Source organism: Protopterus annectens, chromosome 2.part1 (assembly GCF_019279795.1).
Source record: "Protopterus annectens isolate FY-2018-M chromosome 2.part1, PAN1.0, whole genome shotgun sequence".
Classification (NCBI taxonomy): Eukaryota; Metazoa; Chordata; order Ceratodontiformes; family Protopteridae; genus Protopterus; species Protopterus annectens.
The window spans coordinates 274,866,380-275,154,737 of NC_056729.1; positions in this window are offsets into that span (position 1 = coordinate 274,866,380).

Here is a 288,358-nt window from a genome sequence, read left to right on the forward strand (position 1 = left end):
TTCCAGTCTGATCAGGAAATGACTTGAACCCAGCAGATGCTCATTGTATCCTGCAGGACATTTGAACTGGCCAGTCTCTTGTGAAGATTAAAGGACTGTTAACTGCTGCCAGTGAAATGGTTAGAATGAAAGTAACATTACTTGGCTGTTTGTAGCCGCAATGGGCCAGAGAAATTTTTACTACAATATGAAGCAGACGTTTTATACTTGTGGCTTCTCTTAGGGCTTCTGGGTATCAACAACAGTTGTAACAATATAAAGATGCTATGTTCTCATCTACTAACGGACAGACTTCAAAAATCAAATCATCACGACTGAAGATAAGTATGTACCACATTCTTGTATCTAATATTTCTTCATGCTACAGTTACCTGATTCTCAGAAAAGCTTGCTAAAAACCTGCAGGCCTTCACACAGCTATACTATAGCTTAAATCTGCTATAATGTAGGATACTGATAACCACAAAACAGGGCTATCATGTGCAAGAAGAAAGTTAATGGAAAATAGCAGAAATCAATACCTCTTTAAATTAAAATTAGTTTAGTGCGCTGTTGTATGAAAAGTTCATTTAATTTCACCCTAACATCCAAAACTAATCTTTAATTAGAAGTTTCACCTTCTGCCTCTTTCAATAATCTTCATTTCACACTGGGCTTGTACTGCCAATCCCACACATATTACCAGATTTGACTTATAGCTCACCTGTGAATTATGAATTTGCAATGAAGGAAATGCAGAGGCCTTGCATAACTGTATACATTAAAAGTTACAAGAATGTGCCCTTGAAAAAATGCATTTTATAAACAGTAACTGCTACATTCCTGTCCTGATTGCTGATCACATATGCTAGCATCATTTCATTTTTAGATATTCACTAGATGAAAACTCTTAATTTAAACAACAGTAATTTTGGAAAGTGTTAGATGTAAGCATTCTACTCACTTTAAAGCTTAGCAGTACAAAAAGCATATTACGTTCCAAAAATGACAAAAAATTAAAGCCAGTTACATTAAGCCTTTTAAAGTCATTATGATTAGGTTTTGAGCTGCAGCTCACACGACAATCTCCCCAGAATAGTGGCAGTCATGATTTCATAGCTCTAAAAGATGTAATATACTTTGTGTTGTCACACAAATAGCAAATGTGTGCAGGGTGAAGTGCCTTAATATCTGTTAAAGTTGATGACAGAGGGGAAGTCTGGAGTTTTAGTACTGCACACCAGCTTTCAGAATGTTGTTGTTGTGTCTTTCGGCTTTTCCCGGTTAGGGGTCGTCACAGTGGAACTCCGGTCCGCTAATGATTGGCAGCTGATTTTTACGTGCCAAGTTGCCAGCCCTGACGCACAACCTTCAACGAAGGTACGCCCATTCACGCATGTCTTCACGCAGAAGACGTTCTAGCTGAGAGTTGAACCACACAGCATCTTACTTTGAGGCGACAACGCTACCGCAGCAGCTTTCAAAATGTAAGCCCCATAGTGTAGCCTTCTGCCCATTACAGTACATGTTTCTGAGCAGTACACTTTCCCATTTCTGAATAAAAAAGAGTTTTCCAAATATAAGCACATCAAATTGCACAAAATAATTTGTAAAAAGTATCCACTGTAGTATATATGGCATATGTCTTGTTACACCCCTGGTTGCAGTTTGTCTGTCTGTCTGTGTGGCGATGCTAAAGGTGTTGGCTTTCAAGACCATAGAACACTTTGTGCTTCTACAGTTTACTTCCCCAACTAACAGTGCATCAGGGCAGCTAAAGCACCATTCATTACAAAAAGCAATTCATTATCTGAACATGCTTGTCAAGAGTCACCTCTCAAACTTTCACTTTATTGCCCCAATAAACTGAATTTCTTGTTATCCATGTTGCATATGCATAACAAATGGTTATGATCGGAGACCTGATTATAATGCTCTATGTGGTGAGTTGAATGCTTACATCTAACATTTTCCAGTTACTAGTCATGTTGTTCCGAAGGTGGTGACTTTGGTTGGTGTAGTAGAGTAGAATTTTTGGGACAGTCTGAGTTCCAAACTCCACAGCTACACTTTATTAGCAGAGTTCCTCCCTAACCCAATTCAAGTGCAGCTTGGACAATTGGATGGGAAACCGGAAATTCATCCCTGGTTTGGCAGCTATGTCTCTAATGGAAACAGGTAACCTGAAAATGGTTCATTTCCATGGACCATGCTTACACTTATCAAGGGTAGCAGAACTTGTCAGAGATTTGGGATGCATGGCTAGGATTAAAAAGGCCCTTGTGGTCATTAGCCTAGTAAACACCTAGGAACCTATAATAACTATCTGAAGTAAATACTCATCTGAGTGTGTTTGTAATTACCTGTACCTTATAGTTCTAAAACATGTCAAAAAGATTGTGTTAAAACAAAATTCGAACCCAAGATGTAAAAATACTTCTTGGTTATTACTTCGAAATCCTCCACTCTTAATGCATTTGAATTATCAGTAAATATTTGGTAGATACCTTAAAAATACAAATAAAAAGTAAATACATAACAAAACTATGTAGTAAAGAACTTAAAGAGGAATTATCTCAGATTTATTGTAGAGGAATTTGTTTAAAGGTAATCTTCTGACTGTTTATGGCAGTGGGGAAAGGAGAAGAATGTATTTTGTTACTACATATAGTGTTTTGAGTTCTGAAATAGTTACTTTAGTTAGATATTACTGGAATTTTTTGATGAAATTTAAATATTTGTCTGATGTGCTTTATCCTTTTCCTAGTATTTCTTATAGGAGGGGAAGACATTTGAGAGATATTTTAATTATTTTTGCCTGCCTTCTGCTGTTTCCTCTGCTTTTCCTGATCTTTTAGGGGCTTACCCATGGGGTCATTGTTGTGTATGTCAATATACTGTGAGGACATTTTTATGTACAAAATGGGATTCCTTTTTATACTTCTGATTTTTACAGCTGTGACACTGAAGGTGCCATACAATGTCTATGTGGCTTGACTTGTATTGGGGAAAGCTAAAGGAAGTTTAAAATAAGGTTGCAATAACATATTAGAAACATTAAACATATTAAAACTGAAAGTCCTATTGCACAGCATTTTGTACAATTTTATAAATCTGATCCTAGTGGTTTAAGGGTAACATTTTTGGAGAAAGTGTCTATGAATTTTTAATCAGAAAATGTGTACAAGAAAAAAACTTATGGATAAGGAAGTTATTTTTATTTTAAAGTTCAGTACTTTATATCCGTCAGGTCTTAATATAGATTGCAATTGGAGAGTATTAATTTAAGATGTATTTTTATTGGGTGATTCCTTTATTGATGAGTGTATATAATTGTGTTAGTTGGTATGATTTTTAGGACTCCTTGAAGGCTGTGTTTTAGCCGAGGCACCAGAGAATAAAGTATTTTACCTTTTGAGTGGTTCCTGCCTGTTCCTGCCTGTGTTTTTTTAAATATTTGGCAGATACCTTAAAAAAAATAATAATAAATAAATAAATACTTAACAAAATTGTGCAATAAAGAACTTGAAGGTGAATTATCTAAGATTTTTTGCTAGAGGAGTTTGTTTACATTTTAGTACTACGTAAGTCACATGTTCACCTAGAGGTAAGGTTTTCAAAGAGCCTTTTTAGCATACTGCAAGTCAGATTAGGATCAAATGGTAGACGTTGAAAAAGGGTGATTGTGAGGTGGAGTTCAGGGAAGAGTTAAGACAGGCACTGGGTGGCAGTGAAGAGTTACTGAATAGCTGGGTAACTACAGCAGAGCTAGTAAGGGAGACGGCTAGAAAGGTGCTTGGTATGACATCTGGAAAGAGGCAGGAGGACAAGGAGACCTGGTGGTGGAATGAGGAAGTACAGAAGGTATACAGAGTAAGAGGTTGGCGAAGAAGAAGTGGGATTGTCAGAGAGATAAAGAAAGTAGGCAGAAGTATAAGGAGATGAGGCGTATGGCAAAGAGAGAGGTGGCAAAGGTTAAGGATAAGGCCTATGGAGATTTGTATGAAGGTTGGACACTACGGAGGAAGAAAAGGACCTGTACTGATTGGCTAGACAGAGGGACCGAGCTAGGAAAGATGTGCAGCAGGTAAGGGTGATAAAGGATAATGAGGGAAACATACTCACAAGCGAGGAGAGTGTGTTGAGCAGATGGAAAGAGTACTTTGAGGGGCTGATGAATTAAGAGAATGAGAGAGAGAGAAGGTTAGATGATGTGGGTATGGTGAATCAGGAAGTGCAATGGATTAGCAAGGAGGAAGTAAGGATAGCTATGAAGAGGATGAAGAATGCAAAGGTTATTGGTCCAGATGACATACCAGTGGAAGCATGGAGGTGTTTAGGATAGATGGCAGTGGAGTTTTTAAACAGACTGTTTAATGAAATCTTGGAAAGTGAGAGGATGCCTGAGGAGTGGAGAAAAAGTGTTTTGGTACCGATTTTTAAGAATAAGGGTGATGTGCAGAGCTGTAGTAACTACAGAGGGATTAAACTGATCAGTCACAGCATGAAGTTATGGGAAAGAGTAGTGGAAGCTAGGTTAAGAAGGGAGGTGGTGATTAGTGATCAGCAGTATGGTTTCATGCCGGGAAAAAGCACTACAGATGCGATGTTTGCTCTGAGGGTGTTGATGGAGAAGTATAGAGAAGGTCAGATGGAGTTGCATTATGTCTTTGTGGACTTAGAGAAAGCATATAAAAGGGTGCCTAGAGAGGAGTTGTGGTATTGTATGAAGAAGAACGGAGTGGCAGAGAAGTATGTAAGAGTGGTACAGGATATGTACAAGGGTATTGTGACAGTGGTGAGGTCTGTGGTAGGAATGATGGATGCGTTTAAGGTGGAGGTGGGATTACATCAAGGATCAGCTCTGAGCCCTTTATTATTTCCAATGGTGATGGACAGGTTGACAGATGAGATCAGACAAGAGTCTCAGTGGACTATGATGTTTGTGGATGACATAGTGATCTGTAGTGACAATAGGGAAAAGGTTGAGGAGACCCTGGAGAGGTGGAGATATGCTCTAGAGATGAGAGGAATGAAGGTCAGCAGGACTAAGACAGAATATATGTGTGCAAATGAAAGGGAGGACAGAGGAATGGTGAGGATGCAGGGAGTAGATAGAGGAATGGTGAGGATGCAGGGAGCAGAGTTGACGGAGGTGGATGAGTTTAAATACTTGGTCTCAACTGTTCAGAGTAATGGTGAGTGTGGAAGAGAGGTGAAGAAGAGAGTACAGGCAGAGTGGAGTAGATGGAGAAAGAGTGATTTGTGACAGGCAGGTACCAGTTAGAGTAAAAGGGAAGATCTACAAGAGGGTAATGAGACCAGTTATGTTATATGGGTTTGAGACGGTGGCATTGACAAACATGTAATGTTTAGAATATTGATTGAAATGTCTAATTCATTTTCTGAGCCTTTCTTCCCACTTTGTTCTTGGTCAGTTTGGTAACTGACCATTTGAAGGTTTTTATGTTACCTGCACTGTCCATTAAAAAAGGACTTGAATTTTTATTGCAGTTTGAAGAAGTGGAGGGAACAGCTGACTCCATCTCTCCACCACCAGTTTTTGTATTAGACACTGTCTCAATGTTAGAAAAAGGAGGAACAATTACACCATTAGACACCCCCGAACTACCAAAAAACTCCACCTGGTTATGATTATTGTAACTAGAAAAAGTCTGTAAACTCTTTACTGAATAGGCACTATTAGCAGCTTATGCTGCAAGATCCCTCTTTAAGCTTTCGGCTAATAATGGAAGCTCTGTGCCTGCTCACCTTTGCAGAAATGCCGTGACAGAAGACAGAAAAATGAGTAAAGGCCTCAGAAGTTCTAACTTTAACATCCAAAGTCTCAAAATCAACTTTAAGCTTTTGCAATTCACCTTTATAATGCTCTACCAACATACGCATAAAGGTGAGTCCTGTGTTGTTGAAAAGTTCAATAAGTTGTTTAAAAAGTGAATCACCTTTTTGAGCACAGTTAGGGAACTTAGAAAATCTTAAACTTTGTGGAATGTAACCCAAATTAATGTTTTCCTCTAGATAGAATATCTCGAGTTGCAAAGAAACAAGTTTTAAAGCTAATTTCTCTAACGAAAAAATGTTTTATTTACAGCTCTTCATACCGTTATTTGAAGAATCAGTATTCATAGCACTTACTTGTGTCCCAGTCATAACAGAAGAAATATTTCTCGATATAAACTGGTCCTGATGCTCTCCACAAACATTGTGTAAAAGGTTAAAATCCTCATTGCCAACAATAAAAGACCCTCTGTCTTCGTTGTTGATGGTGGAAGCGATGTTGGAACGCTGCAAAGGCCCCGTAACTGCTTCAGAATGCTGAAAAACATCAGAACGCTGGGAAACATCAACTCCCGGCCTTCCCACTCACATAGGGTTATCAAGGTGTTGGGAAAGCCCTATTTTAATGGCCCCAACTATAACAGAGGTTAGTTGCTCACTAAAAGCTGCAAAATCAGCTGGAACAGGATGGGTGCTCAAAACCAAAAGCGTGTCTTGTGTAAGATTCTCGGACGCCATCACACCACCCTCAAGAAGAAATGCGTTAACCACAAACTCCATGCAATAAACTCAATAACAACACTAGAAGGTAGTGAAAGCAACAAAAAATCCAGACCACTAAAAACCAGTCGATTTCATTCACATTTAATAACAACTGGACTTCATCAAAAAAAGACACCCATCACTTAAATCCATTTAAATACTAAATTCAGATAGTCACATGACTACAAATAATCAGCATTTAAAGACACAAATATGAAATACATATTATTAAAATGTGAACCAACAACTCCAAGATGTAGTAAGGAACAGGAACCTCCAAGGAAATTCGTACACGAAGGAGAATGAAATCTTTTATTCCAACAATTGTGCAGTTAAGCGCTTTCAACTGGAACCCAGTCTTCTTCAGAACCCTGTTCTGAAGAAGACTGGGTTCCAGTTGAAAGCGCTTAACTGCACAATTGTTGGAATAAAAAATTTCATTCTCCTTCGTGTACGAGTTTCCTTGGAGGTTCCTGTTCCTTACTACATATTATTAAAATGAATAAAACAAATCCTACACTCCATAAAGTAAATAATATATATATATATATATGTACACATAAATATAAAAAAATTCAAAACATATAGATAAATAAATAAACACACCATATGGTAAATATTAATGATGAATACTTCACTAAATGTTACCCTACAGCTTTTCTGCCTTTAAGAAACATTTAATGTTGACCACCTCATTCAAACCCGGAGGTTGATCTGCTATCAACAAAATTTGCCATAGATTTTCTTTACATTCTAGAGCAAGTTTAAAGTTGACACTGAATGGACTGACATCAACGTGTTCCAGAACATAAAAAGAAAATTTCTTAAAGTCAGCACAAATCAACGAATGTTTAGCTAAGGCATTCTTTTTATGTTCTAGAACAGGTTGTCAGTCCAGTAATATAATATTTACCATATGGTGTGTTTATTTATTTATAAGTTTTGCTTCTCGTTCTGAGTGGCAGCACTGCTCCGTTCACCCTCGCTACGCTCAGGCTCACTCCACTCCCCTACCCTACCCCCATTCACATCTGTACTTTAACACACTTGTTCAAGTCAGCATGTCTAGTGTGGCAGCAGTTATACCAGAAACAGCACATATATCACTGATTACACTAACAAAATGCATCATAGTCACAGATAATTGTAGCCTGACATTTTCTACATTTACCCATCAGCTGATGTGTTAACAACACAATGCTAGCATGCACTTTTATTTTACCCATGTCTTGTGTTCACTACCTCTCCATTTGTGATATACACAAAATTACTGCCTATGCAAACTAATATACATCATGACATTCAGAAACACAACCCTTTTGTCAGGGGACTGACTACACTTGACTTATATCTTGACTTATGTGCATATTTGCATTGGCAACATTAGCATGACTCATTTTGCATGTACATATGTCACATCTATAGTTGGACAAATGGCACTATGTATATCAGATCAGATCATTATTCTGTCTAAATCCAGTTCAATGTGACACATCTGTGTTATGTATTAGTCTTTCTGTATTTTGTTACATACATACGTGGCACATATGTATAGCCACCAACTTTCTAACATTCGCAACATGCAGGTTGCTTAAGAAATGTGTTTTTCATCAATTAATAACATTATTCTTATGCTTGAACAGGTCACATGATTCTTCTCGATATTTCCATATTGTCACAGGTGTGTAACACTGCCCTAAAAAACATCAGTATTGTTTTCTTCATGCACATATTGGCAATAACAGCCTTACAATTCTTTAACCTGTAAGTCTGCTCTAACATCAGTCATATGGATGTAGTTTATTACTTTTGATCATCCCCACTCTATATATTCCAGTGGCAGAGTACACCTGTCACATGTGTGTAGCTAGGCATTCCCAATACAATCATGCGAGTAATACAAAGATTACTAAGCATGTTACTAAATATGTATAGTGACAACTGTACAGTGAAGTTTTCTGACTAATTATATTACTGTTAAGGATTTGCATTAATATACAACACATACTTAATACATGTTAAAGGATACAATACTCTCTTTCTATGGTTACAAAGGACAACAAATGGCAAAGACATGTTCCTTTCAGACGTGCATGAGACAACAGTTGAAGGGTTTATTTATTTCTGTTTATACTTGATGAAGTGGAGAATGCAGCAGTACTGTCAGTTACCACAGATAACATTCTATATACACATTTGATATGCAATAACTGTAATATATGCAAATATCCCCAATGTATCTACTGTGCTTGCTAACTGTTATCTCAACTCACATTTTATTAACATTTATCAGATTTACTCTCCTATGTTAAACTATTGCTTTGTGTCCCTCTCACATCCTTTGTCACCATATCCATTTTTATTTATGTACATGGGTCAGTAAAGTGAACAGGATTACTTTTTATTAAATCAGTACAAACTATTATGGCAAAAATGCTGTAAGTGGACTAATCACATTTTAATTATCTGAGCACGTTTTCACCATTTACCTTCTCACAGTTCTTGTTTGTATACTAATCCCACTACATACCTGGGAACATTTTCCCCATTTAGCCTACCCTGCTTCTTGTCCATGCACTGATCACAATATATATGAGACAGCTTCTTTCTTTACCTTCCCCTGCTTTTTGTTTGTGCACTCATACTATTATATCCGAGTACAGTTTCTTTGTTTACCTTCCCCTGCATCTTAATTCTTTCATGAAACTAGGTTTGCCTACAGGAAATGACTTTTTTTTTATATTTTGTGCTCAAGCCACCGTGCACCTTTTTTTGTGGACATTAACTGTTCTGCTGATAAATGTGTAGGCTTGCTTAGAAGCATACATATTCAATGACACTGCTGTTAATCACACTAATATACTTACATTGTGTAGGTATAGCAAACAAAAGTGCACATCTGATTATGAAAGTTTATAATTCTGTCAGGGTACTAAAAAAAGGATGGCATTTGTATCTACTGAGTTTTTCAACAGTGCTAGCACATCTGAAGTCATCAATACATTGAACACTACCATTAATGGGTTTCAGAGAAATCATCACTATAGTGCGTCTAGGGCTTTTCTGGTGAGTTGTAGTAGCACTACCATGATAAAAAAGTGGTTCATAAATGTGCAAAGGCCACACAGATAAAAGCTCATTAGTGGTTCATTAGCATGTCACTGAAATGAACACAATGCAGTTAGAAATAATGGTGTTAGTGTTCCCCCTGCTAATGCATGCAGTGTTGGTGCTCAAGACACATACAAAAATGCAAACATGCACACAGGCATGCACCCCCACTAACACACACACACACACACACACACACACACACACACACACACACACACACACACACACACACACACATATGCATGCACTCATAGATGTATGCACATTTGCTTTGCAGTATTTAACTGATAAAGCACTAACAGCTCCACTCCTGCCATAGACATGGATGACTGTACACCATCAGGAGCTCCACCCCTACCATAGACATGGATGACTGTACACCATCAAAAGATAGTGTGCATTTTTATTGATTCACTACCCAAATTGAACAGTAGAGTTTATCTATGTATCACTCTAAAGTGCTATTCCCATCCCAGCAAAAGATTCTGGGGAAGTGCACATGGTTAATTTGCATTAGTCACGCCCTTGCACTGCTGCACTTGCATGCAGCATTCTCCAGTGAGATCAATGTAGTTATATGTGCTACAATCATGCACACACACACACACACACACACACACACACACACACACACACACACACACATGCACACACACACACACACACGCACACACACACACACACACACACACACACACACACACACACACACACTGAGACAGTGACAAGCATACCCATGCATACACACACACACACACACACACACACACACACACACACACACACACACACACACACACTGAGACAGTGCCAAGCATACCCATGCATATACACACACACACACACACACACACACACACACACACACACACACACACACACAGACAGTGCCAAGCATATCCATGTATATTTATATATACACACACACACACACACACACACACACACACACACACACACACACACACACACCCACTGTGACAGTGCCAATCATGCGCATGCATACACACAGACACACACACACAGATACACGCACACACATACACAAAACACACACACACACACACACACACACACACACACACACACACACACACACACACACATATGCATGCACTCATAGATGTATGCACACTTGCTTTGCAGTATTTACCTGATAAAGCACTAACAGCTCCACTCCTGCCATATACATGGATGACCATATACCATCAGGAGCTACACCCCTACCATAGACATGGATGACTGTACATCATCAAAAGATAGTGTGCATTTTTATTGATTCACTACCCAAATTGAACAGTAGAGTTTATCTATGTATCACTCTAAAGTGCTATTCCCATCCCAGCAAAAGGTTCTGGGGAAGTGCACATGGTTAATTTGCATTAGTCACGCCCTTGCACTGCTGCACTTGCATGCAGCATTCTCCAGTGAGATCAATGTAGTTATATGTGCTACAATCATGCACACACACACACACGCACACACACGCACACACACGCACACACACGCACACACACGCACACACACACATGCTGAGACAGTGCCAAGCATACCCATGCATATATATACACACACACACACACACACACACACACACACACACACACACACACACACACACACACACAAGAAAATTCTCATTTTAAGCAGTCTAGCTAGTAACATGAATATCCATTTTCCAGTAATATGCCATATGAATCACTTTCCCTTTACTTCATGAGCAAGTTTTGTAAGGCGCCTCAAGAACTTGCACATTGGTAAGATAGGTGGTGACCTCAAGTCACTGGACCGACTAACTGACAGACATCATATAAGTCTTAAGAGTTTTTCAACAGAATCCTTGTTAACACACTGGACATACACACACACACACCTAACAGGCAGATTAAAATGAAGAGTAACAACATACATTTGGATTAATGAAACCTTTTGTAAAGCTCTTGACTTATATAGATAATGTTTGGAGAACCTATAAAGAAACTGAAAATGAAAAAAAGTAAAAATATACACTGTGCACTGAGAAGTATATGGGGATTTAACAGGCAAAGAGGGGTTTATTTAGTACTATTCAACAAAAGAATACAATACAAATGCATTCACTTTTTGGAAGGATGTAAATAGCCAACTTGGAAAATCTGAAACAACTACAAGAGCTTAACTCTCATGTTACAATAACAGATAAATTCAAATCATACTTTACATATTTGCAGGCAGACTGATAAAAATCTTTCCAAATAATTTCCCATCAGGAGCAGAGATTTTCATGTCTGAGGTGAGCACCATCCAAGCCATTCTTAACCTGTTCAGAAAAAAAAGATGTCTTGGCATCTGTCAATAACTTACCTCCATCCTTCCTGAGATGGATGTTTTCCTTTATAGTAGTACCTGTAACTGTGCTAGTAAACAGGAACATTAAAGAAATTATATTGCAAGAAACATGTAATAAATTAAAAATCGTTTTCTTCAAGGCAGGTGATGTGTACAAACAGGAGAACTACTGATCTGTCACTATACTTAGTCCTCTAGATAAAATGCTAGAGAAAGTGGCACATCAAGAGTTCTGCAACTACCTTTCAAAACATAGTAAACTGTCACAAATACAGTATAACTACAGAAATGGACATGGTACCCACATAGCCATTACTATATTTGTGGACTTCATGTCTGCAAACTCACACAAAGGCCTTTATTCAGCCACTATCTTCCCTGATTTCTCCAAAACCATTGATCTAGTGGACAACAAACTAATGTCTTATTTGAATAACAGAAGAAGGTTTCAGCATTTTCCATTACTAGAATGGTTTGCAAACTATCTCTTGGGGAAAAAAAAAAACAATTCACAGCAGAGTGTAGTATCAGTCCCATATGAATCATTTGTAAGCACTTCTTAAGGATCCATTTTGGAGCCATTCCTATTCATGGCATATTTTAATAATATATATCTACATATGGAGAGAGTGAAACTAGTCCGATGCATGGATGACTCTACAGTTATTCACTCTGCTGACTCCCCTGGTAAACAGGCATGTAGACTGCACAGAGGATTGGATTCCTTCACAAGCAAGATTACCAACATTTGTTTGACACACAGTGAAAGGAAAATTAAAGTCATCTACTGTGGTACATGCACTCATGATGGTGCAGAGTTGCAGCAAGTCCAAGCAGTGACAAGGCAGCAACTTGCTTATTCAGCAAGTCTTCTTCTTCTGGCTTTTTCCAGGTTAGGGGTCGCCAGAGCAGATCACCTGTCCACTCATGACTGGCAGTGGAGTTTTACAGTGTCGAGTTGCCAGCCTGGCACCCAACCTTCCACAGAAGGCACACACTCACACCTAGGGCCAATTTAGAGTGTCCAATCCACCTGCAGCATGTCTTTGGGATGTGGGAGGAAACCCACACGATCACAGGGATGGCATGCAGACTCTGCACAGAAGGCATCCCAGCCGAGGATTGAACTGGAGAACCTCTTGCTGTGAGGCGGCAATGCTAACCACTGCACCACCGTGGCCACCCAACTTGCTTATTCAGCAAGTAAAAGTAGAAAATCCATAGGGATCATCACCAGCCATAATCTTTCTTTCAAATAACACACCAAGACAATTGTAAAGGAAATCAGATGTAAACTGAATGTATTTATGGAATATAATCACTTACTATCTCAAGATTGCATTAGCATAGTCTGTGCTCATGCCAGAAATCACATTTGTACTAGCTATGGGTATGGAGAAGCAATGAATATTTATTAAACCAACTCACCAGTACCTGAAATAGAATTGTCAAATTTGTGATCAATCTTCCCGCATCTATATACTTCTATATTGTCAAAAAAACAAGATGACCTTGAAAACATGAATGATATATGAACGCACAAAATACTAAATCAAAACCACTGTCGAAACTTATCTAGAAAAATTACTTGTCGTATGTTAAATAAAGGACTTATATAATCTCATAAAAAGGCACTAGACATCCCAGAAACAAATACCAAAATTAGACACAGTGTTTCTAGTTACTTTCTGCCTGCATCCTGAAATACACTTTCTCTTTTCTTTATATTGCTAGCAGTACCTTAACTATGGAAAGGAAGAGGTTGTGGCTCCCCCAGATGCAATTTGCAAAGGGGTGCAATCTGTGGATGTCAATGGTGCATGACTACAGTACTGTCATACATTGCTGGATCACTAGAAGTCACAGTGAAAACCCTCAGGTCAGACTGTGGAAAGGCAGACTTGAATAGTAGAAAAAAACATTAGCAAGTTGATGTAATGCTATCAGGTGCAAAATTACCTGAAGAAGTAAAATGTTATGTTTGTAAAGGAAACATAAAGTGTTGTTCTGACTTCTCAAACAATTGGTAGAATTACAGTGTGCCTTAGGTTGGGAGGTTATGGATTGTAGGCAGTTCCCCTGTGTGCATGTGTAAGAACAATGTATATGATGCAGTACAATACAGTAGGGCCTAGGAAGTTGCACTATGACTGGTCATAAGACATGAATGGTTGTTGCGGATCTGGCTGACCCTATTGATGTCTGCAGGACAACATGTGGACTATGCCAGTGGGTCACAGCAACAGCTGCCAGAGCAATGGTTCTGTACACTGGCATCATTCAATGGTTGGCAGTAACATAGCATTACATATGCCAGGTTACTTGACACTAGAGTATACTACAGGAGCGTATGCCCAGGGTATGCCTTATAGAACTGGCACTGGCATGGGCTGCAGTGCATGTAGTATGTCAGGCAGTCTCAGCAGGGTATCCTGTATGGATGGCAGGTCTGTAGCAGTGGATGTTACAATATAGGGAGTAAAAGCCAGAGTAGTACAGTAGATTCTGGCACATTGCATCTGGGAGGGAAAGGCATAGACAAGCAAACCTTCTGAGTGCGATCACAGGGAGACATGCATAGTGTAGTTTCTTCTGCAGGAGCTGCGTCCCCCTTATGTCATCTGACCAGCCCCCATCCACCTCTGCCCAAATACTCCCAACTACAGAGACATTCCCCTATTTGTACAGCCTTCCAAGTGCAATAGTCTCACTAGATCATAACACATGCACACACCCACATCATTAGCCCCCACCCACCCACACTATATCCATTTGTCAACTTCTTTCACTGCGGCCCTTCCTACTTGTGCATATGATGACAACTGTGCCCTGGTTGTAGTACTGCATGCATCATTATTACTTTGTTATATCTAATCAGGCCCATAGTTATGAACTGCATGCTGTCTCTTAGCCGGCACCCATCTCACATACTCATCCCCTGCAGCTGAGCCCCCCACAAACATCTCACTAGGCACCTCTGCTTTATCAATTTATGTACTAACAAGATGAGCAACACTTGACACGTGGCAAATAACTTGTGGCATGTTTCTATAGCATACTGCAGAGGACCACCAGAGGCATCTAAGCAGCAGAAACAGGCCATCATCAGTCTGAACACGTGCAATGATGCTTCAGGTTTGTAGCAGCACAGTGTTGTATGCATTCTCTGCCATGCTGTGTGGATATCATATTGGTGTCAAAAGCAATGGTTTCAGGGTGTATCTGGTATCACCAATAAGATATCCTTGAAGGAAATCAGCCAACATAAAGCACTGATACAAGTCACACGTGTGCCAGATGTGGGAAGTGCAGGCTCTGCCTGAATAGTGCACTGACACATTGTATATTATAGCCTTTGTAGTGCAGACCACTCGGCACTTGATGGAGTGGAATCTCATATGGCTGATATACTATTACTCTTGTGTTCCAGATGGGGCCTAGATAGCAAAAGGGGTGCAGCTGATGGCACCAAGTACCTCAGTGAAATAGGCTATTTTGTAAAATCTGGTGTTGATTTTCTTCTCTGCAGTATGTGGAAGCCACATGTGCTGACGCATGGCATTGAGAAACTTGTGAAGCATCCATGAGACAGATGCCTAAGATGGGCCCAATGTGTCTCCAGTTGGTAGCTGGAGCATCCCTGTAGCCAGGGCTGTCAATGCTACATATACCTTGATGTTCATAGGAATAAGTTTTCCATGCATCCCAACAGCCTGCATGTGAGAGTGACACCTCTGTACCAGCTCTTGCATGGTGCTTCTATCCACATGGTAACAGCCTATTATTTATGTGTCCTGGAGCGGATAAATTGTTTGACATGTTCAGCGCCTTCTATGACCTGGACAGCAATGACACTAATCTTCACAGTTTCTGGCAGAGAGGATGGCTTTCAACAGGCATATTTGTACTAATGCTGCTGCTTTCCCTAACATAATATCATCTTTGTCACTGCTGACACAGTTTTGTGGTGTACAGCTATGCTGGAATGCGAGACTCATTGTACAATTTTTATACCTTCCTGAATTGCTCCTATACCTTATTTACCCTCATTTGCATTCACAATTACCCTCATTATCGTAATGTTGTTCAGTTCCATCTCATTATATGTTCATTTTCAAACTATTCTGGCCACAATATTTTGCGGTCTTGATGGCTGTGCTATGTGTGCCTCTGCTTATCGCCACTTGTATAGCACTACTTGAATCTGGATCCCAAGCTACAGTTTCCATAGTTTTACATAGTAGCATGAGCAAGAGTTTACTTGTTTCTACCTGCAAATGCCGCTACTAAATGCCATTTAAGGATAAACATGTGCTGTACTTATGTGTAAATACGTTTAGTAATGTTCATATGATGCATGTAAGTTTTGTTCTGTCTTGTGTTGTTTATGATTTTGTTGTTCTTTACACTGCTGCATTGTATTTGATACTTTTATTCATACTGTGGGAGAATGTGTTCCCCACAATCTCCTTTATAAATGAGCTATTTATATCTGGGTTTTCAGAATGTAACGAGCTAACTAAATAAAGAAAAGCAAAGGATGTGCTTAATTATTAAACAAAATGTGTTTACAGATTCTTAATCACTTGAAGATCAGCTCTCTTTTGGTATTATTATCAACCTGTTACTGTTTTGTCTTCCTACATGTATCAGCTGAAAGCTAAAATATGGCACAAACTGCACATACCTGAACTTCATATCCTAAAATAATGTGCATTCCATGAATGTACACACTCAAGTAATCATACATTGCCTATATGCTTAAAGAAAAATCAGGTAAATATAGTACATGTCTGTTATAATCATGTCATTTGACCTCCAGTTCCATAACCAGCCCATTATGCAAATTTATAGTAAGTGTTCATGACACATGGTAACTGTACATAATGTGGTGATACAAATAATACCAAGTCACTCCCTTTCAAGCTGTGGCATTGAGGGATAAAGCCCTGACTACATTCCAGGTAATCCAGGTTCAGTTAGCGAATTGGTTATCTGAGATGCTGGCAGGGAAGGATGTTCCCATCCCTGGAGGGAGAGGTGGCATGTGAGCATACCTGTACTTGATCCCTGGTGGGAGGCTGGTGATGCTAACATATGGGAGGCACAGTCTAAAGAGAGGAAGGGGTAGTGGACATGGCTGAGCTGCCATGCCTGCCTCTTGGATGTACCTAACAATCTGCAGAGGTGGGGGGGGTGGGCAGACCACATAAAGTAAAAATAACCCCCTGGCTGAAGGTAATAGTGATGGATGGACCCCCTTGGATGCCATTAAGCTCCATGAATGGACCCAGCACAGAGTCAGATAAGACAGAGAGAGTAAGGAGCTGCTGGTAGACCTGGAAATAAATGGGGGTACAGGGATAGAAAGGACACAGAATGAAGAAGGGGGGAGCAAAACAAGCTCCAAAGTCACTGCATTTCATTTTCCCCCTCTGACACTGAAACTAAATATTTTTGTGCTCCCTGTACTGTTGATACCACTTTAAAATGCTTCCCATCATTCAATTGCTACAGATTTGGGTAAACTCAAGAAACTTGCTCTGGCCCATGGCATTAACTGAAATGTAAGCCAAATAAATTTTCACCCTTCAGCTGGCTTCATGACACACATGGATAAAGCACTAATTACATCCCAAATGCCCCAGGTTTCACTGACACCCTTTGCAGTGTAGAAGTCAGCTAGGGAGAGTTGGAAGTGTGCCACTGATGTTGGTTAACTTACTCAATGGGCAAAATTATTTAATCAAGTCCTGTCACAAGATCATGCCCTTAAGAATATCATGGAATGCACTTCATGTATGAAATCAGTTGGGAGAGGAAGCCCAGCCAAGGAGTTACTGGTACACTGCATACTCCTGGGGCACAGTGCAATAGCGCACCGCATAGTTTCATAGCCAATGGAGGAAGTAGTGTAGGAGCATGTAAATCTATCCTAGCCCTCTAACGGATGGCTCAAGTGTGTGTGTGTATGTGTGTGTGTGTGTGTGTGTGTGTGTGTGTGTGTGTGTGTGTGTGTGTGTGTGTGTGTGTGTGTGTGTGTGTGTGTGTGTATGTGTGTGTGTGTGTGTGTGTGTGTGTGTGTGTGTGTGTGTGCGTGTGTGTGTGTGTGTGTATGTGTGTGTGTGTGTGTGTGTGTGTGTGTGTGTGTGTGTGTGTGTGTGTGTGTGTGTTTGTATGTGCGTGTGTGTGTGTGCGCACACATATGCACATGGAGAGACTACAATTTTCTATTAATCACAGTATGTTGCTGATACAAAACAACTCTCATATGAACCACTGAGACAGTTAGTTTCAGCTACTGATTTTGCTGCAAACCCCAAATCTCAGACTCTCAATTTCTATTTTTTATATTATGTTCTACCACCCTATTTTGATCAAAATAATCTGTGATAAAGGCTAATGGTGCAGATGTTATGAAATACATTAATCAGTCACATTGCAGGTAAGTATGAAAGTAATATGACAAAAGTGTGATTTTTATAGGTAGTTGTTCATTTTACAGGGAAAATATATCATATGTATATAGGATTGTGAAAAATTTTTAAATATTACACTGCACTTTTCTTTGCTGAAAAGCCTGTAGTGAAGTACTGCAAAAGTCTAATATCAAGTTTAGTCTTTATATGAATGACATACTTTGCCATAATTGCATTTTAATGACCACTGACTTGATATAGTACATCAAAATGCTTTTAAGTAGCTATTGATTTGATGCAACACATCAAAAGGCTTTTAAGTAGCTATTCTTTCATATGACATATCATTTTATTTGTAATATAAACTAATGATCCAACCTTACTTTCTTGAACCTGTAGTTTAGTTTGAATGCAGTTTGATTAAACCAGTGGGATTTATTGCACAATATGTAATAATAAATGTAATAATACATACATAGTTGTTTTTAGCACATGTGAACAACTAAATTGTTCAATACCAATGGCTTCCTACTGTGTCTTTTCCTTTTTATTTATATTTTGTCTCACTTCTTTTGTGACCACAGTCCTTACGTAATTCCAACCTAACCGAACTTGATAAGGCTGTTTTCAGATTCATGTTTCATACCTGCCATCTAATCAATATAAGTTTTCAAATTTTTTAAATTTCTTATGTGAGATTTTCAATACACATTCTGTGTGTCTGTTCACCTTATGAGAACCACTGACAAGCTGACCAAAAAACAAAGTGAACTGAAAAAAGGTGAGTTCCTCATATATCAATGTTTCTTTCTACTACTGAGCTTGAAATGAAAAAAGTCCTATTTCTGGGTCTATATTATAACAGCGAACGATCAAAAGTTCGAATTCACAACACATCGAACTACCAGAACAGTGATTTTTTTCCCAGGGAAAAACATCTCTGTTCCCCAAAAAAAAAAAAAAAAAACACATTCAAACATTACATAAAGTGGGGGGCTTTGTCCCCCCACCCCCCATACTTAAATATACCAACTCCAAGATCACACTACAGTGCTGAAAATGGCAAAGTGACGGAAGCGGCAAAGTGACTTCTTTCTCAGGGAAAGAATTTGCTTATATGCCGCTTCGTCATTTTGCGTTTTCGACATTTGAAGTTCGACCAAGACTCATTCGACAAAATGCATTTTCGGTCTTCTGATAGGAACCCCTATTTCTTCCATTCATGTGATACTGACACCTTTCATGCAAAATTAAATAAGCTGCCTTTCTCTAGCCCTGCACAGCTTGGACATTCCAGCTGTGTTATTATACTTTACTGTGAGTTATCCCTGGAAGTATCATAGTTTCCTTCTGAACTACGATACCCCACATGATAGCAAAATGTGACTACCCATGCTTAGGAATAAGCAGTGGTTTCCAACAAAACAAAAATCAAAATCACATTCATTTAAGGAATAGATTTGTTCTTGTATTACTTTACATTACATAATGTAATGAGGTGGCAGGTTTAGTCCTTACATTAGAACGTATCGCTCAGTTAAAGAATGACATGATCGCTGCATTATATTACATCCCATACATCATGTATCAGCAGAAGGAGGCAGTTTATCTGTTTTTATCTTGTTTGCCTATTTGGATGCATCATTCAGATAAGAAATTACATCCATACTATACTGCATCATATACACTATAGTTCACTTTTTTTTTTTTTATTTAACATTTGTTTACCAGGAAAGTCTGACTTGGAACAAAGCCAATTTTCAGTGGATTGGAGGTCTGAGGAAAAAATCTCCAGACGCATGTCTTTGTAATGTGGAAGGAAACTGGAGCACCCAGAGGGAACTCACACGATCACAGGGAGGGCATGCGGACTCCACACAGAATCCAGTTTAACCAGAGATCCTCTTGCTGTGAGGCAACAATGCTACTGCTGCACCACCGCACCATCCGTGATATGGACTACATAATGTGATTACAAAAGAAGGCATTTAATCTGTTTGGGTGTAACATTCATTTATGGGATAACACTCATTACATTACATCACAATGTACAATGTGTTGGCAGAAAGTTCTGCTGCCTCCCATCTAGGGATGCCCAACCATTCTAAATGATCCATGCAATATAAAAGGCCTTATAAATGTAGCTAGTTACCACCTAAGACAGTTTGCTCCAGAGATTTCTCAGTGGAAAAATATTTATTTAAGTCCAGGTGAATTTAATATTCATAATTCTATGTCCCTGTCTGACTTAATATGTATACATGAAATTTCTTTATGGAAAACAACATTTATGCAGAATAAAATGGTTACAGACAAAATGTAATTGTTAATAACACTGAAAGGTGAAGGCACTCCACTACAACTATTTAATTTGCACTGTATCTACCCACCACACCATAAACTGACGTTATATTATCTAGTAATATGCTATATATCTACTTTGATAATGGTGCTGAATTCCTTTGCTTTAAAAATAGCCTGAGAGGATATTAGCTGAACAGTCTCCTCATAAATCTCCTAGGTCACTTAGATTTTTATTCCTAAACCTCTAGTTACTACACATCTGTCTACCTAATTATCTATCTAGTTATCTACGTATCTATTGAATCTATTGTGTGTGTGTGTGTGTGTGTGTGTGAGTGTGTGTGTGTGTGTGTGTTGTTGCAAACTACTTGCTATTAATATAACAAGTGGAACTACAACACACAGAGCACTGAGTATGTCATCCCTGACCATGAGTGCAGCCAGTATCAGCATGCATTTCTGAATGCTGGTATTACATAAACCACACACAGAGGTCTGAGCATATCATCCCTGACCATGAGTGCAGCCTGCATCAGCATGCATTTCTGAATTCCGGTATTATATAAACCACACACAGAGCACTGACGACTTCACACTTAACCATAAATGCAGTGTTGGCATTCATAAAGTGTATGATGGTAGTGCAGATCATGTCCCCTGACACCTTGTGCCTGGGGCAGTTATCTTCTTTGCCCCACCCTAGCTACATCCCTGGTAGAGAAATCAGAGAGCCATCATGGCTTCCAGGAGAGACAGTACATTATAGTGGCTTTGGATTCATCTCAGGGGATGGTCATGCCATGATGCATGGCCTTGGTAGCTACACTGTCACAAGCCATAGGTCAGAGACACCTCCAGGCTTGCCTTCAAGACCTGCCCAACAGCTTTCTTGGTCCCTCATCCCTCCAGTGTGGTGGTATTTTTACAGAAAACAGAAATATAACCAGGAAACCTGTGAATTCCCCAATTCTTTTTAGCAGACATGCAAAGACATGCTGAACCAAGTCTATGTCATACGATCAAGAGACCAAAATCTCGACTGTTAAAAGGTTGAAAATTCCAAAGACATGCATCTGGAGCATTTCTCCCCAGGCCTCCACTGAAAACAGGCGATGTGGAACCTAGTCGGACTTTCCCGGTCAACAAATGTTAATAAATAATAAATAAAAATTAACACATCAAACTTGCTTTTCCCCTAAATATGGATATTTATTAAGACTGGGCGTTTGCACTTTCTCCAATGTGGTGCAACCTCAGACTTGGTAAATATAATATGCAGGGTGCATGGAGACGGCAGCCATCAATATGGAGGCTGCAGAGGGGGAGTTGCCCCCTACAAACATTTTTTGTGCTTTATCTGCATTTAGGGAATAAGCTGATTCAATGTTTTAAGTTTTGATCTTCTGACAATCGAGATTTTTGTCTATCGATCTTGTAAAATAGATTCACTGCGATACAGTCTTCTATATATTTAAGAGTATGCTGTATCGCGTAACTATGCAAATTGAAGAAGTTAGACTCACAAATCTTTCAGATGAAAGAGTTAAAAGACATGAGAAATTATTTGTTTCACTTGTGCTGTAACCCAAGAAATCCACTTTCATAGCAACAGCTCCTGAAGTGGAATAAAAATCTCTCTCACAAGCTAAAGCTCTTGCCACGGCCTGGATTAAAGTTCTAATTTAACTGGGTGTGGAAAAAAATGCAGAAGTGTCAGAGAACTGTTTAATCTTCCAAATTTTTGGCAAATAAGCAAATGATATCAGCAAAATAGAGAAACTCCTATGCAGTGGTAAAAGGATGAAAATAAAAGAATAAAAATTTGCACATCCAAAGCACACACTAAAAGAAGCAGTGAAGAGGAAGGTTTTTAATTGCAAAGAATTTTCCTTACAGGAAACATGATCATAATACTGACTGGTGATTTTTAACTATGAATTAAAATTAAAAAAAGCAATGTGATGACTCTGAAAGCAATATTATGTATTATACCATGATCCCCCCAAAACGTGCACACTGATTGGCCAGCGTGCCCGTTGTAAATCGAGTTATACTAATGGAAAAAGGTCCGGTCGCCCGGACTTAACATGGCGGAGACAAATAAACAAGCAAGATCTCCTATGTTAAATGAGTTTAACATAGCGAGACAGTTAAAATAAGTAAACTCATTCAGACATCGAAGGGCAGTAAACAGGCATTATACTATGCCATTATTTAAGAAAAGTAATAGTTTCTTAGATAATGTCATGTGGCTTTGTTTGGTCCCTCATTGCTATAATAACCTTTGACTGTACTTAACATCCAGAAGCCTAATAGATATGGAAGAGTAACTGTACGGCAATTTATTACTTTTAGTCTGTTTTTCTAAGCACAGCAGACTCAAGAATATTTGCATGAAACTAACTGTGGTAATGTCTAAGGCAAAAATTCACACTATTTTGCTATAAGACATGATCTGCCATTTTCCATCAGTTATTATCAGTATTGCTGCTTGGTCCCAAACATCAAACACATGCTGAGGACTCAGACTGCTAATACAGAAAGGGGTAGGGAGATAGATAGGTGGAACGGTAGGCAGGGAGCAAGTAGAGTATGACAGAAGCAGAATAATGGTGGCTCAATACAATATGTACAACTATACATATAATAGTCTTAGAAAAACAATCACTAAGATTTTGACCTAGTTCTGGATTAGAGCCCTTGACACTATGCAGAAATCAGTCAATAGATCTGATCATTATCTCAGCACACCTCAAAGGAAGTCCTACTTTACTAAGTTAAAATCACACAGTTGAAGTGACGGTGACAATTTATTGTAGCAAAGGAGGATGTAGGCATTAAGCTCATCATAGTAATACCAATTGTAAAATCCCCTAAGATGACCATTACATCTATCAGTCTAATAAAAAATGCAACAGTAACGCTTGATAAGACAGATGGGGGGAAAAAGAGACAGAGAGAGAGTGTGAGAGAAACGTGGAGAGAGACACCTGCCAAGAGTTTGGTTCATTGGACATTTAGGGCGATCTTTATAGTGAATTATCCTTAGGCATTTCCTCATTATTACTCTATCTGGGTCTGTACAACAAAGTGATTGCAATAGTGAGCAAGAAGTGGTAGAGTTGAAACAAGACTATGACATAAGCAGGATAAGGGTGGTTTACTAAGATTCCCTACTCAGGATGTAATGTGTTTGCAAATGCTTTACTACTGCACTATTCAAATGCTATGCTATATTTTTTCTCATCCTGCTAGGTTCATGAAATGTTGTAACTGGACAAAAGTTCTAGTTAAATGCAAGACAGGAATATAAAATGGCATAAAGTAATATTTGACATGCATCTGGTATCAAACCTTTGATACTATGCATAAACATCAGTTTACACACATGTGAATTATCTAAACACACCACAGTTTGTTACACACAGCAGACAAATAACTGTTAGAGTAATTGTTTCAAAGTAGTGCCTTTCCTCTGTATTCCTGTGGCACAACAGGTTTAAGCACATTTGCACAAAGGTAACTGGACTAGTGCAGGCAAGGATGTTAAACTCCATTCACTGTTACTCAGCACTGATGCACAATGACAAGCTTTGTGCAAACACTGAGGATAAAAAGTGAAGACTTTTTGATGGGAATTTTCTGGCCATGTGTGTTGTTTATGATTCTATTTTTTCACAAGATTAAATGTGTGAAAAGGAGGTTGATAGTACAGGGGTGAAATGTGTTGGGGGTCAAACAGAGGTGAGGACACACAAGAAAGAATACATGAATGTGCAGGACAGTGGTGAGAGAGCACCAGAGCTATCCACTACTTCACAACATGTATGTAGAATTGTACACCGACTTTGATGAATTTGGTGAGTCTCCACATCAGAGTTGGGTGACAACAACAGAATAATGTTGTATAGCCAACTGGACCAAATCAAGTGTGCCAAGATAATATATAGGCTAAGTGGAAGCTATGTATTGGTCATCATTTTTTGTGGGACAGAGAGGACTATTGGTGAAGGTAATTAGGAAAAAGAGGGTCAGGTAGGTTAGGTAGTAGGTACAGACATACAGGACATATAGGGCAGACAGGAATGGTGATGGACATAAAAGGTTGGGAGACACTATGATTCGGGATAGGTAGAGGATATCAGAGGTGCATCTGCATCCACTCTTAAGACAGAGAGAATGTAGTTCACACCCTCAGAACTGTCATCACTGTCTCTTGTGTTAGTTTCCTGAGTCAGAGCTGGACGAGGTGTTGATTTGGCAATCTGGTGCAGAACCTTTTTAACTCTGCTAATTCAGGCATTAAGACCCCTCTTTATTATGTCCTATACAAGCACTGTCATCTTCTGATGGGAGACAAAATCACCACCTCCACTAGTACTGCTCCCAGTGGGTACCACTGCACTAGCAGCCAGGGCAGAGTTATCTGACACAGGTGGAGCAGGTAATGCAGGAGTTGTGAAGGCAACACTGACAGCTTGTGACTCAGATATGCTGGATGTCTGTGGTGGTGAAACTGCAGCCACCTGTGGACTTATGGTGGGCCAAACCATAGTGGTTGGTCTAGCTGATGTTCATTTTGGTTTTAGCATTAATGTCTGCAAAAAAAGAGATAGAGGTCAGGGAGACATAATAGAGAGAATAAGAGCAATGGCATATCACATTGTTTTGTTATTTCAATACATAGATAAACAAATAAGATAAATAAATAAGTTCACCTTTGACACATCCAGATATTATGTGAAGGCATGACTGTGTCATAAAATCTTAGTGGTATGATATAAGAAACATAAACATTTATTTGACTATGCCATACTGGATGTATTCTTTCTGAGTTAATAATTGCAGTTACCAACATTGACTTGTTAATATCAATCAGTATTGCAGTTAATATTTCAGAAAGTTTTTCTTTAATAAAAAGCAAATATCTGCTTCTAGGAAATGAACCCACACACGACTAAGGTGCTGTTTTCATTGCCTAATCCAGTCACCAAGAGCTATTGGCGAAGGCAAGATTGCTTGATATAAAAGTTTAGGTATGCCTGCTCAAGACTGAAAATTATTATCTGGATTGCATTCAAACCAAATGCATACTTACCCCATGGCTCTCTGAGGTAAGGCAGTCTCCTCATGGTTCTGTGCTATCTCGTCTGCAGCTACACAATACAGAAGAAAAGTAAATGAAAGCATAATGAGTAGCTGTATTGGCTGGCTAACCCATGCTGTATCACTGACTGGTGATGATTTACTATGCTTACACAAGTCAGTGATGTTTGCTGTATTAAATTTCTCCTACCATTGGCTCGAATGCCCTGCTTACTCCACTTCATGTCACTCTTATGGTGACAACATTGTTCCCCAGGGCCTGGAATGCCTGTTACACTGGAGACTTGGTCAAGCTATCCCAAACATCAGCCCTATACCGAGACCAGGTATAATCTGTCTGCAGCAGACTGCAACTATAGCACTTGATGGGGAATGCCACAAAAATTCTGGACTCCTCAATACTCTGCCTTTCTGCTCTAAATGGAACACCATCCCCACCTTCACCAGCATGTCTACAGAAATACAGCTAGAACTATGTGTCTGAACTAGTGTCCAATTCAGATCTTGCATGTAACAGCCAGTGCACAAAGATGCACAGCTTTGCCAGCTGTATTTATGTAACTGAAAGCACAAACAAATCTTGGTATAAGACATTGGTCATTGTATCCAAAAGCAATGAAGATGTGAAATATGGCAGTGAGATATGGCCGTGGCTGATGTTCACAATGTTTATACAGGTTCCAATGTTTAATATTGATATGCTTTATGGTGCTTGTTATAATCATTGCTGGTTGGAGGTAAAATGGCATGAATTTTCACACAGAACCACATTAGCATTGAATCCATAAGGAAAAGAAGGATTGTCTACCTTGCATTGTGCCAACAATGTGATGGTTATTACATTGGCAAAACTGAGAGGGCTTTCAAACAAAGGGTTTATGAACACTTATATCACATTAATAAAGGAAGTGCTACAAATGCATTAGCCAAGCACATAGCTATTAACCCCACACATACGTTTGTTTTTACTATTATTGATCAGGTTAGTAAGAACATCAGAGGAGGACCATGGGAGCTATAACTAGAAGAATTGGAATTGTTGTGGCAGCTAAGAATGAATGCTTATGCCCCACCGGGGCTTAATGAATATTGCTCTATTAAATGTATGCTGAAGTTAAAATCTTTGGAGAGATAGCATTTGAATGTACACTGACGTGTATAAAGTCAGTAGTATTTGCTTAAAATAAGATGAGCACATAGGTTCAAAAAGTCTTTTTATGAATGATTGCCCACAATTTTAATGCTTATTTGTGGGTTTATAAAGGACAGACGTTGTTTTTACAAGAATGTTATAAAAATTATGTATAGTTTTACAGTAACAGTACTATAACTTTAAACTAAGGTTCTTTCTAATTAATTGAATTCTTAATTGTATAATTAATCGACTTTTATAATGGTGATGGTTCTTGTGAAATGTCGTCTGATGAAGTTCATTGTGGATTGTGAATGAACGAAAGCGCTAACGATAAATAATACTTTGAACATTTGCTTTTCACACCACAACTTGCATTTCTGTTAGACATCATCATGGATTCAGGTAATGTCAATTATTCTGAAAGGGAACACACATAAAATTACATCATTTAATTTGTAATATACTACGTACAAGTCATAATGGCATACTTTGAAAGGGAAAGCTATTACAGTCATGATTAATAATTAAGTTATATGGATAATTAGGTTATATGGATAAGTAATGTATAATACACTCTACATAATTCTATATTCATGTTAATAAATTTCTGTTCTCATGCTTTAGAACCTGACATTTTTAAATCATGCAAAGCAAATGTTGTTATTCACAAGAAGAATAGTTTATTTTCCCACAACAAAACATTGTTAACAGCACTTCATAAAGACTATAGGTAACATATTCAACATTTATCATGCAGACTTAGAGTGAGGAATTCATATCCCAAAATGTGTGTCAATACTTCAACTGACACCGTAAGCAAAGTTATGCTTACTAAAGATTTGAACCCCCAGAACCTCTGCTTTTGCTCCCAACTCAATGTATTTACAGCTTGTGCCACTGGGATAGCTGGCTGACAGGTAAATTTTCTTCACTCATTACTATCCAGAGTGCTGCTGGTCACACATTGATGTAAGACTTCTTTCTGCTATTGAAGGCAGCCAAATTAAATTTTTCATTTTTGCTTTCAACAGTTAACCATGATTGTGCACTGCCAAGTGGCAAGGAAATGCAAAAGGTAAAAGGCAAAAAAATATACAAAAAAAAAAAAACAAAAACTAAAAATATTACAGTTGAAGAATGTATCTAGGTAGGAAAAGAGCATTTACAGCATTAAGATGACACAATCATCCTTTTCACATCTGCTTACCACATCACCAGTAGCATTTGTGTTACACAGAATCAGGCTTTCATGTAATATCAATTGTTCAGACGGGACACACAGAAAATTACAATAACTCATTAGTGACACAGTATATAGAATTACTAATGACATAGAAGTTTAAAATAAAATGTATTATTGGGATGACAAAATTTGAGATCTAGATAAGTACTTCAGCATACATGACATGTGTCCACATTCCTCATATTATTGTCTGTGTGTTATCACACTTTACCAAAGCTATTGTATGTTACATTAGCTATAGCACATATTGTTATTAATAATTAGAAGAGGTAAAATTTTTAGCGTTTATCACACAGACTTTAGCCTGTTCCTTTCATATGCAAACTTGAAAATTTAAGTAATTCTGAAAGATTAAGACTTCTGAACTTGTACAGTGTCTCAGAAAGATATTTAAGAGGAGATCTTATTCAGGTATACATGACATTTAGAGCATCTACCTCTGGGAATGTTTGACATTATCAAAAAGTAGTATAGAATCATCAGACAACCTATGTGGAAGATTCTACAGGAATGAGAAGTGTAGTAACTGATTCTCTGAGAGAGTAGCTGATGCATAGAACATGTGTCAATATTTACTCTGAAATGACTCTGAAAATAATATCTATAAACATGATTAAAACCCTGCATTATTTGCATTCTTTCTCTAAGCGCACTTCACTTACACCTCGTGCTATAAGGATAGGCAGCTGACAGGTAGAATTTCTTCACTCAGTGGTGTCCAGAGTGCTGAGAGAGGCATGTCAATGTCAGTCTCAATTGCACTACTACTGATGCCATTCCAAATTACAGTTGTGATTTTTTTACCTTAGAAAGTAAACTGTGGTTCAGTGCTAGTGACCTGCTGACAGTCAAAAGTGTACAATATCAAATGACTTGCAAAAGATGAAAAAATAAGTAAACATCAGAAAACAAGGATTTAAAATGTGCATTGCTGATGTTTCTTCAACTTTGTTGTGTTGCAACATGATCATATACTCTTTAAACATCACTACTTTCACACAAACATCACCCTCTCTGAGCTTGACCCATCAGACTATGGCATTAACAACAAACATTTGAGATTATTTTCACTATTTGCCACAGACTCAGACATATATTAGGAAGAATAAATTGTATATTACATATACTTAAGATGTGACATCATATAAACTGAAATTAAATGTGCAACATAACCAAGTTCTCCTTTGTAATTTGTTAGTAGATGTGTGCATGAATGGGATACTGGCAACAGTTAAGCAAATACTTTCTCCTACAACATTAAACAATTATTTGCAACAGTGAAGTTGTTTTCTTCTTTTTTGTGAGCATCATTCTTTTATCTATACTTTTTTAACATGAATGTAATGTCATTTGGATTGTTTTTGATATATGTTTAAATGTGTAATATACTGCTTTAGAAATGCAGACACTTTTTTACTCAGAGGCACAATATTGTCATAAACAATTAATAAAAAATGCTCTGACTTTTTATCTTCTAAGTCAGTGAATTTAATCCCTGACTGTTTGATAACAGTCTTCTCTTTGACACACCCTTAGTGTATATCAAAGTGAAAAGAGTGTGAAACACTGATTATTGCTGCAGTCAGACTAATCATTCACATTTGCAAGCCCTTAGCAAGTAATACTTCTCAGTGATTGTCCTTGCATTGCATGCATGGCATGTGCATGGGATTGTGTAGGTCATCAGACCAGTTTTACCTATCCTGCACTTAGTGCAGACTATGGGATTCATGGATGCTAATGAGTTCACACATGATTTGTACAGTCACAGTTCTCAGAGGGTGACTCTTCACAACATAACTAACGATGTTAGTGAGGAACTTGCATCATAATAGAGGAGATGGTTTGTCTCCAGTGTGGTACTGTTATTTGACTTGTATTACTTTTTCCTACTTTAAGAACTGATTTGCTGTAAAGGTGTGCTGCTGTTTTTTGCAAAGTGATTTACTTTTATATTACTGATGGATTGCATTTCACTATAGCATTATTTACTGTCCGCATTGTTAGTTCATTGCTCTTGGCATAGCCAGGTATATCCGTTATTTCTATTAATAAAACGTTTATTTGCAAGTAAATGTTATCCACTCTTATAGAAACTTTTCTCTGAGAATCTGAACAGCTGTTCCAAAAATGTGTTATATCACTGCCAGCAATGTATGGGGGTTTACATTTGTAGCACAGCAAACGTGTTAAACCTATGTTATATATCTGTCTGCCATCAACACAATTTATTTATTTTTTGTTAATGTTACTATTTTTACACATGCATTGACACTCACATATTCTGCAGATTTTGAAGAAATCAAATACATAATACATAAATATTGGAAGGTTTTTGATAATGATATTGGGGTCTTGGACAAGATAGGTAAGAGACCCACTATAGTTTATAAAAAGAGTACATCAATAAAAGGACTACTTGAAAAAGGCAAACCTAATCTCACTAGAGGTGGCACGTATAAATGTGGTAGATGTCCCCAGTGCCCTTTCATGATGGATACAGACAAATTTAATCTTAAGAATTTTGGATCCATTACTAATAAAAAGAAAATGTTTTGCTATACTAAGGGGTTGTTTATATTGCAGTATGTAAAAACTGCCAAGGTTATTATGTGAAACAAAAAATGCTTTTAGACTTAGAGTCTACCAACATTTATATGACATCAAGCAGAAAAATATGAAGAATGCATTATTTAGGCATATTAATGACCAAAGTAATCACAGTTTTAGTTTTTTTATTCTTGAACAAGTTGATTTGGGACAAAGGGGCGGACCTGTTGAAGAATATTTGGAGTACATTGAGTTAAAGTGGCAGATCAGACTGAATGCATACTCCCCTCCAGGTCTTAATGATAGAATTTCTATAGCACCACTTTTGAAACTTAAACAGTTATTTATGTTATGATTTATTTATATTGTCATTGGTATTTTTTGCCTTATAACATTCTTTACATGTGACACTATTGATTTAACATTTGGTTAGTTGACTTTTAGAGGTTGAGAACAGTAGCACAAGATTAAGTTAATACAGAGGTTTAAATCCTCTGAGAGTGGTATAGAGGTAGCATTAGCATGAAGGCAGTGCATAGGGTTAATCAATAGTTTGTAAGGAAGAACAAACTTTGTGTGTTATAAAGTATTTATATTTTAAGCAGGTTAGGTAAGTGGAGTACAATTGCATTTCCATTTTTGGGAGAGCTAAGAATGCAGCTGGGTTTTGAAGTGTTCAGAGTTCTCAGAAATTCTTAGAGATGGAGGGAGAGAATTACATTTTGTGGCAATGGAAAAGGATAGGAGAAGCTGACCAGCGAGAAGGTTTGTTTATAAACAGAGATTAGATTTTGGTGGGTAGATCTTAGATTTATGTTTGGGGTGTATAATGTTAAGATGTTTGTTAGTGCTGGGCATATAGTTGGTTTGAAAATAAGCTTGTGAGTCATGATGAGTTGGAGGTAGTCAAGGTAGTTTGGGAGTTCTAGCCATTGCAGCTGGTGGAGAGGTTTACAGTTGTGAGTGGAGTATTTGGAAGTGGTGGTGAACTTTGAGATTTTATTGTAACGGGATTCTAGTTTAGAAGAGATGGAGGAAGATAAGTTGGTTAGTAGGGGAGCATCATACATTAGTGAAGGTAGTAAGAAAGTAGTGGTGAGGGTCTGTCTTGTTGAGAGGGAGAGGAAGTGGGAGTTTCTGTATAGCATGCCAAGTTTCTGATGGGTTTTCTTTATATTTAGCTGAATATGGGTATCGAATCTTAGGTGTTCGTCAATAGTAACTCCAAGAAGTTTAGCAAAAGGAACAACTTCTATAGTGGAGCTGGCAAGGCTTGTAATCTTGAAAGATGTTTTGTCTAGGAGGCTAGATTTTGAGGGAGAGAATAGAAGGATCTTTAATTTGTTGGCATTTAAAGAGAGGTGATTTTGGAGCATCCAGTTCTCGGTAGTTGAGAAAGCAGTTTGAGTTTTTGTTTGGAGATCAGGGAGGTTTGATGCAGAGCAAACTAAAGTTGAGTCATCTGCATATTGTACTATCTTAATGGCTGCATGGAAATCATTAATGAAGATATTGAAGAGTATAGGGCCAAGAATGGATCCCTGGGGTACCCCGGTTGGGGTGTGAAGAAAGGCTGAGGTGCCAGTCTTCCATTTTACTGCCTGAGATCTGTCAGAGAGGTAGCTGCTGAACCAGGTAATGGTGTTTTGTGAGAGGTTAAGATTGGAAAGGTGGTGAAGAAGGTGGGTATGGGAGACTGTGTCAAAAGCTTTGGAGATGTCAAGGAGGACTGCGGATACAAGTTTTCCAGAGTCACGGGCATGGTTTACGATGTCCAGAAAAGAGAGAAGAGCTGTTATTGTGTTATGGCCAGGACGGAACCCATGTTGTGTTGGGGTGAGGACTTGGTTATGTGTAATGAATGGCATGAACTGGAAGTGGATGCACTTCTCAAGAATTTTTGAAATAGGGGAGAGAATCGCTATTGATCAGAAGTTAGAGATGTTATTATTTTTGCCTCCTTTATGGAGGGGTAGGATAAAGGTTGCACACCACAGTTTGGGGGCATATGATTCTTGTATGGATCTGTTGATGAGTATACTAATGGGGATGGTGATGCTGTCTGCTGCAATTCTTAAAAAGAGTGAGGGGATATTGTCAGGGGCATTGGAGCAAGGCTTAAGCTTAGAGAGAAGTTTTTTATATATGAGGTGGGGATGGGTTTGAGGTGGAATATGGGAGGTGAGTTTGGGGTGGAAGGTTGGGCAGAGGGTTTGATTTTGGGGGAGGTGTTGTTTGGGAATGTTTTAGTGAGTTCTGCTATAGAGTTAGTAAAGAAGGAGTTGAACAGAGTAGCTATTTCCGAGTCAGATTTACTAGTATCAGGGAAAGGGTTGTTTTTGGTGCCTGGGTTGAGAAGTGAGTTGATGGATTTCCAGAATTATTTGGGGTTAGAGGAGTGGTTAGACTGGAGTTTGATATAGTATGCTTTTTTGTCTTGTATGATACGTTTTTTGGCTAAGCTGTGGAGTTGTTTATATTTAAGAAGGGTGTCAGGGTGCCTATTACGATGGTAGAGTTTCCAGGTCTTGTCCCTTTGTTGCATGAGTGTTTTGATATCTTTACTAAGCCAAGGGGCGGAATTGGTTTTTATAGGGGCTTGGGAGTTAAGAGTGTCTAAGACGGTTGAGTTGAAGAATTTGACAGCACTGTCCAGATGTAGAGTTTTTAGAGTGTCCCAAGTTATCAGTTTGAGAGAATTGGAAAAAGATGTAGGGTTAAAGTTGTTGAGATTCCGAGGATGGATATATTGGTGTAGATGAGGAGAGGAGGGGGTTGCTCTATGGATGAAGGCTGGTAAATGATCACTGAAAAAGTCTGGTAAGGTGCCAGTGTGGGAGATTTTGTTTGGGTGGGAGACAAAGATCCAGTCCAGTATGGAGCCTGGGGGTTATTTTTATTAGGTCTGGTTATAGCATTTGTGAGTTGAATGAAATTATATAGATTGATTTCAATATTGGGGTTATTGGCAGTGATTTTGTTCCAGACAATGTTCACATCTCCTAGGATGTATATCTCAAGCCTGATATTATATGAGGCCCACAGAAGTATTTCCTCAAGTGTGTTAATGTTGTTTCCAGGGGGGATATAGAGGGCTATAACACAAATGCTTTTCTGGTTATTTAGTTTGAGATTTCCTATGACTAGTTCAGCATTGTTGAACTGTGGAATAGGATTTTGGTAGAGAGTGATGGAGAGAAGGCTAGAGTAGATTAAGGCTACTCCTCCACCCTTCTTTTTTAGGCGGTCTTGTCTAAGTACTTGAAACCCAGGGGGTAGTATTTCAGAGTCTGAAATGTTGGTTTTTAGCCATGTCTCAGAGACAGCTGCTATGTCATGTTGGGTATGGGATAGCCAAGTGTGGAAGTGGGCTAATTATTTTCTTAGACTCTGGGTATTGATGGTCATGATCTTAAGGTATTTAGGGTTGGTAGTATGGGTGGTAATGGGGGAGATGGATTGCTGCTGGTACTAGGTCATGGGTTGGGGAGGAGTTGGGGTGTATGTCTCCTGCTAGACATAGGCAGTTAAATGGGAATGAGAGCAGGGATTTGGATTTACTCCTAGAGTTTGATGGGAGGTACAATAGTGCTTTGGGAATATGACATTTCATTGAGGAGGATAGGAGTTTTATTTAAAGCAGAGAAGTGGGTTTGGAAGCACTAGGGAGGAGGATGTAGTATGGAAATGAGATGTGACAGAGTTATGATGTGTGTTAGGGATGATGGTGGGGTGAAGAGGAGATAGAAAAGTAGGGGTAGTTTGTAAGAGGAATAGGGGGTAGCATGGTATAAGGTATTAGGAGTAGTAGGCTAAGGGAAAGGATGAGAATGGTTTGAAGAGACATGGTGTGGTTTAGGTATAATGGAATAGTTGGGGTTTAGGTGTTGAGGATGTAATAGGATTATTGGTGACAGTGTAGGAGGGAGGAGTATGGAAATGTATCTAGAGCTTTAAGGATTAGGGATGGGGGAGGGGTGAGAGAGTATTGGAGGATGGGAGGGGGGGATGGTGAGGAGATGAGAGTGGATTGGGTGAGACAGGGGAGGGGACTTATGGCTAGAATAAGTGTAGGAGCAGTGGGTGTGTATGGGAATTGGGGGTAGGGTAGGGGAGCGGAGTGAGCCTGCAGGGCAAATGGAGAGGGTAGAGCCAAGGAGAAGGAAGAAGGCAAGACTGGGAAGAACAATCAGTGGTTAGGTTGGTAAGCTCAGAGGTAAGGAAAGTATGGAGAATGTAGCACTTGTTTAATGTAGTTGTATGCATCACATAACACAAGTCTCCAGCCAAATTCCTTGTAAGCATAACAACATATTTAACAGCAAACAGTTTATGTAGTAAACGTAGTCACAGCTTCAGTTAGTCCCTTAGACTATTGTGAGCATAACAGCATATATAACAGTAAACAGTTTCTGTAGTAAAAGCAATCACTATGTCAGTTAGGTCCATAGACTACATAAAGTTAGCTAAGTACTTCAGTTGGAAAACATAAACATGTCTGTTAAACCAGGTACACCACAAACATTTGAGAAGAGCTTAAACACTTGCAGGCACTTACTTGCATGTGTGCACATTGAAAAGGGTCTGGGGAAGCTTCCTCACCACAAGCAGGCCAAAAGATAACTTTCAAAATGGCGCTGCTCAAGGAGACCCACTAATACAGACTAGTTAATGTGCATGGGGGAGGAGGGAGATACAAAATGGGGGAAGGTATAACCAGAAAAAGCAGGTAGAGATCTGGCCCACCCCCTCACAGAAGACTGCAAAGAAAAACAATCAGCATAAGAAGTGGAGGTCTTGGAGCTGTGATGTAAGTGTAAGCAAGGAAGAGGTAGAAGCAGGAAATTAGGAGTGTAAACAGTTAGCTACCGAAACATTACTTTATGGCCTTGGTGTACAACTAATACAAAGGAAGGTAAATCTATGAGTATCTATATCTACAAATGAGCACACCTTGATGTTCTGATTGTTTTGGATTTTAACTATATTTGTCTTTATTGTGTGGATATGCACTGTCAAAATGTAAGTACCTGTTGTAGAACACTGCTTTCCTATAAACATAGTGTGCAACATGTCAGTGTATGATACACTTCCACATTTAAAACATTGATTCTACTAGCAGAAGTGTTTGCACTGAATTTAAGAACAATAGACTCAATAAATATGAAAAAAGAGTCGTGTTATTCTACACCAGAAATATTTTGTATAATAGCAGTAGTATGATATGTATTTGAAGTGTTCAGAACCATTAACACGTGTATCCTCCCAGTGTCCTCACAGAATTTGGAAAGCTGGGACTATACTGGCTTCCCTAGTCACACCCATATTCCATTTATAAAAAGCTGTTTAAAAAATTTTGTCAAGTCTTAATTCATACTGAGCATAAACACTTATATCTTCACATTCCACATGCAGCATTTAGCTGAGAAAGATCTGTTCATAGCCACTGCCTCATAGTTTCATAGGTGGTATATTTTAAGGGATATATATATATATATATATATATATATATATATATATATATATATATATATAAATTAGGGCATGGGTGGTCAAGCACTTACAAGCTGCCTCTGTCCATTACAGACATAAGTGCTAGACCACAGGTGAATTCCCAATTTCTCATCCAGTGGTAGAGGTTACACTTGAATAGAGTTGGGGATGAACTTTTCTTTATAAGGATAAGAAGTATGTTCCCTAGAAGGGGAAGTCTGATATACATACCTGTCCCTGCAACATGTTCTATTTATGTCACAAGCAATGTTTAAGCCCCTGGGTCAGCATAATGAATAACAAAGTATAAAGTCACTGCATCTATAGTGCCCATTAAACTGCCATGATAAACTTAAAATAATGCAAGCTTACTAATGAAATGCATAGAATCTTTTAGGAAAATGAAAATAAGAAACAACAACAATGTAGCATTTTAGAAAGAATCAATCAACATTTTTATTAACAGACCATATATTAAATATAGTTTTAACCTTTCCTTTGCAAAGGGAAGTATTCTGTCGGCACCAAAACTTAAAGTTCTGAGAGAACATTTAGATGCCTATTTGAAACCCTGACTTGTGTGACAAAACTTGAAAGGCTGATCTTAGACCTTTATCTTTCTATGTACTATATACCAATGGTTATATATCATAAATGATTACATTTATAATTTTATAAGAAATAATAGTTACATAATTTCATAATAATTAGCTAGACACAACAGTTTCTAACTATTTTTTTCTTAGGGAAACTAAATGTCAATGATGTTCTAAACATCAAGACGTGGCACATAGGATGACAGCATTCTAATACTATTTCTAATGTTTTAATAATAAATACCATTTTTAAATGCATAATTATAACACACACACACACACACACACACACACACACACACACACACACACACACATACACACATTAAAATCCACCTTCAGTGCACCAAACATGCTGACACATTAGAGTTTGAGCCTTGTATACTAATGCAGCTTTAAAACAATTACAGGAGCAGAATAAATACCTGGGAAATGGTATACATAGAACATAATTTAAAAAGCTATCAGTTCTGTACATTTTATATACACTCAGCTATCATTTTGAAGTCAACTACTTGTCTTGTCTTGTTGTGCAAACATTTGGCCAAATATGACTTTTCACAACCTCAAGAACTTTAGCATGCTAGGCCTGTCTGTCAAAAACTCCTTTCTCAGGCTCTTGCAAGTTTGTTTTCATTATTTCAGTAATGTTGTCCATTCATATTTGCCTGGGCCACCTACTTCTACTTTTCTCATTAATCATTCCCAGCATTAGTAAATCATGCTTTCACATTATGTGACAAAATTACTTCAGTTACAGTTTTACTATCAAGTCTTTTATTGTACAAACTGGATTTACTTCCTTAATTACTGACTAATTTAATCTTCTTGTGTTCCTGATAACCCACAAAAGTTTTCACTTTTAATCAAATTTTACAACTTGGAAACCAGTGCTTTCATTGCATGAACCTTTTGTTGGTGAAGTGGTGTCATTGCTATTGTTCTGCATACAGATTCCTCAGGAGGCAAATAATGTAACCTGGTATCCCTATTTCCCTAATAACTTGCCACCGTTTGTAATGGTCCGCACAGTCAAAGGCTTTAGAGTAGTCAATAAAGTAGAGGAGAATATTTTTCTGGAACTCCCTCACTTTCTCCATTATCCAGTGGATGGTGGCAATTTGACCTTTGTTGCCTCTTCCACCTTCTAAAACCAGCTTGCACAAATGGCAGTTTTCCATTCGTATCTTGCAGGATCTTGAGAATTACCTTGCCAGCATATTAAACAACTTCAATTGTTTGATAATGTTTGTACTCTTTAACATTGTCCTTTATGGGATTGGAGTAGAAAGGAAGTCTTTCCAGTATGAATGTGAATGACATGTTTTCCAAACTTGTTGGCAAATTCCAATTTGCACTGTAACAGAGCAAATTTCTGCACGATTTTAAGTAACTCAGCTGTAATTTTACCACTTCCTATAATGTTGATATTAGTAAGACAGTCTAGATCCCATTTATCTTCACTCTTCAGGATAGCTGACTCTCGGTCAGAAAACATACTGTTGAACTTAGTAATTTTAGAGTCCTTCTTCTATACGTTTGTACATTCTTGCCACTTCTACTTAATATATTTTGCTTGGTTAGGCCCCTTCCATTTTTGTCTTTTTTATGCCCATTTTGCTTGGATGTTTCCCTTAATATCTGCAAGCATCTTGAACAGATCTCTAAGCTTTCCCCATTCTATTGTTTTCTTTCTAATTCTTTGCACTGCTTATTTCAATATGCTTTCTTATCTCTTCTTGCTATTCTCTGAAACTCTGCATTCAAGTTCACATATTATTTTCCTGTCTTCCTTACTGTTTGCTCTCCTTCCTCCTTAGCCACTTCTAAAGACTCCACAGAAAACCAACCCATCATCTTAATCTTCTTTCTATTTGGAATATCTTTGATACCACCTCCTGGACAGTATCAAAATTATGTCCATAATTCTTCAGGTACTCTACCTGCTAAGTCTAATCCCTTAAACCAGTTCCTCTCCTCCACTACACTACATGTGTACTTATACTATCTCACTGGCCTAGATGTCTTTCTTGTTTAATTTAATTCTAAACTTTGCAAATCACTGTTCCACCGCAAATCCACATTCACCATTACATCCCTTAACAACCGCAATCATTAAGGTCGAAACCCATACTATGCTTCTCTGTGCCATCATAGATGACCAACTTAAATTTAACCTTCATGTATTCCAGTGTATCAAGAAAACCCATCAAAAATTAGGCTTACTGTATAGAAATAAAAAGTTCTTATCAGATGAGTCACGACTGACACTCGCCAACACTTACCTCCTCCCTAATTTCTTCTATAGCTTACAAATCTTAACTAATTTACAATCCAATCTCCTTGAAACCACACATAATACAATAGTTAGATTTTCTTCAAACCAGACATCTAAATCTCATCACTGTCTTGGTCTCAAGACATTAAACTGGTTAGAATTCTCTCATCATCTTCTACTTTCTCAACTTACTATCATCCATTCCATCCTGTACAAACCCTCCTCCTGCCCTCACATCTTCTTTTTAGTCTCACTCTGCACCCCACCTAGAACTCTTAGGAGCTCTGATCAATATTGCCTAGAAATTTATAAACCCAAAATATCTTCTGGACAAAAACATTATAGCTACTTACCAGCCCTGTCATGGAACAAGCTCCCATGTCCCTAAGGAAAATAAACCAGACTCATGAATTCAAGAAAGGTCTAAAAGAATACCTAAATACTACCTGGGCATGTCATTGTAAAAATCCTCCCTGAACGCTTTACCCTCTAAGCTACCCTACCCCGGCCTCTTTTCTCATTCCCCTTTTTATACATTCTCTCAATTCCTACCTTAACTACCATTTAGCTCAACTGATTCCTTATTCTGCCTCTTTCCTGTTCACGTGATGTCCCTTCTCACATTACCTTCCCCTCCCATGTTGACCACTTACTAATTACCTAATCCTTCTCTGATCCTATTTCCCTACCTTAGGTCCCTATAGAAAATATTCACTTCTCATTAAATCTCCAAAACTAACAACAGTCTACCTTACTGTTCTAACGCCCTTTTACTAACAGGATTGTTTCCTTGCACTCTGTTGCAACTATGTTTCTTACTGTTTACATAATTTTCTATATTTAAATCATGTGACAAGGCTGCATTTATACTGCTCATTGTTATCTCTGCTCATATTAAAACTCTGTAAAATAGACATGTGTCATAATGTTTTAGATCTGTAATGTTTGAATATCACACTATTGAATTTACTAACTTTAATTTTACTGTGGAGCTTTTTTCCCCGGGTCTCCACTGAAAAAGGGCTTTAGCTCAGTTAGACTATCCTGGTCAACAAATGTCAAATAAATAAAAACAAACAAACAAACAAACACACAAATAAATAAATAAATAAATAAATAAATACATAAATAAGAAGATGATGGTTTTTAATCACAGTCAGCTCCAAGTCATGATTTTGCTGACTACATAGAGTCCATGTGAGTTTGATGTTGACCATCTGGTTATAACCATGTGCAAAGCCCTCACTTAGACTGTTGAAAAAGTGTGAATTATCTTGATATAATTCCAGTCCTCTTTGTCCTGCTTAATTTCATACTCCAAGGCTAAACCTTCTAGTTATGCTAACTGCACTTTGACTACCAACTTTAGCATTGCAATTATCTATAATGAATGGAACCCTGTAAGAGATCATCATAAAACTGAACAACTTCTTCCTCTTTAGCATCTATAGTTATACGAGAAACAACACAAACCAGTTAAAATAACATAAAAGTGGCAAATCAAGGGATGAAGGCTGATGCAGTATAATGTTAAGCGCTTTTCATTTACTAGAATAGTAAACTTCATCAGACAATCACATTTTAAATACTAAAAATCATGCCAAAAAGCCAATTATGTCATCAGAGTAATTGCTCATAATACACTTAATTATAAAATATAAAATATAAAATGTCACTCACATCTATTAAACAGAAATGCAAAAATACATTAATGTAAAATATTAGCCCTAAATGTGCAAACCTGACATAATAATTTAAATACAATAAATATAAACAGCAAATGTACTATAAATATGAACTGTTATGGTGCACCATCATCTATTTAAAGCTTTCAGTTTTCAAATACTGCTTACATTGCAAACATCATTCAATCGTGGCCAAGCATATGAAAATAAATTGAGTTGCCAAACCATTTCGGCTTTATCTAACATCAGTTCCTAGGGCCCACCTCTTTCAGGTACTTTTATCCACTGTAAAACTGAAAACTTAAATTCATGATCTGTAAAATCGTGTACATGCTTGATAAGTGCATTATTGGAATTTCCCTTCCTTATTGCATATACATGCTCATATAGCCTTTCTTTTAACATATGTGTGGTTCTACCAACATAAAAAGGCGAACATTTTTGACATGATGCTATGTACACAAGCCCTTTTGAATTACAATTATATTTCCCATTAACAGTGTACATTTTCCCTTTTATTACCATTGAATGACCCTCATGAATGTATCTGCAGTAACTGCACCTGCCACACTTATTCATACTACCCTGCTGTGGCCGAAATGTATGGCTTTTGTTTATTCCTCTCTAATAAAGCTTTTAAACTTATACCCTTCCTAGCTACCATTCTGAAGCCTTGGTCCAGCTTACCCCTAATATGTATGTCTTCCTGTATGTGTAGCGTGGAGGGTGCATACTGGTTCTGTGTACAAAACTGTCACAGTGACATTCTTTCTTGTATAAATTTGTATATATCCTCCCTTCCACATCTTTTTAAATGTTAACATCCAAAAAATGATCTTCTTCTAATGACATATCCACTGAAAATTTTAGGTAATTTGTAGAGTTATTAATGTAGTCAAAAAAATCTGTAAACGGTGCCTGTGTACCCCCATAACAAAAAAAAAGGTCACCCACAAACCCACAGTAATACAAAATATGTTGTCTGTCTCTCCCTCTTAGAATAAACTCATCCTCCCAAATGGCTAGTACAGCATTGATATATTGGTATAGCTATTGTCACACGAAGTCCCCATAGCTGTTCCATGCCTCTGCCAATAGATAGTTTCATTGAACATAAATATGTTATTTTCCAAGACTTTCTTTAACAGTTTAATAATAACTTCCATGATCCCGTCATTAAATTCTTTACAAGACTTACAAAACAGCTCTATGTTGCTTATTCCTTCTTTGTTAGGGATCATAGTGAACAGCGATGTAATATCCATAGTTACTAAATACATATCTTCACAGTTCTTATAATTGTCACAAAAATCAAATAAGTCATTCAAAAAATGTTTTGTGTCTTTTAATATATGCCCTATGTTATTCAAATGTGGGTGGAGAGTTTTCTCTCTATATATAGAGGCTAGCTCTGTTGACCATCCTTGTCCAGCCACTATAGGTCTCAATGGTGGACATATGGGGTTTTTGTGAAGTTTGGGTAACCCTTGAATCACAGGTAGTAGTGGATGCTGTACTGTTAGGTAGTCATAAAACCTTTTGTCAATCTTACCATTTCTAAGAAGTTCAGTGTAAACTGTATTGATATGTCTTGTGACACTTTGAACATTGTTTATGACAGAATAAAAGTGACCATCTGACAGCATTATTGTCATGTCATTCTGATAAGTTTCCACATCATATGTCACTAAAGGACCTCCCTTGTCCGCTGGTCTTATTATTATGCTATGATTAGCTTTTAGGTTTCTAAGTGCCAGATACTCATTTTTTTGTCAGGTTGTACCTCTTTAATTTAGTAGTTCTATCACTTTCATTAATCTTGTGTATTTCATTAATACATAGTCTTTCAAAGGCATTAATCACTGGATTAAGTACTGGTACATATGTACTCGGTTTTCTAAACATTTCTACACTAGCAACACTTTCATTACTTTTATAATTCAGTTTTAAAGTCATATTTCTAGTAAACAACTTTAAATCAAAAATTACCTCAGTAAAGTCCATCTTTTTGCTTGGAATAAAGGATAGTCCTTTTTTTAAAACACTAGTCTCTTCTGCTGTAAGTATGTGGGACGACAAGTTCCAAATCATTGTTTCTTCTGGATGCCCCAGGCCTTTTTTTATTGTTAGTGTCCCTGTTACTTCTTCCAGTTTCCTTTTTACTTGGCTCCTGCTTCTCGACCTCATTCTCATCCCCTTCTCTCCTGTTTCCTTAATGGGAAGGGGAAAAAACAATTTGGTGTTAAAAGTAGTTGGTACATTATATTGTTTTCTCTCTGGTTCAACAGTCTATTGTACTCTGTTGGTTAAAGTAGTTACATTCCCTGTATCTCCATCAGCTCTATGTACTTGTGCCACTGTTTGAATTGTCTTTTTCCTGATGACCTGCTCTTCAGCTTTTGCTGTTGGCGTTGTTTCCCCATTCAGGGTGCTAATGGCTTTTAACTGTTGAATTTCAGTGCTGTTAGGACAACATGCCTCCCTCCACTCTGAGATGTTCGATTGGTCGACACGCTGTCAATCATACTGCCTTTCATTTGTTTTTCTGGTTCTCTGTAAAACTTTGTTTCAGTACGTGGCCAGGTAAAAACATTACCTGAACTGAAATCTCCACGGCCTCTCACGATTTTCCTTTGCTTTATTTTTACATAGTTTATGTTCATATACTGTTAAAGAGTCTATAAGTTCATTAAGACATATATCTGTAAAATTGGAGCTAAACTGTTCCATAATTTCTTCAATACAGATAGATGATCTATTTCACATTTTGAAAGCTTAATTAAAGCTTCCATATACTTGATACTTGTCTCTTAAGTTTATAGACTGCCATTCAGCCAGTAATTCAGGGTCATTAGGGCATTGTGCAGACATTTTCAAAATGCGTAACCCACAGGGAACAATTCCTTCTTTCACACAAACCCCCATGTGGAACATTTGGAACTGATGCCCCTTTAGTTTAAATAAGTTACCCTCCTTTGCATGTAACTTAGCTTTAAATGTGATGATATCAATGTTAAAGCTCTCACAGTCTTTTTCATTGTCATGAAAGCTAAGAAGTGGGTTACCAACATTACTAGTAACATACAGCAGTTTATCTAGTTTGTTCACCTTGTTCACATATATATTCTCCGGTACATAATCCAGTTCCAAGATCTCCTCTATTTCTTCTTCCATAGCTTTTTTTCAGGAAGGTAAAAACAGCAAAAATGTCAAGTAAAAAAACACACCTTCCTTACTAGAGGCTTCAGTCCACCAGGAAAACTGCAATTAAATGTAAACCAATTGTAGTCCAAAAAATGGCAGGTAATTCCAGTGTAAATAACTCTTCTTTATTCAACCACAGATGTATAAGCGCTTTCACATTCAGCTTAATTTTACATACGTGTAATGAAATGACTCTGTTTTTGACCCTCTATCTGGTACAATTAGTGCTAATGGGAGATACAGAAGATACTTGTTGATGTCTGAGGCCCAAAAAAAGAATTGGCTAAGTGGGGGTGGGAAATATTTAAAACATCAACCAGTGATGGAATAATATGACAGCTGTTCAACAAATTATATAATGTGTCATCAAAGCATTTCCAGACAATGTTCACATTATATAATAAGCCAGTAGAATGACTGTGAATCATTTTATATAACCAAACATTTTCAAGATATTTAACTTGGTCCATAACTAACAGTTCTCCCTTGTCAGTCTTCATAATGTTAAGGGAGCAATAAGCCTACATTTTAAAATTGCACTTCAGTGATTTTCAGTGGGATTCATATTGTAGAAAATATCCTTACTTGGTTTTGTTAAAAAAATATTTAATATCTAAAACTGTCAGCAGTTGGTTAAGGGGTAAAACACATAATATATTTTCTAAATTATGTTTCAGATTCACATAACTGTTCTACTAGCTAAGATCTTTCAATACTTTCAAATTTAAATTACATGGTTATTAAGCATATTTTACATGTTATTATGTCAACTGGGTATGAATATTAATACATGTAAAACTATATATTAATCAAATCTTCTGAGAGAGACTTGAAACTTATAAAGTTTAAAGTCATATCCCTCAGGTTCTATCATTTGCATCTCTCTCTTCTCTTACAAAATCTACAGCACTAGCTGGAGTATCGGCACTGGTTTTGTTATGGAAAATTTGCCAAATTGCTCAAATTCTCAAATATCCTCTGCCTCTCTTATAATAGCTCACTACTCATTCCATTTGGAGTTTTCTGAAACCCTTGCATTTAACTATAGACCAGTTTTGGGTATCTTCTTGGGAGAACTGCAATGCTGCCTGCAAAAAAAAAAAAAAAAAAACAAAACAAAACAAAAAAAAAGTGTTATGTGTCAAAACTAACAAAATATTCTTCATTGATTGTTTACATTAGAATATATTATTCTATAGAAAGTGTCACACTTACCAAGTCTAACAAAGATGTTGTTGTAAATGTTTTTAAATCATTAGATCTAATACCATGCAGACTTTAGTTGCTCAACTGTTCAATCAATTTCTTAAGATGCAAGATGCTTATCTCATCACATCTTAACTGCCCACACCATTGGAAAATTTGTTAAACCATAGACCTTTTAAATCTTCAGTAATTGCTACATTTTATGCTAAAAATAGACTGTCTCATGGAGGTTAGCACAAGTACGTGCATTAAAAATGCATCTCTAAATGTGGCACTCCTGCCTTGTAAGCAACTTAGTTATAGTGTCATTGCCATGAAAACTTTTTGTTGAACTTCATTGGAACTCAGAATTATAAAGAACAAATAAGCAGATAGTATTAGCATTGGCCTATTTCAGCATTTTAAAAATTAACAATTGATTTTTAATTTTCATTTTAATGTGATCATTAAGTAATCAAATGGACCTTGGAAAGGCCACAAGTCTCATAGAAACAATGAGCCATCTGTGCATCTATTGATATGATTATGAGATCTGCAACAACTACTACAGCCAGCCAGGATGGACAGCTGTAATCTATACAAACAATCAATTTACTAGAGCTGTATAAAATTCCAGCTACTCACTGACTAGACCTGCAGGAACTACAAGAGTCCTCACAAAGTCTACACTTAAAAATGGAAGACTTGGAGAGGGTCATTGATCTTCCAGAAAAAGCAGAAGGTACTGTTCTACCCCCAACATTTTTATAAGATATCTGTTCTTCATACTTTTGGATATATTTCCAGTTCTTACCACTGAAAGGGCCTACAGAGTAATACTTAGGATGCATATGAAGAACTTGCCAAGGCACTTTCATGTACCTTAACTACAGTGATTGTGAGACAATATTATGAGAAGCAAGAGCTTTAGGTATTACAGTAAACGTGACCAGTAACCATGTCTGTATTTCCTGGATTACAGTGGATTTCTGTACACTGGAAATAAGTAATTGACATACTTTCTTAGTTGCGGAGGAGAGCTAGGTTTCCTGTTGCAGATGAGATATCCATCAACACTGTGTGTGTCCAAAGGCAATATCAGTACTTACTCTGGCTTTCCTTATTGCAAATTAACTACAGATAGTCTTACCTCTCAAAACATTTGCAAGAATAGACTTTTCATCAAGATGACAGTTTTTCATAGCTTTGATAATTCTTGAAATACAGTCATCCACCCTGCTCAAAACGAAGGCAGTTTGTGAAAAAGCCTGTGCAAATTTCTAAAAGGATTATGATTTTTTCATGGAATATTAAAGGGGCTTCTTCTATTAAAACCAAATTTATTATATAACATTTATAGAAACACAAAACTCAAACTGTTTTCTTACAAGAATATAGAGTAAAAAAGAATCAGCTCTAGTCCAACCTTCCTAAATGGTATTCTTATTATTATATTAGCTGTTCTATGTGTATGTCCTTTAAAACAGGGGTGGCAAACTTACTGAATCACCCTCTGAACTGAAAAGTTCAAAAAATTCTCCATGATGATAAAAGTCATTGGGTTATTGTGCAATACATTATTTAATGGAGTCTCTTTTATTGGCTGTTATAACCCTATTGAGGGTGATGTTAAGCCCCCTTATTGCACTTGTATAGTCACTTAAGTCAATATTCACTTCCTTACCTACCATAATACTAGAAGATTTCAGTGTGGTGCTGACTGCTAGGCAGGGTAGAATGCCTCCTGGCCATACCTCTCAACTGCACAGATTTTCCCAGAATGTCCCAATTTTTGCCTCATATTTTTGGACTGTTTCTCATAAAATTGTGGTTTTCTGGCAAATAATTTTGGGTTGAAGTCAGAAAATAAAGACAGCCATTTGAGTTTCAGACTTCATAGCCTTCATAAAATTCATGCTATTGAAAAACTGCTATTCTATCAACTTTCTAAGAGCAATATTTTAAAAGTGTCCCTATTTTTGGGCCTTTGTCCCACCATTTTTTATGGCTTTGTCCAGATTTCTTGCTCTAAGATATTGAGAAGTATGCTCCTGGCAATATCCAACTTCTGAAAATGTTTAGAGAGCCAAGTTCTTTTCTACATAAATGTTATTTAGTTAACTTATGGCATATATGCCATAGAGATGCAATTGACTATACACTGTATTGCTTGGCTGATGCAGTAGCAAATATGCTGGATATGCGCTTTATAAAAAAAAAATATCTTTCATGTTGCAGAAATGGAGATCATGCCTGGGTCCTTATATTACTATGTACTGCTTTTACTAACCTTAGCCAACAAGATTTCTTATTCAGTGGGTAAGCAATAGAAGTTTGATCCCTTCTTCTGAAACATAAATTCTTCCCAGATACATGGAGGTAATTAATAACCGGGTTCAGGATTGCTTTATTTTTAATCAAGAAGTTAGCATAGATTCATATTGAGGGGAAAAAAAAACAGGAGAAAAGGATCATAACAAATAAAGTTGGAAGCAATTCACAACAAACATACAGTAAAGATTTAGAAAGATGCAGTCTTTTATTAAGAAATAAGGGTTTAAAAGGGAATACAAAAGTGTGATATACCAGGACGCAATGGACAAATAGGGACATTATAAACTGCTTTATTTGGCAAGGAGAATAACAGCATAAAAAATATTAGCCAAAAAGTGCCAGGAGAGAAATAAGGAAATGAATGTCCTGCCACTTTATAACTCATGGGATCAGCTATGCTTGGATCCTGGGGAGATAAATGTTATATTAAGGGATATAGGTCAGTCAACCTCACATATTCATAATAACTGTAAAGAGACTAATATAGCAATTTTTTAATAAAATGCATGGTCAAAAATTCCTCCCAAAAAACTGTCAGAGATTTCAGAGAAATCTTTAACCATTACAGAGATTTGCATGGCCATCAAGGGTTTACCATCAGGCAAAACCACTAGATTAGGGGGTCTGAGATAGTCTTTTTTTAATATTACAAGAAGCAGCTAGAGATTATATTACTTGAATTACACAAGCCAGCTTCTTAACTGAGATATTTCACAGAGGACTCTATAAAGGTTAGAGTTATAAAGCTTCTAAAACCCAATAAAGGCTGCACCATTTCATTAAATTATGGATTAATTTGATTGCTCAAATTATGGTGCAATATTAAAACAAGTTGCATGGATGCCAGTCTTCTTTAAAGCAGGAGTGTTTTTAATTTTCAGAAAGCATTTGAATTCCATCCACAAGGCTTTTATATGTCTCTTCATGCTTGGTTTTCCTCTTAAATTTGTTTTATTTTTCTTTGTTGAATGACCAAGTCCCACAGAAGACCTGGGGTGCCATTTTGTACTACTAGAAGATATTTTACAATTAATCTCTTCTATGTTGCTCAGCTGTTGAAATTGATTACTAAAGTCAACAACTAGCTGTATTTGTGCTACAATTAATGTAGTGGGGGTGCTTTGTCTGACTTTGTCTGACTTCATTAGTCCTACTTGGATAGATACTAATAATGCTTTAATTATGGGTGCACAAGGGGGGGTCTATATTCATTTATTTAAATTATAAAACATCATTGATGGATTCTGCCACACCATCAGCTTTGCCATTTACCACATTTTTCGATATACTGTATACCTTTGGATGACAAATTTGTTATCCTGTAGAAAAGGCTTGATTTATTTTTCTGACAGAAGTTAACCACGCCAGAAAGTCAGGAAGTTTGTTACCTGTACTTCTGGAATTTATTTAAGCTGTCTTTGTTAGACAATGTGATTGATGAGTCTTGAGAGGTAATACGATTTGTATTATATGGCCTGTGGTTATATTCAGTGTTTCCAAAACATAATATTGTTAAGCCCCACAGGTGTAATTATGTAATTATATTTACTCATTCATGTATTAATTTATGGTGCACTCAACATTTGCCAGCAGTTAAATGCAGATTTTTTCTTAAGTTTTATTCATCATGAATAAATATTCTATTCCCTCAGCCTTTGACATTCATTCTCACTTATCTCTTCCTCCCGTCCACCCTCTCTCTTCTTCCTGCTCCCTCTGCCCTATGCTCTATTTATGGCCTACTTTATCCTGCTATACCTACATCTTATTATAATCAAGTTTGTCGGTCTGTCTGTCTCTCTTTCCCTCTCCCTCCCTCAATGTTCTTCAGCCATCTTTTGTGATCCCCTGACCAGCACTCATCCTTTTCTCTTCCCACATACTACAGTCCTAGCTGTCCATAGCATCTTTTTGAAATAGCTTGTCAGATAGTCTCTAAGCCTCTTTCCAAACTTCTCTGTCCCATACAAACACCTACAATATGTCTCTTCCTGTCACCCCAACCCCTCAACACATCTTGCATTTGCACTTCCCCTTCTATCCTGCATTGTCAATTTTTTTAGCTGTCAAATCATACCTGTGCAGAATACTGAGGTGTTAATCCCAGATGCCATGTAAGTCAAATATTAGCATTTCATCATCATCTTCTCTTTCTACGCGTTCCTTGAGCCCTCCCCCCAACTAGTTGTTACTCACTTGCTATACCTTTGCAAAACCATTCTTTTTTGTATAATTTTTGTTGTCTCTCTCCAATCTCTCTGGATGTATCTTAGCTAGGATCCTGATATCTATATTCATCAGAGCTATGTTTTTGTAGCTTACAGCACATAGATCCTCATCACTAAAACCTATTTGATTTTCTCCTCCCCAACATAAAGCTCTACTGGTATCTATTTTACCTACAACCTTTTTTTCCCTTTAAATTATGGATGCTCTCATTTAATATCTCCCTCATGATTTTCTCATATAATTGTCTCCTGTCTCTTTCTTGTGTTTGTGTAAATTCCACAATTATCAACATCTATTCAGTTGGCTCCTCCTGATCTTGATTCATGTCCATCTGCCTGTAGACATATCTAAATATGTATTTTACCTTATTGTCACCTTCTACTAGCTTCTTTTAAAATACTCCCAGCCTCTGGCCTTCCTGTCCCTAACTTGAGTTTCTTTGCTATGGCTTTCCCCACTATCTCTCCTCCAACCCACCAATAGCCCTTCCACTGCTAATTATTTACTTCAGTTGCAGTTCCCATTTTTGATTCAGTTTTTTTTTTTAGTTTCTTTTATTTTTCTAAATTATTTAGAAAATTTCTTTCAGTTTCATCTGCCTCTGTTCCTCCATGTTTGCTGTTGTCTTCCACGTTTATCTGCAACACTGCCAGTTTTATTTTTTTAATTCTTTAATTCTCATTTTATCTCCCTCTTTTGGCCATCTGTCATCATTATTTAGCCTCTTATAGATACCTTCACTCTGTCCGACTGGTGTTCTCACACTTCTCTTTCCCATTTTGTTTCTTTATGGTCTCCTTTATTACTTTATTTAGCATCCTTTTAACTGCTTTTTTTTTTCATTTGCAACTGTATATTTCTAGTTCATTCTCCTTTCTTCAGTTTTTCTGCTTGCTATTTCTAGAGTAATTGCTGCATGGTCTGAGAAAACGTTCTCCTGTACATCTGCTTCTGCAGCTATTTCTAGCTTGTTCTATGAAATTGTTTGACCTACTGGCCTATAGGCAGTCCCTTGAAAAAGTTTACTTCCATTTCTCTAGATGTCTTTCCTTCTTCATATCTACATACTCCCCCTTACAACATATGTTTTTTTTTTCATATCCTCTGGCATCTTTTAACTGTATTGTATCATCCTAAAAACTCTGACTTCCTGGTTCTAATATGAAATTATTGTCTCCTCCTATTAGCTCTCTCACATGTTCCCCCCACCAATCCACATTTTTAATAAACTGTGCATAGAAACCCTGAACATCCCTAATGGGTTCATATATGTTGTTGATTGTTCATCTTTCCCCCAATTTTCTGGTCTTATGGGTTATCAAGCTCTCTTCTCCAATATTCCTTGGCACACTCTTTGTAATAACATGTGATGCCTTCCTAAAGAGAATGTTTATCTCACCTGCATTATGAACTCATTCCCTTTTGGAATACTGAATGCACACAGGTTTCCCCTCACCCATTACTTTTAGTATTATCTCTTAGATTTAGGCAAAATTGTCCCAATCTGATTAGCTTCCTTTTCGCATTTTGTCATTTAGATGGACGTGTACAGCCCCCACGTTCCATTTGATTATCGTAGTTTTTTTCCCTGAATCTTGTTTCTCCGATTTCTGCTTCTCCCTTCCCTGCTGTAGAGCCTTTATTTCTATCCTGCCTTCAGTCTACCCAGAACTGGAAAGTTGTCATTTGGCTTTTGTCTGTGCTCATGTTACACTTCTTGCCCTTTGTGTGTGTGGAGTATGTTGACATGGCTTCTGTTGCCTCACAGAGTTGTCATTTCATTTCTCCTTCTTGTCCCATCTCTGTTGCTTCCTTTCTATACTGTTTACCATCAGCATTATCATTTCCCCTGCCTCTTTTGCTTTTCCCCACTTGCTGCTATCCTTCCTCTTCATCTCCATTTGGGCCCTCACTGGAATTTGTTCCTTTTCCCTCATACCTGTAATCCTCCCTCTTTGTTCTTTCTAACTTCCTCTTACCTCATGAGTTCATTCCTGTCTGATTCTATTCCACCTCTGTGCTGCCTTTCTTTCATTAATGTTCTAGTTGTATTGTCTCATTCAATATTTACTTTAGACTCAGTACTGATGTTTCTGTTCTAATACAAGGCTAACTAACTCAGTGGGTATATATTAAATCACTGAACGCTTAAAATAGCGAACGCTGATTTATCAACCCTTTAATAGCGGAATCTGACAATCCCAAAGATATTTAACAGCGATTTTTTTCCTAGGAAAAAAAAAACTGCTGGGCCATTTTTGGGATGTTGGCATTTCCTCCACTGTGGTGCAATCTCGGAGTTGGTATATTTAAGTAGGAGGGTGGGGGGCAAAGCCCCCAACTTTCTTTTGTGTTTTGAACTTTTTTTTTTTTTTTTTTGTGGAACAGCGATCACTGTTTTGTGCCTTAGAGATTGTCAGCTTTCATTCTTAAAGGGTCGATAAATCAGTGTTCACTATTTTAAGCTTTTGCTGATTTAACATAGACCCTACTCAGACATGGCAATCACATATGACATTTTTGTATTTCACTGTATATGCAGAACTCTCCTTACAATTCACCTTTGTGGCTTTATATTTGCAATACTGTATAGCCCGACAGTTTCATAATGCTAGCACCTCTGCTTGCTCTTTGTATTTCAATTATTTCATTGTCAAATAATTTCCCTTCTGAGGCAAACTACCTTCTTGTGGACCATATTGTCTCCATTATTCACTTCTACTGTTTGATGCCCCTTTTCTCGACAGGACCTGAGCCTTGTATTTTACTGTCCATTTTCCTCTCAAAAGCAGAAAACTGCAGGGCATGCTATAGTCTGCTTATATCAGTCAATGAACTTTACCTGTGTTTTTTAAAGAAAAGAAAAACAGTATCTTTTGAATATTGTCTTCATATGTCTTTCAGTGATCACTGTCTCCATTTTAGATCACCCTCACTTTCTTCTCCTCATGCTGCCTCTGCTTGTTGCCCAGCCCTCTAGCCAGCCTTGTCCTTTGCCAGTATGTCTAACTTATGTTGGCCTTCCGCACTCCAGCAGCCTGTAGTACCATTTCTTTGTAACACTTCTATCCATGTTGGATCCACGCGTCATTCTTTACTCTTCTGGGTAAATCCTGTTGCCTCTTTTGGACTGTATGTTCTCTTGGCTTTTTCCTACTCACATTTTCTGTTCTGTTAGCTCTTCCTTCTGTTGGGATTTATTTCATCCCACTTCCAATGAGCAGACTCTTCTCCCACTGCGTATTAGGCGCCACCTACTCCTCCCCTTTCTTTTTCCCTATTGACGAATCAAGCTGTGATGTCAACGTTTTATTCTGTTGTCCTCTTTGATGAATCAAGCAATGATGCTGACTTTTTATTCTATTGTGCCTCTTTAATGAATCAAGCTGTTATGCTGATTTTTTATTCTGTCTGCCCTCTTTGATGAGCCAAGCTGTGAAGCTGACATTCTATTGGCCCTCTGATGAGCCAAGCTGTGAAGCTGATTTTTTATTCTCTCAGCACTGTTTATACTGCCTCCTTCTGTTTCCCACTCACTTCATGTTTTGCAGTAATTTTGAATGTGGGTTGTGTGGCTTATGTGTTTGTGGAAACTCATTATTGATCTATGCATTAAAATGTTGGCCATTCCTGTCTGAACTCAACTTGAACTGCTTGTCCTACCACCAAACATTTAGCACAGCAGGATTTGAAATCAATGCAATTTGTTTCATGGTTTTCAGCTCTTCAATCTTTATATGCAGTACCTTCCCTTTGAATGAACTTTCTGAGAAGTCGTCCACTTTTCTGATGTAGACACCTCTGCAAAGAATTGTTCTTAGGACCTTGCTTTGCAGCAGCATCTCCTGCTTGTCATCTGAACCCTGTACTTTAACACTGAATACAGTCTCTCTGTTTTGTGAACGTCTCTTTCATGAAAGCAATCTCCTCCTTCTGACAGACTCCCAGAAAACTTCTGAGCTGTACCTTAAATCTGAATGATCATCGCATTCTGCCACCTCAGTATATTTTTCAGATTGTCTGTCTTACTGCATTGCTTATAAGCTTCCCAGCTCAACCATTCTGTTACTTTACTCTTATGACTCAGTCCTCAGGTCTTACGATCCTGTCCTCAGCATACTTCCTTCCTCTTCTAACTCCTGCATTTCTTCCTGCATGTTTCTAGCTCATCTATCTGCTGCCCCATTGTTGTTTTCATTGTCTCATTGTCTTCCACAGCTCCAGCCATTTTCTTAAAGAAACTGCAGAAGTGTTCTTCATGTGAGACAGCTGTGAACACTAAAACATGATGCTTAATTGTTTCTGAACTCTCCATCCAAGTTTTTGTTCACTTAAAAATACTGGGAATAAAAATATTTTACTGAACACTTTGGATTCCAGACTGATCTCACAAGTTAGGCAGCTGTCCCTATCAGGGCAGTCATGATAACTTTCCCTTCCTTTGAATTGCAAGTGTGATATTTTCCTTAGAATGCTTTGTGAAATAGAAAGATTATAGGGATGCAAGTGCTACAGCCTGTTATGGTTGTTGAAAGGCAATGGTACAAACATCACTGTATTTTTATATTTAACCTGTACGCTCACTACTCTAGATTTGGTGTTGAAGGTCATCATGCATGTACATGACAGCAGGTTCTGTACTAAGTTAACAAGGCTAACTAGTTAACTGTAGTGCTAGCAGTAGTCAAAGCAACATCTGTAAGTTTTAACATCACTGTGCTTTTATGTATACCAAAAAGGGGTTGCCATGCTTATGACTGATCCACTAGTGACTGGGAGTCTAATGTCCAGGGCTATGGCATCTTGTAGATTTTTCATTTCTCTGACATTGATCTTACGGTTCACATATATAAGTAGTAGGGAGTATGCGAAAGCAGCTACTCTCCACATTTAGAGATGCAAGGGGAATTTTTTTTATTTATATATTTAACATTTGTTTACTGGGAAAGTCCGACCGGGACACAGCCCATTTTTAGCGAAGGCCCAGGGAGAAATGCTCCAGATGCATGTCTTTGGATTGTGGGAGGAAACAGGAGCACACGGAGGAAACCCATGCGAACGCAGGAAGGACATGCAGACTCTATACAGAAGGCACCCTTGCTGAGAATTGAACCAGAAAATCTTTTGCTGTGAGGGAACAACGCTAACCTCTGCACTATTGCACCACCCACTTTTATTAGCTATTTTTGCATGTTTTTAAAGTACTTCATTTTCAGATATTGTACTGTTCTATGACTGCAGTTGCACATTCTTTAGGAAACCCTTAAAAGGACATGATCTCTGCAGAGGCTAAATTAAAAGAGAAAATTACACATTGTCATTGATTGTGAAGTTGTGAACAACTCTTATGTGTCATCTACATCAGAGTTGTGTCAAGACTAGCTTTCAGAGAGTATATATGATCATCTACCCCCTGGATAGAAGGGTGGTTGCTGTGGGTAGGTGTTTAGAATCATTACAGCAGCTGAATGTATATTAAGTCTATGCGTGCAGCCCAGATAAGCAGATCACAGCGACACAGCTTATGAACTGGTATGTATCAGGTACCCTTAGAGAGATGATAAATGTATGAGGAGAACAGAGAGACAACTGGGGCTTAGATCTCTTTGTATGACACTAAGGGGGGGCTTTTGTGTAATAATTCACTTTGGGTGACCTTCATATAGTAGTTACTGTGTCTGTACTGTCTGTTGAACTTGGACTGTGGCTGTTTCAATGGAGTAGAAAATACATTAAAATAATTTCAGTAATGAAATCCTTGCATCTCTTTTTGCTGTTGACTTTGGGTTAAAATGACAACAATGGCAAATAGCTTTGAAACTGAGGAAGTTTAAGGTGTACTTTCCTGAACATGGAGCATATACTTAGATACATGTTTCAGAGGAAGAAGTGGCAAAGCTTGATAATGAGATGTTTTTTGTCTTTCCTTATACATTCCAAGAAAGCAAACAGTAGTGTTTACTATTTTCTTTTAACAGTACAATATTATGTTATGTGTGTCTGATAAAAAGTGTACAAGTTAGCTTCCATGAATGTGTGAAAAGTGAAATAATGCGTCTTCTGGCTTGCACTATTTTAGGGTCATGTTCTTTTACTGGAGAAACCTATGTACTTTAGCTGTAGTCTATCTTTAGTGAATCAAATTACCTGTTCATTTCCTGGTAGCAATCCAATTCACTTTAAGACAGATGTAGTATTCGCAAAACTATGGAGAAAAGCTAGTATTCACAATTACTTCAGGGGCTAGTTTTATTCATAGCAGAGGAACGTTGGGAAAACTGGAACGAAAGTTTGCATCAGGCAGCAAGAGAGTAACAAAGAAGTTAAACGTGGAGAATTCATACACACTCTAGAGGAACAAGCATGAGCGAAGCAGCAGAAGCAGAGGGCATGGAAGGACAATCTATCTGTAAAATTACAGAAAAACTGAAATGAAGGAGACGTTTTGGCAACTGCCCGCAGGCACAAATGTTCTCCAAGAAGGGCTGTCAAACAATTGGTGTCAGAGCCATGGACTAAAACTAAATGCCAAGAAATGCATAATAGTATCCGTCAGGAAGCCATCACCCCTGGTAACTATCATATTGACAACACACCCCCTAAGAGCTGACCCAGTAGTCAGGGACTTAGGGACACACATAGACAGTAATCTATCCTTTGACCATCATGTGTCCACAGAAGTGAGGAAATCATTCTGTGTTGTGCAACGTTTAAACAAAGGTATGGCATCTAAGTCCAAGGAAGTCATTGTTCTACTGCATTCAGCATTCATTAGACCTATCATTGAGTATGGTTCCCCCTTTGATATGTACCTAGCCAGGCATATCCAACAACTGGAACACCCACAGAAGTTTCTCACTAAACTAAAGTAACATGTCTTTTTCAGACAGCCTCAAGGTACTATCCTTGTATTATTTCTCCTACAGGCAGTTGAGGGGAGATCTATGCTTGGCATACAAGGCACAATTAGATCCAACTCCGATGGACTTCCTGCATATCTGCATAATAAACAGTACCAGACTTACCCATTCTAAAGATTTAAACCTTGGTCTGTGATATAAATAAGACCTGCTGGAGACACAGATATGTATCTCAGAGACTACTCCTTCTGTGGAACAGGCTCCCCATCCATGTGATGCAGAGTTTTTCCCAAATCCAGTGCAAGAGTAACTTGGACAATTGGATGGGGAACAGGAAATTCATCCCTGGTTTGGCACCTATGTCTCTAATGGACATAGGTAGCCTATAAATGGTTAATTTCCCAAAGAAACAAAAAAAGGAGAGAATTGCCCTTAGGCATAATCAATGAACATGGGGAGTGGGAAAGGGAAAGTGGGTTGGGCATATAAAATAATAAAAAAAAAACACAAGTGGATGGAAGGGCAGACATCTGAGCCCCCGGGATGTCCTTAAGATGAATGAGGAGTCCTAGCAGCACTGGAGTAAGTCCAGGGGGAAGGATGATGGTTGTTGGATCTGGTATGAATGCAGGGCACTGGTGGCTGGGCCAGTACAAATGAGGTCAAGGGGTACCCCCCCAAAAAAAGTAATTGTACATATCTTAACCTTTTTTAATTTCTTTTTTTTTTTAATCTGGGTAATCTACATTTCTGTTCTTTTCTTTTTTTTTTTTTGAGCACAGTTAATGGGGTTCCTATTAGATAATTGAACGATCAAAATGTCGAGTACAACATGCTCGAAACACTTTGATCGATCATTCATCTAATCGAACACTGAAACAGACGAAAACCAGAGTTCCAAAAAATTTTAGTTGGCCATGGTGGTGAGTGTAGTTTGTGATATAAGGATGCTACACTGTCTGGAATGGCTAGGTAAGTGAATTTCGTACTTGTGGGTGCATGTTGCGATTACCAGGTAATTGCCCTTTCCCCAATGTAGAGCGATTTCGGAGTTGGTATATATAGTTAGGGAGGGTGTGGGGGGCACAGCCCCCCACATCAGGGGGTATGGGGGTGAAGCCCCCCACTTCCTTTTAAAAGTAGAAGAGTGTGTTTAGGTTTGAAAGTTGTTGAATGATGTGAGAATGTATGGGTTTATATGTATTAGTTATATGTGTGTGTGTGTGTGTGTGTGTGTGGGTGTGTGTTGCATGTTAGTGTAGGGAAGGTGTGGGACAAATGAAACTTTTCGGAACTCCAGTTTTCATTATTTTAAGGGTTTGATTAAATGAACATCCGATCAAAGTGTGTCGAGCATGTTGTATTTGACATTTTGATCGTTCACTCATCTAATATAGACACAGTTAATGCTCGCTTATTTAAGCTGGGTGGATAATTTACAGCTGCAATATTTCAAGACAGATGAGAAAATACAACTTAACAAATAAGGCATAAAGATGCACTGATTAATACAGTGCTACAGCACTGGTGACACATATAGTTGTTTCGTACATAGCAAGGAAAGGATGAAGCAGTGATATGGAGTGACAGTTATATGAGAGATAAATAAAGCAGCCATACAAACTCAACAGACAAGGTATTCTGTAAGCATCTTTACATGTTCTTACAGGAACCTAGGTACTTGCTCTGCAAATAGAACCCACAGCCACCTAAGCTTAATAGCATCAGAGAAGTGTGGTCTATCTACTGAACAAAGAATTATTATTAAAACAAAGTTTAAATAGTATAGCATGCAGCTTTACTTTGCTGTTTATTTGAAACAAAAATAAAGTGCATGTTTTCTTCCATTGTTTACAACTCTCTACGGTGTCTAGAAAGGTCAGTATATAGTTGATCACTTTAGTCAAACTGTGTCAAGTTTCATTTGCTACCAGTACTTCAGACAACGTTATATGGTGATGCTTAGCAGAAGGATAAGAGACCATGGTTTCCTTTTTAGGTTATAATAATTATATCCAGATTAAACAAGACAAGGTCAATTAACAGCATTCCTAGTCAATTATTTTTATTTTTCAGATGATTTCTATTTTAGCTGGAGGAATTTTGCCTTTAAAATGTATTCATCTCTAAGTTCCACAGACATTAGGAAAGGTGGCAACAACATGACATTATCAATTTTGGTTGACAAGATATCAGATGACATTACATTTTATCAAATGAGATATTATTGAGAACTAGTGTCTTAGACATGCTATCTGTATAGGGTTGTCATCTCTGGAATTTGCCATTCCTAGACACTTGATGGCCATCATCATCAATTCGTCTTGATGGCCAGTCAGGTTGTCATACTGACCCCCCCACAGGTCGTTTATGCTCATTAAAAGAGAGTACTGAAATACTGAATGAATAGGATATCAGACAGTTTTGACAGCTTTGATGGTTTGACCTAGTGCTATTGACACAAGAATAGTCAAATATTATAACAAAAAAATGACAATCGTGTACGAGTATAACAAAAACATATTACTTAAAAAAAATCGAAGAATTCCTTAAGTTCATCACATTTTTTGCTGAAGTTGAGAATGAATTGTAAGTTTTGATAACTAATGATTCAACATCAAAACTGAATGCCTTTAATCTAGACTTCACACAGTTGTTTAGGATATGACATTTGCAATTTTCTTGTATCAAATTTTTGTTAGCAACATGTGACTTCTGAAATACTGACACATGTTTTCCAAAGTTTATGGTTTGTCTGCACTGTATGAGGTAACCGAATCTAAACACAGGCTATTTAGCTGCAATGATATATTTAATTCTATAAGCAATTGATGTACTGGTTTCATCATTATCTTGATAAAAATCCATGAGTCCATTTTCACACCTTCAGTTCTTGGGAAGTAGCGAATGGTTAATGTAAATAACTTCTTATTGCCTTTGTTTGAAGCATCTGATCCAATTCCAAAATAACAAGCAAATTTAACAGCATTGATGCAAAAGTCCTGTACTTTTGGACCCAGGGCTGGATTCACGAAGGCTTGCACGGAGTCTAAGAGTAGAGTAAGAATCCAGGCAGCCAATATGTCTGCCGAGCGATCCAGAAACAGCCGGCAGGGGCGTGCATGAGAGCTCCTAAAACTACCCTTGCACGGACAGTGTTATGTTATGCAAATTACCTCATTTGCTGTTGAAAGCTATGCAAATGAGGTAAATTTGCGATCCAGGAAACACTAACCTGTCTGAGTAAGAGTAGTGTTATTTGCAGAAATGTACTCCGTTGGTAACGGAGTACCGTTCTGCAAATAGCAAAACGGAGCTAGGACAGTTCCAAATAAAGGATGTATCCAGTTGAGGAAGCATGCCAATGGCCAAATATAAGGCCATTGGTATTTTTATCTGTTGCAAAATAATAAAAATATTTTTTCCCCTGATCTCCAATGTTTAAGCATAGAGCAGCACCGTGCACATGTGCGGCGCTCTAAAAACCAGCAAAAAAAAAAAAAATAAAAGCCAAAAATAGGCATTTTATTAAAAATATTCATCTGCCATGCAGGTGAATGGCAGGCTGAAGACAACATGGCTACTGAGTAGTGGTTACTAAGGGGGGAAGCTCAGTCTGAGAGATGTAACCAAGCATTACTAGGCAATCCCATGCAAATAAGGATTTTACATAAGGATGTACATGAGGATAAGGATAGTGAATTCCAGTTTTCCCTGCCATGTGAACCATGTCCCTAGAGTGTAAGAGTAGGATTAGGGGAGTAATAGAGTAGAAAATAGGTGACATTATGAGAGGGTATGTATCAAAGACTGTAAGCTTATTGGAGCAGAGTGGCATGTGTTTCCTGTAAGTTACTCAGGACTGGAAGAGACGTGTCTACAGTTGTCTTAACTGAAACCCAGAAACCGAAGGTGTACGCCGTGGATATCACTAAAGTTTCTTGCAAAGATGCATACACTGTGTGCGTGCGTGTGCACGCCTGTAAAACCGTCTAAGCCTGTGTGCACGTGTATGCACCCATGTAAGCCTGTGTAAGGCTGTCTAAGCCTGTGTGCGGGCATGTGCACCCACCTAAGCCTGTGTAAGCCTGTGTGTGCACGTGTGCACGTGTGTGCGTGTTTGCGCGTCGCTGCCCCCTGTGGAAACAGAAAGGGAAAAGGAAGGAAAAGAAGTAGTAGGAAGTTAACCAAGGAGGACTAGCAGAGCTGCCAGGTGAAATCAATCAGAATCAGCCAATTACACAGGCAGTTCACTAGCCCGGCCCAGCCCAGCACTTAAAATTCTGCAAACAACATTCCCCCATGTTTTTCTCAGAAACACTGCAACACTGCAATCTACAAAGAGAAGTGAAAACTTAAAAAGCTTAGCTGAGACAAAAAAATGTTAGGGGCTGCCATTGCTATTATAAGGCAACATGTGCAAGATGCTGAGGGTGGTGCCATTGTGAATGCTGCTGAGCAACCCACAGTGAGGAGACGGAGAAGAGTGTACAGACCCAGGGTAACCTACCAGGGGCTACATGAGCTCGAGATAGTGGAGCACTATAGAGTGGACAGAGACCTCCTGCAGCAAATTGTTGAGCTGTGCAGGCCACGCCTCACACACAGAACCAACAGAGGGGAACCCATCCCAGTGGAAACCAAGTTATGTGTTGGCCTAAGAATACTAGCAACAGGTACCGTCCAGAGACCAACTGGTGATATGATGGGGATTTCACAGGCATCAGCATTCAGGGTACTGCACCAGTTCCTGAATGCCATGTCAGCACATGTTGGTGATCATGTATATTTCCCCAATTCCCATGAGGTATTGGCCATCAATATGCATCTCTTCCAGCAAATAGCGGAATACCCTGAGGTAGTGGGTGCAATTGACTGCATGCACATACACATCAAAGCACCAGCCGGTGAGCGGGGTAGGGCCTACATCAACCGCAAGGGCTTCCAGTCCATCGACTGCCAGGTCATGTGTGATGCCCAGGGCATAATACTGAATGTGTGTGCTGGCTGCCCTGGAAGCTACCACGATTCCCATATCTGGCATCTGACGCAGCTGTACCAGACATTTGCCAATGGGGACATCCCTCACGGTCACCTAGTGGGGGATGCTGGATATGCACTGGAGCCGTGGCTGATGACACCCATCAGAAATGCACACACACACCTGAACAAGAACTCCATAATGAGGCACACGCACAAACACGAAATGTAATCGAGCATGTGTTTGGGATGCTCAAGTCACAGTTCCGGTGCCTGGTCACATCTGGTGGAGCCTAGCAGTACTCACCAACTACATGTACCCAAATTGTCATGGTATGTGCCATGCTACACAATATGATCCTGTGAAGACAGCTGCAGCAGGAACAGCATGGGGCAGGGCCAAACAGCCCCCCACCATTGCCAAGACCTGCACAGGTACAGCGTGACTTGGAGGAGGAACAACCTGAGCCTGCCCCAGTAGGCAGAAGGAGACGTGCCCAGTATGCCTTGGCCTTGGCAAAGAGGCAATGCCTAGCATATACACTGGCTCAGTAGGAACCCTGGAAATGATATCTCTCTCTGACTCACACATAAAATAAAAGGGATGCCTAACTTGACACTACCTATTTCCAAACATGTATAGGGAGTGTAGTATGTGCATCCGACATAAGCAGCCCTGCAGCACCACCTGAGGCATGATTGCCATGTTTTAAGCAATATAAAGCAGTGCTAAGCAGCTTTTACCAATATTTACTATATGTAAACAAAATTGCCCATGCTAACTAGCGCAACGTCAGGCAACGTTGAGCAATGTTGGGCAAGGTCGGGCAAAGTCAGGTAAACATGCTCATATTAGCTTTACTGTCCCTTAAGCAGTCTGGTCTGCCAAGCATGAAAATAAAAAGCAGTGACAGGGCTCGAACCCAGGATACTGTGCACTATAGTCATGGTACTGAACCACTAAGCCATGATAGCATTTCAGTAGCCTAGACACAGCAGGACAATTGTACACTAATGCAAACACAAAGAAATGCTGTAACATGCCCCTAAAGAGGCATATGGGTAACGTCACCCACAGGCCTATGCAAACAGAGAACATCAGGCCAGGCAATGTGATGTGGGTTGTGTAGGCTATGAAGTCGCAATCTAATATATGTGACATTGGACGCTAAGATATGTAGTACAGTAATATGCCTCAAGCCAGTACGATAGGCAACAGTACAGACTGAAATGGTGTACCGTACATAGCAGTGCAGGCATAGCATATGTGTATAAGTGTCAGGTGCACCCCTCATCCTATGTACACCCACAGTAACAATCAGGTGTGCCCCTGGGTAGAAATGTACAAAGAATAGCTGTCCCCCCTGTATGTAGAAATGTTGATAAGTCTATGCAAAGTGTCTCATGGAAGCCCTGCAGGCACAGCATAATCCCTGTTGATCTATGACACAAAGGTGAGCCCTGCTGTAAAAATACAACTTGATTTTCCATACACATATAGTATAAATGTCTATACCGGGCATGCTCACACATTCCAACAAATGTAGTGGATTTCATTCAGCATCACACTGAAAGGTAATACTGGGCATGCTCATACACTTAAATAAACGAAGCAAATGTCAGGCAACAACCATACTGAAAGGTCATACTGGGCATGCTCACACACTTATGCTAAATACGGAGGTGATAATAAGGGATCTATGGACAAATGTGGATAGACATCTCTACTTCCAGAGACACATTCACAAAGTTGTCAGAAAATCATGCTATGTGTTCACACAAACTGCCAAGGTCTGTGCATGTAGGTCAAAGGAGGTTCCCACTACTCATCAGTCATCAGACCCGTCAGAGAGTACCACAACACACTTGCGATGAATCTGACTAGGCACACTCAGCAGCCAGAAAGACCACTGAAGTACCCTAACAAGAGGATTACTGGCCTCAAACAGTTGCCCCATGCAACAAGACTGAATGTAACCCAATCTGTACTCTGTTGCATACTGTCTACTCAGGAGATCTCTGCCCAACAGACAGGTCCATGTCATGTCTATACTCAGATCTGTTCTGAGTTACAGCTCAATGGCACTAAATATACAGACCCAACTGATATTGCCAACATCCAGGCAGATAGGATCAGTGTTAACTTTACCCCCCTCTCACCCATGAAAGAGCACATCTCTATAATGGAAGACTGCAAAGTTGCTGTCATTACGGCTGCACAGGTAAAAAATACTCTCCAAAGCCAGTATCACAGCAGCCATGGAACCAGATAATTTCACAGGCTGTGTTCCACACAAACCACAGAATGAACAGGCACCACACTGACGTACCATGTGCAGTCATAGCCTCACCTCATGCTTTGTGCTTGCTGAATGGTGCACAGTGACAGTTATCCCACTACAAAAGGGTGGAGACACCACAGACCCCAGGAACTAGCGCCCCATTAGCCTGATGAGCCCGCTCTTCAAGGCCATGGAATGTATCATCATACAACATATAAAAAATTACATTGGTAATCCCCAAACCCTGGACCACAACCATGTTGGGTTTGTAAAATGGATCATGTCTCCTAAACCTGATAGATGACATTGAAGCAGTCACCAGAACCATAGACAAGGGTAAGGTGGTTCACACAGCCTATGTAGATCCTGCCATGGCTTAGAACACCACCCCACACTCTGGAAATATAGATAAATCCACTAAACTAGGTATAAATTGCTATGTCACAAGATGGGTTGCCAACAGGCTTACTGACAGAACACACACTGTGAAAGTAACAGACTCCAAGTATGACTTTGGACCAGTGACGAGTGCAGTACCACAGGGTTCAGTCCTGTGTCTTGTCCTGTTTAGTATCTACTTCCCTGAAGTAAACTTTAACATGGAAGGTCTGTGGCTACTGAAGTTTCCAGAGGACTGCAAACTAGGAGCCATAATTGTAAACACTAAAGATGTGGACATCCTACAGAAGGGCCTCACTGAGACAGATGGCTGTTGTCAAAGCCATGGGCTCTAGCTCAATGCCAAAAGGTGCATTGTCATCCCCTTTGTTAAAAACTCTGTAGCCAAGAACTACAACATAGGCGGTAGTATACTTAACACTGAAAGTGTGACAAGAGACCTTGGGTCACAGGTGGACAATGGACACAACTGTGATAATCACATCCCCACAGTAGTCAGGAAACCCTGCTATGTGGCACACCTCATCACAAAATGTGTCTCATGCAGAATAGAAGAGGACATTGTTCCCCTCTACTCATCACTCACTAGAACTATAATAGAGTACAATGCCACTTTCGCTATGTACCTCACAAGACAACTACAACAACTGGAAAGCCTGCAGCAATACCTCACAAAGAGCATTAGTGGCCTGAAATACATGCCATACACAGACCATCTCAAAATGCTCCATCTGTACTCCCTTGCATATCGCCTACTCAGATGTGTTCACTGCCTAACATACAAAGCTATGCCAAACACAGAGCTGTTGGACATGCTCCATGTAAAACACTCACAATCCCTCTGACCTTCGGACCCAAAACCACAAGTGAAATAGAAAAGGAAGGGGTGTACCGATTTACCTTATGGATACCCACACCTTCAGGTTAGTTGCACAGCACGAGGCCTTGGAGACCATGAAAGTGCAACTAACATTGGGCAAAGCTGCTCATCAGATTGTAGCCTGCTACAGATCACCTACCTTGTCTCAGGAACCTCACTCAGTATTCCTGAGAACAGTGGAAAATATAAAGGTTCTATCAAACACCATTATATGAGGTGATTACAACTACCCATACATTGAGTGGGAGAATTACTCATGTACAATGTCCTTTGCCCAATGTTTCCTAGAGTTTAAAAACTCTAACACCCTGGAACAGCTGGTCACCATGCCCACTAGAGGTGACACCATACTGGACATGATCACCACCAACATGGGGTACCAGTTTTCCACAACAGAGATAAACCCCTCACTGGTAATATCAGATCATAAAGTAATCACACTGGACATACACATCCCACCCCCACCCAGTCAATGAAACCACTGTGAAGACATTTTGAGAAGCAAACTGCACACTTCCCAATACCAAAGTGGAAAGTTCCAAAGCCCTCTTGCCATAGGATAATGGTATACAATCTGCCGAATCATTTACAAGTGCATCCTATGAGCATCTACAGGGATGCATGGATCGAGACATCACAAATAAAACCAAGATGCACTCCTCCAAAAATAAGAAAACAATCTGGTGGCCGTTGCCCATAAATAAGCTAGACAACAGAAGGAGGAAACTAACACCTGATAAAGCCAACTTCACTAAAGGAAAGGCATCACTGATCATTATTAGGAAGAAACAATGATCGCTCATAAAATAATCCAAGGACAGTTTCTAAAGACAAATTGCCAAGGAATGTAAGAATAACAACCACAAAGCCTTCGGTAGCTATACCAGACATGTAGGTGTCAACTTCCAAATATGCTGTCAGCTACTGACAAATGGCAAGAAATACACTGAATCAACTTTCATTGCCCACATCCTGGGGGACAAGTTCACTGTAAACCCCCCCATCACCCCCAAAAGGGCCTGTGTCCATCACAGAAGGATGCAGAGCCCCAGACTTCATGGACATGCAGGTAAAGACAGCCCTCTCCAAAGCCAAGAACACAGCATCAATGGGACTGGATGGTGTCCCAGGCTGCATCTTATACTAGGCCCAAAAGGAACTACAGTCTCACCTACATTCACTGCCCAGACTTAATCGTACAACAGGCTATGTACCCAAAGAATGGCATACACTAACAGTCATCCAGCTCCACAAAGAGGGTGCCACAACAGAACCTGGAAACCATTGCCCTATATGTCTACTCAGCCTGGTCTACAAAGCTATTGAGCAAATTGTCATGGAACCCATAAACAGAGACATTGGGGACCTCCAGACACTGGACTCTACACAACCTCGCCTTGTTAAAGGCAGATCCTTCCTCCTAAACATAGTTGACTTATTTCAAACAGTTACCAAGGACATAAATGGAGGTGAAAGCAGTCCACAGAGCCCACCTGGACCTCACTAAGGACATTTACACCATTCCCCACTCTGTCATCATGGACACGCTTACCAGCTTGAACACACTTACCAGCTTGAACATTAACAGCTATGTCACAGGTTGGGTGGCCAAGTGGCTCACAGATCAAACACACATGTTCAGAGTTGTGGGTGCCATGTCTGACTCTAAGCCAGTCACAAATGGCATCCCACAGGTCTTGGTCCTGGAACCCCACCTGTTCAGTAGACACTGCTCAGAGGTACAGGCAAGCATGGGAGGAGTATGGCTGAACAGGTTTGCAGATGACTGCTAACTGTGGTCCATAATCGACTCTACGGCTGAAACACACATCCTCCAGAAGGGGCTTACAGAGACAGATACCTGGTGACAAAACAATGCCATCAAGCAGAATGCCAAAGAATGCATAGTCATCCCCTTTGGCTAAAACAAAGTGCAAACAAATTACCACATAGGTGGTACTCCACTATGTACAGAGAAAGTCATTAAGGCCCTGTGGACACAGTTAGATAGTAAAGTCGCCTTTGATGATCACATGGCCAAAGTGTTTAGACATTCCTTCTATGTAACCCACCTAATGTCACCTAATGTAACCCACTTTGTCTAATCTGATGATGTCACAATCCTACAAATATACCTGTGGAAAATCAAGCTCACAGTAATGTGTATAGCGCATCATGTAAATGCATACACCTGTAGTGTCATAAACCCGTTAGGTAGGTGTTTGAATCCTGCACTTGACAAGTGTGTGAGTGTGCGATCTCCTTGGAGAGGAGTAACCCTTTTGGAGAGTACTCAAACACCATAAAAGTGGTATACTAATCTTTGTCAGGTCTGATGATGTCACCATCCTACAAATATACCTGTGGAAAAGAAAACTTGCAGTCATATATATAGCGCGTCACATAAATGCATACTCTTGTAGTACCATAAACCAGTTAGGTAGGTGTTTGAATCCTGCACTTGACAAGTGTGTTTGTGTGTGATCTCCTTGAAGAGAAACGACCCTTTTGGAGAGCAGTAAAACACCTTAAAAGTGGTATACTAATCTTGGTCAAGTCTGATGATCTCATCATCCTACAAATATACCTGTGGAAAAGAGAACTCACAGTAATGTGTATAGTGCGCTGTGTAAATGTGTACTCCTGTAGTATCATAAACCAGTTAGGTAGGGATTTGAATCCTGCACTTGATGTGTGTGTGCATCTGCTTGTGTGTGATCTCCTTGGAGAGGAGCGACCTTTTTGGAGAGTACTGAAACACCTTAAAAGTGGTATACTAATCTTTGTCAAGTCTGATGATGTCACCATCCTACAAATATGCCTGTGGCAAAGCAAACTTATAGTAATGTGTATAGCATGTTGTGTTAATGCATTCTTCTCTTGTATCATGAAGTAGTTAGATGGTGGTTTGAATCCTGCACTTGATAAGTGTGTGTCTGTTTGTGTGTGATCTCCTTGGAGAGGAGCAGCCTTTTTGGAGAGTACTCAAACACCTTAAAAGTGGTATACTAATCTTTGTCAGGTCTGATGATGTCACCATCCTACAAATATACCTGTGGAAAAGAGAACTCACAGTAATGTGTATAGTGTGTTGTGTAAATGTGTACTCCTGTAGTATCATAGACCAGTTAGGTAGAGGTTTGAATCCTGTACTTGACAAATATGTGTGTTTGTGTGTGATCTCCTTGGAGAGGAGCAACCCTTTTGGAGAGTAGTAAAACACCTAAAAATTGGTATACTAATCTTGGCCAAGTCTTATGATGTCACCATCCTACAAATATACCTGTGGAAAAGAGAGCTCACAGTAATGTGTATAGCGTGTCGTGTTAATGCATACTCCTCTAGTATCATGAAGTAGTTAGGTAGGGGTTTGAATCCTGCACTTGGTGAGTGTGTGTGCTCTATGTGTATAACACTGTTAGTCAATGTGTTGTAGGTTTTGCTTTTACTACTGTATGACATATCAGTATGACAACAGTATGTGCATTGCACATGTGAGGTAGCTGTGTGGCAAATACATATATGTACATGTGACCTCAATTATTGCATATGTGGGAACCCTGCTTTCTCCAAGAACACATCTGTCATCTTTGCCAGAGTGTGCTTCTGCTTCCCAGACCTTAGGTCACATCTGTATGCTTGTGACAAGGCCAGCCACTGCAGTGATCCCTGGCCTAGGTCATCCATGTCACACACACACTCATTATGGTTTCTATTGAATTGTGTGAGTGAGGGTTTATGGCCGAGGTATATGTCAGACCTGTTCAAATGCAGCAAAGTCTGTCAATGATGGCTATTTATAGGTGTACAACAACCTTTGTGGATATGCATGCAGACCCCTTATTGCTTATGTGATCCACCGAGGGATTTCAAAATACCTTTGGAAATGTGATTATCAAAGGAGAGATGATGTACCACTTGGTTGCATGTACACATCGGTACCTGTTCTTGTTGGTGGCTACTACCTATGTGGTACTGTGGGGATACTATGTTCTGTAAAGGTGGATAACTATGCTTTGGTTGGCTTATAGCTTTACAGCATGGGTTTGATAACATGGATCTGTCTGTCTGATACCCTTGTGGAGGATGTGTGTGTCATCTGGAGAATGCATTATAGGCCACAGTATGCATTACCAGACATGGACGGACATATCCCTACTGTGATTGCTTGTACCTAAGAGAGCTATATGCCAAACAGGAGTGGTCTCAGTAATGGGTGCAGGTGAATACCACTGGTTACTGGCATAGTATAGTACCTGAAGGATCCAAATGTTACTGTGTGTCCTACATCTGTGTGTCAGTTGTCAAGACATCATCTAACGATTGGTTATGGTCAGGCTGTTGAAGTTATGTATGCTACCAGAATGCAAAACAATGGCAGATAGTAACAGTATCACCCACAGCACAGTGTCAAACCATGTCATGCACACATGTGTAGTCAAGTTCCGAAATGTGTGTAGTACAATGCATACTGGCCACCAATAGAAACTATAGAGTGTTACTGTGTAATACAGGGCATGTCACCCTGCCCATGTGTCCACTATGCATGTTCATGCAGACACTGCACCTCTACCATGTTCACAAATGTATACTTGCAAATCTGTGCTACACACATCCCACACATACTGTTCACTCTCTAACACATGCTGCCAATACTACACACATCAGCCAAGTGGCACATGGGCGGACTATACACTATTGGAACTAACCCTGGTGTAAACATTACTACATTGACAATCATAGCTTTAATGCATCATGCCTGCTCAGCTACACCTCCAAGCATATCATTACACTCTACTGCTGACAACATGCTAACATTGCTATACTGCTATAAAGTCACCCTGTGCATTAGCACCATGGTAGCTTGTTCCTGCATCAATGTTACAGATGACAGGAGGTGGCACAGGTTTCATCATATGCACAGGGTGTGTTGTTGGTTTGCCAGAGGCCTACAGTGAGCCATACAATTGACATGTATGTGTGTGTGTGTGTGTGTGTGTGTGTGTGTGTGTGTGTGTGTGTGTGTGTGTGTGTGTGTGTGTGTGTGAGGGCCAAGAGTACTGCTATGGGCCAATGTTGATGTAATGTGTGCGGGTATGTGTTAGCCCTAGGTGTCCTGTTTATGTGTGTGTGTGTCTGCATGCACACAGTTCCACCATGTGGCTGCCATATACGGGTATTTGTGGGACAGCCACAGACTGTACCTGCCAGGCTTTAAAGATCACCATCTCTGGCCATGGATATGGTACCTGTGCCTGGCAGGGGTGCTACTGACACTATCAGGTACTAAGCCAGACTGGGTACTATCCCCAGAGGTAGATGGATGTACACTGGACCCAAGTCCCTGCTGGGACTTTCCAGAGCCATGTGCACGTGGTCTTCTAGGACGTTCTATGGACAGCCCACTCCCAACATTGCTTGGGCTGGTACTGGCACTACGGGAGCGGCTGTGACTTGAGGGATGTCCGCTGCGACTGCCAGCTGCTGATGTTGCTGGCATGCGTCCACGTCGACAACTCAACCATCCCGCACCCGGATGGGGTGGACACTTGTGTACTGTTGATTGGTGGCCCAATGACAGACCCTGGCAAACATGCCTGTGCCTCAACACACCTATTATCATTATCGCTATTTTGCTCAGTGACATCAGTTTCCCTGCTGCAGTGAACCAGCCCAAACTCAGCACCTGTGAGAGGAAGACAGGAAACACACTTTACGACCTGTACATGATGTCGGCATACATGTACACATGAACATATGCACACATGCACACATGCAAACATGCACACATGCACACATGAGCACATGCACACATGAACACATGAATACATGCACAAATGCACACATGAACACATGCACACATGAACACATGCACACATGCACACATTCACACATGCACACATGAACACATGCACACATGCACACATGCACACATGAACACATGCACACATGCACACATGAACACATGCACACATGAACACATGCCCACATGCACACATGCACACATGAACACATGAACACATGCACACATGCACACATGCACACAAATACACTCCTCACTAAAACAGACAGACACACACACACACACACACACACACACACACACACACACACACACACACACACACACACACACACACACACACACACACACACACACACACACACACACCACCAGCAATCCAGAACATACTCAATAGCGGGTGATGGTGGGGTACAGTATTACAAGCCAAACATTTATATCACACGTGTCAGCATGCAGGACGTGTGTTGCTCAACAGCATGCAGTGTGAGTGTAGACAGCCCTTGCTAATAACAGTATACATGGCTTTGATGCATGTGTGTTGTTTTTCAGTGACTGGTCTCAGCCTGGAACGCAATGTGTACATGGACACAACATTGCTGTGCAGGTATTAAAAGCTCTGCAATGTCCTGTGCACCATCACTCACAGGTATACATATCATGGCTGGATGTGTATCTGTGTGTCACATAGATATCCATTTCTGATTAGAGTGTCTGTGTGTTTAGCAGATAATTGTGGACACAGGTTTAGCACATGCATGCTATGTATACACACAGGATGAGTGGTGCATGTATATCTGATGGAATACCATTGCTCAACATAGCCATTGTACAGTGGTTATGGTGAGTGTAGGACATATTGTGGGCATGCCAGTGCCAGCCATGACATGGCATGCTACAACACAACTGCAACATTAAACATCACACATACACAATGTGTGTCATGTGACCTATACACACAATAGCATTACAAGACATATGTGTGTCACTTTGTACAAATGGTGATTGCTATGCATATTGTTTATAGGTGCATATGTTTGCACACACACAACATTGAGGTGCATAGCAATCAATGATATGTGTAGTACTGTGGCCACTGTAACTGGATGGGGTGTAGTACCATGAGCCATCATCATGCAGCATCATGTGGTCAAGGCTACTAATGTGTGCCGGACCGGCACATAGCATGCTGTACCTGAACTGCAATACCATGGCTACATTCACCATTTCACAACCAGTTGTTACATGGGTTTGTAAGATGCCCAATAGGGGGGATTGCCTAACATGAATGTGTTATGTGTTGAAGAGTGTCGCACAGCCACATGAGAGGCCTCTACCCCTCAGGTATATTATGTGTGCTGTGTGGATGACATTTGGGATACTGGAGTGTGACCTTACAGTGAGTGTCTGAATACGCCATGTGTAGCATGTTAACGTGTACTGCGTATGACACAGTTGTGTATGTTGTATGCATGTGTATTGACTCTGCCTATCCAGTGTCCACTACAATGTTGCCACAATTGTGTGGGATGCTCTGTGTATTGCATGTGTTTGAGGCAGCTACTCACATTACTGAGATGTGCATAGTCTCACAGCAAACATGTACAGCATGCATTATGCGCAGGTGTGTGACTTGTACATGGCCTACACCTCACCTATGACACCTATGACACACACATTTAGTTAGCAATATTAAATGTAGAACACACTCACCAGCATGGGTCTGCTGCCTTGCTGTCACACCAGAGGGACCTACAAGGATATGAGACAGTTTGTCAGTGGCAACAACTGTGGCATTGCTACTGTGTGTTTGCAATCTTACAGTAGTACAACGGTTGACAGTCACAGGCCTGCAGATTACATTCCTAATTATTAGTATTGCACAACACTAGGCACCACATCTTCTAACTACACAGTACACATCTCACATAAGCATGCTCTACCAATAGAGGTAACAGTAGTCTACAGCTATGCCATGTTACCTGCAAGCTCCGTGTCAACTTGCTGGATGGCTCCGGCCTCCATGATGATACATGTTAGTTGTTGTTGTTGTTGTTGGCCAGGAGCCACCTGGCTCAGGAGCAGCTCCTCCACTCTGGTGAGGGGGGGATGGATGGCTACCCCACCACCTGTGGCAAGCTGTTGTCTATGGATATCAGATGCACGCTGCCGGACATGTCTAATTAAATCACTGCAGTGATGGCGTACCTGCTCATATGTCTGGTTATGCATGTCTATGTCATTTACCCTACGGACAAGATCTTGCCACAGTGCAGTCCGCTCATGCTGGTCCTGGCTGGTTCTTGAGAACAGCAGGGCGTAGTGCTGAACCAAGTTGTTTGTAATCAGTTCCTCCTCTGCTGGGCTATATGAGGGATTACGATGGTGGGCCATGACCCTGGAAGACAAGGAAACAATATGTGTGAGCAAGTCATGTGGCACACTTAACATTCTAAAGTACAGATATCAATTAACTGCCATATATAGCAACCTGTTGGCTGTCAGAGGATACACACTTTCAATACCATATATCAGTGCTCAACCCACAACTGCCTGACAGTGCCTGGCACACTCTATATATCAAACAATGTTTTGCACAGCAACAAAGATAAATCAGTATGTAAGACTATACAACAGTATATGGCACACTGTATGCGACACTCTGCACCACCTAGCCACATGAGGTATATATCAAGCTAATGCATAAAGAAACATGTAATCCATTGCAATGATTGTAAAGTCCAGTTACAGTATTACCAGTATACCACACTAGTCGTTGATGGCAAAACCCTGCCTAACATATGTGCACATTTGTTAATATAGGTGGCATACTGCTGGACTAGACTATACATGTTGCTAGATATGCACTTATATCCTGTAACATACATATGACCGAGGTCATGGTACAGGCATACCCACACACACATCACACATACATACCAGACACACAGGTATGGCAACCCAGATGACCTTTACCTGTGTACCATACAGTACTGTGTGTCAGTAGTTACAAAACCTTATGCTTGAGGTATGTCATCTGTGAGGACTATGGGAAAAACACAAAACAGTGGTTCCAAGAAATGTGGACATACACCATACTGTGCTGTTTAGGCATACAGCTTCAGGTAGTACTACAGTTCATACAGGAGTTGGATTCACCAGCAGTAACACTCAATAAGCATACATGTACTGCTGTAGCCTACAATGGGACACCCCAGTCAACACCAAGGGACTACGTCAGACCGTATGGCATACTGCTTTTTCTGCCTAGCAATAGCATACACATCTTTTGCTGGGATCACAGCTAGGACACATAATACCATGACAGAAACAGTTTCCCACTTAGCTATCACACATATACAGAACTCTGACACATTCACCAACACATTCACCATCACACTCAGTCAACCTCACATAGAAATTATTGCAACAAGTACATGTGGGTGTGTATCGGTTCATAGGTAGGTAATAGGCTATTGGCCCTAGGGCCTATAGATGTCTAGCCATACACTACCCTGGCCTTTGACACACATGTAATTTCATTTCACGTGGCCCTGTCAAGCAGAGCCACAGAGGTGATTCCCGGGGTATATTTCCTATCTCCCATACAATCATCAGGATTATTTATGATGACTGCTAATTAGGAACTTTGTTTGCTATTGATAGGTGGTTTGTTCCAGAGTATGGGATGTCTCTGAGATAGGAATCTATCCCTCCAGCATGTGCTGTGTATTGAGGTGACAAGGTTTAGGTCCCTAGAGCATGTAGCTCATAGGGATTGTGATCTGTTTACGTGGAGCATGTCCAACAGCTCTGGGTTTGACATAGCTTTGTATGGGTAGGCGGTATGTGACACAGTCTAGCTGTGGTTTTGTGAGATGGTCTGCATAGGGCATCTGTTTGAGGCCGGTATTACTCTTTGTTAGGTATGTCTGTGTCCTTTCCAGTTGCTGTAGATGTTTTGTGAGGTACATACCACATGGGGCATTGTACTCTATAGTGGGTTTTATGTGTGTGGAGTAGAAGGGAACACTGACCTATATTTCCCTGGATGACACACCTTTTGTGATGATGTGTGCCATGTAGACAGATTACATGACTAGTGTGACACTGTGATTATCAAAGGGGAGACTATTGTCCACCTGTGTCCCATGGTCTCTTATCACACCTTCGGTGTTAAGTAGACTACCACCTATGTGGTAGTTAATGGGTACAGAGTTTTTGCAAGGATGGATGCAAATGCAGCGTCAACATTGAGCTTGAGTCCATGGCTTTGTCACCAGGCATCTGTTGCAGTAAATATGACCTCTCTCTCTCTCTCTCTATATATATATATATATATATATATATATATATATATATATATACACACACACACATACATATAAAAATCCATTGGTGTATCATGGTGGGAATATCAAGTATGCAAAGGTTGTGAGGTATACAGTTATGTCATAATATTGCACAGTGTTGTGCGGAATGCATTGAAGGTGTTCTCAGCCCATGTAGCTTTAGCAGGCCTCACTGGCTGCAACACTGCAAACCTGACTAATCATACCCACAGTGCTTAACCACCACATGTCATATATCAGCACTGTATGCTGTCTTGTTTGCCACATACTACAACCTACATAGAAATATGCACATAACAACCTTCAACAACATATATATGTCCACCTTTCACAAACAGTTGCAGTATGTCCCTTGCTCTGTGCACATGTACAGATGCTAATATATCTGACACAGGCAGATCTCTCTATATGTGTGTGCCATACACACACAAGGACCACACTGTTGTAAGTCCGTGTACCTCACGGCTGACCTGTTGGGCCTTGCTACAACATGAACTGGTGTCACATTTGAGCACACAGTAATATTAGAGGGTGTATATATAGCTGTAAATGCTAGATTAGCATACTAGCCTGGTACAGCTGTTGCCAATGCTAAGCTACACGTTAATATGACTATCATGCATTTGTTACTCTGTCACATCCATGTTTATATAACTGTATGCGCTACTCCCCCAAACAGACATTGTACACACTACTGTACAGAACACAGATAACATGGATCAGATGTTTGACATTTAATGCTGAACTACATATGCCACAGTCATATCCCACGGCATACAGCTACACATTGATTTCTCCATGGCTGTAGTTATGCAGGGCACCTGTGCATAGATACGTACTGCTGCCACATATGGATGATTCAAATTATGTAGAGTACTCTTCAAAAACATCTACTACATGCTAGTAAATACATATCTGTTGCATACCTTTCTTTTGTATGTGTTTGTATTAGTCAGTTCCGTGTGTTTTGTAAACTTTTTTTTTTTATATCTTATTTTTTTCAATATTTTATTTTATCTTTTTTTCAATATATTTTCTTTTATATCTTTTGTTTTTTTTTTCTGTTGCTGTTGTCTCTGTCTCTCTGTGTCGCTCGCTCTCTTTCTCTCTCTCTCCATACCTGCAATGAAATGATTGCATGTGTGGACAGCAAGTACATCCTGCTTTTATAGGTATCTGCACATGTGCATGTGATGGCCTCTGCACCAATTGTTGGCCACCTTTTGGCAATTGCATGCAGCCTGCTGTGTGGTACTTGCAGTACTCACTGTCATAGCAACCCAATGCTATAAATTGCTAAGTCAGGTAGACATAGCCCTTTCAGCTTTCCAAAGTAGGGACCATGCTTGTTTGCTGAGGACACCGTTGTGTAAGTCAGAAGGTTGGTATACTTCTTGTATCTGATGCTAGGGGTGTAGCCAGTGATTTGAATGTTGTACTCAGACCTGAATGTTGCCACTTCCAGTACACAGTTGTCAGTGTAGAATTGTACTCACCCCTACAAATGCTAACACAAGATACATGGGAGTATGTAGTTTCTTTTCTATTTATACAATTAGCTGCCATACATACGTAGTTATTGAGATGTTTTCATTTGGCACATGAACTGCTATACTGTGGATATTAATGTACTCACTTCTGCATAGTTTGTGTTTTTTTTTTGTTGACATTAGCACAGGATGCTCATGAAAACTGGACAATTCCAGTACTGAGTATGTCTACCTACATCCTTGCTGGACCTTGAACACACAGATATTTTGTACATTTGGGTGGGGATTGTCCTGCTATGATACTGTGTGGTGGTTGTAAAGTGCTGCTGTAACATTATTTACTGCTAAAATGGCTGGTTCTGTTATCACAGTCATGTAATGCAATTTCACAACAACTGCTGGTAAAGTTTCACAGAACAGGTTTTGTGTTATGGCATTCCTATCTTTCCTTTACAGTCGCTCATTCTGATGCATGATATATATATTTCAGCAACAACTTGCAGTATATCTACTGTGGCTTAGTGGTACTTCATGCAATCTAGTGTGTGCAAGGTCCAGGGTTTGAGACTGACAGTGGTGTTTTATTTTGCTGCTTAGCAGAACAAGGGCCCTCACATGCAGGGTGACTAAGGCACTTTTAAGCAGTCGTAAGCGGGTTTGCATGGGTTTGCGTGACGCTTACCAATACTTAGCTAAGCGCACACTCGCGCTAACCCACTAACTACTGCTTAAAAGTGCTTACTCCCGCTAACCCCCGCACTCATTTCTTTGAAAGAAATGAAAATGGGGAGATAGGACAGTGGTGAAAAAGGGGCACAAATAGGGAAAGACAGTAGGGAAAACAGCTAGGGTATGCAGGACGGGTGTAGGGAAGTTCCATAGCTGCCCATTTCTTTAACAGCAACAGCTGTGCATATACTAGTAATTTGGAGGGAATTTTGAAACCTTTCACCCCTGAGAGAGGGGTGAGAACAATGAAGTATGTTGTACTGCCAATTAAATTTCAGTTTATGTGTCCGGTGGACATGTGTGCAAAATGGGCAGCTATGTATGGGGCGTCATTTTTTTGTGGGAGCAGATTGCCCATTTTTTTTTTCAGGTGAGAGTGGAATGTGGGGTAGGGGAAGTAGGTATATTTGGGGAGGTAGGTTGGGGAGGTAAACAGACAAGACAAACAAGATGCATACAGGGGCGGAATATGACACATGGGGTAGGTGAACACCATTGACGGGGAAGGATGTTTGGAATTTGCAAGCCCATGAGCCACAGATGGCAACAGTGGAATTGAGATCCCCACCCATGGGCAGTCACCACTGCACCTTCACAGCCCAGAGTGTGGCTGTGCTGGGGGCTGCATAGGAGGGGCAGGCTCACACGTGAGTCACGCCACTCTTGCCTTGAGCTGGCATAGAGAATCAGTGACTGAATGCTCAATCTCTCTATGCATCACAACCCGGACCATTCTGAGGGTGATAGGTGGCCCTCCTCCGGCCACGCTTGCACAGGGAGATGAGCCCCATCCCCTGCAGCGCTTCCACCTGAAGGTGGCACAGGGCCAATGGAGGAGGAGGTCCCAGGCAGGGCACCGGACCTGCTGGTGCCAGGTGCCATCGCCAGCTGAGGTGGGACAGGTGGGTCCGCTGGGACCGGCCTTCCCATATGTTCTATGTTTAGGAGGATTTAATGACAATATGGGTTAGTAATAGCCAACAGCATTCCAAATTAGGTGTAACAGCATGCAGTAGTATTCCCATTGACCCAACACACCAGAGTTCCAACAGTTGAACAGCAAGCATAACACATGCATAGATAGAACAACAGTGGACATTCCAACAGCATGCAGGATTGATTGGTGGCAACAGGCCACCAAGATTGTGGTATGTGAACAGGGCACATGCATCAAAATAAATGCAGATTTTTATAAACCAATAGGACATGTGTCCCAACAAATGTTATGAGATTAGACATACCCATTGAGGTGTGGAATTGCATTGTTTATGCACATACAGTAGGGTGTAAAAGATACCTCCATTAACAACTTATATATACTTATAGTTTACACTACATTCCTATTGACTGCAGTTATATATCCCCTACATGTATTATTACACTAGGCAATGTCCGTTAAATTGTGACATGGGTTTTGCTAGTTCTTTATATACCTGACCTGTATCTGACATGCAAACTGTCCAGGATGCAGATGTTACTGCTACGTATTTATATATTTCATTTATATTTATATATCTACATATCTGGATGTGTTCAGGTGACATTATCAGGTATATTTTAACAGCCCCCTACATTTCTAGCAGCACACTGACATTTCTAGGGAACACAATAACAAGCTACTCATGTGCCAGATTAACCTGTACATGCCGGCCATGAACCAACAGTTGAGGACTGTATATATGCTTAACAGCTACTGGCACTCCCTTCATCCACTTTATATGGGCCTACCCATGTGTGGGTTGACTGCACTTAATACAACAGCACTATTTCTATAATGCAAGGGTACAACAACATATCAAAGAAAGTGGCATGGACACACTCCAGGAATTGTACCTTTATTAATTGCATTACACACTTTTCTAGTGGCTCTCTCATTTATTTGATATATCAGTGCATGCAGAGGACTTTTATTCAAGATGTATTATACCTTTATTAATGGGTTACAACACCTTTTCATGCTGTCTCACTTATTTTATATAACAGTACATGCAGAGAAGTTATTCAATACTTGTTATACCTTTATTAATGGGTTACAACACTCTTTTTCAGGCTCTCTCACTTCTTTTATATAACAAAACATGCTGAATAATTACTAACCTGCCTGGTGGCACAGCCTTAGCAGCCTATCTGCATAGGTTTGCTGATTCGCAGCATGGACACCTGCAGTTATGAAGTAAATGAAGGGATAGTGAGACATACCTATCCATAATATAGACTACAACAGCAATTCTTACATACTTCATTCTATGGCTACATACTCAATAGTGGGGCATTTTCCATTTCACAAGCCTCCTGTATCCACTGGTTCAGTCGGTTCTCCTCGCGACTCTTCAGGTCTGAGTAGTGGTGTCTAACCTGCTCACCAGTCCGAGGGACACCTGTGGCACTGGTGAGATCATGTGCTAGAAGTTTCCAGGCTTCCGCTTTGTACTCAGTGCCTTGAAACTGGCCCTGCAGGAGTCTTGCATCATGATGATGGATGAGGAGCCAAACCATTACTTTTGACTCCTCAATGCCCCACCGTTGCGCTCGAAAATGAGAGCCCTCTCCAACACTGGCCATACTGACTGCAGATGGGAACTACAACCAGTTATGGCAATTATTCCTGCCTATGGAGCTTAAATATGCCTCATTTCCCGCACTTATTTGTGATTGGATGGTTTTGAAAAATCTCAGCTAAAGGCAAACCTGCTTAGCAATGGGTAAACTTCCATTGATATATATATGAGTGTGTTGGAAGTGCAGCCATATGTAAAGCTGTCATGGCTTAGTGGTTTAGTATTGTGATTATGGTGCACAGTATCCTGGGTTCGAGGCCTGTCATTGCTTTTTATTTTACTACTGGCCAGACCAGCTAGGAGGTGTGGCTATGTTTAGCTGACTTTACTCCACTTTGCCCAACGTTGCTCGACGTTGCTCTACGTTGCCCGATGTTGCGCTAGTTAGTGCAGTGTGCAGCTCTGCACAAACATGTTTTGTTTGCGCTAGTTGGTGCGATGCGCAGCTCTGTGCAAAGCCATTGCGCTAGTTAAAGCAGTGCTAAGCTATGAGCACTTATACTTAACTGTGCTTAATACTAGTAAACTTTGCTTAGCAGTGCTTCACATTGCTTAAGATATGTTACTTATACATTTATCAGTATGCATGACCATTTCACCTTCTTATATATATATAAAATATCGTTCACTACTACATAGGCCATTTCAATGCATTTTACTAAAATTTAAAAGGCAAATGTCAGGAATTATTTTTATGCACAGATTTCCTACAGAAAATGGGAAGGGGAGTGGTGAGACTCGAACCGGGAATGCCTCCTCTTTGTGAGAAGGCTCTACCACTATGCTATTTGGCTTAATTTGCATATAAGTGGTTAATTATCCTCTTCGATGTCTACACTGCTAACTGTAGCTAAACAATGGGCAAACCCACACAAATACGGGCAGCTACATCGGGAATAATAAAAAAAAAGGAAAGCTTTACATTTTAAACTTGTACAGGGATTTAGAATGTGGGGGAGTCTAGTGTTGGGTATGTAGACATTTGAGCGGACTCACTCATTTCAGTTGACATTTGCAGTTTAGGCACTTGCAGGAGTGTGGATATTTGGACTGCTCAGCAGTCTGACGTGCCCCCTGCCCTTGTGCACACTCCGTGTTAGCCTTAGAGTTGAGTCAGCACACCTTCATAAATATGCATGATGCGCTGACGTCATACTCTTAAGCTGCGGTTTCTGAGTAAGACTTATTTAGTCTTACATGGAGGATTAGTGAATCCCGGCCCCAGTATGTTTTTAACGTAGGTTTTTGCTTTTGTATGGCCAGATGAAATTTTAGAAGCTGTGGTTGAATCAGGAATTAGTTTTGCCAAAACCTTGTAGCCACAGTCCTGACTAGTGTAGCTGTGATTATGCGTAACACCATGATACATAGTGGTTAGTTCTGCTGCAATAGCACTGTCTTCTTCCAACGTATATTTTTGACCAAGAAAATGCAGAAATTGCATGTGACTGCTATTGTGTCGTTAGCGGATTGTTGTGCTTGGATGACTCAGCATGTGTTGTAATGGCCTTCTTCCCCTCATATTTGACAGCAAAGGACTGTCAACAGAGTGTGCAGTTTGCCACAATCACCAATTTTTGATAACCATGAAAAATCCTCGGTGATCCACTCTTGCTTGAAAACATACTGCCTTCTCTTCTTTCTGTTAGGAGTGTCCATTGTATGTGAATCAGAATTATCTAAATCCGATGATTCAGATTTGTTACTATTACTAAAGTGTTCACTAAATTTCAAACATGATGCCATAATTTACAGGTACTAGAGTCTAGCAACGAGTAAATAAACAAACGTTTTTATCACCAAAGATTATAAATAGACATTACTTACCAATCTTCATCAGCTGCGGTGCCAAAGTCGCAGAGAATGTAAAACAAATTGACTGTGGTTTCTACCTACTGATTTTGAAAAATGCTAAAACTGTTGAACTGTATTTCATGCTAAAATTTTCAAGTTATTTAAATTTTGATTAATATTTACTGCCATCAGAGTCACCCGACTTGCAAGATTATACTGATCAAGAATATAGGATTATGGAATATGATTACATTGGTTGGTACGTTAGGAACAAATGTATGATAACATTAATTATGGCAATATAGGACCAAATTGCTGGATAAATCTCATCTTAACCTAGACACTAGATGGCAATCATCAATTCCCAGACCGTCCAGGCAAATCCTGGATGGCTGGCAACCCTATATCTATAGGCATACTGCTTGAGAATTGCCAGTTTATTTTCAGCTGTTGACATTTTTTTCATTTATTTAGCTTATTTAGTAAGATACAAAACATACTAGTACAATGGGATTTTTACTACTGGCTTAAGGTGGCATTTACACTAGACACTGGATATTTTGATGGATTACTGAAGAAATTCATCTACTGATCACTGAAAAAGTGAGTCCACTCTTTAGTATCTACTTTAATTAGCATAAGAACTTGGAAGCAGGATATTGGCTAAAAAAGTCATTCAGCAGTGACAGCTCCAGAATGCAACACTCCCTTGTGCTGCACTATATTATTAGTTTCAGAGTATGAATCCATGTGTCCAGTGATTTCCAACACTGCTTCAGTTTTAGATGAAAAAGGGAGCCACATGGGCTGATGATATCATGGAACATATGATTAGGATAACCATTTTACAAAGAGTCATGGGTATACAGAGTTTGTAGTCAGACTGTGGGCTGATTATAGGGTATTAAGTAGTTAGATATGTGGCCTTGCTAGACACCTTGCAGTATAACAAGAGTCAGTGGGACTTTAGGAAAAAAGACTGCATTATATAGGGGCATGCCTTTTTTAATACATAGTATAACAGCTGATGCAGATTATTATAAGTTCATAGGTTCATAGGATGATACTAGGCTATTGGCCCGGAGGCCCTTGTAAGCCTAGCCAAGAATTTCACCCATGTTCCCTCAAATTCATCATCTGTTTCCCCTGACCAGCAGGGTCACAGGTGGGATCCCAGGTATATTTTCTGTTTCCCATCCAGTTGTCCAGGTTTCTCTTAAAGAGGGCTAGAGAGGTACTCTGCTTGACATGGAGAGGGGACTATTCCACAGATGGGGAAGTCTTTGGGACACAAATCTATCCCAACAGCAAGTTCTATTAATGTCACAGACCAGGTTAAGGCCTTGCGTGTGGGTTGCATGAGTGGAGTTTGTCTTACGGATATGCAGCAACTCCATCAAGGCTGGGTCTGAAATGGCCTTGTATATCAGACACAGGTCACCCCTGGGCAGTTTGCATGAGACTGAATAGAGGGACAAGGCTTTTAGCCTATCTGTAGAGGATAGGTGTTTAAGACCCTGGATTTTCCTGGTCAGGAACCTCTGTGGTCTCTCCGACTGCTGCATGTGCTTGGCAAGGTATATGCTGAAGGGGGCATTGTACTCGATAATGGGTCTGATAAGAGAGGAGTACAGAGATGTTATGACTTCCTTGTTCCTGGATGAAATACCCTTATTTATGAGATGGGCCATGTAGAAAGCCTTTCGTACAACAGAGGCAACGTGGTGGTCAAAAGTCAGGTTGCTATGAACCTGGGTGTCCAAATGCCTCAAGACTGATTGCATGCTTAGTACATTGTTATTAATGTGATAATTAGTGGGGATGACATTTTCCCCAAAGGGGATAATGATACATTTCTTGGCATTCAGTTTGAGGCCATACTTCTGGCACCGGTCATTAGTTTGGGTAAGGCCCTCTTGGAGGATGTCCACATCACTAGCAGAACTTAAGACATTGTCCAGCTTGCAGTCATCTGCAAACTTGGTCAGCCACAGACAACTGGTTTTGGCTTGCACCTCAGAAAAGTATATCCCAGACAATAGCAGCACAAGATCGATCCTTGGGGTACACTGCTTGTTATGAGTCTAATACTAGAAGTGGCTTCCCCTACTTTGACTGAGTGGGTTCTATCAGTGAGCCAGTTAGCTACCCATCTGGTAACAGGAGGGTGAATGTCTAGCTGGGCGAGTTTATCTATTATGGCCTAGTGGGGAATAGTGTCAAAGGCTTTGGTTAGGTCAAGTTAGGGGGTGTGCACTGTCTTCACCTCGTAATTGTGTTCATCTTGTAATTATGTAGCTTTTATATATAGATGAAGATGAAAGGGGGTTAGATCACATTGTGCTGCATTCAGAATGATTGAATTTAAGAAAGAAACACCTGAAACACTTGTATCAAGAATCAGAAATAGGTCAACATAAAATCAATCAACCAGGCCCTTACAAAGCAGTCTCATTATGCATTACATCTAACACATACAGCCTCTATTTATAATGCAAGGGAACAACCAGTTAGTACATCAGTGGACAGGTCATCTAACACATACAGCCTCGATTTATAATGCAAGGGAACAACCAGTTAGTACATCAGTTTTCAGGACATCTAACACATACAGCCTCCGTTTATAATGCAAGGGAACAACCAGTTAGTACATCAGTGGACAGGTCATCTAACACATACAGCCTCGATTTATAATACAAGGGAACAACCAGTTAGTACATCAGTGAACAGGACATTAACATATAGTTCAGATTTCAAACTCTTAGTGAGTTCAGGGAACTTAGAAGCTTTAAACCCAATTTTGCCAAGACAGCTCTTGTTTTTCTAGTATTGTGTCAAGGTGACAGCCTTTCTTATCTAAAATAGCCTTTTCTATAAACATTTGTCTTTTTTAAAACATGTTCAAGTCTTTAGATAACTCTCTTCTGTCAAAACTATAAAAGCTTAATTTGGTGTTAGAATAATCAAATGATTCCTCACCGATGTGTTGCAATAAGCATCCTGGATATCCATAGGATCTCTCTCTGATGTGGGGACTTTTCCCTGTGCTGTTGCGCATTGCTCAGTTCTTTTCTTTCTTTTCTTAAACAAAATCACTTGTGACCTAAGCAGTGGTGAAACAAACATATATGTGAGCATCCCCCTCATACTCTGTGCTAGGAAAAATATTACAGTCTTACAACACAAACTTCAAAAATACTTCACTGCATTATATCATTGGTTTAAAAAAAACCTAACTATTACTTCCAAAACTTCTGCATGAATTATTAATTCCAAAACATCTGCTTTTATAACAACTGAGTACCTGGAAGATAGTGACCATCCTTCTTAAGAATCCTTCAAATGATCATTTTAAGCAGATAACTTAGGCTTTGTATCTTGTGGGGGTGAATCATCTCTGTCTTTAAAAATAATCACACTGAAACAACAACTGGCACAGTAATTAACCAGTATAAGCTTTATAAAAGTTCTGTCCTCTTCAACATGCCGTGGTACCCGTAATCAAATTATCTCTAGTGGTGGCTGAGTAGAGCACTGCATATAATAACAGCTTACTTCAGACTGAAGTAAACAACATCTGCAGCTTTATCATCCTAGAAGATGACAGAACTCATTTATATTTGCTGTTAAAAAGGCAACTTTACTTGGCTGTGATTCTCCCTTCTCTGACATTCAACTAATCAACATGGATTAATGTCATTCACTAGATGAGAAATTAACCAAAAGGGTTCTTATCTGGGGCCCCTACATTTCCAATGGACAAAATTCACTAAAAATTAAACTGTACAATAAAATGCAGTCAGACCTTCAGCTCAATAAAACCAACAGAAAAAAACATTTTTGGCAAAGGCAATCAGACTATACCCCACTGTGGGAATTAGAGTTGTCCTTTCTAAACCCTGACTTATATATTTTAACTCCATACTCACACAAAAACAGAAAAAAACAAAACACTTCTGAAATAATTTCAGCACATGAATTAAAACCACATTAGCAGTGATTTTCTGTCAAAATGTGACTGAGGAGTTACAAATCAGGAAATAGACATTAATGAATTGAAATTCAGTCCACTTCAAACTCTTCCACGTTTAAGGAATCCTTTTTAACTGCTCATTTAGAACATTAAATGAAGGTGCACTTGTCTTGATGAGATCATTTTTTGGCCTTCTTGTTGGTGAAAATGGTCTTTTCCAAAAAGGCGCTACCTTGCTTGAACCACTTCCTACCAGAAATGTGTAATGAACTGGCTGGATTTCAAATGCAACCAAGTGATAATTTTACCTTGGAATATAAATGCTGAAATTTTAGAGATATTAGCTAATTCAACCCATTACTTTTGTCCTGGTGGGCTCAGCCCCACTCCTTTTACCCTCACTAATGTGCAGGCTCTCTCCACTCCCATGCCCTGCCCCCAATTCCCATCCACCCCCACTATCTCTACATTTATAGTAATCACAACCACACCCACACCTCAACCTCACATCACCTCCACTAATCACAGCTCAAATCAGATCACATTACACCACACCCACTTGCTACACTACACAATACTCCCAACCACTCACATTCCCTCTAGGCATTATTACACCACCCCACACTACTTACCCATCCACATATACTACAACCCTACAATTCCTATCTACACCTCCACCTAGAACCAACTTAAACTTTATAACCATGACTATCACACAACTAAGTCTAGTCTGTCTTCTTATAATTCTTTGTAACTCCACAAGTTAGCACTCTAGCAATATCACTAAACTTAGTAGCACAACATTGTATTATGCACTCTCATATACAGACATTGCACATTATAATTATATCTGCCCACAATTGTTTAAGAGCTACATAACTGACCAATTCAAAACTAAACAGATATGCTCTCATTCCTTCTCCAAAAAAACACAATATTTTCTCACACTCATCACCAAACTCAAACATATGTATCACCATTTCAACACCAGGCTCGCCATAAGTGGAGACATCCACCCCAACCCAGGCCCAAATCCATCCTATCCAACACAAACTTCTCTAACCCAATTCTCAGAACATAATACCCCCACTATCTTCATCCCTGGGCAAATTAACAACAGCATCAAAACCAACCATCTCTTAATGCTAAATATTAATATTAGAAGTATCAAAAATAATAAACCTGAACTCCAGGCCACAATAGCACACTATACCCCAGACATAGTTGCTTTAACAGAACCCTGGCTAAATAAAAACATAACTAAGTCAGAAGTTCTCCCTACTGGCTACTATATCATTAGACAGGACAGATCACTTCATAAAGGGGGTGGAATTGCTTTACTGTATAAGTCCAACGTAACTTTACGTAAAATACCAAACTTCTACCCCTCCTCCAATAATTAGGACATACTTATCTCACAACTTCAACTTCACCATAAAAAGATCATCACCATGATTGTGATCTATATTCCACCTGGTAATACACCTGCTAGCCTTGAAGAGTTCTTATCCTGGTATTCTTCCACATACTCACAAGAAACCCTTATTCTGGGGGATTTCAACTTAGATTGGTTTACCTGTATATCAGAACCACCAAGTAATCTAATAAATCTCCATGGCTTTCAGCAGCTAGTCCAAATTCCAACTAGATGTGATAAAAAAATCTAAAAGGGAATCCATCCTTGATTGGGTCCTAACAACCCCACATTGTACCCCCACATAGGCAGTCTCCCAGATACCTTAAGTGACCACAACATAATATATCTTATACATAGTAGAACAAGCCTATGCAAAACCACTAACTATAAATCCACTAGCAACACAAAAAATTTCTCTCCTGAGGTCCTCAATACTCTACTCTATAACTGTGACTGGACCCCCCCCTAAAACCCTCCCACTTCACCAGGCTATAGCATATTTCAACAAAACATTTTTACAACACCTAGACACTGTTGCTCCATTGTGCAAAATCAAGGTTAGAACCTCTACAAACCCCTGGCTCAATAAAGAAACCAAACAAATCCTCAAGTCCAGAGATACTGCCTGGCTTTACTATCAAAATACCAAAGAAACACAAAGCCTAACTAGGTACCAAGAACTGCGCAACTTTGCAAAAAATGCATTAGGCTGGACAAAAAAATCCTACTACATGACATTGCAATCTAAATATCATTATAACCCCCAAAAAGTTTGGAAAAATGTAAACCAGCTATTAAAACCCACCCAAAAGGCTACCCCCAAACCAATCACCCGGACACTAACGTTCCTGTCGAAACATAATTCAACTTTCACTTTGTGAACTCAATTCTTTCCTTAGTATCACAGGACAGTTCCAACCTCATTATCCCCCCAACACAAATAATACTGATACTAGCTTTACCCTTAAAACAGTTTCCACCACCTCAATCAAAAGCATGCTCTCCAAGATAAAAACTTCATCAACAGCGACCAACCTACTCCCCAGCTATTTCTTGAAACTCACAGCAGATGCTATTGCTATCTCAATCTCCACTCTCATAAACAGATCAGTTGTTGAAAACTATGTGCCCAAACTCTGGAAAGTATCCTATGTTACACCCATACATAAAGGTGGGACCTCCACTGGACCTAATAACTACAGACCCATTGCTATACTCTCCCTCCTGGCCAAAATCCTAGAAAAATGCATCCATATCCAGGTGTTAAAATATATCCTAGACAACAACATCCTGTCACCTACTCAACATGGTTTCAGATCTGCCCATAGTACCATTACAGCCCTCCTCTGCTTCACAGACACAATAAACCATCTCAAAAATGAAGGCCTGCAGGTTTCAACTCTTTTTTTGGATATGTCCAAAGCATTTGACACAGTCTAACACCAAATCCTGCTAAACAAACTAAACCAATATCACCTATCAAATTCCACTCTTACCTGGTTCCAAAGCTACTTAATTGACAGATACCAGGCAGTGAAATGGGCAAATTATCTTTCTCCTCAGCTGCCCATAACTATAGGAGTCCCACAGGGTTCTATCTTAGGACAACTACTGTTCACAATTTTCACAAATGACTTTGATACCTCCACACAGCTTGCATCTATCATTCAGTATGCAGATGATACTACCTTAATCTGTGCTGCACAAAATATTCCCACCTTTCTGCAAACAACTCAACTAGCATTCTCTGACATTGAAAACTATCTTACCAAAGCCCAACTTATCCTTAATCTAAAGAAAACTCAGCTTACGATTATAACCAGTTCCAACAAAAACACTAATAACAGTTAATTCACTATCTACTCCACAAATACTACTCCAGTTGCTCCAGTGGCACAGGGTAAGCTATTGGGAATAACCATAGACTCCCACCTAAAATTTGATAGTCATCTCAACTTAACTATTAAAAAAGTACATACCAAACTGGGATCACTCTACTGTATCAAACCATTTCTTACCAACAACACAAGATCAGCCATTGCTCGCTCCCAGCTTCTATCCACCCTACTCTATGCATCTCCCATTCTGACTAATCTCAACAAAACTGAACTAAGCAAAATGGAAGCCTGCTATAACAGAATTGCCAGCTTTGCTGCAAATTGCTCATATAGAACTCATCACTGTACTGCTTTGAGACAGCTCCACTGGCTTGAACTGCCCAACCTCCTAACCTACAATCAGGTCTGCCTTTGTCACTCTATATATTACCTCCCGAATAAGTGTCCTGCCCTCAAAAACCTAGTACAACATCACTCAGCCAAAAGGCCTCAAAATCATCAAGAAACTACTACTAGGAGTCACCAACAGCTATAATAGCTTTGGAGACACACCATATAGTAGTTCAGTGGCTAAAAAATGGAACTCTCTCCCCACTAGCATACAAAACTCATTGTCCATAGCCTCCTTTAAAAACCTCATTAGGCAACATCTCAAGCAAAGTTGACAGTGCAATGACTGCTCCCCAGGCTAGTTAAAGTTGGATAAGGTGCACATACTAAGCCTACAGTACTTGATAACAGTTCTCACTCTTACTCACAAACTCTGGCTAATGTACAATGTATGTACTGTACCTGTGTACTATGTATGTAGTCTAACTATGTTCCTAATTTCAGCTGTACACCACAAATCTATTAATTACCTTTATTTTTAAATTAATGTTTTCTTGCTTCTTCTCTACACTGTAACTATTGCTGTGATGCATAACACTGTAAAACATGTCTGTTGTAATTTGTGTGTATACTGATCATGTCTGAATAGCTAAATGTATCTGTAATTATTTTTCTGTGTGCAACTTTTCTCCCCGGGCTTCTTCTGAAAAAGGGCCTTTTCGGCTCAGTCAGACACCCCCTGTTATCAAATGTAAACTAAAATAAAAATAAATAAAATAAAATAATTACCTAACATAGTGCTCTGTTTATTGCTCTCCTCTTGTTTTTTTTCTTTTGTATGTTTCTATGGTTTCCACCTGTTTCACTTTGCACAGGACAATCCCTATTTGAACAGTTGTGTCCTGTGAAAAAACTGAAAAAAGGCAAATGTCCCGAGATTTTAAGACAAAAAATATTTTTTAAGTTTTCTTTAGTAGTTTTGTATCTGAAACACCAAAATGTTATATGAAGTATCATAAACAATGCAAATGCTACAAGAATTAGCTTTTATTCTGGGAAAAAATGAAGTTCTGTCCTTTGCACTGGCTGTGGGTATACTTTATCCTGCCAAATCTCACATTTCCTTAATCAGAGCCAGATCTAGCATGAGGTGATCAATTCAGTCACCTAGGGCCCACTGGCTATGAGGAGGCCCCTGCTGGCTGGGAGGGGGTCTGCTTGCTGAGGTATTGTCAGACCTACTGTTTTAAATTACAAAATACATGATTTTTTTGACCGGCATTCTTCTCTGTATTCAGTTGCACACAGTTGTTGCACCTGTGCGCACATCATTGAACAGACTGCTCTTCCTTTCTGCACATGGAATGTAACATTCCCTTCAAGTAGTACTGCTACCACAGAATGCATGTAAACACAGTCCTGGATGGATTTGTGCTACTTCCACAAAATGAAGCTTCAAGTAAGGTTTGGTGAGTGAGTGTATGTGTGTAACATGCCCCAGATAGGAATAACTGTTGGTTAATTATTCAGGCTCAAACCCTGTACCTTAGGTACAGGAAGCAAGAACCTATATCATTTACCCCAACCACCAATATGTTAAAAAAATCTTGAGTTTCAAGGAGTTGAGGGCCTATCTCTCAACTGTCCAGATTTTACATTTGTTCCTCATAAAACGTGGTTTTCAGGCAAATCAGTGAGGACTGAATTCATTAAATAATGACAACCATATAAGTTTCAGTCTTCATATCCTTCAGAAAATGTATACAAAACCTTTTATTCTAGTAATTTTCTAAAATTATACAAGCAATATTTAAAATGTGCCCCTAGTTTTGGGCCTTTGTCTCCCAATTAATTTTTATTTTGTCCAGATTTTTTGTGCTACAAGGTTAAGAGGTATGGTTGAGTGTCAAGTGCATTTTATAAGAAATTGAGTGTCAAGTGCATTTTTTAAGGAACTGAGAACTTCAATTCAAGAGACGTTTAGTGCTGCTCGTATTGTCTGTTTACAGTGTGCAGCTGTTGTTTAGCAAATGGTATCACTATTGGGTTAAAACATTTAAAAGCATTTTAGTAGCACAACAGGTAGCATACTTATTTTTTGACATAGAAGGTGTGGGTTCTATTCTCACAACATTTAGAGGGATTGCAGACACTGTGTTGTAATTTAAGGGGGGGGTTGGGTGCTGCAGTCCTGAGTATGTCCTCCTGTGGTCAGTTTGCCATCCATTCCCTATTGCAATATTACCAGCTTACCATTTATTTAATGTAACATGAGAAATTTATTCTTTAAGGGCAGCAGCAACTGAATTTGTAGAAGAAACACTGAAATATAAAGTTGTTTGCTAGTAGCAACCGCTTCGTTAGTTATAGATCTGTAATATGGAATTATTCTGGCAACTTTTACTTTTGTAGAGATTGTGCATATTGACTGACATTGGTGGACTGTAATGACAGAAGTTTGAGTAGACTTTTATTAATGAAATGTTCTGAATTGGACAGTTTAATCATTATTGGTTCATACATTTTGTTTCATTGCTTACTGGAAAAATGTTCAAAACTACAAATTTAAAACACGCACTAACAAGTGGTGCTGTATAATACAAGGAATATAATTTAATGCAACCAGGAAGGTGACTCAAAAAACACATGCATGTATGCATGGTCCTAAAATGTGTGCAAGGGGCTTATGATCTGAAAACAGCCCAAAGGTAAACTTTATCTGCCACTGGCCAGATGCATTTTCTTTGAGTGTGGGTTTCAGTGCTCTTTCAATGAATGTGAGTTTCAAGGGCAGAGAAGTTTTAATGCGAAGTCTGTTTTCATTGTGACATTATATTGCTTTGTTTAGCAAATGTCTTATCAGTGTTTGTGGTATAAACTTTGAAATAAAAGTTTAAATTCAATCCAAATAATCATTGTAGAAGTAAAGCTGAAAACAGTAGGCATACTGAGAGGTTTGAACTGTGTTTATGGTAACTGGGGAGAAATAGCCAATAATGGGACTCTGGAATGGGTGGGGGTGTATGAGTGGGGGCTGATCCATTACCCTACCTGGACCCTGTTTGTCCATGATTTAGCTCTGGTTTTAATGTTATTAATAGCACATTTTAATATGCATCCTGGCTTGAACTTGATGTGTTGCTTTGCATGTTTTAATTTCAGTATTGTTTTTCTTATATATAGTGCAGTGTTTTCCAACATTTGTTGGGGTTATGGCTGAAAAGTGTGTTTGGACCAGTTCACCTAGCTGATTAACATTCAATCAATGAACAAAGAGGGAGATGAAGAGGTGGCTGTGGGGGTAGAGAATGCTAATTATATGAAAACACATAAATAAGTTCAAATGAATTTCCAAAAAGAGGACTACATTTCAAATAGGAGACTCCTATTATTTCTTTCCTATCTTTTGCCTATAAAACATAACTTACTTATGTTTTAAATGCACTGCTCTCAGAAGTCCAGTTTTTTTCCTCCAATATAAAATAACATTTAATAACTTATTTTATAACTTGTATGTCTTATGTTTCCTTAAATTGCATAGTGTCCTATCATAATTATTGACATATTTACCACCACAAATTTTCTCTCAAACATATTTTCTTCAGTGTCATATTTGTGTATGCATAAATATCACAGTCTTACTTCTCTCTCTATTTTTCTTATATCACATACTACAAGCCTTCCTGGTATAACCACTATTAAGTCCATTATTTCTACTTCCTTAGTTTTTATCATAACTGTTTTGCCTGAGCACATCACACGTCCTGTTGACCACAAAAATGTCTTCTTCCATACGTCTTCATTTTTTATCTTGTCTCTTGTCAAAAGCATCTTGTATCTAACAAGTATAAAACAGCCATGTTTGCTTTTTAGACCATTCTGTTACTGTCGGGCCTATAACTCAGTTTCTAGTACTGTTTGCATTTATTGCTAGCACTGAAACCCTATCATTTTCCTTTTTTGCATCTTTTATGGTTGCAACAGTTTTTCCTTTCTCATTCTCACTCTTCCCCAAATGAATTACACTTTCAACTGCTTGTTTACTTCACCTATTACAATATCCAGTTCTTCTCCTTATCACTCAGTACACCAAACTTATTTTATAATGGTAATAATAACAATGATAAGAATAAAAATACAGATTCGTTAACTAGGTAAGATGCACAATAACTGTTCAGAGAAACTGTGAGGATTATCTGATTTGGTGACTTGTTTAAGGTCACACAGTAGGCAAATGAGGGCTGAGGGAACCAAACACTGTACCACAGGAGCTGCACCTTGCCGACTTAACTTCTGTACTAACTGTATCTGTATTTCCAAATTTGTTTCTGTTATTATTTCAATATTGTACATAACATTTTTATCAACCACTGCTTTGTTCTCTTTCTCACTCACCATTATCCACAGCTGACTGTTTTATCTGAAACATGTTTTTATTCCTCTAGCCTTTTTTCCCCATGCAATCGCATGATGTGTAGTACACACTCTGACTATAAATCTCAGCTGATGTGACTATCTGGGTGATCAGCTGTCTAAAGCTAAAGAGAAAATGCCCAAAATGGGACAAAGTGAACCAATTAAGCTCATATACACATTCCACATACAAAACAAAAGTCCAATTCACAATGCAGTGTCTATATTTAATTAATGATGGCAAAATAAAAGTTTTCATTCAAAAGACTTTTGTTCAAGGCACTTAAAAGTACATTGCTGAAGGCAAGGCTTGTGGGGTAACAATTTTATTTTAGAGCTGTTTATTTAGCAGTTGTGTTTTAAATTGGCGTTTGTTTTGCATATGATCAGTTGCTATGCAAAGAAGTAAATAATGTACCGTTATGGTATTAGCTACCAGTGGAAGCTAGATAAGAAACACCTCAATGACGCCTAGAGTTTGCAAATGTTTTAATGATTTTAACTAGTGTTCGACAGTTGTTGAAGCAGCCATAGATTTGTCTGATACTGGCCTTAAAGGGACTGTTTCAAAGGCTGCATGTGTACTGAGCACTGGTATATGATATGTACACCATATAGTTGGTGCATTTAGATTTTGGGATTTGTTGCTGCTGTACTTCTTTAGTGATTTGTATTATTATAGCTGTTGCAAGCCTTTTCTCACACAATCCATGCATCTTTTGGCTGGACATCCTCTTCTCCCCTTACTTTCTTTACATTTCCCCCAAATCTTTGTGCAATCTTCTGCTTTGCTGCACATCTGAGGATGGGAGAACAGGTGTTAATCTAGAAATGTAGTGACATTTGAAAATATATGCCAACGCCAAGTAGGAATGGAAATAAAGAGTGGTTGATGAAAGACAGAGAGCCAGGTACCTGCACTTACTGAATAGTTTAATGACATACTATACAGCTGCAGGGCAACTATATAATTACAAGTAAAAAGAAGATGCCATATAAATGTATTTTATCTCTGTAGCCTAGATGTCAGCAATCTTACATTATAAGAGTCAGGTATAACTCTTTTATGTAAATATACCATTCAGTACTCCATGCTACCTTTGCTTTCTGGCAGGTTGTGATAGCTCACTGATTACACTTGTTAAGGATGATTCCAACCTAAAATATACATTTATATTTCTTGAGATATTGATGATTCATGCAACTAAGATTCTTCTAACCTTTAGTATACTATTGATACAGAAGGAAAACTAAAACCTATAATTACATACATTTTATTTTTTTATATGGAATGAATAAATTTGTATGCTTTCATAAGTAATTTATATCTAAGAGTAAATAGTAAGAAAAGGAATAAATTCACTTGTGTTCTTAAAAAGCTAAACTCACTTTTCTTCTTAAACATATAATTTCTAACTCATCTAAAAGACACATTTAGAAATCATTTGTCACATCTGCATCATCATCATCATCAGCCCCCTTTTTTCCATTTTCTACATGGGGTTGGGGTATCGTGTTAACTGCAATCATCTCTCTCGATTCAATGCTACTGCTTTGTTCAACCCTCATGCCTGACTGCCACAGATCTTTTACAAGGAGACCAGCTGACATAGTTGTTAAGGTCTTCGCTTCCTATGGACAAGGTACAAGGTTCAATCCATATCTCCAGCCAATGCTTGGAGTTTGCAATGCTCTCCCTGTGTCTCTGTGGGGTTCCTCCCACCTCTGATAAACATGCTGAGACTTTTCATCTCAGACTCACCAATGAATGCAACTGTGGGCAGCAGCACAGACGCTACATGGTGCCCTATAGGGGGAAGAGTTGTACAGACCAATTACTTTGGGCACCTACTGTGGTGCACAGTATCCTCAAGATAGAAGAACAGATTACAGACTGCATGACATGACAGGGCAAACCACTCAACAGTGAAAAATATGACTCTAGGTAATTCAGTCACGTGATGAAAAGCAAGCAGTATGTAACTTAATGATGAATTCATTTCAGAATTTGTGTTTCTTCTTTCCATGAAAAGAACAACTCATTATTTCAGATTCAGTCACATTGACTTTGCAAGTTTGCTGCTTTAAAAAAAATCTTGGTTCAAAGTGCCTTCGTCAAACAGATATGACACAGAGATCACTTTTTATTACAGTCTACACATATATATGAATAAGAGATTTTGCCTGATCTTATAAAATTAGCAGGAATGAGTAACAGGCATTCCATGGCAGTTATTGTTTAGCATATATAAACATTCCCCCAGATTCATGTAAGACTTAATAAGTCTTACTCGGAGGCTGCAGTTGAACGGTATGACGTCAGTGTGCCATGAATATTCATGAGGGCATGCTGACTTAACCGTAACTCTTACACGGACAGAGTATGAAAGCAGGGGGCGTGTCCGACTGCCAAGCAGTCTAAATGTCCACGCCCCTGCAAGTGTAGTAAAAGCAAAATGTCAACACACAAGAGCGAGTTCGCTCAAATGTACTTGCACCCAACACCACACTCCCTGACACTGTAAACCCCATCACAGTTATAAAAAGTAAAATATTTATTTATTTTTTTTAAATCCATGATATAGCTGCTCGTATTTGCGCGTGTGTGCGCAGGTGTGCCCATTGCTTAGCTATAGTTAGCAATTCCGACATGGAAGAGCATAAGAAAGAATGTTTATGCAAATCGCACCAAATTGCAATGGCGTAATGGTAGAGCGTATGCACAAAGAGGAGGCATTCACGGTTCGAGTCCCACCACTCCCCTTCTTATTTATGTTTTAAATCAGTATTTGAAATAATACTAGACATATATGATTAAAATTTTATTAAAAGCAGTGAAATGGCCAATGTATCAGTGAATAAAATATATATTTTTAAAGGATCCAGATATATAATAGCCTGCTGTTAAGCAGTGCTTTACCCAGCTAAACTGAGTTGCCCATAGTTTAATAGCACTTTACCTAGTGCAATAGAGTTGCCCAAAGTTTAATAGTGCTTTACCCAGTGCAATAGAGTTGACAAAATTTAAAAGCGCTTTACCCAGCACAATATGTTTGCATGGACATGCGCGCCGCGCCAACCAGGGCACCGTAGGGCACCGGGGAGCAACATAGAGCTAGGTTGCTTAAACGCAACCACACCCCCTAGCCTGTCTAGACAGTATTAAAATAAAAGAGTGACAAGGTTTGAACCCAGGACCCTGTGCATCATAATCAAAGCACAGAACCACTAAGCCATGACAGCTTAGGAGAAACAGCCACTATTAGCATACATATACTTAGAAATGGTAGATTAACCATTACTAAGCAGGTCTGCAGTCAGCTTAAAATTCTCAAAAACGGCCAATCACAAAAAAGTGTGGGAAATGTGGCATATTTAAGCCCCATAGGAGGAATACTCGCCATAACTGATTGTGGTACCCATTTGCAGTCAGGATGGCAGGCATCGGAGAGGGTAATCACTTTAGAGTGCAAAGGTGGGGCATTGAGGAGTCCAAATATATGGTTTGGCTCCTAGTCCACCAACATGAAGGCCGACTCATGCAGGTCCAGGTTCAATGGGGAGCATATAAGGCAGAGGCGTGGAACCAGTTGGCACATGATCTTACCAGTGCCACAGGCATTCCCAGGACTGGTGAGCAGGTCCGTCACCACCATGTGGACCTGAAGCGACGAAAGGTATACAAACTGAACTGATGGATCCAGGAGGCCCGTCTTATGCCCAGTGCCCCACTACTGAGTAAGTATCCATGTAATTAAGTATGTAAGAAATGCTATCCTAGCCTATAGTATGGATAGGTATGTTCCAATATTCCTTAATTTATATTACAGCTGCAGGTGTTCGTTCCGCGAATCGGCAAGCCTATGCTGATAGGCTGGTAAGGCTGCGCCACCAGGCAGATTAGTAATTATTCAGCTGGTATTATTATAGAATATAAGTGAAACAGCCTGTAAAAGAGTTCAGTGTTATAACCCAGTAATAAAGGTCAAATAAGCCTAGAATAAAGCTTCTGCTAGTATTCTAAGATCAGACAAGTGATGCAGCCTGAAAAAGAGTATTGTAATCCATCAATAAAGGACAGACAAGTCTTGAATACATCCTTGTATATACTGTCATATGAAATAAGTGAGTCAGCTGGAAAGGATTGTTGTAACCCAGTAATAAATGTTAATAAAGCCTGGAATTAAGTAACATCCTGAAATGTAAATAAGTCTCAAATAGAGTTTCCACCTGCATTGTAATATCAGATAACTGCTTCAGCCTGAAAATGAATGTTCTAATCCATCAATAAAGGACAGACAAGTCTTGAATACATCCTTGTATATACTGTCATATGAAATAAGTGAGTCAGCTGGAAAGGATTGTTGTAACCCAGTAATAAATGTTAATAAAGCCTGGAATTAAGTATCATCCTGAAATGTAAATATAAAATAAGTGAGAGAGTGTGAGAAAGAGTTTGAAGCTACCAATAAAGGTGTAAGAAGTCTGGAATAAAGGTATACTACATGCACTACATAATGAAATGAATGAGACAGCCACAACCAAAGAGTGAAATGTTTTTAATAAAGTACAATACCTGGACTGTGTCCGTCTCACATTTTGGATATGTTGTTGTACCCTTGCATTACGGATATAGTATGGTTGTATGAAATGCTGAACATCCACAGTTGTGTAAGCCCATATAAACTGGCTGATTGGAATGCCAGTATCTCAGAAGAATATTTATAGTCCTCAACTGTTTCATGTATAGTATGTACATGTGAATCCGGTACATGAGCAGCTTATGCTTGTGATCCCACAAATGTCAGTGTGTTGCTAGAACTGTACGTAACTGTTCAAATGTAGCAGGATACTTTACCTAAACACAGCCAGATATGAACATATATGAATACAAATGGAATGTATATTAATGCAGCTGTAACATCTCCATCACCAACATTTCTAAGGTTACATACAGGGAACTGTACTAATACATGTAGGGGATATATATCTGCATCTTGTAGGAATGTACAGTATACGTATAGGTATTTTAAGTTGTTAATGTAATATTGGTTTATACATATCTGCATGTACGTTGATGCATGTGCCCTGTTCACATATCCAAACCTGATGGCCTGTTGCCACCAATCAACCCTGCATGCTGTTGGAATGTCCACTGTTGTTCTAAATATGCATGTGTTATGCTTGCTGTTCAACATTTGGAATTCATGTGTGTTTGGTTAATGGGAATACTAATGCATGCTGTTACAACTAATTTGGAATGGTGTTGTTTGTTACTAACCCAAAATGCCATTAAATACTGCTAAACATAGGAAAACTGGGAAGGCGGGTCCCAGCGGACCCACCTCTCCCACCTCAGCTGGTGATTGCACCTGGCAACAGTGCCCAGCCCGGGACCTCCTCCTCCAGTGGCCCTGTGCCACCTTTGGGTGGAAGCGCTGCATGGGATGGGGCTCGCCCCCCATCTGCAAGCGTGGCCAGAGGAGAGCCTCCACTCACCCTCCAAAGGGTCTGGTCTGTGCACCACAGTGAGATCAGGCGTTCTGTGACTGATCCCCTATGCCAGCTTGAGGCGAGAGTGGCGCAACTCACGGGTGTGCCTGCCCTTCCTATCCAGCCCACAGCACAGCCTCGGCCTGGGCTGTGAAGGCGCAGTGGTAACTGCCCATGGGTGGGGATCTCGGTTCCACTGTTGCCATCTGTGGGCTCATGGGCTTGCGATATCCAAACATCCAGCCCCGTCATTTGTGTGTACCCACCACATGTGTCATACTCCGCCACTGTATGTGTCTTGTTTGTCTTGTCTGTTAACCTCCCCAACCCACCTCCCCCAATATTCCTACTTCCTTTACCTCACATTCCACTCTTACCTGAAAAAAAAAAAAAAAAAAGAAAAAGGGCAATCTGTATCCGCATAAAAATTATGTCCCATACATAGCTGCCCATTTCGCACACATGTCTGCTGGACATGTAAACTGATAATTACAATTGGCTGTACAACATACTTTGTTGTCCTCACTCCTGTCTTAGGGGTGGAAGGTTTCAAATCTTACTCTAAATTTCTAACATATGCACAGCTGTTGCTGGTAAAGAATTGGGCAGCTATGGGCCTTCCCTACATCCTTCCTGAATATCCTGAGCTTGTTTTCCTACTGTCCAACCCTCTTTGTGCCCCCTTTTTCACCACTTTCCTATTTCCCCATTTTATTTTCTTTAAAAGAAATTAGCGCAGGTGTTAGTGGGCGTAAGCACTTTTAACAAGTAGTCAGCGGGTGTGCACTTAGCTAAACATAGATAAGCGTAGCTAAGCGTCGCGCAAACTCGTGCAAACCCACTTACAACTGCTTAAACGTGCCTTAGTCACTCTGTATGACAAGGCCTGTAGTCTGCTCATCAGCAAAATAAAATACCCCTGTCATTCTCGAACCCCAGACATTGGACACACTAGACTGCATGAATTACCACTGAGCCACAGCAGATATACAATAACTTGGTGCTGTAATAAATATATCATGCATTACTATGAGAGAATGTAAAGGGAAAATAGGAATGCCATAACACAAATCTTGTTCTGTTGGTCTTTACCAGCAGGTTATGTGGAATGGTATGATATGACCATTTTGATTTGATATAAGGATTTAAGCAGTGCTTTACCTAGCTAAATACAGTTGCCCAGAGTTTAGCAGTGCTTTACCCAACTAAATAAAGTTGCCCAGAGTTTAGCAGCACTTTACCCAACTAAATAAAGTTGCCCAGAGTTTAGCAGCACTTTACCCAGCTAAATAAAGTTGCCCAGAGTTTGGCAGCGCTTTACGTGAGTGTGAGCTTGTGTGCGCTTAGCTAAGCATCGCTAAGCGTCATGCAAACCCATGCAAACCCGCTTACAACTGCTTAAAAGTGCCTTAGTCACTCTGTATGGCAAGGCCCTTGTACTGCTCAGCAGCAAAATAAAATATCTTTGTCAGTCTCAAACCCCACACCTTGGACTCATCAGTCTGCCTGACATACCACTAAACCACAGCAGATATACAATAACTTGGTGCTGCAAGAAATATAACATGCATTAAAAGGAGTGAATGTAAAGGGAAAATAGGAAAGCCAGAGCAATACATTGCAAGACAGAAATATAACATGCATTACAAGGAGTGAATGTAAAGGGAAAATAGGAAAGCCAGAGCAATACATTTCAAGAAAGAAATGTAACATGCATTAAAAGGAGTGAATGTAAATGGAAAATAGGAAAGCCAGAGCAATACATTTCAAGACAGAAATATAGCATGCATTACAAGGAGTGAATGTAAAGGGAAAATAGGAAAGCCAGAGCAATACATTTCAAGACAGAAATATAACATCCATTACAAGGAGTGAATGTAAAGGGAAAATAGGAAAGCCAGAGCAATGCATTTCAAGACAGAAATATAACATGCATTACAAGGAGTGAATGTAAAGGGGAAATAGGAAAGCCAGAGCATTACATTGCAAGAAAGAAATGTAACATGCATTATAAGGAGTTAATGTAAAGGGAAAATAGGAAAACCAGAGCAATACATTGCAATAACCAAGGAGGTGTGAGTAAACTGACACACTGAGAAGAGTGTACTGGAAGAAGCAACAGTCAGGTTTCAGCACAACATGCATTTCACTGGCTACAACCCAGCTTCAGATATGAGACATATACCAACCTTCTGACTCACACAACAGTGTCCACAGCAAACAAGCATGGTCCCCACCTTGCAAAACTGAAAGGCCTACGCCTACCTAACCTATCATTTTATAGCAGTGTCCTGAAATCAGTGAGAACTGCAATTAGCACACAGGAGGCTGCATGCAATTACTAAATGGTGGGCACCAATTGGTGCAGAGGCCATCGCATGCACATGTGCAGATACCTACAAAAGCAGCCTGTACTTGCTGTCCACACATGCAATAATATCATTGCAGCATATGGAGAGAGAGAGAGAGCAAGCGAGAGAGAGACAGACAGACAGACAGACAAACAAACAAACAGAGGCATTTGGAGACACCAAAAAAATGTAAAAAGAAAAATAAATGTCAACAGGTACAACAGACAGAGGTAAGACATACAAAGGTAAGGTATGTAACAGATATGTATTTGCTGGCATCCGAATGATGTGTCTGAAGGGTACTGTACATACTGTGAACCCTCCATATGTGGGCGCAGTCCATATCTATATGTAAATGCAGATGTGCATAGGGCAAGGGACATACTGCAACTGTTAGTGAAGGCTAGACATATATATGTAGTTGAAGGTTGCTATGTGCACATATCTATGTAGGCTGTAGTATGTGGCATTGAAAAAAGCAAGCAGTGCAGGTATATGTCATGTGGTGGTTAAATGCTGTGGGACTGAGCCAGTGAGGCCTGCTACAGCTTTACAGCCTCAGGACAGCAAAATGCATTCCGCGCAACACTGTGCAATATTATTACATAATTGTATGCCTCACAACTGTTTAATGATTAATATTCCCAACATAAAAGGTGGACAGTATATGTGCCTCTATGTGCATGTATATGTACAGCAATGGATGTTTACAAGTATGTGTATATATGTATATATATATATACATATATATATATATATATATATATATATATATATATATATATATAGATATAGATATATACATATATACAGATATATAGATATGTAGATATATATATATATATATATATATATATATATATATATATATATATATACATATATACATATATAGATATATACAGAGATATATAGATATATACAGATATATATGGATATATCCGGATATATATAGGTATGTATATATATATATATATATATATATATATATATATATATACACACATATATAGATATATGTAGATATATAGATATATACATATATAGATATATATAGATATATACAGATATATATGGATATATCCGGATATATATAGGTATGTACATATATATACATATATATATATATATATATATATATATATATATATATATATATATATATAGACAGAGAGAGAAAGAGATACATAGATAGATATGTATATATATATATATATATATATATATATATATACATATATATATAGAGTGAGAGAGGGAGACACGGGGTCAGACGTACTACAACAGGTGCCTGGTGACCAACGCATTGACTGAACACCAGTGTTGATACTGCAGTACCATACCCCATTCCAAATCACTTTACCCACTAACTACCAGATAGGTGGTTGCCTGCCTAACACTGAAGGTGTCAGAAGGGAACATGGGACACAGGTGTACATATTCTCTGATATTCACAATTCCACACTAGTCTTGTAATCCCTCTTCGTGGTACATGTCATCACAAAAGGTGTGTCATCTAGGGAAATATAGGTCAGTCTACCCCCTACTCCTCACAATGCCCCATGTGGTATGTACCTCACATAACGACCACAGCAAGTGGAAAGGCCACAGACATACCTAACAAAGAGTGACACTGCTCCAAACACATGCCCTATGCAGACTGACTCACAAAATGACAGCTAGAGTGCATTGCATATGTCCTACACAGAGGTTACCACTGCTGGACATACAGAGGTATGTCACACCCATAGCAGTCGGCCAACCACCATGACAACACCTCACAATCCCTCCAGGCTACATGACCTTGGGCCCTAATCCTTGTCAACGCACTAAACAGCACATGCTGGAGGTACAGGTTCATATACACAAATATGCCATATTCTGGACTAAACTACCCAGCATTAATAAACAAGGCTCCTCATTAGTAGATGTCATACATACCCCTGATGAATGTTATGGAGATAGGTAATATGCCCTGGGAGTCACCTCTGTGCATCTGTTTGACAGGAGCAAGTGTAATCACATTGCATGTGTGTCAAATGGCAGGGTAGTATATGGCTAGGCTGCTGTAGGCCCCGGGCCAATAGGGTAGTACCTACCTATGACACAATGCGCACACATATGTAATCAGTGCAATACCAGCTATGTGAGGTGCAATGAGTGTGATACTGACTGTGTGCAAGGTCTGTAAAGGTGTGATAGCTTAGCGTGAGGTTGTGTCTGTCATGGTAGTTTGTGTCCTAGGTGTGAGGGCAGAGAAAGATGTGTCAGTTATTGGGATGCAGACATAGTAGGATGGCATATGTTGTGACGTAGTACCTTGTGTACGACTGTGGTGTCCCATTGTAGGCTGAAGCAATACATGTATGCTCAGTAAGTGGTACTGCTGGTGAATCCAGGTCACATATGAACTGTTGTACTACCTGAAGATGTAGGCCTAAACATCACAGTATGGTGTATGTACACATTCCCTGGTATCACTGTCTTGTGTGTTTCCTGTAGTCTGCACAGATTACATTCCTCAGGCATAGGTATCTGTAAGTAGGGGCACACAGTACTATAAGGTACACAGGTCATGCTCATCTGTGATGGCATACATTTGTGTGTTGTATGTATGTCTAATGTGTGTGTAATGATGCCTGTACCATGGCCGCAATCACGTGTGTGTTACAGGGTATGTGTGTGTACCTAGCAACATGTATACTCTGTTACAGCAGTATGCCAGCTATATTAACAACCGTGCACATATGTTAGGTAGGGGTATGGCATCAAAGACTAGGGTGGCTTACTGCTAATACTGTAACTGTACATTACATTCATTGCTTTGGATGACAATATTCATCATGCATTAGCTTGATATATACCCCCAGTGTGAGGTTGTGCATTGTATCCCATACAGTGTGCGAGTACTGGTGTATACTGGTTTGTTGTATGGAGTGCAGCAGCAACTGTCAGGCAGTTGTGGGCTGAGCACTGATATGTGGTATTTAATGTGTGTATCCTCTGATAGACAGACAGATGCTATATCTGGCAGTTAAAAAGTGATATCTGTACTTCATAATGTTAATTGTGCCACATGATTTGCTCACACATATTGTTTAATTGTCTTCCAGGGTTATGGCTCATCAATGCAATCCTGCATATACAGCTGCAGAGGAGGAGGTCATACAGGCCAGCCTGTATCAGCACTATGCCCTGCTTTTTTCCAGGGCCAGCCAGCACCAGCATGAGTGTACTGCACTGTATCAAGATCTTGTTCGCCGGGTAAATGACATAGGTATGCATAACTGGACATATGAGCAGGTACGGCATCACTGCAGTGATTTAATTAGACATGTCCGGCGGCGTGCATCTGATATCCATAGGCAACAGCTTGCCACAGGTGATGGGGCGCCCATACATCCCCCCCTCACCAGAGTGGAGGTGCTGCTCCTAAGTGTGGTGGCTCCTGGTCTACAGCAGCAACAACATCATGTATGTGTCATCATGGAGGCCGGAGCTACTCAGCAGGATGACATGGAGCATGCAGGTAATATGCCCTAGCTGTAGACTACTGTTACCTGTATTGTTAGAATATGCTTATGTGAGATGTGTACTGTGTGTTTAGCAGTTGTGCTGCCTCTCGTGTGCAATACTGATATTCAGAATAGTATCTCCACACCTGTGACTGTTGACTGTTGTTCCACTGTAGATTAGCGCACTCACTCACGGTAGCAATGCCACAGTTGTGGCCACTGATAAACTGTGTCATATTCTTGTAGGTCCCTCTGGTGTGACAGCAGGGCAGACAGTACATGCTGGTGAGTGTGTTAACACTTTAATATTGGTAATGAAATGTGCATGTCATAGGTGAGGTGTAGGCCATGTACACGTAACACACCTATGCATAATGCATGCTGTCCATGTTTGCTGTGAGACATTAATCATCTCATTAAAGTCAGTAGCTGCCTCAATCACATACACTGCACAGTGCAGCAGACACAAGTGTGGCAACACTGTACTGCACCTTAGATATGCATAGTTGCTACAGCAGTACACAACAGAACATGCTTTTCATACGCAGTACACAAAAACATGCTACATTTCCCATCACACCCGCTGTAAGGTCACATGTCAGTATCCCACATGTCTTGCACACACACATGCTGTACCTCAGGGGTAGAGATCTATCATGGGTGTGTGCAACACTCTGCAACACATACCACAGTCATGTTAGGCAATGCTCCCTATTGGTCACCTCACACACCCATGTACAAGGTGTCTGTGTAATTGTGAGCATCGCCACGGCACTGCAATTCAGGTACAGCATGCTGGCCAGTGGTCTTGCACGCATTAGTAGTTGTGAGTGACCACAGCATGCATGTTGATGATGGCACAGGGTACTGCATCCCATCCAGTTACAGTGACCACAGTACTACTCATAGCAGTCATTGTTTTGCACCTCAATGTTGTACGTGTGCAAACATATGCACCTATACACAATATGGATAGCATGTTGTGTGTGTGCTTACATATGCCAGTGTACACAATATGCACAGCAGTCGCCATCCGAACAAAGTGTCACATATATGTCCTGGAATGCTAGTGGGTGTATAGGTCACTTGATACACATTGGGTATGTGTGGTGTTTAATGTTGCAGTCGTGTAGCATGCCATGCCATGTGTGGCACCGCCATATCTGCAATATGTCCCACACTCATCATAACCACTGTACACTGACCATGTAGTGCATTGGGATACCTTCACGTCAACATGCAGCAATCGGCCCGTGTGTGTACATAGCATGCATGTGCTACACCTGTGCCCACTATTATCTGCTTTGGACACAGACACTGTACTCAGACATTGATATCTATGTGTCACACAGATAACACATGCAGCCATGACATGTATACTTGTGAGTGATGGTGCACAGGGCATTGCAGAGCTGATAATACCTGCACAGCAATGTTGTGTCCATGTACAAATTGTGTTCCAGGGTGTAGCCAATCACTGAACAATGACACAGTTGCAACAAAGCCATGTATACTGCCATTACATTGGGGCATCTACACTTGCACTGTATGGTCTTGTGCAACACATATTCTGCATGCTGACACGTGTGTGGTGACTGTTTACCTTGTGATACCTTTACCCACCTTCACCCACTGTAGAGTATGTGTTGGATTACTGGTGTGTGTGTGTGTATGTGCTGTAGTGAGGAGTGTATTACTGTTCATGTGTGCATGTGTTCATGTGTTCATGTGTGCATGTGTGCATGTGTGCATGTGTGCATGTGTCCATGTGCAGACCGTAAAGTATGTTTCCTGTCTTCTTCTCACAGGTGCTGAGTTAGGGCTGGCCGAATTCAGCAGGGAACCTGAAGCCACTGCCACGAATAGTGCTGATGATGAGACATGTATTTTGACACAGGAAGGTTTGACAGGGTCTGTCGTTGGTCCACCAATCAACAGTACACAGCGTTCAACCCCATCTATGCGCACACTCATACTGCCAATACATCCCTCACCACCAATGGCCATAGGCAAGGGACAGCATACAGTTGGCATTGACCAGGAGAGTGTGGCACTTGCATCCCCTCACAGCAGCCATAGCCATAGGTGGAGGTCCAGGGGTTCTCGGGGGAGCACCGATAGTCGTATTGCCCCTGGCAGGCATGCACTCACTGGTCTTACAATGTCCAGTATGTTCTGGGCTGTAATGCAGGCTCAGGCAGGTATGGAACAGTACACCTGGCAGGGACTTAGGGCACAGAGGGCACATTACACCGCTATCAATGACATCATCAGTGACCTTGTCGGTGCCATCCGGACTTACACCGAGGTCATTGATAGACATTGGGGGGAGACATTAGATGCCCTCCACAATATGTCATTCATGAGCCAGGACCATGCGGGATGGTTGTGACGTCGCCGCAGATGCATGCCAGCAACAGCAACAGCTGGCAGTGGTCGTGGACGGCCCCTGGTTCACAACCGCTCCTGTAGTGGCAGTACCAGCCCTAGCAATGCTGGGGCTGGCCTGCCCATTGACCGTCCCAGTAGACCACATGCATATGGCTCTGGCCATTTCCAGCAGGGACATGGGTCCAGTTGTCCCACCTCTGCCTCTGAGGACAGTACCCAATCAGGGTTGGTACCCAATACTGTCCGTAGCACCCCTGCCAGGCACAGGTACTGTGTCCGTGGCTGGAGACAGTGATCTGTACAGCCTAGCAGGTACAGTCTGTGGCTGTCCCACAAACTACTGTATATGTCAGCCACATGGTGGAGCTGTGTGAATGCAGATGCACACACATTAACCAAACAACTAGGGCTCACACATACACACACACATTGCATCAACATTGGCCCATGTTGTACTGTTGTTACACACACACACACACACACACACACACACACACACACACACACACACACACACACACAGACATGTCGATTGGATGGGTCAATGTCAGGCTCTGGCAAACAACAAAACGCCCTGTGCATATGATGATACCTGTGTCGCCTCCTGTCATGTGTAACATTGATGGAGGAACAGGCTAACATGGTGCTGATGCACAGGGTGACACTATAGCAGTGTAGCAATATTAGTACGTTGTCAACAGGAAAGTGTAATGACATCCTTGTAGGTATATCTTAGCAGACATTATTCATCAAAGCTCTGATTGTCAATGTAGCATTGTTTACACCACTGTTAGGTCTGACTATGTATTGTCCACCCATGTGCCACTTGGCTGACGTGTAATGTGTTGCCAGCATGTGTTAGTGAGTGGACAGTATGTGTGTGATGTGTGTTGTACAGATTAGCAAGTGTACATCTGTGAACATGGTGGGTGCGCACTGTCTGTATGTACATGCATAGTGGACACATGGGACATGTGGCATACCCTGCTGTACACATTGTTAACATGTCATAGTATTTTTCAATGGCCAGTATGCATTCTACTACAGTTATGTACTAACATGGGTAGATATGTGTGTATGACATGGGTAGACACCATGGTGTGGGTGATACTGTTGGCATCTGTCGATGATTTGCGGTCTGGTAGTATACATAACCTCAACAGCATGATTATAAGCAATCATTGGCTGATGTCCTGACAAATGACACACAGTCGTAGGGAACTCAGTAACAGTTGTATCCTTCCGGTGCTGCACTATAACACTAACCAGTGGTAATTACCGCCACCCATTCCTGTGTCCACACCTGTTTGGCATATAATCCCCTTAGGTACATGCAAACAAACTAGGGATGTGTCCATCTACATCTGGTAATGCATGCAGTGGCCTACAATCCATTCCCTGGATGGGACACATATCCTACACAAGGGTATCATACAGACAGATGCCTGTCATGTGATACATGCTGTATAGCAGTAAGCCGACTATGGCATTGTCATCCACATGTACTATACCTACTATCCTGTCAGTAACACATAGGTGGTAGCCCTCAACATGTATGTTGGGTACCAATGTGTACATACAGCCTCATGTTATGTCATGTGTCCCTTGGTATCCACATATCCATAGGTATTGTGGAGTCCCAAGGTGTGTCACATGAGACATTGGAGGCCTGGATGCATATCCACAAAGCGGTTGTACACCTATAAAGACTGTCCATTATTGGCAGTTGTTGTTGTGTATGAACATGCCTGACATATACCCCAGGCATATACCCTCACTCACACTACTGTGAAGTAACTGTCATGTGTGTGTGTGGCACAGATGGCCTTGGCCATGGATCATGACAGTGGATGGGCCTGTCACATACAAACATATGTGACCTATGATCTGAGAAGCTGCGGCACAACCTGTCAATGGAAACAAATGTATTCATGTAGTATGCAGGCTTCACACCTATGTACTGATTAAGGAAACATGTACACATATATATTTGCAACGCTTATACCTGATGTGTGCAATGCACTTACTGTTGTAATCATAATATGCCATAGCATAGTAAAAGGAAGACCCACACCGCATTGACCAAGAGTGACACACACACACAATCAGCACTTGCAGGATTCAAACCCCTACCTAACTATGTTATGATACTAGAGAGAGACGCATTAGCGCAGCACGCTATTTGTTTTATTGGGTGGTTTCCCTTCTCTGTCTGTATTTCTAGGTTGGTGACATCATCAGTCTTTCCAAAGAGGAATGTACATCTTTAGTGTGTTTTCCCAGTCTTCAAAAAGGCCACTCCTTTCAAGGAGAATTGCACACACATACACACATCCCCCACAGTCAGTGTTTGCAGGATTCAAACCCCTACCTAACTAGGTTATGATACTAGAGAGAGAGAGACACATTAGCGCAGCACGCTATTTGCTTTATTGTGTGGTTTCCCTTCTCTGTTTGTATTTCTAGGATGGTGACATCTATCAGACTGGACATGATAATGTGTGTACACTTTGTTTTATGCCATTCCAGGAATGTTCCATGTGGGTTGTCAGGTGTGAACAACTGGAACAAGAACTCATAATTCTTACCTTGTGTGATCTATCTGTGGACACATCAACATTCCTTCATATGTCAACACATATTTATGCACAGCTTGTTGGTTTTGTGGGTACTGCATGTGTCTGGGATGTTGATAAAGGGCTATTCAAAGTGTATGTGAGACATGTGTAGCTGTGTTCAGTGATGTATGTCCTGTGTGGCTGGCTTGCAAACAGTCTAGCATGTTTGGGAACCATGATCCGCACATGAACATACCACGGTTAGTAGGGTTGTGTGTATGTCAGCTTCCAATAGCTCGGTTTATGACTTCAACCATGATGGACTCCATGGCCTTGCAGATCATACTTCATAGGCATACTGGACTATACTTCCCATGGTGTGTTGTGCACCAACACTTGTGTGGAGTGCCATATGTTGCTGTAACACATTCAACGGTTCCACATCCTGTGTAGGGGGGGAGGTTCAGCTGACTGTTCAGGTGCAGGATCTGTTTGTTCTGTAGTTTATGCATGACACATATTGGGAATCAATGTAGTCCACTTGATGCCATGCTTTTAGCATTGGGGGTAGCTGTTCATCCATTCTACATGTGATATCTCCTGGTATGATGATATGGACTATCGTCGGTGAGAGGTGGGTATGTATATATGGGTCTGTCTGTCAGGATGTCGGCATTGTCAGTCAGGTACAGTTGGCCCTGACTCATGACATATATGTGTGTACATTGCTATATATGACATAGCTGTCGGAGGTGTCATGATTCAGTCTGGACTCCTTCTCAGCTACTCTTTACAGAACACCAACAAACCTGAGCACTAATCCCTGTTATACTCCTTTACACACTTAACACTCTACTGATCCTTTGTCATCTGGCTACAGAGTATGTCATGATGATATCCCGGCATGTCCAGGGGTCGGCTTTGTGTGCACTCTCCAGTCCAGCTGGTGAATATTGTGATGTAGACACAATGTCACATCTGCCTCATGTACACAGACAACACTCTCCTCCTCACAACAAACCCAGATATATGTGTGAGATGCACCTATAGAGACATACAGGGTGCTGAACTCTCTCGACCCATGACTGGCATAGTCTATCAGGTGGTGAAGATAACCACACACACCACATATCAGTCTCACATATCCTCTGGCGACAGCACTAAAACCACATTATCACACATACACATACTCGGATGCTATAAATGAACTCTGCCTAAGCAGCAGAGACCTCCACAGCAAGCACACACACAACTGCTACCCCACTACAATACCCACATCTCACATAGTTCACAATGTCAGTGTGCCACACAGTCACTTGCCTTCGGGCTAAACAACACACATAATACACTTGTGATAGGCGACACTTATTGTCAGACACACTGATGTACCACTCACCAGCCCATACAAGGGAACAGTCCCTTTGTGCTGTCTGTTGTGTGCCAGGATCTGCTACATAACACATGCAGTCAGGTCACTACAAAGCAAGTACAGGACTGGCACCATCATTGTCCATGCTGGTGCGTAAAACCTCAGACATTACTCCCTGGACCACATGACATGGTACATGGAGGAACAGTGTCATCATGTAGCCCAGGCCAGTATGACCCTGACCTTGTCTAGCATCTTACACCCACAAACATATCACGTTTAACACTTGGCTAACAGATTGGTGTTATTCATAGGGGATACAGTGTCTGTCAGCCTGTGGTGACATGCTCAACATGCCACGTAGCTTCACTATGGACAGCTTGCACCTGTCACCCTTGGACCTTTGAATGTTGGCTAAGGCTCTTGCTACCATCATAGTGCATTTGTTGAGCAGGGCTCAAAAGACAAACCCACCTACATAGACATTACAGGTTAAATAACACTAAGGGTAAAGCTGCTCAACACTAGATGTGTTACCCTCATATTGCGGCCACTCAGGACTCCCCTCACTATGGGGGATAGCAATATATGTGCACTAATAGACGCGTAGTTCAGGGTCACATATGCACACCAGCACTACCAGGTTATGTTTCATACCATGCTTTCTGACCACAGGACTTGGAACGGACAACACAACTAGGTTAGTGGCACTGCACTAAACATCACAGATCATACATATACAACTACCATTGTGTGAAACTGCCTTTCAGTTTGTTGCCTACTACAGACCACCCTCCATACTCAGGAACCACACTCGGCTTTCCTGGGAACAGTGGAGGATATGATGGTCTCCACAAACACCATTATATTGGGTGACATCAGATACACGAATATTGACTGGGGATACTACTCAAGCCGCAACAACCTCACCCTACAGTCGCTCCAATTTGTAAATTCATATGCTATGGCACAACCAGTCACCACAGCCACAAGGGGGAATACATATTGGACCTTATCATCACCAACATGGGGACTCTATGTTCCATACCAGCAATATACCCCTCATTGGTAAGGTCAGAACATACATCTATCTCACTGGACATACATATACACTCCACACACCCATCCTGGGTAATCTTGGTGAACTTCTGATGAGCCAACGTCTCACTTCACCAAAGCAAGGTGGTATCCTTCAGAGACCCTGAGACAGTGTCAAATACAGCACCGACTGCTGAATCCTTTACATACACATTCTATGGACTCCTAGTGGACTGCATGGATTGTGCTACCCCAAATAACAACAAGACTCACTCCTCCAATGACAGGGGACCTGTCTGGTAGACACCAGCCATTAATAAGCTGTACAATGTCAGGAGGAAGCTACTACATGATAGAGTACAATCCCAGATGGGGAAAGCATCTGTGATCTGTACTAGCAGACAGCTATGATCACTCATGTACTTATATAAGGTCTTCTTCTCACGGACAATTGCACCAGACATGTAGGACTATCACAAGGCCTTTGTCAGTTATGTCAGGAACCTGGGTGGACACTCACTGATATGCTGTGAGTTACTGCATACTGACTACACTTACCGTGAACCCACTGGCATAGCCAACATCCTGGCAAACAGGTTCAGTGCAGATGTCTCCCCCATCCCCCCCTAGGGAGCAACTATCCATCCCAACAGAGTGTAACCTCCCTGACACCACACAGTAACAGGTGAGTGCTGCCCTCCCCAAAGCATACATTACAGCATCAATGGGACCAGTTGGTGTCCTGGCCTGCATCTTACATGAGCTTCATGACAGACATAACCCTCACATTACATCACTGTGCAATATTGGAGTTACTACAGGATATGTACCCACGGAATGGCATACAGCGACAGTGGTCCCACTCCACATAGTTGGTGCCAGAACGGACAACAGACAATATTGCCCTATAAGCCTAACTATCCTGTTATGCAAAGCTATGGAGCATATTGTCATGGAACTCTTAAACATAGACACCAGGAACTTACAGACACTGTGTCCTACACATTTCAGCGTTGTTGTGGGCAGATCTTGCCTCTTGAACATGTTTGTATTCTTTAGACAGTTAACAGGTCCATCGACATAGGGACAGTTGTACACGCAGCCTACCTGAAGCTTGCTAAACCCTTCTACACAATAACCCACTGGGTCATTATGCATAGGCTCACCAGCATCGATATGGACACATATCTCACATGATGGATTGCTACCTGGATCAGGGATAGCACCCACATGGTCAGAATTGCAGGTGCCATGTCTGACTATACACCAGTTACACATGGCATCCCACACAGCTCAGTCCTGGGACCTCTCTTGTTCAGTATATATTTGTCTGACGTACAGGCTACCACAGGGGGAATATGGATTACCTTGTTTGCACTTGACTGCAAACTGGGTGCCATAATCACCTCTCCAGCTGCCACATGCATACTCCAACAGGGTCTCACAGAGATGGCCTACAGCTAAATGCCATTAGTTGCATAGTCTTCCCCTTTGGGAATAACAACATGCCCACACATTAACACATAGGTAGTACTCCATTACATATGGTAGGTGTTGTTAGGTGATTGGGGAAATGACTTGTTTGTACTGTCACCTTTGACATTCACGTTGCCATAGTAGTTGGACAGACCTTCTATATAAGCAACCTTATCCCATATGGTTTCACATCTAGATCGAGTGATGTCATTGTGCCCCTATACTAATAACAACCGTGCTTGGTTACAATGCCACCTTTGGGGTGTACCTTACCCAACACCTGCAGCAACTGTACTGGCCACAGATACCCAAGTAACAGCCACCCCTCAACAATACCCACGAATCACATATCTCACAAAATCAGTGTGCCTCACAGTCACAGCCCTTAAGGCCAAACAACACACCAAATGCACTTGTTATAGGGGGCTCTGTTGTCCAGCACACTGAGGTCCCGCTCAACTGACTGAACAAGGAGAAGGTCACTGTAAGCTGCCTGTCAGGTGCCAGGAACCACCACATAATGCAAGCACTCAGGTCACTCCAAAGCAAGTACAAGTATGACTCCTTCATTGTCCATGCAGGTGTGAATGACATGAGATGTACCTCCCTGGACTACAAGAAAAGAGACATAGAGAAGCTCTCTGATCATGTAGCCCAGGCTGGTATGACCCTGACCTTGAGTAGCATCTTGCCCTCACCAAGAATGATGCCAGAGTATAAAGACAAAATGATCAGTTTCAACAATTGTCTAAAGTATTGGTGTCATTCAATGGGGATCCAGTGTCTGTTAGCCTGGGATGACATGCCCAACAAGCCACGTTGCTTCGCTAGGGACGGCTTGCACCTGTCACCTTTAGGCTTTCGTATACTGGCCATGCCTCCTGCCACCCACATAGTGCATTTTTTAGGCGAGGCTCAAAGGACAAACCCATCTCCATAGACAACCCAAGGATACAAAATCTAAAGGTAATGCTACTCAATGCCAGAAGTCTAAATCTCAAGATGCATGCACTCGAGGCTCTCCTCAGTATGGAGAATATCGATGTCTGTGCAGTAACAGAAACCTGGTTCAAGGCTCCTGAGAGCAGCCCAGCACTACCAGGTTATAACTCATACCATGCGTTTCACACACAAAACTCGGACTGAAGCACAAAAGGAGGGGTAGTATCTATATTCATCAAAGATACCTACACCTCCAGGTTAGTGGCACCGCACGAAGCATCAGAAACCATAAATGTGCAACTAACAGCAGGCCAAACTGCCTTTCAGTTTGTAGCCTGCTACAGAACACCCTCCCTATTACAGGAACCCCACTTGGCATTCCTGAGAACACTGGAGAATATCAAGGTCTCTCCTAAAACTATGTTATTGGGTGACTTCAACTACCCAAACATTGACTGCAACAACTACTCATGCCCAAACACACTCGACCAACGGTTCCTTGAAGTTATAAACTGTAATGCAATGGAACAACTGGTCACCATTCCCACAAGAGGGAACAACATATTGGACCTGGTCATCACCAACATGGGGACTCTATGTTCCACACCAGAGGTAAACCCCTCATTGGTAAGATCAGACTGTTAACAAATTTCCATGGACATCCATATCCCGTCCCCACCCCCAGCCAAGGAAATCACTGTAAAGAATTTCTCAAAAGCCAACTTTGCACTTCTCAAGACTGAGGTGGAATCCTTCAAAGCCCATGGGCCAGAGGATAATACAGGCCAATCCACAGAATCCTTTACAAATGCATTCTATGAGCACCTGCAGGAATGCATGGATCGTGCTATCCCAAATAAAATGAAGACTCACTCCTCCAAAAACAGGAGACCTGTTTGGTGGACCCCGGCCATAAATAAGCTATACAACAGAAGGAGGAAGCTACTACATGACAGAGCAAAATCCCAAAAATGGAAGGTATCTCTGATCAGTATTAGCAAGAAACTTCGATACCTCATAAAATCATCAAAGGCCAGTTTTGAAAGGGAAATTGCCCTAGACACTAAAGATAATCACAAGCCCTTCTTTAGTTATGTACATAATATGGGAGGAAACTCCCAGATATGCTCTGAATTGTTGCATAACGGTACAAAATATACTGAACCTACAGACATAGCCAACATCCTGGCAGACAGATTCAGCACAAACCTCTCCCCCCCTTCACCCTCAAAGGAACAAATGCCTATCCCAACTGAATGTAACCTCCCTGACATCACAGATGCACAGGTGAAAGCTGCCCTCTCCAAAGCAAAAAACACAGCAGCTATGGGACCGGACGGTGTCCAAGGCTGCGTCTTACACAAGCTCCAAGAAGAACTGAACCCTCACATTAAGTCACTGTTCAGACTTAGCCTTACTACAGGATATGTACCCAAGTAATGGTGTACAGCTACAGTGGTTCCACTCCACAAAGGTGGTGCCACAACGGACCCTGGGAACTATCACCCCATAAGCCTGACTAGTCTGGTCTGTACAGCTATGGAGCGTATTATCATGGAACTCATAAACAAAGACATTGGGAGCCTCCAGACACTGGACCCTACCCAATTCGGCTTTGTTAAGGGCAGATCTTGCCTCTTAAACCTAGTTGATTTCTTTGAAACAGTTACCAAAGCTATAGATGAGGGCAAGGTAGTCCACACAGCCTACCTGGACATCGCAAAAGCCTTCAACACAATACCCCACTCGGGCATCATAAATAAGCTTACCAGCTTAAATATCAACCCCTATATCACAAGATGGGTTGCAAACTGGCTCAGGGATAGAATCCACATGGTCAGAATCGCAGGTGCCATGTCTGAATCCAAACCAGTTACAAGTGGCATCCCACAGGGCTCAGTTTTGGGACCTCTCTTGTTTGGTATATACTTCTCTGAGGTTCAGGCTAACACGGGGGGATTATGGCTGACAAAGTTCACAGATGACTGCAAACTGGGGGCCATAATCGACTCTCCAGCTGACACAAGCATCCTCCAGAAGGGTCTCACAGAGATGGATGTTTGGTGCCAGAGCCACGGGCTCGAGCTACATGCTTAAAAGTGCATAGTCATCCCCTTTGGGAAAAACAAGGTGCACACAAATTACCACATAGGTGGTAATCCATTAAGTACAGAAGTAGTAATCTGAGATTGGGGACCAATGTAGATAGTAATCTCTCCTTTGATAATTACATTGCCAAAGTGGTGACAAAGACCTTCTATATATGCCACCTTATCATGAAAGGGTTCGCATCTAGATCAAGAGAGGTCATTGTGCCCCTCTACTCATCACTCATCAGCCCCATACTTGAATACAATGGCTCTTTTGGGATGTACCTTACCCGACGCCTGCAGCAACTGGAGAGACCCAAAAGTACCTCTCCAAGAGGATCATGGGCTACAAACAGATGTCGTATGCAGCTCAACTAAAGAAACTCCAGCTCTACTCAGTTGCTTACCGCCTACTCAGAGGTGATCTATGCCTGACATACAAAGCCATGTCAAACCCAGAATTAATGGACATGCTCCACCTCAAAAATCCAAGTCCCTTAGAGATACATGCTCCAGGGACTTAAACCTCAGCACAAGAATAAAAAGGACATGCTGGAGGGACAGAGTCATTTCCAGAGGCTTCTCTCACTCTGGAATAGAATCCCAATTCATATTAGACAAAGCCCCTCACTGACCCTCTTCAAGCCAAATCTGGACACGTTGATGGGAAATCGCAAATTCACCCCTGTGATCTCTTCTGTGTCCCTGCTAGACAGAGGCACAGCAAACTAATCTTAAAGGGTACCTTCTGTGACCTAATTTACAGAGGCACAGTAGACTAATCTAATAGGGAGATGGAAGACAAATACACGCTGGCTAGGCTTATAAATGCCCTAGGGCAGATAGCCTAGTATCTACCTATGAACCTATGAACCTATAAGTTCCACACCAAGCAGATGTAGGGACTCACACGGATGACCTGCACAGTTCAGATGCAGTAACTCAAGCTCTACTCAGTCGCTTACCACCTACTCGGATATGATGTGTGCCTGTTGTTTGCAGTAATACCCAACCCAGAATTAATGGACATGCTCCATCTCAGGATATCCAACTCCTTTGTAGCTACACACTCCAGGGACATATACCACAGCACAGATGTTAACAGGACATGCTGGAGGGACAAATTCTTATCCCAGGGCCTCCACTCACTCCAGATTGTGATCACAGTTTCACACAGGCAGAGCCACCCACTAACCACCTACAGGAGACATCTTGACGGCTGTATGGGTAATCGTATGTTTACCCATGGGATATCTTCTGTGTCCCTGCTAGACAGAGGTACACTAGCCTAAACGTACATGGGCTATCTTGTGTGACCTACTATTCACTGGCACAGTGTAGTAATCTGACAGGGCTGCAAAAGCCAAACACAGTCTGGCTAGGCTTGTACATACCCTAGGGCAGATAGCCTAGTATCGACCTCTGAACCTATGCTTCTGCTTGGGATGCACAATATTTATTGCTGATACTGGTTGCAGGTCTTTATCGTCTTTGCTTTCCCAGTTTCTATGAACAACTTAGGTATCTGCAGAACATGTTTGATCATGACAGGGTTCCACTATATTATATAAGTGTCTGTTGTCATGTAACTGTGTGCACAGGGCAGATTGCTGGATAGTGAGAGGTTCCTGGGTTAACACATGCAACTGCCAGATATGTGTGGCCCACTGCTGTAGTCAGACATGGCCTAAGTGTGTGAGCATGCCCAGTTCAGGCTTTCCATGTTTTGTTGCCTGACATATGTCTCATTTATTCAAGTGTGTGAGCATGCCCAGTTCAGGCTTTCCATGTTTTGTTGCCTGACATATGTCTCATTTATTCAAGTGTGTGAGCATGCCCAGTGTGACCTTTCAGTATGTTGCAATCTGAAGTCCACTACATTTGTGGATGTGTGTGAACATGACCAATATTAACATTTATACTGTGTGTGTTGGAAGTCAAGTTCTGTTCTTACTGCAGGACTCACCTTTGTGTCATAACTCAACAGGGATTATGCTGTGCCTGCAGGGTTTCCATGAGATACTTTGCATAGACTTATCAACATTCCTTCATACTGGCTGAACAGTGCAATGCTGTCATGATTTAGTGGTTCAGTACTTTAACTGTGGTGCACAGTATCCTGGGTTCGAAGCCCATCACTGCTTTATATTTCCATACTGAGCAGACCAGACTGCTTAAGGGCCAGTTAAGCAAATATAAGCATGTTGGCTTTTGTTCTGCTATGCCCTACTTAGACCAGGCTTGTCCAACATTGCTGTATATTCAGCAACTTTGCTGGACATTGCCCGATATTACTTGACATTGACCACAGTTGTACTAGTTGGTGTGTGCGATTCTGTTTGCATATACTACATGGTGGTAAATGCTGTTTAGCACTACCTTAAATTGCTTGACACATGGCAATCATGCCTCAGGTGGTGCTGCAGGGGTGCCTATGTCGGATGCACATACTACACTCCCTGTGCATGTTTGAAGCAGGTAGTGTCAACTTAGGCATCCCTTTTACTATATGTGTGGGTCAGAGAGAGGTATAATTTCCAGGGTTCCTAATGAGCCAGTGTATGTGCTATGCGTTGCCCCTTTGCCAAGGCCAAAGTATACTGGGCATGCTTCCTTCTGCCTACTGGGGCAGGCTCAGGCTGTTCCTCCTCTGAGTCACGCTCTGCCTGTGATGACCTTGGCAATGGTGGGGGGCTGTTTGGGCCAGGCCTATGCTGGTCCTGCTGCAGCTGTTTTCACAGGATCATATTATGTAGCATAGCACATACCATGACAATTTGGGTACATGTAGTTGGTGAGTACTGCAAGGCTCCACCAGATGAGTCCAGGCACCGGAACCGTGACTTGAGCAGCCCAAACACATGCTCAATTACATTTCATATTTGTGTGTGTGCCTCATTATGGCGTTCCTGTTCAGGTGTGTGTGCATTTCTTATGGGTGTCATCAGCCACGGCTCCAGTGCATAGCCAGCATCCCCCACTAGGTGACCATGTGGGATGTCCCCATTAGCAAATGTCTGGTACAGCTGCATCAGATGCCAGATATGGGAATCATGGTAGCTTCCAGGGCAGCCAGCACACACATTCAGTATTATGCCCTGGGCATCACACACGTCCTGGCAGTTGATGGAGAGGAAGCCCTTGCAGTTAATGTAGGCCCTACCCCGCTCACCAGCTGGTGCTTTGATGTGTAAGTGCATGCAGTCTATTGCACCCACTACCTCAGGGTATTCTGCTATTTGCTGGAAGAGACGCATATTGCTGGCCAATACCTCACGGGAATTGGGGAAATATACATGATCACCGACATGTGCTGACATGGCATCCAGGAACTGGTGCAGTACCCTGGATGCTGATGCCTGTGATATCCCCATCATATCACCAGTTGGTCTCTGGAAGGTACCTGTTGTTAGTATTCGTAGGCCAACACATACCTTGGTTTCCACTGGAATGGGTTCCCCTCTGTTGGTTCTGTGTGTGAGGCGTGGCCTGCACAGCTCAACAATTTGCTGCATGAGGTCTCTGTCCACTCTATAGCGCTCCACTATCTCCAGCTCATGTAGCCCCTGGTAGGTTACCCTGGGCCTGTACACTCTTCTTCGTCTCCTCACTGGGGGTTGGTTGGCAGCATTCCCATTGTCACCACCCTCAGCATGTTACATATGTCGGTTTATGACAGCAATGGCAGCCCCTAACATTTCTTTGTCTAAGTTAAGCCTTTTCAGTATTCACTTCTCTTAGCTTACTGTAGTGCTGCAGTGTCTCTGAGGAATACATGGTGAAAAGTTGTTTGCAGAGTTTTAAGTGCTGGGCTGGTTTACTGCCTGTGTAATTGCCTGATTCTGATTATTTCCACCTGCTAGCTCTGCTGACTCTCCCTGGTTAACTTCCTACTGTTTGTTGTGCTTCCTTTTCCCTTTCCATTTCCTCAGGAAGGCAGCGCCATGCACACTAGCGCAGATGCGTGCACATGCGCTAACATGTGCGCGCACAGGCTTAGATGGAGTTACACCAGCTAATTCCTGCCTAAACACATGCACACGAGTGCAAAGGCGCTTACAAGACTTTAAACTGCCCTACACATGCTTAAACGTGCGCACACAAGTGCAAATGTGCTGACACAGATTTAGACAACATTACACATGCTAACGTCTGCTTACACGTGCGCACACTGTCTTACTCGGGTTTATAGGCGCGCACAAGCACGCATACACGTTGCAAGCATTTTTACAAGAAACTTTGGTGATACCCACAGTGTGCACCTTCTATTTCTTGACTTTAGCTAGGATATCTACTGACACACCTCTTCCAGTGATGAGCAACTGACAGCTAACACATGCCACTCTGCTGCAATGAGATTAGCTACTGTCATACATACCCCCCTCATGATGTCACCTATATCCTACTCTGTTACTCCCCTTATCCTAGTCTTGCACTCCACTGACAGTGCTCATTTGCTATGTAGATTTGGGATTCACTATCCTTACCCTCATTTGCATAGGATTGCCTACTAATGCTTGGTTACATCTCTTAGACTGGGTTCCCCTCTTAGCAACGCCTACTCGGTAGCCATGTTGTCTTCAGCCTGCCATTGCCTTGCATTGCACATCACAAATACCCATAAAATCTACATTTGTGGGTTTTAATTTTTATTTTTCTGGTTTTTAGAGCACAGCCCATTTGCGCGGCGCTGCGCTACGTTTAAACATGGAAAATCGGACAAAAAAAATAAATTAATTTTTTTCATTTTGCATCGGGAAACATTGCCAATGGCCGTATATTTGGCCATTGGCATGCTTCTTCTACAGGATGCAACCTTTATTTGGAGCTGTCACGGCTCCGTTTTGCTATTTGCAGAACTGTACTCAGTTGTCAACTGAGTACATTTCTGCAGACAACACTACTCTTACTCGGACAGGTTCAGGTTTCCTGAATTGCAAATCTACCTCATTTGCATGCCTTTCAGTTGCAATTGAGGTAATTTGCATGTCCCGGCCCTGTCCGTGTAAGAGTCATTTTAGGAGCTCTCTTGTACGCCCCTACAGGATGTTCCTGGATCGCTCGTCGGACATGATGGCTGCATGGAGTCTTACTCTACTCTTAGACTCCATGCAAGCCATTGTGAATCCAGCCCATTAACTTTTCTGTAATAACAATGGTTGTAAGAAATTTTAAATATTCTTTAAAGTCATCCATGTACAGCAATCAATGGATGCAATCAATAGACATTTTTCTTTGCATTAATGTAGTCCATCTAAGCCCATTGGAGCATGTGTATTGAAGAGACAGTGATTGGACGGGAGTAATGGTGGTGCTTCTTATTACATCTGTTGTGCCTCAACTGGAAGTAAAATGGAATATATGATCAATAAACTACTTCTACACCTTGCAACCTACTCACACATTTGATTTATGTAAAGTGCAGAGAAACACTGTAGGAAATGAATATGCATCCTGGTTTCTGTAACTATTCCAAAGCGGTTGCAGCTATTCTCAAACAGAACACAATCTGAAGGAGTAACTTAATTGAAACACACACACACACACACACACACACACACACACACACACACACACACACACACACACACACAAAAAAAAAAAAAAAAAACAGCCAGCCATCAGAACAATGTTTGTAGATCTGGTTTTCATATAAGATCAACAGGTATTCAAGTGTGTATAACAAGGGCAGGAACATTATGATCCATCCGACATTGGATGGTGCCATCAATACTCAACCAACTAGTAATACGGCCATGGCTGTTATCACAACGAGATCCACCTTAAATGCCACAGGTAATGATGTTGCAAACACTACAGGAGATCAGGAAGCACAATGGAATATTGAGACAACGCTGGAGGAACATAGTGAAGTGAATAAACAGAGTTTGCTAATTGGAACACGTAGAAAAGAAGCCAGCCAGGTTGCTGGTAGTAGTAGGAGCATCAATACATCTTTTTCTACAGTATTGAGGAATGCGCAGTTCACAACTCCCTAGCCTATTCGCAATACACATTTTCACGAATATTCACAGGGGAACAGCCTTTTCAAATGTAAGGCATCCATAGAAGAGAGCAGCCCAATAACTCTCAAGAAAATGTGGCAAACCAAGAGCAATCCCTAATCTGGAATATTTCTTGATGTATTTTAACACGCAATGAGATTAATGTTCTCAATAAAGGTATGACGTTTATACCTGCTGCTAAAATGACTATCACTAATAAAACTATTGAGCTCAAAATGTTCACTAGGAACTTAATGCTCAAAATACAATATGATGATTTTAGTTTTTATGCTAGTAGTGGGAGAATTTTTAGTAAAATGAGTAATTATAGCCCTGTTGTTGATGGTGTCATAGAAACTTTTGAAAAAGCATGTATCAAGGAATTTATAAATTGTATGATACTAGAATTAGTACTAAATGTTTTACTAATCTAAGTAAAGAAGAAAGGGAAGCTATAACCATGTTATGCCATGATCATGATATATGCATTAGACCTGCAGATAAGGGGGGATCACTAGTAGTGATGGATTATGCATTTTATAGACATGCTATGTTATCTATGTTGAATGATGCTGCGACATATGAATTGGTTTCATCTGAACTAGTTAATTCATTCAATACTAGGATTTGCAATGCTTTATTTGAATGTTTGCAGTATCGGTTGATTAATATTGATTTGTATAACTATTTTGTTGTCAAAGATCCTGTTCTACCCATAATCCAAGGGCAACCAAAAATTCATAAACATCCTCTCTACCCACCTATGAGGCCGATAATAGCAGGCCAAGGGTGGCGCACAGAACTTCTATCCATCAGTGTTGAACATCATTTAAACCTGTCCTAGCTAAGAATAAATATATCTTAAAAGACACACAACAGTTCCTCGAAGATTTATATAATTTCCTGAGGGAAAGAGTACCAACAGCAGAATGCCTAATGGTAACATTGGATGTCCAGTCTTTATTTACTGCCATTCCAAATGCCTTGGGTATAGATTTTCTTAAACAATATTTAGTGGAAGATGGCATGTATGACAGTAAGATTATAGACTGTTTGTGTTTTCTAATGGAAATCATACTGGAGAATAATCTTTTCATGTCTGAGCATTCTATTTTTAGACAATTGGATGGCGTAGCTATGGGCACATCTTGTGCCAATAGCTACGCCAACCTTGTCATGGCAACATGGGAACATTATAATGTGTTAAGAGGGTACTTATCTAGTCATGTTACCTTTCATCAGAGATTTGTAGATGACCTCTTCCTGCTATGGGAAGGAGGGATGGATATGCTTAACTCTTTCTTTGCAGATATCAATAACATCACTAGTGTTTTTAAATTCACTGTCAAGAGCTCGCTTACATCTATTGAATTTTTAGATGTTCATATTAAGAGGAAAGATACAGGGGAGTTCTTTACGGAAGTTTTCCACAAAGAATGCTATAGCAAAACTTATATACATAGGTAGAGCATGCACCCACAGCATGTGTTCAAAAATGTTGTAAAAGGGCAAGCTCTGAGAGTTTCAAGGCTGACAACAGAGGATAATACCTTTATGAAAGAATTGCATGGACTTGAGAAGAAATTTATTGAGAGAGGTTATACTGAGAGAGAGATATATCCTACCACATCTCTGGTAGCTTCCTCTAGGAATAGGGAAGGTAAGCCATACTTTTCTGAACCTATCCCGCTGAATGGACAGAAATCCAAGAGGAATAAGTTTATGAGAATTCCTGTAACCTACTCCAGTAATATTCGATTATTGCAAGGAGTATATGACAAGAATTGGAATATTTTATGTGTTGATGATTGGGTTAGGAATTTAGTAGGTGAGAAACCCAGGTGTGCATTTAAGAATCAGAAATCACTTAAAAAATTGTTATGTGGTCCTAAATATATGGATGCACATTCTGCACCTGCCATCACTCACAGTCATGGTACCTTCCCCTGTGGAAGGTGTGATTTCTGTGACTCGTTGGATAATAAGGGAACCTTCCTACACCCAGATACTGGAAAACAGCTGACCTTTGGTCTAGTAGCTGATTGTAACACTATAATATAGTCATAGGTGACTCTATAGTCAGGCACACTGATGTCCCACTTACCAGGCTGAGCAAGGAGAAAATTACAGTCAGCTGCCTGTCAGGTGCCAGGATCTGCCACATAACACATGTACTCAAATCACTCCACAACAAGTACAAATATGACTCTGTCATTGTCCATGTTGGAGGGAATGACTTGAGACATACCTCCCTGGACTACATGAAAAGAGACATGGAAGAGCTCTCGGATCATGTGGCCTAGGCAGGTATGACCCTAGCCCTGAGTAGCATCCTGCTGTCACTCAGAATGATACCACAGTATGAGGACAAAGTGATTGACTTCGACAATTGGCTAAGCTTCTGGTGTCATTCAAAGAGGATCCAGTATCTGTCTGCCTGGGATGACATGATCTACAAACCACGATGCTTTGCCAGAGATAGTCTGCGCCTGTTGCCCCTGGGATTCAGGTTACTGGCTAAAGCTCTTGCCACTCCTATAGTGCCTTTTTTAGGCTAGGTTCAAAGGACAAAACCACCACTGTAACAGATACAAGCATGCAAAATCTGAAGGTAATGCTACTCAATGCTAGAAGTCTAAACCTCAAAATGCACTCTCTTCAGGCACTCATAAAAATGGAGAACATCGGTAACTGTGCAGTAATTGAGACCTGATTCAAGGCTCCAGAGATCACCCCTGCAATACCAGGCTAGAACTCTGAGCAAACTTTCCTGCCACCAAACCAAGACCAAAACACTAAAGGTGGATGAGTGTCCATATTTACCAAGGATATTCACACCTCCAGGCTAGTTGCCCCACACAATGCATCTGAAATTCTCCAGGTGGAACTAACACTAGGTAAGACTGCAATCCAAATTGTGGCTAGCTACAGAGCCCCCACCATGCCCCAAGATTCAAACTACACCTTTCTAAACATACTGGAAAATATTAAGATACAACCAAACACCCTAATACTGGGTGATTTCAACTACCCTGCCATTAACTGGGAAAACTACTCAGGTACCAACACCTTTTCCTGACGGTTCATGGAATTAATAAATTCTAATGCCCTGGATCAACTAATCCATTGTCCCACCAGGGGCTCCAATATCCTAGACCTGGTCATTATCAACATGGGAGACAGATGCTCCACACCAGTGTTCACCCCCTCATTGGTCAGGTCTGACCATAAGCTAATCACCCTTAACATCCACATCCCCCCCCCCCCCAGTAAGGAAACCTCCTTAAAAAACTTCCCCAGAGCCAACTTCATGCTACTCAAGTCAGAAGTGACAAACTTCATGACACCCATGCAGACGGGAGCTGAAAGTTTGACTGCTGAATCCTACACTAAGGCACTGTACGAGCACATCCACTTGTGCATGAGTCATGCCATCCCAAATAGAGCCAAGATGCTCTCCTTCAAATAAAGGAAGCCAATCTGGTGGTCCCCTGCCATAAAAAACCTATACAACAGAAGGAAGAAACTGCTGCAGAAAAGAGGAAAATCCCAGGATGCAAAAAACTCTCTTACTAGCCTCAATAAGAAGCTGAGATCCCTCATAAAATCCTCCAAAGCTAGTTACAAAAATAAAATTGCCAAAGATTCCAAAGACAACCAAAAGGCATTCTATAGCTATGTCAAGCTATGTGAAGAATCTAAATGGCAATGCTCAGATCTGCTCTGAGCTACAACAAAATGGCATTAAATATACTGATCCCAAGGATATTACCAATATCCTGGCAGATCGATTTAGTGCCAACTTCACCCCCCTCTCACCCCCTAAAGGACCCATCTCAATACCAAAAGATTGCCAAATTCTGGTAATCACGGACACACAGGTAGAAACCACACTCTCCAAAGCTAAGAATACAGCATCCATGGGACCAGATGACATCCCTGGCTGTGTACTTTATGAGCTACAAAATGAAGTGGCACCTCACCTAAGTGTCATGTTTAATCATAGCCTCACCTCAGGCTTCGTGCCCACTAAGCGGTGCACAGCTACAGTTATCCCACTCCACAAGGGGGATCCACCTTGTATCCCAGGAACTACCATCCTATCAGTCTGATAAGCCTGCTCTGCAAGGGCATGGAACGCATTATCATGGAACTTATAACCTATGAACATATGAACTTAGCTTATTGTGTTATATGCCAGTCATTCTATATAGGTATGACCACACGCAGACTAAGTGATCATATTAGAGAACACTTGTTTGATATTCGTAGGAAAACTGATACAAATACGTTAGCGAGACACATTTTGGCTACAGATATATTGCATACATTTAAGTTTATGGTTGTACAGGAAAGTATGGATAGGGAATAGAGGAGGTGCAATCAGAAACAGAGATGAAAATAAGGGACAAGAGTAGATTATCAGAATGAGAGCAACAATGGGTAAGGATCTAAATGACAAGCTGTCCATTAAATCTGTGCTAGCTAATAGACCCCTTAGAAGATGAATTTGAGTATATAGTATTACACATTTATATATATATATATATATATATATATATATATATATATATATATATATATACATAGCATGTATTCTTATGTATGTGTTTTATTTTTCTGTAGTAATTTTTGCAATATGTTCTTGTACTTTATTTATTGTATTATTTTATTGTATATACCTGTATTAATTCATATTTGATCGAAAATATTTTATTGGGTGATTTTTAATTGCTGCTGGCCTATGATTGGTTTGAATGAATTTAAATTACAGGGAATGCAATGAGTTTTTGTCTGATGAAGCAGCTTTGGCTGCGAAAGCGCTCACACTTTTTCACTACTGGAATACATTTGTGTATGGTCTTATCAGCTGTGGTCTGGTCTCTCTTTCTGTTTTGTTTTATTACAACATTATGATCTTGTTTACATATAATAGAGTTAACATATGTGGCACAATTAGCCAACACCAGGAAGTGTGTTTCCTGAAATATTTGAATCCCACTCTCTCACAATGCTTGGTTAATAATATCTATTGCTCTGGTAACCTTGCATACCAACCCTCAGGTACACCCCCCCAAAAAAGTCTGTTTATCCAAAGTCAAAAGGTATTTTTTTTTGGTAATTGCACATCTTTTGTAAGCATATGACTTTATTCAGATATTTTTATTATATTTTGATTTTCTTTCATGCCCTATAATTAACATGCTTTATAATTATGTATAGTTATCAAAAAAATATTTGTCATACTATTTTAGCATAACTTCTGACACTTCTATATTACATTCATTAAATGATATGATGATATGATTTTAATTCAATTAAAATGTTTGACTAGTAAGCTATATATATATATATATATATATATATATATATATGTGTATGTATATATATATATAGATATTTCAATATAAAATGGTATCAGGATATTTAGACCAGACAAAGAAACAAAAAAATATTACTAGAAAAACAATCATTCTTTTTTTCAGAGCAAAAGGCACACTATAGTTTTAAGAAACTGTGTATTCACAGTACTCATGGGAAAAGTCACTCACCTTTTCTTTACTTATCCCAAGAAAGATATAAAGATATTGCCTTCATTCATTGTCATAAACTTCCTTCCTACTATTCATTATCACAAGTGATTTGGTACCTATCCTGATAAGCAATGGACAAAAGGTAAAGAAAAAGTTGTGGGTGAGAACCCAGTACATCACGGAGTGCACACACACACACACACACACACACACACACACACACACACACACACACACACACACACACACACACACACACACACATACACACACACACACATGCGCGCTCACACTCGTTCACACAGAGATTACAACTCATCTATCAGAATGTATGCAGATGCAGGAGAACACTGTGTGAAGCCTCCATGAAACTCTCAAAAACACTGGAAGAACAAGCAGCAGGCTACCAACAGAATGCACCACAACTGATGAGCAAACTACTGAGAGATGGCGATGCTAAACATTGCACCACTAGGTGACTTTATTATAGCAATAATAGATGGTTAGTGAGTCAGTTGTGCAGTGGTGTATTAATTACCATATGGACTTGCTCATAAGGTCACAGTCCACATTACCTAACACAAAGAAGTAAGTAAGTCACTGTATAATCCACAGTATATCCAGGTATTATTGTCATACACAATCTTTGACTATTTAATCATTTTACTTTTTGAAAGTGCAACCATTGGAAGCATGGAGGTGCTTAGGAGAAATGGCAATGGAATTTTTAACCAGATTGTTTAATGAAAAGTCAGAGGATGCCTGAGGAGTGGAGAAAAAGTGTTTGGTACCTATATTTAAGAATAAGGGTGATATGCAGAGCTGTAGTAACTACAGAGGGATTAAATTGATCAGTCACATCATGAAGTTATGGGAAAGAGTAGTGGAAGCTAGGTTAAGAAGGGCGGTGATGATTAGTGATCAGCAGTATGGTTTCATGCCAGGAAAGAGCACAACAGATGCAATGTTTGCTCTGAGAGTGTTGTTGGAGAAATACAGAGAAGGTCAGAAGGAGTTGCGTTGTGTCTTTATAGACTTAGAGAAAGCATATGACAGGGTGCCTAGAGAGGAGTTGTGGTATTGTATGAGGAAGTCGGGAGTGGCAGAGAAGTATATGAGTGGTAAAGGATATGTACGAGGGTAGTGTGACATTGGTGAGGACTGCGGTGGGAGTGACAGATATGTTTAAGGTGGAGGTGGGATTACATCAAGGATCAGCTCTGAGCCCTTTCTTATTTTCAGTGGTGATGGACAGGTTGACAGATGAGATCAGACAGGAGGCCCCGTGGACTATGATGTTTGCAGAAGACATTGTGATCTGTAGTGAGAGTATGGACCAGGTTGAGGAGACCTTGGAGAGGTGGAGATATGCTTTAGAGAGGAGAGGAATTAAGGCCAGCAGGGCTAAAACAGAATGTATGTGTGTAAATGAGAGGGGGGTAGAGGAATGGTGAGGATGCAGGGAGTAGAGTTGGTAAAGGTGGATGAGTTTAAGTACTTGGGATCAACAGTTCAGAGTAATGGTGACTGTGGAAGAGAGATGAAGAAGAGAGTACAGGCAGGGTGGAATGAATGGAGAAGAGTGTCAGGAGTGATTTGTGACAGATGGGTACCAGTAAGAGGGAAAGGGAAGGTCTACAAGAGGGCAGTGAGACCAGCTATGTTGTATGGATTGGAGACAGTGGCATTGACAAAAAGGCAGGAGTCAGAGCTGGAAGTGGCAGAGTTAAAGATGTTAAGATTTCCACTAGGTGTGACAATGATATACAGTATTAGGAATCAGTATATTAGAGGGTCAGCTCAGGTTGGACAGTTTGGAGACAAAGCAAGACATGTGAGATTGTGTTGGTTTGGACAAGTGCTGAGGAGGGATACTGGGTATATTGGGAAAAGGATGCTAAGGATGGAGCTGCCAGGTAAGAGGAAAAGAGGAAGGCCTAAGATAAGGTTTATCGATGTGGTGAGAGAGGACATGCAGGTGGTTGGTGTGACAGAGTAAGATGCAGAGGACCGGAAGAAATGGAAACAGATGATCCACTGTGGCGACCCCTAACGGGAACAGCCGAAAAAAGATGATGATGACTTTTTGAAAGTGTAACAATTTTGTAGACTCATGACTGAATTACTTGCAGTAGCGTACAATGCCTGCATGTGTACATGTTTTTAATTTAGTGAAGCATTACCTAGTTTCAGTTTTAAAGATACAATGAATCTTAGACTTATATGCAATAGAGTTATGCTGTAGTAGGCAACAAAGTCATAGAATTGTCTTTTTTCCCCCTAGCTTCGTGATATTTGGAATCTTTTGTTGGTTTAGGACATGTGCTTTCTGTGTTTTAAATTTTGTCTTTATGATGATTAGAAGTGCTGTTGTAGTTTTTCTTTGTTTTCACTGCTGCACTTGATGAGTGATTGTCAAGAATTTTATAGATCATTTAATAATGAAGTCAGCCATTATCTTCAACAGGGATGTTGATCTCCACAATTATAGGGTTCAGATCAGAAATGCAAAAAAAAAAAAAAATCACATATTGACGACTGTAGTGACATCTGCAATCACATTCTGACTCAAAACAGCAGATATTTTCATCATCATGTGATCATGTAACTTATTATTTGTAAATAACAGGAACATTATCCAAGTAAAGTGACAAAATGATGCTTCTTATAAAATCTGTGAATGGTAAATGCACCTTCCCTTCTCTTATCAATTAGAGCACAGAGTTTCTGTACTGAGTATTACATGGTGTAGAAAAGAGTATATTGACAGTTTCTTGTGGAATTCAGGTCTGTGGTTGGGTGCTGTTATACCATCTCCAGGACAATGTTGCTGGCATGCCTATTACATAACCCATTTCAGGAAAAGCATGTACACTTCCTGACTACATCCTACTGCATACTGCTAACCTCTCATGCCAGGGTTAGACATACACCCATGCAGCTGCATACTGCTAACCTCTCATGCCGGGGTTAGACATGCACCCATCCAGCTACATACTGTTAACCTCCAATGCCAGGGTTAGGCATGCACCCATCCAGCTACATACTGCTAATCTCCCACACCAGGGTTAGACATGCACATATCCAGCTGCATACTGCTAATCTCCCATGCCAGGTTTAGACATGCACCCATCCAGCTGGATCCTGCTAACCTCCCATGCCAGGGTTAGGCATGCACCCATCCAGGTACATACTGCTAACCTCCCATGCCAGGGTTAGACATGTACCCATCCAGCTGCATACTGCTAACCTCTCATACCAGGGTTAGACATGCACCCATCCAGGTACATACTGCTAACCTCCCATGCCAGAGTTAGACATGCACCAGCGGAACGGTTGACATGGCAGGTCACCTGAACAAGGAACAAGGCTAAAAAACTGCACTTGAAGCAAGCTGAGTGACACATGTACTGTGGGAGATCACTGTTGATCTCATCCATATAGCACTTACTGCCAGTATGTAAAGGTGTACAGTATGGTGCCACTGTGTGTGGACATCATATGGGACTTGGTGGGTAATTGCATTCTGATTGTCAGGTATGCTAGCTCAGATCCAGAACATCTGTTAGGTGACATGGCAAGGAGGCATGTATGTGGCTGCTGTTTTTACTGAGCTCTGCCTTGCACCACTGATATGCCTGCATGTGGTGCAGTTGCCTTCTTTCACCCTCTGCCCAGTTCTTGGATTTTTCTGGGCTGCTTTCACTGTAGCAGCAGTGGCCATCTGTGCTTAGAACTTGCTGTATCATTACTGAGAAGTAGTCAACAGTCCCTTAGTCAGTATATTATCATATGACCACTTCACTAATTTTCATTTCTGGAATTCAGGGGCATGGGTGAATGCAATTATACTGTTTTGAGAATGGTGGGTCCACATTTGGATGCACTCTGAAATTGCCAGCTACACAGCACATTGAGGGGAACACATGCATTGGTGAAATTCAAGTGTGTTACAAAAGGTTAGGTGAATCAGGAGTTAATTATTAAAATTTTCACTATTTTCCAGATTCTTTTATATTGTATGCTTGGTCAATTCATGTTTCATAGCTTACTCCATAACATAATAAAATGTAGAATATTAAATGCCTCAACAAGCCTTGCTACTTAGCTTTCCAACTTCCCTTCTTTAGAAATGTAATAGAAAAATACCATTTCCAAAAGGTTTTGTTAAAACAGATATAGACTGTATAACTTTGTCCACCTACTATATGTTTGCTATTCTTACGTATTACATTGCTTGCACGTGGCAAATTAATTGAACATTAACTGTCACTCTTATTCAGGACCTTGCAACCACCCAAATCCCAAGTGCTCAAAAGCCATTGTCTCAAAGCCAGGGGCTCGTGCCTGGTAACTCCTGTAAGCTGCTGCTTGCACTTGAACTTCAATATGAGTTCAGGGAAGCAGCAGAGAGAGGGACCTGGAGGTGATTGTAAGGTTAGGGGGTAGGAGGCTGATTTTAAGGTCAAGGAGTGAGAGGGGAGTTTTAGGGTTAGGGAGTAGGAAGGGAGTTTTTGGATTATGGAGTGGGAAGGAAGTTTTAGGGTTAGGGAGTGGGAAGGGTGTTTTTAGGCCAGGGTACAGGAAGGGAGTTTTGGGTTTATAGAGAAGGAGGTTAGTTTTAGGTTAATGAGTAATGGGGAATTTAGGTTTTGGGAGAGGAGATTGCAGTTTTATGTTTAGGGAGCTATTGGGTACTTTAGGGTTAGGGAGGGGGAGTGGAGTTTTATGGTAAGGGAGGGAGGACTGTAGTTGCGAACCAGGTGAGAGTTTTAGGGTTAGAGTTTAGGTTCTGGTACTGCTGTACTGCCTTAAAGAGTGAAGAATTTGGAGGGATATGCAGAACTGGTATATTAGGCTAGTAGTAGTAGTTTCAAGCAAGTGACAGTGAGGAAGCCTGTCCTGAGTACGTGAGCTCCAGAAATAGAACCCTCTTATTCCTTAAGATAGTCAAATGTAGTTTGAGCTTTACAGTGCTGGAATATTAATATTTTAGTATAGAAGGGACAAATATATTTTATTTGTGTTTTTCACTGTCTGTTAAGTAAAGTTTAAATTTAAAGAACAACAAAATAACTTTCATACCATCTATGAATGTTTTGTTCTGCATGGTAATTACAGATCTTTAGCTTTTTTGTGCTTAATCATGAAGTATGTCTTTCAGTAATAAAAGTAACAAATGACTTTCTCATTGCTTTGCCAACATCAGTGTGGTAATTAATGTTAATTATATGCAATCTAACTGGAGAAAACTAAGTTCATATGCATATATTTACAGTAAATGTCTGACATTTATTTAATCACAATTCATATATGAAGTTGTTGCTTAAATCCTGACCTTCTCCTCCTGGATTATCGGTCTTTGTTCCACAGTATTGTTTTAATTACATAATTAATAATTTGTTGTAAGTTTTCTGTCCTTATTATTTTATTTACTTATTTTTGTTTTCAACTTGTAGTAAAGAAGATTTATATATCCACATGTAAAGAATATTATTTAAAGAACAAAAAATAGATGCATTTGTCACTGTTTACATCTGCTAGCATACATAAATGATTGAGTAATACTTATATAATAATAAGGTACCTTATTAACATTAATGGTTTAAATTAACAGTCTTTTAGTTCATTAAGTTCAGCTATCAGTTTATTAATTACTTAATCAGCAGCAGAATGCATTTTTGCAGAAATGTTTAAATTAAATTATTAGGGAGTTATTTCTTCCTGAAAGCCACAGAGGATAGAAATAGGCAAATTCAGGCAATGATTTCTAAAAATAGTAGTGTTCTTTGAAATTATCAAAGAAAGGAGAAAGGAAAATACTTGAGCTTGTGAAGTGAAAATTAAGCATTTGCTTTTCCTCGAGAAATGGTGACCTTAGAGGTGATTATAATAGGCAGGGTGGAGTGTGGTGCATAACCCCCATCCCGGAGGACTGTGGGACTCCCACCCCATATAAAAGTAATCTCAGACACATGCTCATTCACAATCGTCTGACTGCAACTTTGTATATAAATGGTGGAATGTGCGCAATTGTTTGGGAGACCTGATATTACAGATGACCTTTGCCATAGGACAGGTGCAGACTGTTGTTTTGTGAACTTTGGCACTAATAACAATACTGGAGTGGTCCCAACATCAGAGAGTTGCTGATTGGTTCCTACCCCACCTCACTAGCACTGAACTTTCACATAGGAACATATTCTTTATCCTCATTGCTATAATGGAGTACTCTCTCAAACCCCTATTATGCTCTAAAGCTCTTGTAGTGCTCTTGTGGTGTAATGCCTTTTTATTCCCTCTGAAGAGAGTGCAGTTTAAAGATGCTAGGGGATTAGAGTCTAATTTAACTGTAGAATATACCTCTGATGGTATTAACAGAAGTTAGTTTGATTTTCTAGTAGGTCTCCTACTCTAATTCACGCCATCCCATACTAAAACCTTGGAGATCAGGTTGTTCAGCCCTTCCCCAAATCAATATGCATTGACTATATATGCTGTGGTTGACTTTTCTGAGGGTGAGCAGCAATGTTTGTTTGTTACTTTGCTTATCCAGATGTGCACAGCACATGGTACATGTCTTCATACACATGTCTTTCATAAATGTGTTGATACGACTTGGAAAGGAACCAAATGGGTGCACTGGTATTAGGAAGTTGCAGCTTGAACACACACATACTGGGCACATTTGTAGGTTCTTCAACTGAAAAATAAATTACCTTATTTGGACTTTCCCCAGCATTAAAAGACATGAAGAAAGGAAAATCATCCCATCCACTTTTAAATCCAAAATGGAAAGACTGCCTTAGATTGTTATTTTAAGTGCGTACACACATCCATCCTCAACCCCTTTTTCCCATTTTAGTACATGGGGTCAGGCTGTCACATCTAGAGCCAAGGTTTACAGTGCAAGGTGGCTAGCCCTGCCATGGTTGTTCATCCATACCACATACTTGCACACACACTCACACCTAGGGCCAATCCACCTGCTGCATATCTTTGAAATGTGGGAGAAAACCGGAGCTCTTGGAGGGAACACACTCGAACATAAGGAGGACATGCATACTCCACACAGAAGGCACACCGGCCGAGAATAGTGATAGGTTCAGATAAACTTTTAGAATTCTTCATTATGCATATGTTTATGTAAAAACATCTAGTTTACATTTTCTTTGCACAAGCTTATAGCTGCTTTATTTAAGTTATGAAATACAGTCCTTAATTTTACTTATTAAAAAAATATCACTTTTCAATTTTAAGTAACTGTGGTTGATGATATATTTATTATCAGCTTAAGGATACGTGCATTGCCAGGGTGTACTAATAATTGCTGTCTTTAGGTTTTTGACACATTACCGCTATAATTACTGTCATCATGCAAATATTTTCTGATTGTTTTAATTTACAGGTAAACAGTACCTGTGTTAGAGTGGGCTAGATGGTGTCAGCATTACCATAAATACAGGGAATGGGTGTTAGTGCTGGAAAGCTTTTACTGATCCCCTCCCGGAAAATATTGATTATGAATTTCTTTCCAAAAATTGTAGCTCAACTTTCAGTTAAGTTTGTGAGGTTGTACTGGAAGGTACTGGCTCAATCTGTGGTGGGCAAAATCCTGGGTAAATAGTGATTACAACTGTGATCTCTAACTACACAGTATAAAGGTTGTGTGAGTATAGTGAGTGTTGGCTATATAAAGCTTATTTGTGTGTGGCAGGTACTGGCTGTTACCTGAGGCTGCAGTTGTGTTTACCATATGCACTTAAAGCTAAACGCCCCCTCACATATCATTCAGTGGGCCGAGATGCAGACTGTGAGACCACCATTTATTGTTTGTTTGCAGTGACAGAGATTCATATACCCCTTTATCTCACTTGTATGGTTATGTACTGTACATGGTGTATGTGTCTGTCATCAGTGGGTGACTTTTGTGTATCACATGTATGCATACCTCTTAACCTCTTAGAGTGAAAATCTGGACAAAGCCATGAATAATGGGGAAACAGAGGCTCAAAAATAGGGACAATTTTTAAATATTGCTCTTACAAACTTAGAAAGTTGATAGAATAACAGGTTTTACATTAGTGTGAATTTTCTGAAGGGTATGAAGTCTGAAACACAAATGCCTGTTGTTATTATTGTCTGAATTCAATCTTTAATGATTGATTTGCCAGTGATTTGCCTGAAAACCACAATTTTATTAAAAACACACCAAAAATATGAGGCAAAAATCTGGACATTCTGCAAAACTTTGTGCAGTTGAGAGGTTTGCATTTTGGTGTGCATCTTCTCCCTGTGTTACTTGTATATCTGGTGGTGGATTACACACATCAGTTGCACTATGGCCACAATTGATGCTGCACTTTTTTAAGATGGTTGCATATCCTTCACTTGTTAGATATATGCAAACTTAATGCAGGCATTCCTAGTTGTATTTTATGGCTAATCCAGGTTTGTTGACCCATCACTCCTGACCAACACATATCTGGTGTTTGTATAGTCACCATCCTTCTTCCTACTCTCTCTCTCTCTTCATATATCTATATCTATATCTATATATATATATATATATATATATATATATATATTTATATATATATATCTATATCTATATCTATATATATATATATATATATATGTGTGTGTGTGTGTATATATGTATTGCCCAACTATGTTTGTTACATGTCTGTCGCATGTCTGCTTTATGGTTCCTTATCTGGTTAATGCATCTATCATTTCTCTTTTTAATTTCCTTCCCAGTCTTTGTCCTATGAAAGAGAAGATCATGTCTCACCCAGCCAAAATATTTCCCCCTCCTAATCCTGACAGGTACCCCTCAGTAATTCCTCTCATTGCTATCTTTTACACATGCCTCTGCTTGCTGGCTTAACTCCTAATCAGCCAGACTGCAGGTCTAATGCTGATTATATGCAGTCTTGCCTTGCTTCCATTCCCCTTCTAAATAAACAGCTAATGAGGTTGCAGCTCTAATGACATATGTCTTGGGGATGGCAGTGAGTTGCTAATGGGTCATTAGCTGGAAGAGGTCAAACTGAATGTAAAGGTCTAATGTGGAATTTCTTGGTGCCCTGTCATCATACCTCTCAACATCTTAGTGCAAGAAATCTGAACAAAACCAAAACTAATGAGGGGAAGGTCACAGGTCCAAAATCAGTGACATATTTTAAATATTACTCTTATAAATGAAGAAAGTTGGTAGAATAACAAGCTTTGACTAGCGAGCATTTTTTTGAAGGATATGAAGTCTGAAACTCAAATGTCTTTTTTTATTTATTGACTTCAGTCCTCAATGACTTTCTAGAGAAACACAAATTTTATGAGAAACAGACCAAAATATATGGCAAAAATGTGTGCAGTCTACAAAAATATGGACAGCTGAGACACATGCCTGTTATCTCAGTGTAAAAAAAACAGTATATTGCAGCAAATACCAGACAGTTTGAGAGGTATGTATAAAAATGACAGTTCATAAAAAAATGCTATGTCACATGTTGCTTTCCTCCTTATCCAACTAGAAATAAGATTGCAGGTATTGGCTTCAAACTGTGATCTTTGTGTGTTTTCAACTGGACATTTGAGCAACTTAGTCAAACTTCATTTATCCTTCTACTTTGCATAACTGCACAGCAACACAAAGACATTTATGACACAGGAGTAAATGAATGTTGGAATAATCAAGCGTCTGAAATATGGTCTGCCATTTCACTCCCCTTTTAGACTAATTTTAGCAGATATTTTTTAATCGAATATTGTATAAACATAACTTAAGAAGGGACTTTTAGAATTGAAATGAATTGCTCATTCTAAATCTAGGTATGAAGCAGAGCAAAATAATCTGTAGCCAGTTCACAGCACAGACTTGTTACTGTATTGTGATGATAATACCATGTCAACGTTTCCTGTATGTTCTCCATGATGTACACTCTTAATTACTTTATCATCTCCTCAGTCAACAAAAACAATAATATTATCTGGTTTTGAAAAAAGAAGGGAAAGTAGACGTCATAAACATTTAAGTTTCTCTGGAGAATCAGCAGCAGCCAAGGGATATAATATATGTCAGAAAGGATGAATAAGACCAAAATGCCACATTATGAATATTTCGAGTATATGATTCATGGTGAGTCAAGCATAGCTTTTTTTAAAGATGATTGGAACAACCTTCCTGAGGAAAAGTTAATGCCAAAACAGTAACAAAACTCAAGAATACAAAATATACACATTAAATGATTCATGTGTGGTAGAAACTTAAATGTTTTTTGGCTAGCTGAGATCATCGACTAATCAAATAAGATGGGAAATCAGCAGTCAAAGGGGACCAAGTGTCTCTTAACTTCCATCTATGTTTGCACTTCTAAACTTATTTTTGTGTTGTGATATGTGTGTATGAGATCTCATGGTCTTTTTTATACTTTTTCTAACTGCCTTCATAGTCATCCATCATCATTGTACAATATTATGCAAACCCACACACATACAAACAAGTGTATGCACACACACACACACACACACACACACACACACACACACACACACACACACACACACACACACACACACACACACACACACACACACACACACACACACACACACACACACGCGCACTGTCACAGAAGGGTATCTGTTCTTGCTGCTGGCTCTCTAATAGAGCTTCAAGACAACTGTTGAGCTGCTCACATCTTCAAGTTTAAGCCAACAGTTTCCTCTACCAACCTCTTAGTTATACTGGATGTCTGTTGGCAGTTCTTGTACTGTTGCTTATTTGTGAACGTAGATAATCCAATATCAGAGACATAAGGACAAAAAGGAGATCGGTTTCATTTTTATGTTTTTGGTAGTGAACTGTCCCATTACCTGATGACTTTGACATTTATAAATCTTGCCTTATTACCTGTTCAGTAGGATGTAGTGAGCAGTGGTCTATGTCTTGACGTTTTTCAGTGGAAAACAGAGGAGGTTGTAAGCCTTCTGTACAATTTCAAGTCACTAAATTCTCTTCAGTGTGTCTCTCAGTGGTGTTCCTTGTAGGGTGCAGGAAGTATAAATGAATGGCTGTTATTAATAATGTGTGAAGTATGCCACTTTTGCAGAACACTGGGATGACACATTAACAAAACCCCTTTCATGACTGCCTCTCTAGCATCTGAGCAAAAAATATCTGTATTTTGTGCAGTAAAGCATCAGCTCTGGTACGATTTTTGCTTTCAAGGTTCATGGACAGAGTCAGAGCTTGCCATATCACCAGTTAGCTACATGACTGTGTGGTTTAAGCAAACTGCTTTCAAGATAAGCTATATTTGCCACAAATGGCTGTTACTTTGCTATTTGGGTACTACACCTGAGAGCATGGCTGAGTCTTTGTGGTATTTATGTTACTTGGCTTAAAACTATCGAGATAAAAGCAAACAAACCCCTGTAGTAGTTATCTGTACCACTACAAAAATGATGTGGAACTAATATAGTTTGACAGGTTCTGCATTTTTACTGGTGCTAGACATTGATGAATCGGTTTCTAGGCAGCAGAACCCATGATCCATTGGTTAATTGTAACATTTCTCCTGTTTTAGTTCCATTTATAAGGAAGGCTGGTGATCCCATTAACGCATCTCTGGATTTTTTTAAAAAATGGGTCTAGGGTTGTTAACCCCTCTTGCAAACATATCTAATAATTTGTCTGTCTATATCTGTGTGCGTTTGTGTGTGTGTGTGTGTGTGTGTGTGTGTGTGTGTGTGTGTGTGTGTGTGTGTGTGTGTCCCTGTGGGTCTGTTTACCTAGTGCTTGGGTTTGTTCTCCATTACTGACATTGCAGCAGCATGGGGGAGGGTGTAGTATCTTGAGTGGGCCACTGATCTAGGTCCCATTTGTCCAAGTTAGTGGTAGCTCAGGTATATGTAGAAGAACATGGATACTTTATTAAGTAGCAATACTCTAGTTTGCACAATAATAAAATATATATAATTACAAAATCATATGTACAAACTTACAAAAAAATATTTCTTTTTATAAAAGAGCATCATATAACAGACCTTCTATTATTCCCCATCCTTTCTGTCACAACCAAAATGTATTTTTAATCACATCCTTTATATCCCAGTTCTTATTAAACAAATATTCATCAGTTCTGCCATTCCAAATGGACAATAAGCACGAACATACACACACACACACACACACACACACACACACACACACACACACACACACACACACACACACACACACACACACACACACACACACACACACACACACACACACACACACACACACACACACAGTTTCATTAGTATGTCTTCCTCTTGCAGATTCATGTAACCCACAATGCACCACACCCATATTACAGTTTTAAATAATAGAATATGCAGTTTGTTACAAACATTATACTAACCCCTCTGAACTATTTTTATGGTGTAAAAATATGTTAAACTGTTTTATCTATTCTATATGTACAGCATTTTGTTTTCTCCTGCACGTTTGTATACAATCAATGTTTTACGGGTGATTTATTTAACTGCAGTCTCCTCAGAAAGCCACTCCATTCTTATACTTCCTTAAACATTTTTTGATGTTGCATTATTATCTAGCAGTATATTTTCTTCCGTTCCCCTGTTCCACCCTTCCAAAAATCTTTTCATTCTGCTTAAAATAATGCACTAATGACACTAACATCATATTTTAAAACTTTCAATACCAAAAAATAAATGCGATGATGGAAAAAATGGTATGTTGGGGGGGTTAACTAATCTTAAAACTCCTAATTCCTTATTATTACTCATTATAGCTCCCTTAGAGGTGTGGAAGTATATAAGCTCCCCCTGAATATGCTAGCACCAGATGAAGAATACCTCATCTCCGTCCATGAGGATGACTATGAAACAGAATATGATGGCACTGGAATAATCAAAGGTGATGTGGTCACTGAGTGTTGTGCAGCAGCAACAGCCATCTGCTGAGAAAGGTCGATTTAAAAACAGTAACTTATGTTTATCTAGAGAATTAAATGCTGGAATAGAATGATTACATTAAACATATGACAATTACTATAAATAGGTTCACCTTCGACATCTACACAGAATGGCAATGAAGGCAGTGTGTGCATGGTAAGTGTCCCCTACTCTTCCTTAATAAGCATACAATAGTGTGTATACTATTTCTTAATTAGTAATGTCTTCAATCATTTTTTACAGTGTCAACCGCCTCACAGTAAGACGCTATCCGGTTTGATTCTCAGCTAGAGCGTCTTCTGCATGGAGACATGTGTGAATGGGTGTGCCTTCGTTGAAGGTTGTGCATCAGGCCTGGCAAGCTGGTATGTAAAAATCAACTGCCAATCATTAGCGGACCGGAGTTGGTGACCCCTAACCGGGAAAAGCCGAAAGACACAAACAAACAGCAGAAACAAACAGTTCCACTATACCAATCAGAAGATATCAGCAGTAAAATACCCGTTGAAGATGATGATGATGATGTTGATGATGACATTGTTATATTTCTGAGGTAGCATGAGGAAAGTAGCACACATTCCCCAAGTTCAATGGTAGGAACTCACACCCCACAGACTCACACCCCACAGCATGTTAGTAACTCTGCAGGGAGTGATGCGCCTCACAAGGTCAAGCACACGCTGAAATTACAGAGAGAAAACTAATGCACTTCTACAACAGTATCTCCAAACCCAGACAAACGCTTTCAGGATTATGGCAGACATTCAGAGGTAACAGTGTTCACAGTGATACCCTTACAAAGGAGAACCAGATGTAGGAATTTTTTACAGCTATCCCAGGAAACACTTAAAGCATTGGCTGTCCAGCAGCAAATGTGCCGTGACATTGTTAGGGAAATGGTTAGAGTCCACAATGGCATACATGAGGATTTTGAGCATGACATGGAAGTGGCACAAAATAGGTATACTCCCATGATAACACTGAGGTGTAATATGGTAGCACACCAAACATCTGTGGCCACCTCCATTAGGATACCAGTTAAGAATTATCAGACTCAAGTAGGAGTCATTTTTGGAGGGGGGGGGGCGAGGACAGGGTACAGTCTGAACACATGGGACAAATCACATGGGACTACAAGGGCTTCTCAAGAATGTAGTGAAATTAGTTGGGGGTGGGGGAAAAGCACAATCGATTTCATGTAGGCCACATCAGCATTCATCTATACGTATCACTGTGCCACAGCAATTTCAGGTCAGTGTTTACAGGATCATAACAAACTATCAAAAAAGGAAAAACAACAAAATGCAACCAACAAACCAAACAGCCAGGAAAATAAAAGACTTTAATATCTTACTGCCTCGGCTAACAAGCCTTCAAGAGATAAAAAACAATACAATGAAACACATTTTATAATACCCGAATAAACAAAGCAATCAAACCATTCATTAATCAACCAATAAAAAGCTGCTCTTAATTTAAAGCAATGCCTTCCAATTACACTCAAGGTTCAAACCTGAAGGTGACAAAGTTCCAAACTTCAAAATGTATATTGTTTCTTTATAGTGCAATTTCTTTTTCAGTTCAACCACATTATAACCTACTACTTCTTCCAAAGTAGTACTTTTAAGGTAACTGGGATTCCCCCCCCCCCAATGACACAATAAATAATGAGCTGCTAAAGGGCTTTCAACTCTTTTATATTTAATATCTTTAAGATGCTCCTGCAGTCTTACCCTAAAAGAATGCTTAGTTTGTCCAATATAGAAAAGACTACAGGAGCATCTCAGTGCATACATAACACCCACACTATTGCAGCTAAAAAATTGTCTTGGCACATCTTTAACATGCATAATTAATTTTAGCAAAAAAAGGGGCTATATACTTGTGAACAGAACAGTTCCCACAGTGAAAGGTACCCAAAAAACTAAGATTTACCCTTAACTCAGTACTGGGAACTGTAAATGAACTATGAACTATCATGTCCTTTATGCTTCAGCCCCTCTTTAGTGACAAGGCAGGTTGTTTAGGTAAAATGTCCTTTAAGATTGTATCCTTCACTAAATAGCCCCAATAATCTTATCAGTTAAATATATGTAGTAACAAAATAAACCTTCTGATCTAGCATCTGAGCATTATTATTATTATTATTATGCCACACCACTCTATAGTTACTCTTATAACTATCTTCACTATTGAACTGTTGGGCCATCACAAACAGAAGATTCAATGCTCTTTCTAAGATGGACAGATCATATCCCCTTTGTAAAAAATGACAAGTCTTAATCCATCCATCAATATATTTTGTGTATTACAGAGCCTAGAAATTCTTAAGAGTTCACCATAAGGCAAAGAGTTCATCAAATGAGATGGATGACAGCTTTTCCTATCCAAAACATGATTAATATTTGGAAATTGTCTATGAACTCTAGTTAAAATATTTTCTCCTACTATCTGCTCTAATTCAATATCCAGAAAAAACACCTTCAAGCCAGTCCGAGCACCATCAAATTTTATACCAAAATTATTATTCTGCAAATCATTTACAAAATCATCAACAAACATTTCTCCATCTTCACACAAAAAAAATTAAGTCATCAATAAATCTGAAGTATTTAATTACAATCCTTTTATAATAATTTAGCTTATATAGGTGTCAAACTTCAAATAAGCCTATAAAAAGATTTGCATACATCGGGGCAAATGATGCACCCATCGCTGTCCCCTTAAGTTGATGAAACATTTCCCCATTAAAATCAAACTAAGTGTTAAACCAAAATACAATAGCTCTACAGCATAACTAATTAAAGGACTATCTCCTAAACCATGATGCACTGCCTCTACACCCAAAGAATGACTAATATTAGTATAAAGGCTTTTAACATCCATAACAATCCAATAATTCTTAGCTTTCCATCTCACAGACTGAATTTTTACTAGACAATCAAGAGTCATGTATATATGAATCCAATTTCGTAGCAGGATCTGATAAATATTTATGAAATGGGACTACAAGTGCTTCTCAAGAAAGTACTGTAATTAGTTGGGGGTTGGAGGACAAGCACAATAGATTTCTTGTAGGTCACATCAGCATTCTTCTATACCTATCACAGTGCCACAGCACTTTCAGGTCAGTGTTTGCAGGATCACCTGCATCAAGAAGGTCACGACATCAGAACAACTCATCATCCAGCTCTCATGATAACCTGTCTTCAAAATCACTTGCATTTCCTGAAGTACAGGATGTGTCTGTCATTATTTACTGACTTCAGTTACCAGTGCTTTGTCAGAAGACCAGAAATTTTATCAGAAACAGACAAAAGAATGAGGCAAAAATCTGGACAGTCTGCAAACATCGGGGCAACTCAGAGACATGCTGGACTGACTGGGCTAGTGGATGTGTCAAATTAAAATGTAATACAAATCAGTGTAGTAGTCTGGCTTATTAGCTTAATTTTTTTTTTTTACACAGTTACCTTTTTGGATAAAAAGATGGTGAAGAATTGTACTTTACATGATGACAATGATAAAGAAATTAAAAATGATAATACAGATTTTTTTTTTACTTCTGAAAAATGTATATTCATTTTCATTCTCTTATTCTGTCAATAACTCAGGTTAACACAATGCTAATATTTTAAGTATCCCTGAATGGTCTCTATCTGACTATTATTTTTGGATTTGTTTACCTATAAGTGAATCCAGACCAGAATCTTAATACCATGTGGTAGGCAGAACTAGTGGGGGACTGATGTGTCAAATTAAAATGCACTGCAAAAATGCAGTTTATCTTTGTACACAACAAAATTACCATTTTGGAGAAACAGATTGTGAATTGCACATAATAAATAATCAGGCAGATTCAATAAACCCTACACGATCCGTTAAGACAGTGTGAACATTGTGGTGCAACATCTGGGTGTGGACACCTCAGCCACTGATGGAGCAGTGGAAGTAGTGCCACTATGGGACTGTGATCAGGTGCAGCCATGTCAGCTAACAGAAGATGATGTGGCGGATCTTTGCCCATGCAGATGCTGTCCCCCTCCCAACAGATGTTCCATCACAGACACCGCCTGTTCCAGCGTGTCAGTCATCCAGTCCTTTGAATTGGCAAGATGGTGGAGGCAGTCAGTCATGTCAGCCAGTACTACAACTACAACCCTAAGCATTTCTTTGGAGGACCTATAGAAACATGCCTGCACCTCCATGATGCCTAACATACATCAAGTGGCATGGGAAGACACATTTGGACCAGGTGGAGGATGGACAGTAGGCTTCCTCCGAGCACTCCTAACAACCCTCCTGTGTGGCAACTTACACACGCATTGACTACAGTCAGAGTCAACAGGCACTGAAACTGCAGTAACTACACTTCCCTGATTGAGTATCTCACCTTCCACCTGTCCGATATCTGAGGACTCACTTGAATGGGTTGGCGTAGGCTTACTGGCTGTGTCTGATGGAAATACTGGGGATGATGAATCTCAACATCAGTGTCATAGTCAACCTTTGTACTCCATGACTGTGCCTCTGTTTGGCCACCATCATCAACAAAGTCTGCTAATACTCTGACATCAGGTGGTAAGAGTCCTAAACTTCCACTTTCAGGATCAACTGTGGTAATAAGCAACAAACACAGGAAAAAAATGAATAGCTACACTATTATAGTCAAATGTATGCTAACAAAGTAACAGTGGTGCCACTACTACAGACAGTACAGCAATACACACAACAATCCTGACATGCACATCACACATATGGATACAATAAATATTTATTTTAACTGCTCATCATTATTGACAAAAACATTTTTGGTTTACCGTGTGCATATGATACTTCCCATGGATGATAGTCCTGGAAAAAGTTAAGAAAAAGGTAAGGACACCATCATCACAATTAAAATTAACACAGGGGGTTAAAACTTTTTGTTCTTTGTATGTCCAATCACAATACTTTTAACAAGAACTTGGATGAGAAATCCACCCTAAGCCCATGTGTAATCAATCAGAATGTAACTGTATCAGTCTGCAACTATGCCCCCCAAATGAATGTAATGTTAAACAGATTTTAAGTATTGCTGTCAGTATTTTACTGTACAAGAACTATTTAACCAATGAGATAGAGAAGTCTCCCTGGAAGCTCCTCCTACGGCATACTTGTTCTCCCTAAAACAGTAGCACCAATGTCAATGACATGCTGTTGTACACTTTCCAGTGAGCTGTCTGGATCCCTGACAGTGGACAGGAACTCTTCATTTGCTGTTAGTGGTGTCTCTGTAGCAGGACCCAGGTGCCCATCTGTTCACTGGCCACTGCAGCTGCTCTCCTCCATCAGGTGAAATCATGTCAGTGGCTTTATGGTGCACCTGATCATATGTCCTGCTGTGGTCGTCTACTGCAGTCACATCAGCAACTATCTGCTGCCAAATTTGCATTCTGCATGACATATCTGCATGTCCCCTTTCAAGAAGAAAGGCACCATGTTGCCTAAAAGCTTCTACAATGACCTAATTCTCAGGGTCACTGAAGAGGGGGTTTGGGGATTGATGCCTGAGTGCCATAGTCTTAGGTGACATAAACATAACAGATGGATAATAAATATAAGTATAACATGTTTGAAAGTCCTGTTTTGATATAACACATAAAAGGTAGCATTTCGCTATTACCCACTGGAGAAACATAAAACAGTCAAGATATTCAAATATAAAAAAAAGGAATTGTGTGGTTGTAACATATTACAATCACAATCCATGTTTTACATGTGGCAAAGTTAGGCTGTTAACTGAAATTTTGGATGTGATTTTAAGTTATAATTTCTTTACATTTGGTCACGAAATCTATAGACAAAAAATGATGCAGCTATGGGAGCTGTAATAGCCCCCAGTTATGCCAATATTTTTATGACAGGCTGGGAAAACAATTTGTGTTTAACTCTGCATTTTATGAGGATGTAATATTTTATAAACGCCTTATTGATGATTTGTTTCTATAATGGAAAGGTAGTTTAGAAAGACTAATGGAATTTTTATTATATTTAAATAGTGTTTCTAGTTATTTAAAATTTGTGTATGATGTTAATTAGAAGGAAATTAATTTTCTGGACTTGAAGGTTTATAAATCTGCCAACAATTTGAAGGTTAGAATTTTAAAGAAAGAGTTGATTAGCAATAGTTATTTACATTATAATAGTACGCACAATAATAATCTTAAAAAGAAATATGTTAAAGGACAATTTTTAAGATTAAGTGAATTAACAGAAGATAACCATTATTATGAAGTGGAAAGTCCATAGGTTCATAGGTTGGTACTAGGCTATTGCCCCTAGGGCCTATACAAGCCTAACCATAACAATTCCCTGGCTATTTCTTCCCACACTATTTACTTCCCTGGATCCCTGTCTAGCAGGGTGACTGATGTGATCCCCAGGGTTAATTTCCTTTCTCCCATCCAATCATCTAGGTTCCTTTTGAAGAGGGCCAAAGATGCGCTCTGCTTGACATGTATGGGCAGACAATTCCAGAGTCTGGGGAGTCTCTGGGTCAGAAACCTATCCCTCCAGCATGTTTTGTTTATTGTGATGACATGGTTTAGATTCCTGGAGCATGTGGCTTTGAGAGATTGGGATTTCTTTAAGTGTAGCATGTCCAACAGCTCTGGGTTTGACATGGCCTTGTATGTTAAGCAGAGATCGCCTCGGAGTAGATGATATGCGACAGAGTATAGCTAGAGTTTTTTAAGGCAGTCAGCATAGGACATCTGCTTTAGGCCAGTGATTCTTTTAGTGAGGTATTTCTGCGGCTTTTCCAGTTGTTGCAGCTGTCTTGAGAGGTACATACCAAATGGGGCATTGCATTCTATAATGGGTCTAATGAGGGATGAGTACAGTGGGAAAATGACCTCCCTTTTTCTGGATGAAAAGCCCTTAGTGATGAGGTGTGCCACATAGAAGGATTTCCTGACTGTTGTGGTGATGTGGTTTTTGAAGGTGAGACCACTGTCCACCTGTGTCCCTAAGTCTCTTATCACACTTTCGGTGTTTACTGTACTGCCACCTATGTGGTAATTCACGGGTACATGTTTTTTCCCAAAGTGGATAACTATACATTTCTTGGCATTGAGCTTGAGCCCATGGCTCTGGCACCAAGCATCTGTTTCTGTAAGGCCCTTTTGCAGAGTATCCACATCATTTGGGGATTCAATAATGGCTCCCGGTTTGCAGTTGTTAGAGAAATGTACAAATTGTATAGTGTACAATTCTGCACTTAAAGGGTTAAGAGTTAATACATTTATTCTATGTAAAATGTATAAATACTGGTGGTCTCTGTAAAAGCTGCTGACACCTAAAAGTCTGTTGTTCTTGCTGTGGAATGTTGAGATAGGGACCTCATGCTAGCAACAGATAAATGTTGTGTTAGGAAGAGAAAGTTACAGGACCATTACTCAGAAACTGGGTTTGACAGGGCAAGCCCTGTGGTCAAGCTAAATTCTGAGAGATGTTTTTGTAATTCAGCAATTATCTGATAAACACCTGCTGTGTACGTGCAAAGAACTGTATAGAAACAGCAGGCTGAGCTATTGAAAATCAGACAAACCTTGTACCTACATGCTTTGTCTCCTTGCTGCAAGTAATAAAGGATGCCTTGCTGAACCTTAAGTGAATTGATCTTTGTATTTTCTGTAACAGATTGGTCCTTTGAGCACTCTCTTCACCTCAGATCAGATGGCCAGGTGGCTGAAACCGTACGGGGAAGAAACCAAATCAGTTCTTCTGCAATATAAAGACCTCCAACTGAATTGTCATCAAAAGAGGCCAGTCACCTTCTGATCTGCGATTGAAGGACGGGTATCTGCGAATCAATGGTCAATCACATAGGCTCAGGTAAGGTGGGTTTTGCTATTCTGTTTTATTCAGTCAGGGACAGGCAAGTGCATTTATTTCTGTTAGACTGTATTTTATTCAGTCAGGGGCAGGAAAACTGCATTTATTTCTGTTAGACTTTATTTTATTCAGTCAGGGACAGGAAAACTGCACTTATTTCTGTTAGACTGTATTTTTATTCAGTCAGGGACAGGAAACTGCATTTATTTCTGTTAGACTGTATTTTATTCAGTCAGAGACAGGAAACTGCATTTATTTATGTTAGACTGTATTTTATTCAGTCAGGGACAGGAAAACTGCATTTATTTCTGTTAGACTGTATTTTTATTCTGTCAGGGACAGGAAACTGCATTTATTTCTGTTAGGTTGTATTTTATTCAGTCAGGGTCAGAGAAAAACTGCAGTTTTGTTATAGACTAGGTGAACAGGATAGTAGGAGGTTAGACAGTCATTCTGAAGAGACTATAACAAAATCCATGGTACACGTAAAAATTGAAGGTAATATATAAAATTACTAAAGGTAACTACGTAGTGAGCAAATGGGTAATTATAACTGTGGTACAAAAACATCAAAAGACCCACCATTAACAGAAGATGGTAAATATATCCAGGTACAGCACGCAGATAATGTTAGATATTTTTCAAAATGGGTAACTAAGTATGATTTTGATGGAAAATTAGATAAATCTTCACTTCTCAAATTGATAAAGCAATTAAAAGCAGACTCCAAGGGGCAAGTTAAAAAACAGTGACAATTAGGAATTTCCCAGGCACACAGATGGCTGGAGGAAGCAAATCGAAGAGACCAGAAAGAAAAAAACTCTAAAACAATGTTTTTAGATAAAGAGGATAACCACCTAGTACTAGCTTCAGCACTCCCTCCCCCACCAGCATACGGGGCAAGTAATCAACACAGAGTGCCTCCTTTATATCCTGTAGTTACAGGAGGTGAGGACTGTGTGAAAATAAAGCTAGTAAAAGTTAGGGGTCCAATAGGGACTAGGTCCAAAATAAAAAACACAGATGATGATGATAAAAATCCCGAAGTCTGGCGATTGTTTAGTGAAACCCAGGCCACGACTAGTGGGGAAGAAGAACTCTGTCCTCTTATTGAGGTACCTAATCCCAGAGCAGGTCAGGATAACCAAGACCCTACTTTATTAGTATATAGACCCTGGAGTCCCGAAGATATTTGGAAGGCCACTGATCGTATTCCCCACCCTAGGGTCAACTTTCAAAAATTTTCAGAGGGCCTGCAAGGTATGAGGCTAAGCTATAACCTAAATGGAGAAGAGATAGAGAAAGTGGTAAGACAAATTATAGGTCCAGACTGGCACATGGTCTGTGGTGATTGGAACCCTCATGACGCTCAGCAGAGACCCCTTCCACATAACAGCGTAGGATTAGATGCCCAGGTGACGTGGCTTACAAACCGAATTTCTGAAAAGTGGCAACCACGAGCAGACTGGACCTGTATTAATCAGTGTGTCCAGCAAGAAGGTGAGTCAGTTGACTGCTATTTTGCTAGGCTCATAGAGTGCTTTAATAATCATTGTGGGATGCAAATCCCTGATAATGAAGCAGCAGACTCCCCCATGAACAACAGTTAAAAAATGCCTTTCTGAAGGGGAGCAGTGCCCCTATTAGTAGTTTTATTGCAAAACACATGGTAGATCATTGCACAAGCAGATTACAACCACTGCTTGAGTATGCAAGGCATGCTGAGAGGCACTTTAATAGCAAAAAGAAAAAGAAAATGCAGGTATTTTCATTAGAAGACGGGGCTGAGGTATATGTGGTACACCCAGGAAAAAAGGGAAAAAATAGGGAAGGTAGGCAGTCTGACCAACAGTCAGAAGATTTTGAGGGATGTAAAAAGAGGGGAGAATGTTTTAAATGTGGGAAAAAAGGTCACATGGCAAGGGATTGCAAAAGAAATAATAGGACAAGGATGGATGAACAAAAAGGTGATAACTGACTATATGATAGTCAAAAAGCACAGGGAAGGTTACAATACAAAACAGGATAAATGGTAATGTAGAAGTAAAAATAGAGGAAGCACAGGATGGTGGAGGGGATGACAATGAAAATGAATGTGATGAGGTATTGGACTTGGCACTTCTGTGCTTGGAACTCTTTTTAGCAGATATCAAGCCAGAAGTCACCCTTTTGGTGGAAGGAAGAGAGGTTAGCTTTTTGTGTGATTCTGGGGCTTCACAGACCCTGATACATCCCTCCGAATTACTGGAGTGTACACGGTCTTCGGATTACTTATTTGTTAAGGCTGCGAATGGGCAGCTATACTGGGAGCCTCTCTCACACAAAATTATGATCACAGATCCTGTAACAGGGTTGACACAGAGAAGTAAAATTGCAGTGTGTGCAAAATGCCCAATAAATCTCTTAGGCAGAGATTTGATGCAGTTATTTGGCATAGTGGTGGTTCTGACTATGCAAGGGATGCAAGCACAATGACAGACTGACATCTTTGAAGTGCATGATACCTGTGTAGTGCAGCCAAGAGGTGAGATGTTTTACTGGTACAGTCAGGACCTGATTACTACTGGCCCAGGGACTGTAACCAAGGAATTAATGGATTTGGCCATTAGTAAATTTCCCTCATTAGTTATTAAGAAGCAGCCATTACTGCACTGCACCCTGTATTTTCGTGACACACAAGGGCCAGATGAGGACTACAGAGATAAGCTGTTTAAATATCCCACAGCAAGGCTAGTGTTACGTAACCTATACTGGGACACAATGGGAAATAGCATAGCAATCTGCTCTCTGCCTAAAGAAATAACAGCACTTTGCAAATCTGACCTCCTACCACATGTAAGCCTCACTAAAGACAGAAACACAAAATGAGTAGAGTTGGGCAGGAAGATTATCAGATGGGAAAAACAGACCAGGGAGGAACTTTCAGAGCAGGGAGTGCAGGTATAAAAATTGAACTGGGTAACTCAAACTAAACCAGCAGTATACCTACATTTTCGCAAAAATACTTGACAAATACTCCTGTTAAAGGAGGAAGAGAATGCTCTGAAAGGTATTCCAGACAAACTGTGGTCCACAGGGAAATCAGATGTAGGCCTTATTTGCACGGCAGGACCAGTGGTGATTACTCCAAAATCAACATTTAGACCTCAAAAACGTCAATACCCATTGAGAAAAGATGCAGAGGCAGGGATAAAGCCCATTATAGCTGCACTCCTCAAAGGTGGTGTGTTAATTGAATCTCCTGATTCACCATGTAACACACCTTTGTTACCAGTTAAGAAAGCAAATGGAGAGTGGTGCATAGTTCAAGATCTGCAGGCTGTAAATGAGGCAGTAACACCTAGGGCACCTACGGTACCTGATCCACACACACTCTTAAATGTGTTAAAACCCCATCAGAAATATTTTTCTGTAGTAGATATTAGTAATGCATTTTTCTCAATTCCGATACATCCGGACAGTAGATTCTGGTTTGCATTTATGTATCAGGGTAAAAGATACACATACACTCGACTACCACAGGGTTATTTTGAGAGCCCCACGATATTCTCACAAGAGATGTTAAGTAACTTAGCAAGATTTAGCCCACCAAAAAATAGTCAAATCCTGCTTTATGTTGATGATATCTTATTAACAGCTCCCACTTTACAAGCTTGCTGAGAAGACACTCTAGCATTGCTACAGCTTCTAGTTGCTGAGGGACACAAGGTAAACAAGGAAAAATTGCAGCTTTGGAAAAAGCAGGTCCGATATTTGGGCTATATAATATTTGATGGAGGTAGAACCTTGGATGAGGACAGAAAAATAGCTATTTTGCAGGCTCCAAAACCCATTACCAAAAAGGAAATGATGTCCTTTTTGGGTACAACTAACTTCTGTCGAAGTTGGATTCCAAACTATGCTTTGGAAATGGCACCCTTGTCTGACCTCATATACAAAAAGCCTATGGCAGCACAGGACCCGGTGATTTGGACACCGGAGGTGGATTTAGCCTTTTGTAATTTAAAACAGTTAATACATCTTCATTTTTCTTGGGGTTACCAAATTATCACAAGCATTTTTTTCAAACTGTAGACTGTAAGCACGGCTATATGACATCAGTCCTGATGCAACAACATGGGGATAAGCAACGTCCCATTGCTTATTATTCAGCACAGTTAGATCCAGTGGCACGGTCCTTACCTCATTGTGTTCAAGTGGTTATTGTAGCTGCTATGGCAGTGCAGGCTTCGGCCTCAGTGGTTTTGTTTCACCCACTTATCCTAAGGGTCCCTCATGCAGTAGCAATTATTTTGTTACAAGAAAAGGTAGCATACCTTTCCCCGGCTAGACATCTCTCCTGTATGACTGTTTTTCTGAGCCAGCCTCATATGACAATCGAACGATGCATAACCCTGAATCTATCAACTGTGCTCCCTACCCCTGTAGATGGTACTCCACATCACTGCTTGCAGGAGATCGAGCAGACGACATTACCTAGGAAAGACCTCACAGACATACCTTTAACAGATGCTGATCTGACATATTATGTAGATGGTTCATACAAAAAGAACTCAGCAGGACAGAACCTAGTGGGCTATGCTGTAGTATCCGACACAGAGGTTATCGAGGCAAAACCCTTACCATGACATTTGTCCGCACAGACGGCAGAATTGATTGCACTCACTCGTGCATGTACTTTAGCTAAAGGTAAGCGTGCAAATGTTTTTCTGACAGTCAATATGCTTTTTCCACGGTGCATGTGTTTGCACAGCAATGGAAAAACCGAGGTATGATTACTTCAACTGGTAAACCCATAAATCATGCACAGCTTATATTAGATCTTTTAAACTCCATTCAATTACCTCAGTGTTTAGCTATCTGCAAATGTGCAGCTCACACAAAAGACCAGGATGTTATTTCAAAAGGTAATGCAAGAGCTGACGCTGCTGCAAAGCAAGCAGCCGCAGAAGCCTGTTTACACCTTGTAGAAGATTTAGAACCCTCTGAAAGTCTAAATTTGGACATGCTACAAACAATGCAATCATTGACCACACAGGTAGAAAAAAGGCATTGGTTAAAGCAGGGGGGCGTCTTCAGAGACGGTTCGTACATCTCAAAAGAAGGGAAAACAATATTACCTTCTAATCTTTTTCGTTATGCAGCATTATTGAGCCATGGGCAGTGCCATGTCTCAACAGGGGGAATGGTACAGATAGTGAACCAGGTGTTCACTGTATATGGATTTTCAAACTACTCTAAAAAATTTGTTTAGCATGTCAGATTTGCAATCAATATCATGCACAAGAAGCAGTACAGCCCAGTCAAGGGAGTTTCCCCACACCTCCATACCCATTTCACACCATTTTCATGGATTTTATAGAGTTAAATAAATGTGAAAATAAGAAGTACTGCCTTGTCATTATAGATATGTTCTCGAGGTGGGTGGGAACTTTTCCAACCAGGAACCCGGATGCAGCTACAGTAGCAAAGGTTCTTGTGAAAGAAATTGTTCCTAGGTTTGGCATTCCGGAGAGAATATATAGTGACAATGGAACACACTTTGTAAACCAAACTATACAACAGCTAAGTAAGTTTTTTGGTATTTCTCTAAAAAATCATTGTGCTTATCATCCTCAGTCTGCAGTCGAAAGACAATGGTATACTTAAAAGTAAACTGAGGAAACTAATGGCTGAAACTGGGAAAACCTGGCTGTACTGTTTACCCCTGGCACTGTTGAACATGAGAACAGTTCCCTCAGCAAAAGGGCTGACCCCATATGAGAAACTGTATGGGAGGGCATATTGTACACCCCAATGGGAACCTCTCATGCCTTCAGACCAGGAAGCTGATCTTACATTAGCTGAATATATGAAGAAACTGTTAAATTCTAAACATCTGTTGCAGTCTAATTCTGTTTCAGGTTCAGAGCAGACTAAGACGCTGGAAGTAACAGTGACACCAGGAGATTGGGTGTGGATCAAAATCTTGAAGAAGAAGAACTGGACACCACTGAAGTGGGAAGGTCCCCTACCAGGTGCTTCTTTCGACACTGACTGCAGTCAAGATTGCAGAGCAAGCTTCGTGGATCCATCTGACACACTGCAAGTTAGTGAAGAAATTCGAATTGGGTAAAGATCCTCCCTCTCCATCGGGATCCTAAGCACAAAAGTCTGGCTACAAAGGGGGGATCAGATCAATAGGAACTGATCTGTCTCAAACCCAGTGAAGCAATTATCAGTGCTAAGGTCCTATAGGGTAGAGAATAAGATAAAAATACCCAGATTAAGCGACATGATTGCACCAAAGAAAGTTGAATTCCATCCTTTTGGGAAAACCGAAGAAAACAGAACACTGGAACGACAACCCTTTCCACAAAAATATTGTGTGGTAATCTCATTGACTGTTATTGTAGTCATTGTTTTCCTGCTATGGCCATTTTTCTTTTCTGCCACATTTGCCAAACCTAGCAAGCGTGCAGCATGGCATCCTGCTTTCAACACATATCAGGCTATCAAGTACGCATATGCAGATACCCTTAATGTTTCTAATTGTTGGATCTGTGCAGCTATACCAACTGAATATGGAGGATTACCTTTAGTGGCGTCTCCACTAAATGTTACCAAGACATGGACAAGCTTGTTGAGCAACACAGCTAATATTATGTCTGCAAATGCGGTTGCCTTACAGCTGTCCCTCCGTCAAAACGGAACTGTGTGTTTTCAGAAACTTGGTAAAACTAGGGTAGGGTGGAGCCATTGTAACAAAACAGTGGTTTATAACTGCACTGCAGACAATTCGGGTTGTGTGGCAAATTTCTCATCTATAAGAAAACTTGTTAAAATCTCTATAGCTAACTTTGTCCAGGAAATGGAAACTATCTATTGGAAAATGTTCCGAGGACAGCAGGACTTTGGGGATCGCTTTGTGTTTATCAACATCACCGTTAAAGTGAAAGACTATTTTGTGTGCGGAAGAAAGGCATATAAATGGCTACCAAGAAAGTGGTCAGGAATCTGCTTTTTGGGCTACCTAGTTCCAGCTATACGACACACGTTAACTTTACCTCAAGAGAAAATCCGAAATGTTCGGGAAGTTAAAAAACCTGCCAATCCAGTAGGCCGAATCAATGCATCATGGATATATCATCATGACCTAGCTCATGTCAGCGATAAAGGACTGTCCCACATGGCTCTCGGTGATGACGTCATATCATGGGGCGGCATAATACCTCAGTACGGAGCGGTAAAATTGATTTGGGAACTGAGAAAGTTGTCCAAGCTGCTTGAAACATTGAGCAATGCAACCTTTTCTGCCTTGGAATTGGTGACAGATGAACTGACCGCTATGAGAGCAGTAGTGCTTCAAAATCGTATGGCTCTCGATTTCACCCTGGCGGCAAAAGGAGGTACTTGCATGTTAATCCAAGAGGAATGCTGTTCATTTATCCCCGACAATGAACACGAAATAGATAGCCATCTCGAAGTGATTCAGCAAGTATCTGCCTTGACCAAGCCAGTTCAAAATCCTTTAACAGACTTTTTCCAGAGATGGTTTGGGAGATGGGGCAGTGTCCTGATGAATCTGTTGATCGCCATTTGCATTGGAGCAGTGATATTAATGTTCTGTGGATGCTGCTGTGCCCCCTGCATGTGTGAACTGGTAAAAAGCACTGTAGATGCCTCAGTCTCAAAGACCTTGTACCAATAAAGTACTGAATAGGAAGAACTAATAAAATTGGAGGCGGAAGAATTGTTTACTTGAGCCTAAGCCGAATGACTCTCTGACTGCAAGGCCCTGGGTGGAAATGGTCAAGAGATGAAATGGACTTGTTTTAGACTCATTAAACAATAAGAATAAAGTATTAAAAGGGGGGAAATGTTAGAGAACTGTACAAATTGTATAGTGTACAATTCTGCACTTAAAGGGTTAAGAGTTAATACATTTATTCTATGTAAAATGTGTAAATACTGGTGGTCTCTGTAAAAGCTGCTGACGCCTAAAAGTATGTTGTTCTTGCTGTGGAATGTTGAGATAGGGGCCTCACGCTAGCAACAGATAAATGTTGTGTTAGGAAAAGACAGTTACAGGACCATTACTCAGAAACTGGGTTTGACAAGCCCTGTGGTCAAGCTAAATTCTGAGAGATGTTTTTGTAAGTCAGCAGTTATCTGATAAGCACCTGCTGTGTACGTGCAAAGAACTGTATAAAAACAACAGGCTGAGCTATTGAAAATCAGACAAACCTTGTACCTACATGCTTTGTCTCCTTGCTGAAAGTAATAAAGGATGCCTTGCTGAACCTTACGTGAATTGATCTTTGTATTTTCTTTAACAGCAGTCATCTGCGAACTTTGCTAGCCAGAGTCCCTTAGTGTTGGCCTGTACTTCAGAGAAGTAGATGCCAAACAAGAGAGGTCCCAGGACTGAACCCTGAGGTACTCCACTTGTCACTTGTCTGGAGCTGGATTTGGAGTTAGCTACTTTTACAATGTGGGTTCTGTCAGTAAGCCAGTTGGCAACCTATCGAGTGATGTAGGGATTAATGCCCAGCTTAGTAAGTTTATCTATTATTCCAGAGTGGGGGATGGTGTCAGAGGCCTTGGTGAGGTCCAGATAGGCTGTATGGACTGCCTTACCCTCGTCCACAGTTCTGGAGACTGATTCAAAGAAGTCAATCAGGTTCAAGAGCCAAGTTTGGCCCTTCACGAACCCAAACTGGGTGAGGTCCCGTGTTTTAAGGTAACCAATTTCTTTGTTTATGAGTTCCATGATAATACGTTCCATGGCCTTGCAGATCAGGCTCGTCAGACTGATGGGGCAGTAGTTCCCAGGATCCAAGGTGGATCCCCTTTGTGGAGTGGGATAACTGTAGCTGTGCGCCACTCAGTGGGCATGAAGCCTGAGGTGAGGGTATGATTAAACATGACACTTAGGTGAGGTGCTAGTTCATTTTGTAGTTCATGTAGTACACAGCCCGGGATGTCATCTAGTCCCATGGATGCTGTATTCCTAGCTTTGGCGAGTGCATTTTTTACTTGTGTGGCTGTTATTACCGGAATTTGGCAATCTTCCGGTATTGAGATGGGCCATTTAGGGGGTGAGAGGAGGGTGTAGTTGGCACTGAATCAATCTGCCAGGATATTGGCAATATCCTTGGGATCAGTATATTTAATGACATTCTGTTGTAGCTCAGAGCAGATCTGAGCATTGCCATTTAGATTCTTGACATAGTTATAGAATGCCTTGTGGTTGTCTTTGGAATCTTTGGCAATTTTATTTTTGTAACTAGGTTTGGAGGATTTTATGAGGGATCTCAGCTTCTTACTGAGGCTGGTAAGGGAGTTTTTTGCATACTGGGATTTTCCTCTTTTCTGCAACAGTGTCTTCCTTCTGTTGTATAGTTTGTTTATAGCAGGGGACCACCAGATTGGCTTCCTTTTGTTGGAGAAGAGCATCTTGGTTCTATTTGGAATAGCACGATTCATGCATGAGTGGATGTGTCCGTACAGTGCCTTAGTGTAGGACTCAACAGTTGAACTTTCAGTTCCCGTCTGCATGGGTGTCATGAAATTGGTAACTTCTGACTTGAGTAGCATGAAGTTGGCTTTGGAGAAGTTTTTATGGAGGTTTTTTTACTGGGGGGTGGGGTTGAATTAATGGAAGAGAATTTTTTAAGAAGGGGCATCCTAATAGGTTAATAAAACAGATTAGAAATGAAGTGAAAAACATGAGGGAGATAGGTGAATCAATGAATAGGTGGATTGAAAACAATATGAAAACTAAGGACTATCCTTTAGCTTGTGTATTACAGAATTCAATGGATGAAAATAGTATTAAGCACATTATTAAACATAATTGGAACTTCCTTCTAAATTTTACCGAGATCCAAAATATTATTGGAAATGACCCAGTTATTGTTACCAAAAGGGGCAAACATTTAAAGGAACATTTCTACAGAAATTATTTTGATTGTTTGAAATTATACGTCTAAAAAGGAATGACTAAGTGTGATAATTGTAAGTTTTGCCTATTTATTCTTGCAGGAAATGAAATTAAAGTAATGACTAGAAATTACAATATAAAATTAGAGCATGAATACAACTGTAAATCAAAAATTGTAATATATACAGTTTTGTATGGATTATGCCCAGCTTTTTATATTGGGAGAACTTGCAGAGAATTTAATAAAAGGATGTATGAGCATCTAAGGGTGGTTGACAACAAAGAAACTAATAATAGTTTAGCTAAGCATGTCTTACAAAGCATGGCTCGGAATCTGACAAAGTTAATTTTAGGTTTTCTGTAATTGATCAAGTTTTTAACTATAATGCCAGGTTTGATGCAGAAGATGAATTAAATTGGAAAGAATATTGTTGGCAGATAAAATTAAATGCATGTAATTTTCCCTGGTTTGAATGAGGGGGAAAATTACAAGGTGGTTTTAAAAAGGAAAGGGTTAAATCATTAATTAATGTTTAATCATGTGACTATGATGAAATGTGTTTAATAGGGTTGTTATTTTATACTAACTTGGTCTGAAGAATTTCCATAATAGGAAAAAAAGCACTTACCAGGTGTAGTTGATAAAGTGTGTGTTTGTTTTATATAGACCGTTGGTATGTTTTTACATGTTTGTATTACAATCACACACAAAGTAAGGTTGGATCCAAAACAAGGAGATTAACAATAGCAAAATATTGTTTGCACCAAAACAGAAATGCAACTTTGCTCCCCCACCCCTAAAAGAACAGGCTAATGACATATTTTGCTAACAAACCATCAGTGAAATGTTAAAAGTGCTACCAAATACACTGTCCCTGAAACTTGTGCACAGATTTAACACAGAATATTCAATTTTTAAGCTATTGCCAATAATGTCTACCTGTGGCCAGCACTCCCCTAGTGGTGTGTATGGTCCTTCCTAGAAGGCTAACACCCCTGTGTCATTGACAATATAGGGCATTTACATTTCACAGAAATAACAATAGAAAACTGTACAGAGAAATGCAGTTGTAACATTAGCACTTATAATGACAGTTAATAAGGCTGTGCATCTGAGAAAGTGAAATGCCGTGGCAAACATGCCCATGCCATCAGTACACTTCTAAGAAATGCATACAGACAAAAGTGAATTTGCTAAAGCTATGTATAATAACAGATTTTATTCTTAATGACATTTTAGCATATGCAGTCATCATCATCATCATCATCATCATCACCCCCTTTTTCCCATTTTCAACTTGGGGTCGGGGAATCATGTTAACTGTCGCCATCTCTCTCAATTCAATGCCACACTCCTGCCTTCTTTGACACTCATGCCTGACTGCCACAGATCTTCTTTCACACAATCCATCCACCTCTTCCCAGGACATCCTCATTTCCTCTTAACTTCTTCCTGTCTGTCTCAAATCTTCTTCACCAGATTATCTTCTGCTTTTTTGCACATATATCCAGACAACCATAATCTGTTCTCTTTTATCCTTTCTACAATTGGAGCTGCTTTGGCTTCTGATCTTATGTCCTCATTTCTTCATCTGTCCCACAGTGTGCATCCTACCACCCTTCTCAGGCACCTAATTTCCATCACCTCTAGCTTCCTCATCTGCTCTGCCTTTATTGCTCAGATTTCTGTACCATACAGTAGTACCAGTCACACCACTGTTTTGTAAATCTTACTTTTCAGCTTCTTTAGCATTCTTCTGTCATTCGGTAAACCCGAGATTCTATGCCAGCTGGCTGCAGTCCCTCAGATTCTAGCTTTGACCTCATCATTCAGACTTCCCTTCTCCTTAACCACCCTTCCAAGATAATTGAAGCTATTAACCTGTTCCACTATCTTCCCTTCTATCTCAGTTCTCAACTTCTTCTGATTTCCTTAATTTGCTGCCATTACTAGTGTATTTAGTTTCATCTCATGTGCCTTCAGATTTGCATTCCATTCCCTGTCCTTTGCTGAAGTTCTTGCTCAGAGTTTGCCTGTAATGCCACATCATCTGCATACAGCAGCTATGCTGACCTGTCCCCTCTGACCTGTTTGCTAATGTAGTCCATCACCAGTATGAAAGAAGTGGACTCAGAGCTGAATCCTGGTGTACACCCACTCGCACTGGAAACCCCTCTGTGAGGCCAAACACTGTTCGCACTTGATTCACTGGGGCCTTGTACATAGCCTGTACTAATTCTACCACTGTTTCTGGGACTTTGAACCACTGCAGTACTGCCCAGATCAACTTTCTTGGGACCTTGTCATATGCTTTCTTCAAGTCTAGGAATGCCCAGTTTGGACTCTTTCCTCATCTCTAGCTTCTTCTCAACTATCTGTTTCACTGCAAACATTGAGTCGGTTGTGCTGCATCTTGATCTGAATCTAAACTGCTCATCTCTTATCTTACATTCTACTACTCCGAGTATCCATTTATTAATCACCCTCTCCAGAACTTTCATGCAATGTGATAAGAGTTTGATGCCTCTGTACTGCTCAGAGTTGTGGATGTCCCTCTTTGTTTTTGTACACTGGTATGAGTATGCTTATTTTCCAGTCATCTGGGATACTCCTTTCTCTCCACACAGCTATGAGTACCCTCAGGTGCCATTTCTCCCCTATCTCACTCAGTATCTTTATCATATCTGTTGTGACCTCATCTAAGCCTGCTGCTTTGGCTGACTTCATTTTTCTTTGTACTATTCTTACTTCTTCTAGGATAGGCTCCTCTTCTTCTCTCATTGTAGGCTGTTTCTGGGGCACTACAGCTTCTATAGGGTTTTCTTCATTCAGAAGCTGATGGAAATACTCCTTCTATCTGTCTTTGATGTCCTGTGGACTGGTGAGCAGGTTGTTGCTGGCATCCCTTATAAAGGGTGTCTTACTATCTTCTTTATCTTTCAGTATAGTGGCCCAGTATAGTTTCTTTGTGCCACCTAATGAGTAACTTTCCAGAAGTTAGTAGAGTGCCTCTGATTCCCTATTCTTTGCTATTGCAACTCTTTTTCTAGCTTCCTTGTTAGACAACCAGTATTCCTTCATAGCCTGGTCGGTCATTTCTACCTCCCACTTTTTCCTGCACTCCTTATTTCTTTTAATGACTTCCAGGACTTCTAAATTCCACCACCAGCTTTCCTTATGTACCTTATTTCCATACCTGACTCAGTCACATATCTGTTCTGTTGTCCTCACACTTGCTGTTTTGAGGTGCTACCATTCTTCTTCAACTCCACCTATTTCCTCCTCTTCTTGGGGTGTTAGACCCCTGAGTAATTCCATGAACTGTTATATTTTCTCTCTAGTCAACATCCAGGTCTTCAGCCTGATCTCTATTGGCCTTATAGCCTTCTGTGACCACTGCTTGGAGCTGATTGTGGCAACCAGTGGTTTATGCTGTGGGCCAACTATTTTATTAGGAATGACTTTGCAATCATTGATTCTTCCCCAGTGCTTTTTGCTTACTAGGAGGAAGTCTCTTGTATGTGATCTTGTGACTGTCTCTCTTTCTGAACCATGTATTGACTACTATCAAGCCATTTCATAAACAGAAGTCTAGATTGTCCTCTCCTTCTTTACTCCTGTTGCCCTACCCATGTGGACCCAGGCAGTCCTCATATCCTGTTCTGTCCATCCCGATATTGCATTTAAGTCACCCATTATCAACACCAATTCATGTTGTCCTGGTTTCTCTAGTAGGTCCTGTAACTGCTGTCTGAATGCACTCTTTTACTCACTATCACAACCCTGCTGTGGTGCACAGGCTACGATTATGAATATAGCCTGTCATTACACTGGAGTCTGATTGCTGTGAGTCTGTCACTAATTCTGATGATATCCCTCACTGCCTTCTGAAGCTTTTCTCTCACCAAAATTCCCACACCATTTCTAGTGCCCCCCCTCCTGAGTAGTGGACTCTGGATCCCAAGCCAAGTGGATTTGCTGCACTGCCCTTCCATCTTGACTCTTGGACACATAGGATGTCCAGCCTCCTCCATATCATCGTGTCATCCACTTTCAAGCTGCATCCTGTCAGTGAACCCACATTAAGTGTAGCAATTCTTAGTTCACGTTTGGTAGGTTGATTGGTTTTATGTTCAGCTTTTGCTCAACAGAGCTATCTCAGGTAACCCAGGCTAGGCAACTAGACACCAGCTGGCCAGTAGCTTATTGATTCAGGGCTGTTGGGATTTATGGCAAACAGACACTGGCCAATAGGGGCTCATACACCCTTCCCACTTTTAGCATAGGTCCCTGGCATAGGTCAGAGTAGGCCGGGTCCTCAACCATATTAACACAGGTAACTACCCATACCTAGTTGGTGACATTAGTCAACATGCCCGAATCACCTAGAGCAAGATTTTACACCATCGATTGGCTAGCCTTGCCATGGTGCACAGTCTGTGATCCATGTTCTCCTATCTTGAGGATACTGCACACCACAGCAGATGCCCAAAGTGGTTGGTCTGTACAACTCTTCCCCCTATAGGGCACAATATAGAACCTATGCTGCTACCAACAGCTCCATTCATTGGTGAGTTTGAGATGGAAAAACTCAGCATGTTTTTAAGAGGTTGGAGGAACTCCACAGAGACACAGGGAGAACATGCAAACTTCAAACAGGCATTGGTCTGAGATCAATCTCGAATCTTGTACCTTGGCCATGGGAGGCAAAGACAGCATATGCAGTATATAGCTGAAAATGTAAGCATACCTTATCAAAGTCAGTAGTCTTTTGTGCAGATATATCCCACAGTAATATCCCCTTCTGTGTTGTCCACATAAACAAGTCTCCTCACCTTCAGGTTCCCTAGCTACATGGTTCCCTTTTTATAGTGTAGATTCAGGACTGTGAGCACAGTGAAGATGGAAATGAGGTGTGAACTCATTAGAATTCTGAATCTCAATTGCTTGGCTCCATATATCTGATGTAAACACAGTACAGACACTCCCTCAGTGTTTGTTGATAATGGATTGCAACTGTGAATGAATAGGGGTAGGGAGATGGAAAATACAGCATAATTCAGACTGGCCTCCTCCAGTGGGTTTATCAGCCAGGTTAGATTTACAAAGTATAGAAGTAACTATATCAAGGCTTTAAAAGTAGGTAAGCAGCACACATTTCACAGTTTCTGTTCAGTAATATCCAACCTCCCCTTCGTTTGTTGACAACTGCATATTATTGCATTTAATATTCTCACACATTTTAAGGACAATGATACAGCCTTACAGGCTGCATGTCTCCAATTACTGCTCAGATAAGACAGGAATGAGCAACAAATACAAAGGGATGACAGAGGTGCATTTTTGCTAGCACTAGTCATAAATGGTTGTGTGAACACAATACACTACATCTAAAATTAATACATGTACAAACAACCGCCATATGTTTTGTTAGTACTGTGGATGATGTTGCAGATGGGTGTATGCACAATGATTTCAGTTCTCTGCTGCAAAGCTGTTTCTGTGGCAAAGAGGGATAAGACACCCTTAGTGTGTTTTCAAGGTTCATCAGATTGAGAGTTCAAATCCAGAACTGTGTAATAATATTTCATGTGTACCAACAGAAATGTTGTAGTGTTTATTTCATAGATTTCTTGCCTTAATTTCAACTAATTTCCCTTTTCTTGATGCGTGGCTTAGTACAAATAAGGGAAATGGAGAAACACAATGAATGTCATGTTTAGCTGTGCTTATTTCATTTGTGTGACGCTTAGCAGTGCACAAACTTGGACTACTGGTCCACACAGGAAGCAGACAGAACATCTGCAGACAGAGTATAGACAGTGTAAAGGTAAAAAAAGATACATTGTTGCAGTTTTTTCTTTTCATTTTCATCAAGCAATGCAGCAAAGTGACACTGTGTGGTGGTTAGCAAGCTTCCCCAATACCTGCAGCCATTGAACACCTGCAGACAGGATGTAGACAGTCAACAATTTAAAAAGGATACATTCTATTACTTCAAACACACTAAATGGCATTGCACAGTGGTTAACACGCAGAACTTAAGAATGAATAGGGAATTATGCAACTGTCATTTCATTATTCCTGTGGCAGCAGGTGTAAGTGAAGGGCTGTAATACAACTGGTCCAAGGTTCCATTACAGAAAGTGCAACATATTTTACTGTTGTGACAGTCCAGTTTATAGTAATGAGCACAAAAATATACAAGTGTTATTTCAACATTTTTTGACAATATGCATAAATGTAGGGCTGCCATACACATGGTCTTGGGTTCTAATACAGGACATTCCAGACTTTTTTACTGTTGTTCCATATCACATTATATTCACTCTCACTTATAACACTTCAGATAATGGAGCTGATATGAATTGTATGTATGAGGGGTAAGACATCCTTATTGCGTTTTCAGATGTATGACTGAGGATATATGTTGACTATATTTCTGTAAGTATAATTCTGCTATCTGGACTTGGATGGCCTTCACACTTAAAAGATATATATAAATTAATCTATATACAAGGCCCTTGTCAGGTCACAAAAATACATTATTAATACCGCAAACTGTCATCTGTATTTATGAATGATTCATGACTATGTTTGAGAAGCACTTCTTCTGTAGCAAAGATGGAAAATCACTACTGTGGAAGAAAATATTTGCCCCTTATGAATAGGTTTGAATTCTAAATTGTAAAAAATCAGTTTAATCAGTGTATAAAGTCAAACCAAAAATGTGTCAAGTTATGAAATTTATGCTCCCACTGCATGTCTGCAAAGTTAAATCACCTAACAGTTACAGCAGCAGACACCCCTCAAACTAATGTTAAGATTGAGATTAATGTAATAGTTTCAAAAATTGATTTCCAACCTGCTTTTTGCTGCTGATCTCCACGTAAAATCACACAGACATAGTTAGAATCATTTCTCAGGTTTGCACACTACCAGTAAATGCGATAACAGGAACTAGTGGAAAATCCTTAGTTGCCATTGCTCTATGTTTTTAGACATGTCTGGCATTAGAAGGGAAGGTGCCCACGTCAGGGCACAGAGGTGGGGTGTTCAGAAGTCTGGGATATTTATTGCATTCCTGGTAAAATTCCACAGCCAAAGGCTTCTGCAAGGGGACTATTCTGGCTTCCATTACAAGTCTGAGGCTTGGAATAGTTTGGCCAAGGCTGCATCCAATGTGACTGGCATGCCGTTCACTGGAGAACAGTGTAGGACCATTTCAACAACCTACAAAGGTGCAAGAAGGATATGTTCAACCAGTGGTTGGATGAATTCTGGCTAGTGACATCCCACAGTTGTGTAAGTATGCTAATTAAGAGAATTTATAACACACAGAAAGCTAAATATAGGCAAGACTGGTATGCATAATACTATTCTGTTGTTTTCCTTTCTTTTCATAGCTAATCCTGAAATTGAGTTGAATCATCAGGCTCATACTGATCATTCAGAGAGACTGAGGGAAGGATGTAGTATGTATGCAGCACACGAGAAGTATTATTGCAGCTTTAAAAGTTAAATATACGTTTTTTTTTTTGTTTTCTATACAGTAGTAGCAAAATGAACATGCATATCCTAACTGTAAAGGCAAGTATGCATGCCTACATCTGTAACACAAACCACCTTGAGGAGTCAAGTGTAAGACTGTAGTCAGAGGCTGTGGGCTCAAATGCCATGAGTAAAAATGATAAAATTCTACATTTATTTAATAATATTACATAAATTAAACTGTATACAAGTGGCATAAAGGCCCTGCTGTTCACTGTAATCTGCATAATTGGACCAAGCATATGTGCAATATATGCACATTGCAAGGAGTACTTTGAGCAATCTATAAAAATAGTTTGTATTTGTTAGGACATATACTTAAATATAATACTTTAAATAAAGATGATGGTACTATTTTTTTCTCTCTCCCCAACCCTTATATATATTTTTTAATTTTCCATTATGTGTCATCAAAATGTATCTATGTCATCCATCTGTACCAAATCACTAAATCCTTTACAGCACAGTGAGGTAGGCCAACTCCAGTGGGTCAGTCTGCCCCCATTCCACTGGCTGAAGCTCCAATGCCCAGCACATCTGGGACCCCACCTAGAAGTACTGCTTCTGCTGCCCCTATACTACCCGTGCCCTCAGGTAGCATTATATGGCAGCTGGTGTTGTGGTACCCTCCAGGAGTACTGGCAGAGGTGGGGATTTCATCACCCACCAGGTGATGCCAGGGTTGGTGCATAGAATCATGCACTGCACCATTGGTGTATGCTTACACCAGATGGAGTGGCTACTCTCCTTCATGGTTGATAGGAGGAGAAGATGTCAAGCACTCAAGCAGGAAGTGGAGTAAGGGAACAGTGATGACAGTCTTGTGGGTGAGGACTAGATTCTCACTATCCCCATGTTTGATATCTTGAGCTTTTGTTCCCTCCCTCACCCCAGTCATGGTGTCTCCCAAGCCTTTGTGTCCCTCACTGTTCCTGTGTCTTGTCTTGTTTGTCCTGTTTGTCTGCATTTGTTTCCTCACCTACCCAACTTAGCTGACCCAGAAGTGCCAGTGTCCCTTACTCAGCATTCCTCTTTTACTGAAGTAAAAAAAATAGGCACCTGTCCCACGAAAAAAATATTGCCACATATATAGCTCTCTATTTCACACAGGTGTCTTCTTGACACACTTGATTTGGTCCAATTGGCTATACAATATGATGGCATTGTTGTCACCCCTCTTTGTGAAGGTGACAGTCCAAATTCAGCTAATATTCTGTACATATCTTAATTTTACAGTATTGGGGAAATTGATAGCTATGGTTCACCTCCCTCCTGCACATTCCAATATTGTATCCCCTTTGTTCTTCCCCCTGCTTGCCCCCCATTTCACCAATTTTCTATCTACCCCATTTTAACACATATAATCTAATCAAAAATAGAATCACACACAATACACCTAAGTAAAAAAACAAAAAAAAAAAAAACAAAAACAAACAAACAAAAAAAATGTATCTCTTCACTTTTTGTCCTCTGCGTTGTGTGGAGTTTGGCATCATGCACCAATTTCAAACAATGATGAGTGACTCTTCTGTGATGCAGTTACTTTTGTTTAATACCACTTAAACATGCTGTGCTAAGTCAAAATACACTAACGTGGTGAAGGCAGAATAACGTAAAATTTTACTGAATTATCAATACTTATTTAAAAGTATTACATATACCTGGATTTGAACCCTCTATCATCAGAGCTGAAAAAGGAATGTGTCAATGCATTTACCCCAGAGTCAGCTAAGCAGCAGGTGTATTTCATACACTCAATACTAACGCTCATAATTTTAGCAATGAGCCTCACTTTCGCACACTGCTTAACTATATGCAAACAGGGAAATCAATAGAAATGTGTATCTCACATGTGCAAGTACTTTGCCAACTATTGTGCAAATCCGCTGCTTGGTGATGTGCTATGCAAAGTAAATAATAGCATGTATTAGTTTTGTTTGCTGTCCATTTAGTCTTCATGCCATGCAACTACATATGGAAACACAAAAAATGAAGGCCTTATCTAAGAATATGTCACATATTTACAATGCAGCTATGTGTCCCCCCCCCATGCACTGCAACCCTCGTGTCTCAGAACTCATTTACAAATATATCAGCTACACTACTTAAATTAATAAGAAATGTTGTGTGATATACCATGCACATCTTTAGAATGACAATATATATTCAGATTTTCAAATACTTGAAGTAATGTGGACACCAGTTTGCATATAGTTTGTAAAGCTGTCTCTTAATGTATACCTGAACACTGAATACAACCACCACATAATACATATTGCACACTAATCAATCTGGTAACATGCAGAACCTGAAATATCTTGAACATCCATTTCATGCAGCCCTCCCAGCATCTTCTCTCCAGCATTCATTGCTGAAGTCATCAACCATACGTTATCCTGCAGCCTTGTATAAGTCAATACTGTGTTCTCCTGTATGTGTACTTAGATGGGTAGGAGTTCTGTTTTCACTGCAGTCAACTGGGAGGTGTGTGTGTGCGCGTGTGTGTGTGTGTGCGTGTGTGCGTGTGTGTGTGTGTGTGTGTGTGTGTGTGTGTGTGCGTGTGTGTGTGTGTGTGTCTGTGTGTGTCTATCTAGTTGCAAAAGCATAAATGTGTATCCTGCAATTACCACTCTAATCCCATGGATTGCCAATTTTTTGACACTTGCACATGCCTACATATCCATTTCATGCTGGCCTCCCAACATCTTCAGTCCAGCATTCCCAGCTGATGTCATCCAGTATAGTTGTCCTGCAGCCTTATAAAAGTCAGATTTGTGCCATGGTGCTTGCATAAAGTACTGAGTTGTCTAGTCTGTGTCCTTAGTTAAGTGGGAGTTCTAATTTCACTGTAGTCAACTGGTGTGTGTGTGTGTGTGTGTGTGTGTGTGTGTGTGTGTGTGTGTGTGTGTGTGTGTGTGTGTGTGTGTGTGTGTGTGTGTGTGTGTGTGTGTGTGTGTGTGTGTTTGTGCACTTGCTTGACATTAGAGAGAGCATTGTACACCAGCATGTTGGACACTGCTATTAGCATTTTCTCCTCAACAGACACTGTTGATGTCATCACTATAGCTGATTTTCAGGTGTGTATTATTCCTGTCTGGGCAAGGTCAGAGAATAGCCTGTAGTCTAGGCACATTTCATCTTATGCTATACAATACAAATTACAGTGACAGGGCTTTCAGTCTATCCACATACATCATGGCATGGTTTGTAGAGCCTGCATTTTCTTGCGAGAAATCATGGACCCTTTCTCTATGGACACTAGTAATATTTTTTGGTTTTTGGACTTTTGAGACACTAGTAATATCCCAGCTGTGGGCAACAGACATGTGTGAATTGTTAATGCTAAATCCATGTCTTTTACATCTGTAGATATCCTGACAGAAGTCATTGAGGGGATGCATAATGAAGGCACTTTCATCCTGTGGAACTTTACCAGGCCAAGGCATTTCACACAAATCCACACTGAGGTATTCACTCAACTGTGTCAGGTGTGGCCATAAACACCTCTATCACTAAGTGGGTAGACCACTGGATCACATAAATGACATCTAAATATGTTGAAATATGTGAAGTGATGTATATCTCTGGTCCATTGATCAGTTCCATACACCAGGGCTGTCAGCTAGGCCCTTTCCTGTCCATTATTTAAGTCACAGACATCAAAATTGACATACATATTCTGTGTCCAAACAGCTATCTGGGGGAGTACAGATTGTGAGCAATCATTGACTCTGTGATATTAGTATAATACAAACAGTATCAACACACAACAAAGATTGCTGACACAGCCATGACAGCACATGAGATGAAACTCTACAAGGCATCTATCCCTTCTACTTGAAGTAATCCCTATCCTCCTGTCCGGAGACATTCACCCAAACTCTGGTCCCCCTGTCAAACAACTCAACCGCAACTCCTTTACCCTCCCTCCACAAATCTCTCCTTTTCACTACCATCAATGCCCAAAGCCTTTGTAATAAACTACCCAACTTCCACACTTGGCTCTCCCATAACCAACCTGACATTGTATCAATCTCTGAAACATGGCTCAAACCACACCTAAAAGACTCTGAAATCACCCCTCCCAACTATTGAATCATAAGACATGACAGAATACAAAAGAAAGGAGGTGGAGTAGCCCTACTCTTTTCTTCCTCTCTAACCTTGACATCCTATACCAACCCTATACCTCAATTCTCTACAGCTGAATTAACTTTGGCCTTCCTAAAAATTAATAACCACAAAATCATAGTTTTAGCTACCCTATATATTCCATCCAGTAAAAAGATCCCCATATTTGAAGATATCCTTTCTTGGTTCTCATCTAATATAAGTAATGAAACAATTATACTTGGAGATGTTAACATCAACTGGACTTCTATTCACTCAGGCAACAGCTCACAGAACATAAACCTCTACAATTTCTCCCAATTAATAAACTCTCCTACTAGACCTAACAAACATAACTGCTCTGACAGCATTCTAGACTGGATATTAGTTTCCCATCCCAACAATGTCTGTGACAGTGGCACCCTACCCGACTCACTTAGCGATCCCCTCCCAGCTTTCATATGTCGCTCATCCTCCTCCCTTCACCTTAAACATAATTATATCTTATCCCGTAACCTCACAAACTTTAAACCTGAATCATTCTCTAATCACTTGAAACAAATGAACTGGAACCCTCTACAAACTTTTCAACTAGACCACACTGTGACTTACTTTAATACCTCATTCATCAACATACTTAATAGCTTAGCTCCACCAAGAACTAAAAGAGTGAAATCCAAAACTGCCCCTTGGCTTTCTAAAGAAACAATATCCCTCATGCATACTCGCGATAAATCATGGAAACTCTACCAAAAATACAAAACACCTAGCTCCCTTACAGAATTCAAACAACTCTGTAACAGAGTTAAAAAACTAATCACTTCCAACCACATGTCTTACTACTCTAAGCTTCAAAACAGTCACAAATCCAACCCCAAGAAAATTTGGAGTAGTATCTCTTGCCTCCTTAGTCCTGGCAGAAATGACAATCCTTGCCCTGACCCTAACTCCCCTAATCACATCATAGCCTCTAAATTTAACTCCTTCTTCATAAACACTATAGCCAAGCTCACCAGATCTTTCCATGGCAACTCATTACTTCTATCCACTTCTCTCACACATGACTCCTCCCTTCTACCTCCATCACCAGCCACCCCTTCACCTGCAAACCCATTCCTGTCAACACTCTAAAACAACTCCTCCAAAAACTAAAACCATGTTCTAAAGCCCCAGACAAGACAACTTTCCATCTAACGTTCTCAAGTTAGCTGCTGATGGCATAGCTCTCCCAAATTGCATTCTAATTAATCACTGTATCCAAGAATCCTATGTACCCCTCCTCTGGAAAAAAGCCTTCATCATTCCCTTACACAAAGGGAGCAAAAATACAGATATCTCCAATTTCCGCCCCATAGCCATTCTCTCCCGTATCTGGAAAATTCTTGAAAAATGTATTCACCTGCTGCTTTTACCTTACCTACTAGACAACCATCTGCTAACTCCAGCACAACATGGTTTCAGACCCAGACACAGTACCACCACAGCCCTTCTAGTCTTCCTTAATGACATCAACCATGCTTGCGACTCTGGAAATATTGTAGCCACCCTTCTCCTTGACCTATCTAAGGCCTTCAATACCATTTCCCATAGCCTACTTTTGTCTAAACTCTGTCAACTTAATATCTCCTCTTCTTCCATCAATTGGTTCTCCAGTTACCTCTCAGATAAGCAGCAAGATGTCAAGTGGAACAACTGTACTTCTTCTTACCATGACTCTCTCTGTACTTCTTCTTACTATGACTCTCTGACAGGCATCCCCCAAGGCTCAATCCTGGGACCATTACTATTCAACATATTCATTAACAATTTTCATCACTGTATCCCAAACACTGAACTAGTCCAATATGCAGATGACCCTACTATCATCTGCTTTGCCAATTCTCTCCCCAAACTCATGCATGTAACTCAGGTCGCCTTTAACAGTACAGAGACATGGATGATTAATAATCACCTAGCTCTGAATGCATCTAAAACCCAAATTATGATCTTTACCCCATCTAAGAATACCAAAATAGACCAAAACTTCTTCTTTATAGTAAGCCAAAACATGACACCTATTGAAATAGTTCCCTACATTAAGCTTCTGGGTGTTCACATTTTTGAACAACTAAAGTTTGGCATACACTTCCAAGCCAACATCATGAAAACCCACCAGAAGCTCAGAATTCTCTGTTGTCACAATTGCCCATCGTCCAGGCTTACCCTCTCTAACACCTACCTCCTTCCCTCCCTCATGTATGGTGCTCTTCTCCTCACCCATGTACAAGCCACCCTTAAGGCTAAGCTGGCATCCTGTTACAATAAAATTGCTATGTTTGCCACCAGTTTCAAATCCTGCTCACACCATTGCATCGCCTTGCAGTGCCTAAACTGGCTGGAGCTCCCCAACTATCTCATTTGCGTTCAGCTCTCTACTTCTCACAAGCTTATCTTTAAGGCAGAGCAATGCCTCTCTCTCCTCCATCCTTACTATGCATCTCCCTGATTGATCCCTCAGGTCCAACAATCAGAATATCCTCAAAGTATACAAACCCTTACATACTTCTGGGCAATTTCTACTTTCATTTTCTCTAGCACATAAATGGAATTCTCTTCCTCCCCATATCTGAACCACCCAGAACCTCTCCTCTTTTAAGACCTTACTCCACTCCCATCTCTCTTCTTATTGGGAATATTCCTGCTCTCACCCCTCCTAACCTACTCCCAACTACCCCCGCTACCAACACTTCCTCTAACCTTTCACACCCTTAACTCTACTATTACCAGACTTCTTCCTCCTTTACTTCTCTCTGACTATTTTTACTGCCTCCTATACCTTACACATCATAGGCATTTCTAACCCACCCACAATTTTTAATTTTCTATCATCTCAGGTTGTTCAAAACCAATTATTATTCTGTACTATAAAGATACATTGATACCACAACACTAACACTACATCAATTTGATCTTTGCAAATGTTAGAGTAGTATAATGTATTAGGGTTGTGCAATGCTTTTACTTAACTTCTGATGATCCTGTTTGTATAAATACTTCATATTAATTCTGTATTAATTCATATTTCATTGTTGCTGATTTTTGTTTTGTTTTATTTTTGTTTTGATTTCAATTTATATGTCCGTAAATGGAGCTTTTCTCCCTGGGCCTCCATTAAAAAAGGGCTCATCTTAGCCCAATGGACTCCCCCGGTTAACAAATTGCAAATAAATAAATAAATAAAATAGGGAATTTGTTGCATTATGAAAACAAACTCGCAAACCATGGATAATGTAGACATCACACTCTATAAACAGCCCAACTGGTATGTGACCTGTGCCCTGGGGTAGATGGTATGTGAAACATCCACTAGCATGTGGCCACAGTGGTGATTACTCTCTTGTATATAACACAACTACTGAGTATGTGAAGGAAATCCACATCACAGGCCATAGTACCTCCATAGATCACAGCCTTCATCACACCAGTAACCGAGTACAATGAACCCTTCTTTGTGTACCTCACCACATAGCTTCCATTGATGTGTAACTGAAGTGTAATACCTTTGTCACAATGAGCTGCCACAAATCTCATTGGACATACCTAGGTATTCTTTTTGTTGCATAAACATTATTGTCTGATGGTTGCAGAACACCCATCAAGGTGTTACACCAGATACATGTGTGATACCTGTTCTGGTGATGCACAAAGTGCATATATAGCTGTTTGACAGCATTGCTGCCGTGGGTTACATTCATGACAGTGTGGATTGTCCCATATATATGCCATGAATACCAGTCAACTAATATGGACTTATCATAATGCCCAATACAGGTATAGCAGTGTCCCTTCAAACACCTTCAGCAGATGTTACAGTGTCAGGTCAGTGTGCTTGATTACCATCATAGATTGCTGACATGTCATAATAGTTGTACAAGTGTGTTTGTGCAGACCCATCTGTGATCACTCAGAATCACATATATTATGTTAGAAACATGGTATTACTGGTGGTATTATTCTGATATTGTTCATGGGTCTGTAACTGTGTCCTCCTTTTTGGAAACCTATGCTGACATTGCACTAATATTCAGGTATATCACAATATGCACCCAACCTCAATTGTATATTACATCACTGATAGATGTCCTCTCCATTGTTCATGTCAGAATGCTTATCGCGCAATGACATATCTTCTCCATTTTTATGTCACCTTGTCTGACAGTCACATAATATACATTTTTACTCTGAAGTCTATACTGTACCCTGTTGACATGTCTTTAGTGTTCTTGTTGCAAGTGTCTTCTATTTACATGCCCTCATCTGCTGTACTTTACAATGTTTCACGTATCCTCTTTCCCTGTGTTCATTCCTACAATTCATCTGTGTGTTCCTGTGCAATTTAAACACTTTCTCTGACTGTTTATTTTAAATGGCAGCCCACATAGCCTTACAGATCATTTACCCAACTTTTGCACAGAATGGCTTGAATGGGTTTTCACACTACTCTGCACTGTATGCACTGCTCTGTACTGTGTTTGGGACTCATATATTACTATATGATAAACCCTGGTATTCATTGTGGCATTCAGCGCAATCCCACTGACCTAGATTGTTGCAAGGGAAACAGGTTCACTATCCATGTTGCACTACACGGTTTCCTGTCTGCAAACACTTTTGTCTGCCACAAAACTGCACTTGTTTGCATTTAAATGTGGTTTGCAGCATGAATATGTAATTAGCACTACAGCTCACTGCACAAACATGTAAACTCCATGGTAGGTTACATGCGAAGCCTACAAGGAATTTACTAAATCCAGTTGAATGACAATAATTAGAATTATAATACACTTCTTTACTTCAGAAAAATGTATATTAATTCACATTCTGTTAATTCCGTCAGTAACGCAAGTTAGCAGTACTGATATACAAACTGTCCCTGCCTGATCATTTTTGGATTTGACCCTTATTTCAGTGAGATGTATCTGATTTGTAATGTGTATAGACCATAGAGGCAAACTTTTGCAGGGTATCCTCCTGCCGTTCTTACCTGCCAATACTGGTTATTGTGTATTTGTTTTTGCCATGTAGGGCAGATAGGGACTTTGTTCGTTGTTTTTATGGGGTGAATGGATTTATCAAGGCTGTTTTTATCTATTAGTTGATGGACTTTCAAACAATGCAATGCTGTTTTATAAGGGGGGATAGGAGTTCTGAATTCATCAAGGCAATAACTATTATTATTATTATAATAATTATTATTATTTTATGAAGGAATAAATTAATGCTATTTGCTTAAGGATTTTCTGTGAATAATTTGGTTGCAAGATCATTGTATTTTGGTTTGCTGTGATCAACTTCAATTATTGTCCATTTGCTTTGGTCTCTTGGTCTCATGCTTTTTGTGAAAAGTTGTTGTCAAGGTATTTTTCGCATCTCTATTAAAAAAAAAATGTTTTTGTTCTGTAGGTGGGGTTCGGCAAATAAGGGTTTCGCCCTGGGCTCCAAATGGCCTAGCTACTCCTACTCTGGAGGACTGTAGAGTGATTATGAAGACACAGTGTTTCTGTCCAATCTAAAAGCTATAGTAGACAATGAAATCCATGCTCAAGTTCAGTGGGCTTTGCTATAATCAAATGCTAATTAATTTGATTGCTGGGCTCTAGTTAAAATGTAACTGATTAATCAATTTACTACAGTGCTGAGTGACTCTTGGAACAAATTAGCAACTGAAGGTAAAACTTTAAGGTGCATCTGAAAGTGCTCACCACAGTACTGTTCTACAAGATGATGCATATTATCTTTACGTTCCTCAAGAAAGCTGAAAGTGTATTTTGTCTGTAACTCCAGTTAGGTCTGGTTGATCTCTGATTTAGCTGGGAAAGAGTTTGTACTTTAGAGAAGTTGTGCTGTGAGCTTAATAATCTGATAAACATTTTCCTTTGTTCTGATCATATTTTTTTAGATACAAACCAGTTCTAACAAACAATAATTACATTAATTTAGAACAGCTGAGATAACTGAATCAATGCAGAGTTCCATCTGATACATACATAGCTTAATTGAGAACTGTGGAATGTGTGCTTATTTGTCAGATCACAAAACATTGTGTAAGACTGCTTTTAGCCATTTTGACTTCTTAGTACATGGAGCTTCCTTTGCTTCATGTCCTGCAGTTTGTTGCAAGGTCAAAAAATTCAGAGGGGAGGGAAAAGATGAACGCCTTGCTTTTCAGCAGATTTTCTTAATGCCTGTATGTGCAACATTAGAGGAGCTATATATTCATTTTGTGCATATGATGGTAGATCCCCCACATCAGTGGTTACAGAAGGATGCAACCCCTCACCCCTGCAAAAATAACTGTTTATAATGTTGTTTGTTCTTTTGGTTTGCAATGTCTTAAGCTGACCTTATTGAGGTTAAATATTTAATTTATAATATTTTACATCACAAGCAACAGGAATGCAATGTTTTATTACAGACCCTACTACTACAATAAGAATGTCCATAATAGATATATTATTACATGTCACAATATGTGCAAGAATTGTGGAATCCATGATACTTTCAACATGAATAGAACATCAGCTGTCACGAGTGATTTGCAGACCTAGTAACTGCCTTTGGCTACTGAGAGCTGTTGCTAAGCGTTTCTCTTGTTTTGTGTCACTTTATCTTGCCCACCATGTTTAAGACCTACAGTAGAAAACAAAAGCAAAATCTATATTTTACTGAAATTACAAAAAGAAAATATCCAAAGATGTGTTTGTGTAGGCACTGTAGCTGTTATCTTCCCTGAAGTGTACAGTATACAACAGCAGACCACAATGCAGTATGCATTACATGGTAGTCAAGGAAATGGTCACACTTTTATCTTGGGTTACACCACACATACACATATATGAAAAATGCACATACATACATGTAGATATGTAGTACCCACTGCTGCATCTGAACACCCACTGCATAAACTAATTTTTCCTAGACTGATTATAGACTATGAATTTCTTGAAGGCATATTAGGGTAAAAGTATGATGTTACTGAAAAACAATCTGAGAGAAGTTAGTTATATGCTGATACAGTTATATAAGGAAATGGTTTGTCTGTATCTCACTCTGCCAGCTTTATTAATAAGTGAAGAGTGAGATAACTCTCACTAAGGTCACCAAAATTGTTTGTCATGAATGGGAACATTTGATTAAGTGGGCTGAACCTAATAAAGACTGCATACCATTAACATTTCAAGGGCAGAACTCCTGAATTCATCATTTTGACTCTTTTTCTAATGAAATCTGCGAATCTAACATTCAAAGTGGAAATGAAGGCATGTATTCAAGGTTCATAATTATTTTCATACCATAAGCCACAAAATGTCATTCAGCTTTTGTTCTGTATTTTATAAAGCTTCATGGATAACAATTAAACCACATTTTCCATTCATCTTGTTTCTGTATGGCATGATAAAGGTCAAACTACCACTGTTATGTTAAACAGATATTTATACTTGTAACACTCTCAAGTAGCAGTCCTGTCATTGTTATTGAGATAGTGTGTATTTAATTTCCTGTAATTTGTGTCAGTTTGCTATACTAAGGCTATGATGTCTGAAAAAAGTAATGACCACAGCTATTAAAATAATATTATAGACATACCAGTTAAAAGTCAAATGGCATTGTAACTGGGTGTCCACATGAAGCTTTATACTAAATACTTCAAATGCAGAAGTACCATAGAAATATTATATACACTACACATATCTATACATCTCCATCTCTATCTATCTATCTATCTATCTATCTATCTATCTATCTATCTATCTATCTATCTATCTATCTATCTGTCTGTCTATCTATCTATCTATCTATCTATCTATCTATCTATCTATCTATCTATTGATCTAGCTATCTTTATGTGTTTACTAAAACTGAGTAGAACAGCCAAATGTCAATGCTGTGAACATCAACAATAAAAGGTCGACAAAAATATTATCAACATGTCACTACACATACACTGAGAAACAACCTTGGAGGATGTAAATGAAAAACATAAAATTCAAGTTAAAAACATTGTTTTTTTTTCAGGGGTAAAGCCCTCCTATACCCCTATACCCTCTGCTAATTTTATACTCTACCTCCAAGAGTGTACAGTTCCAGGGAAAGAGAATATTCCTCAACCCTGGTAATGCAGCGATGTTGAAAACTTGTCGAACAACTATTTAGTCAACCAAATTGTGTCAACTAAACAGATGCTGACTTTAAACACAGTCAGTGTAATTACTGGCACACACACACACACACACATATATATATATATATATATATATATATATATATATATATATATATATATATATATATATATATATATATATATATATATATGGATGTACGTTGTTTTGTTGACAGTACGGTTCATAGAACCATAGTTTGGCTAACTCACTTCTGCGAAAGTGCATTCCATCAAAAATGCACTTTTGCGGAATAAAAAACATAAAAACTAAGTAAAAAAAAACACACTACACAGTATTATACAGGGGGGAACCCCCCTGCACCCCCCACTTTAATATTCTCACTCCCAGATTGCACTACAAGTGGAGAAAAGGAAATATTCCCTTTTCCCTACTGTACTACGATCTCAACAAGAGTTTCCTTAGTTGTACAGCAACAGTATATGTTGATGTATAACTAATGCTACATGCAAACGGCATGTTTTTTGTTTGTTTTTGTTTTCTTTAGTGAAAGTGCATTTTCGACAAAATGCACTTTCGCTAAAGTAATTTCAATAAAGTACAGTTCGATGAACCATACTGTCGACAAAACAAATAGGTCCCATATATATATATATATATATATATATATATATATATATATATATATATATATATAGGTACACTTCACTATCTCAATATACTGAAATCTCGAATTTCAGTATCTCTAGACTAAAATATCAAAAGCACAGTTGCGCGGAAGTCCACATAACCAAATCCGTAAATGTGTTAATGGATAGCTGGAGATTCAGGTAAGTGTTTATATTTTATGGGTTTTGGGTAGAGATTTTAGTGTGTTAGTGTGTTGGGAAGCTGTAGGTGTAGGTTACGATATGTAGGTAAGAGCGTGAGTGTGTAAGTGTTGAGAATGGCGGTGTTTGTACGTATGTGATGTGTGTTTGTGCGAGGGGAATGTAGAGTGTGTAGTGGTGGGTTTAGTGTCTCTGTGTTTTTAGTGCGACCTTGGAGTTATTATATATAAGTAGCGGGGTTGTGGGGGGTGCAGGGGGGCTTGCCCCCCCCACTTCTATGTAGGGTAGGTTTGTGTATTTGTGTTGTTGTGTTTGTGTGTGTTTTGTTTGTTTGTTGTGATGTGGGGAGGAAGGTGTATGTGTGTTTGTGTGGCGGAGAGTGTATTTAAAAGTCACAATTTTGAATTTCGTGCTTTTGGGGTTTCGGTATTTTGCATTTTCAGTTTTATAGCCTCGAGATACTGAAAATTCAAGATTTCAGTATTTTGAAATTATAAAGTGAATCCATAAATATATATATATATATATATATATATATATATATATATATATATATATATATATGTGTGTGTGTGTGTGTGTGTGTGTGTGAGTGTACATGTATGTTTGTATTCATTCAATGGATGAAGGAAAACAGGATTGACGGCTACTCTGCTAAAGAAAAAAAGACTCCTGATCCATTGAAAAATGAAAAAAGGTGTTTTTTTAATGGGATATTCTCCCCTTCTAATACATTTATATACCATCTCTGAAACTGCACAGCTCTGCTGGAAATAGCAAATTGTCACTGAACTGCACAAACTGGAAATCCCCCCAAAATAAATAAATAAAAAGGCAAATCAGCCAAAATTAAACATAGAACTACAGCATCTACAGCAATTACATCCTCCAACAAAGCAACCTCAACCTACATAACATGAAACTAGTCAATGAAATTTGAGTTCATCTGCAATTCCACACTCCCCTTTCATTTTACATTGATCTATAATAGCTCCCTCTCTTTCTCTCTCTCTCTGTATATATATATATATATATATATATATATATATATATATATATATATATATGTGTGTGTATATCATTGCTGGAGCCTTCCTAGTTTTTCAGATCTCTGCTGAAGGTGTTCCCCCCCCCTCCCCCTATTTCTCTGTGTCTTAAGTTGGTATAACTGGTTTTACATCCTGTGTGTTATCTGACTACCTCAAGGATTACTTGCATAAAATTAGACCCTCTTAGTAAAAGTCTGCATATCATTGCTGGAGCCTTCCTGTGTCCTGACAGAGTGCTCTTGAAATTATCTGGAGATATACAGAGCTGAGTATATTTTCTGGCACTTCAGAGTTGTGTACTGGTAATTGTTGTTTGACTAATTTTATATCATTGCTGGCTGACTTCAGAGTTGTGCACTGTTATTTTTGCTTCACTGTATAGTTTTTCATATCTCTGCTGAAGGTGTTTTTCCCCCTCCCCCTATTTCTCTGTGTCTTAAGTTGGTATAACTGGTTTTACATCCTGTGTGTTCATAGGTTCATAGGTTCATACTAGGCTATCTGCCCTAGGGCATTTATAAGCCTAGCCAGAATGTGTTTGGCTTTCGCCACCCATTTTCAATTTATTTTGCTATGCCCTTTTTCGAGGTTAGTATACTGTGCCTCTGTCTAACAGTGACACAGAAGTGATACCCGGGGTAAACCTACGATCTCCCATCCACTCATCAAGATTCCTCTTGAAGAGAGTCAATGAGGGACTCTGCCTAACCTGGACTGGGATTTTATTCCAGAGTGAAGGGAGCCTCTGGGTTATGAATCTGTCCCTCCAGCATGTCCTATTTATTTCAGTGCTGAGGTTCAAGTCTCTCGGCGCATAGCTCGATGGGATTTGGATTTTCTGAGGTGCAGCATGTCCATTAATTCCGGGTTGGACATGGCTTTATACGTCAGGCACAGATCACCTCTGAACAGGCGGTATGCCACTGAGTAGAGCTGGAGTTTCTTTAACCGGGCAGCATATGGCATCTGTTTGAGCCCTTTGATCCTCTTGGTGAGGTACTTTTGGGGTCTTTCCAGTTGCTGCAGGTGTCTGGTAAGGTACATCCAAAAGGGGCATTGTACTCAATTATGGGCCTGATGAGGGATGAGTAAAGAGGCACGATGACGTCCCCTGATCTAGATGTGAATCCCTTCATGATTAGGTGGGCTATATAAAATGTTTTTCTAACCACTTTGTCCACGTGGTTGTCAAATGAGAGATTGCTATCAACTTGGGTCCCCAGGTCCCTAATTACTTCTTCTGTACTTAATGGATTACCACCTATGTGGTAATTTGTGGCACTGTTTTTGCCAAAGGGGATGACTATACACTTTGTGGCATTTAGCTTGAGGCCATGGCTCTGGCACCAGTTGTCTGTTTCTATGAGGCCCTTTTGGAGGATGTTTGTGTCGGCTGGAGAGTTCAGTCTTGAGTCCAGTTCAGTGTTATCTGACTATCTCAATGATTGCTTGCATAAAATTAGACCCTCTTAGTAAAAGTCTGCATATCATTGCTGGAGCCTTCCTGTGTCCTGACAGAGTGCTCTTCAAACTGTCTGGAGATATACAGAGCTGAGTATATTTTTTTGGCACTTCAGAGTTGTGTACTTGTAATTGTTGTTTGACTAATTTTATATAATTGCTGGCTGACTTCAGAGTTGTGCACTGTTATTTTTGCTTAACTATATAGTTTTTCAGATCTCTGCTGAAGGTGCTGGTTTTCCCATACCCACCCTCCCTATTCCTGTGTTGTTTAAATCTGGTGGCTTTTGCAGTTGCCCGCCCCCACTGTAGATTTGATCTGGGACACTCCCCCAATCCCATCTCTTTACCTCATTCTACCTAATAGACTCCTTCTGCACTTGTTTTTAGTCATTTTTAATTTAATTGCTTTTTTTAAACTGTTTGGTCTAACATTGCTACATACTCAAGTGTGCTAGCTTGCACTGCATTTGAATTGTTTTACTGCTGTTTTAGCTACTTTTATATATATATATATATATATATATATATATATATATATATATATATATAATATATATATATGTACCTTTCCTGTAACTAGTGTAGTCCAGATTCAGATTTGTTGTATCCAGGACTGTATGTAAGCTTCTGAGCACCCCCAAGCTTTCTGTGTTGGAGGGAAGCCTTCTAGCTTATCAGTGGGAGTGGTAAGCACTAGGTAACCTATCTACCACATAAGGAGTGGTTCTGGCCCAGAAATTGTAGTTACTGGCCGTTTGGGCAGTTTTTCCATCTCTCTCTCAACTTTTTGATTTAAAAGCCCACATTTGCACTTGTTTCCCCCCTTTCCTGTAACTAGTTTAGTCCAGATACAGATTCTTAGTTTTAGCACTTGAATTTGCTTATTCGTGATCAGCACTTGTTCAGAACTTGTAAGCACTAAATAACCTACTAATTACTACAGCACTCAACCTTCCTCATTACCTAGAGGAAAACAGTTTTGGTACTTACTTTAATCACTTGCTTAGAGAAAAACAGCTCTTGTATTCACTTTCCTCACTTATCTAGAGGAAAATAGTTTTTTATTCAGGCATGTCCAAGGGTCAGCTCTCAGTGTTCTCTCCTGTCTATCTGATGAATCTGGGCATCTTGGGGCAAAGTAGAAATTGCCTCATGTACACAAACAACCCTCACCTCCTACCTCCCAACACTACAACCTGTGAGAGATGCACTTATCTAGCCAAGCTGGAGGTAAAGCTCTCTCCAATCAAGACTGAACTTGACAGTCAAGAGGAGAAGGTAAACACTTGCACCACACCACACTCATCACATAGTCTCACTAAATCTACACCATCAAAATCCACACATAAAAACACAAAAACATTCGCAGAGGCTCTCAATAATAATCTTCTCAAGCAACAGAGACCTCTAAAGCAGAAATGCAAGCAGCCTCCACCCCCCAACACAAACTAAATGACATATAGCCCGCAGACTCAGTGTGCCACTCAACCACAGCCAATAAGGCAAAATAACGTACCCAACACACCAGTCATAGGTGACTCTGTAGTCAGGCATACTGATGTCTCACTCACCAGGCTAAACAAGGAGAAGGTTACTGTCAGCTGCCTGTCGGGTGCCAGAATCCGCCACATAACCCACGCACTCAGGTCACTCCACAAGTACAAAAATGACTCTGTCATTGTCCATGTTGGTGTGAACGACCTGAGACATACCTCCCTGGACTACAGGAAAAGAGACATGGAAGAGCTCTTCGATCTTGTAGCCCAGGCAGGTATGACCCTACCCCTGAGTAGCATTCTGCCATCACCCAGAATGATGCCGCAGTACAAGGACAAAATGATTGACTTCAACAAGTGGCTAAGCTTCTGGTGCCATTCTAAAGTGATCCAGTATCTGTCTGCCTGGGATGACATGGTCGACAGACCACGATGCTTTGCCAGATATGGCCTGTACCTGTCACCCCTGGGATTCCGGATACTGGCTAAGGTTCTTGCCGCCCCTATAGTGCCTTTTTTAGACAAGATTCAAATGACAAATTCACCACCGTAACAGGAGCAGGCAAGCAATAACCGAGGGTGATGCTACTCAATGCTAGATGTCTAAATCTCAAAATGCACTCTCTCAAGGGACTCCTTAAAATGGAGAACATCGATATCTGTGCAGTGACTGAGACCTGGTTCAAGGCTCCAGAGAGCATCCCTGCACTACCAGGCTATAACTCATACCACACTTTTCAGCCATGTAACCTGGACCAAAACACCAAAGGTGGATGTGTGTCCGTATTCATTAAGGATATCCACACCTCCAGGCTAGTTGCTCAGCATAATGCAGCCGAGGTTATCCAAATGCAACTAACTCTGGGCAAAACTGCAATCCAAATTGTATCTTGCTACAGATCACCCACCATACCCCAGGATTCCCACTCCTCTTTTCTTGATGTACTGGAAAATATTAGGGTTCAACCAAACACCCTAATAATGGGCGATTTCAACTACCCCACCATTAACTGTAAAAACTACTCATGTACCAACTCCTTCACTCAACGCTTTCTGGAATTCATAAACTCTAGTGCCGTGGATCAATTTATCCACACCCCCACCAGGGGCAACAATATCCTAGAGCTAGTCATTACCAACATGAGTGACCGGTGTTCCACACCTGAAGTCAATGCCTCATTGGTCCGATCCGACCATAAGCTAATTACCCTAGATATCCACATCCTGCCCCTACCCCCCATTAAGGAAACCATGGTAAAAATTTTCTCCAAAGCCAACTTCATGCTTCTTAAGATAGAAGTGGTGAACTTCATGACACCCATGCAGATGGACAATACAGTTACGACTACTGAATCCTATACAATTGCACCTTATAAGCACTTACATGAGTGCATGGATTGTGCTATCCCAAACAGAACCAAGACGCTATCCTACAAAAAAAGGAAGCCAATCTGGTGGTCCCCTGTTATAAACAAACTGTACAACAGAAGGAAGAAACTGTTGCAAAAGAGAGTAAAATCCCATGAGTGGAGGATCTCCCTGGTCAGCCTCAGTAAGAAGCTGCGATCCCTGACAAAATCCTCCAAAGCTAGTTACGAAAACAAAATCACCACTGATTCTAAAGACAACCACAAAGCATTCTTGTCAAAAATCTCAATGGAAACACTCAGATCTGCACTGAGTCACAGCACAATGGCACTAAATGTACAGACCCAACTGATATTGCCAACATCCTGGCAGATAGGTTCAGTGCTAACTTTACCCCCCTCTCACCCCCTAAAGAACCCATCTCTATATGGAAGAATGGAAAGTTCCTGTAATCATGGCTGCACAGGTAAAAACCACACTCTCCAAAGCCAAGAACACAGCATCCATGGGACCAGACAACATCCCAGGCTGCGTTCTACACAAACTACAAAACGAACTGGCACCCCACCTAAGTACCATGTTCAATCATAGCCTCACCTCAGGCTTTGTGCCTGCTGAATGGCGCACAGCGACGGTTATCCCACTCCACAAGGGGGGAGCCACCACGGACCCCAGGAACTACTGCCCTTAGCCTGACGAGCCTGGTCTGCAAAGCCATGGAACGTATCATCATGGAACTTATAAACAAAGACATTGGTAATCTCCAAATTCTGGACCCCACCCAGTTTGGGTTTGTAAAAGGCAGATCATGTCTCCTAAACCTGATAGACTTCTTTGAAGCAGTCAGCAAAGCCGTAGACAAGGGTAAGGTGGTTCACACAGCCTATCTAGATCTTGCCAAGGCTTTCAACACCATCCCCCACTCTGGAATTATAGATAAACTCACTAAACTGGGTGTAAATCCCTATGTCACAAGATGGGCTGCCAACTGGCTCACTGACAGAACCCACACTGTGAAAGTAGCAGACTCCAAATCCGACTTCAGACCAGTGACAAGTGGAGTACCACAGGGTTCAGTCCTGGGTCCTCTCCTGTTTGGTATCTACTTCTCTGAAGTACAGGCTAACACAGAAGGTCTTTGGCTAATGCTCTAGAGACCTAAACCTTGTCACCACAATAAACAGAATATGCCGGAGGGTAGATTCCTGTCCCAGAGACTTCCCATACTGTGGAATAAACAACCTATCTATATCAAGCAAAGCTCCTCATTAGCACTCATCAAGAAAAATCTTGATGGTTGGATGGGAAATATGAAATTCACCCCGAGGATCACCTCTGTGGCTTTGCGCGACAGTGGCACAGGAAAATAATTTTCTTGGGTGGCAAAAGCCAGGGTACCTTTTTGGCTGGGCTTGTGTAGGCCCCAGGACAGATAGCCTATTACCTACCTATGAACCTATATATATATATATGCAGTACCCCTGCATAAAGGAGGCAACAATAACAATGTCACTAATTTACGGCCCATCACTATCCTGTCTCCCATCTCTAAACTCCTTGAAAAGTGTATCCAATTACAACTCCTACCATATCTCATTGATAACCACCTATTAACTCCCACACAACATGGTTTCAGACCAGGCCACAGTACTATGACAGCCCTCCTCTCCTTCCTGGAAACTGTAAACAAAGCCTGAGACTCAGGTCATACTGTTTCTTCCCTTTTTCTGGATCTCTCTAAGGCCTTCGACACTATCTCCCACAACCTTCTTCTACCTAAACTCTCTAAGCTTAACCTATCTCCTTCCTCTCTGAACTGGTTCTCTAGCTACTTATCCAACAGATATCAAGCAGTAAAATGGAAAAAGGCAACCTCCTCATTCCTTAATACCCCAACTGGAGTTCCACAAGGTTCCATATTGGGTCCCCTCCTCTTTAATATATTTATTAATGACTTCCGCAACTCTATCCCTTTCTCTAATATCATCCAATATGCAGACGACTCTACCATTATTTGCTCAGCCACTTCTATCCCCACACTTCTAAAGCTAACTCAAGATGCTTTTTCTTCCACTGAACAATGGATGGAAAAAAATCACTTAGCACTCAATGTTTCTAAAACCAAATTAATGGTATTTACTCCCTCTAAAGTCACCCCTTTCAACATAAACACATTTTGTATTACTAGTCATAACAACACAACCCTGGAACTGGTATCAGAGACCAAGCTACTTGGTATCCAAATTGACAATCAGCTTAAATTTAACTCCCGCATACAACTAAATATAAAAAAAAAAACATCAAAAACTAGGCATGTTTTATTGACAAAATCATTATCTTACACCCACCACTAAACTCACCCTTTCTACATCTTTTCTCATCCCCTCCCTCCTCTATGGTGCTCCACTCCTAACTAATCTACAATCCTCTCTGAAAACTCAACTATCTTGTTGCTACAACAAAATCACCAAGTTCGCCACTAGCCATAAGTCTTCCACTCACCACTGTTCCTCTCTCCACAAACTAAAATGGCTAGAACTACCCAATCAGCTTATCTATACCAAGCTCACTCTAGCACACAAGCTCATTCTCAACCCCTCACTCTCCCCTCCTTTCCTCTGCATAAATTAAAATGCACTGACAGAGTGCTAAGGTCTAACAACCAAAAAACAAGTATACAAACCAGCGAAAGTCCCCCAGGCAACACCTCCTATCCTTTAGTCTAGCATGACTCTGGAACTCCCTACCACCATCCATTCGTACTACCCCTAGCTACTCTATCTTCAAAAAAACTCTCCACTCACATCTAGTAACCCAATGGGAATGCTCCTGCTGCCACCCTACATAACTTACTCTGCAAACTTTCATCTTCTCTTCCTTTCAGTAGCATTCTTCCTTTTCATATATTCTTGTAAATTAATTTCTAAATGTATGTAATTCTTACCCACACTTCTCTCTGCAAGTTTACCAACATGTATTATCGATCCTGTATATGTCTACTAATTATTCCCTTAATATTCTGTACTACCTGTTCATTTATCACTAACCCAGACTGTTTGTAATATTTGTCCTTGTCTAAATTTCTGTAGTATACTTTCAATCTATGACATATAGTAATGTTAATAGTTGTTGGTCCGCTCTATTTTATAACACATGTAAGCTTATAATCTACATCATATAGTAACATTGATTTGTTTATGGAGCTTTTCTCCCCAGGTCTAATTCCTGTTGTATATTTTCAATCTATGACATATAGTAATGTTAATAGTCTTTGGTCTGCTCTATTTTATAACACATGTAAGCTTATAATCTACATCATATTGTAACCTTGATTTGTTTATGGAGCTTTTCTCCCCAGGACTCCATTGAAAACGGGTTCACTTTGGCCCAATGGTCTATCCTGGTAAACCAACAGCAAATAAATAAATAAATAAATAAATAAATATATATATATATATATATATATATATATATATATATATATATATATATATATATGAGAGAGAGAGATATAGATATGGTTCTACTTCCTAAGCTCAATATTTCAGAACATCAAGTCTCAGAAACTTGAGATCATATGCTTGATGCTCTGAAACATCAAATGTTTGGCAGGACAGGAACTTTTGCAGAGATCACAGTGCAATTGGGAGTGGGGGATTTCTCGTGTCCTCACTGTAGTGAGATTTCAGAGTTGGTATATGTAATTAATGTGTTGTGGGGTCACAGTCCCCAGTTGGGGTGCAGAAGGGCTTACCCCCCGCAAAAAAGAAAGTGTTTTGTTTTTCCTTCATTTCCAACATTTCAGAACATAAAGCATGTAGTCTTCAGCTTGTGAGACTTGACATTTTGAAATATCAAGCTTATGAAGTAGAATAACATATATAAATATATGTGTATATATAGATATCTGTGTGTGTGTGTGTGTGTGTGTGTGTGTGTGTGTGTGTGTGTGTGTGTGTGTGTGTGTGTGTGTGTGTGTGTGTGTGTGTGTGTGTGTGTGTGTGTGTGTGTGTGTGTGTGTGTGTGTGCATCTTTGTTTGTGTGTGAAAGTATGTTTGTATGTATGTATGAATGTGTGTGTATGTATGTGTATATATATATATATATATATATATATATATATATATATATATATATATATATATATGTATATATATAGGTCTACTACGTTTGATCGAAAACACATTTGGATGAAAGTACATTTGGTGAGCACACTTGACTGAAAGCTCACTTCACTGAAAACTCATTTGATCAAAAGTAATTTTGTTGAAAGTTATATATGGCCCCTTCCGCAATGAAGTGCGATCTTGGAGTTGGAATATAAATTAAGGGGGGTGTGTGGGGGCACAGCCCCCCAACATAGTTTGAGTCTATATTGTCTTGTGGAAGGACTTGTTCATTGAGGTTGTCAATATCTATGTCTATGGTTTAAAACATTTTGAATAGGTGGGGGGGATTCACCCCCCAACATATATATATATATATATATATATATATATATATATATATATATATATATATATGTGTGTGTGTGTGTGTGTGTGTGTGTGCATGTGCGCGTGTGTGTACATATATATAAATAAGTAAATATATATATATATATATATATATATATATATATATATATACCACACGATAACACGAAAAGTGCACGGAACATCAATGTGGTGCTCGGAATCCAAATCCAATACAATATACCCTTACTCTTGTTTTTTATGTAGATAAGGGAAGTTCATATAGTTATAATATGGTGTTATTTTACATTATATTATAGTTAAAGGTAGAAATAAAGCTAAGCAGAATTGTGATAGGTAAATATACTTCATACCAAATATGTTTATTATATCAATTGGCAGGTATGATATAGATATTCATAATTCAGCTAGGTAATAGTAGATTAAATTTATTTCCCTTACTATATTAGATCTAACATGGGTATGGGTATAGGTTTGGGTGTTGGTATTTATTCTAGCATATATTTCATATTTATATATTTCTTCATTTGTTTATATATTTCACTAGTTTTCTGGGGGCTTTATGGTAGTATATACACAGTTTAATCAATGTCATATAGGGTTGATGGTAAATTATGGCTAAAACAAGTGCATGTGTCTTTAAAATGTTTTTTAGCAAGTTTGATCGTCAATATGTTTAAATCCGGGCTATTGCCCGATGACGTTGCACACTGAGGACGCTTTGAGCGAAACCGGCCACCGGTCTCTTGTGTTTGTGTTGGGCAGGTTGCCTAATAAACTTCTTATAACTTTGGCTATTTGGAATTATTTTGAGTACTGGAACACTTATTTTTTTGGCGTTTATATATATATAATATATAGGTACTTACGTATTATCGCAACCAGATTTTTGAGATAATACCACTTGCTTACTGTTATCGTAATCTGACTGAGAGTATTGTACAAATTTCAGGAAACATCTTAAAATTAAATAGATAACCTGTTTTGTACCTGTATGAGTCTGTGATATAGCTGAAAAAGGTCCAAAAAAATGTATGACTGTTACATTCATTAGCATTTGCTGCCACAGAAAAAAACAAGGGAAAGGAACGTTCAGCAGGTGGCGGCGCACTATTCAGTTAAGCTTCACCACCCTGGCAGTAAACTGCATAAAGAAACACATCAGCATGTCTTTATTTTTTTTTTTTTGGGGGGGGGGTCTAAAATTAATTAATCAGATAACCTGTGTTGTACCTGTACGAGTCTCAGGAAAACCGCTGACACAGCTGTGATATATATATATATATATATATATATATATATATATATAGCTGAAAAAGGTCCAAAAAAAACCACATTTATGACCATTACATTCATCAGCATTTGCTGCCATGAAGAAAAAAAAAAAAAAAGAAAGGGAAAGGAACGTTCAGCGAGTGGCGGTGGCGCACTATTCAGTTAAGCTTCACCACCCTGGCAGTAAACTGTATAAAGAAACAACAGCATGTTTCTATTTTTTGAGGGGGTTTGTTATACATATTTTTTTGAAAACACTGCAGAAAAAAAGATGTATTGTTAAAGGAAACACACTATATAACACTTATAAACCACTAACGGTCAGAAAACAAAATCGGGAAGCAAGTGGTATTATTGCAAAAATCTGGTTGCGGTAATATGTAAGTACCAATATATATATGTGTGTGTGTGTGTGTGTACACACACACACACACACACACACACACACACACACACACACACACACACACACACACACACACACACAGAGGAAGGATAGGTACTACTTGCTCTGTGATCCAAGACACTGACTAAAATGAAACTGCAATATTCAACACTGAACAGATACTAAATGCAAGTAAAACAAACTCTTTTGCAGGGGGCTTGCCTGCCTGCCTGTACCCCCCACCCACCCACATACCTGCATCTTTAAATTATCTAACTATAAGACTGCACAACAGTAACAGCAAACCATTTAAGCTGTCTGGTATATGATCTTGCTAAGTAAAATAATCAAAAATAATGCAAATATCAATAAATCCTAAACAACACAAGTGTTTTTTGACAAGAACAATTTCTACAATGTAATTAAAATATACGTTTCCTTAACAACTAAAGGTGAATGCATGGTTACCTACCCTCCTAAGTACACATATCTATAGGACCTGTTACGATATTTTATGGTATTATGTCAGTTAATCCAGTGATACATTCCACTGCACATCTGAATGGACACAAGCTGTTGCCCCCTAATCCCACATGTGGAGGCCCCTCACCAGGTCTCTAAGTATACTAACCCAGAGATTGTGCAAAACTGGGGATAAGTGTATACATTCTTAAGTCCAGTGAGAGGTTTGGTTGCAGTTTTTGATGAGAAACACTTTAGTGACTTTGTGCAACTTGGCTTTCTGTTGTGTCCAGCTGCTGTAGGTTCTATCTAGGGTATCTTTCAAGAAACAACTATAGCAAGTGTACTGAACCCAGGAAAATCTAAGTTAATGTTACTTCAAAGGAAATAGATTGGGATTAGTGCTACTCTTTTTTTCTGGTGACACAGGGAGTAAAGGATTATTGATTCCTAGAAGCATGGAGCTGTGTTGAGACCCGTACAAGCTCCACCAGGCGGATAATACCACCAGTAATCAATTCCAAACCTCAAAGTTACTTTTTCCCCTTCAGCCCACATTAGTAACCATCTGCAGCTATGCATGTGCACTTTCCAACCCTTTCTGTAGCCAGCTTGGTTGAAATAAGTATCCTGAGACAATGTAGTAGTTGTCTCATGTTTACTGACAACCACCTACTACTACTTAAACAAACTGACACAATGTATAAGAGATGTAGTTATATAATGTTACTGGTGGCAAAGCTCTCACACAAAACAGTGACAAATAACTTGCAAGTTTTCAGTAATGCACAATACACTAAAACAATCATGCACAGCTCATACCAAACACATAGACCAACAATATGTTCAGGCTCTAAAAAGTAACCTAGCTAAATCACAAATGCTTCCTAAATGTAATCTAAGAAACAAGTACCCTCAGCAATCACATAAATACTCAAAACAGGCAGCATACACCATGAAACATATCTAACAGTCACTCTAACTCAATTAAAAAGATTTGCCACTTTATGCAGTCATTCAAGTTCTTGCACCACAAATAGACAAATGAAACAGTCATACAGCATTTGGATATAAATAACTTGAGATGTACCTCATTGAACTATATGAAGAGAGACATGATGAAGCTCTTAGAATAAATATCTGAGGTAGGTATCAACCTGCCCTTGAGTACATTTTAGCATGACCAAAATGATGCCACAATACAAAGATTATTGACTTCAAGAATTTGCTTAGCTTCTGATGTCATTTTAAGCGAGTACCATTTAAATCAGCCTAGGATAAAATGGTAGACAGTCCTGAATGTTTTGCCAGGGATGGCCTGCACTGTAACTATTCCCATACCTCTCAACCTTATTAGTGTAAGAAATCAAGACAGAGCCAGTGGATGTGATAAAAGGCTCAAAATCAGGGACAAACTTTAAATATTCTCTTATAAACTTCGAAAGTTTATAAAATAACAGGTTTTGCTTTAGCATGCATTTTCTAAAGAATATGAATTCTGATATTCAAATGGTTGTCATTATTCAGCGATTTCAATAAGGAATTATTTGAACCCCCCCCCCCACACACACACACACAAATGTTATGAATAACAGGCCAAAATATGGCACAAAAATCTGAACAGTTTAGAGGTATGCTTATGCCCCAAGATTTACATATATTGGCTAAATCATTGTCCACCCCCATAGAGTCTTTTTAGGCAACATCAGTCTTCTAATGCTTCCAACATAACAAAACAGAATCCTGATAACATAAGGTTTTACTGCATTTAACAAAAAACTCCACTACCTACAATCTTTCCTTACTCTGGAAAGCATCATTAAATGCATTATCACAGAGACTGGGTACAAGATCAATGGGAGCACTCATTCAGTGCAGGGTTACATTGTGTACTGCACATTCAGTCCCACAACACACTCATTCAGTGCATGGTTTCATTGTGTACTGCACATTCAGTCCCACAACACACTCATTCAGTGCAGGGTTTCATTGTGTACTGCACATTCAGTCCCACAACACACTCATTCAGTGCAGGGTTTCATTGTGTACTGCACATTCAGTCCCACAACACACTCATTCAGTGCAAGGTTTCATTGTGTACTGCACATTCAGTCCCACAACACACTCATTCAGTGCAGGGTTACATTGTGTACTGCACATTCAGTCCCACAACACACTCATTCAGTGCAGGGTTACATTGTGTACTGCACATTCAGTCCACACAGTCCACAGCACACTCATTCAGTGCAGAGGTTTCATTGTATACTGCTCATTCTGTCTCGCAACACACTCATTCAGTGCAGGGTTACATTGTGTTCTGCACATTCAGCCCCACAACACACTCATTCAGTGCAGGGGTTTCATTGTATACTGCACATTCCGTCTCACAACACACTCATTCAGTGTAGGGTTTCATTGTGTACTACACATTCAGTCCCACAACACACTCATTCAGTGCAGGGTTACATTGTGTTCTGCACATTCAGTCCCACAACACACTCATTCAGTGCAGGGGTTTCATTGTATACTGCACATTTCGTCTCACAACACACTCATTCAGTGTAGGGTTTCATTGTGTACTACACATTCAGTCCCGCAACGCACTCATTCAGTGCAGGGTTTCATTGTGTACCGCACATTCATAGGTTCATAGGTTCACAGGTAGGTACTAGGCTATTGGCCCTAGGGCCTATATAAGTCTAACCAAAAAGGTACACTGGCTTTCGCCACCCAAGAAAATTATTATCCTGTGCCCCTGTCGAGCAGAGTCACAGAGGTGATCCCTGGGGTGAATTTCCTATTTCCCATCCAATCATCAAGATTTTTCTTGAAGAGTGCTAATGAGGAGCTTTGTTTGGTATAGAAAGGTAGTTTGTTCCAGAGTATGGGAAGTCTCTAGGCAGGAATCTATCCCTCCAGAATGTTTTGTTCATTGTGGTGACAAGGTTTAGGTCCCTAGACTGTGTACATAGCCGGCCTTATGCATAGGCCAACTAGGCAGCTGCCTAGGGCACCACTCTAGCAGGGGCACTTTTTCAGTGTTTATTTGGTGTAGGTAGACAGGATGGGGGCACTAGGTGGTGTGATGGAGGTGTCGTGGAGCTCATTTTCCTAGGGCACCAGTTGACCTAAGGCCGCTCCTGAGTGTGTAGCATGGAGGGATTGGGATTTTTTTAAGTGGAACATGTCCAACAGCTCTGGATTTGACATAGCTTTGTATGTTAGGCAGAGATCGCCTCTGAGTAGGCAATATGCAATGGAGTAAAGCTGGAGTTTTTTGAGACGGTCTGCGTAGGGCATCTGTTTGAGGCCAGTAATCCTCTTTGTGAGATATTGCTGCAGCCTTTGCAGTTGCTGTAGATGTCTTGTGAGGTGCATTCCAAAAGGGGCGTTGTACTCTATAATGGGTCTAATGAGTGATGAGTAGAGGGGAACAATGACCTCTTTTTTCCTTGATGAGAAATATTTTGTGATGAGGTGTGCCAAGTAGAAGGATTTCCTGACTACTGTGGCGATGTGATTATCAAAGTAGAGACTACTGCCCACCTGTGTCCCAAGGTCTCTTATCACACTTTTGGTGTTAATTAGACTACCACCTATGTGGTAGCTCATGGGAAAGAGTTTTTACCAAAGGGGATGACAATGCATTTTTTGGCATTGTGCTTAAGGCCATGGCTTTAACACCAGGCATCTGTCTCAGCGAGGCCCTTTTGTTGGATGTCCACATCATTAGGAGTTTCAATTATGGCTCCTAGTTTGCAGTCATCTGCGAACTTCATTAGCCAAAGACCTTCTGTGTTAGCCTGTACTTCAGAAAAGTAGATACCAAACAGGAGAGGACCCAGGACTGAACCCTGTGGTACTCCACTTGTCACTGGTCTGAAGTCAGATTTCAAATCTGCTACATTCACAGTGTGGGTTCTGTCAGTGAGCCATTTGGCAACCCATCTTGTGACATAGGGATTTATACCTAGTTTAGTAAGTTTATCTATAATTTCAGAGTGGAGGATGGTGTCAAAAGCCTTGGTGAGATCGAGATAGGCTGTGTGAACTACCTTACCCTCATCTACGGCTTTGGTGACTGTTTCAAAGAAGTCTATCAGGTTTAGGAGACATGATCTGCCTTTTACAATCCCGAACTGGGTGAGGTCCAGAGTTTGGAGAGTATCAATGTCTTTATTTATAATTTCCTTGATGATATGTTCCATGGCCTTGCAGACCAGGCTCATTAGGCTAATGGGACAGTAGTTCCCGGGGTCCATGGTGGCTCCCCCTTTGTGGAGTGGGATAACTGTTGCTGTGCACCATTCAGTGGGAACAAAGCCTGAGGTGAGGCTATGATTGAACATGGTGCTTAGGTGGGGTGCCAGTTCATTCTGTTGTTCATGTAGAACGCAGCCTGGGATGTTATCAGGTCCCATGGATGCTGTGTTTTTGGCTTTGGAGAGTGTGGTTTTTACCTGTGCAGCCATGATTACAGGCAACTTTGCATTCTTCCGGTATAGAGATGGGCCCTTTAAGGGGTGAGAAGGGGGTAAAGCTATTACTGAACCTATCTGCCAGGATGTTGGCAATATCGGTAGATTCTGTATATTTAGTGACATTGTGCTGCAGCTCAGAGCAGATCTGAGTGTTGCCATTGAGATTCTTGACATAGCTATCGAATGCTTTGTGGTTGTCTTTACAATCAGTGGTGATTTTGCTTTTGTAACTAACTTTGGAGGATTTTATGAGGGATCTCAGCTTCTTACTGAGGCAGACCAGGGAGTTCCTCCAATCATGGGATTTTACTCTTTTTTTGCAACAGTTTCTTTCTTCTGTTGTAGAGTTTGTTTATAGCAGGGGACCACCAGATTGGGTTCCTTTTTTGGAGGATAGCATCTTGGTTCTGTTAGAAATAGCACCTCCTAAATCATGATAAAAATAAAGACCTGGAGCTCCTCTGCATCCAACTTAATATTAACAAATCTCCTTATCATCACCCACCCCATCCAACCACTACCTTTCTTTCCACCCCACTAACTACCTTGATTATAGCAAGCTTGTATGCTCATAAGCCTAGTACTTATTATACAGCAGGAACTTCTTATTGTAACATTTGTTAATGTCTGTTATGTACTTCGCAGATAAAGATTCTAGTTGTCTACTGATGTACTATGTTCTTCATCTGTAACTATGTTTGTAATTAATTGCTATGTTAATCAAATTGTTAATCACTCTGTAAAGCCAATGTAACTATTGTCTGTTCATTTTAACTGTGGAGCTTTTCTCCCCGGGCCTCCACTGAAAATGGACCTACATCCAGTTGGACACTCCCAGTCAACAAATGTAAATAAATAAATAAATAAATAAAATATCATAGCTAACTATAGGACACCCTAAATATCCACCTCATCAAATACATCCTAACTAACCAGTACAGAGTCCCTTTGCATTAAGCCAAACACCATTCTCCCAGGAGGCTCTAATAACTCTCCACAAACTGGAAGATTTATATATCCTCAAACATGTATGCTCAGAAATTTCTGGTCTTCGTCAATACAAACTGGGTCATTTAGTCCACACTCCAACCAGGAGCAATAAAATCCTTCTCTTGGTCCTTACCAATATGGAATAGCTTTGCTCTCTAGAGATTTTAAGCTCTTCTCTGGACCACAAATCAGTCACATTCACCTTAAGACTGAAGCCAGAGGCATTTTCCAGTATCTCCATATGCGTCATTATGTCAGTGCTAATCTATTAAAACAGAGTGATGACCTGGCTAAATTCAAAAGCCCCTTCCATCTTATTGACCTCACTGCTTATGTGAAATCCTTTACTGCCAAATTCTCTTCACATGTAAATAGCTGCATAGATGCATCTGTCCCCTTCAGAAGTAAATACAACACCAAATTTAAAAATTAACCCTTATGGTGGAATTTTAATAAAAATAGGCACTGTAATGGAATAAAAAAAAATCATTGCATGCAAAAAATAAACTTAATCCTTAAATTTAACTCTCAAGATGTCAAGCATGCTATGCTAAACTTAGCAAGGAACTCTGGACCCTGAACAAATTAACCAAAGCCAGATATGAGGTAAAATAGCCATGCAGGTGAAGGATAACCACAAAGCCTTCTTTAACTGTGTTATGAAATCTCAGAAACAATGCACAGCACTGCACAGAACAACTAGTAATGGATATCAAATACACTGACCCCGTGGACATAACCACTCTACTTGTGGATGAAGTTAGTTCATACTTCACCTCGTCTCCACTTCTGTATTGACAGATGACATGCTTGCATTTACACACCCCTCAAATCTTCCAGTAACAAGTTCTCAACTTGCTCTCCAGGCAAAAATAAGTACTTCTATGGGGTTGGATAACATACTGGGTTGTCTACTGATCAGTCTGAAATGTGACTTGTCAGACCCCCTAAATCATCATTATCATCATCTTCATAGTCATCAACCCCCTTTTTTCCCATTTTCTACAAGGCATTGGGGTGTCATATCAACTATTGTCATCTGTCTTGATTCAGTGCCACTCTCCTACCTTCTTCAACACTCATGCCTGACTGTCACAGGTCTTCTCTCACACAATCCATCTACCTCTTTGCCCGATGCCCTTGTTTCCTCTTGCCATCTTCCTATCTGCCCAAATCTTCTTCACTGTACTGTCTTCTGATTTTCTGTACATGTGCCTGCACCACAGTAATCTACTCTCTCTCTGACCTTGTCTGCAATTGGAGCTACTTAGCTTCTGCTCTGATGTCCTCATTTCTTCATCTGTTCCACAATGTGCATCCAATTACTCATCTCAGGTACTTCATGTCCATCACCTCAAGCTTCCTCAACTGCTCTGCCTTTACTGCCCAGGTTTTTGTACCATACAATAGTACTGGTTGCACCACTGTTTGGTACACCTTACTTTTCAGCTTTTTTGTCATTCTTCTGTCATAAACTACCCCTGACACTCTGTGTCAGTTGGCTGCAGCCCCTCTGATTCTAGCTTTGACCTCCTCATTCAGAGTTCCCTTCTCCTCAACCACCCTCCCAGATACTTGAAGCTGTTAACCTGTTCCACCCTTTTCCCTTCAATCAAAATTTTCAGCTTCTTTTCATTTTCCCCATTTGTTACCATTACAGCTGTCTGATCTGCACTCAGTTTCATCCCATGAGCCTTCAGTTTTGCATTCCATTCCTCAGTCCTTTGCTGAAATTCTTGCTCGGAGTCTGCCTATAATGCCACATTGTCTGTATACAGCAACTTTGGAGACCTGTCCCCTCTGACCTCTTTGCTAATGTAATCCATCACCAGTATGAACAGCAGTGGGCTCAGAGCTAAACCCTGATGCACACCCATTCACACCGGGAACCCCTTATTGAGTCCAAACGCTGTTCCTATATGAGTCATTGACTCTTTGTACATAGCATTCACCAATTCTACTAGTGTTTCTGGGGCTTTGAACCATTACAAGACTGTTCAAATCACCATTCTTGTGACCTTGTCATATGCATTCTGCAAGCCTAGGAATGCCCAATTGGACTCTTTCTCATCTCTAGCTTCTTCTCAATCATCTGCCTTGCTGGAAGCATTGGGTCAGTTGTCCTCATGGATCCTGTTTTGAGGTGCTGCCATTCTACTTCAACCTCACCTATTTTCTATTCTTCCTGAGGTGCTAGAGCCATGAGTAATTCCTTGAACTCCTGTGCATTCTTTCCTGTTAGCTTCTGGGTCTTCAGCCTAGTCTCTGTTGAGCTTAGAGCCTTCTCTGACCACTCCTGCATTGTGGCAAACAGGGGTTTATGCTGTCGATTTACTGTTTCACTGTCACTGATTCTACCACAGTGCCCTTTCTTTACTAGGAGGATGTCTACCTGAGTTGCATGTTGGCCACTCTTGTATGTGACCTTGTGACTATATCTCTTTCTGAACCAGTTGTTGGCCACCATCAAACCATTTGCCAGATAGAAGTCTAAAATGGCCTCTCCTTCTTTATTCCTGTGGCTTTACCCATGTGGACCCAAGCAGTCCTCATATCCTGTTCTGTCTGTCCCAATATGTGCATTTAGGTTATCAATTATCAACATCCATTCATGTTGTACTGCTTTACCTAGTAAGTCCTACAACTTCTGCCTGAATGCACTCTTTTCCTCAATCCTGCTGTGGGGCATACGCTGAGATTATGAATAGTTACCTGTCTTTAAAATGGGGTCTGATTGCCATGAGTCTATCACTAATCCTGATGACATCCCTCACTGTCTTCTGAAGATTCTCCCTCACCACAACTCCCACCTCATTTTTAGTCTGTCCTCCACCTAAGTAGTAAACTTCGGATCCCAAGCCAAGTGACTTTGCTGCATTACTCTTGAATACATAGCATGTCCAGCCTTCTCCTTACCATCATGTCACCCACTTTTAAGCTGAGTCCTGTCAGTGAACCTACATCAATTGTAACAATTCTTAGTTCATGTTTGGCAGGTTCATTAGTTTTACATCCAGCTTTCGCTCAACAGAGCTATTCTAGGTAACTCAAGCTGGGCAACTGGACACTGGCTAGCAAGGCTTTATGATGGGCACGCACTGGCTAATAGGAGTGCATAGACCCCTCGCACTTTTAGCATGGGTCACTGGCGTAGGTCAAAGTAGGCCAGGTCCTCAACCTGCTTATCACTGTTAAATACCCATGCCCATTTGGGTGACATTATTCATAATGAGCAAATCACCTAGAGCCAATTTTTACGCCATTGAGTGGCAAGCCCTCACATGGTACACTGTCTGTGATCCATGTTCTACTATCTTGAGGATACTGCGCACCATGGTTTATGGCCAAATCAGTTGGTATATACAACTCTTCCCCATTATAGGCATCACCTACAGTCTATAAACTCTTCCCCCTTATAGGCACCATCTACAGTCTGTGCTTCTGACTACAACTCCATTATTGGGTGAGTTTTGAGGTGGAAACACTCAGTATATTTTTGGGAGGTGGAAGGATCCCACAGAGACACAGGGAGAGCATGCAAACTCCATACAGGCAATTAGTTGGACATCAGGACCAAATATTGTAACTTGCGCTTGGGAGGCAAAGACCTTAGCCATTATGCCAAAGGGTCAGACTCCTTACAGAGGTTATTCAGTATCAGCCTCAAAACAGCTTTATACCAGATGAATGGAGGACAGCAGCAGTCATTCCCTTGTACAAAGGTGAGGCTTCAACTTACCTGGGTAATTATAGACTCATAAGCCTGACAAGTTTCATCTGTAAGGCTATGGAAAGGATCATTATAGAATATGGATATAGATAACCTATAAACTCATGACTCAAGCCAGTTCAGATTTGTCAGTGGCAGATACTGCTTTTTAACCTGGTTGACTTCTTCAGGAAGGATACTGAATTAATAGGTTCATAGGTTACTACTAGGCTAACTGTCTTTGTGGGCCATTTTAAGCTTAGCCAATTACCTCATGTGAGAATCAAACCCTGCACCTTGTGTCTATATGGTAAACAACTTAACCATTAGGCCACCCTCCCAACCCTAATGAATTAGGTTAAATTAGTATACCACATATCCAGACATCACAAAGGCATGCAATACCATCCCACACTCACATATCATAGATAAACTCTCACAGTTAAATGTAAATCCCTATGTCAGTTATTGGATATCAAACTGGGCAGTTCTACCTCCTCCAAAAGAAATGTCACTAGTGCTGTACCTCAAGGTTCAGTCCTTGGGACACTCCCCTTTGGAATTTACTTCTTATAAGTCAATGCAAATGTTACGGGCTTTTGGCTTACCAGCTTTGCAGATGACTCCCAGAGAATACCAAAATGCTCCAAGATGGCCTTTTCCAAATAAAAAGCCAGTGCTAAAAGCATGGATTAAAATTAAATGCCAAGAAATAATCATATTCTTTAAAAAGCATTTCTTCTTTTGTAACTATCACATTGACAACACACCCCTGAAAGCCGATCCTGTCATCAGGGATCTGAGAACCTAAGTCAACCATGAACTGTCTTTTGATCATCATGTATTCACTATTGTAAGGAAGTCCACAATGCTTTCTCACTAAAAAAATCAAGGGCCTAAAAATATAATAACTATGTAGTCCAGGCCTTGTTCCTCTTCTTGGGATCATGCAGGCTACCTCCGCCCTGTGTATCCTCAAAAAATCCTATCTTGTCAGATCTAGTCCACATTCACAAGTCCAATGGTACCATGAACACCTGCTCAAGGGATCTCAATCTGTTTTACAAGGGATCAGTAAGCATCACAGAGAATAACTCTTCTATCGAGCACTCCACATAAAGCAAAGTACTTCTCTTACTCTTGTCAAATGTAATTACAAATTCAGCCAGTTTAGCACTTGTGTCCCTCATGGATAGGAGCAATAAGTAAATGTCTGCATTATTTGTATGCAAAATATAAGTACACACATCTCGATAGTCTAATAAGTACATAAGAACCTATGAAATAGGTCATTCACTAAGTGTGTGTGTGTGTGTGTGTGTGTGTGTGTGTGTGTGTGTGTGTGTGTGTGTGTGTGTGTGTGTGTGTGTGTGTGTGTGTGTGTGTGTGTGTGTGTGTGTGTGTGTGTGTGTGTGCAGTCTTTTAGTGCTAGTCAGAATGACAAGTAAGGTCTTCTTGACCATTAGTCCATAACATGCATGTATATAGCATTGTCTTTCCATAGCCGCTTGAGCCCCAACTGCTCGAATTCCAGTGACTCACAGCCAGAGACTGAAATAGCTGCAACCCCATCCAACCAGCTGCTCATGCTTGAACTTGGATGTGAGCTCAGAGATGCAGCTTCCACACCATCTGCTCACATCCCGGGAGAGGGATGCAAGCAAGTGCTTGCCATGGAATAGGCAAGTGGGCAAGGGGAGTCAGGAGAGTGCTGTTAAGTATAGGGAGGAGGACAGGGAGTGGAGCGTGGACTTTAGTATTGGGGGGATGGGGATTTTAGGTTTAGGGAGTGTTAAGGACTGTAAGTCTGGGGGGATAAGGATTTTAGGTTAGGTAATGGTCGTGGATGGGAGGGGTGAAGGAGATTTTAGGTTTAGGTTTGGGGAAGGGGACTTTAGGTTTAGGGACTGATTGAGACTAGAGGGGAAGGTTTTTCTAGATTTGGGTGGGAGTTTTCTGGGTTGGGATCAAGGTTCTGTTCATGAAAGTTAACATTATTGGGGATGGGTTAGTGGGAGTTATAGCACTTGTGAAATGAGCGAAGGTCAGCGAGGACCTGTGTCTTGACAAATGTGTTCTGAGCACATGTAGTAGACCCAATTTTTGTATACTAGAGATACATTATACAAAATATCATAATCTATAAATGAAAAGTGCTCTCTGCCTTATATGTAGCAATCCCATCACAAAATGCTGTTACACCTGTGCATGAGATTCAAAAAACATTTAATTCATCTGCAGCATGAGACTGAAATCATGCAGCTGTGCTTCACTACTTTTGATCACAACAATGCCAAAGTGTTAATACTGTTTATATTTTATAAGGGTACTTACTAGTTAATTCCTCATTCCTTAAGAAGTACTCCTTCACATCAGTCATTACCATTTTCATTTTATCACCGCATTCCATCCTCTTCCTTTCTAGTTTCATTTCGATGAACTAATTGTGCTTTCATTATTTTGAATTTCAAACTCAGAGTAGCACAAATCAACTTCTTAACCAGATTTTAACAGAAACACAGGAAAATAGCACCAAGACTGACATCTCGGTATTATAGATGTGATGTGAATATAATATAGAATGTGTCTTACTCTTATTAAATGAATGTTGCTTAGTGTAATCTATCTATCTGTCTATCTATCTATCTATCTATCTATCTATCTATCTATCTATCTGTCTATCTATCTATCTATCTATCTATCTATCTATCTATCTATCTGTCTATCTATCTATCTATCTATCTATCTATCTATCTATCTATCTATCTATCTATCTATCTATCTGTCTATCTGTCTATCTATCTATCTATCTATCTGTCTATCTGTCTATCTGTCTATCTATCTATCTATCTATCTATCTATCTATCTATCTATCTGTCTATCTATCTATCTATCTATCTATCTATCTGTCTATCTGTCTATCTGTCTATCTATCTATCTATCTATCTATCTATCTATCTATCTATCTATCTGTCTATCTATCTATCTATCTATCTATCTATCTATCTATCTATCTATCTGTCTATCTATCTATCTATCTATCTATCTATCTATCTATCTATCTATCTATCTATCTATCTATCTATCTGTCTATCTATCTATCTATCTATCTATCTATCTATCTATCTGTCTATCTGTCTATCTATCTATCTATCTATCTATCTATCTATCTATCTATCTATCTATCTATCTATCTATCTATCTGTCTATCTGTCTATCTATCTATCTATCTATCTATCTATCTATCTATCTATCTGTCTAGCTATCTGTCTAGCTATCTATTTATCCATCTCTATATACACACATATATGGCTCCCGTTCAAAACATCAAAAGAACAAAATGTTGAAGACACAAAATGTCAAAAGTGAAATTTGCCCTTTTTCCAGTGTAGAGTGATCTTGGAGTTGGTATATATAATTAGCAGGGGGTGTGGGGGTGCAAGTGGGGTGGCTTGCCCCCTGCATAAAACAATATTTTGTACTGTTGATATTTTTGAGGGAAAGCATAAAAAATATATATATATATATATATATATATATATATATATATATATATATATATATATATATATATATATATATATATATACCTCCCTGCAGTTGGGTGGGCATTCGAAAGACATGCGTAAATGGGCGTGCCTTTGTTGAAGGTTGAACATCGAGCTGGCACCTCGGTGTTCGTGAAAATCTACTGCCAATCATTAGCGGACCAGAGTTCCGCTGTGGCGACCCCTAACCGGGAAAAGCCGAAAGACAACAACACACACTCAGCATTACAATACAAATAGTCATTGCATTGTTGTTTTTGTCATTCACTGATTTCTACAACTTAGGGTGTGAAATTTGACAATTCCCAGCTGCATAACACATTACCTGTTCTGGTAGGTTAGATGGCATCATTATCTGAATGACTGTGAGAAGTAGTTTTGTTCTGCATGTGTACTGTTTACTGCTTCTGATGTATAAATAAGAAATCACCTAAATTAAATCCTTCTGATCTATAAATAAGAAGTCATTTGAAATAAATGTTGAATATATAAATAAGAAATCACATGAATTAAATCCTTCTAATATACAAATAAGAAGTTAACAGAATTAAATCCTTTAGATATATAAATAAGAAGACATTTTAATTGAATTCTTCTGAGGTATAAATGTGAAATCACCCAGACTTAATCCTTAATCAGTTGGTCAGTGTGTCATGCTTTACTGCCTTCCACTTCCCTATTTGTTTGAGATGCTGTAGCTCAGGTTTGTGCCACCTGCTGAGTGAAGTCAGGCAAGACAAAATTGTCTTATTCTCTTCTACAACTTGTCTTCCTATATTTTTTGTCATCAGAACTATGAAATGAAATAACTATTGATGTGAAATGAATATTTTTCGTATGAACAGGAAAAGATTTGGACTTTGGTGATGATGGCATATCCTCAGTTTAGTAAATGTTTTAGTTAATATTCAAATGCCTATGAGAGGAGTGTTTTGTTGCTGAAAATTTTGTGTCTTTCCTTCCTTGTTTTGTGTGTTACTGGATGACTTTATATTCAGACAAAAATTGTGATGTTGGTTTCTGTTTGTTTATATATAGCACAGACCATTAAGAGTGTTAAGAGACTTGTCTAATGTCTCTTATGAGTTTTATGACTACTCTTGACCATTAAATATGCAAAGTTTCTACCCTGCGGATGACACTGCCAAGTTTGTCATGCTAAATTTGAATTTTATAATTGAAGTTCAGTTGTCTGTATTACTGAATTTGTCTGCTTAGTTAACTTGAGGCTTATTGCCCACTTTTATTTGCTGATACCACAGACTGCTGAGCTGTTATCAAGTGTTTTCATTTGTGCTATCCGTTCTTGTCTGAGCTAATGTGTGTCCTCATTTCATATGTCCATTGATGTGTAACCTGCTGGCTACTTTGTAGCAAAGAGGATGGAGTTTCACATATAAACAAGATAAAACTGCAGGTTTAATATGAACTTGAAATTGATAGTGCTCCGTCTTCAAGATGCGGCCAGCAATGCATATGGTTCTTCCTTTTAACAGGAGTTATTTATTTGTCAAGCCATATTATACACAGATTCACTTTGCTAACTGAATAAATACATTTTAGAACTGGGGATGTGTGCTTCCTGGCATTTATGATTAAAGCAGTTAAATGTACTAATATCACTATGACATAATTTAGCTAATTTTGTTTTTAATATAGAAAAAATGCTGTTTGTGTTCCTTTTTTATTTGTGCTCATCATTACTTACATGAATCTTCACCTATGCAAGTACTTTAAATAATGAATATTCTTGGTTATTACTTTTCAGATAATAGCTGATGCTGGAGTGTTTTGTTACACTGCATACTTTAGACTTTAGTATATTTCTCCTCATGGCTGTCTTAAATTTCTTTCTTAGGACATGGACTTTTCTGTCATTACTTACAATGGCTTTCTAATGCTTTTATACTTTTGAACTGGGGGTGAGCCTAGTTTTCCTGCCTCATCGATCCTGCTGTGGTTTTGTGTTCTGGCTTTATTCTTGTCTGTGTGATATATCTGATTTTTTGAGGTGAGACCTACGTTTCGGCCTCTCATCTCTTCCAGCCTGCATTTGTACACTTGCGTGATATCCCTCCTCTGGGCCAGTAATCAAGGACCCTCAATCCTCACCACTGATACCAGTGAGGGATGTTCACTGGGATCAAAAATAGATACAAACAGTATTCCCAGATGCAGCTCAATGCGCCAAGTACAATTTCCCTTAAGAGCACATAGGGAACACATTCCTGTCCTAAGGCTGGGTTTTCCTCTCTCTCACCAGGCCCCAAATAAGACTCCACACTGACCACATTTGGAGAGTTGAGTCCTCAGCTGAGTGTCCCAAGCCAAGTCCTCCTCCACCCTCTCTGTGAAACCAGTGCTCTGTGTCCCTGCTCCAAGTAGCTGACATACACACTGTTTGAGATCTGATTTTTACACACACACCTGGGGAAAGGCTGTGACAGATTTACCAGCTATACTCCCTTTGCCCAGACTATAAGGTAGATACTGCCACCAGAATGCTCCAAAGCCAGCAACCTGAAGGCTCTTACCAGGGTATCCATAACACTTCTACAAATGGTAATGTTTGACCAATACAGCAAGGCTTTCAGGAGCAGCCACAGTGTCACCAAATGAATATAAGTACTTTCAAAGTTTAAAATATTCTCTAAATGATCGGACATAATGAAAAGTTTAAATATATTTAATAATAAATAATAAAAGAACATGAAAATACTAAACATCTATTTGCAATAAACACCAGCATTACAATCACAGGAAATATTAAAAATAATACAGATGGTTGGATTCACACAGATACATAAAAACAGTACTTAACTAATCTCACTATATATTACTGACTGATCTAAAGAATTACTATTCTCTGGTTGCTTACTAAAGTAAGGCAAAATGAAGTGGGTGAGTGATCCTTCTTTTTCAGGTTTCAAAAGCAGACTGCCCTTAGATTTCTGTCTCATCTAGTATTAAAACATCATTTCAGTGCTGGATTACAGAATGACATCACATACATCTGGTCAGCTGACGTCTAGTTCCCACACTACCCCCTTTACTAGAAACCAAGCCAGATTCTTGCACATATGTTTTACCATACACACACATAGAGTTTTACTAAGATGTGTTATAGACACTGGAAGATATAAAACCATTTCAAAAACTACTACCCTTCCAGAGTAGCAATTAGTTCACCCTAAAGACAATACAGTAAGATTTCTAGTCCTGGTTTTCACAGACATTTTGTCTCGGGATGCAATCAAAAGTGTAAGATACAATTTTTATGGCCTAAACCTGGTAATTTAATTTTAGACTATTTTTCAGAATTAGCTGCACTGAGATTACCCTCTTCTCTTCCAGTATCCTCTGTTACAATATATTCATTTCAACAGCTGCAATACAGTCTGACATACAGGTTCATTTCTTTTCTATCAAGCAGGACCCACTGTTGGTACAGTTTTAGCACAAGTAGCTTTACAAATACATATTTCAACACAAGCATTGTAGAAATCAGCTTGAATACAAATGACATATAGATCTTTACAAAACTCCAGCTAGCTGTGCTGACATTATGTTACACATCTACTGCCCTACTTCTCCTGGCATAGCTGGAAATACCTCACATCATTACCCCCCTTTGAAGACTCAAGCTAGCTTTTCAAAGTGACCCTTGAGAAATGTTGCTTGAGAGAAATGACCCTGTCTGGGAATACATTAACCCATGCCCTGTCTTGAGAACCCATCTGCATTACCATTGCTGTTCCCACTATGGTGCTACACTGTCATATCATATGCCTGCAACCCTAGGGTCCACCTTAATAGCTTGGCATTTTGCTGACTTGCTTGATGTAGCCATGTTAAGGGATTGTGATCTGTAACTACAGTGAATTTCTTTCCATAGAGATAGGGTTGAAGTTTCTGCAGTGCCCATGCTATGGTTAGACATTTTTTTCTACTGCTGCATAACATTCCTCCCTAGGTTGGAATCCACGACTGGGATATACAACTGGGTGCTCTACTCCCTCTGAAGAAATCTGGCTAAGTACAGCCTCCACCCCATGGTTCTTGCACAACAAATTATTTGCTGTAATCTGGACTGACTAACACAGGGAGTCCTCCAAACGCCCCTTTAAGCTTTTGGAATGCCTGCTCACAGGCTGGGGGCCCACACTACATTATCTGGCCTGTTTTTTCTTGTCAGTTCTGTGAAGGGAGCAGCTATTAGACTATAATTGAGCAGCCTTTGTGGTCAAATGTGAAATGGACATCAGGAAACTACTGGTAAAACCAGCATGGAGAAAGTTCCACATCCTTAACAAAGGTGAGAAAAAAAAGCATTGTTAGAACTAGGCAGAGGAAAGTCTCGATGGGTTATGAAGACTGACAAGGGTATTCTTGTTACTGATACCAGCAGCTATAACCACGAGATAGAAGAAATGTTGAGTGATACTATTATGAATCTTTAACTTTAGAAGAGATTAAGGCATCATACAGCAACTGGTACACAGCCTTGACTGCACTTTAATATGATGGTTTGTTAACAGATAACGTGTTTGACTATCTACAGATACCTTCCCTTGCTTTCCTAAATTCTTTGGAATTCCTAAGCCACATCAAAATAGAGAAAGCACTCCTTACAGGCCAGTGGTCACAAGTAGGGGGTCCCTGACAGAAGCTGCTGCTATCTACCTGGATTTTTTGTTACAACCTTTGGCTGAGAAAAACATTTCATACATAAAAGATTCTAAAGATTTTTTAAGGAAAATAAAAAAAATGTTACAATTGATGCTGATAGCATTTTATTAACAATATATGTTGAATCATTATATACTGTACTTCCACATAATTATTGTATTGAAACAGTGATTGATTTGTACAAGAAAAACAAGAATGGCATACCAACACAATGTGAAAGAACATGCAAACTTTTAGATATGGTGCTTAGCTACAATTTTTTTATATATAAAACAAAGTTACTGCCCAAACACCAGGTAAACGCTCCAATTCCAAGGAATAAAAATCAAATAGCAGTCCAAAATCAAAGGATGGTAGCGAAGCAGGTATATCAAATGTAGATTTATTGCAAAGTCAAGGAATAAAATTGTAACAGATTAGCGCTTTCACTCATCGAGCTTCTTCAGATCATAAATAACAAACCATACTAGATACAAAATATATATACTCTACAGCCTAACTTACTAACCTATCACATTCAATTACTAATTAGTCCTTAAAGCAACCATAAATCTAACTATAAAAATACATTAAAATACATTAAAATGCAGAACTTTAAAGACATTATACATCAAATAAAACAATATATACATAAATAAATGCAACTTGCTGAAATATTTGATCTAAGATGTATATGAATATATTTCTCATAAATGGATCCTTATAGTAAATCTTGATGATTGTTTAAATCATTATTTTTGTCAAAACATATCCTATTTGATGTTCCTACGTTTCCTAAGTTTAGGTTTTATTGAGGCTCTTTCATTGAGTCCAGAGTCCCTGTCTGCTCTCAGCTTAATCATCCAATTACTCTCCTGGCATTCTGTATAGTTCCTAACGTCACCCCCACGCTTATTGGGCGTGATGACTTCCAATGCTTTAAACAGAAATGTATGTAGTTCTCCAAACTGGATGACGTGTTTGGCTAGAGCATTGTGCAAGGATTTCTTCTTCATGTGGTATATATGTTCACGTATCCTATCTTTGAAAGGGCGATTCGTTTTTCCTACATAGAAAGAGGAACAAACTTGACAAACTGCTAGGTAAACTAGATGAATTGTCCTACAATCAGCAGTATTTTGTGTAATAGACTCTCTATGTAAGTCTGGATGTATAAAAGTAGTACTAGTGTCAATATAACAGCAATAGTTACATTGCCCACATGGTTTAGTGCCCCCAGCATCTGTAACATCAAATCTTTGCCTAGGATAACATAGCATTCTTTTTAAATTATATCTATTCCTAAAAAGAAAGTGTGGTGTTTCTCCAACTATTTGCTTTAAACCATTGTCTACACATAGAACCGACCAATGTCTGGTGACTAAATCCCTGATGTCAGCGAAATCTGAAGTATAAAAGGTAGAGACTTTAACATATGACTGCCCATTACTTGTTCCATCCCTTTCATAGGTATGGGAGGGTGCAAAGTATGGTGCAGTTACATCTAACCTTAAATTTGGAATGTTCTTCAAACTATCATCTATTTCCTGATGGCTATAGCCTCTGTCTAAAAATCTTGATCTCAGGTTATCCATCTCTGCCTCAAACCCTATATCCGTAGGGTTTAATCTAGAGGCTCTCATGCCTTGACCTTTAATGATGTTCCTAAAAATATGTGGTGGATACATGCTTGACCTCATCAATAGTGTATTAAAATAACAAGGTTTCCAATATATACCTGTATTTATTAAACCACACTCTAATTTTTCTATATATAAATCCAAGAAATCTATCTTATATTTAGAATGCTGCATAGTAAATTTAAGAAAATTTGTTAGATCATTCATCATGGTAAGCAAAGGGGCTAATTGTTCTTCTCCCCCATTCCAAAGAATAAAAAGGTCGTCCACAAAACAACAATAAAAAATGACATGCTCTTTAAATAATCTCATTTGAAATAGGACTTCTTCCTCCCAATGTGCTAAGAACATATTAGCATAGCTATTAGCACATGGGGTCCCCATTGCTACACCATCTTGTTGTCTATAAACTGTGTCTTCAAACATAAAAACATTTTCTAATATTAACTCTAGCAAATGTGCTACTAAATCAATCTGTATTGATGTATAATCACTATGCTTCGTTAAATAATCTGATACATATTGAATACCCAATTCATTAGGTAATACCGTGAATAGAGATTGCACATCTAATGTGACAAACAAACACCTACCAATGCTATCATACTGTTTCAGATACTCATATAAATCTATTAAAAACTGTTTAGAGTCTTTCAATACAAATGTGTTCTTGTTCAGGACTGGTCGGAGATATTTCTCAACATAAACCGACATGTGCTCAGTGACCCAGCCTTGCCCTGAGACTACAGGTCTCATGGGTGGGTTACAGGAGTCTTTGTGAATTTTAGGTAGCCCATGGATTAGGGAAATTAAAGGTGTCTTAATAAGTAAGTAATCAAATAATTCTTGATGTATAATACCTCCCTTAAAAATATCCTATTCTTCACATATCCAATGATATCCTGTATCTCATCCATATTAATGACCTTATAAAACCTATCATTCAAATGTTCAACCATGGAACAGTGGTATTGTTCTATATCCATGATAACTACATGACCACCTCTGTCCGCTGGTCTTATTATAATTGATTTTTTGGCTTGTAGCCGTTTCAAGCCTTGTCTCTCCTTATAAGTGAGATTATCCTTCTTTTTCTGCCTATTTTGTCTATAATACTCATAAAGTTCATCCTCAGTTAATTTTAAATATGCTTCGACTAACGGATGATGTGGAGGTACAAAATCACTCAAATTCTTAAATCTAGGTTGTTTATTAACTTTCACAGTTTCCTCATCCACTTGCACATCATGGTTACCATACATTAGTTTAAGCATCACATTCTGGCAGAATAATTTGATATCTGTCACGGTGTCTGTTAATTTACTAAAGCTCCTAGGAATAAAATTTAGGCCTTTGCTTAACAAATTCTCTTCATCTAATGACAACCTATACCCAGATATGTTACATATTAGTGTTTGTTGTTTGTCCACATCTTCTTTATTGTTTGGTGTGGTACAAACTCCCCTGAATGTTTCCTTTTTTGGCGGCCTATGTCGGCCACATATTTTTAGGAACATCATTAAAGGTCAAGGCATGAGAGCCTCTAGATTAAACCCTACGGATATAGGGTTTGAGGCAGAGATGGATAACCTGAGATCAAGATTTTTAGACAGAGGCTATAGCCATCAGGAAATAGATGATAGTTTGAAGAACATTCCAAATTTAAGGTTAGATGTAACTGCACCATACTTTGCACCCTCCCATACCTATGAAAGGGACGGAACAAGTAATGGGCAGTCATATGTTAAAGTCTCTACCTTTTATACTTCAGATTTCGCTGACATCAGGGATTTAGTCACCAGACATTGGTCGGTTCTATGTGTAGTCGATGGTTTAAAGCAAATAGTTGGAGAAACACCACACTTTCTTTTTAGGAATAGATATAATTTGAAAAGAATACTATGTTATCCTAGGCAAAGATTTGATGTTACAGATGTTGGGGGCACTAAACCATGTGGGCAATGTAACTATTGCTGTTATATTGACACTAGTACTACTTTTATACATCCGGACTTACATAGAGAGTTTATTACACAAAATACTGCTGATTGTAGGACAATTCATCTAGTTTACCTAGCAGTTTGTCAAGTTTGTTCCTCTTTCTATGTAAGAAAAACGAATCGCCCTTTCAAAGATAGGATACGTGAACATATATACCACATGAAGAAGAAATCCTTGCACAATGCTCTAGCCAAACACGTCATCCAGTTTGGAGTGACGTTAGGAGGGGGTGACGTTAGGAACTATACAGAATGCCAGGAGAGTAATTGGATGATTAAGCTGAGAGCAGACAGGGACTCTGGACTCAATGAAAGAGCCTCAATAAAACCTAAACTTAGGAAACTAAGGAACATCAAATAGGATATGTTTTGACAAAAATAATGATTTAAACAATCATCAAGATTTACTATAAAGATCCATTTATGAGAAATACATTCATATACATCTTAGATCAAATATTTCAGCAAGCTGCATTTATTTATGTATATATTGTTTTATTTGATGTATAATGTCTTTAAAGTTCTGCATTTTAATGTATTTTAATGTATTTTTACAGTTAGATTTATGGTTGCTTTAAGGACTAATTAGTAATTGAATGTGATAGGTTAGTAAGTTAGACTGTAGAGTATATATATTTTGTATCTAGTATGGTTTGTTATTTATGATCTGAAGAAGCTCGATGAGTGAAAGTGCTAATCTGTTACAATTTTATTCCTTGACTTTGCAATAAATCTACATTTGCAATAAATCTACATTTGATATACCTGCTTCACTACCATCATTTGATTTTGGACTACAATTTTTTTTTATGTTAAATATAAATTACTATAAACAAAAGCCTGGTATAGCCATGGGGCAGCTATGGACCCTAGCCTAGCCAACATAGCTCTAGGCAAGAGGGAGGAGGATTATTTTTATATATGCAACATATATGACAGCATCTTTATTGTGTGGAAAGGAGACATTGTTAAATTAGTAGATTTTATCATCTATCTGAATCAAACCATGAGCCTCCTCCATTTCACTTCTTCCCACTGCCTCACCTCAGCAATTTTCTTAGATATGCAGATTACTAAAGACTTGGACAATGGTAAAATGGACACAGATCTTTACAGAAAACCTACCACAGTAAACCTCCTGCTACATAATAAGAGTCTTCATTCTACCAGTACAAAATATAATGTTGTTAAGTCCCTGGGCTACAGATTGGCCAGGAGTACCATGAAAATGGAATCCTTCCTCAAGAATCTAAATGATCTTGAAAATGACTTTTAGATGAGGGGGTATGAAAGCATTATGTAAACAAGCATTCTGGAACCTATAATTGAATTAAAAAGTACAAATTCACCAGCACTTAACAGTCCTTATAGGAGGGTTTTAAAAAAACCTATGGACAACAAATCTAAATAAATTGTATCTTGAGTTTTACTGTTGACTCTTACAGCATCATTAATATTATTGGAGAGAACCAGGCCATAATTACTGAAAACTCTTATCTAATGGACATCCTCAAAGAAGCTCTTTCCTTTGTGTATAGGAAAGCCAGAAACATCAGGAGTTGGGCTGAAGGTAGGCCCAGATCATTGGATACTTGTACCTGTAAGTGTGGAGCTGACTGTTTTTTTGTCAGGACATATAGGAGAGAGACATGTTTTTCTGCCCTTATTTAAATAAACTGATTAAAACCAATGCAGGAGGTGACTGTAACTCAATGCAGTTGGTTTACAGGGCAAGCTGCAATGACTGTGAAGCATTTTATGTGTGGAAAACACTCAGCAGACTTAAAAGAAGGATTTCTGGCTATCATTCTGAAATTATTGTGAAGTGCAAGAATAATGCACTGGTTCGGCACCTGCAGCTTCACAAAAGACACACTGCCTTTAAATTTCAGATTATTGATCATGTGGACCTTTTGGAACTGGAAGGAGACATCCCTAATCTTTTAGAAAAATGTGAACTACTGTGACATCTGAAACTGAACTCTTTTAGAAAACCACGGGTTAATTATTATTGCTCAATAAAAAGCATACTAGAACCCAGAAAACGGACTCACTGTTTAAAAGACTTAAAAGTCTGACATGGGACTGATTAATGCTGACATTACATGCTAATATTATACATGCTAATATTGTTGTAAACAAATATCTAACATTGTAAATATTTTACAATGAAAATAACTGACATTGGTACTGTTTTCTGATACTTTTACTCATTTAAATTAAGTGCTTTTCTAGTTAGATGTCACACTTGAACAGATCCCCAGGGCCTTAATGCTTTATTTGTAACATTTCTCACTATTCATTTCTAACATTTTTCACTGTATTTCCCCCTTAGCAATTACAGCTATGGTTTTCACCCTACTTAGGTGTTCGACTGTAGATTTATACACATGTTCATTAATATTATGATATGTTTTTTACACACAAACCTGATGAAGTATTTATTTGGTACGAAAGCAATCTTTGTTAAAAGTGTTTCAATTTATAAGTTAACTAATATTTATTCTGATGGATGTTTAGTGGTAGATCTTTTTGTTAGTTTAGTCATTTTGTTAGTGAGTTTTTTTTTATTAATAAAGTTTGGATTAGTAGGTTAGCTTTAATAAGCTGTTCTTATATTATATATTTTAATTTGTCTCTAGCTTTTTAGTTTCAGTTTTAAGATGCCACAGTGTCAGTTTACACTATGGTGTTAAGGGGAAAAGGGAGCTTGGTTAAAAGAATGAGTTTAATGCTTTTATTGCCCTTAACAGAACCACCCTTTGTAACCACTCCCTTGCTCCAAATAACCTGATCACATATAAATTAATGAATGTCTTTAATCCGTTTCATTATACTCAGCTAGGATTGCTTGTTTGTGTTCCAATAAAGGATATTAATTGTTTTAACTCAACTGTGGACAACCTACTATTTTATTATTTTGTAGTATGTATTTTAAAGTTCAAATTTTATTAGTGAACTAGGTGCATAACATATTTCAAGGAGTAAACTAAACACCCTCCACACTGAGAAGTTTCTGCTTGGTTTATAATTGGGAACAGACTTTCTGTAGTAGTCCGCTGTCCCCAAGAATGCCCTCACCTGCTTTTTGGTAGCAGGGCATGCCACGGCTGAATGGCTTCCACTTTGGCAGGTTCTGGCCTGATCTTCCTATTTCCCACTCTATGTCCCAGGTAGGAGACCTCTGCCATACTCACCTGACACATACTGGGGTTAATGGTCAACCCTGCCCTTTGCAGACTGCCCAGGATCTTCCTGACATGCTGAAGGTGCTCTTGCCAGGAATGGCTGTAGATAGCAATATTGACCAGGTAAGCAAGGGCAAAATCTCCTAGTCCTGCTAGGATATGATCTATCAGCCTCTGAAAGGTTGTTGGGGCATTTTTCATCCCAAAGGGTATCTTCATGAATTAGTATAATCCGAAAGGAGCCACAAAGACTGACCTCTCTGTAGAGGTGGGAGTCAAGGGCACCTGCCAGTAGCCCCTGGTCAGATCAGTAGTGGTCAGATACTTAGCCCCACCCAGCTTCTCTAAGGCTTCATCTGTCCTAGGCATGAGGTAGGTATCGGACTCTGTGTGACCATTTAGTCTTCTGTAGTCCACATAGAACCTGGTGCTGCCATCCTTCTTTGGTACCAGCACCACTGGGTAGGCCCAGGGACTACTGGCCTCCTGAATTCCCAGTTCCAACATTTCCTGCATCCTCTCCCTCAGAGTCTGTCTGACGCACTCAGGCATCCTGTAAGGGGCCTGCTTGATAGGACTTTTGGGTCCTGTATCCACATGGTGCTGCACCAGGTGGGTGCATCCAGGTTTCCCAGTGAACATGTCCCCAGACACCTGTAACACTACTTGGATTTCTCAAACCTGGGTAAGGGATAGCCGTTGGGACATTGCTATCTCTTCCACTGAGGTGTCTGTCCAAGCCTCATTGAAGAGATCAGTCACCAGATCCCCTTCACACTCCTCCTGCCATCCATTGCAAATACTCAGCACTAGGGCCTCCCTAAAATGGTAATGCTTAATTATGTTAACATGGTACAATATGTGCCCCTGCCTCCTGCCTAGCAGGTTTCCTATGTAATTAACATCAGTGACCTTTCTTGCCACTTTGAGGGGTCCTATCCGAGCTGCTTGCAGCTTATTGTGTCTGACAGGAATGAGTATCATAACCTACTATCCCACAGCATACTCTCAGGCTTGAGCATTCCTGTCATACTATACCTTTTTCTGCTGCTGGGCTCCTGCCATGTTCTCATGGGTCAAAAGCACATGAGCTCCCTAAGCCTTGCCCTGAGGTTTAGGACATATGCCACAACTGACTTCTTATGGATTCACACTCACCCTCCCACTCATTATGAATCAATGCCATACAGCAACTCAAAGGGTGAAAAACCTGTGGAATCCTCTCTGTATGCAAACAGCAGATGGGACAAATGTTTGTCCCACTCTCTCTTAAACTGGTCTGCAAATGCCCATAGCATGGTCTTTAGTGTAGAGTTTAACCTCTCCACAAGACTATTTGCCTGGGGATGGTAGGGGTGGTCTTTAGGTGTTTCACCCCACAATGGTCCTACAGACAAGCCAGCAGGTCTGACATGAAATTGGCACCTCTGTCAGTTAGTGTTTCTCTCGGGAAACCTACCCTGCTGAAAATCGTTAAGAAAGCATTTGCCACTTTTTCTGTCTCAGTGGAAGACAGAGCCACTGCCTCAGGGTATCTAGTAGCATAATCTACTACCACCAGGATATACCTCTCCCCTGTGGAATGTGGGGTCCTCAGAGTCCCCACAATATCCACAGCTACTCTCTGAAATAGCTTCTCAATCACAGACAAAGGCATCAAAGGAGCTTTGACCTTGTCTCCTGCCTTGCCTACTTTTTGGCACTGCTCATAAGTCCTGCAGTACCCTGTTACATCCCTTTCAATCTCACACCAGTAAGAGTTCTGCATAAAACATCTCCTGGTATGATTTATGCTCACATGACCTGCAAAAGGAATGTCGTGAGCTATGGTTAGTAGTGCCAAATGGTAGGCTCTAGGCACTACCAACTCCTGTATTACCTCACCCTCTAGCTCTCCTCCAGGGGTCCACTCTCTATACAGTAAACCTTTGTTCCAGTATATAAACTCCCCTTTTCCTTGAGAATCAAGGGGGCCCCCAAGCTACCCCACTCAAGAGAACATCAGTCCCTACCAGCAGCTGTGGCTCACCTTCAGGCTCAGTGCTACAGGGTAGCTCCCTCCCTGAAGTAGCCACCTCATCAGCCCTGACTTCAGTTGTGGGGTATATCTGGGTCTGCCCCAAGCTAACACCCCCCACATGCCTGTCTCCAAACCTAACTGTATGTAAATGTATGCACACAAGGTACTGCATTGTCAAAATCATTTCCTATCAAGACATCTACAGGAATATCCTCAAACACACCTACTTGCTTGCTTCCTTTTCCACCCTCCCAGTCAAGGTGAACCCTGGCCAGAGGCATTTGGAATGGGATCCCTCCTAAAGCTCTAACTGTAGTGGACTGCCCAAGCAAGTACTGCTCCTGTTTAACCACTGCAGGCTTCACAATGGTTATTTCAGAGGTTGTGTCTCTCTCTCTCTCTTACCAGTGCCTATTTTCCATCCACTGAGATAGGATATAAACTCCAGTGATGGTTTGGTACCCCTGTTGTCTCCAGACAACTTACCACTGGCATACTGTTATTCCCACTTGTTGGCTCCCCTAACTTTTGTTCCCCACCTTGCTTCTGTGGACATCTGTATGCTACATGGCTCCACTGGTTACATTTAAAACACCTAATCCTAGATCATGGCTGTGTACCTGAACTAGTGGCTTCCATTGTTACTGGTGGACTCTGTTGAGGTAGTTTAGGCTGTCCAGCATGGGTTCCCTTATATCCATGTGCAGCACCTGGTATTCTCTTCTTGTGCAATGATGCCCTGCTTGCTAAGTAGAGATCCTCTTTTCTCCCCAGCTCATCTGCAGAGTTACACTCGCAGTCTGCCAACCAGATTCTCATGTCCTCAGGCAAAGTGCTAAGGGCTTGTTCCCTCATCAAAAGGTCTGCCAGCCTTTCAAAAGTGGTGAACTGTTACCCACTCACCCACCTATGAAAATAAGTGCTTAACTCAGCAATATAATCACATACACTTTCATTTGCTTTGTGTCTATGCTCATGAAACTTTTTCCTGTAAGCTTCTTGTGTTAACTTAAAATATTCCAATACATATTGTTTAGCTTTATCATAGTTTAAAGAATCAGTATCAGACAATTTAGAAACAACAGTTACAGCTTCACCATGGAGTAAGGGGGTCAATAACCATACCCAGAGCCCTTCAACAACATTATACTGTTTAAATACTCTTTTATATAAATATATATATATATATATATATATATATATATATATATATATATATAGATCCCTATCACAACACCGACACGCCACAAACCCGACACCCAAAACACCGACACCAAAAGACCGAAAACGCACAAAACCGAAAACTCACAAAACCGAACACCATAACACCGACACCCAAAACACAGACACACAAAATGTAAACTACACATTACACACAACTATACATGCACTAACCGTAACCCAAACCCTAACCCTAAGGTCCGACACTACCGCACACTTACCCTACCCGCACCCTAACCCTAACTCACTTAACCCACCACTAAACCTACAGTCCGTCACTATCGCACACTTACCCTACCCACACCCTAACCCTAACTCACTTAACCTACCACTAAACCTAAAGTCCGTCACTATCACACACTTACCCTACCCGCACCCTAACCCTAACTCACTTAACCCGCCCTTAAACCTAAACTCTGTCACTATCGCACACTTACCTTACCCGCACCCTAAGTCCAACACTACCGCACACTCACCTTTCCCGCACCCTAACCCTAAATCCCTCACTATCTCACACTTACCTGTCCACTCCCTAATGCTAAATCCCTCACTATCGCACACTTACCGACTCACGCTCGCACATTGCCCATGTCGGTGTTTCGACTGTTGGGATTTCACATTGCCGATCATCTCTCTCGTCGGTCTTCTCAAGTCGGTCTTCTAAGCGTTGGTGTTTTGGCGTGTCGATCAAGTCAAGGGGACCCATATATATATATATATATATATATATATATATATATATATATATATATATATATGAATACAACTATCCAAATTATTACCGTCTGTAAACTGTGGAAAAAATGTACTGATTTTTACTGCTTCTGGGGTTTGATTATTCCCTTTCCCATTACCTCCATGACTCTGACAGAGAGTCAGAATCTCCCTCTTATGTTGATGCTGCATCTCCTTTTCTTCAGCCTCCAAATGCCGCAGTATCTCTGTCAGTTCTAATTCCATCTGTTTTTCCTGCTGCTGTCTCTCCACTGTTTCTAATTACAAACATTTGTCCTCCAGTTTAAGTCTCTTTAACTCCAGATGGGTTTTTAAGTCCTCTGAGGAAAAGGTGAACTATTATGTTTCTGAGGGCTATAAATCCCTATCACTAGACTGGTTATCCTTCTGGTTTCTGGGCTACAACTATGACTAAGGCTGGAATAATTTTCTCTTTAGTCAGGTTGGCATGCACCAATCCTTTGACTTCACACACCTTGGCTTACTGGCTCCTTGTCATAATCCTCTGCTGACATCTTTTCCTGCTTTCTATGACTAACATAAACTAACAAAAAATAAATAAAATTGTGAAAATGAAACTCTGTATGTTTATCTTGTGGCTGCTGAGAATACACACACCTTCAGTGATAACTGCCTACAGGCTACAGAAGTTCAACTAATATCCACACCAGTGCTCACCAATGTGTGACGTCTCTCCTCTGGGCCAGTAATCAAGGAGCCTAAATACTCACCACTGACACTGGTGGGGACATTCACTTGCAGCAAAAATAGATGCACACAGTATTTCCAGATGCAGCTCTGTGCACCAAGCACAATTTCCTTTAAAAGCACACAAGGAACACACTCCAGTTATGGGGCTGGATTTCCCTCTCTCTCACCAGGCCCAAAATAAGACTCCACACTGACCACAGCTAAATAGTTGAGTCCTCAGCTGTGTGTTCCAAGCCAAGTCCTCCACCACCCTCTCTGTGAAACCAGTGCTCTGTGTCCCTTCTCCAAGTAGCTGATACAAACTCTCTTTGACATCTGATATTCACACACACACACATACACTCACACACACACACACACACACACACACACACACACACACACACACACACACACACATGGGAAAGGCTGGCACAGACTTACCAGCTATGTCCACTCTGCCTATACTACAAGGTAGATACTGCCACCAGACCACTCCAAAGCCAGCTGCCATAAGGCTCTTACCAGGATATCCAATTATAATTAGTAAAATTAACACTTATACAAATGGTAGTGCTTGACCAATGCAGCAAGGCTTTCAGGAGTGGCCACAGTGTCACCAAATAAATATAAGTACTCTCAAAGCTTAAAATATTCTCTAAAAGACCAGCCATAATGAAAAGTTTAAATATATGTAATAATAAATAATAAAAGAATATGAAAATACCGAATATTTATTTACAATAAACACCAAAGTTTCAATCACAAGAAATATTAAAAATAACACAGATGAACAGACTCACACAGATATAGAAAAACATTGCTTACCTTATCTCACTATGTTTTCCTGACTGATCTAAATAATTACTATTCTTTGATTGCTTATTAAGATGAAGGGGGTGAATGATCCTTCTTTGTCACATTTCAAAAACAACTGCCCTGAAACTTCTGTCTCATCTAGTATTAAAACATCATTTCAGTACTGGATTACAGAATGACATCACATATATCTGATCATCTGACTTCTGGTTTCCACACTACCTTTACTAGACATTTAGCCAGAATCTTGCAAATATATGTTACCATACATACACATAAAAATTTACTAAGATGTGTTATTGCATCTGGATGGTATAAAACAATTTCAAAAACTTCCACCCTTACAGGGTAGCAATTAATTCACCCTAAGGACAATACAGTAGGATTCCTAGTTCTGGTTTTCACAGACATTTTGTCTCTGGCTGCAATCAGAACTATAGGATACAATATTTATGGCCTAAACCAGGTAACTTAATGTCAGACTATATTTCAAACTTAGCTGGAATGAGATTAACCTCTTCTCTTCCAGCATCCTCTGTTAGAATATATTTTTTGCAACAATTACAATATAGTCTGCCATACAGGTGTATTTCTTTTCTGTCTAGCAGGAGTCACTAACACAAGCAGCTTTTACAAATACATATTTCAACACAAGCATCTGTACAAATCAGCTTGATATGCAAATGACATATAATTCTTTACAAAACTCCAGCTAGCTATGCTGACACATGTTACACATTCACTGCCCTACTTCTCCTGGCATAGCTGGCAATACCTCACATCATCACAACCTGTTTTATTCTTGCCTGTCTATCTGTCTTCCCTAATGTTGTTTTTCTAACATTTACCTAACCAAAAGTGCCATATTATTTAGCTACTGTTAAAATTTCTACTATTCTTTGCTGGCATGACTATCAGTTGTAAACTAACTATATTTCTTTTATTCCAGAATGTAAGCAATTTTCTTACTTAAAATGTCTTTGGTGTTTCTTGAGATAAATACACAGCTTGCCAATATGACTTCTGTTGTATTTCTTTATACTATATGTACCTTTAGAATATCACTTATTAATAATGATGGTGCTTAGCTTGCTTACACAACCTAGTCACTTATTAAAGTAATGCTAGACCATCCTGTTTTTATACCATGTCTAAGTCATTTATGTCAATCACGTAATATTGAACTTCTCCACATTACTGAATTTATTATATTATAATATCCTTTTTTCCAGCATACTTCTCATCTTTTTTACTCAAGAATGCTGGAGAAAGTCAAAATAATGCAGTGGTAAAAGGTCACATTTAGAGACAAATTTAAATATTACTCTAAGCCACTTTAAAAGTTAATAGAAAACAGGTCAGGGTGACTCATAGTACTAGCTGATGGGTTGCAGACCCAGTTAAAAAAATCAGAAAGTTGGCAATTATTTTTAAATCATTGTAAAATGTGTGGTGGTCTGGCAAATCAGTGAGTATCACTGTAAATAAATAATGACAAACATATAAGTGTCAGACAACATCCTTCAGAAAGGCATGCTAATGCAAAGTCTGTTATTCAAATTTCTAGGTATATAAAAGGGTTACCTATTACAACTATGAAACTGCAGTTGTGCGAATAGGGAAACGTCAACACATATTGAGTGAACTGCAAAAACACCGAATGTCCTGAAGCGTGAAATTCGAAATGTCAAATCATCATAGTTGGCCCTTCTCCAGTATAGCTCCTTAAGGTAAGTGTGCAATAGTTACGGAACCTTAGGGTTAGGGTGCAGGTTAAGGTAAGTGCATACATAGTAATATATGTAAGCTTTAGTTTAGGGTTAGAAGTAGGGTTTTGTTAAGTGTATGTATGTGGATTATTTATTTTGTTTGGGTAGGTAGTACATAGCTGGTGGGATTGGTCAACTATTCCGATTCAACATTTTGAATTTCGCGGTTCAGGACATTTGGTGCTTTCGCGGTTCGCTCAATATGTGTCGACGTTTCCGTATTCGCGTATGTGAGTTTTGTGGTTATAATATAGACCCATATAAAAGAAATCTCTGTCTCTGACTTTGGTCCTATGTCCCTTGCTATGCTTTAGCTTTATCAGTTTTTCTTCAATTAAGATGTTGAGTGGTATTGGGCTGATGCAGTGTATTGCATGCTGCATTCTGGCAGCAGTGAGCTGGGAAGATAAATTCCACAGGAATTGTCTATTGATGGAAAGGATTGTCACTGGGGTCATTTGTTCAAGTTATGCAATCATTATTCTGGCTTTGTAGAAAAAGTATGCATTTGTATGAAGCCAGCTGGAATACCTTACTGTAGCTATTTTTAACACAATCACATATCTGTATGTATATTCAATAAATGGCTGTAATTGATGAGTATGGGTATTGTCTGTGATAAGTATGATTGAGTGTGTGTGTGGGGGAGTGCAGGGGTGAAAATGTATATAGATGTAACAACTTGGCTATATAATTTTTTTCACTTTCCATTGCACTGAGACATCAACATTCTAACCAGTAGGTGCCTGTCTGTGGTAGTCTGGGCAAGATGTGCATGATAGCAAATGATCACTGCTAGAGTGCTGCAATGAGTAGTATTGCCTTCTAACAGTGCTTGGTTTTATGGTTGAGTTTTTGGCTGTGATTTCTTTTGTGTGGAGTCTGAATGTACTCCCTGTCTCTTTTGGGGTTTTTATCCTGTGATTTAGTTTCTTCTCCCAGACTGTTAGCTGACCATTTGTACTTTAACTTTCATTCCAATCTAGCAACTGAGGGGTATGCAGAAGACAGCCATCCCATTTTAGATGGGAAGGAAGGCAAGCAATATTCCCAGATAGGATTTATATATCCCTGCCTTTATCTTCTTGGTTTATTGGGGAACTTCTATTTTAGTAGCTTTAAACATTAAGCTTTAGACACAGCTTATTTTTCACTGAAAGAAAAAATAAGACTGGATTACTTTCCTTTCTCATAAAACTTTGTTTTGGCCATCATTAAATCACAAGTTTGTAAAAAAAACCTTTAAGATGCACCTCAGCACATCTAGAACCCTGTTACTTCTGGGGGCCCCAGATCCCCTGATTAAATTATTTATATCTTCCAGAGATATTAAGTAGTATATTGGCCAGTTATTGTGTGTTAAAATTATTGGAGGAAGCTAAAAAGTAAAACAAGGTGTGAAAAAGCAAGAAAGACATAAACTGTGTCAATTGTGTGAAGCCAGGGTTAGGGGACATATGGGCCAGGCACTGAGGAAATGCAGGCTGGAATGTTATGCAACAGAGACGACCATGCAGTCCTTTGTCTAGGGCTCCATTCACCTACAGCTGGCCTTCTTCATTACAAGTCAGACTTCTGAAGTGTATACTGTCAGTTAATTGGTTACGAGTAGGTACATACCGAGACATTGTTTGGATGAAAGTGAATGATCACATATGTTGCTTGATTACAGGTAATGGGTATTGACTGCTGTAATAGCACCCCATCATTTCCAGTTAGCCTCACCCATTCAGTTGCTTCCTCCAGTCCCAATTTGCTTTGAAGTGGAAATGTATCATCCACTGCTGAGACAGGTTTTGCATCAATGTGCATTATCTGAATAATGAGAAGTAGGAAACCGTAATATGAGGCATTCTTGCCTGATTGCAATCCACAGTGATTCACCAGAAAATCAAACATTTTATGAAGGACAGAGTAAAAGTATGAGAAAAAATCTGGGACAATTTGCACAATTTTGTAGGGATGAAAAAAGGAGAAGAAAGTTAATAAATCAGTAGTGCATTTATATTCTACTGTTCATTTAGAAAGGAAAATTGTGCTTGCACATTTACTTCTGTCATGTTATGTAACATTCTTAATTAAGTGTGCATTATAAGTTCAAAATAGTTTACACAATATAAGATCAAAGAGATGATACAATATTAATTCTGAATAGCTGATTTTCTACAAAGATGGCAGTGATCCTGCTTTCTACTAAACATAAGAAGTAAACTCTATTGAAGTGCATTCTGTCTGCATGTGCAAACACGTATTTAATGTTACTAATTAAAATTAATGTTATTTCAAAAGTAAAACTGTAGAAACTGAAACGTGAGGATGACTTAGCCAATCTAGTTTAAAAGCACTTTTGCTTGATCTTATTGAATCTTTCTACTTGGTTTTCATAGAGCTTCTTTTATTGTTCAGGTTTATCTCAATTTCTGGGAGGTTCTACACTGCTTTGACTAAAATGAACTTATTTTAACTTTTTGGTTGGGTTTTGGTCCAATATTTTGAGGAGGAATATTTCTTTAATATGGTTATGGAGCACTTAACCTGTGAACCTGTCAACAACTGTTCATCAAATGACCAGTCAGGGCACAACAACTTGTGGATGAACTTACCTATGTAGTTAAATAACAGTTTAAATAACTGACTTATTTTGTTTACAGTATATATTGCCACTTATACTTTTAGGCATCGACATATACTGCTACCCTCGTATTCTTTCTATTAGGTAACATAATTGTAAATATTTTCTTGTTTTAGCCATAATAATTTTAAAAATAATCTTTTCACTGTATTGTCTGGTCTACAGCTTGTACAACAGTTTCAGAAACTTACTGCTCCAAATATACACACACTGTGCCAAGTATGCATTATGGCAGTCATTCTCTTTTGGATATTGTGGACACAAACCCATCTCATAGATATGTTATTTACAACTACTTCCCCTATAGTTATTACATACTCTTGATTACGTTTCCAGTACTCAGCAAAAGTCTGTGATCACACTCTGTTCTTTTCTCCAAAAGATTCTTCTCTTCTAGAAGTGAATAGATTGCTCTTGCTGACTTTAACCTCATTAAATATGATCTCATTAAAAGGGAGATTATCGTTGACTGATCATGATGTTAATATAGCCATTACAAAATTAGACATTTTTGCTTCCCAATAAAATAAACATTTCCTTCTGTATTATTTCCAGGGATCTTAACAGTCATGGCCGACACCCAAATGTGAGCAACTATTAATATGAAAATTAACAGATATACACTGATAGCACTGAAATGCATCTTTCTTTTATAACCATTTGAAATCTGTACTCAGATCCATCTGTCAGCTATATTCCTTAGTTCTAAACAGTCACTGTATGTTTTGACCATACATGTTTATTTTTCTTTTTTTATATTGCTCCACCTTTCAGGACAGACTGAGCCCTCAAGTGGGGTTGTCTATTTCTGCAACAAGTCAGTGCTATTTTCAGCCATTCACTGTTGTGTGAATACTCACTGCTGCAGTAGCCTTAGCCATAGGATATAACAGACGGCCAGCTTCCAGAGTTTCTGGACACCTTCCTTGTGTTCAAACTGTCAATAAGCTTGGACTGAGTTGACTAAAAGACACATTTGGGCATGAAGTCCTTCAGAGCTTTCCTGCCAGCAGAGAAAGGGAGACTGGGCCCTGAAAGGCCATGGCCATGAATAACAACAACAAAAAAAAATGTCCACACCCTGACATATAAAATATTCTAAAATATAAGGGGGGTGGCGAGAGGTAGCAGCTACTGCAACAGTGCAACAGTGATCATTCAAACATCTACTGTTACAGTAAGTTCAACTTACACAATTACTATGTTTATCATATTGAGCACTAGTGGAGTAGCCTTAGCTGTATGGGTAGATTACCATAGCTAACTACATTTGGAAGGTGGAAGGAGAAAAGTCCAGGAGCCCCTGGAAAATGGTTCTAGAAAAGCATGAGCTTGACCTGGCAAAGGAATCAAGCTTATAGAGCTTTGTAAAAGTATGTACAGAAGATGAAGTAGCATCTTCTAAAATACTTCTAGAATTCAACTCTTTCCAAAAAGCCATACAACAAGCCAAGGTCCTTGTAGAGTGGGCCTTGACCCTGACTGGAATAGATTTGTCATGCTGAGTATAACAAAATGTAATAGCCTTAGACAACCATGTGGAAATAGTCTGCTTTGACAAAGATTGCCTCTTCTTCTTACCTACACAAGAAATGAACAATTAATCGAAATATCTTAAAGACTTAGTTCTGTCAGGATAGTACCTGAGATGTCTGTGGACATCCAAGGTATGGAGTATTCTTTCTCTTTTATTTTTAGGTTCAGAAAAGAAAACAGACCCCCGGATTCATGAAGCTTGCGCCAGGCGCAGGCATAGCGTATGCGGGATAACGCCAAATATGTCTGCCGAGCGATTCAGGTACGAACCAATTCCACGTGCACTACCGGCGTACGCCAGAGCTGCACAGCCCTCGGCATAGGTATGCTAATCACCCCATGCGCAGTGTTGCACCATGCAAATGAAGGCATACAGCGATTCACGAAGTGGTGCAGGCGTAGCGTAAGCCCATGGAAATGTAAACCAAAAAACACGGTTTACATTTTCCCAAACAGAACATCGGAACTATGGAAGTGGACGAGACTCATGTGTTACAAAGTTAACATATGCCAATGGCTAAATACACAGCCAATGGCACAAGAAAAGATGCACAACACCTAAAAAACAACATTTAATGTCATGTCCACAGTAACGCACAGTACAACTGCAGAGCATGTGTGCGCAAACAGGAATACAAAGAAAATATATACAGATGTCATAAAATCGCAATGTAAGACAAATCAGGATTTCACCATAATACGCAATGGTAGGCATGGTACACCACAAGCAAGGCGCAAGGGTTGCCAAGGGCCCGCGACAGTGTTTGGTGCGGTAACTATGAATTTGTAGTCAATGCCATGCAAATGAGGCAGGTAATACTGAATCGCAAATGTCCCGCCGGATGAAGGATGTACCAGACGGTGCAGTGCTATAACACCGAGGAGTGTCTCAGAGGTGATACATGACATCAGCAGTGGGGTGTATCACCGTAGCTGTAAGCACATTGGAGCAATGTAAATCTGGCCTGGCCGTTGCTAAGCAAAGCTGCATGACAGGGGTGGGGAGGAGGGTCTAGGATCATTCAGCTGAGAGCACAAATGGTGCCCGAAAGCGCATGTGCTCGGGGATGAAAACATGCCCGAAATCCAGTATGCGGATGCACGTGCCGCGAACAATAGCACAAACAGGAAGGTCAGGTGAAGAAAAGAAGGTAATGCAGAAGTAGGGTAATTGGCGTACTACTGAGCAATTAACACCAGTCAACTCATGGCGGCCAATCGACGGCAGTAGACAAGCCTGCATGCAGAAACCTGCAAAACAGGATAGGGGAGGCATAGGATTGCAAAGAAAGGAGGGGAGGAATTGGAATGCAAAGATAGGAGAACTGTCATAGCAGAGCAAAGCAAACCCACAGTAGACCGGCAATAGAACACATTACGCAAGATAAGCCAGGTCTAGGAAAGTACAAATGAAAGCAGGCTGCATGATGCATGCCAGCAAATGGTTGGTGTAACGTGCACAAATGTAAAAGGAAGGGCAGGAGGTAATTTACGGCAGCCAAATGTAATGCAACACCAAAGGCAGCACAATAGTGTTTCTGGTAATAAAACACAGAAGATACCCTGTAGCCACGATCATACATACACACCCTATGACATCATCAGTGTTCACAGCAAAATAGTATAAAGTGTCAAAGCACCCAACACACACCTGTGTATTCCCAAACACTGCACCATAGGTGTAAACAGACAGGGAACTTTTAAAATGTGCATGGTGGGAGCTGCCATAGCTGTGATTCATCAGCATGTGTTACAGACCAACGGTGTTGTGGAGGATGATGCCGACAATCACCGTAGGCCTCGGAGGAGAAGAAGAGTGTTCAGACCAAGGGTAACCTACCAGGGGCTACATGATCTGGAGATAGTAGAGTGTTACAGGGTGGACAGGGACATCTTACAGCAAATAGTAGAGCTGTGCCGGCCACGCCTGAGAACCAGAAACAACAGAGGGGAACCCATCCCAGTGGACACGAAGGTATGTGTAAGCTTGCGAATACTAGCCACAGGTACCTTTCAAAGGCCAACTGGAGATATAATGGGGATCTCACCGGCATCAGCATCCAGGGTACTACACCAGTTCCTGGATGCCATGTTACCACATGCCAATGAGCATATATACTTCCCCGGAACTCAGGAGGAGTTGGCCAGCAATATGTGTCACTTCCACCGTGTGGCAAACTGCCCGGAGGTACTGGGTGCAATAGACTGCACGCACATACATATCAAGTCACCACCTGGTGAGCATGGTAGGTGCTACATAAACCGTAAGGGATTCCACTCCATCAACTGCCAGGTCATGTGCAATTCCCAGGGCATTATCATGGATGTGTGTGCTGGCAGCCCTGGAAGCTACCACGACTCCCATATCTGGCATGCCACACAGCTGTATCAGGTATTTGTCAGGGCGGACATCCCACAAGGCCACCTTGTGGGGGATGCTGGCTATGCACTGGAGCCGTGGATGATGACCCCCATCAGAAATGCACACACACCAATGCAAGAACGCCATAATGCGGCACACGCACAAACCAGAATCATCATAGAGCATGTGTTCGGGATGCTGAAATCACGGTTCCGGTGCATGGACACATCTGGTGGAGCCTTGCAGTACTCTCCAGGCATGTGTGCCCACATCTTCATAGTATGTGCCATGCTACATAATATGATCCTGTGGAAACAGCTGCATCAGGGTCAAAATGGGGGAGGGCCTCACAGCCCACCACAATTGCTAAGGCCAACACAGGCACAGAGGGATCCAGACCACGGACACACAGTGCCAGCCCCAGTAGGCAGATGGAGGAGTGCCCAATATGCCTACACCTTGGCAAAGAGGGAACGTATAGCACATACTCTGACAGTGCAGGCCCCCATGGACTGACACCCCTCTCCACCTGCACACACAGTAAAATGGATGGCACACAAACACGATCACCTGTAAATTGTGATGTATAGGTGGCCCACTGTGGAATCCTACATAGGCAGCCCTCAAACATTGTACACGCAACAGCCATTGGAACATGGAATGTCAACACTTGAACAGTACATGCGCCTATCAGCATCTGTCGGTGCTGTGTGTATAGGTTCTCAGGTACATCAGTAGGTACACGCCCGATTGTCAGAGGCAAAACACCAAATGGGGCAAACAGTGTCTCCCGTCACCACAACATCGAGTAAGCAACTGTTGCTGACTGGAGCAGAGGCAATCGCAGGAGCACATGTGTGTAAGCACTGTCCTGCACACACTCAGCACGGATTCCCTGCTGCATTAATGAGGGGCTCCACATAATGTAATCATGGATGTTGTGTCAAGGCAGGGGATTTACCCATGACAGGTATTCGTCACCCCAGCATGCTGCACCCATGGTCGTATGAAGTTGTAGCACATTATCGGGTGTAGCTCATTGTGATATACATACCCAATGCCGGAGTACTTCCAGTAAACATCACATTAACTGGACTCATCAATATGTAAACTAACTGAGTTATCCATGTGAGTGCAGTGTGGAGTAACTGCTGTAGTCTACTTCCACATACAAAATGACATAATACGTGTACAACTCCCAGATGTCCAAGTGGTATATGCAGTGACCGTCGTGCATGTTCCCAGTCCCACATCCTGCAAGGGATGTAACGTAATCCCGACAGCACAGGTAATGCATTCCAGATGCAGGTCATCAGAATATGTGTAGCATACGTTAGTGGGAATATGCGTTGCCCACTGCTGGTAAGCGATGTTTAAATACGACTATACGGATATGTGTGAAACAGGGCTAAGCTTCACCGACCACTGCGCAGATCATGGTCAATGATGTACAGAACAGGTGAAACAACCATTAGTCACCCCTGAACAAATAGCGCCTGCTCTGAAGGGTAAAACGACCACTGCCAGGAGTTGAACAGGCAATCATGTATACAATCACCCAACACTATTGCTAGCCAAGATGTACCTACGGTAGGGTTGCCACATTTCAATTGACCGATGTGGGACATACGCCAGATATCTGCAGGCCGACACATACACCCGGCCAGTACAAAAAACAGAATGTCAGTGTTTTGCCTAGATAAAAGCTTATTCTAGTAATGGTCGTAGTTACGTGTTCCGTGTCCTGTAATGTAGGTGGTTCAGATACAGAATAAGTGTTGTATGCAACTATTACATAAACTATAGGGAATATGTTTGTCCCAAAGTCGCAGGACATTTGCCATGTTCACAAATATTTTGCAGGACACAACTACACAAAGAGGGACTGTCCCTCTCAAAGTGGGAAGGGTGGTAATCCTAACCTATGGCAGGTGTGTAATGTGACAGGTACAGACACAAACGTGCGGAGTCCAGGAAACACAGTATACCCCAACAAACACACAATGAAAGGTGTAGTGTGCCTGTCACCACCCCTGTCAGATATATATATATATATATATATATATATATATATATATATATATATATATATATATATATATATATATATCTACACATATATAATACAGATAGAAAGGGTGATAGTGTGATATATGTTGATATATAAGGAGTCACTGACATCTGCAAATATATATATAGGTCACTGACATTCAAAACACCTTGGAGGTACAAATAAATAGGATACCTCCAAGTATGGAACATGTCACACACTGACATGCGTAACCACGAGGCTGAAAGACAGAAAGAACACAGTACTGGAACAGTAGAACCGCGAGCAATATTATGCCGATAGGAAGGGGCATGTAGTCACCGCTGCCGGCGTTGTGGTCCACATAGATACCGTGTACAACTGTGTTTGTGAGTGATGTAGCCTGGGTATGTGTGTGTTGAGGGTGCAGTGTGCATTTCTGTGTGATTGTAATGTGTGTGTGTGTGTGTGTGTCCGCATCGTGTGTCTGTAGGTGCCAACTCGGAAGTAGATCATTATGGTAGGTGTGGGTATAGCTAGCTGTAGGCATGCAGTAAACACCTGTCCCACATTGGGAGGGACAGCCCCTCCCTGGGCAGGTGTGTCCTGACATGAAACATTACAAAGGGCAACTGTCCGAGAGTTTAGGACATTAGTATGTCCCAAATATTATGCAATAGTTGCAGGAAATAGTCATGCCTGCATGTAAGAAATGGAAATGTTACATGCAATATGATAAGTAGGCAAAGTCCAAGAACAATAGGTATGTTATGAGGATAAAAGTATGTGCTATCCTGTGTACTGACCGTGGCTATATGTCAGCCTGTAAACACCACTGTGTGACTCGCAATTGTCCAACTATGGCCATATGAAAAGGTGGCAACCCATGCCACAGAGGGTCTGTCACCAACACCACTGCAATGACTGCAAATATCTGGGACAGACATACACGGGATAGCTGTCATTTAGAAATATCCCTGCACATATCGCTGTACATCTGGAGGTATGGAAGTATCAACCTCACCTGAATACCATATAGAAACCAATTAACAATGGCCCAATGTAAAATCCCGTAACAGAAGTCTACTAAGTGATAGCTCTTTAATTAGGGAAGGAGCCCACACACATATATATGGACTATGAAGAAATGCAAGCCCCACAAAACCGTATATACTAAGTACACCCGCCTACATCCCCAAAACTGGAAACAATAGCAATACAGACCGTAATCACAGCACAGACATCCAGTTAGTCAATTACATCTGCTGAACTGTTAACATACCTTGTGAGAGACACATTTAAAGGCGCCATGCAAAATTGTATCCGTTGTATAATGGAACAAACGGCGATGTTACAGGTGTTGTTTGTAATAGTCCATTATCAGATGGGTGCGATGACAGGTACAGTCACATGTAGAACCACATACTCAAGCCATCACACACTATCCACGGGGGAAGTGACTCCAAACTACACTTGGCTCTACACATAGCAGTTGCAATTACACACAACAAAACACAATACAGGCCGTCTCCCTGAAGGTAGGGCAAATGGCCAACGCCCAAGTGGAGAATTCAATTATACCCCACTGTTGCTGTGTAATTGGTGAATGGAGTAGCTGCACAGCTGATGTGCACGTAATTAGTCACACAGGAACACCAATTGGCGGCAGTAAACCACATGTTGCAGATATCGACGTATAAAAGGATGACTTGCCAGATCTGCAAACCGTATGCTCATACCGTAAAACAGTTTAAAGAGTGATACAGAAGAGCGAGATAGAGACGAAATACCAGAACAATATCAAGGTATGTAGAACACTTGGTATGTAACTGCATGTATAGCATGTTCTGTATTAACTATGTCAGTGTATGTATAGCCTGGTTTGCATTAATTAAAAGCGTCCGCAATGCATAAAGTGGGAAATGGTATTTATGTAGTGATGTCTTGCTGATCATACTAACGCTTGTAGAAGTTGTGCGTCCAGCAGTGGGCCACAAGGTAAACAGCACAGACACCACAAGGGATGCAACATGAGGGCTTTAAACAGAACAATGCCATATGACCCGCCGTCAGTGGCAGGGTATGTCCAACAAGTACGTGCCATAGCAGGGGATAGTATATGTTGATATACTGTAACAGTATGCATGTGTATGGGCATATAACGACAATGACATGTCTAAGGTGGTCCCGCTGTGCAAGTATGCTTTGCATTATGGGATACCATGTACAATATGTGTAATGTATAGTATAGTAGATTGATATGTCAGATATGCTACACAGGAGAACAGGCATATTATGCATACCAAAGGTATCGTATAGTGATGTGAGTAGCATTATTTAATTAATTTATTTATAAACAGTTATGATGAAATAAATAATGTAATCCACTCTGTTCATTTGCAAAGGGCGCAAACATTTCTCCCATACTAGAATAGCAGAAGAGATGTGACAGACAAACAAGAACATGATTGGCATGTACAATAACAGGATACATATGGCCTGTAGTCACAGGACATTGTAATAGCGTGATAGCTAATCTAAATGGAAGGGCTACTCCAGTAACCATGCACAAAGGACATGTAATAGCTCCACAGGTTCATAGTGGGGTACCATGCAGTCTGGCCAGTCTGTGTGTAACAACAACTACAGTGTTCACACCAGTGGCATCTCCCTAGGGTAGTGTCCTGTGAACAGAAGAGCCATGTGTAACCTGCACCTCTGCACAGTACAGCCACTGCAGTGATCCCTGGCATACTTGTGTCCCCCATCCACCAAGTGAGGTATCACATGAACAGTGCCACTGAGTGTCCCTGCGTGATGTACATAGGAATCTTGTTCCAAAGCATGGTGAGTGTCCGGTCTGGGAATGCAACCCCCAAGCACATCCCACCCATTGTTGCATGTGTGCACATATCCATGAGCATGATGCTCACAGTGGCTATTGTTTATGTCACGTATGCGGAGTATATCCATTAACATAGTTGCAGACATGGGCCCTGTCTTTGCAGCAGAGGTCACCCCTGAGTATGTAGTCCGCAAATGTGTACAGACGTGGTGTCTGTACTTCAGCCACATACATTAACTGTCGTAGCTCAATAAACGTCATGGCGTGTTAATGTTGTGTTATGTAAAGCTGTAGCTGTTGTGTAAGGTACACCCTAAGCGGGGTGTTGTACCCTTGCATGTGTGTATAAGTCCGGTGTTCAGAGGTACAATGGGTGCCTATGTACCAGCTACAAACCCAGTACAGACAAGTGTGGACACTTAGAAGGATATCCACGCCACAGTGGCAATGTGGTAATCACAGGAGTGTGTGCGACATACGTGTGTAGTACGAACACATACAATGCAACATGTATGTAGGGGACTAACACTTATGTGATAACCAGTGGGTGGATGGTGTACTGCAAAGTTGATGTTCATACACCTAGTGTCATGCAGGTTGAGTCCATGATGTTCATATCAGGTATCCGTCACAGTGACACCCGTATGGATGGGGTCAGTATCAGCTGGTGGATCAACAACGGCGCTTGGTATGCAGTGGTCTGTAAAGCTAGGCAGGGAAGGTCCCTCTGGGGTAGCCCGTACCTCAGGGAAGCATATACCGAACATGAGGGCCCCATGACTGGGGACTGTGGTATGCCAAGTGTAACTGAAATGCAGTATGTGATATGGTATGTTACCCTCAGTGTGTGTGTCCCATCCATTAGCCACTTTGCATAACATCCTGAGACATATGTTTTGATGTGCTGGTGGATGTGTATGTTGCCAATACCAGAATGGAGAACGGTGCTGAAAGGCAGCAAAAGGACAATGTAGGCTGTGTGGACCCCCGTGTCATCATCAACTACTCTGGTCACTGTATGAAAGGAGTTCACCAGGTGTAGGAGGCATGCTGTGGCCCCAACAAGACCAACCAGGGTGGCATCAAAGGACCGGAGCACAACAAAGTCTCAGCGAATGATGCCCATGATGATGTGCCCTATAGCCGTGCAGAACAGTCCAGTCAGGTGTGTAGGGCAATAGTTCCAGTCATGCATTGTGGCGCCACCTGTGTGGAGTGTAACTGTCGCTGTGTTTGTTATGACACCGGCTGTATGTGATGGGCACACATGTGTCTGTAGACTATAGGTTGGTGTGGTTGTGTTTGGTGATGTGGGCTGCCATTGGTGCCTACACAGAGTATGGAGGGGTACTGCACAAGGTGTCCTCGTATGTGAGGTCTGTGGTGGGGATCATGTGAGACTATGTGATTAGTGGGGTGTGTTGCGAATGTTACACATCCCCACATGACTGTCAGGTGCAGTCAGGGTTGGTGACAATATAACCCCCAGCAGAGCTGCATATGTGCATCCCCCACAGGCTGTACTGTTGTATGTTGGGAGGTGTGCATTGACTGTGTACATGAGAATAGCTCTATTGCCACATGTACAACACAGTCATCATATAGACAGGCAATAGCACTAGTACGTGCCAGTTGGACATGCCTGTATATAACTGGTACATGCCAGGTGGACATGCCGTATAAACCACCATGTCTCACGAGATATGTGAGTGATGAGTGTATGACAGCTGTTGTACTGTAAGCAAGCTGGAAATGTATGGACAGACAGTGTACCTGTGAGGACTGGTGTGGAATGGGTACTATACTAAGTAGAAGCTCATAACGTGCCAAGAAGCTCTGAACAAGTGCTGAGCATGAACATATAATACAGATAGGGTGTTGGATAATATCAACCCACAAGTGTTGATGACAGTCATGATTGGTGGCACCACATCAGAACACTGCCGGGTATGGTCTGCAAGTCCATGAACCATTATCAATGTAGATGTTAGCAGTACAGATGTATAAGACAGTACGGATGTTTGACTACAAATGCCTTTGTATGTCACAGGAGTGTTCTACCAGTGGCCTGTTGACAGACTCACAACTACTAAAGGTGCTACAGTGACATGTGCATATCACACCGGTGTCAGCTGCAGTAAACCAGGGTTAGTGTGTTGTATGCCACCCTCATTGTAGCCCATACCACACAGACAAATGTCAGCCATCTGTGTATGTGAGGATGCGAATGGCCATGACCTATGGGCAATAGTTGTCAGAGTGTTGTGAACAACATACAGAATGGGCTGTGTGTGTGAGGTGTGTGATGTATGTGCACATTCTGGTGGATGATATCAGCAATGTCACCACTAGGGGAATATCCCTGTACCCATTAAGTACCACCAAGGCTGTGGTCAACATTATGGACACCGTGTTAGGGATGGTGTTGTGCAGTACACCTCCCTGAGTTGGAGACGTCTCCATGGCCCTTTAGGTAGTCATCCGAGGTACCCATCTCATGACAAGGTGGCATCCATGAGCACAGAGATCATTGGACAGGCATACACAGCACCCATGTGACCAATATTGGAACACATATCACCTTCCAGGGGTAGGGGCCATGCGTGGATGGCCGATACCAGCCTCCACAATACTCACCTCCAGTATGCAGCATGCTATCCACCTTGCATACAGACATATGCCACACTATGCTGTTGGACATGCTACATGTCCATAGCCTGATCTGAAAGACATACGTCATGTACAACCACCGTCCTACGACTAGGATGGCCACATGCTGGACAGATCCCTGTGCCATAGCTGTGACATACTCCCACCATACCATGCAACCCTGTCCACATAGCTGCACATATCATCCCTGTCATACATGGTGTGATGGCCGTATGGTAGATGTAGTATCAACTGTCTGGATCAGTAATGTGTCACTGATGCCCCTCGCGGTGGTGTAATGGGTGTCGGATACAGCTAGTAAACTCTGCCCGTACATGCTATAGCTGATAACCTTACCTGCGAATGACGTCCGACTAGCCATTGTCCCATGTCTATCATATGTGCAACACAGCGATCCGTGGCAGGATGTTGAACAGCTGTACAGTGCAGTGTAGATGTCTATGGCAAAACAGATGCATGTACAGGTTTCCATGCGTACTTGTGCATTATCACTGCCCAAGTCCATTAAGACTATGTCTGTATTGATAGGTGACATATACACAGCATCAAGGTCAACAGCATTACCGTGGACACATCCAGGCATGTGCAGATAGGTAAGAACACCAGTGCAGGCAAACAGACATGCCCACATGAAGACAGCAGTCACATGCAGTATGAACACTGTAATTAGGTGACACACATATATGGAGATGATATCCAATGTATAATGGGTGTTACGTGTGAGACACATACATGCCAGTCATGTCAGTGTCATGATGATTTGCAAAGATAACTGTGCAGATGTACTAGAAATGTATGTGCAGCTGTATCACTCTACATGTCTGAAAATGTGACCTGTCACCTTCAGTATGTCTTACAGATAATGCCTCGTACACGCCTACCAGCATACAGCCGACAGGAGGAGGATGTCCTAATCCCGTACCTCCGTGAGAACCATGAGGTGTTATTTAGCCATGTGCCACAGCACGCACAGCAGCGGGATGACCTGTGGCAGGATCTTTGCAGGAGGGTCAATGAAGTGGGTGGCCACAACAGCACCTACCAGTAGGTGAGCAGACACTGCACGGACTTGATACATCATGCAAATCAGTGTGCCACTGCAATCGCCATGGAACAAGGTGGAACAGGTGGTGGTGGGCCACCAACCCAGCCACCACTCACACACACAGAGGAGCTACTGGCCAGTCTGGGGACACCCTCGGAACAGCTGCCACAAACATTAGCAGCCATTGTGGAGGTGGGTGTTTCTCAACCAATGAGCCTGGAGTTGCCTGGTAAGTCAGTACTGAACATATGGCCAGTATATCCCACGTACGTGCATGTGTCACTGTACATCATGTAATGTAACAACATATGCAAGTTATGTGGACACACATGCTGCATACTACAGTATGCTACCCTGTGTATGCACCATACCTCTGAACTGTACAGGTATTTGCAGAATGTCCAGATGTCTGCCTCATATTGTCAGTGTGTTCCCCTTAATATCTGTCCCTTTCTGACAAATAGCTGAGGATTGGAGTCATTAAATGATGACAAACATTTGTGTTTACGACTGCACATTCCTTGTAAAAACCATGTGCATGCAAACCTATTATTCTAGCAACTTTCTAAGTTTGTAAGAGCAATATTTAACATCTGTCCCTATTTGTCCCCCATCATAGTAGGCTTTGTCCAGATTTATTGTTCTAAGAGGTTGAGAGGTATGGTACGCACACATGTGCTTACTATATGCTATTGTACAGGTGAATGTGTTAACTTGCACAGTACACCCTGTGGCTGTCATACAGTCATGGATAATGTTCATACTGCTGTGTCACCCCTATACAGGTACCTCTAGCGTGCCGCACAGACAAGAGTCCGTTGCAGGTGAGACTGTCATCGGTATCAAGCATGTCAAAGCATAGATCTATTCACCATGTGGCCAGTTAATACTTGTACACATGATGTTCATTCCAGACATGATATACAGGTCACATCACCCATCATCCACACAGGCCACACATGTGCAATATATACAAATGAAATGACACACAGACATGAAACCACAGTATTTGTCATTGCTACATGTGTGTCCAGCTGTGCATACAATGGTGGAGGTGTTCTACAATGGAGGCATATGTACTATACAGTGGAACAAAACATGTGGTACACAAAACAGTACCGCACAGTGAGCAGTGATATGGGCAGCCCACAGGTGTCACCATTGTGTTATATGCCCCTGCAATGGGTTCACACATTGTGATGTGCCATCCGACATGTCTCAGACACGTAGTGTTTTGGCTGCAATATTGTCACACTTTCCCATAATCCATACCCCACATACCACACATACACCTGTTGTCTGCATAGCCCTGTGGATGGTGACATATCCGACATCTATGGGTGTATGTCATATGGGACAACACAGACATGTGTGATAGATGGCCATCACACACATATGACCAACACATGTGCACACATGGCCATGGGGGATGGCCAGAGACATGTAGCCACACAGTAGATGTGATGTGGATACACCCTGTCTCACTTTGTCCACACATGGTCCAATTATAGCCCTACTAGACCGATTGTACAGGTGATGTGGTACGCTGCACATCTTAAATGCCTGTGCACAGCTAGTGGAGGTGTCACTGACATCTACCTCATAAGATGTGTTGAGCATAATGCCTGTGTCATAGCATGACAGTAGTCACCTCTACAGCTTCCACTGACAGTGACACCAGGCCACAGATACTGTACATTTCCCTTGCTGCCGTAGGACATCACTGTTAGCTGTGCACCTTGTGTGTGTGGTACATCAATGTGATGTGTGAAATGGTGAAGTGACAGGTCTGCTATGTGTGGACATGGTTGCCAGGCAGCTAACACTCTGTAGTTATCATGCAGGGGTGTCATATGTATGTTCTCCAGTGACCTGTCACATGACACAGCATGGTTTGATGTGGTGTGTATACACCTCAGCATCGTGGGTCACAATCCACAGGTATGTCATGGGTACGCATGCAGTTCTGGATATGCAATGTGTACATATTATGCACTGTTTAGCAATATAGACGCCTCATGATGCCATGCAATGGCACAGTGTCTGTACTTCACACTGTACAGCAATGTAGATGGCTCACAGTCCCCTACCATGCCCATGCACATTTGCTCAACATGCATTCTATCTGTAGGGCATACGGACAACACCGCAATGTGATACCCAGTACGACACTGTACATGTGTCAGGACACCATTGTGTCAGACATGTATGCATGTTAATGCACACGTCAGCAGATTACATGCCAAGGTCACGTCAGCCATGTGTACTGTTATCCTGTTCTGGTCCACATGGTGTATCACGGGGATGCATGCATACTACCATGATCATGTGAATTGCATGGCTAATGATATGACACCTGCTTGCCATAGTGTGCATTCCAGAGGGTATGCTTACAAACACTATTGATGTCTGAGCTGCATGCTGTCAGCTGCATCACAAGCATACTGCATGCCATCTGTCATGTCACATGCATGGTGTGTCAGTGTGTGTGTGTCAGTGTGTGTGTGTCAGTGCGTGTGTGTGTCAGTGCTGTCAGTGTGTGTCTATTGTGATTTAGAGTCTTTCTTTGCATTCACAGGTGATGTAGGTACATTACCCTCCTGCGGTCCATCTGATTTTAGTGTCCCCACAGATGCTAGCAGTGATGAACATATGCATGAGGTACAGGCAGGTTTGTCAGGGGCTGAATCTGTGCAACGGTTGCCATCCCAGCTATGTCCCCCTCTTCCCCGCACGCAGTTCAGCTGCCAGCACATACCGCATCACCAGTGGCCATAGAGGAAGGACAGTCAGCGTCTGCTAGCGTTGAACAGGAACGTGTGGTGACTACAGAAGGTGTGTCTCCACACCATGGTGTCAGTGTACTGACTGCAGATGTGCCACACAGGTATGTGGCCAGTGCTGCTCGTAGGAGGACCTCTGGCAGACATGCACCTGCAGGACATAGCGCAGCAGCTGGAATCACCAGACGCATGTTCCAGACTGTAATGGCGGCACAGGCATGTGCCGAATGGCAGAACAGAGAAGGGCAGAGGCTGCAGAGGGCTGTTATCTGTACCCTAAACAACAACATCCAGGCATTGGCAGGTGCTCAACAGCAGAATGCTGATTTTCTGGACAGGCGATTGGGTGACATGGTCAGAATCCTTGACCGTGGCATGGCAATCTGTGAGCGTGAGCTGTCTGTGCTGGAACATCTGGTAGGGGTGAGGCGTAGGCCATGTGGACGTAGGCCAGCTACACCACCTAGTGCAGGTCAACGTGAGCGTGCCACCTCACATGGCCGCTCCCATAGTGGCGGTAGCAGTAGCAGTGCAGCTGGTGCTGCGCTGTCCACACCAGGACACAGCAGGCCACGTGGACATGGCCCTGGACATTCCCAGTGGGGACACGGTTCCAGTGGCCATGTGTCGTCAGACAGTAGCCATTCTGTACCTTCACCTGGTAGTGCCTGTGCAACCCCTGGCAGGTACAGGTCATGTGGCTGTGACCGGACACAATGAGCTGTGCAACCTGGTCTGTACAATCTGGAGCTGTCGATAATACCCTTGTGTAGGCCTCACAAATGACAGAACTGTGTGCACACATACACGCACACAGCAAACACAACTGTAGGGCTCTACAACACCCACATTCATACTGAACAGACATGTCCAATCAAATCACCGGCCCTTACCCACACACATGATGTCATCCATTGGTGCAGCCTATGCCCCTGGCAAACATTATCACCCTGTGCATATGATGAAGTCTGTGCTGCATCCCTGTCATCCACACCATCGGTGCAGGGATATGCTCAAATGGTCTGATGCACAGGGTGAACAGAATAGTGAGAGGTGTATGTTACATTACTTGTGTATGCATAGTGAGGGAAGTGTATGTTGCATTGGTTGTGTGTGAATAGTGAGAGACATGTATATGATATCGGTTGTGTACTGTCAAGATGCACCAGACATACCATGTAGTACAGGTGCAGCATGCATTGTGATATGTTCACAGTATGTGTCTCGGTTACAACTGTAACAGCATGTTGGTAATGATGCCCTGGTTCCCTCCTATGGTGTACTGGCATGTGCCTATAGGTAGCAGTGTTTGCAGTCCCCCATGTGTAACTGTGGAGTACTCACAGGCACGTATGGCAATATCAGCATGCTAAACGTACCCTCAACCTGACTGTTGGAAAGTCTAACATGACACAGATGTCCGCACATATACTGCACCTGAAGCATGTGGTCAGTTGAACAGGCTACAGTGGCCAGAGACATGACATACATACCAGGAAACATTACAGGTAAGTTGACATGGTGCAGAGATTGCACACAGCGGTCTGGCCAATGATGACATTAGAGGCCACTTGATAGCATGAGGCCACATTGTGTAGCAGTAATACCCTGTCACATTACAGGAACATATGGGAACATGCCCACATTCACGGAGTCTACAACACTATAATGCACACCCCATAGTGTTGAGGTGAAGACCCTTGCCTATGTGGTCATCACCCTCACAGTACTTTCCACCCACACGACGTGACACAGAGAAGGAACATGCGCAGGTAGCCAGTACAGCTGGGACCGATGGCATCAACAGGGTAGTAGACTGCATCACCATGAGGGGTTAGTGATCCTGTTTTCACTGTACAGTAGCATACACCCTCACACCAAGCACCAGACAGCCATACATACATACACACACACACTGTGGTGACCACAAATGTGTATACGGATAGCCGATGTGTGTGATGCACCACACCTGCCGACGTCATGCTTTCCACACTGCAGTATGTACAGATCTCTACAACAGTGTACAGGGGTGTGTAACAATTGGGACATAATCCCCACCATATGTGACATATGTGGTCACACAAGCGGACACACATGGCAGTGCTGGGAATGATACACCTGCCATATGATGAGACGTTTGACAGGCATGCAGTGGTGTTGTCCGCATTATGTGTACCAACACTATGTCTGGCAATTGTGCTGCTATATGCACATGGGAGGATGTAAGTGTTACAGGTGTCATGTGACGTACTGTCCGTAACACCTGACCACTGTGTAAGTGTTATGTCATCACCATCAAGTAACAGTGACATAGCATACTGTTTGCACATGTCATGGTAGGATGGCGTGTGACACACCTGTGAGCCGTCCCCAGCAAACATCCATCTACACAGGTGGATCACCACTTTATGTACACACATCCCTCCATACATGATGTACAACCAACCGTACTGTCAGTATGTCACCATATACAGGTGTCAATGATGGGGCTGCATTGCGACTGCATGTTGTAGTTAGGCACAGATGAGTTACGGACGTCAGCCACTGCACATGCATGGTTGCTGCATGCACAGTACAGATTGTACATGTGTGTTGGTCCTACATGCGTCTCCTGTAGCCATGTTTGTATGCATTGCTGTTGGTGGACATGTGTGTTGATATACATAACACATGGACTGTGGTATAATATCACGGGTGTCATGGGTGACTAGTACAGGGGAATGTGTCCTCGGTCAACATTGCTACCTCCTGTACTGTGAGCATTCAACAGACATGGACCCACCTTCCATTTGCATGCATATGATTGCTTAAGCCACTTGTCTGCACGGGGGTCAGCAAACGCTATGCTATGTACATATGTGTTGTGTGTGTGGTCCATGCACACATCCACTGCAATCACATGTCTGACATATACAAACATGTGTGTTTGTTGGTGTACAGCAACACTCATCTGTCACAGCTGTGTAAAACCCAGGGCCCCTGGTATGTCTTGAGCTGACCTGGTCATGTATAGTGGTATCATTGCAATGCATAACACCTGTTGGAACCCTGTCAGCACATGTGTACTCTGCACAGTTGCTGTAGACCTCTGTACAGTCCACTGGTCATGTGTTACACGGTGTTGTGGTAATGTATGGCTGTGTATTGCTGCACCAATGACATGGTGATGTCTTGAGGGCTACAGTGTAGACTGCGGTGTGTACGTCTGTGATCTGCACCTGTGACAGCTGTGATGGCACTGCATGTGAGTGTCCGCCCTGTGCGTGGGGACAGTTATACCTTACTGTGCCCTTCTGTGTTTAGATTCTGTCTGCATGCAAGACGACCCTTTGCAACTGCTAAGTGTGTGAGCATGCCCAGTATGCCATTGTGTAGATGGACACACAGGGCAGTCCAAACTGAGCCCTTGCATGTTTAGACTCTGTCTGCATGCAAGACTGCCCTTTGCAACTGCTAAGTGTGTGAGCATGCCCAGTACGCCATTGTGTAGATGGACACACAGGACAGTCCAAACTGAGCCCTTGCATGTTTAGACTCCATCTGCATGCAAGACAGCCCTTTGCAACTGCTAAGTGTGTGAGCATGCCCAGTACGCCGTTGTGTAGATCGACACACAGTACAGTCGAATGGACATGTATTACTAAGCATGTGGCCAGTGACACCTTGTGTCGGTGATGTCCCTCTGTGCATGGGCATGGCTGTTGACATCCTGTATAGCGATGGTGGTCATCCAGGCAACAGATGTCCATTTTCAACGTCACGATGGATGCCTACCGAGTACACACTGGTCGACTATCTTGAAGGGTGTACTGTCTGTAGCGCGTCCTGTGTCTATGTATTGTTGTTGTAGAGCTCCGTAAATCTTTAGTTACCCTGATCACACCACTGCCGTGTGTTTGTCTACATCTACCGTGGGACAGTAATATGTCTGTATGCTTTCAGACTGATCACTCTCTATACAATCCCTGTCGGCGTCCTTGTCTTTGCAGATGATGACATGCACCTAGAAGTATGCCTCCGGGAGTGCTGTGTTCAGTAATCTTGGTAGCGCGTTCTGTAAATGCGTCATGCTGTAGTGTAATAGGGTAGTTAGGTGTATGTTCGACTCCCAGCCCTGCCAAGTGTGTGTGTGTGTGTGTGTGTGTGTGTGTGTGTGTGTGTGTGTGTGTGTGTGCATGTGCTTCCATTCAACTGGGGACTCAGTCATGCTTTTAGATGCCTCACACCACAGATATTTCCTACTGGCATCTTTGCCTTTGCAGATGATGACACGTGCCTAGAAGTATGCCTCTGGGAGTGCTGTGTTCAGTAATCTCGGTAGCGCGTTCTGTAAATGCATCATGCTGTAGTGTGATAGGGTAGTTAGGTGTATGTTCGACTCCCAGCCCTGCCAAGTGTGTGTGTGCATGCATGCTTTCATCTGCCTGGGGACTCAGTCATGCTTTTAGACGCCTCACACCACAGATATTTCCTACCGGCGTCTTTGTCTTTGCGGATGATGACACGCGCCTAGAAGTATGCCTCTGGGAGTACTGTGTTCAGTAATCTCGGTAGTGTGTTCTGTAAATGCGTAATGCTGTAGTGTGATAGGGTAGTTAGGTGTATGTTCGACTCCCAGCCCTGCCAAGTGTGTGTGTGTGTGTGTGTGTGTGTGTGTGTGTGTGTGTGTGTGTGTGTGTGCATGTGTGTGCGCACGTGCTTCCGTCCGCCTGGGGACTCAGTCATGCTTTTAGACGCCTAACACCACAGATATTTCCTACCAGTGTCTTTGCCTTTGCAGATGATGACATGCACCTAGAAGTATGCCTTGGGAAGTGCTGTGTTCAGTAATCTCAGTAGCGCGTTCTGTAAATGCGTCATGCTGTAGTGTGATAGGGTAGTTAGGTGTATGTTCGACTTCCAGCCCTGCCAAGTGTGTGTGTGTGTGTGTGTGTGTGTGTGTGTGTGTGTGTGTGTGTGTGTGTGTGTGTGTGCGCTCGTGCTTCCGTCCGCCTGGGGACTCAGTCATGCTCTTAGACGCCTCACACCATAGATATTTCCTACCGGCGTCTTTGCCTTTGCGGATGATGACACACGCCTAGAAGTATGCCTCTGGGAGTGCTGTGTTCAGTAATCTCGGTAGCACGTTCTGTAAATGCGTCATGCTTTATTGTGATAGGGTAGCTAGGTGGATGTTCGACTCCCAGCCCTGCCAAGTGTGTTTGTGTGTGTGTGTGTGTGTGTGTGTGTGTGTGTGTGTGTGCGTGCGTGCTTCCGTCCGCCTGGGGACTCAGTCATGCTCTTAGATGCCTCACACCACAGATATTTCCTACTGGCGTCTTTGCCTTTATGGATGATGACACGCGCCTAGAAGTATGCCTCTGAGAGTGCTGTGTTCAGTAATCTCGGTAGCGCATTCTGTAAATGCGTCATACTGTAGTGTGATAGGGTAGTTAGGTGTATGTTCTACTCCCAGCCCTGCCAAGTGTGTGTTTGTGCGCACATGCTCCTGGCCACCTGGGGACTCAGTCATGCTTCTAGACACCTCACACCACAGATATTTCCTACCGGCGTCTTTGCCTTTGCGGATGATGAGATGCACCTAGAAGTATGCCTCTGGGAGTGCTGTGTTCAGTAATCTCGGTAGCGCGTTCTGTAAATGTGTCATGCTGTAGTGTGATAGGGTAGTTAGGTGTATGTTCGACTCTCATCCCTGCCAAGTGTGTTTGTGTGTGTGTGTGTGTGTGTGTGTGTGTGTGTGTGTGTGTGTGCGGGCACGTGCTTCCGTCCGCCTGGGGACTCAGTCATGCTTTTAGACACCTCACACCACAGATATTTCCTACCGGCGTCTTTGCCTTTGCGGATGATGACACGCGCCTAGAAGTATGCCTCTGGGAGTGCTGTGTTCAGTAATCTCGGTAGCGCGTTCTGTAAATGCGTCATGCTGTAGTGTGATAGGGCAGTTAGGTGTATGTTCAACTGCCCGCCCTGCCAAGTGTGTGTGTGTGTGTGTGTGTGTGTGTGTGTGTGTGCGCGCGCGTGCTTCCATCCGCCTGGGGACTCAGTCATGCTTTTAGATGCCTCACACCACAGATATTTCCTACTGGCATCTTTGCCTTTGCGGATGATGACACGTGCCTAGAAGTATGTCTCTGGGAGTGGTGTGCTCAGTAATCTCGGTAGCGCGTTCTGTAAATGCGTCATGCTGTAGTGTGATAGGGTAGTTAGGTGTATGTTCAACTCCCAGCCCTGCCAAGTGTGTGTGTGCACGCGTGCTTCCGTCCGCCTGGGGACTCAGTCATGCTTTTAGACACCTCACACCACAGATATTTCCTACCGGCATCTTTGTCTTTGCGGATGATGACACGTGCCTAGAAGTATGCCTCTGGGAGTACTGTGTTCAGTAATCTCGGTAGCGCATTCTGTAAATGCGTCATGCTGTAGTGTGATAGGGTAGTTAGGTGTATGTTCGACTCCCAGCCCTGCCAAGTGTGTGTGTGTGTGTCTGTGTGTGTGCACGCGTGCTTCCGTCCACCTGGGACTCAGTCATGCTTTTAGACGCCTCACACCACAGATATTTCCTACCGGCATCTTTGCCTTTGCGGATGATGACACGCGCCTAGAAGTATGCCTCTGGGAGTGCTGTGTTCAGTAATCTCGGTAGCGCGTTCTGTAAATGTGTCATGCTGTAGTGTGATAGGGTAGTTAGGTATATGTTCAACTCCCAGCCCTGCCAAGTGTGTGTGTGTGTGTGTGTGTGTGTGTGTGTGTGTGTGTGTGTGTGCTTTCCGTCCACCTGGGGACTCAGTCATGCTTTTAGGCGCCTCACACCACAGATATTTCCTACCAGCGTCTTTGTCTTTGTGGATGATGACACGCACCTAGAAGTATGCCTCTGGAAGTGCTGTGTTCAGTAATCTTGGTAACGCGTTCTGTAAATGTGTCATGCTGTAGTGTGATAGGGTAGCTAGGTATATGTTTGACTCCCAGCCCTGCCAAGTATGTGTGTGTGTGTGTGTGTGTGTGTGTGTGTGTGTGTGTGTGTGTGTGTGTGTGCGCGTGTGCTTCTGTCTGCCTAGGGACTCTGTCATGCTTTTAGATGCCTCACACCACAGATATTTCCTACTGGTGTCTTTGCCTTTGCGGATGATGGCACGTGCCTAGAAGTATGCCTCTGGGAGTGCTGTGTTCAGTAATCTTGGTAGCCTGTTCTGTAAATGCGTCTTGCTGTAGTGTGATAGGGTAGTTAGCTGTATGTTCGACTCCCAGCCCTGCCAAGTGTGTGTGTGTGTTTCCAGCTGCATGACAACAGTACATTGCTTTTACAGTATTCACTCTCCATAACATCCGTACGGCGTCTTTGCCTTTGATGCTGCTGTCTGCAGGCTAGACGTATGCCTGTGTGAATGCTGTGATCTACTAATCACGGCAGCACATTCTGTAACTGCGTAATGCTGTTGTGTGGTACAGTGATTACATCTGTGATCTACTCCCAACCTTGCCAAGTGTGTTGTGTGTGTGTGTGTGTGTGTGTGTGTGTGTATATATCTATATATATATATATATATATATATATATATATATATAGATATATATATATATATATATTGTATATAGATATGTATGTTGAGATTATCACTCTTGAATGTGCTGCATTATCTGTACATGATCACCTTGGATGTATGTACATCTGCTATGGCTCTGTGATAGTCCACATACTGTGTGCTGTAGTGATCCGGGGTTACACTTGTGTAGTGACCAGTTATTGTGTTGCTGGGTATTACAAGGAGCATTGGAAACAATGTTAGTACAGCACCTTTGAATGGTCATGTGCACATCTCGGCAACAGTCAGCAGTGGTTATTACTTTGGAGGGTGAATATGGCTCATATATGTATGTATTAACTGACAATACTATGCAACTCAGGTTAACATTACTGACTCCCGTTTATCCACAGGTTGTGGTACAGATCCCAGGACTGTATGTGTATACATTGACAGGTGCAGGATTGGGTTAGTGTTGGATGCATGGAGAGGTGTCCATGGCCAGTAATGGTGATCTGTACAGCCTGGCAGGTATGGTCTGTGACTGTCCCACAACCTCCTGTATATGGCTGACACATGCTGTACCTGTGTATATGCAGACACACACACTTACCACAAACAGCTAGGGCTATCACATACACACACCCATTGCATCACCATTGGGCCATGCAATAACCATTGTCCCTCACACACACACACACACACACACACACACACACACACACACACACACACACACACACACACACACACACACACACACACACACACACACACATACCTATGTGTAGATTGGATGGCTCAATGACAGCTCTGGTAATGTTACACCACACCCTGTGCATATGATGTCACCTGTGCCACCACCTGTGATGTGTAACATTGATGCAGGATCAGACGAACCTGGTGCTGATGCACACGATGGCTTTATACCACTGTATTGATGTTAGAATGTTGTTAACACAAAGTGTGATATCCTTCTAGGTGTATATCAGCAGACATGATGCATTGCAGCTATGACCATCAATGTGGCATAGTTTACAGCACTGTTAATTCTGATGATGTATTCTCCATCCATGTGCCATTTCACTGATGTGTGTATTATTGGCAGCATGTGTTTCTGAGTGTGCAGTACGTGTGTGATGTGTGTAGTACACATTTATACATGCTTACAAACACGTACACTGGCTTACATGACATTACACGGGCTTCAACATTCGTACACTAGCTTATTCGTTCTTCAACGCGTGCACACGGGCTGACACACACGCACACATTCTTACTCAGGCGTACTGGCTGGCAGAGGCGCGGACACACTGTAGGCAGCTTTGCAGGAAACATCGGTGGTATCCATGGTGTACACCATGAGTCTCCTGACTTTCCCTAGGATAGATCATAACACGCCTCTTACACTGATGAGTACTGACAGCAAACATGTGACACTGCTCCCGTAAGATTACAGTGTTTTATACATACACACTCATGTTGTCACCTATCTTCTACTCTGATAGCCCCCTTATCCTACACTACACTGTAGAGGCTTGGCCCATATGGCATGACATATTGTGATTGACTATCCTCAGCCTCACTTGCATCAGATTGCCTACAAATACTTGGTTACATCTCTGACAGAGAGCTTCCACACATAACAACCAGTACGCAGTAGCCATGTTGTCTCCAGCTTGCCATTCATCTGCATGGCGAACTAACATCTAACTAAACCTACATTTTGTATGTATATTATACATATTTGACTTGTTTTGAAGCGCAGCGCGTTCTCGTGCAACTGCGCTACACTTCCACACCAGAGATTGGGGGAGGACAACTACAGTTTATCCAATGGACAATAATGCCACTGGCCTTATATTTGGACATTGGCATGCTTCTTCGACTGTATTCATACTGTATTTGCAGCTGTCACTGCTCCGTTTAGCAACGTGCAGAACGTTACTCGCTTAACATCCGGGTACATTTCTGCACATAACTCTGCTCTTGCATGGACAGCTAACTGTTTCATGTATCGCATATTTACATCATTTGCATAGCTTTCACCTACAAATGGGGTATGTTGCAAATCCCAACATTGTCCGTGCAACGTTCGTGTCACGGATGGTCTTACACGCCCCTACAGGAGTTTGCTGAATAGCTTGGCAGACATCTTTCCTTGCTCTACTCTCACTCTACTCGTACACACCGGAGGCTTCATGTATCATGGCCTAGGCTTTGCTGTGTGCTATGTCTATTTGTGGTGTATGCATGACTGTGGGTATGTTGTGACCTGCTACGTCTGGCATTTCTACAGAGCAGCTCCCACTGTCATCATTTGTAAAGGTGACAGCCCTATAGGTACTTTATATAGACTGCTGTGTCATTTGACATGTCAGCACATACCTGCGGTCAATACTGACCTTCCTACTGCAGCGCTTTTCATACCTTCTGAGTTATCTTGCAGTCAATAATACTGTTTCCTCTGACATGTATCTGTTTCTGATACAGGATATCATTTTATTACACCAATACACACAATATATGGCGGCATCACAGGCCAGATGCCATTACATTCCTATTGCAGGACACACCCACCCAGAGGGTTGTATTCCTCACAAAGGCCAACAGGTGCTTATCCATGCTTTCCGTCAGTGGCAGAACTCACGTGCGAGTGTGGGGGACAGGACACTGTATCGGGGACACTGCATGACACCCTGAGGGACACATTTCTTTTGATTCTATTAACCTTCCACAGTGACTTTCACAGGGCATACATTGTCATTCACATTTGTCGAGGTACATGCTTTTGACTTGTACATGTTTTGTCATTTGTCCTGACGTCTTTCTTCTCACCTGTCCACCTAGTATCACTAGTTCTGTACATTTATTTAGGACGGGTTACCCTCATACCTCTCACCTGTACACATTATGGGTAAATGTCCCGAGGTTTGACCTATGATTTTGTTACTTTTTTCATAATAATGTGTCTTTCTGGTAAATTACTGGCAAGGCATTAAGGACTGTGAAGTTAGATAATAATGACTGACATTTGTATTTCATGATTAATAATCCTCATAACATTCATACTCCTGACTACGCCATTATTCTATCAACGTTCTGACTTTGTTTGAGGTATATTTAATATAGTCCCTATTTGTATTTCATGTACTATGCCTTTGTCCAGCTGTCTTATTCTGAGAGGTTGGAAGGTATGGTTACCATCTTGGTCATACGCATGTCCATCCAAGATAATCGCCTACATGACACTGATATAAGTCCCTACGTCTTCCCCCAATGGTTTACACAATATCCAGTAGATGGGTTCTACCTTTTTGGAGAATATAGGCATGTGCTATACCCACATAGGTATATTGATCACTCCCATAGGGCGGTCCTGATAAATCTGTGCCAACCAACACCTAGGACCATTTCTGCATACCCATGATTCCCATACCTGACACCCCTCCACAGTACTCATTAGACATATTTAATGCGAGCGATAATAAAGTATGAACACACTTCTAAGCACTCTCCGCTCTCCGGATATCAGGTCGTACGTCATACATTCTATCGACCCATGTGTTATTACCCTTGCACCTGCTACTGTTGCATGTACAGCTATATTGTAGTTGCAGCTGTGACTCCTTTGCGTCAATGATAATTGGACACACTTAGTACAGGATCAATTTTTGGGGTCCTGCAAAGGACACCTATATCCATGTTTAAAGTGTAGAACTTGCAGGTCTGTCACACTGGTACTTTCTGGGCAATGGTTTGGAAAGCAGCAATGTATTCACCTTTCATGCATGTCTGTCTGTCTATCCATAATAGCTATGCCATGACCTATTTATGTACATGTGTTATATCTACAAGGACATATGTTTATGTTTGTTGTGTATATATCTATTAATGTATTGTGTGTGTGTATATATATATATATATATATATATATATATATATATATATATATATATATATATATATATATATATATATATATATATATGTACATATATATATATATATATATATATATATATATATATGTCCATATATGTCTGTACATTCCTCATTTCATAAATTTCTTTGGTTTAAGTCTGTGGATATATGTGTATACACAGATATATATATCCATGTCATACCTTTCAACTGTACAGATTTTTGCCGAATGTACAGATGTTTGCCTCTTATCTTTGGTCCGTTTTTCATAACCTTGTGGCTATCTGGCAAATTAGTGGCATATCATTAAAGACTGACATTGGAAAATAATGACAAGCATTTGAGGTTACGACTTCATACCCTTCAGAGAATCCATGCTAGTGAAACACCTGCTATTCTATCCACGTTCTATGTTTGTTAGGGCAGTATTTGGGAATTGTCCCTATTTGTACCAGTTGTTTTCATGGCTTTGTCCAGTTTCTTACTTTACGGGGTTAACAGGTATGAGCCATATATATATATATATATATATATATATATATAACGTGGAGAAAACAGCATTCATTTGCTATGCTGTGAGCAGATTACACACGCGCAGGCGCACTTGCAAATCCTTATTGTGGGTTACATATGTTTAATAAATCTTTGTGCTTACATGGGCTTTCCTAATTGTGACCGTAACAGTTACAAATCTGTATTCCGGAATACGGACATATGCGAAACACACATTCGCCTTTACATATTTAAATGTGTTTACAGCACAAACGCATTCATTACACTTTAAACTTATATGTGCTGTGGTCGTAGTTCATCCGGGACTGCATTCATGTTGGCTGGATGCTGGAACCACTATTCTATTGGTGTTCTGCTTCATTGATATGCATACCCATAGTACTTAGCTACATCAACATATGCCTCACCACTTCACTTACAACACAGGCATCCATTCTCCTGCTGGGAAAAATGCGGTACTACATATTACACATTCCCTATTGCCTACTGCTGTGGACCCCAGCTGCATAGTTAATCACTCCAAGGATATGCAGAACACCGAGGCTTATAGTCCTGGCACATAGAGGTCTTTGATTGTCAGGGTGTTCATGTAGTGATCTGGGTTTAGGCTTGTCTGCCTGGTGAACGGAACTTCCCTGGCCGAGTTCAAATGTCAGATGAAGCACATGGACAGGGAGTTTCTCCCTATTATGAATTTTTACATGTGTTTACAGACACAGGTGTTTGGGCACCTGTCAGCAGCTTATTCTGTTGGCAATACATATTATGGGTGGGGTTGTTACAGTCCATACTCCACGGTGAGGGGTGTTCCCATTCACATTTGACTGTTTCCTGTATTCAGTCATACGGGGATTATTATTTTGGACATGAAGTGACTACAGGTATGCAGTTGTACATTAAACAAATGTGAGGGGTTGTTAGTGTAAATATGTACGGACCTCTGTAATACGCTGTTGTGTTCTGGCAAAGCAGTAGCTAATCATTAAAGACTGAAGTTGGAACGTGATGACAGACAGTTGGGTTTCAGAATTCATACTCTTCAGGACATTAATGCCAATGTGCAAACTGTTATTCTATCAAATGTCTATGTTTCTAAGAGCGATCTTTACAAATTGTCCCTACGTTTGGGCCTTTGTCTCACTTTTATTCACGGCTCTGTCCAGATATCTTGCTCACACAGGTTGACAGGTATGGTCAGTCACGCCTGCACACAGTAAGTGTCCCTCACACTTGATCAGGGTTATCCTGTTTACGTCAGTGTCTTCATCACCTTTATGCTGTTTGCCACTATGCGAATGTGTGCAATATATTCTCCCGCCTATTTGTGTCAGGACACTTGCGTCATGGGCAGGTGTTTTATCCTGGGTAGTAGGTTATGCATGACCACGTGGGGCTGGACAGTGTCATGGACCTCTACTGTACATTCTGACTTGTGTCCAGATATCTACAAGATTGGACATTGTGTCTTCATACCCATTCTACTATTTACACAGGTTATTTATCCCATGAGGGATATCCCAAACATTTGACATGACCAAAACAAGACAGATTCCGAAGATTTTTCTGGCGTTATGAAAATGTGCAGGGGGTTTTACATGCAAGCGATACATGGTTTGCAATCCTGGAACTGCCTAGGGTGACACTACCTACTACATATGCGTAGGGGTTACTATGTGTAGCTGTGTCTGCAACAAACCCGTAGGCCAAGTACGGCTGGATTTGGTGGACATTCTGGTATGGGAGCGGGTTGTGTGATGTGGAGGGATGCTGTGTAGGTCATTATGCATCCAGGTGTGTTGCATTTGTTATGGCCAGTTCCATCAGGACCAATCTGTGGGTATGTGACGGTGACATATCTATACATTTGTATCGCACATTTCCATATTCATATGTTTGTGGGATTGTGTTCTACACTATGGCCTGTCTGCTTGTCTTGCAGCTGTTTCTACATGTGTTAGTGTTTCCTTCAGCTTCACCCGCTGCTCCCTCATACACCTCCGGTTCACCTTTTCTGCATACGACACAGTATCACCTTGGAGAATTTTACCATTACCCTTCCAACCCACACACGCAGATTCCTCACACCTCATAGATCACTACTTTGGTTGTTGGCCCATGACATGGCCAGAGTAACACATTGAATACCCTACATGTGTCAGGTACCTTTATGGTCGTGTGGACTACCCTGCCATGTTTGCTTTCCACATGCTATACCTCACGCACATAGGTACATGCCCATACTTAACTTTCATTACTTGGTTGGTATATCCGGGTACTACCCATTTGACTGTGTCACATACAGGTTCGGCTTGTACCGCTGACTTCCAGATTTTGCCAGCCTGTTGTACTCATTGGTAGGATGGCACCTTTTCCTATGTCCAAGCTATTCCTTACACATATCCGACTGTTGTGGACAATGCCTCCCCACAGTCGACAGTAGGGTTTCCACCTTTTCAATTGGCCACAGTGGGACATTTGCAGTGAACACATCACATTTTACAGGCCGACACATACCCACGGTCAGTTCGGCAGATAGAACTTACAATTCTTGCCTATATATAAGCTTATTCTTGTAGCATTTTAGTGGCTTATTCTGTTTCTTATGACATTTATGTAATATACGTACAGAGAAACTGTTTAATGCAACTATTACATAACGTCTAAGGAATAATGTTGTCCTATAATCTCTGGACATTTGCCATTTTTACAAGTTTTTGTCAGGACACATCTGCCCACACAGGGACTGTCACTCGCAAAGTGGGACAGGTGGTAATCTTAGTCGACGGTACTGATCATACTGTTCCTTTCGGCCTACATGTGTCCTTATTGTTGTAGCTATTTATATGCTCCTTCTGTTTCGTTTACATGCATATTCTATTTCCTATCTCATTTGGTATGTGAAATACGGACATACCTTTTGTATGTGACTATTACATGCCTTGTGGGGTATGATTCGTACATACGGTCGCTAAATATATCTACATTTCTCCTCGTGTATTTTGTTATGGACACATCTGCCCAGCTATGTACCCTCCCTCACATTATGGGTCAGCTGGTGACCCTCTCCATTAGGCTGGACGTACCTACTGGTGGTACGCTAACATATGATGCGTTTCACTTCCACATGGTATAGCTATCTACACTACATTGGACTACGGGCACATGGTTTTCCATGTCATTTGTTCAAGGGTTAGGGACTCGTTATTCCCTACCATGCATTTGTGTTTGCTTCTTCATTTTCTGTTCGCAGGAACTATCTTGCATGCTTTGCATATGTTTCAGTATCCACAAACACTGATAGGTGCGATTACTATTGCAGGCGGAATATAATATTCAGCAGTTTAGGTTGCTCATCGACAGCCGACATTGACACGCCTCTGTGCGCAACTTCGATATGCTCCATGCACTCGGCACGTTTCCTATGCACGTGGCTGTGGCAGCTGCGTGCCTTCATTAATATGCATATGGCGCTACTACTCCATATATATGCCGCACAGCCGGCACAAGCCTTATGCCGGCCTTGCGCCGAGCTTCATGAATCCCGGGGAGAGAGATGGAAAGTTTTGCTTAAAGTAGACTTTAATACCACTTTAGGTATAAAAGAGGGATTAGTTCTTAAAGAAACCATGTCCTTGCAGAAAATGAGAAGAGGCTGACTCACCATAATAGCTTGCAACTCAGATACCCTTCTTGTAGAGTTCTGAGCAATCAGTAAAACTGTTTTCCATGTTAAGAGCCTCAAGTCAGTCAAACTATTTGGTTCAAATAGAGCAAAACTCACAAAATTAAGATCCCAAGAAGAGGCCACAGGTTTATTTGGAGGCCTCTTATACAAAACCTCTTTCAAGAGCATTTTGACATGCAAAGGCTTTAAAAGAGAAGCATCCATGGGCAGACATGCTGAAATGGTCGAGAAATGAAACTTCATAGAGGAACAAGAAAGGCAACAGGATAGTAACTTACACAAATAATGTAAAACCAGAGAACAACCAGTCCCAAATGATTGCTGGTTATGTTGTTGGCGCCAGATAGAAAACCTTTTTCATCTGCTAATATATGATTTTCTAGTATCAGATTTTCTTGCCTCCATTAGCACCTGCTGCCTGTCATCAGAAAACATGTGCCTAAAAGGAATTAAGACCCTATCATCCAGGCAGTCAGTTGAAGATGATTGATGTCAGAGTATATCAAACATCCCTGTTCTTATATGAGTAGATTCATTCTGTGAGGAAGCTTGTGGTAATTGCCCCTGGCTATTTCCAAAAGAAGGGAGAACAACAGTTGCTTAGGCCAGAAGGGGGTCACCACAATGATCTTGGGGGATTCCTTCTGAATTTTCAGAAGTACCCTGGATACTAGTGGAAAGGATAGAAAGGCATACAAGAACATTCCTGTCCAAAGAAAAGAAAAGGCATCTGTCTTCCAGGCCTTCTTGCATGGAGTCCTGGAACAAAATTTTACCAGATGATTGTTCAGAGAGGTGGCAAAGAGGTTTACTTCAGGAACTACCCACATATGCATCAGATCTTGGAAGATCCCAAGATCTAGTTTTCATTTGTGAGGGTCTGCCCTGGTCCTGTTCAGCTTGTCTGCTGCACTATTTTGCTGTGATGGAATATAAGATGCCTGTAGAGTGGGACTCTGCTGTGAAGCTATATCCCAAGCTAACGAAAAATGAATAAAAAATGAAAACCAGGATACGGAATTCGACCAAAACCAATAAATGAACAGAAATAAAAATACGGTAGAGTCCCTCCAAGGCAGAATAACAAACACCAAGTAAAAACAAAATGCTATTTTAATAGGTGAGTGCTTTCACTGTTAACAACCCTTTCATCAGACAATACAGTGAAAAAATCCAAGAGCTCTTATACAGTACATTGACCAATTAGAAACTCCTGTCAATTAGCAAGATACAGTTAAGGCAAGATAAAAAAATTAAAGTAAAACAAACATATAAAAACATATAAAATCAATGCTTCAATGGTCTCTGACGTAAAAATGGCTTAAGTGAGACCATATCATTGATACCAGGTAGACTATCTTTTTCATGTGGAGTTTTGTCAAGTGGTATCATGAGAATCATGGATGTCCTCAGACTTGTAGAACAGAGCATGTGTGCTGTTTTTTAAGAAGTGTTTCAAGGATTGAATGTGCATATATATAGCAGATACTTGCTAGCTTCAGTGACATTTTGAGAGTGCAGCCAGAGAGTGAACATGTATGAGTGTAATAGCTAATGTGTATATACGTTTACCTAAGTTAAAGTTATTAAGCCTCAATCCTGATGTGTTTGTATATAATAAAGCTGCTTGGACAGAACCCATGAAGTCTCATCTATTACATCCTGACTAGATGAGTGGCATGGTGTCAGAACCAGGATTCCAGAGACTGCTTTCCAGAGCTATGAGGTGCAGAGTTAACAGTGAAGGTAAACTAACAGAAACAAGCATGAAAAAGGGCCAGAAAAGAACCAAACATAATGAAAACATGCACAAACAGTTTATTTTATAAAAAAGTTAAAAAGGAGCATTACAGGGGCACAAAACACATTATAAAACAAACATGATGCACAAAGATTTATTGATTTAAATGAAATGTTTAAAATTAAGAGATTTGATAAAACGAGCATCAGAAAAGTACATAAGGGGTTTGGAATTACCTTGGAATTGCAAAACAAGCATGTTTAAAGCAGAACAGGCATGTTTATATTAAAATGAGCACAAGAAAAGTATAATGGGCATGAAAAGAGATGAAATGAGGAAAACAAAAATAATAAGGGCAAAAAAGGGCACATTAAGCTTGAATAAAGCAAGGCAACTGCACATTTTTTGGCAAAGTGCTGTTTATTCGCAAAGTGCAGTTACTTCAAAATGTTTCTTACTCTGAGCTTCTTCTGGCTAGTTCATTCACACAGTGCAGTCATTTTGAAAAGTGTCTTACACTGATAAGAGGTGATTTTTTACAGTACAGTAATTTCAAGAGTATTACAGTGCCTGAGAGACTTATTTCGCAAATTTCAGTTATTCAGAGGCTTGTTGTGCTATTGGGCATATTTACAAATGCTGCCATATATTTCTGGCATATGTATATGTGTGTGTGTGTGTTCATGCATATTTGCAAAACCATTCACTAGTATGTATTAATATGGCAAATGGATTTCAAAAGCCCTCACCACTTGTATTTGATCAGAATATTGCAGGGAACTGGAGAATATTTGAGCAAGAGTACAATTTTTTTGTACAAGCAGCTTATTCTGACAAAGATGCACACACCAGAGCATTCATTTTGTTAAATCTAGCTGGGTCAGAAGCCATTGAAAGAGAGCGTTCATTTGAGTATGCACTAGCAGTATATGAGTGACAAGGTGAAAAATGCCATATTGTTGTACAGGCTGAATCAAGGGAAAATCCCAAGTGTTTGAGTGCAAATTCAGAAAAATGTTTAACCCCCAGACAAATATTATATTAGAGAGGCATTTGTTTTACACAAGAGATCAGAAACCAGGGGAATCTTTTGCAGCTTATATTACAGACCTAAGGAACAAAGCAAAAATGTGTCAGTTTGGTGACTTAAAAGATGAGTTGATAAAGGACAGGTTTGCGTGTAGTATTAATAGTGCTGCTGTGAGAAAGATTTTGCTTTGTGACAGCTAAGGAAAGCTATTGAGATTTGTCAAATCCATGAAGTTACAGAAAGGCACACAAGTTTGTTTGCAAGTGATAAGAGCTTGGTTTCAGCAGGCTCCAGAGCAAATGTTGACAGCATGCAACACATGGCAAACAGAAGCAGGCCTAAGCACGACAGCCACAGCAACTGCAAGTTCCCTGGGGAAACCACATAGTTTTCCAGCAAGTTCTAAGAAAGGAGCATGCTCAGTGCAGTATAAGCATGAATCAGTAAAACATAAATCTAGCTTTATAGTTAACTGTCACAATTATGGTGCCAATCATGAGTCTAAAAGAGAGAAATGCTTGACATTTGGTCAGCAATGTTACAGGTATAAAAATGGAACCATTTTCAAAAGTTTTGCAAATCAAATAAACCTCACACAGTTATAAAGAAGGGTTAGTAAAAAAAACAAGTTGTCATATAGAGAGCTGCAGTTCTACTTTCCATGTAGATGGTGCATCAGAAATTGGTGAAAAGGTTGATGCAGTGAATTTGTTGGTAATGGACGAAGTGTTTTGTACTGTTCAGATCAATGGTAAATCCACCAAGCTCAAAGTAGACACTGGTTCAAAGGGTAATGTTATGTCAGCAGACACATTTGCTAAAGTGAAACTGGTTAACAACTCAATGTGGCTAGTAGTGTGAAACTTGTTGCTTATGGAGGTGAAGAAATTCAGACCGAAGACTCAGTACTGCTTTCATGTTATTTGGCTAGCAAGTATTACAGCTTTTTATTCTATGTAGTCTGAAGACCTATGCAGTCATTATTGGGTCTCAGAGACTGTTTAAGAATTAATATGCTTTCTTTTAACAAAGAAGTTCATCATATAAGCACATATCCTAGTTCTAATTTTTCTGAAGCCATTTTCTCAGGTTATGCTGATGTTTTCAATGACAAGTTGTGCAAACTTCCAGTTGTGCAGTCTATGAAGTTAGACCGAGAGGTCAGTCCAGTGGTCAAACCAGCATGAAAAGTTCCGATATCTATGCAGGATAAGATTAAAGCTCAGCTGGATAAAATGGTGCAGCAAGGTGTAATTTGTCCAGTTACAGAACCAACTGCATGGGTGTCATCCATGGTAGCAGCCCACAAGAAAGGCTCAGATGAAATCAGAACATGCATTGACCCAAGAGATTTGAAAAAAGCATTAAAGGGACCTCATCATCCAATGCGTACAGTTGAAGAAGTCACAGCCCTAATACTGAATGCCACTGTTTTTTTCTGTCTTGGATCCAAAACGTTCATTTTGGCAAGTGATGCTTGATCTCAAATCCTCTTTACTGGCTACTTTCAGTATCCCATTTGGCAGATACAGATTCCTAAGGATGCCATTTGGAATAAATTTTGCAAGTGAAGTATTTTAGCATGCAATGGAGCAAATTTATTCAGGTTATCCTTGTGCCATAATAGTAGAAGATTTATCGGTTGGAGGCAGTGGTGAAGCAGAGCATGACAGAAACTTTAAGAGAGTTCTAGAAAGAGCATGCGAAGTGAAATTAAAGTTCAATCCTCTAAAGTGCAAATTCAGACTACCAGAGTTGTTTATTTACCAGCACTGGTTTGAGTCCATACCCATCCAAGCAAGCAGCTATTCTTGAGATGGCAGCACCTGATAATGTTCACGCTCTTCAGCATTTTCTTGGCATGGTCAACTATTTAGGCAAGTTTATACCAGACGTCAGTGAGTTGACTGCACCTTTGATAGAGCTGACGTGCAAAAATGTTACATGGTCTTGGTTGGAAAAGCACCAGAGAGCATTTGAAGACTTTAAGCAGAAAATACCACCCAATCTACATTAAGATACTATGATATTAATAAACCAGTAACTCTTTCCTGTGATGCTTCAAAATTTGGTCTTGGCACAGTTATTCTTCAAGAAGGCAGACCAGTAGCCTATGCATCTAGAACCCTTATCCAAACTGAAATGCAATATGCTCAGATTGAGAAAGAACTTTTGGCAATAGTATTTGCATGTACAAAGTTTCATGATTATGTCTATGGTCGAGCTATTCAGATTGAAACTGGTCATCCACCTTTAGTTACTATTCTAAAGAAGCCTATGCATTCAGCTCCAGCGAGATTACAAAGAATGATGCTGAAATTGCAAAAGTACAACTTCAACATGGTCTATACAAAAGGCAAATTTCTTTATCTGGCTGATACTTATCCAGATTACCCAGGAATACAATGGAACAGCTTGATTCAGAGAATTCTGACTTTGAGTTTATGGAAGTATATAATTTTTGTACCACAAGACTGGATGAGCTGAGAGATCATACAAAGACTGATCCAATTTTGCAAAAGCTCAATCACTACATTAATGTTGGATGGCCAACAAAGCAACCTATTGTATCACCTGAAGTGGAAACTTAAATTCCTTACAGAGATGAGATGTTGATGGAAGATGGCATTATTTTCAAAGGTCCTAGAATTGTTGTTCCTGCTTGCTAACAACATGAATATATCCAGATTATGCATAGTGGTCACCCAGGTTCCGCATCCACCAAAAGAAGGGTGTATTTTGGCCATCTCTAGTAAAAGAGATTGATAAAGTACTTTCTTCTTGTTCAGTATGCAGTAGTACTAAACAAACAGGACCACGTCAGCTAAGTCAACTTTCTGAACTACCTTGGTAAACAGTAGTCACTGATATATTAGAGTGGAACAATCAGCATTACTTAGTATTGGTAGACTCTTATTCAAACTGGTTTGAGATCGATTTACTACCTAACCTAACATCCACTGCTGTTATCACTATGTTGAAACATCATTTCTCAGTCCATGGTAGTCCACACAATGTTGCTTCTGACAGTGGTACTCAATTTACTAGTCAACTGTCTCTGAAATTTGCAAAAGAATGGGACTTTGTACATGTTACTAGTAGTCCAGAATATCCCCAGTCAAATGGACTAGCTGAACGTGCAGTGCAGAGTGCAAAGCAATTACTTGAAAGGTCAAAGTGTGACAATACTGATGTCTTTTTGAATTTACTTAATCTCAGAAATATGCCCCGTGATGATATACTTGGCTTGCCTGCTCAGAGACTTCGATCCAGGCAAACCAGAACAACATTGCCTATTGGTTCCTGTTTTTTGAGGCCTAAAGCTAAGAACAACAGAACCATTAGAGCCCAATTATTCAGGAAGCATTCTTTCCAGAAGTACAGCTATGATAAATTGAACAGATTTCTTTGTCCATCGAAAGAAGGAGAGACAGTGAGGATACAAATTGGCGAAAGGTTTCAAGTGGATTGGTCAAGTAACAGGTACATGCACTGAGCTGAGATCCTACTTTGTAGAACCTGAGGGTGTGGATTACAGAAGAAATTGCAGCCATCTTTTTCCTGCACCAGAATCAATATCACAACTTTGATCCTGTGATACAGACTCTAGATCTCAGAGCAATCCAGACAATGTTCCTTTTGCAGAACATGTCTTAACTTCTACTTCTATTCCTGATGATGTTCCTGATGTTCCTAAGGTTGAACATTCAGCAGAGGCAGTCCTAGTTGTTAAATCTGATTCTAAATTTTATGTTACATGTTTTGGTTGAATTTCCAGACCTAGTGTGAAATACACAGCGACCTGGTCTTGATTGTATATATATATATATATATATATATATATATATATATATATGTGTGTGTGTGTGTGTGTGTGTGTGTGTGTGTGTGTGTGTGTGTGTATCTAGTTCTGTATAATTGCATGACAAAGAATTATTTGTATTGATTGCATGTCAACTGATATTGCCTATATTGCATAAGCTATTTCTCAAAGAGGGAGGATGTAGAACAGAGTGTGTGTGCTGTATCTTTAAAAAGTGCTTCAGGGACTGAACGTGCATATAAATAGTAAGCACGTACTAGCTTCAGGAGAGTGCAGCCAGAGAGTGAGCATGTATAACTGTAATAGCTAGTTTGTATATAAGTTTACCTAAGTTAAAGTTATTAAGCCTCAATCCTGATGTGTTTGTATATAATAAAGCTGCTTGAACAGAACTCACAAAGTCTCGTCGATTACATCCTGACAAGATGAGCGACAAGACTCAAAATCCTGAGATATTTCCTGCAGTGGCCAAAGTCTGAGTGGAAAACCTTAGTAATAGATCTAAATGAAGATCTATTTTTTTTCCCATGGAAGAAATCTTCTTTGAACTGAGGTGTCTAGTTAACATCCCAGGAACACAGTCCTGTATGAGGGAGTCAACAAAGACTTTTGAATGTTTTCTTGGAATCCCAGCTTATACAAGGGATCTCTCACTCAAGATAGAGAGATTCCTGCCATTTTGAAAAAAAACTCTTCAAAGATAAGCAAGTTGTCTAAACAGAAACAAAAAATATGGATACCCTGCAGCTTGCAATGAGCTATAACTGGAGCTAAACACTTTGTGAACACTCTTGGTGCAGCAGATAGTCCAAAGTGTAAGGCAGAGAACTGATAATATGTTCCAGACTCACAATACCTTAAGAAACACCTGAAGTCTGGATGAATAGGAATGCAATGATCAGCATCTTTTGAGTATAACATTACCAAAATTTGAAAGAGGAAGAAGAGGCAACAGGTTGTAAAAGTGACATCATTTTGAATTTGGGCACTATCACAAACAGGTTTAAGAAAGAAATATCCAGAATTGGTCTCCAAACATTTACTTTGTTTGGGACAAGGAACATCCTTAAATAAAATCTCTTCTCCACGTGGAAAGGAGGAACTGGTTCTATCACTCCTTGTGATGAAGAACAGGTGGAAACAAATGAGGCTGATCTTCAGGATGAAGAATGACCCCTGGAAAGGAAGCATTTCCTCTGCCTGTCATCTGCAACCCTGATGAATCATTTTCAGAGCCCATTTGCCTGAAACAACCTGTTGCTAAAAATGGAGATTCAGACTTTCTGGAAAAGAAAATGGGCCAAGGTGGGAGGAGGTCACAAGGTCTCTTGAACAGTCATTCAGACTTGTTGGAGTGTACTTGGTTTTGGGAAGATTTGAGACTTCTTTTTGGAACCTCCTTGTCACTTCTTCTTAAATGTTTGTTTACATGAATTCTCTTGAGACTGTTTATTCTGTTTTTTTTTTGTTTTGATGAAATTGGATGATGAGAAAGAAAGTCCCTTGAACAATTTGGAAAATAAAAAAATCATAGAGATTCCCTGATTAACTTGCTCGTTTCATCACATGTTTTGATCACTTCTGCAGCAGAGGGACCAAACACTAAATGTCTATCCAACAGAGAATTTAAAATCTCATTTTTACATTAAATGGGATGTTTTGAGAATACAGCCAAATAAATCTATTTAAAATAGTACCATGGCCATAGTCCTGGAAGAAGCGCGCACACACACACACACACACACACACACACACACACACACACACACACACACACACACACACACACACACACACACACACACACACACACACACACACACACACACACACACACACACACACACACACACAGTACAAACAATGAGTAGTGATCTGTGCAATAGAAGAAACTGTTATTTAAAGCTAATTTTCTTCACAAGAAGAAACTGTAGATAAAACACTCCTCATACTTTCACAATGTGCCAGAATAATTGTTAATATATGAGCCTGACAATTTAAAATGATAAAATTCAAAGTTGCAGAAGAGTACAGTTTTTCCCCATAACTATCAATACTTTTCCCATCCTTATTGTAAAGAGTAGGAATTAACTAAGCGCTTAGCAGCAGAGGAATCAACTAAGGCTATAGCTGCTGTGACAGGGTTGGGAATAGTGTATAAAAATGTAAAATATGAGGAAGTTTACACATCTAATCTGCCTTTTATGGACAACTGGCTGATGTTCAAGAAAATTACAGGGAGTAAGATGCACATCTTCTAAAGCAGACAGGACAGGAGGAATGAGTATAGATTCTGGAAAATCCTTCTGTAACAACTCATAGTATTTTGTGAAGGACTAAGAAACCTCAGTGTTCACCCACTGAAAACACTGGCACATTTTAGCAATAATCTCTGAAAGAGAAACACCCACAGGGAGAATCAGAAAGTAAGCTTACCTGTGAGTCTAAATCAGAAATCTGAGGACAAAAACATGAATTTTTTCTTGTGTCTGCCTGTTCAGATTCAGAAACGTCAATCTCTTCAAAAAAGCAGGCATCCCTTTTTCTTTTACCAGAAGCAACTCTACACGAAGGATCAAGAGTATGAATCAAACCCTAAGCCAGTCCCAATAAACTACTTTTATCCAAAGAATTTTGAGGAGGAGGAATAGATATATGATTGGATTTCTATTTCCTTTTGACAGGAAAAATGGGGCCAGCTGTGTTACTAATGGCAACTGCTGCTTCCCCAGCGATGGGTACAGCATTCTGACACAATAAAGAAACCTTCCCTGTTCCTTCTACCAGGACTGACAAGAATGGCTGTTCCTTGCCCACTGAAGGGATGTCAACAGCCATAGAGGATGTAGCTAACCCCTGATCCATAGTGGCTGTAGGTGCTACCCCAGAGGGATCCATGGTAAAAGATGAGTGGTCTGAAGTATAAAAAATGGCCACTGCAGAATCACCCATGTGGGGCTATGCAAATTGTTAGCCTACTGTGGTAATAAAGGCTGTTTGCTTAACTTTTTCTTTTTGCACCCGGAAGAAGGACCAGCCATGGGACTGACAATCTCTTCCATGGTCAAGCCGAAAATAGTACCTCTGTCCTAGGTAAAACGAGCAACAAATGCCAGTAAAACTACCAGTCCACAAGTGTTACTTTTTTAACAGAAAAAAACAGTAAAAAGCACTTACAAACACTGGCAGCCACACAATGGAAAAATAAACACAATTTGTCAACACAGACTATTTGATCAGTTAGTTAACACTATGTTTAAACTGCCACAAACAAGTGCTCCATTTAAAAGCATGTTACAGTCTTGAGACAATACATTAAAACACAACACTTCTAATCTTAAAATGCCTTTTCTGAAGAGGAATGTAATAAGACATCAGTAGAAAATAAGAAAATGGAAGCTTTTTTCCCCAAAAGGAACTTAGCCCAGCTAAGGAAAGCACATCAGGCCATCGATGCTCGCAAACCTCAAAGGAGTGTACTGTTCAGTGGCAGTAAAGCTCTGAAGGACTTTGTGCCCAAACTGGTCTTTTAGTCTGCTCATTTCAAGATGCTTGACAGTTTTGAGTGCATGGAAGGTGCCCTGAAGTTTTGGAAGCCGACTGGCTGTTATATCCTTGGCAGGATATAACTCATATAGCTAAGGCTACTGCAGCAGGGATCAATGTGAAAAACATTTTATTATTCCTTCCTGTTCACATTCTTCTACTGATTGCAGGTCATCCACTGCCCTAGTTCACTAATTCCATCATTTCAGTTTTGAGTAATTTGCTCTTCAGCTAATATTAACTTTCTTCATGCCTCATACTTCATTCAGGACCTACAGGGTATGATCATCCACAATCCAGATTTCCAAAAATATGTACCATATTATTGCTACAGCCTTCATGTATACCCGCAACCTGTCAGTTGTACTGAATTGCATACCACCTCTTGCATCACAAACATCAGACTATAGGCATGTATGCCTTCTGCTTGCCATAGCAATTAAAGATTCCACAAGGTATCTGAGACCCTATATATATATATATATATATATATATATTGGCATGCTTTCAAAAGCCAGAACAGCTTTGGATATGGAGATTAAGCCATGACTGTGACATTATTACTGTGTGACTACATTTTTGATGCCACAGACTGAAGTCAGCTAGTCAGTGCATTTCTATAGAACCTAACAAAGCCATTAATGTAGCAAATTGTTTTCTTATATTTCCTTTCCTTAGTCTCTCAGAAGAGATTTCTGACTTGTTTTTAAATTGTTAAAGTATCATATTCAACTTCAGACTGGAAGATGTGTTACCCTTTGCAAGTTAGTTAACCCTGGTCTTCTCCAGAGTTCTGTCCTTGGGCGGTGCATTTCTTGTCTCTGCTTTAATCATTTCTTTGTCCACAGCTCACTTGATACTGTATCCATGTGAGAGAGTACTTATAATGAAACAAAACACTCTTCAGCTATTACAAAAAATTACAAAGTGATTGCCTCTTGAAGAATGACTGTCATCCAGACTGCTTTTGATTGAAACTCACTAAATCCAAGATTATGGTTATTCATACACTAGAAAGACTTGTTTCTGTGGGTACTGACTTGCTCATTGATGGCAGATTTGCTACTCTCATTTGAAACATATTATTTTGAAATATGACAATCATTTCTTATTCCTATAAATTTCATTTTTACTGTCTGAAAGGAAAGTTTTCTGCTGATCTCGCCTGACATATAACCTCTAAGCTTTCTATCCAAAACCAAGAGTTTTATAACAAAAAATATAATCAACTAAAAAAATCACCATTGGTTCTCAAAATTAACCTTGCATCATCATTATCTATGCATCTTTGGACAAAAAACAAAAAACAAATAAAAAACTCACTCTGTCCTGCAAGTGCTAGTTAATGGAATCTGCACAATTTTGTTTTACATTCCCTTTGAACATTAATATATCACTCTACAGAGCACCAACAGGTTCCTTGACAAGACATACGTTGACAGAGAACACATGGACTTCAAAGTGAGAAATTAAGTTAACAGAAATCTTTAGTTTGTTAACATTCCCATTAAAAGTAACTAGTGCTTTGGCTTGTGACTTTCTGGGTTCCAGCTACATAAAACCACAAAGATCACTTAGCACTGCTTATATACCACTTCTCAATAATTCATTTTTGCCCACAAAGATTACTTAGCAGTAATTCCTCAATAATTAATCTTTGTCCTTTAACTATTTATAACCAAGAAGGCCACAACAGTAGTTATTTTTAACTTGTTGTTAATAAAGTATTGATTTTAGTTCATTTTTGTTTTGAAATACGTGTTTTCATGGTTCTGATGAATAAAAGTTGTTTGGATGAATTTCTGAACACAAAGGATCAAAATGACATTGTTATAATCTTTACTATCTGATTCACACACACACACACACACACACACACACACACACACACACACACACACACACACACACACACACACACACACACAAAATATGTTTTTCCTAAAACCTTGTCAAATGACCAGTTATGCTGACATCTGTTTGGTCAATACCATTTGGTTGATGCAAACAGGTAGTCAGCAAGTGTGTGAGATTGGCAATCCCTGGGTAGGGGAATATTCCCTTTCCCCAGGGATTTTTACCAATGACCTAAATTCCTCAGCAAATCCAGCCTCAATCATACAATATGCTGACGATGCTTCCCTAATCTGCTCTGCCCCCTCTATCAAAATACTCCAAGAAAAAACTCAGGCAACCCACCACAATATTGAAAACTACTTAGGAGCCCATGAACTTATACTTAACCCCAATACAACCAAGCTTATTTTCTTCTATAATGCCTCAACAACAACCAAACAACCACCTATCGCTATTTCTTCCTCCAATGCCACAAAAATAGAACTTGTTGAACATACAAAACTTCTTGGTGTCACAACTGACAGTGGTCTTAAGTTTGACAAACACCTTGCACTAACAATTAAAGAGGTTCATGTCAAACTGGGCTCTCTCTATAGGGCTAAATCATATCTTACTGGCCATGCCAGACTCGCAACAGCCAGAACCCATCTCTTATCTTCCCTGCTTTACTGTTCACAAATATTTACCAGTCTTCACAAATCTGAACTGAATAGCCTTGAATCTTGATATAACAAAATAGCCAAATTTGCCACTAATCAGTCTCGAAGATCTTACCATTACACTGCCCTTCTCCAGCTGAACTGGTTAGAGCTCCCTCGCCTTTTTACTCTGAATCAGCTACTGACTGCCCATACAGTCTTATACAAACCTGACAACTGGCCAGCTCTATCTAACCTTGTCCAACCCTACACCAACTTAAAATCTCTTAGGTCTGCTGATAAAGTATTGTTGAAGGTTAACAAAACCCAAAATTCTCATGGCGTCTCCTTATATTCACATATCATTGCCAAACAATGGAATTCTCTACCTCAGCATATTCTGTCCATCAATGACACACATTCAGTTAAACAGTCCCTAAATAAATATTTCACCAAACATAGGCTTTGTTCATGTTCTCCACCAGGCTAACTAATTTAACCCCTTACTGTCTAACTTCCTTTTCTCCACTACCCATTCTCAATATTTCTTGGCAACTGAGCCTTCTTAGCTTCATTTTGTGATATTTTTATCCTGAAAAAAAAAAAAAAATATATATATATATATATATATATATATATATATATATATATATATATATATATATATATGGATTCACTTTATAATCCCAAAATTCTGAAATACCGAATTTCAGAATATCGAGATCATAAAGCCGAAACACCACAATACCAACTGCCCATAATCGCGAAATTCAAAATCCCAACACTTACATACACACACTCAGATACACACAACTGCCTCCCACACACAAACAAAACTAACCTACTTAAATATTCTAACTCCGAGACCGCATAATCACACACACAAAGGCAATTCACACCCACACATTTCACAGCCCCATGCACACACACATCACAACCAAAACACACACTAACATACACTACAGCACATAATCTACACACTCATACAAATTTACCTGCACTTACATCCATTCATACACCGCAACACCAGAAGCTCCGAACTTTGGTATTTTGAATTTCACGCTTCTGGTGTTTCGCGATTCCGGGCATTCGGTATTCTAATCTCGTTATTCTGAAATTCGGTATTTCAAAATATCGAGATTATGAAGTGAACCCATATATATATATATATATATATATATATATATATATATATATATATATATATACATATATATATTGTCTGTATGGATAGTATAAGCTTATTGTGCTGCCATTGTTATATGCTTTTAGATACAATGTCAATGAGCGTGAGTCTGAACTCCTATTGTAGTTGTCATATGTACAAATGTATAATTATGTAATCTTCCTTGGAGCTTTTCTCCCTGGGTCTCTTCTGAAAATGGGCTTCTTGCCCAGTCAGACACTACCCAGTTATCAAATGTAAATAAATAAATAAGTAAATCTTGGAGTGCATATATAAAATTAGCAAGGGTACTTGCATTTGGTTTACTCCATTCTGGGGTAATCCCAGAATCAAGCGCTGAATGTGTCAAATGTGTTTACAGTTGCAGTTTCTATGTTGTTACATTGATATGGTGGTCATGGGCATAAGTGATTATTCTACAAGGTATCTGAGACCCTATATATATATATATATATATATATATATATATATATATATACAGTTTCACTTCATATTGCCAAACTGCTGAAATATCGAATTTCAACATTTCGACAATATAAAGCTGAAACCATCAGAACATCGATACCTTACAATCACGAACTCACAGCATCGAACACACAGCATACAGCACACAACACACAAACCGTAACACCCACACCACAAAACAATAAAATACAACACAACACCACACAGACACACACCTACTCTACACAAATGCAGGCGGACAAGCCTCCCTGCACCCACCACATGCCCCCTACTTATATATACTAACTCCGAGATCGGACAAACAGTAAAAAAAAAAATATTCACACACAACCAACACACACACTCATACCTCCACCTCCCTACCCTAAAACCACTCATACAACTTACAAAAACACTCATTCACACTCACTCACCTTAAACTGCAGACACCATCCCAGCTGAACACGTCCGTATGATAATGTAAATGCATAAGTGCAAATTTGACACAGTCCTATTTGCGATTATGCACTTTCGTTATTTTGAGGTTTCGGCTTCATGGACACGAATTGCTGAAATTCGATATTTCAGCAATTTGTGTTTATGAAGTGAAACTATATATATATATATATATATATATATATATATATATATATATACATATATATATATATATATATATATATACATAAATAAAAATGTAAATGTTCGTTTGTTCAAAATCTTAAATCTCCAAAAGTTCTTCACCGATTGCTTTGAAATTTTCACACAATGTTGCATTTGAATACGCGCGTGTTTTTATATACCTACTATGGATTCTATATATTTGTATACAAATATGCAATTTTATATGTTTTTGTTATAACTTTCTTACTTCTTTTTCAGTGCAATCGATCTGCTTTAGTTCATCCAAATAATGCCTCACAGAAGATCAAACTTAGGTCATAATACTCGTGGAGTGGAAGCAGTGCGATGAGTAATTGCAAATCAAACTGAGGAAGAACGGGCATCAGCGAACGAGCAAAACAGACAAAGAATGGCTTAAACACGTGCTGAGGAAGCAGCAGCGCAACGTGCAGCCAGAATTGAGGATGCACAGTTGCGAGCATGGCGATCGCGTTCTGCAGCTTCAGATCTGCTTCGTTCTCCTCGATCGACACCAGCAGACAAAATAAATGCTTTCCTGAAATACTCCACTTTGTGGCAACACGTAAAGATGTTAAAATTAACTACAAATATGCAGGTCCAGCTGCAAAACGATCGATCAGCTGAGATATTCTCACATCAATTGCTGGAAATTGGGAATGAAAAGGTGCCGGTTGATCTGACCTCAGGACGAATTTCATTGCCTCATAACTTCTGCAATTTAGTGATGTCAAAAGAGGACTTGGTTGAAAAAGTGTTTCCCAATATTCAAACCAATTATAAGAATCACGATTGGCTGACTGAACGAGCAATTCTTGTGGCCAAGAACAAAGACGTCTATGAACTTAACAATATTATTCAGTCTAACATTTAAAGCGAGGAAGTCACATACAAGTCCGTTGACACTGTTGTGGAAGCAGATGAAGTGGTTAATTATCCAACAGAATTTTTGAATTCACTCGATCTGCCAAGGATGCCATCGCACATACTGCAATTGAAAATCGGCGTGCCAATTATCATTTTGCGAAATATCAACCAGCCAAAGCTTTGCAACGGCACGTGGCTTGCAGTAAAAAAATTAATGAGCAATGTCATAGAAGCAACAATCTTGACTGGACCTTTCAAAGGTGAAGATGTCCTCATTCCTCGCATTCCTATGATTCCAACAGATATGCCATTTCAATTTAAGAATTCCCAATTCGATTGGCGTTTGCAATCACCATCAACAAAGCTCAGGGCCAATCTTTAGAATTGTGCAGTTTAGATCTACACACAGATTGCTTCTCACATGGACAATTATATATTGCGTGTTCTAGATTCGGCAAACCAGACAATCTCTATATCTGCACAGACAATGGAACAACAAAAAATATTGTATACCCACTAGCATTGTGAAATTAAACATATTAGAAACGTGCGCTTTCTCTTTTCTTTCTTTTCCATTTAATCAGACTGAGCCACAGCAACATGTGGCCGGGTACAGCTAGTATATATAAATATATATATATATATATATATATATATATATATATATATATATATATATGCATATATATATATATATATATATAAATAAAAATGTAAATGTTCGTTTGTTCAAAATCTTAAATCTCCGAAAATTCTTCACCGATTGCCTTGAAATTTTCACACAATGTTGCATTCGAATACGCGCGTGTTTTTATATACCTACTATTATATAGATGCCACACGTTGCATTCGAATATGGGCGTGTTTTTATATAACTACTATGGATTCTATATATTTGTATACAAATATGCAATTTTATATGTTTTTGTTATAACTTTCTTACTTCTTTTTCAGTGCAATTGATCTGCTTTAGTTCATCCAAATAATGCCTCGCAGAAGATCAAACTTAGGTCATAGTACTCGTGGAGTGGAAGCAGTGCGACAAGTAATTGCAAATCAAACTGAGGAAGAACGGGCATCAGCGAAGGAGCGAAACAAACAAAGAGTGGCTCAAATACGTGCCGAGGAAGCTGCAGAGTGACGTGCAGCCAGACTTGAGGATGCACGGTTGCGAGCACGGTGATTGCATTCTGCAGCTTCAGGTCTGCTGCGTTCTTCTCGATCGACACTAGCGGACAAAATAAATGCTTGCCTGAAATACTCTACTATGTGGCAACATGTAAAGATGTTAAAATTAACTACAAATATGCATGTCTAGCTGCAAAACGATCGATCAGCTGAGATATTCTCACATCAATTGCTGGAAATTGGGAATGGAAAGGTGCCGGTTGATCTGACCTCAGGACAAATTTCATTGCCTCATAACTTCTGCAATTTAGTGACGTCAAAAGAAGAATTGGTTGAAAAAGTATTTCCCACTATTCAAACCAATTATAAGAATCATGACTGGCTGACTGAACAAGCTATTCTTGTGGCCAAGAACAAAGACGTCTACGAACTTAACAATATTATTTAGTCTAACATTCAAAGCGAGGCAGTCACATACAAGTCCCTCGACACTGTTGTGGAAGCATTTGAAGCGGTTAATTATCCAACAGAATTTTTGAATTCACTCGATCTGCCAGGGATGCCACTGCACGTACTGCAATTGAAAATTGGCGTGCCAATTATGATGTTGCGAAATATCAACCAGCCAAAGCTTTGCAACGGCATGCGGCTTGCAGTAAAAAAATTAATGAGCAATGTCATAGAAGAAACAATCTTGACAGGACCTTTCAAAGGTGAAAATGTCCTCATTCCTCGCATTCCTATGATTCCAACGGATAAGCCATTTCAATTTAAGGGATTGCAATTCCCAATTCGATTGGCGTTTGCAATCACCATCAACAAAGCTCAGGGCCAATCTTTAAAATTGTGCTGTTTAGATCTACACACAGATTGCTTCTCACATGGACAATTTTATGTTTTGTGATCTAGAGTCGACAAACCAGACAATCTCTATATCTGCACAGACAATGGAACAACAAAAAATATTGTATATCCACAAGCATTGTGAAATTAAACATATTAGAAATGTGTGCTTTCTGTTTTCTTCTTTTCCATTTAACCAGACTGAGCCACAGCAATGCGTGGCTGAGTACAGCTAGTATATATATATATATATATATATATATATATATATATATATATATATATATATATATATATATATATACACACACACGCACACACACGCACACACACACACACACACACACACACACACACACACACACACACACACACACACACACACACATACCTCTCTCTCTCTCTATATATATATATATATATATATATATATATATATATATATATATATATATATATATATATATATATATATATATATATATATATATATATATATATATATATATATCAAAATACATCTTCTTGAAGATCAGCTCCCACTATTTATAGTATGGGATCCAGGCCTAATGTGACGGTTTGCCCATTCAGCTGCAAAATATACTTCGGTGATAGAATATTTGCTTTTTGTAGTGCCTCCACTTAGGGTGCACTCCATCTAGAGATTAGGAATACAATTATCCTGTATGGCTACCACAATACTGTCTTTCAACATTCCAGAAAAAAGATCAGGCTATATGTTAGAGGAGACCTCCATTATTTTTATATATTTAACACAAATCTTTCTATAGTACTTCAGTTTCTTGTGTTTCTGTGGCTTATTGGCTTTCATGCTGCTTTCTCACTGGATTTTACTGTATAAGCTAAGATGTTTATAGGTTTGTGCAAACTTTTGAAACACATACTCTCCCAACACCCTTGTACTTCTCAGTCTGCCTTAGGATCAGAGATTTGTAATCTTACCGATTGTCTCCTGTTGTTGAAGAATTCATACTCTCATGTATTCCATGTTTCCCACTTTACCCTATTCAGGATTGTGGAAGAACCTATCCCAGAAAAATGGCTGCAAAACAGAGCCATGGATAGAAAACATGTCCATTGGAGGAAGCACACACTCATGAGCCCACACACACACACACACACACACACACACACACACACACACACACACACACACACACACACACACACACACACACAAACACAAACTGTACTCATACTTATGGGCAATTTAGATGATCAGCAGTTCACCTAATCACATCTCTTTGATATTTAAGAGGAAACTGAAACACCAAGCAAAATTCCATTTGAACATAGGGATGACATACAGACTCCAAACAGAAGGAAATACAGTTACAGCAAGTATCTTACACATATTTTTTTGTTTTTTTCTTACACATAATGTTTGAAATATATTATACTGGCTGCTACTAGCATCACAGCTGGGTATTTTTGGATGGTATTTTAATTTGATATTTACTCAAGAATTTAGTATGTTGTTTGTCTGCATAGTATGAGATATAACATATTGTTTTGCCATGTACAAACAGTCCTATTCATGTTGCTTTGCATAGTATATTTACATAGTTTATTTATTTGACATTTGTTGACTGGGTAAGTCTGATTGGGTCAGAAACCCATTTTCAGAGGAAGCCAGGGGAGAAAAGCTCCAGAAAGTATATAAAAAAAACATTTTTCAGAGAAATACAAAAACATTTTACAGAAAATAAAACACAGTGATCATTACATTCCTATAGAGGTGTAGGTTACAAATAACAGGCAGCTATGTTGACATGTTGTCAGTTGAACATTACTTACAACAGTATTAATTTTTTTATTTTTTATTTTATTTTATTTAAGTTTGATGACCGGGGAAGTCCACTGGGCCTAGAAGAGCCCATTTTTCAGTGGAGGCCCAGGGGAGAAAAGCTCCACAATAATTGCAAGTTACATTTCACATGTTACAAAAGGACATAGTACATACAGCTAATTAAACATTTACAGATAAGCTCCATGATATTTGCAATTGGCTTGTCACAATGTTATAAAAATGAAAAGACATAATTCAATACAGAAATTTCAACATTTACATAAAGTGAATATTTTTGTTATAAACTCAGTTGTAGGTTTAACATTTCAAAATATATAGCTACTAGCAATTAGTAGGTTAGGAAATATTATGCATAGAGAGGGTAATAGTATAATTGAGATTGGAGAGTATAGTACAACAGATATTAGAGAGAAAATTTGTTTTTGGTAGGGGAGGGATTGTTTTGGGTGGGATGAAGTAATAGTAGAGGTAGTTAGATGAGTCAGTGCAAGGTGGAATGGGGGGAGGGTTTAAGTTGGAGCGTGGCAAGGGCTTTCCCATTTGGAAGAAAGAAGAGAGTCGCTGAGATTTGAAATTTGTATGATTATGTAGGTTGCATAGGTGTGTGGAGAGAGAGTTCCACTATTTAGCTAAGGAGTGGGACAGCAGTAGATAGCCAGGTGGTCATGCAGGTTTGTGGACCTGAAGGAGATTTTGGTTTGTGGCTCTGAGTGAGCGTTTGGGAATGTAAGGGTTTAAGGAAGTAGCAAGAGCTGGGCAGTTGGCAGGTTTAAAGATGAGCTTGTGGGCAGTGGTGAGTTGTAGGTAACTGAGGTAGTTGGGTAGTTCAAGCCACTTCAGGGTGAAGAGGGAGTGGCAGTGGTGGGATGAGTTTTTTTAATTGGATTCATATTTGGAGATCTTGTGGTAGCAGGATTCAAGTTTGGACCAAAGGCCAAAATAGAGATTGGTAAAAAGAGAGGCACCATACATAAGGGAGGGAAGTAGGAAGGTGGATGCAAGAATTTGATGGGTAGAGGCCCTTAGGAAGCGGTTGTGCCTGTAGAGGAGACCTAACTTTTGGCGGGTTTTCTTGATTGCGGAGCAGATGTGGGTGTCAAATTTTGTTCTTCATCAATAATGATGCCAAGAAGCTTGGTGTTGGGAATGATTTCAAGGAGGGTGTTGTTTCGGCTTTGTATGTTGAATGTGGATTTGTCAATGGAGTTTTTGGTAGGGGAAAAAAACATTAGTTTGGTTTTATTTGCGTTTAGTGCCTGATGGTTAGACTGCATCCAGGTTTCTGTTTTGGAGAAGGCTAGTTGAGTTTTTGCTAAGAGCTCAGAGAGGGAGAAGGCTGAGCAGATGTTGTTGAGTCATCTGCATATTGGATGATAGATTAGTCTGGGACGGATTGGTGAAAGTTGTTAATGAACAGGTTGAAGAGAAGAGGGCCAAGAACAGAACCTTGTGGGACACCTGTGGGTGTGGGAAGAAAGGGGGAGGTTGAAGTTTTCCATTAGACAGCTTGTTGTTGGTTGGACAAGTAACTGAAAAACTAGGCAATGGTGGTGGGAGAGAGGTGCAGGGTGGAGAGTTGGGATATAAGTAGGGTGTGTGAGATCGTGTCAAAGGCCTTTGACAAATCTAGGAATAGTGCGGATACAAACTTGCCTGAGTCGTAGTCGAGGTTTATGGTTTCAAGAAAGGAAAGAAGGGCAGTCATGGTGCTTTGGCCAGGGCGGAAGCTGTGTTGGGTAGGGGAGAGGAGATTGTTTAGTGTTAGGTGTGCCATGAGTTGTGCTTGTATTGTTTTCACTAGTATTTTAGAAAGGGGGAAAGGATGACAATAGGCCTGAAGTTGGTGGTATCAGTATTTTTGCCACCTTTATGGAGGGGGATGATGTAAGCATGGCACCAGATAGAAAGGACGTATTATTCTTGTATGGATCTACTTATAAGAATAGGGATGGGATGGGCAATGCTGTCTGCAGATTGTTTGAGGAAGGTGGGTGAAAGGTTGTTGGGTGCATTTCAACAGGGCTTGAGTTTGAGGAGAAGTCTTTTTATAGTGCTTGTGGGGATGGGGTTGAGGCAGAAGGATGTGGAGGAAGGTTGATGATTGGGGTGGTAGTTGAGGCAGGAGGTGATGGTGGTGGAGAAGAGGGTGGGAAGGAGGCTGATAGTTTAACTATGCAGTCTATGAAGAATGAGTTGAACTGGATGGCTGTTTCAAGGTTGGAGAGGTTGGAGTCTAGGCAGGGCTTTTCTTTGTTGCCAGGATGCAGCATGGATGAGATAGAGTCCCAGAATTTTTTGTGATTTGTTGAGTGCAATGACTGGAGTTTGGAGTAGTGGGCTTTGTGGTCTTTAATTATTATTTTTTTTTGTGGAGTTTCATAGTTGCTTATACTCTAGGAGGTTGTTAGGGTTTTTATGTTTTTGATATTGTTTCCATTTTTTGTCCCTTTGGTGCAAGGCATGTTTAGAATCTTTTGATAACCATGGCAGGGACTGGTTTTGATGAGTTTGGTTCGAGGGGGGGCTTGCTGATTGAGAAGGGTTAGGAATGAGTGGTTAAAGTAGGAAACGGCATCATCTAGAGGAAGGGATTTTAGAGGGGACCAGTCAGTATGCTTTAAGCATTCGGAGAAAGTTAGAGGGTTGAAAGAGGAGAGGTTGCAGGTTTGGATGTAGTGGTGTTGTTTATGCAGTGGAGATGAGAGATAGTCTGGGAAGGCTGGTAGGTGATCGCTGAGAGGATCAGGTAATGTTCTGACTTTGGTGATAAGGTTTGGGTGAGTTGTTAGGATCCAGTCAATGATGGTACCAGAGGTACCATCTTTATTTGATCTGGTTGGAGATTGTATTAGTTGGGAGAAGTTGTAGAGGTTGATTGTGTGAAATGGGGCTTCAGAGTTAATAGTATTCCAGTTGATGTTGGTATCACCGAGTATATAGGTTTCATTTTTTATATTTGAGGAGAACCAGGACAGGATGTTTTCAAGAGTTTTGATATTATCACCAGGGGGAATATAGAAGGCAGTGATACATATGGACTTGTGGTTGTTTATTTTTAGTAAACCTATTATAATTTCAGCATTGGCAAAGGTTGGTATTTTATTGGAGTAGGGAGTTATGGTATGGGAGGTGGGGTAGATTATCATTACTCCACCTCCTTTTTTGTGGGTTCTGTCATTGCGAATGATTTGGAAACCTGGTGGTAGGATTTCGCTATCTTTTATATAGGTTTTTAGCCAGGTTTCAGAAATAGCGGTAATGTCGGGGTAGTTATGGGAGAGACAGGCATGGAGGTTAAGGATTTTGTTTTTTAGGCTTTGTGCATTAAGTGTTGTAAGGCAAATGGACTTTGAGTTTGTGGGTTGAGTGGAGGGTTTGGTGAGACTGATGTTTGGGATGGGTCCGGGGTTGGGGTGGATGTCACCGGCTAGTGAGAGAGAAATGTGGTGGAGTAGAAGAGTGAGGCAGTATGTTGGGCAAGGGTAGCTTGGGTTATGTGAGAGTAGTGATTTTCTTGTACCACATTTAAGAGGGGAGTACAGGGGGGGTTGGGTTGAAAGCAGTTTTGGTTTGAAAAAATAGATTGGGTTAGGTAATAACTGCAATCAATGCAGTAATAATTGCAATCAAGAAATACAGGGATATAGGTTATTACAGTTAGATTATTTAGTCACAGTCTTTTTAGGTAGGCTATTAAAACACTTTACAAAGAAAGTTTGTATTGTTTAGAAGGGGTGTCTACAAGTGTTTTTAGGTAGACTGTAGGTATACCTTTGGAAAGAGATTAAGATAAATTAAAGGTTTAGCTAAAGTACATTAGTAAGACTAGCAGTTAATATGTAAAGAGAAATGGGGGAGATGTGGAAGATAGGGGGAGCTAGGTCGATTGGAACAGGGGTTGCTAGGTTGCTATGGAACAGGGGCAGATGTTTGTATCTTCCAGGTGTTTTAGTGATAGTTTGAAATTTGTGTGGTTTATTATTGTCTTGATGCTGCTTGGTAGAGCATTCCAGAGTTTTGCTACAGTGTAGGAGCATAGACACTGACCAGCTTTTTTGTTTGGTCTGTGTACAGTTACAAGCTGCTTGTCTTCAGATTGGAGTTTTGTAGTGGATGTGTAGGTTTGCAGGAGTGGGTTGAGTGCAAGGCAGTTATTGGGTTGATATATAACTTTTTGTGCCATATTGAGTTGTGGCAGGTCTAGGAGGAGCGGAAGTTTCAGCCAGTTGAGGGTATTGAGAGCAGTGCAGTGGTGAGTGTTGTGGTGTGCATTTATAGTGAATTTTACAATTTTATTATTGCAGGATTCCAGTTTGTTTTTTAGGGTAAGTTGAATGTTTGTCAGAATGGGAGCATCGTAGAGAATGGAGGGGTGCAGGTAAGTATTAGCTAGGGTGGTTTTGGTGGTTGCATATTGTATAAGGGAGCTTTGGTCGGAGGCGGTGTGAAGGTTGTTAATAAAAATATTAAAGAGTAATGGTATGAGAATAGACCCCAATAGGACTCTGGTGCCATTTGGTAGATAGTTTGAGAGAGTTCCCTGCTATTTTACAGACTGTCTGTTAGGTAACTGTTGACCATATTTGAGAAGTAGGGGAAAGACCAAGGGCAGAGAGTTGTAGTAGTTCTGAGTGGAAAACAATGTCAAAGGCCTTGGATAGATCAAGAAATATTACAGATGTTAGGAGTCCTGTGTCTCTTTGTTGGCTATATCTGTGAAGGAGACTAATGCATTGGTTGTACTATCGAAGGTCTAAAGCCATGCTGGGTGGGGGTAAGTAATTTGTTTTGTAGGGTATGGTTAAGTAGCTGTTTATGTATGCATTTTTCTAATAGCTTGGATAGGGAAGATAGTATAGCGATGGGATAATAATTAGATATGTCATAAGATTTACCACTTTTGTGTGTGGGGGGTTATTATGAATTTTTTTTCCAGAATGTGGGGATGTAGGATTCTGTGATGGATCAGTTGATAAGTATACTGACTGGATAAGCTGTGGCATCGGCGACGAGCTTTAAGTACTCTGCAGGGAGATTGTTAGTGGAAGCAGAACAAGGTTTTAGTTTGAGGAGTAGCCTGTGTATGTGGTGAGTTTGAGGAGTAGCCTGTGTATGTGGTGAGTGGATACCATTTAGAGAGTGATGAGAGGAAGATGCTGGTGAGTTGTAGTAGTGTCCTGAGGGAGATGAGAAGATGTGGATAGGGGTTCGGTAATAGTTATGGAGGGGATGGGGTTTTACATGGGATGAGAATTTGAGGGCTGGTTGGAAGATTGAGTAGACTGAGTATGCTTTTTATGAAGTGCGTGTTGAAAGCTTCATAGATTTGGGATGGGGTTTTATCAGTAGAAGGGGTTGGGTTTTCTTTGGTCCCATGGTTAAGCAGCTGGGAGATGGTACGCCAATTTTTTTTTGGGTTATTTTTGTGTGAAGTTAGTTGGTGGGAGAAATAGTGCTTTCTGTCATTGTTAATCATTTATGTTTTGCTTGCTTGCATAGTTGCATGTACTTTTGGAAATCTGGGTCACTTTTGGTTGTTAGCCATTCTTGCCAGGCTTTGTCTCTTGTTACTAGCAGGTCTTTGGTCTACTTAGCCAGGGAGCTTGATTAGTTTTTATTCTTTTAGTGCGGAGGGGGGCTAGGTTGTTAAGGGTATCTATAAATATTTTGTTGAAGTGACTAATGGCATCATCTAATGGTAAGGATTTTAGTAAGAACCAGTTTATAGATTTTAGTACAAGTTAAATTGTTGGCTGAAGTTACACAAATTATGTGAGGTTTTATAGATGTGTTTTTTGTTGGTATGGGTTATGGTTCTGTTAGTATAGATGGGTAGGTGGTCACTTAAATTATTTTAAGGGTTCAGGAGTTGGTGTATTTGTGGGGATCTGAAACTAGGATCCAGTCCAGTGTACTTCCCTGGTGTTTATCTTTTGATGTTCTAGCTGGAACAGAGATAAGTTTGGCAAAATCATATAGGTTTATGCTGTTGGTGGAGTGGTTGAAGTTTAGATTTTTGACAATTTATGTTAGTATCCCCAAGATGATGGTTTCATTGGTAATGTTTTGGGAAATCCAGAATAGGATATCTTCTATTATGGGGATATTATTTCCTGGAGGAATCTATAGGACTGCAATGTATAGTTTTTTGGTGTTATTGATTTTTAAGGTGGCTAAGAAAATTTCAATTGTACAAAAAGGTGGGATGGGTTTTGGATATAGGAGTAGGGTGAGAGTATTAGGATAGATTAATGCTACACCACCCCCTTTTTTGAGTTCAGTCTGCTCTAATTATGTTGTAGCCTGGTGGGAGTAGTTCAGTATCTTTAATATGTGGTTTAAGCCACACTTCAGTGAGTGCTAATATATCAGGGGAGTGCTGGATTAGCCATGCATGGAATTTTGTAGTTTTGTTGAAGATGCTATGCAGGTTAAGAGTGATTAAAAGTAGATTTTTAGGAGAAGAAGTTTTGGTGGGGTTTGAGGATTGTCCTGGGTTTGGATGGATATTGCAACATTGGGCTAAGTAGGAGTGTATTTTTGTGTGGTGGCTATGGGGAGTTGTTTTGTTTGAATGTTTTCATTTTGTTGTAAATGGTTGTACAGGTTTAGGTAAGTCTTGTAGAATTTTCAATTTGTTGAATAATACTATGCTGGTATTGTAGAGAGTGGGTCATATATTAGAGAAAGTATCAGAGTTAGTTTCTAGCTAGGTATTGGATGTGGTGGATGTTACTGTTTTGAGAAGGTTCTGGGAGTTTATTAAAGCAGTGTATACATGAAGGGTGAGCGTTAGAGAAATGAGTGGCAGTATGGTAGATGTATAGTGAAACATGCTAGTGAAATTAAGGGGGGAATGTAATGTAATGACTGAGTGTAGTGGGGGTTAGGTTGACATGTGTTATGATATGATGACGTGTGGGATGTGTTGGTTGATTGGTAGTAAGTGTTGGAATAGGTGGAGAGTGAATGGAGCAATGTGATGGGGCAGAGATTATTGGCAAGTGGTGATTGGTGAAAGAGATATAGGGGAAGGAGTTAGGCTAGGTATAAATGTAATAGAAATGGGGGTGAGTGGGAATGAGGGTAGGGTAGGGGAGTGGAGTGAGCCCGAGCACAGCAAGTAGGAACAAAGTGGGCTGGCTCTGGTCAAGTAATTTGTAACAGAAACAATCAAACAGGTATGTTTGAAGATGGTAAGTAGTCCAGACAAAGGATTAGAAAATAATAATACCGTATTTTGGCTTTTCCCGGTTAGGGGTCGCCACAGTGGAACTCCGGTCTGCTCATGATTGGCAGTGGACTTTACAGTGCTGAGTTGCCAGCCTGATACCCAGCCTTCAAAGAAGGCACACCCATTCATGCTCGCACCTAGCTGCATGTCTTTAATGTCACTCGACTGCGGGGAGGACATGCAGACTCCACACAGAAGGTGCTCCAGCCGAGAATAGAACAGGAGAACCTCTTGCTGTGAGGCAACAATGCCAACCGCTGCACAACCGCAGCTTGATTAGAAAATAATAATGATGGCTGGTTATAGGTAACTGTTGTAGGCTGAATAGATAGCAGTACACCGGGAGACAAACAAAAATAGTGCTGGTTGGGAGAAAAAGTAGGAGCGAGGGTAGAGAAGGATTAGAGATATTTAATTATGGAGAAATTGGAGTTTTACACAGACCTGAGGGGAAATATTATTCAGGTGTCTCAGAAGAATAACATACTATAAGGGAGTTTAAATTAAGCTTAGAAAGTGGGAAGAAAAGAAAGGAGGGGTGGAGGGCTAGAGGAGGGGGCTGGTGATGTACGATGGGCTGTTCATTTAGAACAGGACACAAAAGTAGAACACTAATCTGCTATCTATACATATATTAATATTAAGGAGATGTTTCCTGAAAAGAAGATTTGGATATCCAGTGGCAAATATGTGATTATTTAGTCAGCATATTTATTAATCATAATTTTCAACAGTGTATCTCAGATCCTGCTCCAAAAGTTTTGGAGCACTCAAAATTGTCATTCAGATTCTGTACCACCCACATGCCATTCCCAATCCAATCTTCCATATTTTCTAACATAGTTTCTCCCTCTCTTCTCCTTTCACTGTGTGTCTAGGCCTGTCCAGCCTGTCCAGCCTCCCCTTCCTAATTCTTTACTCAGTGGTCTCCTTCTCCCTTGTGTTCTCTATTATTCCCTTCCTCAACTGATTTATATGCCCTAATCTCAACAATTTATGTAACATACTCATCTTTCTGTCTCATTCATCTTACATTCACCCTTATCTGTACATTATTGCAGTGTTTTAAATGCCTTTCCTCTCCTTCACACTAGGCTTCTTATTTTCTCACTCACTCACTGTGAAGCTTTTCTTTGCATGACCCATTAGGACAGCGTTTATGCTCTGCAGCCATGACACAAGCCATTCTTACACTGCTCTCTCATTCCATTTCATAGGGTTTTCTGTCAAAAGCAATGCACACAGACATCCAAGATGGCTGCACACTGATCAGCAGCTTAATTTCAGCTCTCACAGTGTGAAAAAGAAATTGAGAAGTAAAAGCTAGTAAGTGCTAGCTTGTGAAAATTTTAGTTATTGGCTAGTAAGTACACTGTCTAGAGTCTAGCAAAGAGGAAGGTTAGATAACCTGAAAAAATCAACTAAAAAAGGTGAAGAGAAAATACTGACTGGAAAGAATCATGCAGCTCAGCAAAAAACAATTCAACCTTCAGCAAGAAGCTTCAGTACAAGAGATGGCTTCTAGTAATTTAGAGTAAAAAAATCAATTGTGGTCATAGGTGATTACAATAAATGAAACACTGAAGAAGTATATCAACTCAAATAACAAAGGGCTGGAGAAATAGAATCTTTAGCTAGCTATTCAGATGAGCTAAAAATGCAAAAATCAGAGGTCAAAATGAAGAAAAGGCTGGCTTAATACAAGACTTCTCAAGAAAAGCTGTTTCAAAAAATGGTAGAGTTGGAAGACAGAGCACACAGAGAAAACCTGAGATTTTTAGCTATACCAGAGAAACTGGAAAGAACAGTCTGTATTAATTTTATGAAAGTACAAATAAGCAACTGAACTGGTATTCTGCAGCAGGCTTATGAAAAAGCAGCTAAGACCTGCATTATTATTATTATTATTATTATTATTATTATTATTATTATTAAAGATACAATCATACCAGTAGAAAGAGTTGTTCTTGACAAAACTGTGGCAGAAGGGCAAAGTATTAAAAACTGGAGACAGAAGAGTGTTTGTGGAAAATAATTATTCACTGTGACCTAAGCAGAAGAAAAACAAATATATCCCAGTAATCAGTAAACAGTGAGAATCAGTTGTGAGAGTGAAGCTGGTGTATCTAATTGTCTAGATTCCAGGAGGATCAAAGACATTTTTTAAATGTAATAACAAGCTAAGGAGGAAATACAAAAGTTTATCCCCCCAAAAAAGTGAGCCATCAAACAGAAAGGCACTTTGCTTCTCATTCTTCTGACAATAAAACTCACAGAGAGACTTTGCCAGTGAAACTTTTTGTAATGTTCTGAAAGAAAATGCTTGAGAGACAGAAAAAAGCAGAGGAGATGACTAGAAGAATCAAAAGTACCTTGTACTTGAATCAGGGTTTGGTTTTGTGAGATGGAGATGAAGAGGAAGAAGACCAGCAGCATTGAAATTAATGAATAAATGAGAGATTATAACTAATTGATCACATTTATAAAATATAGCTTTGCAAGAAAAAGAGTTGAGAAAGACTGGACTTTTGTTGACTTTGTTAAACTTGGGGGTAGACTGTAAAACAGATACCCCACTTTATGTCTTTAAGTAAAACAATTTTGCTCTTAATAGTATTGGTATAAATGATTCATGATATTGACTGCATGTAAAGCAGTTTTATGTAGTATGTTGTCAGGGGGTATTATGAATGTGGGGTGGTGGAGTCTTTTCATTACTTGTTGTATGTGATAAGGATATTAAAGTAAACAAGCACTTTTTAGTTGTAATAAATATAGGCCTTACAATGTAATAAGAGAAGAAAGGCTGGACAAAAGCAAGTTTAAGTTAATAGGCTGTGATCTTGGGCAGCAGGGGTCGGGGTAGGATATAAAAGTGTACTGATTATATTATATGTAGACTTGACATGTTTTCTCATATTTTTACAAAGGTTAATATCAGGATTAATCCCCTTGAATTATTCTATAAATAAGTGTTTTTGTAAGCAGGAAGGCTTGAAAAATAAGACAAAATGATGAAAGCCATCTGAAGATTCTTGCAAATGCAATGGGTATTAGCTTGTCTTTTGCCATTAGCAAATGTTCACTAGGAGTAAAGAAGTCTGCAGTTGAAAGCAGTTGTACACTATTTCTAAGGAAAAACAGACATCAGTCAGTGTAACTGGGAGTACAGACTATAAATTGTGCTTTAACATGAGTAACCTTAATTCTAGGTTAGGTAATGCCTGTGGGTGCAGCTGTTGAGTTATGGCAATTATACCTATCTGGAAGGTTAAATTTCATCTGTTTTGAAGATGTACAGTATTTTATGTGTTTTCTCTAAATTAGTAGGTCATGGGGGTATTCTGAAAATGTATTTACTTTTTTTTGAAGGTTTTAATTAAAGAGGTCTTGAAAATGTGAGGTAATGCAGAAACTGGGCTAGTTATGTAAATGGAGATGTAAAGTAGCAACTGTATTAAAAATTTGCTTACCAAACATTAGTGTGTACATGTAACACAAAAATTGGAAATACACATTCAAAAAACTGTCATGTTTAACAGGTGGGAATCGTAACTTATTGTCATAATGGCTATTTAAGAGTTATTATGGAATATAGAAATGTCTTCAGTAGTTGTAGCTATTGAGTGGAATAAAATGGAAATGGAGTTTAAAAATAGGGTAGAAATAAAAGAGAAAGAGATATGGCTAAGAAGTAATATGATTTATTAAGAGAGGCTAACAAAGGTTAAAGTACTACAGGATGAGGGGAATCTCACAGAACAAGAACAGGTGCAACTGCAGAGTGCTAAACAGAAAATAATGAAGCATCTGGATAATATACATGAGTTTAGAAAGGTTGCTGTTTAGCAACTGCTTTTAGCAATAACTTCACAGTCCAAAAGTATTTAGCACAATAACTTAGGCAACAGAAAATGGAAACGGTTTTCATCAAAGTTAGGGAGCCTATAACAAGAAAAATTATCGGAGATCCTGAAGAGATATTAAGGATATTTCAGCAATTGTATGAAAATTTGTATAAAGCAGAGAGATGTGGAAATCTAGAAAGAGCACAAATGGAAATATTTATGGAAGACTTAATTATGCCAAAGTTAAAAAACAGTGAGGTCTAATCAATATGCAGGAAAGTCTCCAGGATCAAATGATATTCCTGTGGAAGTGTAGAAGTTAGGAGGGAAGAAAGTGAGAAAGATCTGGAAGGTTTTATTTAACAGTATTTTAGGAGGGGAAGCACCAACATCTTGGAAGGAAGCTGTTGCAGCTATAATACCTAAAGATGGTAAAAACTCATCAGATCCAGCTTCATATAGGCTTAATTCAATTTTAAACTATGATTATAAAGTGTTTATTTCTATACTAATTAAAAGAATGGTAAAGGTGTTACCAAAATTGATAACTATGGATCAGTGTGGTTTTGTGGATGGGAGGCAAACATTTGACAACATTAATAGTACAATGATTATCCAGAGGGAAGCAGAATATAGGAAAATACTGCTGTCATTGATGGGTTTTGGTGCTGA